Below are 288,358 nucleotides of genomic sequence, written 5' to 3' on the forward strand. Positions count from 1 at the left end.
TGCTGCTAGTGTTTTTGAGACCTGAAAGAAAGGAAAATTTTGGTTTCCTTCTGGAAAACTAAAAACGCTATTTTAGCTTCTTCTTCTTCTTCTTCTTCTTCTTCTTCTTATTATTATTATTATTATTATTATTATTATTATTATTATTATTATTATTATTATTATTATTATCCATAAATTATATTCAAGATAGTTTTTATTATACTTAATCAAGAACTACTACCCAGGACCAAACGCTATACTTTTGTGCATCACTAAAGGTAACCAAGAAAGTTCTGTCCCTTTTCGTGGAGGTCTGTGTTCAATTGGACCTCACACCGAGAGTTGAATGCGAATGGAGATAAGGCGAACGTCAGTTGTTGGTGTGGGTATATCCAACATACTACGTGGTTGTGGCAATTCAGACACCATGAACTTGCGTAAAGACAGAGGGAACATGGGACATCTACAGAGCGTCATAAGAGCATGTATGCTGAACGAGTTCAAATGGAGGTCAAACGCCGATGTAGCGGGACAGAAGATATGCCAAGCTTTTGGTGAGGGTGTCGTGACGACGCGGACATTGCAGCGATGGTTTAACAAGTTTAAGGACGATGACGAAACACCCGAAAACCTCACGTGCCAGAAGACCAACACATGTACAAAGAGGAACTGGGACTACAATTCAGTGTGTGGAGAAACCATTCGGCAGCACATCTATCAACTTGTGAAGCACGACAAGTTGGGTCGATGCAGGGCCGCCCACAGGGGGGATGTATGGCGCAAGCTGCGCCATTGAGAAAAATTTTGGGGGGGATTTTACTCTACTTTCGAACTAGCAATTTTACTGTCGGAATAGCATTAAAACACGATTTTGAGAAACTAATTTTCAAAAATTTTCCGGGGTGAACCCCCGTACCCTCTGTTTCGATACTCGATGAATGAAGTACCGCGCAAGTAGCCGTATGAAACGAAAGGTTGGTTCGTTTTATGAGAGAAGGGCCGCCCACAGGAGGGATGAATGGCGCAAGTTATGCCATCGAGAAAAAAATTGGGGGGGGGGAATAAAAAAATTGGGAAAGAATTTTACTTTAATGTCCCTGTCGTCAGAATAGCATTGGAACACACGATGCGATTTTTTTTAAATCTCGAGAATGAATCCCCCTACCCCCTGCTTAGAAACTCTATGAATGAAGTACCGCGCAAGTTGCTATATGAAAGGATGGCGCCAAGTTCTGGTGAACAACAGTCACAAACACTCAAGGAATCACTTTCAAATTTAGATTTGAAACTTGCCTATGTTGTCTGTTGAAAATTATAAAGTAGTTTGACATAATTGTGAGCTAGTGGTAACCATACAGACAACAGCTAAGTTTCAAATCTAAATTTGAAGTGAGCCAGTGACTTTGTAACTGTTGTCCACCAGAACTTGGCGCCTATTTTTGTGATTTCAATTCTTTTTAAGGCCACTCGTACTTGTCTCTTTTACAGGAATGTTTTTTGTTGGATATCACTTCTTTTTGTAGGCTAATTTCGAGGATAACATTTTCTTTTGGTATCAAACTCGATAACTTGTAACTTGCGTCTTACTTTTCATGTACAAGGGAATTATATCAATATTTTGTAAAGAAAAAATAATACTACTAATTGTAAAAAAAAAAAAAAAGAATACCTGTGCCATACACAGTGTGTAGAAGTTTTTATACCCTTCAATATCCTTATAGAACATATTTAGTATTGTACACTACCAAGACTACTAATAAAAGTAATGCCATTTTTATAATTACTACTGCCCCTACTACTGCTACAAGCATTCCATAATACTACTACAGGAAATAAAAACAACAACAAAAATAACAATTACTAGTACTATAAAGACTACTGCTACACTGGGCAATTGTTTTTAGAGGACTTGAGTTTTGAGGAGGGAAGAGATTATTAGTTATTGGGGGGAAGTGCGCCATCAGCTTTGGGGGGATGGGCACCCCTGGGTCGATGGGTCTCTCATTTTTTGACTCCGGGCCAGAAGGCAACGCGGCAGTCGCCTGTGTTTATTTACTGTTTTGGAGCCATTTCTGGAGAGGGCGTTGACATGTGATAAAAAGTGTGTCCTATACGAAGCTCCACGGTGCCGTCATCATTGGTTAGCATCCCATGAACCGATTTCAAAACAGACGAAACCGGCACTGTACCAGAAGAAGGTCCTTCAGTGTGTTTGGTGCATCGTGCATCGTGCATCGGGAACTGCTACCAGCTGGTCAGAGTATCAATGCAACTGTGTAGTGTCAGCAGTTGAGCTGTGCTCAACAAAAACTCAAAACTCTAGAGCCATCACTTCTGAATTGCAAATGGATCCTCGTTTACGGGACAACGCTAAGTCCCACGTGGCTAGGATGACTCAGGACACCAGTTTTCGCCTTAGATGGGAAACAATATTGCAACCACTATATTCCCCAGGTATTTCACCGTCCGATTATCACCTGTTCCATTCTTCTCTTCACCTTAGAGGACGCCAGTTCAAATCCCTAGTAAAAGTCCAAAATGCACCTGATACTTTCTTCGTTTCACGGCCCACCAAGTTCTACCGCGATGGATTCCATGGCCTTCCAGAACGTTTTCAGAAGGTCGTCGATGCTGATGGGGACTATTTTTGATCTTCCAGGTTAGATGACATATCGATGTTAGAAGGTGGTGGGTGAAAAAGCAACACAACTTTTCTTGGTTACCTTTATATTTAAATTTAAGACCTTGTATACAGAACCTATCTACACAAGATTGATTTTTTTTGAAATTTCACTTAATTTCTTTACGGCTTCCTGTAAAAATATTTATTTATTATTCGTGACTAAAAAACATAATTATTTTATTACACTGAGTAGAAATAAAAGAGAGAGCGAATGAAATCCAAATTGAATAAAAGCATTGTTTCTCACCAAATTTTTCATCCTCTATATCTTTTAAAACACTTATTAAGGCATTTAAAAATATACTGTACTTACAAATTAGTTTAGTACCTTTGTTTTATAGCTGTATTTCTAGTACCTTGTTACAACGTTTGTCTTCAAACGGTCAAATATAAATCGCAGTAAATTGTGTAATCTCCTGTCACAAAAATATCCTATTTCTCGATCAGTATAAGGAAGAGACACTATACTATTTTTCGATCGGTATGGAAAAGCAATATTTCTCCATACTATTTTACCATAAATTATTAATTGAGGGGCTTAGTGGAAAAGGGGCGTATCCCACAAAATTTGGAAAATCGAGATATCTACAAATTTGGATACAGGGAACTATCCTGTATATTGAGCAGAAATGTTAGGATTCAACTCCGTATAGTATGGATCCCATAAGCGTAGGACGAAAATTAAGAAAATTTTGTATCAAAAATGTTAGTGGAAAAATGACGTATCCCCTTTCAGCTGCAACTCTTGAGTGGAAAAATGACGTATCCCGCTTCCATCTATAATATTGTGAGTTTGTGGTGATGTGACAGTATCTGGCATTAACTATCAGTCTAGAAATCGGCCAAGCGTGACCGCTGATACACATTGCTGTTGAAAGTAATAATGACCGCTAAGCAGGACGTTGAAAGTAATTCCAATCTGGGAAATTCGCCTGTTAAACCAAGAAACGAAGACAAATGGAAGGACAATGAATGTAAGCTTAATAGCAACACAGGGAAGATTTACATTGGTCCCATAGGTAAGGAAGTACCGGATAAAATACGAAGTGATGTTAGGTATTGTAAAACTGAGCGGTGTACATAGGCTATTTGAAGGATATCGATTCTGAAACCAAAGATAATATTTTAATTTTGTTTTACAACATGCAAGATTTCAACACACAAAATCTATTTGGGCTAACGAGGAGGTCAGAATGTGAACGTGTGTACATTAAAGACAGGAAAAATGTTAATGTCTTCGGGTGCGCCAATACTTTTTAATTTGTTCTTCGTTTGTCATCTGGAATGGAAGTTAATGTATGCCAAACAAGCATTCTGCAATACCCATGGTATCACTGAACGTAGATTGCGTACCGCCCGTGGTGATTAGAGAACACATACGAAAGTTATACCTGCGAAACCGTTGCTTTCTCCCAAAGAGGACCGTACAGGTAAATATCAACACCGCCGCCATGCTATTTCGGAAGAAAAACTAGATATTGTCAGGAATCACTTTAGGTCGTTTCCAAGACAGCAGAGCTGCAAACCCTGAACGCTCATATATACATGCTGTAGTTTCGGTGCATTCTTTACAACAAATGTACGATTTATATGGAGAACAAAGGAAAGTCGGTCCAGTGAAATTACGTACATATCGATATGTGTTCAATAATGAATTTAACATCACATTTAAAATGTTAAGCACCGACACTTGTAGAACTTGTGATTCGACATAGAACCTAGACGACCTGAATATCATATACATATTCATAAAGCCGAAGCATCCTATCAATCTTTGAGAAATGCAAAGTAGGAATGCAAGTAGGATTCAGATCCATAGTTGCTGCTATGGATCTGAATCAAGCACTTCCAACACCGATGATAAGTACGCGAACTGTTTTCTATTTGCGGCAGCTGTGGACATATTGTTTCGGGTTCCATTTCTGTCATGATGATTCTGCTGTTATGTGTGTCTGGTTAGAACCTGTTGCTTCTCGTGATAGTGATGAAATTGCAAACTGTATTCTTCGAGTAATGATGCACCTACCAGAGATATTCGCAACAGACGTACTAGTGTACAGTGATTCGTGCGTTGGACAAAATAAATATTCGTTCATTATGGGACTCTGACTGTATTTGTTAAGTGTCACCGACCTCCAGACAATAGAACATAGCTTTGAATCTTGGTCATATATTCCTCCCCTGCGATGCCGATTTTGGTATCACTGAGAGAGTGAAGAGGAAAACAATTTGTGTACACCCTCGCACAAGTCACTCTGATAAAGACAGCGCTTAAAAAGAAGCCATTTCATGTCATCGAGATGACAACAGGAGTCATGAAGGTTGTATCAGCGTTGTGGTATGATCTGATATTTAGTAAGAAAACAGAAGATGGCAAAGTCTTCAATGTGAGAACAGCTACTGGCATGAAATTTATGAAAGGCAGCCAACTAGTCCAGGTGAAATATACATACTCCACATGTGAGCCTTTGAGTTCTCTACGTTTGCAGGGAGGAAGAGGACAACCGTGCTCTCTGCAAGATATGGTTTTCCTGAAGGAAGACCTTTTCAGAATCCTAAGTATGATAATCTAATGAGCATGTTAAACTACATTCCATCAATCCACCACGAATGTTACAGATCTCTAAAATGCAATAATGGCGACAGGAACTACGTACGGGTAGAGGATATTCACAGTAGCGATCTCGAGTGCTAGTGTGAAGTGTCTCTTCAGGGACGTGAGTACTGTGCCCTGGGTAATGGTTTATTGTGCAGTATAATGTGTATGATACTCGTCTGCAGTGTTGTGTTTATAGTGTGTACGGTTCTAGCATATTAGGATGCTGCCGTACAAAGGAAATATTTTTTTCTCTAAAACATTATATTTTTGTGGCTACACGAACATGTCTGAATTTCTCACTGAGTAGAGTACGTAAACGTTATTTTCAGAGACGAAATGGTCTACTCTGCTGTGCTATTCTGTACATTACATACATATTCGCATATTGGAACTTTCATTTTGATCCGTTAATGTAGAAAGCTCGTATTGGTTTGGCAGCCATGATCATGTGCATATCTTATATTTATTTCTTCTTAAAGATGCATGATGATTTTTTCTGAAACATATCAGACCTTCCTCTAATATATGTGGTTGTAATTATGTACCTTTCTTTCATAGTAAAACTTTTGTGAGTTGCAACGCAAAACCTTCTGTTTCTCGAAAACATTAAAATGTGGGATACGCCCCTTTTCCACTAAGCCCCTCAATTGTCAATAAACTTTGTTACTTTTAAATGAATGAAACGAGATAATTTTACTATGATGTTTTAAAAGCTGGTCATTTGGGGGGCCTGGCTCCGATGCCCCCCCTTGGCTACACCCCTGAATAAAATTAATATTATATTGAGGATTAACTATTGTGTTTTTCAGATGTAAAGCATCACGGGCAGTAGCCAATGCTGTGGGATATTCCGCGCAGTGTTGCCGGATTTCGGACTCCCCTTTCCCTTCTCGCTCTTCCTCTAGTTGAGATTATTACACATACATTGGCAACATTATTCAAAATGTAAATATACTATTCCAGCAAACTCAAAGATTTTGGCTGTGTATCCTAGAAGTATATATAGCAACTGAATAACCTACCTATTAACTTATTCCAGTGGAACTGCTAAACGTTCGTCTTCAACACTACTTTCACTATCGTCTATGTCAATTAATATTTCGCCATTGTCTGAATCTGACTCTTGTAAATTTTTTATTATGAGTTCCAAAAATTATAAACACAAAAAAATAATTCTTCGAGCTTCACTTCGTAGCACTTTTTTTTTTCTAAAGAAAATTCCGCACTTGTACTCGGTTTCCTTAAAGACATTGTCAACTATAATTTTGGAGAACAAATGAACTACCACGAAAGAAAGCAACCTAGACACTGATGAATTCTGTTTATGCTAGAAGAGAAGTTGCGTTCCTACACACACAATCAGCTCCTTTGCTTCCATGTCTGTTCCTGTAATAACATACTCTTATACTTGATGTAGGTCTCAACAACAATCCATCTGATTCGTAAGCAACGCGATATGGTCGAGTTTGTTTTGGGTTACAATAATTTATGACACCACTCAGACGCCTGGTGCTTTTGCATCCCTGCTAGAGGAGTAAAGAAGGATTACGTAATTGGCCACACATACGTAAGGTATTGAAACGAAGAAAAAAAATCATACTGCGTTTCTTCTGTCGAATAAGGAAGAATCTTGCATGAAGGCAATTTCAAAACAATATTACGAATGTCCCATACCTTCTGTTCTTCCACATGAGCTCCCGCCGGGAATTGAATATATATATTATATATATATAAATGAATCAAATTGCAGAGGCTTGTTATTTAATTCGATCGCTTACTATTCTCAAGGGTGTAGAAACGGGGGAAAAGAGGGCCTTGATTTTCCAAACTATTTCCAGCCCTGAAATGAGGTTCATCTAGTATATGTTTAGTAAACTTATTTAATAGTTAATGTAAATTAGGAACGTTTATAATAAAATACGATTTTTAAAAAAAGAAAAAAGAAAACATCATCAATACAGTTTCTGTACCTAATTACAAGGACGCTGATTTCTCTGTAAATGGGGGGGGGGGTGCATTCAGATGCAGAAAGCATATATGATGATTTTGTGACAAATTGCATTCAAATTATGCCTAATATTGCACATTTACAAATAAAATGAGGGCCCTGGCTCCCTCAGTCCCCCCAGGATCTCTCACTACTATATTATTGCATAATAATATCTGAGTTGATATTTTTTCGAGTTTTTTCCCTTTAGTATTTTAACCTACATAAACACAAAGTCGGATAAACAGACTGCTAGAAACAGCATTTGTTTTCTTATGAATAGCTTGTTGATTTATCTCTTACAATCCGCTTTTCAACTTCAGTACTGTCAAGATCCGTCTTTTGTTAAGGTAGCATCGAGAAAACATAATATGTGTATAGTATACATGGTGAGTTAAAATGCTTTCATATCCTGAAAGAGGTCATTTGTTCTGTTTTTAATGCGTGAAAAGCTTTCCTCCCCCTGAAAGTAATGTTCCCCTAGAACAACCTGTTGGTTACACCCCTGATTATCCTTTAATAAAAGTTGAGTTCCATTTCCAAATCGAAGAAAAATCCATTGGAAATTAGACGGGACTCAACGCTCGTTTTACTAATTGTTTTATATGGAAACCTTTCAAAGCGTGTATCATGACAACCAGTTGTCATAAAAAGATGTAGTTTTCACGTATGTGTTCGTAATTCTTTTCTCTACTTCGTAAAGTGACAGTTAATGTGCTAATACAATATTTCTAATAAGCGCCTCTGCTATTGTCAAGATTCGCAGTAGCGCGAGAAGTCAGCGTGCAGAACTGCTTGTCGGGAATTGTCAACACCGCTCAAAGCCAATTGGACGCCGCGTAAAGCCAACTCAAGGCCATGCCGCTTCCCATCTGAAATCTGCTGTAAATATATTTGATCAGTAGATACAAGAAATCATGATACCTTCAAATTTACAATCTCAATGTTAAAATTTTCTTGTCTCATAATCTGAACATGTATCACCTTTAAGAATTTCATACTGCTTCAATATAAAGTTATGTTTCTTTAAATTTTCATTTCTTTGTGTACTGGTATCTCCTTTCGCAATTGATCTTAATTTCAATTTTGTTTCTGTTTGCATCTTCAACAAAGATGAGTTCACCTGATAAATGTCTGGACCCCGTGAATAGAATTATTAATTGTAATGTTTATGAAATGCTTCCGCCCTATTTGTCGTTCGAGGAGCAACTGAGGGTTCTGAAGCCCATATTCTAGGTGGAAACCTAAATAAAACGAAGCAAACAATTATGATGGCATTCCCAATGTTGAAAATAATAATAGCAATATAGTATACATACTTCCCACTACTAGCCAAATTTTATGGAAAAATTGACAATTGAATATCAAGGTGAATAATTTTCTCAATTGTCGTAAAGCTTTGCTCTGGTAAATTTATTAAGATCTGTCGTTAACATCTGTTTTTCCCCGGTCATATATTAGGACACTTGTTACAATATGTGCGATACAATAAACTTAAATTACAATACTATTAATATAATACAACGATGTGAGTAAACTACTTCCTCATATTAATTACACTGCAATCCAATGGGACGTAAATCTTAAAGATTTCATTTCATTTTTATAATCCTTGCAAAATTACACGATTTACTTATAAATAATATAGAATCTGTCAATATATGTTAAATCACCTTCCTAAATCTAGTTAGAATATATAATTAGTTAGAAACAGTATTATGCTTTAGTTCATACACTACGACTATGTACAGTAAATGCTATCATTGTTAGTACCTAATGTTACTCACACAAGTTAGGACGATAATCTTAGCTTCTTCATTTATAAATAGAAACTTTTCTCTATCATGACTGAACTAATCTTCTCTTCAATCATTTGCCCAATAGACTCTGTAATATTTCTCGGACAAACTAGTGTTTATTTTCGAATACAGTATATATATCTTCTCTATCCTTATGTGTTAATTCCTCTGTATTTTCTAAATTAGCTCAGTCCTAGTAATTGTATTCGACCCTTGGTTCGGGTATTCCGCCGCTCTTTTCTTACAGATGTACATAACAGAAGAGCAAATATTTTCCATCTATACATAATGACAGCTTGTCAATGCCTTATCAGATAAAACTGATAAAACCGGAAAAGTGTGCGCAATTTCATTGCAACCAAATGATACACGCGAGGAAAGAAACACGTATTTTCTAATTCTGTAAACTGGTTCTCCAGGTTATCTTATCAATATTTGGAAGAGTATTTTCTTGGTTTGTGTCTTTCGTGTTAAGTGACATATTGTTTTACTTCCTACCCTACACATCATATGCTTATGTTATTGTACACTGTAATATTACCATTACTCATATTGGAAATATAGTTATTTTATTACTACCTCATTTCGTTTTTAGTCGAACCAGATAGCCGTGTGGTCTAGAAGGCTAGACAACCGACATATTAGGCATCGCGGTTCCAATCTCGCCTCAGGCATGTTTTTATTGTACTTTTCACCTTACATTTCATTGTTATCTTTCTCTTTCATAGTGATTTGGATCTCACTTTGCTTTCCTATGTGACTTCGAAGCTAACATAGAACGTAAAAATGGCATCACTCAATTTTGTCTTTCAAATACATCAATATTTTGTGACACTGCTGACATTTTGCTATGTTATACTATCTGTGTTATGCATTTGAACTTAATTCATAGTATGAGACCCAGATTCCTTTATTACCATTTGTTGCTACATAACAGACTTCTCCATTGTACATTTTCAGCACACTTAGCTCCAATAGTGTGCAACACTGTACCACTATACTTCACTGTTGTGTTTACTGATAATAGTACATTCTAAATCTGTGCACACTTGTATATGGTGCTATTTCTAACAAAATATTTTATGCTGTGTTGGCAACACTGCTTCAAATATGGCAACACTGTTTGTGGTTTTCGATAGGGCATTTTGTTCAGGGGACTCTCGGGATAGCTTTTCTGCTCTCATATTTCCCAGGATACTTTGCGGTCGGTGACGTCACGTGGAGGTATCGCGGTATTTTTCAAAATAAGTGAAATTCTGCATAAACAATAACACTACTGTTTCAAGATAGGGAAAAGTTATTTTACTTGTGCAGTAGCTTATTCTAATAACATATGATGAACTTCGAAGAAAATTGATTTCCCGCTGTAAGCGAAAGAACACTTTTAATGTGGATAACGCACGAATATGTTCTGCTCACTTTTCACCAGAGGATTATCAAAGAGTTTGAAAAAACGAGCTTCTAAGTTTCCTGCAAAAATAATGTTTAAGATCTGACGGTGTTTCTTCATTATTGATACCAAACTGGCATGGGGAAAAATAAACTAGACACTAGTCAAATTGAAAAACAGGTGTGTAACAACAATAATTTTACTTTTATGACATTTGTTTCTGTGGGCCTGAAGCTTATGTACGTAAAGTGAAGTGGAAGGGGGTATCAACGAGAATATAAATGTATACTCTCATATATTCTTTAGTTTAAATGATATTCGTAAGTTTTGTTAAGTATCTGAAACATTATTCTAGCAAAGAGTTCAAAGTGCATTTGAGCAGAACATTCATAGGAACCCATTACAAACCGAACCTTACCTAACTTTACCTAATCTAACCTAATCAAATCTTGTTCAACCGAAACGTACCTGTTACGTAAAAATCATATTGATTTTATTCCTTCTCGAATGCCACATCGTGTGACAAAATCATTTGTTCTGATCAAAGTGCACTCGTACCATATTCTTATAATTGAAGGGCTGGCCGGGAGAGGGGGCTAAGTCACAAAAACTAAATTCCGATAAATCGAAGGGCAAAGTGTAGGACAAATAACTGCAAATTTTTCCCTGTGAAGGTGGTTCTTTTATGTATGTATACCACTCTATAGACATCTGTGCAACTTATAACCTGTAATACATACTGTAAAATGTGTTATATTGAGTAGTAACCAAATATTAGTAATGTAAAGGAAATCTTTTGCTGTCACGATTTCTGACAATTTGATTAATACACACTAAATACAACGGGTTAGGTTAGGTTTCTAACCTGATCTAACTTAACATGACCTAATCAAATTAGGTTAGATTAGATTCGGTTATATTAGGTTAGGGTAGATTAGATTTCTGACATAACCTAACCTATCCTAACACAACCTAACCTAATTTGTTATTACATACCCGGAATCTCTGAAATTATGAATAATGTTTGCTTTATGTATTTTACTACCTGAAATGTTCTTGTTGAGAGGATTGGTTTATAGAAAGTATTTGAACTCCTTCCACCCTTAGAATTTACGTTTCAATGAAAGCAATGACAAAAATCCATAATGCCACTCTTCCCCACGCCCAAAGAAGATGAATTTGGTTTTAAACGGCATCGGGTTGGTCACTATTCATTTCAGTAACCCTGAAAATCATGGACTGGACACCAATTTCGGCTAAGTTAGTTAGTCCTGGCTGCATTAAGGTACCAAAAATCGTTAAAGTTGGTCGAGGAGAGTTGGCAATCAAAGATTGTTACAATGAATAGAAAATGCCCCCTCTTCCCTTAAAACGGAAATTTTCGAAAACAAAGGGACATGTTTTTCTTTAAGCTTAATGAGGTGTTTATATACCGAGTTTCATCTTTCTAACTTGATAGGTTCGTGAGATACTGTATTTTAGGTACAAATTTTGAACCCCTTCTTCCCCTTGGAATTTGCCCTTTAATCAAAGTAATAAGGGCCAGGTCAACTCATGTACGGTACTAAAAATTATAAAAATCGATCCAAAGCTCTAAAATGAATTAGCGAGTACACATTATATTCATTTTTATTTGTATAGATAATTAACCATTGTTGACGATATTTATATATTTATTACATTATATTGTCTCATCTTTAAGTAGAAATAACTCATTATTTGTATTTGGAAAGACAATGAAGTTTATAATTATGTTTTGAATCCAGTTTTACGAATAAAGCGCGAAGTGTAACAAGCAGGCAAGCGAAAACAATCTTCACAGATCCTCCACATGACGTCACGGACAGGGAGCCAATCAGAACGCTAATCGCGAACTGGGGCTACCAGTTATTTTATATACCTTGATTTTGTTCTCATTATATTGTGCAACTTTTGTTTTGATTGCTTCAACGGTTTTCAAGATATTTACTTTAAACGTACATAATTCCATGATATAATTCTTTGGATATTCAAATTTTGAAGTCCCGTAGCTCCTATCCTTCTGGTCCATAGCACCTTAAATTTTGCTCATTTTCATTTCTTATGATGCTCTATCAGATGTGCTATGTGGCAATTAGATTTTAGCGACAACTTGTGGTATCCTCCCGTGTTAGTATAAAAATATAAGTAGGTATATAATGAAAATTTTCAGACAAACAATAGTTTTAAATGTATGCCTGCTAAAAAAAAACGTAGTTTAAAAGGATCAGGTATATAACTTTTTCAGTTCTTCCGTTCTTCTAGCATACCAGTTGTGTGCAAAATTGGTAAAATTTCTCAAACAAACAGATTGTTTTTCAATTTCAGTGGACGAATCTAGAAACAAGTTTGCGGATAAACACTTGCTGTTATAAGTGACATATGTGGATGAAGAGAGTAACCCTTGTAGAAAATGCCGATGCAAAACCCTTGAAGAGCAAATTATTCAAGCGTTTTTCGAAGATGGCATAGATATTTTAAATCTTAAAGAATAGGTTGTTGGATTCGATTCGAACGGGGCTGCAGTGTCTATTGGGAGCAATGTAGGTGTTGCCGCTCGAATTAGAAGAAATGTCAACCCATGCCTAATTAACATACACTGCATAGCACATCGAATGGATTTTGTTTCTGAAAGAGTTTTTGGTGTTGCGAATGATGTTGACAACTTTGAATGTTTGTTAGACGAACTTTACAAAGTGTTTAGTAAGCCATCTGCAGCTGCAAAAAAGTATCGCGACAGTCACAGATGCCGCGGGACTGCTGAAAATCAAAAACTTGTTTCACATGGATTGGATTTCAAATGAGAGGGACGCATTTTTATTTTAGTTATTTAGTTATTTCTTATTTAAAATGGCGGAGTTAAGGCATAACCTTTTCTTCCACTCAACCATTTACATTTTTCTTTTACAGTCGGATCTCATAATAGAGTTTTTTTTAACGACGAGAATAAAAAGGATATTCACATAGGCACGTCAAAGAGTTACCGACATACAGCCCAATACAGAAAAAAAACATGAAAAGTGAAAATGAAACTTATTACATATACAATAAACACTAAAATAAACAAGCGACAACGCTGGAGACATATTAAACTATACAAGGAGAAACAAAGAAATCAATCTTGATTATATGTAGCATATAAAATACCTTCCTATGATTGACTATGTATAGATAAAATGATGCACATACTTAAGTGATTGTGTATAATGTATCAGAAGGGAATAGAAAAGAAAATAAGAAGAAACAGAAAGAGAGAAAGAGAAAAAAACGAACGACTGCATGGTAACACAAGGAATAGTTTCGTGTGTAACACCTTTTTGTTTGTTTGTTTGTTTACTGAAGACCTTCATTACAAAGTCAACATTGAACCAGTTTCTGATGCTTTCAGGGGTGTCATTCCAAGCTTTGGTGGCAAATAATGTGAAAGATTTGGAAAATAAATTAGATTTGTGCGTTTGAACAGCGAGTGTTGAATTTCCTTTAGAACGGGTATTTGGTGGGTGCGTATCGCCGAGAAATTTAAATTTAGAGGATAGATATGTAGGGTTTTATTTTTTTTACAGTTAATTATTTTATATAAAAGTGTAAGAGAATGAATGCGGTGGCGGGTGTTTAGATTGCACCATCCTAGTTGCTGATAACAATGGGAGATGTGGTCGAAGCGCTTTTTATTAAATATGAAGCGAACGCAGGCATTCTGAATGCGTTGTAAACGTTTTGCCTGATCTTCGGTTAAATCAACAAATATTCCATCAAAATAATCTAAATCAGAGATTACCAACGATTGAACCAGGGACGCTTTAATGCATTCCGGAAGAAGTTTTTTTTTTTTTTTTTTTTTACACGCAGAAGAGAATGAAGGGAGCCGTAAGCTTTCTTGCATGCTCTATTAATATGGTCAGTCCAATTTAAGAATTTATTGAAGTCTCTAAACATTTTTCTTGTACTGTACACTCCGCATCAAAAAAATTGCGACACCTAACGCTGTGCAGCTAGGCCACCCAATATACACCTTCTTATCCCCTAATCGTGTCAGGTAAAGAGACCCCCTCTCTCTCCTACATTCTTCTCTGCATAACTAAAATTAGCTAACAACATGAACGCAATTCGAATTTCAAACTACACATACATTAGTAACGATGAAATGAAATAACAAAACCAAGACGAAACAATATTCATAAGTTGATTTAGGGAGAAACTGAAACACACATAATGAAAAATTGAATCCAATGGATGTATATTACACAGAGGTTCCGAAATGAGCCAGAAAGAGAGAGAGAAAGAGAGAAGGCGAGAGAAGAAGAAAAAGAAAAGGATGAACAGATAAAAATGTGGAATTTTAAACTTAGTAAGAAAACAACCTAACATTATAAAGTTCCGTTACCAGAAATCCAACAGTAATATAGAAATAACGTTTGTTTTTATGTTTTTTTCAGGACTACTCGAATATATAGAGGATGCTTGAAACAATCATTAAGTCATTTCCAAAAAGGATAGCATACTCAATTTCCAGTAGAACTGTAGATCTCACAGACACGTCTAAGATAATGTCAACATTTTAACATATGCTTTGTTTCCGCGTGGTTCAGTTGTAAATTCGGTAGTGTTCATTGGACATACTGATGCAAACCACATTCTAATAAACCCAGTAGGTAGCGTAGGTCATATCTTCCATTACAGACTACCAATGCAAAGTGAATAAAAAAGAAAAAAAACGAAAAGAAAAAAGAAGAAAGAAAGAAAGATAAAATTGAATGAGTGCTATTTTACTGGTAATTTTTTTTTAATCAGAAATAGCCTATATTAAAAGTCCAAACCGTATCATTATGGAAAGTTAAGAATGTTCAAATAGAAAATTGGATGTTTCTTATAGATGTAGGAAAGCTTGCGTGTTTTAAATTTCAAAGTGAATAAATCACATTGAATTATAGGAGGAAACAAATTTGTATCGAACTAGTATAAATAAAATTTTGTTTTCTAATAACCAAACAGGTTGCCATTTTCTAGTCTTTTCCGAAGATTTATCTGTTCCGAACAACCAGCATCACTTTAATCTCTTGTGGATATAACGTTGTAGTTTACACAGATAGAATGAACACGCTAAAGCTCAAACTGATCATAGTGTCAGTCGAATGATGTTGGTTAGCTTATGGAGCACCACTTGGTCGAGGATTCAAAGCCGTAGTGACCCGGTAATTCGACTGAAACCCGGTAACCCAGATGATAAAAAAGATAGTTTGCTTATTCCCTTGCGTTTAAACAGTATTTCTTTCAGAGATGACCAGGACTGGAGATCTTATCCCCAGAGCACAAAAACTCGACGCTGAAGTTGGCAGTTAATTATATTTTCCAGACCAGGTCTATCGGTCTCTTGCTCCGTTTTAACTTTGGACAGGGACACGCACATGAAGTGCGTGTGTACGTGAGGGTGAGGGGAGAGAAGTGAAAGATGCAAAGACAGGATAGGGAAACGTCAAGAAAGAAAGAAAGAGAGAGAGAGAGAGACGAATATAAATATGAAACATATTTATCATTACAGTGTATGATGCAGAACACATTCACAGTTTATTCGACTTCTCGCCAGTGATGCTTTGTATGTTCTCCAACAGAAGATAAATGTCTGTTTGCAGCCATGATTTTATGCGAAAAAGTTATACTTCCTGACGGGGAATCGAACCTAGATTTTTCGCTTGGAAGTCTGGTTCTTTACCACTACATCACCGATTGCTTTACACAAACTTTGTCCAAGAAATGCTGTAATATTTCTTTTTGAGAACGATAACACGAAAAGTGTTTACTGCAGATCAATGGAGTGTTTCGAATATCCTGGTAAATCCCTTCCCCTTTCCCAACCAACATTCGTAAATCGTCTCTATCATGATCAAGGTAGTTGCTTCCACATTCTTAAGCATTGCAGTCTAATATGAGAAATGGATTCTTCACTATCACTTTGTAAAAAAAATGCAAGTTGGCGTGAACAGGATTTGAACCTATGCCTGACAGCTTTATTAATCGTAACTCCACTACGTTACCGCTATACTATGAGTTTTATTATTTCCGTACAGAAATTACAAGCTGAGCACACAACCACAGGAGCCAAACATGATTAAGTACAAAAGGAGGCTGTAGCCTGTTTACTATATTACATCATAACACATATACTATTCATCACAAAAGAAAAAAAATAAATAATAATAATAATAATAATAATAAAAGAAAAAAAGGGGAAAATTGTACTAAAGGAGACGGAAGCCTGTTTACCGTATTACATAATAATACTTGTACTAAACATTACAATAAAATATCTTATGATATTAAAAAAAAAACTATTCCGAAAGAGAGGGATGTGCGTTATTGCAAAACCACTTCCAAAAACCGGCTAAAAAGTTGCCGGTCCCTGTCTGGGGTGTACAACTTTCGACGTGTACGTTTCAAAAATTCAAAATACGTGCTTGCATCTAACAAGGTTGTGAAGCGCTGAAAATATAGGAGAGTGCTGGCAACAAGAAACAGCACCGCTCGATGTTTAGTGGGGGGATAAAAATGAAAATCTGGGAATAACATAAATTGCACCGTGAAATATGAAGGCGGGCGACGGGTAATGCGTCCCAACACCTCCTGCATGGTGTGCCAAATCAATGGCGAGCCAACACATTGTGTATATCGATGGGCTAATGTGTCCTCTTGCTGGCAGTGCTCTCACAAAGCATCTGGGGCTCGTTGAATCTCATAAAGACGCGCCCGTGTCGGGAAAAGTTGATGTACTACCTGAAACCACAAAACCTGCATGTACTCAGGTATGACAGGGTTTGAGATATTAGACCACACCTGCGGCCAATCTACGTGTGGATACTTTTGAGGTACGCGTAAAGTAGTGTGAGAGAAAGAGTGCGCGTTGAGTGTCCTATATAACGAGCGCGCATTGTGTTGTTGAGGGTGGAGAACCATCCCGGAATAATTCCAATATCGGATAAACGTTTTGATATAGCCCGGGCACTGATCAACGAATTGAATATAAGGAGGGTTTTGCGGTTGACTATAATCCTTCCAGAAACAACTTACCCAATGGTTAGTGATAGAACTGTGTGATGAGAGCGCTGCATAAGTGTCAGCCATAAACAACGTTTGACATTTGATACGAATATTGACTAAGCCCAGCCCACCAGCGGAACGAGGCAGATAAAGGGCTTGACGGGGAATGCGAAAATAAAAACCTCGCCAAATATGCCATAGGAATAAGGATTCAAATCGTTTGGCATAAATTTCTGGGAACGGAAACACACGCGCTCTGTACCACAGTTTAGACACAACAAAAATATCGATAAAATGAATACGTTTAAGTAAATTAAGCCTTACTATCATGCCACCTGAAACTGAAACCGAAATATTACTTACTTTAGGGTTGATCTTTGGAACGATCAAGCTTCTTCCTGTAAGGTTATTTGCACCTACGTGCACAACGAAATTCGTTTATTCGACGACCTAGAGAGAAATTAGTGCCCGCTAGTAAAGGGAACAACATACAATCCATGAAAAATTACAGAAATAAAACATAGGCCCTATTATGAATTAATTTCGCCCTCTGTGGCCCCGCGTAGCGTAGTCGCTAACGCTCTCGCCTTCGGTGCGAGCGGTCCCGGGTTCGATTCCCGGTGGGGTCACTCGGTCGAAAAAGTGTAACAGCTTTTTCAGGCCAGCCACCCTGAATGAGGTTTTCCTGGGTTTTCCTCATTCACACCAGGCAAATGCCGGGGTGGTACCTAACTTATAGGTCCCAGGCCGCTTCCTTCCTTTCCCAATCCTTTCTTCCTTCCCTTTCCCCGGATTGTGTGCTCGCCGAGGGACGTCATCCCTCAAATCGTGAAGGGCTACATGGCCTTAGATGCCGAAAGCCCAGAAATCCAAATCCTATCCTAAGTTCGCCCTGCAAGTTCAAAAGTTCACGATTATTATTATTATTATTATTATTATTATTATTATTATTATTATTATTATTATTAGCATCAATTGGCCGCTTTGCTAAGCTAAATTGAGAAAAAGTATATGCTCCATGCTCCGTTATTCAGTCACTTTTTCTATTACTAAAGTGCTCTTTGATATCGGTCATTTTCGATAAGTTTTATATTTAACACGTTGCGGAGCACGGCTGCGTTGTTCATCTCAGCCACGCGGAAAACTATGAATTCGACAATGTTTATCATTGATCATTTTTATATGTCTTCCCCTCCTCCATGTTGCGGGCGGAATTTGGAATTAAACGGCGTGAGATGCGTCACTGTTCATCTCAGCGACTCCAAAAATTATAGATTCGATACTAATATCGGTCATTTTTCGTTCTCTTTAAAATATTGCTCTCCTTTCTCCTTCCTTTAGTTACACCATCAAAATGATACGAGGAAAACCATCCTGGGATCGAACTTAATCTAGGTTGAAAATTTTATCGAAATTGGTACGTTGGTTCTCTCTAAGTTCTAGCGTCAAAGTGAAATAATAAAAAACATATCAGGCCCGAACCTCATCTATGCTAAAAATTTGATCGAGATAGGTCGCGTGGTTCAAGAGTTATTAAGTTTTATTTATTTTTATATATCTTTCCCCTCCTCTCCTCTTCCCTAAGTTTTACCGTCAAAGTGATATGATGAAATCTACTCTAGGCTCGAACTTCTATCATGTTGAAAACTTGATACAGATCTGTCCGGTGGTTCAAGACTTATTAATTAATTAGCATAGTCACATTTATTTTTATTTGCATTGATTTTTGTATATCTTCCCGTCCTCCCCTTCCCTACATTCCTCCATCAAGGTGAAATGGTTAGAAGCATTCCATGCACAAACGTAATCTACGTTGCCAATTTCACCTAGATTGGTCGTTTGATTCAAAACTTATTTTTTCTTTATTTTTTATATTTTTCCATTCTCCCCTCCTCTAAGTGACACCATCCAAACGAATAGATAAAAATACTCCCAGGTCCGAACATTATATGAATATTTGATCGAGATCGGTCGGGTGGTTCAAGAGACTATAAGTCACAGTCACTTTAATTTTATAATATAGATTATTATTATTATTATTATTATTATTATTATTATTATTATTATTATTATTATTATTATTATTATTATTATTATTATTATTATTATTCGCGTACATTTGAATTTGCACGGTGAAATTACTGCATAATATGTTTTTATTTCTGTATTTTTTCTGGATTGAATGTAATTTTCTTTATTAGTGGGCACTAATTTCTCTCTAGGTCGTCGAATAAATGAATTTCGTTGTGCACTTAGGTGCAAATAAAATTACAGGAAGAAGCTTGATCGTTCCAAAGATCAACGCTAAAGTAAGTAATATTTGGCTTCTAGTTTCAGATGGCATGATAGTGTAGCGGTAATGTAGTGGAGTTACGATTAGTACAGCTGTCCAGCATAGCTTCTTGTCCTGTTCACACATAGGTCGAGTTACAAAGTGGTAGTGAAGAATAAATTTCTCATATTAGACGTGCAATGCTTAAGAATGTGGAAGCAAACACCTTTATCATGATAGAGACGATTTACGAATGTTGGTTGGGAAAGGGGAAGGGATTTATCAGGATATTCGAACCATTTCATTGATCTGCAGTAAACACTTTTCGTGTTATCGTTCTCAAAAAGAAATATTATAGCATTTGTTGGACAAAGTTTGGGTAAAGCAAACGGTGGTTTAGTGGTAAAGTACCAGATTTCCAAGCGAAAAATCTAGGTTCGATTCCCGTCACGTAATATAAATTTTTCGAATAAAATCATGGCTGCAGAGATTTATCTTCTGTTGGAGAACTTACAAAGCATCACTGGCGAGAAGTCGAATAAACAGTGTGTGTGTTCTGCGTCATACACTGTAATGATAAGTATGTTTCATATTCATATTCGTCTCTCTCTCTCTTTCTTTCTTTCTTTCTTTCTTGACGTTTCCCTATCCTGTCTTTGCATCTTTCACTTCTCTCCCCTCACCCTCACGTACACACGCACTTCATGTGCGTGTGCATGTTCCAAAGTTAAAACGGAGCAAGAGACCGATAGACCTGGTCTGGAAAATGTAATTAACTGCCAACTTCAGCGTCGAGTTTTTGTGCTGTGGGGTTAAGATCTCCAGTCCTGGTCATCTCTGAAAGAAATACTGTTTAAACGCAAGGGAATAAGCAAACTATCTTTTTTATCATCTGGGTTACCGAGTCTCAGTCGAATTACCGGGTCACTACGGCTTTGAATCCTCGGCCAATTGGTGCTCCATAAGCTAACCAACATCATTCGACTGACACTATGATCAGTTTGAGCTTTAGCGTGTTCATTCTATCTGTGTAAACTACAACGTTATATCCACAAGAGATTAAAGTGATGCTGGTTGTTCGGAACAGATAAATCTTCGGAAAAGACTAGAAAATGGCAACCTGTTTGGTTATTAGAAAACAAAATTTTATTTATACTAGTTCGATACAAATTTGTTTCCTCCTATAATTCAATGTGATTTATTCACTTTGAAATTTAAAACACGCAAGCTTTCCTACATCTATAAGAAACATCCAATTTTCTATTTGAACATTTCTAACTTTCCATAATAATACGGTTTGGACTTTTAATATAGGATATTTCTAATAAAAAATTACCAGTAAAATAGCACTCATTCAATTTTATCTTTCTTTCTTTCTTCTTTTTTCTTTTCGTTTTTTCTTTTTTATTCACTTTGCATTGGTAGTCTGTAATGGAAGATATGACCTACGCTACCCACTGGGTTTATTAGAATGTGGTTTGCATCAGTATGTCCAATGAACACTACCGAATTTACAACTGAACCACGCGGAAACAAAGCATGTGTTAAAATGTTGACATTATCTTAGACGTGTCTGTGAGATCTACAATTCTACTGGAAATTGAGTATGCTATCCTTTTTGAAAGTGACTTAATGAATGTGTCAAGCATCCTCTATATATTCGAATAGTCCTGAAAGAAAATATAAAAACAAACGTTATTTCTATATTACTGTTGGATTTCTGGTAACGGAACTTTATAATGTTAGGTTGTTTTCTTACTAAGTTTAAAATTCCACATTTTTATCTGTTCATCCTTTTCTTTTTCTTCTTCTCTCGCCTTCTCTCTCTCTCTCTCTCTTTCTATCTCATTTCGGAACCTCTGTGTAATATACATCCATTGGTTTCAATTTTTCATTGTGTGTGTTTCAGTTTCTCCCTAAATCAACTTATGAATATTGTTTCGCCTCGGTTTTGTTATTTCATTTCATCGATACTAATGTATGTGTAGTTTGAAATTCGAATTGCGTTCATGTTGTTAGCTAATTTTAGTTATGCAGAGAAGAATGTAGGAGAGAGAGGGGGTCTCTTTACCTGACACGATTAGGGGATAAGAAGGTGTATATTGGGTGGCCTAGCTGCACAGCGTTAGGTGTCGCAATTTTTTGATGCGGAGTGTACAATTTCTACTTTTGGAGTGTGAAAATACTGAGCATTTCAACAAAGACTGCTCTAAATTGAGTGATATTTACAAAAAGCGGTCGGAGAAAAGAACATTCTATTGCTAGGTTTTCTTCTGGATATTGCGTCAATTCTGCCTAATATTAGTAAAATGATGTAAAAGGAAGCAGTTTCGTACAACGAAATAGAGAAAAAATCAATCTAAAATCCAAGCTCTGAAAGAAAGGCGTATGAAAGATAATGTTTACCTAAGTCAAGTTCCAAGTCGGTAAATGATTTTCCAGTTCTTAAAGCCTTAACGCGGAGAGTTCGCTCTGTGCCATTATAAACTGCCGCCTGTGAATATGGATTCAGTGTTAATTAAAGGTTAAGAAAGAAATCTATGTTGACGAATACCTTGCAATCTTTATTGAAAATACTCAATGGACCTCCTATAAAATTATGGGATGTTGTTACTGTTATTGATACGTGGGTTTCATCTGCCATCACATGTCCAACTCTCTTTACACACGGAAAGAAAGTGAAGAGGAGAAGTTTAATCTTAAAAGTTTTCTCTAAGGTAAGAAGCCTTATTGCAAAGTATATTTTAGGTCTATAAATACAGTAACACAATCATTCAATACTCATATTTTTGTGGCTCTCTCCACTAGTCTAGTGGCTAGCACGCTCGCACCATCTTTGTTGGGCGGAGTCCGGGTTCGATGCCGGTGGGAGCGTCTTACAAAAATTTGAATGATTACGGTGGTTCAGGTTCATCTTAAATTGTAAGTCCACATCTCATAGCCTCGCTGCTGAAAAGGGACGCTAAACTTAAATCACCAAATCAATGTATTATTGTGCTTGAGCGTTCTTTTTTTTTTTTAATTTAACGTCCTACGACGGTTAAGGAAGACGGTCGTGATGAGACAGATGATAATGGTGAATTATGATAATGGAAGGAAACGGGAGGACCCCGAGAAAACCCACACTCAAATGTTTGTGTATGACGAGAGCTAGGATCCATCCAGGGATCCTATGTACCTGAGATGAGCGCGGTAACACTGAGGCAACGCGTCTCTTCGCTGTGCTTTCAAGTATTTGTATTGAAATCATATCTGTTATTTATAATAATATATTCTTGCTAATAATACAGTATAGATACATAGTACTATTTTGACTTACATAAGTGACAGATGTATGAGCGACCAAAATGAAACTCTAAATACTTAGCGAAGAAACGGGAATTTCATAAATAATAATAAAAACTATACTCTGACTCTTCAGCTTATGGAGATCTATGGCTGGCCAGGTGGAGCGCTTCAACTTCGTAGTCTAATGGGGCGTTTACACTTGGTCGATTTAGTCGCACGACTAAATCGACTCGCTGCATTTGCCACTAAATCGAAGCAACTAGGCCGAATCAGATCGATGGATGTGTTCAATTATTTCAACCACAGAAAATAGAACGTCTTTCAATTCAGTTGCCAGTCGATTAGTCGCCTTCGATCAACAAGCGATTAAGTTGAATTCCTGTTTACACGGTCGATTAAGTTGAAAGTGACGTCAATTCAACTGAATCGAACGCAAATCGACTAAGTGTAAACGCCCCATAACGCTTGGTTAGCACATCGATTCTCAGGTACTACGGTATAATTTCTGACTTCTAGATCTCATATCGCATTTTTGTGAATGCAGTCCTCAATATGATGGTAAACACAAGGGGGCTGTGATCCGACGAGGGTCTAACCATGGACCATACGTACCGAATGTATATTAAATGTAGTAGATAAATGTACTAATTTAGGTTAAATGAATAAATAACATTGTTAAAGTATTTTAAATAACAATAACTAGTTTGATCATTTATATTATTATTATTATTATTATTATTATTATTATTATTATTATTATTATTATTATTATTATTATTATTATTATTATTATTATTATTAGTAGTAGTAGTAGTAGTAGTAGTAGTAGTATAAGTAGTAGTAGTAGTACAGGGTGTCCAATATACAATGCAACCCGGAGTTTAGGACAGTACAACTTTTGAACCTGAAACGATACACAAATACTGTTTATACCAAAATGAAGCCTTGTTCATGTATATATTTTTAAACTAGGAAGCAACGATTGAAGTTTACTAGGAACCACACAGTGTTGCCAGATGTAACCGAAGGTGATTTTTTTTTTTTTTTGCAAAACACGTAAATTGACTCACAACTCAAACGTATAGATGTTCTGTCGTTAATTTTCAGATTTCCTAGTTGGAGTAGCTTGGAAACTATGGATCAGAAAAAAGAATTTTTCATTTCCAACAATAAGTAATCGGATGGGGCCTTTATAAGGAGGAACTGGGGAAATCATAGTTTTCATAAATTAATACTCTGAGTTGGCAACACTGCTGATGTTTCAGTGCATCAAAAGATGTGTTAAGGATCTGTCTATATTATGCAATTCCTGAAAACAATGAGAAAGAAACTTTAAAATTACCATGATAAGACTTTTACTTACATACTCCCGGTAACACTGCTTTTCATTTCAATGGGGCTACTTAAAGCAAGAAGTAAACAAGAACAACCCTCGAACTATACAAGACCTGGAAACGTACATTCGTAGTGCCAAAGAGAATATTAACACTTCTACTCTTTGTAAAGTTGCTGCCAACATGGTGAATCGTGTGAACCAGTGTTTGAATCAAAACAAGGGCACTCCCAGCATCTGTTAGGCCTATAGCGCTGATAACTCATTTCGGTGATAATTGTAGCATTGCCGGGTGTACGTAAGTAAAAAAAATATCATGATAATTTCAAAGTTTGTTTTTCGTTCTTTTTTAGGAATTGCATAATGTAGACAGATCCTTAACACACCTTTTGATGCACTGAAATATCAGCAGTGTTGCCAATTCAGAGTATTAATTTATGAAAACTACGATTTCCCTAGTTCCTCCTTATAGAGGCCCCATCCGATTACTTATTGTTGGAAATGAAAAATTCTTTTTTCTGATCCATAGTTTCAAAACTACTCCAACTAAGCAATCTGAAAATTAACGTCAGAACATCCATACCTATGAGTTATGAGTCAATTTACGTGTTTTGCAAAAAAAAAAAAAAAAAAAAAAAAAAAAAGACTTACACCTTCGGTTACATCTGGCAATATTGGGTGTGGTCCCTAGTAAACTTCAATCGTTGCTTTCTAGTTTAAAAATATATACATGAACAAGGCTTTATTTGGGTATAACCATTATTTGCGTATCGTTTCAGCTTCAAAAGTTGTACTATCCGGGTTGCGTTGTATATTGGACACCCTGTAGTAGTAGTAATTCATGAATATTTCAACTTTCTGGAGCCCCCACTACATGTGTGAAGCACAGTGAGGCATTAGTGTGGATCGCTGAACTTCTCCCTCCCATCATTTTCATGCGATTTCGCACCCTGGGTAAAAACTGTAAAGTTTACAACACTGTTTAAAATTATGTAATTCGGTGAACTTATTGTAATTACACCTACCAAAAAGTATTGTTGTAATAAGCAAAATATGTTTTGTTTTTTAAAATTGTGACAGTTCCTACAAATACGCCATTTTTAGTAATATGTCAAATGTTACTATTTTTCTTAGCTCAAATAGTTTGAGATATGCAGTTGCTGTAAACGGTATTATCATCTATATGTCTATTGAAAACCATGCTAATTTGATATGCTACTTATCCAAACAGTGTTTTTTTTTTTTAATTAAAGCCTTGTGGAAAAGAAAAATAATAATTTGTAGAAACTTTGTTTCTGCTAGTTCGAAATACGTAATATAATGACCAAAATATTCGATATTGTATATTAGTTTGGATATCCATGATCAAGCCTGTCTCACTTGTGTTATTATTATTGTAGACCTCTCCAAAATTGGTTTGCTTTTTTCATTATTTGTGATACTGGAGGGTCCTTAGTTTGCAACACAGCATGACAAATGTGGTATTGTATGTTTTTCTTTTACAAGTAGATTTGAAATATGTCATCGTGTCCGTGACAAATAGCCATGCTGCTGACGTCCCCATTAAATTTCAATCAATCAACCAATTGAAATAAATAATAACATAACGAAATGCAGTTTGAAAAAGTACAACTTTATGTTGGGTTGGCATTGATATTATCCTTTGTGGTATCACGGAGTATGTGAATCAATGTTCCCTTGCCTTTGTTTGTATGGTATCCTCGTCGCCAAAAGTGCCTTTACATCGCCGTGACGAGTATGTGACCGCGCAGTACTCCAAGGAAGGGATGGTTGCATAAGAAATTGTGATTAATTTTGAACAGTTTTTATTTTGACTAGGGAAATAACGTAGATATAGGGAGCAAAGGAAAAGATTTGAAGCATCAGTACACTATCATCTCTGAAAAGATTCGTATTCTCATTTTTTCATTTTATTCTCTTGTATGTTAATAACTGCTGACAACTGCTACTAGCGCTTTTCACTCTTCAGGAATTTAACACGACATGTTCGCAGGACACTTTTCTAAGTCCTAAATGTATGCGTGAATTATTTCATTCGTCTCACTGTCCTTATGCTGAACGTATGTTTCGCTGTCGTCAAGCAAGGATTGTAATAAATGTTAATAAGGTTCTTATTATTAAATAAAACACAGAAGTATCTATTCCATGTATAGCACAATATAATACAGTAATTAACCAACACGATAATCACTAACGCCCGCAGGATTTTTTTCGAACGGGGGGGGGGGGCAAAAGACCGATATAGAGTTTTTTGATTTATTGCCCTACATATATTAAAAGTCATAGTTTATCATTGATAGCGTATATCCTCTTACTTTTTAAAATCGCCAGTTTAACCTATTAGTCTGAACATACATCTCCAGATATAATGTAGAGGGAAAAGAAGGAAAGAGATATGAAAAGTGGCGTAAGTAATTTTACTGCACCCTGGATAATCCATTACTCATACCCCCCCCTGTCCCACACATTTCAACTGCTGCGTTATATATATATGGTTACATGTCAAAAGGGCCCGAAAAAGGGCTAGGATAGAAAGGCCCGAGTCAAAACGGAGCTCGGTTTTAAAAGGCCCCGCGTCAAAAGAGCAAGTTCAAAAGTGGCCCCGCGACAAAAATGCCCGAGTCGAAAATGCACAGCGTGAAAATGTTCCCCTCGTCAAAGGGGCCCGGGTCAAAGATTATCGCGAGAAGAGAGTCCGAGACAAAAGGGCCCTATGTAAAAAAAACGGACAAAGTGGACACCGCCTCAAAAAGACACGGGTCAATAGATCCTTGCGAGTAAAGAGGCCGAGTCAGAAAGGACTTATGTCAAAAAAGCCGGGTCAAAAAGGACCCCATTTCAAAAGGGGACAGATCAAGACGGTCCCGCGTCAAAATGACCCGAGTCAAAATGACCCCGCGGCAAAAGGCCCCGCGTCAAAAGGAGCCAAGTCAAAAGAGCCTCGCGTCAAAGGGGTCGGCAAATACAATTCCACGGCTAAAAAACCTGAGATCAGGAGTGAAAACCAGGAGAAAGATACATATGACCAGTGGCGTAACTAATTTTATTGTGCCCTGATCGTTCATCCAACTCATACCTTCCCTCTGCCGCCCGCATTTCAGCTGGTATATATATATATATTTCTATGTCAGAAGGGCACGGACAAAAGACAAGAATAGAAATGCCCGAATAAAAAGGGTCGAAAGGGCCCTGCGACAAAAGGATCCGAATCAAAACAGCCCCGCTGTCAAAAGGACCGGAATCAAAAGGACGTCGCGACAAAAAGCCCCTATCAAAAATGTCCGAGTCAAAAGGGACCTCACCTCAAAAAGGACACGGGTCAATAGGGTTACAGGCAAAAGGGCACCGCGAAAGGAAGCCCGAGTCAAAAAGGCCTCCGTTAAAACGGGACGAGTCAAAAGACCCCTGCGTCAAAAAGGACCGACTCAAAAGGCTCCGCGTCAAAAGGGCCCGGCAACATAATTTCACGGCGAAAAAGCCTGAGATCAGGACTGGAAATCAGGAGAAAGAAAGAGATATGATCAGTGGTGTAACAAATTTTACTGCGCCCTGGTCATTGATCATGTATTTAATCATACCTGCCCCTGCCCTGCCCCACACAGAGTTGATGTATATATATATATATATATATATATATATATATATATATATATATATATATATATATATATATATATAGTTCTGTCAGAAGGACAGGGACAAAAAGGCGAAGACAGAAATGCCAAGTAAACTGGACCCCGGTCAAAAGGGACCGGCGACAAAAGGGTCCAAGTCAAAAGGGCCCCGCTGTCAAAAGTGCCCAAGTTAAAAGGTCGTCGCGACAAAAGGTCCTATCTAAAAATGTCCGGTGAAAAAGGACACCGCATCAAAAGGGCACGGGTGAAGACTGTGCCGTGTCAAAAGTTCCCGAGTCAAAAGGGACACGCTACAAAATGTCCCGAGTCAAAAGAGGCCCCGCGTTAAAAGAGGCCGTGTCAAAGAAGCCCCGCGTCAAAAAGACCCCGGGATAAAAGGCCCGGTATATACAATTCCACGGCTAAAGAGCCTGAGATCAAGAGTGGAAATCAGGAGAAAGAAAGATATATGACCACTTACGTAAGTATTTTTACTGTGCCCTGGATCGTTGAACATCTATTTACTCATAACTTCCCCCTGCCCAACGCATTTCAGCTGGTGAATATATATTCTATGCCAGAAGGGCGAGGACCGAAATGCCCGAGTCAAAAGAGCCCCAGGCGAAAGGGCCCCATGACAAAACTGCCCTAGTCAAAAACGGTCCCGCGTTTAAAGGGCTCGGCGACCAAAGGGGCCGAGTCAAAAGGGTCCAAGTCAAAACGTCCCCGAGTAGAAAGAGCCCGGGTAAGGAGTCAGCGACAAATGAGCCCGCGTCAAAAGGGCACTGTTTCAAAAGTGCCCTGGTCAAAAGGTCCGGAGTCAAAACGCACCAATACCGTTCGAGTCGAAAGTGCCACGCGTAAAATAGTCCCGACTGAAAAAGGCCCCGCGTCAAAAGGGCCCGGTTCCACGGCAAAAAAGCCTGAGATCAAAGCACGAGAGGAAATCGAGCATGCACAAGTGTATATTGTCCCTTTGGTAAGTTGATGGTTTTGTGCAAAAGAAGGAAAAATATCTGTAGTTATTAGTAGCAAATAGGAAATTTGAATGGTGATATGTTTTGTTTGGTTGTTGATTGTTCTGCAACAAATGCTATTACTTAAGTCATTCTCCATTAAAGAAAGGTTGCACTCCCGTCTTTCGGAGTCTGTATTCTCGTTACTTTATATATTATTCATTTTCCCCTTAGTTCTAAAATTCGATTTCTAGCCCTAGATCAAAGTATAGTATGAAAAATATTCTGTGAAAGCGATTAGTTTCATTTTGCAGTCAGAAGGCACATGTGGAGCTGTATACAGGGTTAGTGAAAAGTATTGGGACAGAACAATAATAACGACGTGCGTGGATGGAGGCAAAAAATGTTACAATTGGCATTATTGCATTGACTTGGAGTGGGGTCACCTTCGAACCGATCTTGAATTCCGCCATATTGCATATCATACAATATTATTAAATATAAAAGGTTATGTTTTTAGACTAACTTATACCTTAATATTCCTACAAATGAGAATGTGAACTCGTTTGTGACACATCATCTGTTTGGGACAGAGTATGCTCTGTTTTACAGGGTGCCCGATGTTTAAAAGTAAATTACAGACATTCAGTAAAGCGACATCAGCATCATCCCTATTTATCGTATGATCATACTTCAGGTCTCGTTTTATCACAATACAGCAGCCTTTTAAATGGTAAACTCCGCATAAAACATTGCGACAGCTAACGCCATGCAGTTAGGCCACCAAATATACATCTTCTTATCACATAGTCGTGTCGGGTAAAGAAACCCCTCTCTCACCTCCTTTCTTCTCTTCCATACTAAAATTAGCTAACAACATGAGCGCAATTCTTATTTCAAACTATACATGTATTAGTATAGATAAAAAGAAATAAAAAAGAGACGAAACAAGATTCATAGGTTGATGTAGAGAGAAACTGAAACACCCACAATGAAAAATTGAAACCAATGAATGTCTATTACACAGAGATTCAGAAATGAGCAGAGAGAGAGAGAGAGAGAAGAGGAAAGGAAAGGAGAAGAAGAAAAAGTAACGGGAGAACAGATAAAACTGTGGAATTCAAACGTAGTAAGAAAATAACCTAACATTATAAAGTTCCGTTTCCAGAAATCCAACAGTAATATAGAAATAATGTTTGTTTTTACATAGTTTTTCAGAACTATTCGAATATATAGACGATCCTTTAAATATTTATTATGTTACTTTCATAATGGATAGCATACTCAATTTCAAGTAGAACTGTAGATCTCCGAGACACATCTAGGATAATGTCAAAGGTTTAACACACATGCTTTGTTTCCGCGTGATTCGACTGGAAATTCGGTAGTGTTCGTTGGACGTAATGATCCAAAATACATTCTAATATACCCAGTAGACAGCGTTGGTCATATCTTCCATTTCAGACTACTAATGCGAACTGAACGAAAAAAACGAAACGAAAAGAAAAGAGAAAGAAAGGAAAAAGAGAAAATTGAAGAGTGCTATTTTATTGCTAAATATCTATCAGATATATAACCTATATTAAAAGTCCAAACTGTATCGTAATGGAAAGCTACAAATGTTGGAAAGGAAAAGTTCATGTTTCTCATAGATGTAGCATCTTCCAAATTTCAACGTTAATAAAACGCATTGAATTATAGGACGGGAACAAATATTGTGTCGAACTAGTAAAATAAAATTTTGTTTTCAAATAACCAGAGAGGTACCATTTTCTAGTCTTTTCCGAAGAGTTATCTGTTCCGAACATCCAGCATTGATTTCATCTCTTCCGAATATAACGTAATTTGCATAGAGAGAAAGAACACGCTAAGAGCTCATACGCATTATCGTGTCAGTCGTATGATGTTGGTTAGGTTATAGACCACCACTGGATCGAGGAATTTAAATTCGTAGTGAACCAGTAATTCGACTGAGATTCGGTAACCCAGAAGATAAAAAAGAGATTCTACTTATTTCCTTGCGTTTAAACAGTATTTCTGTCAGATATGACTAAAGCCGTTGATGTTATCCCCAGAGCACGAAAAACATGACGCCGAAGTTAACAGTTAATTAGATTCCCCGGACCAGGCTTCTGTTCCGTTTTAACTTTGGAATATGAACTGCATGTATGTGTGAGAGGGAGAGAGCTAGAGAAGTGAAAGATGCAAAGACAGATAGGGAAACGTCAAGAAAGAAAGAGAGAGGGACGGGACGAATATAAATATGAAGCATACTTACTATTGCAGTGTATGATATAGAACGCACACACTATTTACTCGAACTATCGCTAGTGATGCCTTGTAAGCTCTCCATCAGGAGATGAGTCTCTGTTTGCAGCCATTATTTTATGCGAAAAAATCATACTACCTGATGGAGTATCGAACCAAGATTTTTCATTTGGAAGTCTGACACGTTACCACTACATCGCTGATTGCTTTAGCCAAACTTTGTTTAACAAATGGTGTAATGTTTCTTTCTGAGAACGATAACACGAAAATTGCATACTGCAGATCAATGATGTCTTTGGAATGTCCTGGTAATTCCTGTCCTCTTTCCCATCCAACATTCGTAAATCGTCTCTATCATGATACAGGTGTTTGCTTTCACATTGTTATGTATTGCTTGTCCAGTATGATAAGTCGATTCTTCACAATCACTATGCTACGAGGGTCATCCGGAAATTGGTACCCGTTTGTGCAATAAAGACACAGCAGTACATATTAACAAATATACAGATTTTTATTGGAAAGAACATACTTTGCACTATTTCTCCACATAATCACCAAGCAAATTTAGGCATTTGTCATACCGTGTGACGAGTTTTTGTATTCCAGCGTCATAGTCCTCCGCCACCAGCGTATTGAGATACGTAGTCACGCCTCCTTTAAGTTCGTCATCACTGTCAAATCTTTTTCCCGCCAGAAAGTCGAGACACATTAGGAAAATGTTCACAGAGTTCATCAATTATGACGCGCCGATCGTTCCTCACTCATTCGTCTACTGACCTCAGCAGTTCGTCTGTAATGACAGATGGTCTCCCTGAACGCTCCTCGTCGTGTGTACTCCCCCTCCCCAGGTTGAAGTTGCGACACCAGCGCCGAACAGACGACTCGTCCATCGCATTGTCTCTATACACCTCCTTTAATTGGGGATGAATTTCACAAGGTCGAACGTTTCGTTCATTAAGAAATTTAATCACGGCCCTCACTTCACAACTGGCGGGGTTCTCAATTCGTTTAATCATTATAAATGAGCACAAACATAACACAGGCACTGCTAGCATCACGCAACCTCGCACAGAGCAGGCAGACAAGCCACTGACGCGTTATGACCTTGCCCAGCGGCTTTCCGAGTCGTCACGCTTCAAGCGCCGCAAACGGGTATCACTTTCTGGATGGCTCTCGTAGATAGCAATATTATTCATAAGGCCATTGCGTTACCCCTACACTATCATGCCATCTAAAATTTCAAGCCGAATATTACTTTCTTTAGCCCTGATCTTTGGAACGAATCGGCTTCTTCCTGTAATGTTATTTGCAACAAAGTGCACAACAAAATTGATTTGTTCGACGGCCTAGAGAGAAATAAGTGCCCACTGATAAAAAAAACTTACAATCGAGCAATCGAGGAAAGAATGTGAAATTAAAACATATTTTGCAGTAAGTTCTCCGTGCAAGTTCAAAAGTAAGCAAATAATAATAATAATAATAATAATAATAATAATAATAATAATAATAATAATAATAATAATAATAATAATAACCTATATTATAAAATTGAAAGTAACTATGTGTGTGGCTCCTAATCTCTTGAACCACCCAACTGATCTCTATAAAGATTTCAACATAGATAAGGTTCGGATCTGGGACTACTTTTGTCATTTCAGTTTGACGGTGCAACGTAGGGGCCGGTGAGAGGGAAGAACATGTAAAAAAAAACTGAAAATGAAGGTGGCTGTCTTTGTGACTTCATCACTCTTGAACCACCCGACCGATCTCAATTAAATTTTCAACACAGATCAGGTTCGGGCCTAAGATAGCATTTATCTATTTACTTTGACTATATAGCTTAGGGTTGAGGAGAGGGAGAAGTTAAAATGTGTAAATAAAAGTTGATAACTCGCGAAACAAATGATCCATCACGATCAAATTTTCAACCTAGATGAAGTTCGAACCTGAGATGGTTTCTGTCATATCACTTGGACGTTGGAACTAAAGAGATGAAGAGGAGGAGCGACATTTAACAAAGAACGAAAAATTACTGGTATAAGTGGTGTATCTGTAATTTTTGGATTCGCTGAGATTAATAGTGACACATCTGATGCTGTTTAAACCCAAATTCAGTCCCTCTAGTGGGAGGAGGGAGAGACATATAAAAATGATCGAAATAACCAATATCAGTGTCGAATTCACAGTTTTCCGGCTCGCTGAGATCAACAATGACACTGCAGATGCCGTGCCCCACAACATAGGGATGGGAGAGGATATAAAAAACACAACGAAAATGGCCGATATCAAAGAGGGCTTTAGTAACACGAAACAGTGACTGAGTAACGGAACATATTAATATTTTTTCTCAATTAAGCGGGTAATTGATTAACCCAATGAAGCGGGTAATTGATGCTAATAATAATAATAATAATAATAATAATAATAATAATAATAATAATAATAATAATAATAATAATAGACTACTATAGTGTGAATGTACACATTTATTATTATTATTATTATTATTATTATTATTATTATTATTATTATTATTATTATTATTATTATACCCGTACTTTTGAACTTGCACGACGAAATTACTGAAAATATGTTTTATTTCTGTAATTTTTCCTGGATTGTATGCATTTCCTTCATTTATTAGTGGGCACTAATTTTTCTCTAGGCCGTCGAATAAATCAATTTCGTTGTGCACTTTGATTCGTTCCAAAGATCACACCTAAAGTAAGTAATATTTGGCTTCTAATTTCAGGTGGCATGAAAGTGTTCGGGTAACGCAGTGGCTTTATGCATAATACAGCTATCTAACATAGGCTCAAATCTTATTCACGTCAAAGTTAATATTTTTACAATGTGATTGTGAAGAATCGACTTATCATACTGAACAAGCATTACGTAAGAATATGAAAGCAAACACCTGTATCATGATAGAGACGATTTACGAATGTTGGTTGGGAAAGGGCAAGGGAATTACCAGGACATTCCAAAGACATCATTGATCTGCAGTATGAACTTTTCGTGTTGTCGTTCTCAGAAAGAAACACTACACCATTTGTTAAACAAAGTTTGCACGGCGTTAGCTGTCGCAATGTTTTTGAATCGGAGTGTACCATTTACACTTCCCTATTTTGTCCCTGAAGTGAGAAATTTTGAGAGAAATCAGAATTTCTTCTGATTTTTAATTTTTTTTAGTCCCTTTGGAGCCCCGTGCAAACGTAGACATCTTAAAATCAACTGAAAAATACTATATGTGTGTACAAAATTTCAATTTTCTATCTTGAATAGTAAGGGCAGGAAAAGTATTTCATTTATCAGTAATCCCCACAGTGCCCCAGACTACCGCAAAAGACCCTGATGGCAGGTAAAAAATTTCCTGAGACATCCGTGTTTATTCTAGGATCATTGTTTGCCATCATTCTCTTGAGAATAGAACTACCTTTCAAACGGTATTATTCACATGTCTCTATCATGTATCTAACGCGGGAAAATCGCGAAGAAAGAAATTTTTCATCAAAATATCCTTTTAAAATTTTGCCCCTCTGGACCCCTCTGTTTTAACGCAGAGATCTGAAAGAAATCTGATAAATACTATTCGGTGGAGTGAATATTTGTCCAAATTTCAATCTTCTAAGTGCAAAACTAAGCCTGCCATATATATATATATATATATATATATATATATATATATATATATCCATAATACCCCAGATTCCCGTATAAAACAGGATCTTGTGTAGAAGTTTCCTTGAGACATCCCTATTTATCCCAGAATCGTGGGTCGTACATAATTCTCTTCAGAACTGGCTTTCAAACGATACCATTCACATGTCTCCATCGTGTATCTAAGGCGTAAAAATCGCGAAAAAAAAGAGATTTTTTGGTTAAAAATATTTTTTTACCTTTTTGCCCCTATGGACCCCCAGTGTTAACGCAGAGATCACCTGAAAAAATCTGATAAATTTTGTTCGGTGGACTGCATGTTTGTGCAAAATTTCAATCTTCTAGTTGCAAAAGTAAATCCGCAAAAAAAAAAAATAAATAAATAAATAAATATCGGCCTAGTAAAAAACTATTTTTTAAAGTTTTGACGTCATCACCTCCTATGTCTCGACGCAGAACGGCGTGAAACCATACTTAACGTGTTCTAGAATGCTTCTAGGCTTGGAATACAGAAAACCCAAAGTAAAAAGATTTATTTGTTCTTTTTAAATCGAATAATGAAGACACTCATTTAGTAGCTAAAACATATTAACAATCCACAAGAACTGTCACTTGTTGAAACCTTCATATCGAATTATGAATGGATTTCAGGTGCTGTACTCAACAAACGAAAGTCAAGCCTGATGTGTGCAAACACAGCTGACCAACTCTTGGCAGACACGTAGACTACAACTTTCGTGCCACAACATGCACTGTGGTAGTGGTTGTCCTTATTCATCAAAGTAAAGCCCGCCATGTAAGTCTTGCAGGCCGAGTATACCTTTTAAATGTTTTTATATTCAGTCGTCTTTGGTTCCATACAAAACTATTTTCCTGCCAAACAAATATCTCAGTATCATACGGAAACACACAATGCAACTGCTGTGGCATACTCACTCCCTAAGGGTGAATCACGCGACAGTGTACTTATCAAAATGTGTTGGTGGCCTTGGCCTTGAAAACATTCAACTTCAGAGCTGCTCGCACATAGCTTGTGCCAAAAGGACTAGATCAGGAGAGTAATGCTCTCGGAAGTACGAACGAGAAACACAGTTCTGATTGGTTGGTGTTATCAATTTCTTGCCACGTTGCATTTAAATAGCAGAAATCAAATAGTTGTTGTTGTCAGTCTTCGTGGCCGAGTGGACTAGCGCTATATGCTACTAATAAAAGTCCCTTTTGGCGTGAGTTCAAACCCGGCTCGAGGATTTTTTTTACATTTTTAAAATATTTTTATAACACTTTTTAAATTAAAATAATATGAAAATAATATTCAAAAAAGTGATTTACTTACTTTTATGCAGATAAGTAGTAGTAGTAGTGGGAACGGGTTAAAAACCCCGCAGGGCTCGTTTTGTTCCCCTTGTACTCCATGATATAAATTTTGTGACCAACTTAAAACAACTGGCTAGGATAGTGTTTAGAACAGCTGGCTAGATTAGCGCGCGAAAAAACGTACTTCTGGGAGCATTACTCTCCCGAGTGGGTCGTGTGCCAAACACTGCTCATGGAGTCCCTTTCCAGCACAGTAAAAGGGCGAAAAGAAGAAAAGAAAAGAAAAGAAAAAATAAAGAATACGGAAAACTGTTCCTTATGCAAAGAGCGTTTGAAAACATTTCAAAAGGTACGCTATGACTATTATCAGTTAATTGGCAACAACCGATATCACGGACAGATCCAGGAAGTTTTGAGGGGGGGGGGAAAGGTCTGAAAAATAAATATGAGACATTTCTTGATATGTGGTTGGCTAACCAAAAATGTGAACTGGAGTGCTTCATAATACGTATTTATCGCCCTTCTGGAGGCTGCATTGAGGAAAGCCATGTTGTTCAACACGAGAGAATCCAGGATTACAATAAAAAACTTTTTATTACCATCTTTTTATTATTGCATTATTTTATTTTATTATTATCATTATTTTTCTTAAATTAGATTATGTAGAGTAAACTATTTTTAATTTAATTTCCTATTAACATAATTCATATTAACTCTTTACTAATATCCTTATTTTTATACTGCATAAGTACTATCGTGAGGTCAGATTTAACACCATTATTTGTTTTGAAATTAAAATATGTTAATACGTGTTACCACCATTGGCAGTTGATTGTGGACCGTTTACTAGTGCTATACTTTAATGGACTTAACTAGTTTTGGGGACAAAAGATATTTTCAAAATATTTTTGACTAATGGTCTTTTGGTAATAGATTATTACGAAGCGAAAGAACATACTTAAATGAAATAAAGTTTTTTGTTATCGGAAAATAAAGTATGAAAATAAACTTATTTTTATGTAAAAAAAAAACATTCAATTATTAGTGCTGAGAAAATGTAACTTGTCATTCAAAAAGCTGACAATTGATGCTTTTGTGTTTGATTAGTTGCTTGGCTGCAGGCCCGTATCCACAGGGGAACTAGGGTGCCGGGCCCCCCTAAAGTTTTATTGTTCCCCCTAACAGGGACGTACCCAGAAATTTATTTCGGGAGGGGCGTAAAGCGTTTTGGAGGAGTTCAAATACAATTTGAGGCTAAATTATATGAAAATTTCTAAAATTGCCCCTAAAAGTAGATTACATTTTTTTAAAGTCGGAATTTCGGGGGGCGGACCCCCAGGACCCACTCTGCGTATGCCCCCTAAAATTTTCACGTTAGGCTTGCAAATGAACTGCTATACTATAATGATGAACTATAATATGGTTGGATCGGCCCCCTAACTTCTACCGCCCCCTCATATTTTTGGGCTGGCTACGGCTACCTACCAATACACACAATGATTAGTCTTAAGGGGCCGTGCACATATTACGTAACGCTACTTTTGACCAATTTTTATCCTCTCCCTCCCCCTTGTCACACTTCGTAATGCAAGGCTGAACCCCTCCCCCGTTCGTTACGTAACACTTTTGGATTTTTGTTTTCTCACCAATTTTCCTTATTTTGGGAGTTATTATAATAAAAACTATTTTTAATAGCAGAAATTTAATTACAAAATGCTCTTTTTCTGAATATATTTGTAGTATTTTTCACTAATAAATCAAAGTACCGGTACGTATTAGAAAATGATAGGATGGTAATAATATTTTAACCCCATAAGATTGCTTAATTAACAGTCCTAATTCTTCAAAACTGCATACTGTCGTTTCCCAAGGAGATTGCACCTATCCTTTTTGGTCAGATGATGACAACGAGGGTCACTACGAAAGTTTTGAGATACGCATTGTTGTGGCACAGTATTTGAATTCTAACAATTGCGTTCGGTAGTGGTATCCAGAGCAAAGAAGCGAAGCAGGTTTCAACGGCGTATCGCCTTCACTTGTTTGTTGATGTGAGCAGTATTCGGCTGTCTAGAATGGAGCTCGAAAGGGAACCTTTTCGGGCAATGATCCTTTACGATTTCAAAAGTGGTTTGAACGAGACACAAAGCCTTGACCGTTTGCAGGGGGCATTTGGGGTCCTTGCTAATTCCCGTGCTACAATTTTTCTGTGGTTTGGTGAATTCAGAAGAGCCCGGACATCGCTTAAAGATGGAGAGAGAGCTGGACGTCCTGCAAAAGCTGTGTCAGATGAAAACATTGCCGCTGTGGAACAAATGATTCGAGAAAATCCTTGAACAACTTTCAACGACATTAAATCTACAGTGAACATTGGATCGCCAGCAGTAACAAAAATTCTTCATGTTCATCTTCGGTTCATTAAGGTTTCATCTCGTTGGGTGCCGCACAATTTGACTGAACAGCAGAAGCGCATGCGTGTGTAATGGTGTGAAGAAATGCTTGCAAGATTTGATGGAGGCAATTCTCGACGCGTCTCTGACATTGTTACTGGTGATGAAACTTGGATCTATCAATTTGACTCTGAAAATAAACGCCAGTCTACAGTTTGGATCTTTCCAGACTAAAATCTACCCACGAAAGTGAAACGACCGCGAAGTGTGGGGAAGAATATGGTCGCAACTTTCTTCTCCAAATCTGGCCATGTTGCAACTGTTCCACTTGAAGAATAAAGAACTGTTACTGCTCAATGGTACACTACTGTTTGCCTAACAAAAGTGTTCCAGAAGCTTCGGGAACGGCGTCCAAGAACTGGATTGCGTGGGATCCTGCTTCATCATGACAACGCGTCCGCACACATGGTCAATATCACAATTCATATTTTAGAAGCTAGGGAGGTCAAACTTATGTCTCATTCGCCGTATAGCCCTGACCTGGCCCCGTGTGATTTTTTTCTGTTCCCCAGGATCAAAGATCGCTTGCGTGGGAAGAGATTTTGCAGCCCTGAAGAAGCTGTAGTGGCTTACGAGAACGAACTTTCAACACTTGAAGAAAAAGGCTGGCAACACTGCTTCCAAAAGTAGCTTTCGAGGATGCAAAAGTGTGTACAGTGTAATGGTGAATACTTTGAGAAAATGTAAGTGTTAAATTGATTTTAAGTAAGTTATTTCACATCTGAAAACTTTCGTAGTGATCCTCGTACTGACAAGGAAGATGAAGGTGGAACAGGATCTGAAGAACTAACATCGATCTCTTTTTCAGGGATCCGGGATGCTTCGTGCATTTGAAATTCGCCAGTTTCGACGATGCAAAGTTGCCTTCCTCGTCGACCACAGATTCAAAGTGGCTGCGCATGTGAAGAAGCAGGGACATCTCGTTTGTGAAGAAGCTATCGAGCATCTTTTTTGGACTTAGGACTTCAGTTTACCTCTTTTCATATTCTTCTTGTCCTAAATCAGTGCGAGAATGCGAATAAACTCAATTTCTTCAGAAATATCCAAATTCAAAAATCAAAAATTTAGTACGAGATAATATCCGACGAATTAGGTTTTATAATATCTTATTTTAATCTACAAATCCTGGATCGTTCCATCGCGGAAAATATAATTTCACGAAAAAGAATTTCTTCTGTTTCCTATACAAAACCCCTTAGAAGAATAGAGTGAGTAATGATTCAAATCAAAGGTTTCAGATAACATTCTCAGAAATAGCAATACTAGTGGGAACATGAGGGCATTTTCAGGCGGTGGTTACGATCACTAACAACTAACTCCGGAAAAGCGTGTTCCCTAAATCCAATGCTGCGATAGCCACAAAACGGAGTTTTATTGTATTGTAATACATGCAGGATTCGCCACCATTTACGCTGGTGTCTAGTGCGTCTTCGAATCTCTTCTGTATGATTCAATTTATATAGGCTATAGTTCGCAATTTTCGAAAACAATAGGAATATTTATTTATCTATATCGATATATATATATATATATATATATATATATATATATATATATATATATATATATATATATATATATATATATATATACACGAGGGTTGGAACTTAAATAGTGGCAACACTGCTGTGGAGACACTATGCAATGAAATGTACTAGTGGCGCTGATAGCGCACGTTGTTAACATACCTACTTAACCTCTGAGCAAGTAGACTCGCCCGTCCCACGTCACCGGCAGGCTCACAAGCGAGGGAAGCAAAATATATATAAATGAAAGTGACTATGTTTGTAACTTAATAACTCTTAACCACCCGACCGATCTCGTTCAAATTTTCAACATAGATGAAGTTCTGACCTGGGATGTTTTTTATCATTTTACTTTGAAGGTGCAACTTGGGGTAGGGGGAATATATAAAAAATGATTGGAAATGAACGATGTTAGTGTCAAATGCATAAATTTCGGCGTCGCTGAGATAAACAGTGACTCTTTCGATGCAGATAAATCCAAATTCACCCCGCAACTTGGGTAAAGTGGAGGATGACATATACAAAATGTTCGAAAATGACTTATATTAGAGTCGAGACCATGATGTTAGGGGTCGCTGAGATGAACAGTAACACTTTCGATGCCGTTTAAATTAAAATTTGGCCATGCCACTTGGGGAAGGGGAGATATATAAAAGTGATCGAATATGACCGATATTTGTGTCGAATCCATAGTTTTTGGAGTCCATAAGTTGATGGTGACAGTTTTGGTGCCCTATATATCCAAAATGAAACGTATTCTCCCCGTATGAAAAACGGGTATTCTAGCTAATTTATAAAAAAGAAAAAACAATAAAATTATTTGTTTAAAATATTGCATATAAATCTGAGAATAAAAATAAAAAATACAGCAGAAAAAACTGTTACGTAGCGAAGACCTAAAGCCCCTCCTCCCCCTTATCACTCTTCATAACGCAAGGCCGAACCCCCTTCCCTCCTTGCCGCGTTACGTAATATGTGGACGACCCCTAAATGTGTCTTAATCTCATATCCATTAGACACAGAACAAATATAGACACTTTAGTTCTTCTAATGACAGTCAGTACATATAGTGATTTTTCTTTATTGACCCTTATGCACATTTCGGTTGCACATAGAACAAATCCAAGAACGTTTTATGTCATCAATTCGAGGACAAATAGCACATCTTCTTTTAGCTGGAGAATCTGTTTGCGGACAGTCTTCATTGATGTTCCTATCAGTTAGTCGTAACAATGACTGCCGAAGCCTACGAGAAAGTGTCCCGCATTCGCCCCTTACTTTTAGGTGATCTTGAGCGAGAGTCATCGTAATACTCCTCATGAAGTCTCGTCTCTGAAGTCTTCCTGGTTCGTTGGAAAGATGGTAAAAAAAATCAAGGCTATTTAAGCATGCAACGTCCAGTATTCTATAGAAAATTGCAAGAAACCACCTTCTGCAAAATCTGCCAGTTCCGAGTTCTGCACACATCTCCGTAACACTCCCCAAGAAAACCACAGAAAAAATGTAATGCAGGAAACGTATAGCGCAAGTACTATCCTGGGGAAAATTTCGACCCCAGAGGTCCGAAACTATCGAAACAACAAAGTGCATGGACACGAACAACAAGTCGCTACGAAATATCAAGATCAACTGAAAAAATGCAACCGTTAAGTTTTACGAACCACGATTATGCCGGCTAGGCTAAAGGAGGATAATGAGAAATGATAATGAGAAATGAATGAAATGGTGGAATGAAGAAAGTGGGACGAAATTGGAGAACCCCGAGAAAACCCACGCACACAGTGTTTATCCAGCACAAGGTTCACTTTGCGCGGGCTGGGATCAAACCCAGGACCCCATGCACCAGAGGTGAATACTTTATCACTGAGCCACCGCGGCCCCCTAGCAAGGTCAACTGAGAATAGACGACTGAAGCCTCAGTGAAACAATATATATATATATATATATATATTGTCCACAGCTAGAAATGCGTTTGCGGAGGTCAAATTTGATCCCCCACGATAGTAGTTACTAGTTAAGTATGTAGTGATAACTTAGGAAAAAGATAAGTAAAAACTTATATTTCTTAATAAAAATAACTTTGTATACTGTTAGTATATATATATATATACAGGGTTTGTCCGGGAAGTAATAGAACTGATTTTATTCCGCCATGACTGTACTTCGGAGCGTGCGCGCACTGACTGAATCCAGTAGAGGGCGTTCCTAGCTAACGAACGATCGGCTGGTCAGTTGTCTCCGAGCACACGGAGAGTCAGGACAGGCTTTTTCGCGCTACGTGTTTCTGTGAGTGGTGCAAGCCGAAAATGCAGCGTTCCTTAGAGCAGAGGTACGCGAATAAATTCTGTGTTAAACTCGGTAAATCTGCGACAGAGACGTTTGATATGATCAAGCAGGCTTACCCAGATGATGCTTTAGCAAGAAGTGGTGTGTTTCGGTGGCACAAGGCCTTTTCGGAGGGCCGAGAAGAGGTCGCCGATGAAGACCGTGCTGGAAAACCTTCGACTTCGACAAACACCGACAATGTGACTCGTGTGCGCGAAGCTTTGAACTCAGACCGTCGACTAAGTATTCGTTTAATTGCCCAGATGTAAAATTTACCAAAAACTGTGGTTCATGAAATTGTGACGGAGCATTTGAACATGCGCAAGGTGTTCGCGAAGTTTGTCCCAAAAGTGCTCACTAACGACCAGAAATTGCGACGAGTGGAATTGTGCCAAGAAAATTTGAACATATGTGAAAGTGACCCCCAATTTTTGAAAAAACTAATCACAGGTGACGAATCATGGATCTTTGAGTATGATCCCGAGACAAAGAGGCAATCTTTTGAGTGGCACACGCCGGCGTCTCCTCGCCCAAAAAGAGAAGAATGAGCAAATCCAAAGTGAAAACGATGCTCATTGTCTTTTTTGACATCAAAGGCTTCGTCCCATATGAATTTGTTCCTCCTGGACAAACCGTCAACGCCAAGTTTTACGTGGAAGTGCTCAAGAGGCTCAAACAAAGGGTCAATCGGGTTCGACCAGACATCGGAGCTGACTGGAAGCTGCACCACGACAACGCTCCGGCTCACACCGCCTTTCTTGTGAACAGCTACCTGACCAAGGCCGGCAACCCAACGCTTCCACAGCCGGCCTACAGCCCAGATGTGGTCCCCCGGACTTCTTTTTGATTCCTCGCTTGAAACGCCCGATGAAAGGCAAGCATTTGAGACGACAGAGGAGATCCAAGCAGCTTGCACCGCGGCTCTCAAGACTATTCCGGAGAATGACTTCCGTGACGCCTTCAATGCTTGGAAATCGCGCTGGCAGCGCTGCATCGACACAGAAGGAGCCTATTTTGAAAGTTGTCAAAGAATTGTAACTATTGGCTCAATATTTTTTTTTTAAATCAACTCAGTCCTATTACTTTCCGGACAAACCTTGTATATATATATAACGCAGCAGCTGAAATGCGTGGGGCAGGAGGGTATGAGCAAATCGATCACCAATGGAATGAATCGATCCAGGGCACAGTAAAACTAGTTAGGCCACTGGGCATATCTCCTTCCTTCTCTTCTCTTTACATTATATCTGGAGATGTATGTTCTGAATAATAGGCTACTGTGGCAATTTTAAAAAGTAGGAGGATATACGCTATCAATGATAAACTATGACTTTTAATATATATAGGGCAATAAATCGAAAAACTCTATATTATTGTTCTGTCCCAATGCCCTGTATAGAGATCCACATATGTCTTCTCAGAGCAACATTAAACTAATCTTTTCCACAGAATATTTTTCATTCTATACTTTGATCCAGGGGTGGAAATGGAATTTTAGACCTACGGGGAAAGTCAATAATAGATAAGGTTTGATTCAGAAAGTCGGAAGAGCAAGCGAACTTTGATGGAGAAGCGATAGAGATTGTTGCAGAACAATTAACAAAATTAATATCACCATTCAAATTTACTATTTGTTAATAATAACTACAGATGTTTCTCCTTCTTTTGCACAATCACTTCAACTTACGAAGGGATATTATCCCCTCGTGCATACCTGATTTTCACTCTTACTTTGATCTCAGGCTTTTTGCACGTGAAACCGTATTTACCGGGTAACTTTGACGCGGGGCTATTTTGACTCGTGCATTTTTGTCGCGGAGCACTTACGCCCAGACCTTTTCCATGCTGGGCCGTAAGACTCGGGCCCTTTTGAGGTAGGGTTCTTTCGACCCAGTCTGCTTTGACGCAGGACTCTTTTAACTCGATTCCTTTTGACCCGGGCAATTTTGACGTGGGGGTTGTTTTGACTCTGGTCTTTTAGTAGCGGGGCTATTTTCACCCGTGTCCTTTAGAGGCGGGTCCTTTTGACCCGGGCTCTTTTAATGTAGGGCCCGTTTGTCGCGGGGCCCTTTCACCAAGCCCTTTGGCTCGTATCCATTTGTAGCGGGCTCTTTTGACTCGTATCCATTTGTAGCGGGGCCGTTGTGACTCTGGCCCTTTTGTTGCGTTGATCTTTTGACTCGGTTCTTTTTGTCGCGGGAACATTTTGACCCAGGTCTTTTTCACGCTTGATCGTTTTATCCCGGAAACTTTTAACTCAAGCCTTTTCGACCCGGGCCATTTTGACGCGTGGTCATTTTGACTTGGACTCTTTTTTCGCGGAGACTTTTGACCTGGACATTTCACACTGGGCTGTTTGGACCCGGGCCCTTTCCACGCGGGTTCGTTTTGACTCGGGTACTTTTGTCGCGGAGACCTTTTGACGCGGGCTGTTTTCTAGCGGGGCTGGTTTGAACCGTGCCCTTTTGAGTTGCATCCTTTTGACCCGGCCTCTTTCGAAGTAGGGACCATTTGTTGCGGGGTCTTTTGACTCGGCTCCTTTCCACGCGGGGCCGTTTCTACTCGGGGCCTTTTGTCGCTACGCCCTTTTGACCTGCAGACTTTTTGACTTGCGCTCTTTTAACGCGGGGCCGTTTCTTCTCGGGTCCGTTTGACGTAGTAACCTTTAGACTCGGGTTTCTTCTCGCGGGATCCTTTTGAGCCGGGCTCTTTTGACGCAGGGCCCTTTTAACTGAAACCCATTTACCCTGGGCCCTTTAGACGTAGGGACATTTTGACTCGGGTCCTTCTGTCGCGGAGACCCTTTCACACAGGTCCTTTGACTCGGGCCCTTTTGTTGCAGAGATATTTTGAACCCGGGCCTTTTGTCGGGGGTTCTTTTATCCGAGCCCTATTGACCTGGGCTCTTTTCACGCGGAGCCCTTTTTACTTGGGCCTGTTTGACGCAGGTCCATTTTGACTCGGGTCTTTTTGTCGCAGGACACTTTTGACACGAGCTCTTTTGACGCGGGGCCGTTTTGATCTGGGAACGTTTGTTGCAAAGAGCTTTAGACCCGGGCCTTTTCGACTCGGGCATTTTTGTAGCGGGGCCCCTTTTGGCACAGTCCGTTTGGCATAGAGCCCTTTTGACTAGAGCTCTCTTAACACAAGGTTCTTTTTTACTCCGGTCTCTTTGTCGCAGGACGATTTTGACCTGAACTTTTTCACGCTGTTCCGATTTGACCCGGGCCCTTTTGAATCGGGATACTTTTGAACGGGGCTCTTTTTACGCAGGCCCCTTTTAACTCGAGCCCTTTTGACGCGGGGTCGTTTTGAGTCGTTCCCTTTTGTCGCGGATACCCTTATATCCAGACCTTTTTCACACTGGGCCGTTTTGATTCGGGTCCCTTTGAGGAGGGTTCCTTTCGACCCAGGCTCTTTTGACACAGAGCCTTTTAACTTTATCCCTTTTGACCCGTACAATTTTGACGCTGGGCCATTTTGACTCAGGCCTTTTCGTTGCTTCCTTCTTTTGACCCTTGCCCTTTAGAAACCGGTCCTTTTGACTCGGGCCCTTTTGTTGCGGGGTCCTTTTCACTTGTGCCCTTTAGAGGGCGCTCCTATGACCCGGCCTTTTCTGACCCAGGGCCAATCTGTCCCGGGCCCTTTTGACCAGGGCCCGTATTGACTCGGGCCCTTTTTGCTCAGTTCCCTTTTGTCACTGAGATCTCATGACCCGGCGCCGTTTTAACTTGGGGCCTTTTGTCGCGGTGGTCATTTACCCTGGCCCTTTTGACACTGAGACATTATGACCTGGGATCTCTTGACGTGGGGCTGCCTTTTCTTGGACCCGTTTGACACAGACCTTTTTGACGATGGGTCGTTTTATTCCTGGCTCTCTTGACGCGGGATAATTTTGTCTCGGGCCTTTTTCACGCCGGACTGTTTTGACCTGGGCCCTTTTGAGGCGGGGTCGTTTTGACCCGTACTCTTTTGACACAGAGCCCTTTTTTCTCGAGCCCTTTGGACTAAGAACCTTTTGACGCGGGGTCGTTTTGACTCTGGCCTTTTTTTCGCGGAGAGTTTTGACCCAGGCATGTTTGATGCGGGATCTTTTCACTCGGGCTCTTTTGTAGCGGGGCTGTTTAGATCGGTCCCTTTTGAGGCGGGTCCTTTTGACCCGGCCTTTTTTGAACTAGGGCCCTTTTGTTGCGGGACCCTTTGACGCGGGGCCGTTTTCACTCGGGCCCGTTTGACGCAGGGCCGTTTTGTCACGGATATCTTTTGGCCCAGGCTGTTTTTACTAGGGGCTCTTTTACCCGAGCCCTGTTGACTCGCAGACATCTTAACCTATTCTCTTTTAATGCGAGGGCGTTTCTACTCTGGCACGTTAGACGCAGGAACCTTTTTACTCGAGTCTTTTTGTCACGAAATTCTTTTGACCCAGGACCTTTTGAGTCGGGGTCCTTTTGACCCGGGTTCTTTTGACGCAGGGCACTTTTGAACCGGACACTTCTGATGCGGGGTAGATTCGACTCCCGTCTTTTGTCGCGGAGACCTTTTGACCCAGTCCCTTTAGACTCGGGTCTGTTTTGACTCGGGCCCTTTTGTTACGCGTTGTTTCGACCCGTGCCCTTTTTACCCGGGTCCTTTGATGCGTGGCTGTATTGACTCGGGCCCTCTTGGCACAGGGCTACTTTGGCGCAGAGAGCTTATGACCCGGGGCCGGTTTTACTCGGGGCGTGTTGTCGCGGAGACAGTTACCAGGGCCCTTTTTAACCCGGGCTCTTTTAACTCGGAACCATTTTGACCCGGTCCCATTTGACGCTGGGCCGTTTTAACTCGGGCACTTTTGTTTCGGAGACCTTTTGAGCAGGTTTCTTTTGACTGGGGCCCTTTTGAAGCGGGGCCCGTTTTGACACCGGTCCATTTGACGTAAGGTCCTTTTAACAAGGCCCGTTTGATGCGGGTCCGTTTTGCCTTGAGCTCTTATGTCTCGGGTCCTTTTGATCGTTCCTGTTTTGACTCCGGCCTTTCTGTCCTCGCCCTTTCGTCTTGCCCTTCTGACATAGAACCATATATATAACGCAGCAGCTGAAATGCGTGGGGCAGCGGCGGGTATGAGTAAATCGATTATTAATCGATCCCTGGCGCAGGAAAATTAGTTACGCTACTGATCATATCTCTTTCTTTCTCTTCTCTCTACATCATGTCTGGAGATGAATGTTCTGACTAATAGGCTACAGTGGCGATTTTAAAAAGTAAGACGATATATGCTATCAATTAGAAATGTTATGAATTTTAACTTAATATATATAGCGCAATAAATCGAAAAACTCTATATGGTGCCTTCCATTTCAACTCAGGCAAAAAAATATAAAATTGTACCATCACCATCTCAGATATTGTTGAAACTTTTTTTATAGCAACTAGACATGTTTTTAAGAGACCCATATTTTTTTGTTTTGTCGAAAAAAATTTTCCCGCCAAGTAATGGGCCATCAAAGACGGGGAGTACAATTTATGAATTGTAGAAGACATGGAAAATGGTCAACTTCGGAGCCTCACCATTCGGCTATGGAGACAGGTAGAGTTATAATTCTTGTTGTGGTAGGTACATAGGGATATAAATAAACTATATTTTATTATAGTTTGGTTTGCGAATGCGTATCTTTTTGTACATAAATTAACAAATGAACGTCAATTTATCTGGAAAGTCGAAGTTTGCGAATTTTTTTCGAGCACTTCCGGTTCGAATTTTAAAATTCTGCTTTCACGGTTGGTAAGACCTAGTTACCCGCTTTCCGAAAAAAAAATTGTATCGCTTCTGTGGTCAACCGTTTTGTCGCAAAAAATTCGAGAAATTGTAAAATTTTCAAAAATCGCCATTTTTGGGCGCCATTTTCTCGAAAACACCATTTTTTAAAATTCTGAAATTTTGTCAGATGGTTCAACTTTACCTGACTAATGAACACACCAAATATCATTCTCGACCAATGCTTCATGGATTAACTACAGTCTTTTAAAGTTAGCGAAGTTTCGCTAATTTTGATGTCACAGTTAGCAACACTGGGAACAATAAAAGTGCAATGATTTGATGATGTTTGTGGTTCATATTCATTAAATGAAGAATAAATGGTTTTCTTGGATGTTTTTTTTATTATTATTTTGATTAAAAAGGCTCTCTGAAATAGTAAAATGAGCCTCCCTCTACTCCTCCGTTTTCTAAAACTGAAGTAATCTGAGGTGGAAATTACGATTACGAAACACACAAATTTCAAGTTCACTTACTTAAAATGGTCTTCGGAAACAACATTTCACTTTTTTTTTTACATGGACCAATCATTTGCTTGGTTGTTGTTTTCTTTGCTAATAGCATGTAACCGTGCAGATGCTCCAATAGATGTTGGTTCACTCGTAACTCATCTAGGAGTGGATCTAGGGGGACGATTGCCCCCCCCCCCAGAAGAAGAAACTTTCTTATTTATATATAAATAAAACCCATCCCAGAGTTTGGAGCTCTTAAAAGTAGCTCTAAGTAGCAGTATTACAATGGATCCGCCCCTGCGTAGCACATTGTCGATAGTCACAAAACACTTATTTTCACTTCTCTTATGCTCTTCTGGAAACCTGTACTGTGCTGAAGGTTCATGTGGAAGCATAAACAGCACTTCAACTTCACGTAATTCATGATTTATTCATAATATTTCTGCTACGCACCACTTGTTATCATACATATATGTATATAACAAAAGTTCCTTTTTGCAGATTTCTTAAATCTACACTTTGAATTGCAAACGTTCGATTTTGGGGGAAGTATGAAGTTAGTTCATGGTGACCCGTTACTGCCATAAAAATTCGCAATTTTCCGAAAGCCAAAGATAACTTCGTTAAATACTAGTTACCGGTCGCATACATACTTTCCCTTTTTTCTTCCGGAAGTCGTCGAATTCAGTTCCAGGTAACAAAACGAGAGTAATACCCGGAGTTTGTACTTGACCTATACTCACAAATTCTCCTGCGGTTTTAGTGGGGACGCGGTGGCTCAGTGGTAGAGCGTTCACTTCCGGTGCTTGGGGTCCCTGGTTCAATCCCAGCTCGTGCCGTGTGGGCTTTGTGGTGGACAAACACTGTGCTCGCGGGTTTTCTTGGGGTTGTCCCGTTTCCACTCACTTTCTGCATTCCACCATTTCATTCATTTCTCATAATCACCGTCTCCTTTAGCCTAACCGGCATAACCGTGGACCCTACTCCACTACCGTCGCAGAGACCCTTGCATGGCCGGTTTCACTGCAAAAGCACTGCTTTATCGGACCTGTCTGCATCTCGAACATCTGAAAGCGATTTTTAAAGTGGGATGCAGCACCATCAGAAATCACTGACACGGTTTGGGAAATTGTAGACACCTATTTTCACGTATTCAAACCTTTTTCTATAAAATATATTTTCGCTTTTCTTCGAGTATGTTTAGAATCTTGTTTATGACTATGAGTACATGAGCCGAATCGTGTGTTTTATCGTCGTTTATTACAACAAAACTGTCTATTGTTTCATATTTCGGTGATAACTCTGAATTCCACTTTGCAGAATAACAGTCCAGTTTTCAACGAAGTCCACATGAAGTAAAATAGAATTTGTATCTTGAAATTTTATACGGTGGTTTTCGGTAGCAATTGATTTTCTTTGGATTTTCTTGATGTAGTCATGAATTACAATTCTTACAGTTAAACCGGCAATGTACGATACGAAAACAGAAAGTGGCAGTTTTTTTTTTTAACGAGATCATTATTCTCCCATATGGCATACATAACCACTTTCATTTTCATCAGGATCAATAATTAAAGACACCACACTTATTTCTTCCACCCCAGGACATTCACCACATTCTTGAAGAAGACAGCTGTCATTTTCTACGGATCATACTACTAAAGGAAATAGGTCACTCATGACAGCTTCAATACAGGTTGCACCTTTGATTTGTAGCAACGCAGTAGCAGCTAACTTAAAATTTGCACAATACACACACACACACACACTTCCCTCTCAGGTTGCGGACTGACACACTTTAGTCGAATACTATAAAATTCCGAGTGACCCATTTTTATGCTGGGATTGTTCTGTTTAAAAAATCAGTAAATTTCTTTGGAACGCGTAAGAAAACGTTTAGATTTTTTTTAAAAAAACTTTTTGTCATTTTTCGATCACTGTAATGACATCGCACTTAATTGAGATTTTGTCTGGATCATTCCAAATCATACTGAGGTAATAGTTTAGGCCTTTTATAGATCATCAGAATTCATTGGATGGCCATTTCAAGTAAACTTAAAATTTGTGTGTTTCGTAATCGTAATTTCCACCTCTGATTACTTCAGTTTAAGAAAACGGAGGAGTAGGGGGAGGCTCATTTTACTATTTCAGAGAGCCTTTTTAATCAAAATAATAAAAAAATCCAAGAAAACCTTTTATTCTTCATATAATGAATATGAACCACAAATATCATCAAATCATTGCACTTTTATTGTTCCCAGTGTTGCTAACTGTGACATCAAAATTAGCGAAACTTCGCTAACTTTAAAAGGCTGCAGTTAATCCATGAAGCATTGGTCGAGAATCGTATTTGGTGTGTTTATTATACAGGTAAAGTTGAACCATCTGACAAAATTTCAGAATTTTAAAAAATGGTGTTTTCGAGAAAATGGCGCCCAAAAATGGCGATTTTTGAAAATTTTACAATTTCTCGAATTTTTTGCGACAAATGGTTGACCACAGAAGCGATACAAATTTTTTTTCGGAAAGCGGGTAACTAGGTCTTACCAACCGTGAAAGCAGAATTTTAAAATTCGAACCGGAAGTGCTCGAAAAAAATTCGCAAACTTCAACTTTTCAGATAAATTGACGTTCATTTGTTAATTTATGTACAAAAAGATACGCATGCGCAAACCAAACTATAATAAAATATAGTTTATTTATATCCCTATGTACCTACCACAACAAGAATTATAACTCTACCTGTCTCCATAGCCGAATGGTGAGGCTCCGAAATTGACCATTTTCCATGTCTTCTACAATTCATAAATTGTACTCCCCGTCTTTGATGACCCATTACTTGGCGGGAAAATTTTTTTCGACAAAACAAAAAAATATGGGTCTCTTAAAAACATGTCTAGTTGCTATAAAAAAAGTTTCAACAATATCTGAGATGGTGATGGTACATGCTCTGCCTGAATTGAAATGGAAGGCACCATATCGGCCTTTTGCTCCTTCCTCCTGTTGGAAAAATCTTGCTGGTGTTAAGGATTATCATGTTGCTTAGTTACTGTATTATATTGTGCTATACAAACAATAAATACATCTTTTTTTTTAATAAGAAGAATCTTATTTACATTTATTACGGACCTTGCTTTACGACAGCGAAACATATTCACGTTCAGCGTAATCAGTTTCCATTCTGAAATAAGGACAGTGAGACGAAAGAAATTATTGACACATACATTTAGGACTTAGAAAAGTGTCCTGCGAACATGTCGTAGTAAATTCCTGAAGAGTGAAAAGCGCTAGTAGCAATTGTTAGCAGTTATTAACTGAACATAGAAGATAATAAACTGAAAAACTGAAAATACGAATCTTTTCAGAGATGACAGTGTACTGATGCTTTAAATCTGTTACTTTACTCCTTATACATACGTTATTTCCCTAGTCAAAATAAAAAACTCTTCAAAATTATTCACAATTTCTTATGCAACCATCCCTTCCTTGGAGTACTGCGCGGTCACATACCCGTCACGGCGATGTAAAGGCACTTTTGGCGACGAGGATACAAGATTTTAGCGTGTTTTATACATTAGTTTAAAAGTTACAAGGACTGTGTACCGGGAAAATATCTAACATATCGATATTTCCAATTTAATTCCAGATCTGCGTTCCTTCCTACCCAAGAAATTTCTGAATCTGTTGCTGGGATAGCAGAGGACCGTGGTACATATGAAAGCTTCTCAGTTTGCAGCAAGGGTCCATCTCGGTCAGTAATGGAATGCTACGTACGGTGGTGACGATGATGTCGGTTTTCCGGATTGCATAAAGCTTTACAACATTCTTGAGTAAGTGAATTAGTGTTGAAAGAAAATCATATTGGAAAATTAACAATTTTCAAGATGCAAGATCCATTGTTTTCCACGTCATTCCGAGATTTTTAAAAATTACTCTCGTACTAAAGTAAATTTTCTAATATTTTTCCAATAAGCTTTATCGCACAAAGATTGCGAAAATATTGGTTTGCTGCATTACAAGTTAGAAACATATTTTGATCTTGAAAATAACAACCACAATTACAAAATTTGCTCCGTTTTTAATATTTCAACTCATAATTAGGCTATATCGAATATGTTACTTTCCTTACTCCTTCAGTTTATTTTTAAATTGACATTTCTAAATTTATAAATACATTTCTAAAATTATATGAGTATCACTTCAGAATTTTAAGTTAAGACTTGAGGAGAAGCATTACAATTTTCTACTTGCTGCTTTCATTTTCTGTATTATGTTTAAAAGCTACGAAAGAATCTCTGTAGAGGTCAGAAGCAACAAGCCAATCAACGCACCTTGCTAATGGAGAATAAATCGAAGAAGAAGTTCGAACAAAAAGAGTGTTTAAAACAGGGGGTGAGGGTGATGAACGATGTTAATGGAGGTCGAACGAGAACAGAGTTCTCTCTTTCCCTATCCCAACTAACATATCGATTTCAACTGCTGTATTGATTACGGTGTACTGCTAACAGATATCCTGGAATTCATGCATCTATTGCAGAATCTCTTACACTCTGCATCATTTTCGCTGACGTGTGAATAGGAGGTAGAGCTCTTTTTATCCTGCTACCCCTCCCCCGTGTCTCCTGATGCAATCCATTCATATGGGTCTTTATTACTGCAGATAAGGACGTTGCAATACAATATGAGGGTGCTTAAACTGAATGTGAAGTGTCGATCAGTGAACAACCAAACTGAAAATTTAAAAGATGGTAGCTGAAGTTATAAGTGCTTTCTCCGACTATAAGAGAAAACCAGTTAGACTAATCAAAAGGTTATGCAGCCCACTTAGATTATGGTCCTGGGCTCGGTTCCAATGAAGGCATTTTTTTTTAACGCAGAATCATGATGTACGAGGATTGAACTGAAAAGTTCGGAAAACTGAGAGAAAGACGATAGCCAAAATGCATTTTTATTGCTTTTCAAAATATTCGTACTTAATGGCAATACATTTGTAATTTTTTTTAAAAAAAGTGTTAAAGCAGTTATGTCACTCAGCATAAGATATCTCAGAAACATACGTTTTATATGTTTTCACTGCCTCTTCTAGGCTTAGAAATCGCTGTCTACTCATTTTATTTTTGATGGTTGGAAACAAGAAAAATCGTTGTGGTCTAAGTATGATGAATAAACAAGGTAAGACATGAGTTCAACATTTCCATTGTTCAGAAATCCCTGTGTTTGAGCTGCTGTGTAAGAGTTTGCATTGTCATGGTACAAAATTATGTGATGTTTGGGTTGATCTAAATGTATTGACTATTTCTGGTAAACAAATGGTAATATACCACTTTGTTTCATTAGAAGATCTTCGATTCTAGAGATGTTTCCAGATTTCTCGAAGAATGTATCAAGCATTTGCGTCGCAACACTGCATAAACGAACAATTTATTTGGTGTTTAAATCATTTTGGAACATCCATAGAGCAGATCGTCAGTTAGTTTCGGGATCATATGAATAGATCAAAAGCTGTGATTATGTTGCACACAAGATTTGAAGCTCCTGCTGTTAACAGTTTGATCACAGTTTCGGACAGTGTTTCTTCCAGACTTGTTTTTTGGGGGGTATTGCCCCTCCCCCGGAGCCTTAAGAGTGCCCCCTGGAGACCAAAACAATACGTATATAATATAATAATAAATAGAATAATATCAACAGTGCTTCCCGGAATACCAAGTGTGCCCCCCCCCCCCCCCAACATTGTTTCTGAAAGAAACACTGGTTCCGGACTACATTACACGGGTATCCGTTTGCTTTTGAGTTACTTAATTGAGGCTGAATTTCACGTATGGCACATGTCGATCCCAAATTGTTCACCGACTGTGTGGATGTTTTCTTGCACTATGGCTGTCGCTGGGTGACCTTTAAGAAGTTCGTCACTGCGGCTGTGGTGCCCAAACCTAAATTCTTGAAACGAACAATAAATGGTTCTGTTAAATGGGTCATCATCATTAAACGTAGCACTCATTTTACTGACACATTGTTATTGTATTCAACCCTGTCGATAAGTCATTGCGCGAAAATACTCGTTGATCAAATCAATTTTTCCCACCGATTTTCTCATTTCAAACTACTCCTGTAAAACAAAAACCAATCTTTATTAGTTGGCAAGCTGAACACATATAATTACTTCACAAATATAAGAACTTCCGACATATTGAAAGTTCCCCAATACTAATTTCCCAAAATTTTCAATGCAACTCTCGTAATTAAGGAGCTGCTGGAATTAAGAAGTAGCCAATTCCTGTATATAAATTAAGCAAGTATTTGAACTTATCTGTGCTCACTGTAGTCCTTCACTGGCTGGTATAATGAAGTTTAGTTGTCTAGGTCAAGTTGTAAGATATGGCAAAATATGACAGAAAAACGGCTCAGAACTTGTTTGCTAAATTCTTTATTTTTGTATTGGGACAGAAGTAGTAAATGAACGCACTATACGCACTTAGTTTGTGAAGTTTCGCGCCGGTGATACAACATTGGAAAACGAAGCCGCGGCCATCGAGTAACATCATTAGACCAATAGATAGGTGGGGGTCAAGGTTGCATTTGTTTGTCAGTTGGGTTTTATGACTGATTCTTATGGGAACAAAATACGATGAGTTTGAATTTGCATGTTAACATCCTGTAAAAGTGTCTATTTGCATCAAAAATATCATCAACATGGCGACCGCGCGACAACGTCCAGTTATACTTGAACAATTTTAGCTACCACAGAATAAGACCAGAAACTTCATCCTAGGGTCAAATTAAAGATAATGAATGCTTGAAGTAATTTGTGATAGTAGCTATACCTTATACAGTGTCGCCATCTTTAAATATGACGGCTGTTATCTACAAAACTAAGTTATTTTTCATTTCATTATACTTGTTTTAAGGTGAATAATTATAAAACTGCTAGAGATACGGATAATCGCCTTTAAGTAAACGTTATTGACTATAATCTCACATTTCTAACGATCTTTGTCTCTAAAACTGAGAGAACTAATTCATTTTATGTAGAACAAAATGTTGGAGTTTGTGAACTAGGATTAAGATTAGGTCTATTTTGCATGTTTTTAAAGAATGAGTTTTATGATTAATTCAAGTAAAATAAATTATGAACGTTAAATTCATATATTACGGTCTTCTGAAAACATCTCTTTGACAGCCGTGTTGAAAAACAACATGCCGACACATAAGTAGCAATTACACAATACCGAATATAATTTTGTATTTGCATAAGTTACAATTCTTATGTCTTTATTTTCATGAAATTACTCGACATGGACATGTAGCAGTAGCTGCTTCATTGGTGACTACTGGCAAGCAAGTACTATATATATATATATATATATATATATATATATATATATATATATATATATATATATATATATATATATATATATATATATATATATATATATATAGACCCTATATATATATATGTGTGTGTGTGTGTGTACAGGGTGTTAATGAACTATACCGACAAATTGTAAGAGGTGATACCTTACATCAAAATAAGAGAAAAAGTTCATATGGACCTGTGGATAAAAGTGCTAAGTTTCAGAGCTAGGGCTGTCCAAAATCGCGGAAAAACCAAATTTTAAGAGACCCTATTTCGAATAAAAGAAACTGTGGATAGCGGTCATTATCAGCACAAAGGAAGCCAAAAATGCATATTTCATTAATGTTCCATGGGTATAAAGAGTACTCCCTGCAGGGTGAAATTCCCAGACATACCATCAACCGAATTTTGAGATATTCTCAGACTTTATGATTGGTCCAAACTAGGCAAACAATAAGCCTTGATAGCAGTGGACACGGAATCCTTTGGCGCGATGTCCGAAATGTTTAGGATCGTCAGCAGCACGGTCTCTCGTTCTCGGGAAAACGCATGCTGCAATGTTTTCTTTCATGCTTATAAATGAACAAAACGTGAAATATACCGTGACGAAATACATCGCATCACATGTTATATTTAACACAAAAGAACATGGAGCTGCCGGTTCCTAACACTTCTGACTTTTCTCCGCAGCATTGGATGTTCATTGTTGTCAAGGCTTACCTCCTGCCTACTTTAGAGCCTCCTGTACACCTATTGAAAATTGACGAAATATGCATTTTTGATTGTGTATGCGCGGTTTTCTTTATGCTGATAAATACCACCATCTACAGTTTCTGGAATTCGAAATAGGGCCTCTTAAAATTTGGCTTTCTCGCGATTTTGGACAGCCCTAGCTTTGAAACTATGCACTTTTCCCCATAGGTCCATATGAACTTTTTCTCTTATTTTGATGTGAGGAATCATCTCCTACAGTTTGTTGGTATAGTTCAATAACACCCTCTAGCTATGTAATGATAGATAACATTTTACATTATGCAAACTTCACTGAAGATTTTCATTTATTAGCTTTTATGGGTATTCCTTGATCTGTTCTGTACCTGTTCTTAAGGGTTTCATTGTCAATTTTCTTGTTGGTTTTTACGCTGAATGCTGAAAACGGAACGATTAGACCGAGTTGGACCATGCAAGAAGAGGAAACGAAACATTTGTATAATAACACAAAGTACTGAGTTATCTGCAATAGCCATTTAGAGAAAGTACTTACTGAAATAAGTGATACAGAATTTGCAACCCCGAATGAGTATGCCCTATGATGTCTGCTGTGGAAGCTTTAGAAGTGAAGACTACTTCTAAACATGAAAATCTCACTATCAATGTAAATCAGGCATCTAATCCTCCAACGGTCTGATACCAACTTGTATGTTATCAGCATGTGACAATGAAATCATACATGGAGCTGTCAATTGGGAAAGGGAGATATGGCATCCCTGATGTTGCGGATGTGGCAAGCCCTCGATATTCATTATGCATAATTTCATAAGTTTAAACAAGGTCATCGTGTCCAAAATTTAAAAAAATCCAAGTGTATAATCTATTAACAAGACTTTAAGAATCTTATAATAAGCGGAAGATATAGGCCCCAAGAGCAAGAACATTACCGCAGATGAATTTGTAATGTACCATAGCTTAGATCCTATGATTATGACCCATTACAAATTATCTGTTTTATAGTTATTTGTTCACAATTCAAATGTTTATGCTCATTGCTGTTATAATGTTCCATTTTATTAATACTATTATATTATTTATTATTTGGTACAATTGTAGGAGCTTTACAAGTTGTAAATTAGTACTAGCTGGTTTACACGAAAGCTTTGTCATCTCCATGAACGCCATTTCCTGAACTCTAAATATTGAAGTCTAGAAAAATAAAATAAAATAAATTGTGAAATATAATGTAAATATAATGAAATATAATTTTATATTCATAAAATATAATGAAAGTAAATTGTGCCACCAGTAATCATAAAATTTACTTGTGTCGAATCTTACGTAATCTGCTTTAAATAATTAAACATAGGAAAGGTCTAGACCTAATTTTCATTATCTGTGTTATCAAGGAATTAAGTATTTACTGTCAATTATGGAGTAGTTACGAAAATAGAAATGTCCTTCTAGGTTGCTTTTGTCCCTAATCCCTATATGTTGCAAAGCTTTATGCCTAAAATCTAAGTAACCAAAGTCTACAACTTACAAAGCTATAGAAACGAATTTACCGTAGCTTAATCTCCATACTATTTAAATTGAATATCAGAAGCATTGAAGTTTCAAAACCGAAGACTTGTTTCCTAATTAGGCTTATTTATAAACTTTTCAGGTAAGTCTTTACTTTGACTCAAACTGTGACTTTAATCGGTTCTTATAGGTTCAGTCACTTCCTGGAATTGTTTCTGCGTGAGTCACTTGTTGGAACTGTTCTTGCCTTTGGAGTGACGTCTTAGTTCATATTTTTCCCACTAGGTGTCTCTCTACAGTCATATGGTAGTTTGTTAGTGTGATGTCACATGTTCTGTGTGCTTTTCTGTGTGTGCTATTGCTGATGGCATGCGGGGAGCGCGTAATTGAATTTTCGTTTCATGGCGACGATCGAGTTAGGAAATCCGATTGAGAAGCCGTTTCATGAATTTAATAGGAAGAATTTGAACTTGTTTTTAAATACGTTTGTATTAGATTCGGATATTAACTCATATCGCTTTGCAGCAGAGTGTGGTTTAATTGAGTTACAGAAAACCTATCTGGTTGTGGTCTAAGGCTGAAGATATTTCCGACGTATGGTAAAAGTGGGTAAAAGCAATTATGAGTTAATTATTCATGAGTGTTCTCCTATGGCGAAATGGTGTGTGTTTTCTTTTTTTAATTCATATTATTTTTATTCTTGATTTGTTTTGCATTTGAGTATTAGGCAAAGTATTTGGTTTGCTGCTGCTTGTCCTATTATCTTGTTGAGATGTATTTTTTTTTTTTTTGTCATGCACTGATTTATGATTAGAGACGAGTGTTTTTTTTTTAATTTTTTCCCTTCTTATCTTAGCTTTATAGTAGTGGTGTGATTATTTATTATTATTTCTGATGTTTTTATGGTACTTGAGCGGGGGGTTTGGGGGCGGTAGCCCCCCATTTAGATCTCAAAATTGATAGTCACCGCTTCACCTGAATTGATGTTTAGTAACATTGTGGCCCTTGTACTTATAGTATAATTCTTAACATCGTATAGTAACATTGTGGCCCTTGTACTTATAGTATAATTCTTAACATCGTATATTACTTTCACTGTGTTAGTAATTGTAATCGATTCATCTGATCCGGTTCCGGGAGCAGTTTAGGAATGATTCCTAAACTGCTCCGGGAACCGGATCAGATGAATCGGTTGAAGTCACTGTTTGGCTCAAAGTAAACATTTGCCACTTTTCATGTACATTATAGACTCTTATTGCCTCCCCCCCATGATAATCTGATCATTAAATGTACGTAAAGGTATTGGTAGCTAGCGACAGCTAGATTAGAATATGATCCAAAGAATCTAAAACGTCAATAATGGACGAGAGTTGATCATTGTAGAAGTAATTACGATATCTAGTGTGATCTTGCTAGAGTCGCGAGATGATTGTGGAAGAATATGAAAGTTGCCGGTTGTACAAAAATTACTGTTTCTCTGCTGAGGCCTACTGTGAAGATGAGTTAAGTTCCAATGTTGGACGTCCATTTCAAGCAAAATTTTGAAAATTTACAGGGAAGATATGGATAATTTGATCGTTCGTGTGCTTGATAATATATAAGGGTCTCGAAAAATCTGTTTGTTATATATAACCGGTTATAAACATGGGACTATACGGCGAGCGGAGGGAACTACTTGGCGCAAGGTAACCAAACAGTTGCATTGTGGGAAAGTAACGAGCATTTATTTTATCAACATGGCGAATGTACAAGGGCTGTTAACTAACAGTTTTAACATTTGTGAAGCAATACGTTGATAACGAGCAAAATCTTTGAAAAGTTTATGAAGAGCACGGATTAATGAATCTAATAACAAATTGCAGAAAATGTGGAAAGGAGATGACAGCGAAACAAACGTGGTGAAAGCGGACGTCCAACTTCGGAATAAATACCGTGAAGATTGAAGTCTTCCATGATAATGACTTTACGATAGGTGTCGGAGAGTTATTGAAAACATCGATATGATATATCGTGTCTTGGTCTGCCATACAAGGTTGGAAAAGCTATTGTATGATCTTTGAGATATAATAGTGCAACATCATAGTCAGGCAACTGAAAAGTGTGAGCTATCGTAATAGTCTGACATGGAATACGAGATTGCATGATTGCAGGCCAATGGCTGTTCCACCGTGAGGTCGTGCGCCGCTGGGTCTATTTAGTTTGTGGAGAATGTATTTAGGAACAAAGAGTATGTAAGGAGACAGAAACGTTTCATTGAGCGCAAATACAGTTATACGTTTCTCCAAAAGAAGTTGTTGAAACATTTGCTGCGTGAGAAGAGACCTTATGTTAGGAAATAACAAATTATACGCCATAATGGATCAAATAAGGAGAACGAAAATAGTAATGATACTACAGATCATGTTCAAAGAGTTGTTTAGTGGATTGTATTTGAAATTCGACGTTGAATTCACTGTATGTTGCGTGTAGCGTGAGATTGCAAAGAAGTTTAGCGGAGTGAATAATTTGATTCAGGACGTACAAGCATTGAAATGGAAGAGACTTCAGTAAGGTTAGAGTTAAGAATCACAAGCGATCTTCCACAATAACAGGATGTGTCAGTCATTTTGCAAGTGGAGTGATGTTCAAAGTATATAAAATAACAGGTAGCCCCAGATCACGTTTAGCGTCCTGATTTGCTTCCTGCCTGTGACGTCATGTGGAGGTATTGGTGAAGATTTTCTCGTTTGCTTGCCTGTTACATTTCGAGCTTTACTCGTAAAACTAGATTTCAAACAATGTACTTATGAACTTCCTTGTGTTTTCGAAGATTGATTTTTCTACTTACAGATAAGGCAATGTAGTTTCAAAAATAAATAAATAAATACCGTCAATAATAATCTACATAAATAAAAGTGAATGTAGCAATATTTGCTCGCTAACTCTTCCAAGGCCATTAATTTATTACGTGATCATCTGTAGTGCTAAGGAGCGCAGGCATGAGGGGTTCAACTAGGTCCAAGCTTCCCCAAGTTTCATAACTTGACGTATACTTGCAGAGTTGTTTTAAAAATTAAACTACACTTCCTTAGCAGAGAAATTATTCATGTAACATAAAGTTTTGGGTCTTAAACTTCATCATTTTTTTCTATCATCTAGTTCTATCACTTTTTTTCTGAGAATATAGGTGGCAGTACTTAACAATTACTTATCGTCTTTTCGAGTGCAAAATTGAAGTAGAGTCTTGTAGTATTGGATCTCCCGCCCCCCCCAAAATGAACACTTTCCAGCAAAAATTCCTGAGTGTGCGCCTGGTGTCAAGTCAGGTGGGGTTGAACGGAGACGTGTGTTGAAGTGGGCAAACTGATGATGGAAACTGGAAGACCCCTGAGTTTCAAAAAAGATAAATTATTGGTGCAAATGTTCCAAGGTGACTAGCATGTTAGCAGTATTGCAAAGAACGGTGTCCGAGGTGATGTTGGCCCACAGAATTAATGTCAAAATAACATCACCAGGGAGTAATATATAAAACAGATACGTCCGAAAGGGATTTTTTATACTCATACGTATATCGAAGTTAAGAATGTTCTTGATACAGTAAAATAAAGATGCACTTCATATCATCCTAGCTAACAGTCAACGATTTTCGGTTTTAAGATCGAGTATTATCAATTGAAATCAAGTGACCAAAGTCACTTTTCAAGTTTGTACACTCCACATCTAAAAAATTGCGACAGCTAACGCCGTGCAGCTAGGCCACCCAATATACACCTTATTATCCCATAATCGTGTCTGCTAAAGAGAGTCCCTCTCTCTCCTTCTTTCTTCCCTCCAATACTAAAATCAGCTAACAACGTGGACGCAATTCTAATTTCAAACTAAACATGTATTAATATCCATAAAACGAAAGAATAAAACCCAGACGAAACAAGATTCATAAACTTGATACAGGGAGAAACTTAAACATATACAATGAAAAAGTAAAGCCAATGTATGTCTATTACACAGCAGAGATGTTCACCCTCGCGAGGGTGGCCCTCTCGAGGGCATCCTCACCCTCAAATACCTTCACCCACAATGACGCGAGAGCGAGGATAAATTCCCAATACGAGGGCGATGTACAACTCCTTTCGCGAGGGCGAGGACAAGTCTTCAACACGAGAGCGAGAGAGGACAACTCCCTTCGCGATGGCGAGGGTGAACGAGGCCGAGGACCAACTGTCACTGCGAGGGCGAGAGTGTACGAAGGCGAGGATCAACTTCCACTGCGATGGCGAGGGTGCCCGAGGGCGAGGAACAATTTCCTTCGCGAGAACGAGGTCACGCGAGGGAGGACAAGCTTCCTTAATTTGGTGTTTGACCATTTTTGGAGGAATGTAATATTTAAAATAAGATTTGCCATGTCCTCTAGATGAAAAGTTGATGTCAGCAAGATTATAGATTGGTCATATTCTTCCTTTAATTTAACTGCAGTGGACAATTTCTCTTATGTACTTCCACATAATTATCAAAAATAATAAAGGAAATGGATATAATATTTGCATGTTTTTCATGAATGTTTCCGGATAGAAATAGCTCTACGTTTAGAAGCAAGTGTGCCTTACTGTTGCCATGCCTGTGGTAGAGACTTTTTGAATAAAAAGTGTCTACACTGTCATGTTTAAAGAGTCAGATTTGAAAAGACTTGACGGAATGACTTTTGCTCATAGATTGCCAGTTTGCACTCGGTTCGCCCTCATTTCTCTCAACTGGGCTTGCATTCACTCGGGCTCGGTCACATTTCTTTGAACTAGGCTCGTGCTCGGGCTCAGTTCTCTCAGTTTGGCTCGCACTCGGGCTAGCGCTTAATTATTAAATGAATAGTTTGCATTAAGTTTCTGGCACTAAGCAATATGTTCGGAAGTTAATTGAATACTAGTTTATTTCTTTACGTTTCCAACTTCTGTTGTAAAAATAGATATTAAGTGATATGATACATCCATGAACACGCGGATGGTATAGCCTCGGTACGATTTCTTTATGTTCTTTTATCTCCACCCAAAACCAAGTTTTATGCTCCAAGACACACACACACACACACACACACAGTGTGTGTGTGTTTGTGTGTCTGTGTCTTGGAGTAATATAGTATATGTAATATATATATGCAGGTTAGTTGGAAACCCGAAGTCCCGCAATAGTGTTCCCAATCGAGCCCTGCACCTTCTAAGTCCATTAGATTACCTTTTCCCCCCTTACTTTGAAGCAAGAAAGCTTTAAATTTTTAACTTTATGAGTTCCCTCAGGAGCAGCGTCTGCTTTTAATTAGGTGTTTGAACACATGTTTTCCTGCTAAAATACATTAAATATGATAATTTCTTAATTAGTCTTTTTCCAGTAGTAATTAAGTTCGGTCGGACATATGTTCTTATCTTTTTAATTATTATGAGACAATAAACAATTTTACTTACTCACAAACCAATACGCATTTTTTGGATTTTTTTTTTTCGAATCAAGTGAGCAACGCTAGTTCACTCAAGTCTTAGGTCTCAAACACTATTTATGAGCTTTTAAAGATACTCAAATCACAATAAATTCCAATAATATAAATATGGTTTAAATGTTGTTAGATACACCCTTCTTACAACTCTCGTGACGCAGAAGGATTCTGAGAACTTCTAGATAAAGGAATATATTTTGTACGTAAATTTACAGAGCGAGACGAGAAGTGAGTCGTCGAGAATGGAGACAATAAAGAAGTTTCAGAGAGTTAAGACGAGACGAGACATAAAATTTATGAAACGAGATGATAAACCTTATTTCTCGTCTCGTCTTGTCTCATGGGCAACACCAGTTTGCACCGAAAGATGTACAGGAAACTCTATTCAAATTTTATCTTAACATATTCGTGGTAATATTAAGCTTGGAGTAGTCAATGATTTGTTCCATTTTAGGTGATCCGTAGTAAGTTATACGATGGTATGTTTGATTTTCTTTGTTTAGGACGTATGTTAAGGAAATAATTCAGCAAATAGGCTGGAAAATTGAGGATCTGATCCTCACGAGGGAGGACCTCGAGAGAGCTTCCTCACAATCGAATAACCTCGCCTCAATGATATGAGAGCGAGGGCGAGCGAGGGCGATGGACAACTCCCTTCGCGAAGGCGAGGGTGCGCGAGGGTGAGGATAAGTTTCCAGCACAAGGGCGAGGGAGATGGACAATTCCCATCGCGAGGTCAAGGGTGAACGAGGGCGGGGGCCAACTTTCACTGCGAGGGCGAGGGTGCGCGAGGGCGATGGAGAACTTCCTTCGCGAGGGCGAGGGTGTGCGAGGGCGAGGACAAGTTTACAGCACAGGGGTGAGGGTAAACGAGGGCAAGGGTGAGTGAGGTCGGAGTAAAATGAACATCTAAGTTATACAGAGGTTTAGAAATGAGGCAAAGAGAGAGAGAGAGAGAGAGAGAGAGAAGGGGAGAGAAGAAAAAGGAAAGGGAGAACAGATAAAAATATGGAATTGAAACGTAGTAAGAAAATAACCTAATATTATGAAGTTCCGTTTTCAGAAATTCAACACTAATATAGAAGTAACATTTGTTTTTTTATATTTTTCAGGACTATTCGAATATATAGAGGACGCTTGGTACATTCATTAAGTCACTTTCAAAAAGAATAACATACTCAATTTCCAGTAGAACTGTAAATATCCGAAACACATCTAAGATAATGTCGAAAGTTTAACACACATGCTTTGTTTTAGCGTGGTTCGGTTGCAAACTCGGTAGTGTTCATTGGACGTATTGATCCAAAATATATTCTAATAAACCCAGTAGGTAGCGTAGATCATATCTTTCATTCCAGACTACTAATGCAAACTGAAGAAAAAAGAAAGAAAAGAAGAGAGAAAGAAAGAAAACAAGAGAAAAAGAAAGAAGAAATTGAATGAGTGCTATTTTACTGCTAAATTTCTATCAGAAAAACATATATTAAAAGCCCAAACTGTATCATAATGAAAAGTTACAAATATACAAAAGGAAAATTTCACGTTCCTTATAGATGTAGCAGACCTTGCATGTTTCAAATTCCAAACATGAATAAAACACATTGAATTATAGGATGGAAAAGAAATTTTGTGTCAAACTAGTATAAATAAAATCTTATTTTCAAATGACCAAAGGGAGGCAATTTTCTCCGAAGATTTATTTGTTCCAAACGTCCAGTATCGATTTCACCTATTGAGGATATAACGTTGTAATTCGCGTTGACAGAATCAACACGCTAGAGCTCAAACGGGTCATCGTGACAGTCGGATGATATTTGTTAGTTTATGGACCACTACTGGATCGATAATTCTAACTCGTAGTGACCCGGTGATTCGATTGAGACTCGATAACCCACAGAATAAGAAAGAGATTTTTCGTGTTATCTTACGTCTAAACAGTATTTCTTTCAGAGATGTCCAGGACTGGAGATGTTATTCCCAGAGGACGAAAAACACGTCGCCGAAGTCCCCAGTTAATTAGATTTTGGAGACCGGGTCGATCGGACTTTTGCTCCGCTTGAACTCTGGAACTTGCACACGCACATAAAGTGTGTGTGATGGAGAGAGAGGTGGGAGAAGAGAAAGATACAATGACAGGATAGGGAAACGTGAAGAAAGACTGAGGGAGAGAGGGACGACTATAAATATGTAACATACTTCTCATTGCAGTGTATGATGAAGAACGTACATACTGTTTACTCGAATTCTCGCCAGTGTTGCATTGTAAGTTTGCCAACAGAAGATAAATCTCTATTAGCAGCCATTATTTTATGCAAAAAAGTTATCCTACCTGACGGGGAATCGAACCGAGCATTACCATTTGAAAGTTCCATCACGTTAGCACTACTCCACCGATTACTCTACTCAAACTGTTTAACAAATGGTGTAGTGTTTCTTTCTGAGAACGATGACACGAAAAGTGTATACTGCAGATCAATGAGGTGTTCCGAATGTGCTGGTAATTCCCTTTTCCTTTCGCACATAGCATTCGTAAATCATCTCTATCATGATTAAGATGTATGCTTCCAAGTTTTCGGTATTTGTAGTCTAGAATGAGAAGTCGATTTTTCACAATCACTTGGTAAGGAAAAAACAACTTTGGAGTGAACAGAATTTGAACCTATGTTGGATAGCTGTACTATTCGTAAGTCCATTACGTTACTTCTACACTATCATGCCACCTCAAGGTACAAGCCAATTATTACTTACTTCAGCCCTGATCTTTGGATCGAACCGGCTTCTTTCTGTAAGGTTATTTACAGCAAAATGCACAACGAAATTCATTTACAGTAAACTAGAAAATTGCCCCCCTTTTGATTATTTGAAAACAAAATTTTATTTATACTAGCTTTACACAAAATTTCTTTTCCATCCTATAATTCAATGTGTTTATTCATGTTTGAAATTTGAAACATGCAAGGTCTGCTACATCTATAAGGAACGTGAAATTTTCCTTTTGTATATTTGTAACTTTTCATTATGATACAGTTTGGGCTTTTAATATGTTTTTCTGTTAGAAATTTAGCAGTAAAATAGCACTCATTCAATTTCTTCTTTCTTTTTCTCTTGTTTTCTTTCTTTCTCTCTTCTCTTCTTTCTTTTTTTCTTCAGTTTGCATTAGTAGTCTGGAATGGAAGACATGATCTACGCTACCTACTGGGTTTATTAGAATATATTTTGGATCAATACGTCCAATGAACACTACCGAGTTTGCAACCGAACCACGCTAAAACAAAGCATGTGTGTTAAACTTTCGACATTATCTTAGATGTGTTTCGGATATCTACAGTTCTACTGGAAATTGAGTATGTTATTCTTTTTGAAAGTGACTTAATGAATGTACCAAGCGTCCTCTGTATATTCGAATAGTCCTGAAAAATATAAAAAACAAATGTTACTTCTATATTAGTGTTGAATTTCTGAAAACAGAACTTCATAATATTAGGTTATTTTCTTACTACGTTTCAATTCCATATTTTTATCTGTTCTCCCTTTCCTTTTTCTTCTCTCTCTCTCTCTCTCTCTCTATCTCTCTGCCTCATTTCTGAACCTCTGTGTAATCGACATCCATTGGTTTTACTTTTTCATTTATGTGTTTAAGTTTCTCCCTGCATTAAGTTATGAATTTTGTTTCGCCTAGGTTTTATTCTTTCATTTTATTGATACTAATACACGTGTAGTTTGAAATTAGAATTGCGTCCATTTGTTAGCTGATTTTAGCGTGGGACAGAGGAAAGGAGGAGAGAGAGGGAGTCTCTTTAGCAGACACGATTATGGGATAAGAAGGTGTATATTGAGTGGTTTAGCTGCACGGCGTTAGCTCTCGCACTTTTTTTTTAAGATGTGGAGTGCACGTAGTATATTTTACACTCACGCGCGTAGTATATTTTCACCAAAGACTATCCATGGCTTTGAATTGATTATTGTAACAAAAGAAGCACTGACCAAAGCTGAAAACCCATTTTATTTTAAATTATAATTTGTAACGGTTTCGGATATCTAACATATCCTTCTTCAGACACTATCGAAAATAAATGAAAATACAGGCGTATATATAGTCATTGTTATGACAAAATTTAAATTCTTTAACAGACATATATATAGTCATTGTTATAATTTTTTTATTTTTTCTTCTGTTTGCTGAGGCCTTCAGCCAATGCCGTAAGTCTTCTTGTTCACTTTCCAACTAATCACGTTCCGCCATTTTTGGTTCTTATAAGGGCCTTTTTTATTTTCTTCTTGTCTATATTATCCAAACTTCCTTGCCATATTTCATTAATAGGTAAGCATCCTGTCCAGTTCATCAGTTTATCTCTTCCTACCTTCTTTATCCAATCTGGTTCTTTCCACTTTCTTATTATAATTCTTTTCTCCATCTCCAATACTTCCGTCTTATCCCAATTAATTCTGTGATTCGTCTCCTTAAAATGTTTGTATATGGCATTGATATCTTTCTTCCTCCTAACATCATTTTCATGTTGTTTTATCCTTTCTTTCATTCTCTTTCCTGTCTCTCCTATATATATCATAGTGGTCCGTTCCTCTCTTCCTCTTCCTGCGTTCTTCTTCCTTCTCTAACTCCCTCTTGCTGTAACAGTTCTTCTCTAACTGTCTGTAGAATTTCTCTATGCTCTCCTTCCGTCCTTCCTCTTTGTCCTCCAGCATTTCTATTCTTCTTTCATATTGGATATGAAATATCGCTTTGTACTCCTATCCCCGTCGCTCCTCTCATGGCAGTACACCCTCGCTGACCACTCTTTCTGGTACCACCTGGTAACCAGCCCTTCTCCTTGTTTTATTATGGTCATGTCTAAAAAGTTTATTCTTCCAACTCTCATGCCTTTTTTTAATCTTCCACACCATCTTTGAAGTTCTCTAATTTTCTCCTAGTCTCTTTCCACAAGCCTAGACAATCATCCATATACCTACAAAACATGATCAAGTTCTTACCCCCTTCTTTTTTCTCCTTTTTCTCCCATTTGTTTATAATTATTTCTGCCAGTAGTGGACTCAGCCTCGAACCTATATTGATTCCTTTTCTTATTTTTACCACTTTCTCCCTATTATACAATAACTGTTTTCCAATATTAACTTCAAAGCTTTAACTACCTTCTCTTTTGTCTATCCTTTTATACTTTTACTTCCCATTTCTTCCTCTATGACACTTATTATTGTTTCCTTACTAAGGCTCGGGAACATAGCCTTAACATCAAGACTAAACGTAAGTTTTTGCCTCTACTAAAATCCACTCTCCTTAATACTTCCTTGGTTTCTTCTGTGTTCTTCACTCTGCACGATTCTTGTCTTTCTCTTATGCTTTCACAAATTTCCTTCAACTCCTTCTATAGTGGCTCCCAGTAGTTCTCTCTAGAGTCTAGTACGGGTCTAAGCTTCACCTCTTTCTTGTGTAATTTTGGGAAACCTTTCATTCTTGGTATCCTCTAGCAGTTAGTTATTTTATCTATTCTTGTGTATAACAACACCGGTTCAATGCTAGATATACGTTGTTGAGTTATCTCACTGAATTACACCTCCTACTAACACCACTGGGCTTGATATTGGTTAGCTTTGAACTGGATCTATAATGTGTGTTCTGGAGTTTAGCGTCCCTTTTCATCACCGAGACATACTATACTAACAAGAGTACATATAAGCTTCTTAGGAAAACCGAGGCTAATTTGCTCCTGTATTATAGAAGCAATTTTGTATTTTTGTGTTAGATTTCATAAAGCAAGCAAATGCCGTGTATATTTTGGTGCCGATTTAGATATAATCTTACTTTCGTAATACCAATTATTAATAACCTCAGTGTACAATACAGAAATGAGATAGGGCTTTGAATTACAACGATGTGTTGAAAAGTGGGGCTATAGTAGAAAGCAACAAAGATTATGATTGAGAAACTATCGATCCCTAAAAACGTTTCTTCAGAGACAAAACCACTGAATAAATGGCAGTTATAGAGACAAATACATGTCGTTGTAGATGAAATTTTTACGTTTTATTCTCTCTAATTTTAGATCTCATTCGCATAAACGAAGCCAAATAAAGTACGTAGCCATTCATGTGGAACATATTCTTCATATTCTTCACATAGTGCAATAATTCAGGAAACAGTAATAAAAGCTCTTTTATTGCACGCAAGGATTACTCTTGCAGAGCAATGTTGTATTAAAGGTAATGGAAGAGCGCAGAGACATGAGCCAACTAACAAAACGCACACAAAAAAGTTTAAAGCATAGCATTGCTTTCCAGGAAAAAAGTTTTATGAAGATGGTTCTTCGTTTGTACGGCTTCAGTGTATTATTATTATTATTATTATTATTATTATTATTATTATTATTATTATTATTATTATTATTATTATTATTATATTTACTTAACAATAGCAAAGAAACAAGTAGTAGTGTCATAGTGTTGGCTTGTTACAGTGTACTGTACGTAATGTTAGAATTAAAATTTAAACTGCATTACCTCTCACTTTCCACTCCTTCACTCACAAAATCTTTAGTAATACGAATTAATATTTCAAAATAGAAAATATTACTCGAATAGAAGGTATTTTAGAGTTGTAATCCATCCTACTACCTAAGCCCGCTGATCTCAACGACACAGAGTATTCTATCAAGGAAGCATGCCATCCGAATTACTCTTGTAGAAATACAAGAGGAAGCCATTTTTGATTGTCCATATCTTGGGATCAATTGGCTAAATCAGTTTCATCAACAAACTCAATTCCTAACTCCCCCCCCTCTACATTCTGGCCGAAATTGATGATGATACATAAATACTTATTGAGATTTTTTCTCTCCCATTTTGCCTTTTTTTAAATACAAATTTTAAAATTCGTTGATGCAACGAACCATTCCATTGGATTTCCTTCCTCCCTTCCTCAGTCAAAACCAATACTAACGTCCACTTTCTCATGCTTGGTGTGACGTCGAGACGAAATTGTTGACAATCGATTCATCAAACGTTTTTGTGACGATCGCAGCCGTGTAAAGGTTGATTTCTATTCAATCTTGCGTTGCGTGGTCGAAAGTAAGTTGTTTTATTCTATTGGCACTTAAAAACAAGAATTCAAAATCTTTTTAGGAACCAAAATAGCAAATTTTTTAATGGTGGCTTCCCGTTCTGCCTCATTCCCATTCTGCCTAAAAGCCCTCCAGCACTTTGAAGAAAATATTTTAAATGATCTTGGGCGTTATTCAGAGTCGTTGTGATGCGTGATTAGTGCGATACTAAAGAGTTCGACTAACATGTTTTCTGCAGTAGTCTGTGTTTAGTATGACGCTAATCATATTCAAAACGACTCTGCATAAAGTCCCTTATGTCTAGGTAGAACTGGAATTTTCGTTGTGATTAATCTTTCAAGACGAGGAATTCTGTCCAGGGAGAAATTTCTTCAAGAGAATTTTTCGTTAGTAATTATAACAGATTCTGTAAGAAGAATAACTATATCTTTAAATTTTATCATAAATTTTAGATGTTATTCTACTTGTTCTTTTCGGAAAAATGACTAGATACAGTTCTGTTATTAATAGTGTTATTCACATCTATTTCAATAAAAATGAATGTGATTTAAAAGAAACCACCTGCAGAGAAATGGAAAATTGATTGACTCAGTTCAAGAAGGCCGTTTGACATTGTAGCTGAAACGAACATAAAACAAACTTACTTCGGTCTAGTATCAAGTCAATTCACAACAAAATTTTATTCAATTTTCCAGTAGTTCACCTTCAACATGCTAAGCCTCGCAGTACGTAAAAGGTGTCACAGTTCACATCCTCAAGACATGTTTGGCCATATATGAAGCAAACAATGCAAAAGGATGTGTAAGACGGGTCTTATCCCCGATTATCTGACCTTTTGATTTGATTGAAACTACAAAAACCATACAAGTATTTCAATATTGATATTGATATTTTGTATTACTGCTATTTACATTGACAATATAAATATGAAGATAGAAGTATATATGATACTATTGCATACAGTATAGAATTATGTATATAAGACAAATCAGCTGATAAGGTGATGCCGAAAAGGAAGTTGTGATGTAGAACACTAACATTCTTTCATAAGAGTCGCCTTGAGGATGTGAACTGTGGCACGTTTTACGTCCTGTGACTTTTAGCGTGTTAGAGATGAACTACTGAAAAAGTTAATAAAATCTTGATGTGAAATAATTTGATATACCGAATTAAGTTTTTTTTTTATGTTCGTTTCAGTTAAAATGTCAAATGATTTTCTTGCAACTGAGTCAATCAATTTTCCATTTCCCCGCAGGTATTTTTACAAAATTACATTCATCTTTACTAAAGTAGATGTGAATAACACTGCTGATAAAGAACTGTATCCTCGTCATTTTTCCGAGAAGAACAAGAATAGCATCTAAAATTGATGATGGAACTTGAAAAAATAGTTATTCTTCTTACAGTCTCTTAGAATTACCAAACAGATTATTACAAATGCAATACAAAATTCAAGAAGGCAAACCCCAAGGAAACTTCAGACAAAACGGACTAAATTCAAGCGACAGAATCATAGGCACAGATTAATAAAAGAATGATTTTTTTTTTCTTCAAATGTTATGCATCTAAAATGTTATCTGAAATTCTTCACTTTACGGAAATAACATTTTTTAAATGCTTAAAACCCAATAAAAGAAGTAAGACTATTATAGTAAATATGTATTTCACATTTTGTTCTTTGCTAAAAAAAATCTTGAACAGTATTTCAGAATTAAAATAAATATTTACACATTACTCAAAATAAAAGACTGCTATATGCTACCACCAGTGGCGTATTTACGATTTTGTTTCGGGGGGGCTTTGCTAATTTTCGGTGTGGGCTTTGCCTGAAAATGTGAAAATTCTGCAAGATATTTCATATACTTTACTATAGTTAGTAAGATTTCGGGGGGGGCTTAAGCCCGGAAGCCCCCTCCTAAATACGCCACTGGCTACCACACAAGAACGACTTGTTTAAAATCAAATAGCATCACAGTTACTATTCGTAATTAAAATGAATGGTCTCACTGTAATATGCTAAACGTATTTCAAATGTATTAATGGTATAATAAATAGGAATATCCAGAACTTTTCATGTGGGTAAGTGCGAAAGTAACTAAAGCTAATCTGACCTTTTACTATAACATTTTTACGTTTTATTGAGTTTTCAGCATTTTAACAGAAAGAAAAAGTTATTTCAGTTGAAAAAATACAGATAACATTTTAGACTATATGACAATTGAAGGGGAAAAATAATCATATAGGGTGTGCACTGGTACATCCAATATATACTCCTGTAATTTTCTCCCTTGGGTTTTGTCCTCGTCAGAATTTTCCGTGCAGTTTGACTGCTTGGATTTAGTCTCCGCCCTTATTACTACAGTCATTTTATATATGAGTTTACAACGGTATGTTGTATTCTTTATTGTATACTTGTATTTTCTTCGAGCAATAGTTGGTTTACAAATAACTACAAGCCAGTTTATTTTTATAGAGGAATAAAAAGAAGAAAATAATATAAGAATAACATATGTTTTTCGAATATATAATTGGAATGTTGATATGTAACCAGAACGACGAACTGAAGGTTGTCATAGTAACAAACAAACACGATATTATGTTATGTAATGATATAGTTTCGCTGTTACATTGTAAAGTGAGTTAATGTTTACGAAGCATCTAAAGATAATAAAAAGATTTAACAAGGTAATTTAAAAATCGGTCAATTTTATTATTTATCTATGAACCAGTGAGTGAATTTGTTACATTTTAAATGGTTCGAGCAATAGTTGGTTTACAAATAACTACAAGCCAGTTTTTTTTATAGAGGAAGAAAAAGAAGAAAATAATATAAGAATAATATATGTTTTTCTTCTTTTTCTTCCTCTATAAAAATAAACTGGCTTGTAATTTGTAAACCAACTATTGCTCGAAGAAAATACAAGTATACAATAAAGAAATACAAGTATACAATAAAGAATACAACATACCGTTGTAAGTTCCGATCTGCATATAAACACGCTAGGAATCAACCTTTCCGGTGCTGCGTTTCCCTAAAAATTTTCTCCTCGCATAGAATTCCCTGTTTCCAAAAGTTAGGCAGAACAGGAACTCCCGTTCTGCCTAAAGATAAGATCATTGAGAATATTTTCTACAAAGTCCTGGAGGGCCTTTAGGCAGAATTAGAAAGAATCTTTCTAATATTGCAACCCTCTAGTTGAGGGATGCAAGGAATTTATTTCCAGAGGGTGTCCGAAAGTTTTAGAGGGCTGCTGGGGGGCAGTTAGGGGTGTAGATAAATCACTGTATTGTAAGTTAAAATTATTTTCTTTTTACTGGAATGAACAACACTTTGGAAGAAATTATAAAATTAAATTACATAAATTATTTTTTTTTTAAAAAAAAGTAGTTGATAACACAATAAAATGTAAGAAATTTTGTAAATTTTCTTTTTAAATATTTCTTTCCAAATAAATTATTAGTATGGATCTAACAGAAATAGGAATACAAAGTAGAAACTGAATCCAGTTGGCTAAGGACAGAGGTCAGGGAGATCTTTTGTGAATGCGGCAACGAACCTCCGGGTCCCATAGACCTTAGCTACTTAGTTACTTAATAAATTACCGGTACCTAATTACTTATTTAATTCATGTTTACTTAATTACTTATTTAATTCATGTTCATTCAATGCTCAATCTGAATTTAGCGGTACATTATTTTAGTTTTTCTTTAAATATGATTAATTGAAATTCATATCAGTATCAAATTGTCTTTCTAAACCAATGAATGTTATCGAAAGTCGGTAAGTGAAAAACAATAGTGAACATACAGAGGCCGTCAAAAAATGTAAACACTATTTAATACAGTTTGTTTTCGACTAAGACCGCTTGTAAAATTTAGGCTATGTGATTATTATCATCGATCTATAATGAAAATAATAAATATATCATTAATACAGAAAAAGTACTATTACTAAAATTATAGAAATATAAACAATTTTGTACATATATGAAAACAGTGAATTATTATTCAGTGTAGAAAAAATCGAAGTCGTCGGTCGACAATTTATCAAAATAGTATTTTATATTGTATTGTAGACTAGGCTGACTTACGACCAAATCGACTTAAGCTGCCAGTCGTAAATAAAGTCAGTCATAAGTCGATGACTAATTATAGATGATTTCTGAGCTTTATTTCGTAGTTGAACTGAATTATCATTACAAAATATAGCCGGGTACTTTCTCAAGGTAAGGACATATATACGCATTATAATACTAGTGTTGAATTGGAGAATGTATAAACATAGTTTAAATTGCGTTAAAGATAAATAAGCATGCGAAAAAAAGTTAATAATCAATTACGAAGTTGAGTTATTCAGTGAATAGTTTGACAGAAACAAAAAGGAAAAGAATATAATAGCAGATTATCACAAACATGGATTATTGGAAATGTTGAATAGTGTTTTGAGGAAAAAATGATTTAATATGAAATGAAAAGGAGCTGTGATTCGAGCTTTATTATTTTCATTATTCCGTCACTATGGATGGCTAAGTATATTACAATCTTTAGTTGTGAAAATTATATACGTAGTAATTTGAACATTTGTGGCTGGATAGAAAATAATCAATTATTATCTTCTATATACATTAGACTCTCGCTAATCCAGCCATTCCTGGCACATACGGGTGCCGTATTAGCGGAAGTGCCGGATTTTTGAGTGTCTGACATTCCTTTGATTTATTTAATTATTTATCTTGTTTGTTTATTTATTTTGAAAACATAGGGGATATAGTGTACTGTGCTTTATTAAATAGAAGGATATAATTTTAAAACATAGAGGATATAATTTATTAAATCCAAATATGTATTAATTTTCAAAGAAAACTTAGTCCTTGAGTAGTATCACTCTTTTAATACAATAGACTCTCGCTAATCCCCTCTCCGGCCTCTCAGTAATCCGGCGCACATCCAACCAAAAACACATGCACAATGAATTATCGTGCGCATGCACAACAATGCTTTATATACTGTGCGTATTCGAAATTGTAGCATTCTTTACAGTTCTGTAGCATCACCTAATTTTTAACTGTCGCAATGATGATACGCGACGGTGGCATGCTTTATCACGCAACAGAACTGTAAAGAATGCTACAATTTCGAATACGTACAGTATATAAAGCATTGTTTAATTAAGCATTGTTGTGCATGCGCACGATAATTCATTGTGCATGTGTTTTTGGTTGGATGTGCGCCGGATTACTGAGAGGCCGGAGAGGGGATTAGCGAGAGTTTATTGTATTAAAAGACTGCCACATAATAGTTAAATTGTGCGGTTAAATTTAATTTATCACTAATAACGAGTAGCCTCATTCATTTGAATTTTTGTATAGCATTTTTATAATAAATTATAAAAAATTATAATTTTTCTACATAACACTGGTTAACAGTGAAAATGCTTTGGAGAAGAAAGTAACCAATTCTTACTAATTTTAGGGTGCTGATAACGAATTGAAATTAGTTTTTGAAGATTAGTCCAGGTTTCAAAGAAATACGTTATCATCGGATGTACTCCGGTGGACAAATTAAGGATTCATGGCAACAGGAGCTATAAGCTTATTTCAATAAATTTCCATTGTTTGACGGTTAGATTCATTGCTATCCCAGGGACTTACGCAGGGAGTGGGTCCTGCGGCTCATGACCCCCCGAAATTCTGACTTTTTATTTTGTCAATTTAGTCTAATTTCAGGTGCAATGTTACGAATTTTAATATAATTTTGTATCAAATTGTATTTGGATCCCCGTAAAGCTTAGGATCCCTCCCGAAATAAATTCCTGCGTAAGTCTCTGGTTGTTCTTCTTGCTCGCACTTCATCGGTGACAAAGAAACATCAACCACATCACAGTTTAGTTTGTATTGATGAGATTGCCAGAGAAAACGTGTTGTATAAAGTTCTTATAAAGTTACAATTTGCTATTCCAGACGTGGTCGGGTTGAGATAGTGGGGAGTGTGTGCTGCTATTTATTATTATTATTATTATTATTATTATTATTATTATTATTATTATTATTATTATTATTATTATTATTATTATTATTATTATGTATTAATTTTCATGACTGTACTAATGTTCGTTCTATGACTGTACTGAATCGTTCTATGACTGTACTAAGCAAAAACATGTCGCGTAAATGTGTTCAGTGCAGAGCAAATTGTTGTTTTTAACAAAGTGAAACGAAAAGTGGAATTTCACACCTATCATAAAGAAAGCCTATCATTTGTACTTTGGCTGTAAAGTGAGATATATGAACAAGAAGTGAGCATCACATATTTCTTGTAATACTTGTTCTAGAAACTTGCGGTACTGGAAACATGGGAAAAGACCACGCATGTCATTTACAGCTCCAATGATATGGAGAGAATCGACAGATCATATCAGCGCTTCAAACTGCTATTTTTGAATAGCTCTTTCAACCGTTTACCTGCCAATGTTCCCAATTGGAAACATGCTTTTAGAAATCCTGTTGAGAGGTTGTAAAATAACGATATGTACGAAAGTTGGCCTTTTATGATGAAGGAAGGTTGAATCATTTATTTTAGCTGAAATATTTTGTAGTTGAAATATTTTTAAGACTTTTTTTAAAAAATCCTTTTGTTAGATATTTACTTCCTTCCTAATTCGGCAGGTAAACGGTTAAAGGCCTATCCGAAGAAGAAGAAAGTGAACTACTACTTATTCAAATATTCCTTGAGGTGTTCGTCACTGTGCCACATTCTGAAGAACTAAAGGTTCCGCATCCTTCCGCACCTTACTTCAGTGTTTCATCCGATGAAGAGTAAAAGGCGGACAAAATCGACCCAGATTGCTAAATTCTGTTGCAGATTCATCGTCTTCCATCGATCCTGAGTTCTCAAAATCAACACATTACCTATTCGCCATATGATACTCAACCTGAATTAAATTATCTGGGGTTGTCAGAAAGTGGCGCAGAAGTACTGGCATCCAGACCCAATAAGTGGGGAGCTTATTCTGAAGATATAAAAGAGTCCGCGTTTTGAACACGTCAGAATTCCCTGGAATAGAATTTTCAGTGGAACGTGACGTAGTATGTTGTAACAATGTAACTGGTCTTATGAGTAAACTTAACATAGAAGACAACCCCGATGAATAGCGGCTATTCATAGACGCATAAAACTATTCTTCAAATGTATTCTGCGTAAACTTCTACAAATTGCAAAAACTAAAATCAGGTAGGGAATCCATATTGGCTCTCAAATTCGCTAGCTCCTCAATGATCCTGACTTTGATGCAGTGTTAGAAGATAAAGAGAGGATTGTGTCGGATTCTTTCCGGAAAGTGGTGACGAATGTTTTGGGAAATGAGCGGTCTCAGAACTATAGTGAAGTAATGGAGCACCTAATATCTTCTACCAAACAATACGGTGTAAAATGTTACTAAAAATGCATATGTTACACTCCCACATAGATTTCTTCCCAGAAAATTGCGAAGCAGTCATTGATGAACATGAGAAACATTTCTACCAAGTTATATCTATGATGGAGAAACGATACCACTGCCACTGGAGTAAGTCTCGCTTGTCGGTTGTTGTTGGACAATCGCTAGAGATATTCCAGAACCACAATACAAGAGATAGGCAAAGAGGCGCCATTTGCCATATCCATGTAACTTATGTTTTATCACTTTCATTTTATATAGTTTTAATTTCTTATTGACGCTTTTATATTCTTTGGAACAAACGCTGTGCCAAGCACACACATAATCAATTATTATACCTTATAACTTATATGTCAAGTGTTTTTTTTTTGTCTCATATGTAGAGGATCTAACGTTATAACAAAACATTTTCCTCTCTTTACGTACGAACATCACTTTATATATTTTTATTTTATATCTCATTTTTCCCTATATATAATAAAATTTGGTATTGTCAAGCATGATTGAAAAATACTTTTCCCTCATAATTATTGTAGATACTGCAATGAAATTTGGTACACGCATTGCATATGAACCACAGTAGCTTCAAGGTATATTATATTTTGATACCTGTAGCTGGAGCCGCACCAGGGCACACTACATTAAAAAAAAAAAAAAAAAAAAGGATTTTTGGATGGGAAATTCCAAATTTTACCCCAATTTTCCCTTTTCTCGTACATCACACACACACACATTTTCATGGTACCATTGGAAAGTCTGTTTTATTCTGAAAAGAATGACGTATAAGTCATGATACTCAAATAAATAGCACTGTTTGGATTCTTTTTATTTTATATCTCACTTTACCATATATGAAATTTAGTATTGTCAAGCAGAACTGAGAAATATTTTTTCCCTTCATAACTATTGTAGATATTACAATGAAACGTGGCACATGTATTACGTATAAAATACAGTAGTTTTAGAGGTATATTATATTTGAGTACCTTTAATCGAGGGCGTACCAGGGGTGCTACATTTGAAGAAAGGGATTTTTGGACTGAAAAATTCCCAATTTTACCTTAAATTTCCCTCCTCTTATACACCATGTACATATGCGCGTAGTACCATTTACAAGCTTGGTTTATTCTGAAGCGAATGACATATGAACCACGTTACTCGAATGAACAAAATTGAAGCAATAGCTACTAAAGTGAAAGGCCAAATAGAAAATGCAAGAATCTAAACGTGTCAACACTACATAAGACATATTTCTGTCGATTACACTTAAACTCGAACCAATTCAGCTTTTTTATTTTCATTTTCGCATTCAGCATCCTCATTTGCATAAGAAAATGTACTTTTCATTTCTGGAGCATGAAAAAAGGTAAAATTTGCTGTCCAGTGTAATTGACCAAATTTTATTTACGATAATATAGCACCAAGAAGCCTAAATCCGCAGTACGTTGGCATTCTCATTTTTAGTAAATAAGCAGGTATGCAATAACACTAAATATTATACAAAAAAAAGGTAAGAGAATAACTCACTCAGCTAATGGAAACGCACAGAAATAAACTGTTTGATTCCTAAAGAACATTCAAATTCATTAATAAATTATCTAAATGAGAATTCTTGGATTCTGTAAGAGCACAGCACACTTCTACAACAATACTTAGGAAAATCAAACTCTTAGCCATATGTATTAATAACGATATATATTTATATATTTCAGTTCACAGAAAATATAACACATTGTAAATATATTAAACATTCATAAACAAACTACTACAGTATGATATGTATTCAATTTTTAAACACTTTTACATAATTACGATTAATTTTTAGGTTACGACCACAGAACCAACACATGTATACGAATACAATTCACTGCATGAGAAAAGAAAATCTTAATTTCAAATAGATTTGTATTTACTTCGCTATTTAGAGGAGTTATTTAGGATTATGTTGTAATTACGTAAGTACAATACACTTTACAACGCACATAACAATATACCCAAAACTTTATACATTGAAATAAGGAACGTTGATCATTAAGAGGCTAGTTTTCTTTCTTCGGAACTTTACTTACTCAGAAAATAATTGAACTAAAATTAAGAACTAAATACTTAAATTATATCAGCTACCTTACTAAAAATGGTATCTAATATAGATCATAATGTAGGTCTATTAGATGAGTAGGTGACTTTACTAAATTTAAGTTGAATAGAACAGTGTTCTGTCAACAGTGAATATTAACAAGAAGTATACCATCATTCAACTTTGTCCATTAAAATTCTTATGATATGGAAAGGCTGTATGTATTTCCAAACCTGAAGATAAATGCGCAAGGTGGATCATGGTGGCACTTTGCAGAATGCTCACTCGTTTCGCTACTGAATTTTGTTTCCATTTCAGATCATGTGAACTTCTAGCAAACAACACTCTTTCTACTGGTTTTCTAGAGTTCTTCCATTTCGCACACTCTGTTTATTTCATAAAGTCCATCATAAAAATTAATTTGCATTCATCATTTGACTCCTCTAGCTTACAGGGTATGTTAGCTTAAATATAGACCTATTTCATTTCTATTTGAATATATATCAAATGTCATGGACATATAAAGATCACTACAAACCTTCTTGAGAACTTCCCTCCATTTATTATTTAAAAAATAAAAATTCTTGCTCGTAAGAAAAGGCAACGATCCATACATTTGTGGGTTATTATAATAAACCACAAAAATACATGTTACATCCATAAAGCATCTTACCAACAGAACAAAATATAAAATTTAAGTTTATACTAGCGTCCTTTCTGTAACGTTATCTTATGTAAAGAAAATCTAGCCCCTTATTTAATGTTATAACTTCGTTCGTTTCTACTTTTAAAATACCTGATTTTCTTTCGTGTTTCACATGAAAACAATTACAATACGTACAAACACATAAACACAAATAATGACATCATCGTTTTATTCCTAAAAAAGGAAAAGATTCGTAGAAAAGGAATAACTTTCGAAGTGCAGATGAAGAATGGTCCCAGAAGAGGAAACTAGCATATTGCATCGTCATTCGTTTAAAAATAATATTTTTCTTTCTCTATATAAGTTTATTCTATATTCTGCAATATGTAGATATATAAGTACATAGTGTATATACAAGTAGGTTTATCTCTGTAGAGTAGAATATACTAGTATATGAATTTACATTAGTATAGATTATATTTAAAATAAAGTTTCGTATATGTATATAGATATATCTTTTATTTGTTTAGGATCAGTTCAGCGATTCCTTGTCAACGTTATTAAATCAAAACTTACCTACTTAGCATATATCTATCAAATAAAATGCTGTCAATTCGTTTCGGCAAGATTTGATCGATGTCATCTAAAGGACATTAAGTTGACCTTCAACTTTTAGAAAAAATATCATAAAATTTGATTTTACAATATTGAAAGTCAAACAAATACTTTCAAAATCTCCTTCTTTCATTTTTCTCCATTAGCTATTGAAACGTTTCAGAATGCACTCATAATGTCGTTATTCATGTAAACAATGTTATACTAGTGAACTTGGTTGCAAGTAAATGCATAGTTTCAAAGAGAAACCTCTATCACAATTGCACTGGGGAACATCTGTTTCATACTCTTTATACCTCATGTGAAACTGTGGAGACACTCAATCGAAAAACTGTAAAATTGAGGCCATCCTGAGTGAGGTTTTTTTAGGGGTTTTCCTCATTCACACTAGGCTAATGCCGAGATGGTACCTAACACAATGATTCCAGGCATCTTCCTTCCTTCCTGCCTAATTCCTCGGGTAGAGTGATTGCCGAGGGACGTAATCGCTCATACATGATGGGCTAACATGACCTTAGATGCAGAAAGCCCAGAAATCTAATTCCTAATCCTAATCCTTACTATTCATGTGAAACTCAATGAGATAATGCTTCCGATTAATTTATGTGATAACATTCCCTTTCAAAATATTTTCAAGACGTTATCAATTTTGTATATACAGTGTTGGTATATATATGGCAAAATATACATACAGTGTATATATATGGTAAAATAATTAATAAAATCCTCTTCATTGGAGGAAATAAGGACCTTGAATTTTCGGCACTGAAGGCTAATCCAAGATACATATAAGACGTACTGCGTTGTATGCCAAAACACTGATTGGACAATCTATGTCAATGCCTGTTATTCTTTGAACACTAAAGATGATTCAAGTATTTAAATCTCTAAAATATATTTAGAGTATATGATAGAGACCTAATCCATATTCAGTGTAGCTGTCTATCACAAAAGAAATTTTACGCAACAGTTGATAAAACAGTTATTTTCTAGTCAACATATATTGGCTCACAAGACTTTCGAAATTAAAAATATAAACGTAGAATTACAGTTTTAAAATACTCGTACAGATAGATAGTTTATTTTGAATAATTTGAAATGGAGTAAAAGCTAGTCATTTGTTCTTAATTTATATTCTTAACAAACCATGGTTTAATCAATATATGACATTGATTTGTAAGCATGGTAATTATACACACCGATGTTCCAGAAAATACAAACACGAGAGAGATTATATGAAAAGCTATGAATATGGCCATATAAATATAATATGATATCCAATAGATCAACATTCTATTTTACCTACCTTGTCCATGAGAAATATATTCTAACAGATAATTGAACCCACAACAAATTGGTGAATACTTGTTACATGTAAATAATGTAGTAGAATCAGTAATTTGACTGAATTATTGAAGGTTTGTTTAAAACGAACTGGAAAGTTGGAATAAGGCTTACGTATTGAATCTGAAATATGACCAGATTGTTAGTAAACCGTAAGCAAGATGTGGAGTAACGTATAGGTGCATTTAGCCTTGGAAATAAATTGTAAATTGATCATAGGCTTGCATTAACAGTAGAGGTATCGTCCTAGTAGCAGAAACACATTATTAAGTAGGCAGTCCAGCAAGTGCTGTTTTGCAACAAAGTAAGAAGCTCAATTGATTATTGCAAATGTTTTGTGGAACAGTAAACAGTGGCTCTGTGTTTTAACAAGAAGCTTCTGTATCTATGAAATAAATTTAAGTGTGTTCTTTTAAAATTGCCAAAGCATACTTTAGCAACATTTTATAGGTACTGGTTATCAGCGCAACTGATTTGAACCTGGTACTGACATATCACAAAAAGGCATAATTAAAAACCGACATTATGATAGTAAATTATACTTTAAATAGTTATAATATTTGTCAGAAGATCTTCTAGAATGTGAGAGAGCATAACGATATTAAGTAACGAGTATAATAATTAGATCCTTCTTTAGCATGATACAGCTAGTAAATCATGATCTTTTTCTTGATAGAATGAACGGGTAAAATTATATTCTAGTTTAACTGTTTTCATTAATGACAGACTGAAATCAGCCCTGTTCTTAACCTTTAGATATCTATACTATGTTACTTAACCTACTTATATCAGTGAGTTTTTGAGTAAATTCAATCTAGTATTTCATGTAGATGAATTTATTGATTTAGGTTATTTCTTTATATTATCTGTAAATGCTATATTTCCCACTGTTCAATACTTCCTCCATTTTTTAAAATCTAAATTGTACCAAAAACGTTAGTTTGTCCAGAAGTCTTTAGTATAATAAAACTAAGAGTCATAATTGCAATTGTCACATGTCTTAACACATCGTAAGCGGCAATGTTCTAGTTTGCTCTGTCATGTTTCCCCTAATATGTGACTATATCGATCGAATACTATTTCAGAGACAAGAATGTATATTCATGAAACTTTTTTGAAGCAGAAAATATCAGCCAAAGGAAAAGAATATACATATTCCTCAAATTGTAATCCAGCTCTCTGAGAACGGGCTAACTGAGATCCTCCATACTTTATCCATATATTTATTTAATTTCTTACTTTGAGAGGAAGTGACCTGTGCTGACTTCTTTCAATCATCTTTCACTCTGTTACTTTGATAATAGGTATTTTTGTAAAATTGCACACTATGTCACGCAAATTAATCAGCATAAATTTAAAATTGAAAAAGAAAGTAACTCTCAATTTTCAAATCTAATCCGAACTCATCTCTGTCTTTAGTAAGAAAAGGAATTATATACGTTCCCTTAATTACATGTACAGTAATAACAATTTTTATCAGTTGTGCGATGGGAAACAAATGTAACTTCGACATTCAGGGCAACTATATTGTGTGACGAAGATCTGTTGATTTCAAATTATTGTTTTTTCTTCCACACGAGGCATTCATATTAATGATTATTCGAGTTAAACATTAAGATAAGATCTATGTCTTGTTAAATTTGTTGTATTTTCTATATTGTTTTTCACATGTATTGGGGATATAAGGGCTAATAGTGCCTAGTTAAATACTGACGCGTATTCTGTGCAGTAGGAAATCACAATCCTCGAATTAATCTATCTATAGTCATCTAACATTGCCACAAGACTAGCACCAGACAAAGAATTATGTTGAAACCATTGCAGTTTGTTGTGCATGAAAGAGCGATTTTTATGTTGATTTTAAAATTTAAATATGACTTCTGAGACAAGTAAGAATATCTGATGTAGGTATTTCTCTGTTTGCTGAGCTTACAATTAAACATATTACCACCTACTAAGTTGAATACATATTCATTTGTTTATATTTGTACGTAGGGTTACCACCGTTTCAAAACAATTGGGGCACATCTTGCTCAAATAAATAAGCAAAGAAGAGAAACGTCATCTCGGTGAGTTTGAGTGCATCAGGAATCCATTCGGACAAAACATCTACCAAAATTATTGCAGTTACGTGCATGACATCTCGAGTTATGTGGAACTCAGATAATATAGATGAACCATCCTAAAAAACAGTACTATGCCAGACATTGGAGTGCGCATAATGTCGTTTATGACCCAGGTTCGATCCTAGGCGGAAGTTCGTGTGGTTCGGATCCCACGTTAATCAGTAGGTCCCATCTCATATAGCCTCGCTGCTGAGACGTTAAACTCAAAATCAACTAAACTCAACTCAATGCCGTTTATAGCAAGTGTTGTGACAAAAGTGATACTAATACTAATTTTGACCAGTTTTCTTAACCACCTCGCAAATTTTGTGCCGTTTAGGTAATAACGATATAATCTACTGAAAATAATGCGTATGCTAGTCAAGAGGTTCTTAACCCATGTGCCTGGTTTGGTGTGTCACGCAGTCTCCTAAGGTGTGTCTCGAAATTTTAGAATTAAAAAAAAAATCATGAAGAATTTAATAACAACTAGCTGAACCTGCGCTCTCTACACAGCACATCATTTACATATGAACATGAATCTCCTTGTCATTCCTCACAATATCTATACATGTCCGTTTACAGACACAAGTGAAAGACGTCTTGATAAAATTTGGCAAGGGGTACTATAAAGGTTTCTTCGATTATTTTTTTCAATATATCGCATCGTTTGCAAGATTGAACCTACTTCCGGTTGGAGTTTCTAATTCATGTGTAATCAGTATTTCCTTTCTTGTTGCATGCAGTATGTAATAAGCAAATACAATCACTTTACTAGTCACTCGAGTGTGTATAACGTGATTGTTATGTAAAATTATGCTCTTATTTTGTGAAGTTTTGTGTACAGTACCATTTTCCGAGTTTTGTTCAGCTCCGTTAACAGAGAAACATCCCATTGAAAATAGTGTGTGAGCTAGTCACCGGAGTTCATATAAAACAGTGCTGCACGAAACTTCGGGGATGATAAAAAATTCCATAAAATGAGTAGTAATTTTTTTATTTAACTATTGCCGTTAGCAATATTATACACACTACAATGTCTGGTATTGTACTGTTGTTACGACGGTATATCTCTGTTATATAAAAATTATAAAACTTGGAAGTGGATGCACAAAACTGTATAAAACTAATAATTAGAAAGCAATATATGTTTACCTAAATTTTGCGTTGAGTGGATACATTCAGATCTGGCATACAATTGTGAAATATTAATTTGAAAATGTTAAATTTCTTGAGCTGCACAAAAATCGTGATATGGTGCATAAATGTGTTTAAACTTTGGTATATGTTTTGTTGGACTCTATTTCTGACCCACTTCAAGTTAACACGGCTCTGCGTCAGCTATAGACTGAATTTTAACAGGAAGCTATCAAACTATTGTTAATAATATATTACACATTTGCTATTTGAATGTTAAATACAGAAAACCCGGCAAACTACTTCAAAATGTTGATCTTCCTAATGCGTTTTCTTCTACAGGATGTTACAAAAAATGTGTCACAATTTTTTGGGAACAGATTTCTCACATCAAAATAAGAAAAGAAAAAAAACGTTCATATGGATCTGTGCTCCAAACAGAATATTTTCAAAGTTATAGGGTACCGAAAACGACGACCCGCTCGGGAGAGTAATACTCCCGGAAGTACGTTTTTCCGCGCACTACTCTAGCCAGCTGTTTTACGCGCTATCCTAGCCAGTTGTTTTAAGTTGGTCACAAAATTTATATCATGAAGTACAAGGGTAACAGAACGAGCCCTATATCATGGAGTACAAGGGCATAAGTACTACAACTACTTATCTGCACAAAAATAAATAAATCACTTTTTTAAGTATTATTTTCATATTATTTTAATTTAATAAGTGTAATAAAAATGTTTAAAAAATGTAAAAAAAAAAAAAAAAACTTTCCTCGGGCCGGGTTTGAACTCGCGCCAAAAGAGACTTTTATTACTAGCATATAGGGCTAGCCCACTTAGCCACGAAGGCCGACAGCAGCAAGCGTTTTATTTCTGCTATTTCTGGAACGTGGCTAGAAGTGGCTAACGCCAACCAATCACAACTGTTTTTCTCGTTTCTACTTCCGGGAGCATTACTCTCTCGAGCTAGTCCTCGAAAACGTGAAACAAGTGAACTTTAGAAGTTCATAGGGGTTCCACTACTATGGGACCTATCGTAGTCAGGTCAAGACATCACTAAGTAATTGGTGTGTGAACTCTCCAAATATCCATGTTTAAAAATGCTCCAGTACTTGCACCCCAATTTTAGGTGGAGAGTGATGAAGTACTCCCAAACAACCTATCTAAAAATGATCGTACAAGTACCAGACATCTTGAAAGATAGATATTTGGATAGTTGGCATACCAGTTTCTCAGTGATGTCTTGACCCGACTACCATCGGTCCTATAGTAATGGAACTATGGACCTTTAAAGTTCATTTTTTCACGTTTTCGGCACCCTATAACTCCAAAACTATCCACTTTAAGCACAGGTCCATTTGAACTTTTTTCTTATTTTGATGTGAGGAATGTGTTTCCAAAACAGTGACAAATTTTTGTAACACCCTGTATAAATAATGAGTGTAATTAGTAACACACAAAATTTGATATTTGCTTAAAATCGTGGAGGGATGCGGAATAATTTTTGGAGAGGAGGTACAATCCAAACAAAATCAAAATAAATAGCTACCCTACCTACAATGAGATGTTTCGTAGCAATATGTAAGGGAGTAATATCACTCATTTTCGACTTGAAATTTTTCACAATGATTAAAGTGATAGTTCGATGAAGAGAACAAGTAAACATATTTAATTTAATTCTCGTCTTGGTTAACACCTGATTGTTTTAAATTTAGATAGGCTTCTTGACATATTTTTTTTTTCTTTTTTTGGCAATTGAATACCTGTAAGCTTCAAATCATTCTGTCAGTTAATTTAATTGATTTCTCTTAACTCTCACTTTATCTTAAAAGAATATCCTAATCAAGAATTTTCCATTTTGGGGCTAAAATTCGTGCAATTTCAATAGCAATTTCGCCTTTTAAATTGTATACAATAGTTTCACCACCTGACAGCAGAGCTCCCCACACACCAAAAGTTCCATAATCTATTATAGTATGATTACATGATGCTAACAGAGCAAGATCAAAGTCGGGAGCATCTAGTCCTCTTCGACTCACAAAGAAAACATCCTCATTATTTGAGAGCAAGTTCGTTTGACACCATTTTATATCATCACTCACTACGACAAACACAGAGTTCCCTTGATACTTTTGACGGAAATAGTCCATTGCTGAATTGAAGTAAGCAGCATCTGCCAATGTTGCGTTGAGTTTTTGTTTCAAATAACCGTCATAATCCTTTCTTCTGACATGAACACCAATGTATACCACTCTATCTGTGGCACCGAAAGTTAACGACTTCAGAATGCGCTGACTGTCTCTCAAATGTCTATTCAAAAATCTAAATTCAGAGTTTTTCAGTTCGTCCAATCTAGGAAGAACTAGCTCTTGTAGCGTTATCCATTTTTGAAGCACTATGTTCCGACCGCTACCTGGAAGATCTTTAAATATCAACAAAATGGAATCTCTTGTCATAAACGTCTCTTGCTGAAGAGCCGTATCACATTTTCGAAGTGTATCCATGGTAAGTACTGGAATACTAAGGTTAGCAAAAACATTTTCGAGGGTTCTCTTAATGCAGCTAGGCACGTATGGTTTAAGTCCTGTTGCTTTTGCCAAACCCCACACAGAAGCGTACTCCCACATTTGATTTCCTAGCCGACCTCCTTGTTCTACGGTGACAATGCCAGCTCCAGGACACATTCGTAGGTCTCTAATGTCTACGTCGCTTTGTCTGTAAGGCGTTTCACACAGAAAATCTACCAACATCATCTTGGGTCGAGATTTTCCTTTGGGAGCCTGGCGAACAACGTTCAGGTACTGAATAATCACAATGATAAATGTCAGAATTGCTAAAAATAGAACACCTCTCCAGAAGGCCACCTTATCGGTGTCATCAAAGCGTTTGTTTCTCATATTTGCCATCGGTGAAAAATATTTTCACATATCTTCATATTTCAAATAAACATCTAATACACCTTTACCTGGATGGGATATGTTGAGATGTAGTAAAGCTTCTTATGTACGCTATCATTTTCATTTCTGAATGAATATTTTAGGACCTGTGAATATAGAAAACAAGAAATAATTAATGATTTTAAAATTTACATACTCAATCGTTTAGTATAACCAGGTTCCACAATCTTTCTAATTAAAATCCGTTGTTCTTAGTAAGTGGTAATGGGTACAGCATACAATGTCAAGATTGTGTTTCATATATAACACTTTTGAAACATTACTTTCTTTTGGTAAAACTTCGAACGTTTGAAGTTTTATATTTGTGATTTCGAAAAATTTCCTGGGAAGTTACATTTCAGTAGTGAATATTTCAGAAACATTAATGTAACTCTACCATATAGCAAAAAAGTGATTCACAGATTTGCTATCAATATACTTTAAAGTTGTTAGTGATATATTTCAGGAAAATTTTAAATGAGATGCAGAAATTCTAAAAATAAAATTTAGAATGTAATATAAAATACACTAGCATGTATGATTTTTGGGCAAAACATGTGATAAGTGATTTTAACTGAATAATGTCTTTTTCTGTGTTCTATAGTTTTCGTTTTAATCACTCTTTACTGTCTGAAACTGTGTCATTGCAGCTTGGTGCTACTTTGCAATAACAGCGAATATACTGTTCCATTGAACTTCTCTTAGGCCTATATCAATCTACTTTTAGAATTGTTTCCTCCTGAAATGCAGAGTTCCCCATTTATTTTTTTCCTCGCTAGATCGAGCGTTTTTGTAGTTCGTAGTAGGTAGTGCCAAAATTTATTTATCCTGCCTAGGTTAAAATATTTTTCCTGCCTTTAACAGGAGAAAAATATTAGTTAAAATAATCCGTTTTTAATTCCAAACTTATGTGTATTTCCTTTACATCCGTTAATATTCTTAAAACAGCCATTTGGAAAATATTTTCTCATTCTACACCAGCGTTTCCCAACCGGTGTGCCGCGGCACACTGGTGTGCCGCGAATGGGCCGCTGGTGTGCCGCGAGGAAATGAAAACAAAATTATTAATTATATAGGAACCTAATTGCAAGACAGGAAATATGTGTATTTAAATTTCACATTACTGTGAACCTCTACAATGAAAAAAATACTGTAATTGTAATATATTATTGTACATACATTACTACTACAAGATTATATTTCGAAAACTGAATTTTATTAATATTTAAAATTGTGACTTATATTAACCATGTTAATAAATTATAAGTTTCACACTGTGTTACTTATCTGTTCATTTCTAATGTTGAAAAAAGTATTAATTATCATTGTTATGACCATTATTGTTTCTTTATTGTTACAGATTATTTCGTAACTTGAAATTTTAAAATCTCATTCTATCCTTTCGACAAAGCACTCATACAAATTACCTCAATTCTGTTTTAAAAGTACAAGAGATTTGTTTGTTCGTTCGTAATTTAGTTATCTTCCTTGTGAAAGGTTGGATACATTCTTCGAAAAAGAAAGTGTATTTTTTAAAAGACTGAGTTCTATATTTCATTGGAATTGTTTTCTATTTTTTTTTTTTAATTTGAATGAAAAGTAAGTATAATGATTTACGATGGAGAAAAAACAGTGATCGAGCTTTCTTCTTTGTGAGAAGGAGATCAGTAATGAAACAAAACAAATACGACGGTATTTTCTATTTACAAATAATAATAATAATAATAATAATAATAATAATAATAATAATAATAATAATAATAATAATAATAATAATAATAATAATAATAATACCTATGAGTGTGCCGCGAGAATTCAAGTTAGACCCGTAGTGTGCCGCAAGTTGAAAAAGGTTGGGAAACGCTGTTCTACACGATTGGTTGAAGCGAGTGTAGTCAGCTTGTTTTATCTATCCCCACGCTAGTGTTGAATTCAGACTTTTGTACAAGGGGGGTAATAAAAATTTAAGGGAGGCTCTATTCTAGATTGTAATAGAGCAGCAGGAATCTGTCGCAACAAAACTCGCGATTTGTTATTGCTTGTAATAACCAACATATCGTCATTTTCCATAACTAACGTTGTAAAGCGTTTGTGTGCGTTTGTACCTAATTTCCAAGCTTTTATTAACTTCGACTTTATACAAGAACGCGATTTGTTAATTAAACAATTATGTTGGTCAAAAGAAGGAACTAATTATCTTTTAAAAAAACGTTGCTTTTAAGACTTTTATTTCCGAAAAAATTAAACAGAAAAAAAGCATATTTCAATGCATGTGTATAGATATTCTAGGGAAGGGGGCACGTATCTATTCTAGAGAGGCTCAGACCCCCCTTGAACACGCCTGAATTGAACACTGCCCCATGCTAAGCTGCATCTTCTTTGGCGCCAATCTTAATGCGGCTGCGGCCTAACCCAGTAGCACTCGGTTACGTCGTGCGTGTGGTGGAAATTTGAGCTATTGTTTACATTGTGCTGTGTTGCGAAAAGGACTAGTGTGTCAGGAATTAGATGCCTGAATAAGCCAGATTCATTCTGTTACGTGTAATAAAATTAGAATACTTGGACAAGACGTGGGCTCCCTACATAATTTGTAAAATGTGCCTTGAGAACCTACGTTAGTGGAGCCATGGAAACGTAAAGCTTTTCCATTTGGGATAGGGGTAAATTGGCACGAGCCCAGGACCGTAGCAGTGATTGTTTCTTTTCCCTGTGTAAAGTAGTTGGATTTAATAAGCAAAACAAAGACAGTATTGTGTACCCGAATTTAAAGTCGGCGATTAGACCCATTCCTCATGGACCAGAAATTCCAATACCTTCACCTCCTATCAGTTTAGCTAACACTGAAACTTTCTCAAATTCCGAAGAGGAGCAAGTCGATATGAATTTTTTACCAGCCACAACAGGAAGTCCACAATTGTTTAGCCAGACAGAGTTGAGTAATCTGATACGAGACATCTACTTACCAAGAAAAAAGTTAATTACTAAGATGACGACTGTAAGAAAAAAAACATCTTGTACCTTTTCTAGGTATAGACATAGAGATAAGGAGTTCAGGAAGTACTTCAAGAAGGAATATGATCAGAGCTCTGCTGTGACATTCCAAGACTGATGGCACAGCTGATAAGTAGTTACAAGCAGATGATTGGAGGCTATTTGTGGATTCCTCTAAGAAGAGCTTAAAAGCGGCATTACTTCGTGGGGATTCCTCTAAAAGGAGCTTAAAAGTACTATACTTCATAACGGAAATAGTGTGGCTTTGATACCGCTGGTACATTCCGTTTTACTACAAGAAAATAACATCACGATCCAAATTGTTTTTAAAAAGTCATGAGCACAAATGGGATGTGTATACTGACCTCAAGATGTGGTATTCTATTAGGAAAACAAGTAGGCAACACTAAATACCAAATCTCGTGACGGATACATATAGCCTCGATGCTGACGTTTCCATTAATCCCCCTATTCATTCATTCATTACTAAATACCAAATGATTTATATAAATAAGGAGAAGAGCTAAAAACGAACACTAGTCAAGACCTGCCTGGCCCAAGAGACAGTGTTGATATTGGGTGTAAAAATGTTACCAATGCTGTCTTAGTTGATCCACAAAAAGTTATTTTACCATCGCTACACATCAAACTGAGAATCCTGAAGAAGTTCGTTAAACTATTGGACAGACGTAGAACCTGTTTTCAGTAGTTTCAAGCAAGTTTTCATATTTATCAGATGCAAACATTAAAGAAATACATTTTTAATAGGCCACAAGTTAAAAAGCTTCTTAAAGACCGAAACTTTGAACATATAATGAGTGTCATGGAGCTTGCAGCATAAATTTGAATGAGGGACATCATGACAAAGTTTCTAAGAAGTATAAAGGATGAACAATATTCAATAGTGAAACCGATATTGAATCACATGAAAGAGTTGAAAAATAAAATAATTTTTAAATCGAACTTCCTTCACTCTCATCTTGATCACTTTTCGGAAAGTCTTGAGGATGTTAAAGAGATGGGCGAGAGATTTCATCAAGACATCAAGAAGGCAGAAAGATGATACTAGGGAAGGTGGGATATGCCAATGATTGCTGATTACTGTTGGTGTTTTAAAAGAGATAACAAATATGCAGCAGTCAAACACTGCGCAGCCAAGTGGCCATTCCATGAAGACATCTAAGACTGTTCACATTAAGGTGAGCACATTTCCCCCTGTAATTCTATTTTCTGGCGTTGTTTTACATATAAATTACCTTCTTTGTGAATTCTTTGCTTATACTTTGTTGCTAAGTTAGAGCACAGAAATAATGAATTTCACGAATGTATATCAGTATCTACATGAATCAAGATATTTTAGTTCGACTCCAGGTACTGGCACTTATAGTCGATAAAATTTCTGTTTATTTGCCCGGGTTCAGAAAAAAAAAATAGTGGAATACATATGTCGTGGAATGTTAGAATTGTCATTATGTTTCTCTGTAAATATTTCCAAACTTATCTTTAATTTTATCAGTACTTTTCATTATTATATGCAAAATATCTCTTATTTTGGTTTCGATTCCCGGTGGGGGCACTCGGTCGAAAAAGTGTAACAGCTTTTTCAGGCCAGCCACCCTGAATGAGGTTTTCCTGGGTTTTCCTCATTCACACCAGGCAAATGCCGGGGTGGTACCTAACTTATAGGTCCCAGGCCGCTTCCTTCCTTCCCCAATCCTTTATTCCTTCCCTTTCCCCGGATTGTGTGCTCGCCGAGGGACGTCATCCCTCAAATCGTGAAGGGCTAAATGGCCTTAGATGCCGAAAGCCCAGAAATCCAAATCCTAAATCCTCTTATTTTGGTGTACGTACTGCGAGTGTGAGGTGATACTTAGAAACAAGTATTGAACTAGTGTTCAGGTACCCAAAATTAGTTAAGAACACCAATCACAACTTTTGCTGCATTTTTTATCATAATGCTAGGTAGTGTTATACATAACCGTGATATTGTGCTGTACGTTAATAAACTATAAAAATAACTATTACTATTAGGAATACTCATAATAACTGTTGATAGCTGTTAGTCATATTATTCAATATCATTATAGTAATATTATACAGTAAAATCAAGTAAAAAAACAATAGAAAATATTATGTTAATTACATATAAAGTGAATGAATACAAAGATAAACTTCGACAATATAGTCAGCATTTCATTCACTGAGAAATACAGTCAAATATGGTTCTAAGATACAGGAATTGTAATTCGTTACAAGTTTCGAGATTAAAAGATGTATTCTATCATTCAGTTGGAACAAAATTTTACCACTCGTGTACTTCTGGTCACAAAAACCTACACTCCTTCCAGAGATTAAGGAACTACACTCCTTCCGAAAAAATGTCCCTAAATCCTTACTAATTCCCATTCACAGTCAAGGGTGCAAATTGAGCAATAATATTGTAATATACGTATGAAAATTTTGTTGTAGGCTAGATAAACAAAATAGGAAAAATGCTGGAAACTACAGGATTTTAACCCTACACAAATTTGATACATTGTCTATAGTTTTAATCTAGAGCAATTTAAAAATGATGGAAGTAGAGAAAATATCATAATTATAACTAGACTATTCTACAATTATTAACCATCTGTTTCACGCGATTTGCTAGTCGTTTCGAGTATTCTGAAAACACACTTTTGTCCTGTTGTTTCCCTTGGAGAGAGTAGGACTAATATATATATATATATATATATATATATATATATATATATATATATATATATATATATATATATATATATATATATATATATATATATACAGTGTTTCAAAACAACACCTAGTTGTAGGCTGCCGAAAACATGAAAAAATAAACTTTAAAGGTCCATATCTTCAATACTATGGGAACTACCGCAGTCGAGTCAAGACTTCACTGACAAGTAAAGAGTCCAAATGGATGAATTGAGTTGCGGGATGAGACATAGTGCGTCTGATAGAGAATGTGTAAATATGTATATGTGGAAAGTTATAGCGGTTGAGCGCAATAAGAAACTTAGGGGAAGGGAGTCAAAGTTGGTGAGAAAAGGGCTGTACTATGTTATAGAAATACATTAAATAAACTGTTGAATCGTAAAAATAATGGAAGGTAGACAATGCAAAGGGTGGTAGTTCCAAATGTTGACAAAAGAAGAATGGACAGAGTAGATCACGAACCTCCGGTGCCATCTTGAAATCCGCCATTTTGAAATTTGTGATTTTTTTAAAAATAGAAAGGTAGTCATGTGGTACATGTGTTAAGGCTGTACTTTGTTGTGGAATGCAATGATGGTGTCCGTTTTGTCATATCACTAACCACTGATGAATTACGTCTTGTTTTATCGCTTTGGATACCATTGCAACACATGCTTGAAACGACCACCCCGTGCGAAAAAAGAAAAAACAGAGACTACTTTCAGACCGGAATAGATCTCTTCGGAACTAATACATATATGAAGCAAATTGGAAGTAATGTCATAAATAATATTGTAATAATATATAACTTGGATATCATATTTCATTGTTAGTTTTCTTGGCTTGTAGATATGTTTAACTTAGGTCTACACGTGTTTTCGTGATAATCCAAAGTTTCAACATACGAGTATCAGTTTCGTAAATAACTATAAAGATGATCCTAAATTTTCCAAATAAGTACAGATAACGATCACTAAAGTCCATAAATGACTTTTTGAGAACATGCTGGCCCTAATTAATATATCACATGACTACCTTTCTATTTCAAAAAAAATAAACACACATTTCAAAATGGCGGATCTCAAGATGGCGGCGGAGATTCGTGATCTACTCTGTTATTCTTCTTTTGCCAATATGTGAAATTACCACCGTTTGTATTGTCTACCTACCACTATTTTTACGATTCAACAATTCATTTGATGTATTTCTATAACAGTATAGCCCTTTTCCCACCAACTTTGACCCCTTCCCCCTCTGTTTCTCATGGCGCTCAGCCGCTATAACTTTCCACATATAGATATTTTTAATCCTCCATCAGGCGCACTATGTCTCATCCCTCAACTCGATTCATCCATTTGGACCCTTTACTAGTGAGGAACTAATCTGTGTGCTATTCAAAAATACATGTTTCTGCACCCAGGTTGGTCTATACTTTTTATCTTATCTTGGTGTCAGGAATCATCTCCCAAACGTTGTCTGTGTTTTAAAACACCCTATATATGTAACAACGAAATAAGCAGGGTAAAAGCAAGAATATTCGAAAATATTTTGCTGATTTCTGACATGTGATTCATCCCCTGAAATTTCCAACTCCTTGCTTCTAAAGAGGTAGGAGATTTCAAGAAACAAAGAAAAATAACATTTTCTAACAATACCAGTATTACATCCTAACATAAATCTCTACATAAATTTTGCTGCTTATAAGGTGGGTTAATTTTCTTTCTTTCTTTCTTTCTTTCTTTTCTTTTCTTTTCTTTTTTTTTTCCAAGCTCTGCCACGAGTTTACAAGTTCCTTTGAAAAAGCAACGATGAAGGCTTGTCATGGTTCTGAATGCCTCCATTCCTTACAATGTATTGGAGATGAGTACTATTTGAACTGTGTTTTTGGTAGAATCAGGATTTCTTGTCTTATAGTTTTGCACATATGAAAATAAAATCAATTTATCTTGTTGAGACTGTACACGCAGTGAATGCTGGGAAGGTTCGTTCGAAATAATACTTTCATGTAGTTGGAAATCACGACCTAATTCTCGATAGTTTTAGCAACAGAAGCCAACTTACAACAAATCATTCCTATTAAATCTCTCGATTTTACTTTGGAGTTTTACTAAACAAGCAGTAGCATAGACCCTTTTCAATATGTATGAACTGTGAGTGTTTTTTGTTTTTGTATTTTACTCGTATAAGACTGTTACATGAGTTACTAAATGAGTTCGTTGAATCCGCAAGACCCTTGATCGACAATAATTTCTTTTTCATGGACTTTGACTGAAAACTTTGCTTCTATGTCAGTTCCCTTACTGATTGGAGAAGAGCCAGGTGTGAAGAGAAATTAGGAGAATACAGTGGACGAGGAAAGTTTTCATACTGCAACTCATAGAGACTGGATCGTCCTTTGTGCGACATGTGGGCACGAATTGACGTCCAAAATGAGGACGCCATGTCTCTTTAGTATTTCTAAATGCTCGCGAACGAAGTTGCGATGCACTTCATGGAATAGAGTATTGTTACGGTTTGCAGTGATTATTTCACCTCAACGAAGAGAGGATGGATTAGCCCTACCATAGATCAGCAAACCAACAATATATTCTATGGATTTTGGAAACCGTCCCGAACAGGGAAGTACGCAAGAATTTATTTCGAGGTATTCAAAATTAATATGCGAATAAATTATATTAAAATTTGTAAAAATACCTCTAAAATTAGACTAAATTTACAGAAAAGTCGGGATTTCAATGGACAGGCGTTATCAATATTGAAACCAAAAATGCTAAATTTCTGCCACTTCTGGTTACAATAAATAGAGTAGAATTTAGATTGACACTATTCTTGTATCACTAAATGTATATTTAAAAAAAAATAGTTCTCGCTATCCATTGCCGCTTTTGCTGTTTATAGATCAATATTCAAATAGGAAGTGATAGTGGATTTGAACCATATTTCTGCTTTCAATAGGCTGATTAAGATCAGATATGAATCTACTCTTGAGATGCTGAATCATAAAGTATCTGCAAATAGTTTCTATTTGTCTCTCAATGTTTTCGTTCTGATACCTACTGTCACATAGACAGACAGACATAACCGTTGTGTAGACTTCCCATACTTATGCATAATATAGTTTGTAAAAATAATTAGGGATGCGCACTAGTCGAGACATGTCTCGAATCTCAACTCGAATTCGAGTCGAGAAACACTTTGTAAAAAATTCGAGACGAGTCGAGACAAACGTATTTCTCAACTCGAATTTTCGAGTCGAGTCGAAACTGCTCGTAAAAATCTCGACTCGACTCGAATGTCTCGAAAATCTCTAGAATTTTTAATATTATTTTGAAAAAAAGTATTCACTCAGAAACAGGCTTGAAACCAATTCCAGCACTTATTACTTTAGAAAGGTACAGCACGCATAAACTTCTCTCGAGATCAAGATTTAACTTTCAGCTCATTTCAGTTAATTAAAACTAATAATTAAGGTCGTGATATTTGATTATACTTCAAATATAATAATAATAATAATAATAATAATAATAATAATAATAATAATAATAATAATAATAATAATAATAATAATTGATTATCTAGTTTGTATAAAACTATTGCGATAAAGTGAAATTCATAAATTCTCTGAATGAGCAATTGGGAGTCTATAATAATTTAGCATAGTTATAATTATTGAGTTTTCGTTCCCATGAACGCAATAGGGTTACATAACTTTTGGATTATTCGCTTCCCCAACTATTTTGAGGCTTTAATGTGTTGCAGCCTATCACGAGTTACGGATAACATGTGATGTAACATTTGTTGTACATCACATATTATGATACCAGAATATTTTACGTAGTATATTACAATACATGCACTGCCTGGATGCCAAGAACTAGTATGAAATGAACACATGATCATCGCCGTTGGGCCTTGGTGCAGTGGTGCAGTGTTGCATTGTCTGATGAATCCCGATACCTTCTTCACCATAGCGGCACCTGTACTGCGGGACGGAGACAAGCTGGCAGCGGCTTAATTATGCTCTGGGGAACATTCATGTGAGCATCCATGTGTCTAATGGAACTCGAACAAGGCATCATGACGGCCGAGGTGTATCGCACACTGCTTGCAAACTACGTACAACCCTTCATGACGACCATGTTTCCCAACAGTAGTGGCATTTTTCGACTAGATAATATACCATGTTACAAGGCCAGGAGTGTGATGAAGTGGTTCGAGGAATACAAGGGCAAGTTCCAAGTGATGTGCTGGCCCCCAACTCGCCGGATCTGAACACCAATCGAACACATCTGGGATGTGATTAAACGTTACGTTAGAGCGCATCGCCACCTCCGCGGAATTTACGGGAATTAGGTGACCTGTGTGTGCACGTGGTCCTAACTTTCTCCAACGATCTGCCAAGGATCATTGCGTCCATGCCAAGACGCGTCGCCGTTTGTTATCTGCAGTGCTTAAAGTGACATCAGATGAGGTGGCGGTATGGAACAAATATGACCATATATATATATATATATATATATATATATATATATATATATAGATAGATAGATAGATAGATAGATAGATAGAGAGAGAGAGAGAGAGAGAGAGAGAGAGAACTAATATGTAAATGTTTCACGCTCCACTATCATCAGGCTTATATACTGATTTGCTGGCTTGGGCTACCACCAGTGATGAAAATTTTCCGGAAAATTTTGAAACGGAAAATTTTCCGATTCATAAGAACATACTCCACTTATTCCTACATCATTGTTTAGCCGTGATGTGAGGTGAAAAATGTTCTTCTATATTTTTTCGGAAAATTTTCCGTTCTTAACAAACATCAGTGATCAAGTAACAATTCCTCAGTATTCATAAAAATAGTTTGAATTCATGTATAGAAATGTCAAAAAGTGAAAGATCGTTTAAAGAATCTGAAAATTTTCATGGCTCACACAATTTTCAGTACTATGTAGGAACAATGAAATAATTCTTCATGAATCGAAATATTTTGTGTCTTGTATGGAAAAATTGAAGAACTTTTTATGAGTGGGAAAATTTTCATCATTTTGAAGCAAAAAGTAAAACAACTTTTTGTGAATCGGAAAGTTTTATTTGCTCTGTGGAAACAAGTGAAAGGAGTTTTCATGAATCGGAAAATTTTCATCACGATGTAGAAACATTTGAAAAAAAAAAAAAAAAACTTTTCATAATCCGGACAATTTTGGATATTATGTATAGTGATGTTTGGTGGAAAATTTTCCACTATATTCAACTTCACATTCAGCTATAAAATTAAATTCGTGTAGAGGAAAGGTAGACAGCAAAAAAATATCATTTTCCAATTAGCTTTCGGAAACCAGAAAATTTTCTAATATTTCAAGTTGGGAAGTAAAAATATACAGTGTTTCTCTCTCTCTCTCTCTCTCTCTCTCTCTCTCTCTCTCTGTGTGTAAGTTGCAGGCAGGGCCGGCGCGAGGGGGGGTCGAGCCGTGCCACCGCCCAGGGCGGCACGTCTAGTGGGCGGCAAAATTTGAAAAAGAAAAGAATACTATTAAAATATAATGCTTCGTAATCGGCCCACATGGAAAAATAAAATTGTGTTCCCTGAGAATGTAATTAAACTTACTTCACTCACATTCAGGAAAATATTCACTCAGGAAACTCAGAGCATTCCCCTTCATTTCCAATTTATCAAACTACTAGCCACAGGTATATCTTCAAGATTTCCCTTGCAGCAGCGTAGATAAGATTTTCAGCTAGAGCGGATAAGATTGTCAAATGTCTTATATTTTTTCTATTCAGCAATATTCTAATGCTCCACTCCAAGTACGCAAAAGGTACACTCCCGCTTGAGACAAGCCGTTCTAGCCTACAGCACCTAGAGACTTTTAGGTTCTAGCAGCGAGTTTTTAACCAATTTACAAATTATTCATTATCATATCTTATCAACAATGTATATATTTATTGAGCTGAGCGAAGCGAAGCTCTTATACTCGGGTTAGCCGTTTGGTTGTCCGCGAACTCCTCCTAGACCGTTTGGCCGATCTCAACCAAACTTAGCACGCTGATAGAGTATGTCGTGCTGAGTGACAACATAGGTCGAAATAAAAAATCCGATGTACCATCGAGGAATAATCACCGAAAAACGCTTCCTCCTAGACCGTTTGGCCGATCTCAACCAAACTTAGCACGCTGATAGAGTATGTCGTGCTGAGTGACAACATAGGTCGAAATAAAAAATCCGATGTACCATCGAGGAATAATCACCGAAAAACGCTTCCTCCTAGACCGTTTGGCCGATCTCAACCAAACTTAGCACACTGATAGAGTATGTCGTGCTTAGTGACAACATAGGTCGAAATAAAAAAATCCGATGTACCATCGAGGAATAATCACCGAAAAACGCTTCCTGATTACGTAGTTTAAGCTCGCTCAGCTCATTTCATTGCAATCGGGTATATCCATTGCATTCCTAGTATATAATTGTTTTATATTTAAACAACACAAGTTTGACTGCGTTATGGCCATGAGAAAGAACCATGGGAGGACAAAATAATTACCACTACTAAGGAAAAGACGTCCAAATTTTTTAAATTCAAATTCTTAGTGAGTAAATTGAAAGTAAAATACTGTTTTTGTTGAGAGCTGCAACATCTTACACTATAATGCTAGACTGTACACCAGATATTTCTGGTACAGAGCAAAGGATCGTTCGTTTTGTACAAATTACATACAGTAATGTAGAATGACTTGTAAAAATTTGCGAACACTTTCTTGGTTTCGTACTAGTAAAAGACATCACTGGTCTAGAACTGACAGAAGTAATAATTAAACAGCTAAAAGAAATGAACTTCTATCGAAGACATGAAGGGCCAAAGATATGACAATAGTTCCAATATGAAAAGCAAAACCAAATTCCCAAGCCTTCTATGTTCCTTTACTAAACTTTGTCGTTAACGATACAGCCAAAACATCTCAGTCCACAGTTTCAATTTTTTTGTATAGTTAAAAAAAAATTATGACTTTTTTTCTGCGTCAGTTCAACGTTGGGTCATACTAAAGGAATATATTAGCAGCCTCACTTTAAAACCATTCAGCACCACAAGACGGGAGAGCCGAGTTGATGCTCTGACTCCACTTAGATATCAAATAGAGGTTTATGATACCTTACTTCAAATAAATAACGATAATAGAATACATAGAATGGTCGCCTACGATGCTCTGTGTATAGCAAACCAGCTGCGTGACGTTACTTTCCTTTGCTCTTTCGTTATCTGGTATGACTTTTTAGTCCACCTAAACATAGTAAGCAAAAATCTCCAAAACATTGATTCTCATGTGTTGAATATAGTCGGGGTTTCTTTGAAAAATATATCTGAGTACTTTGAGCGGAGCTGAAATGATGGAAAATTTCAATCTATCTTAGTTAATATGATTTGGCATCAGCATTAGATATGGATGACCGACGGATATGGAAAAAGAGAGATTCAGCACGAGGCAGAGGATTAAGCTATTGAAGATCCACATAACAAAATACAAGATCGATTTTTATTACTACTTCTAGACATATATAAGTAATCTGAACGATATGCCACCTGAACATTTGTCTGAAAAGTGCCTGCATTTTAATATGCAAAGAATCAAAAGATAGTGATTTGAAAGACGAACTGAATCTATTAACCGCTATAATTAAGCCTAAAAGTTCACCAAAAGAGACTAAAATTAATTAAGGAATATGACTTTGCTCCCTATGTCAGTGTTGCAGTTATGATTTTGTTTACCTTACCAGTAACCGTGGCAAGTAGAGAAAGAAATTTTTCGAAACTTACTCTAAGCTTATTAAAACCTTTCTACGTTCTTCCATATCTCAAACACGTTTAAGTAGTCTAGTGATGATATCAATGGAACATTAATTGGCTGAAACATTGGACTACGCGAATGTGATAAAGGAATTTGCTCATATCAAAGCAAGAAAAGTTTTTTCCGTTAAAGTATGTTAAATTTTGTATTTCTCTTGTGTTTTAGTACATTATAAGTCTTAAGCTAATTACTTACTTTTGCCGTAATATTTGATTCACTATATTATCTTTTTGCTCCATACTCTATTGGAAACACCTTTTGATATAAAATAAGCTTAAAAATTAAAATTCTTAGTTGGACTGAAGTATATTTTTAAAAAATCCTGTATGCCCTGCTGTATATCACGTACAGCGAAATCGATCATACTGAATATTGTGTCATGTATGGAGTCGTTTAAATATTAAAGCATTCGAGAGAGGTAGTTCAATTTTTTGTTTCATTTTCCTTTTCATATATGTTTTTAAATATGGTATCTTACTTTTTCTTAATACCTGAACGTCTTCTGTCAAAATAAGGTTTGCGGATTAAAGGAGCGGCATTTGAAAGTACCGCCCAGGGCGGCAAAACTGCTAGCGCCGGCCCTGGTTGCAGGGAACATACATCGAGTTCGTAAAAATATATGTTTTTTATTTTGTAAATTAAAATGAAATTACTTGTTGATTTTAAAACGCAGAGCTAATAGTGCAGCTTTTTGTTTCTTTTATTATTTTATTGGAAGAACAACTACACAAATCAGCTTCCTTATTAGTTTTATTTCACTGTCTTCTGAATGAACATATGAATAAATAAATGTTTATTTCCAGAAAATGATTAGTATTTTCTTTCATAAGTTACTTAAACTCGAGTTTTGGGTAGTCAAAATTTACAGTAGGCACTTTATATTATATGTACTTATTTATAAATGTTGCAGTATGTAAATCTATAGAAGTAGTAAAACTATGAGAAAGCCATCTTATGCGTATTAAACTGACGAAATATAATTTTGTGATATCAAACGTGGATTCTCAGGAAAGAACGCATTGAAGTTTTTGAAACATTCTTGAAATGAAGAATCGTTAGATTTTTACTTCATGAAACTTTTTAAGACAATATTTATTACCAATAAATTTTACGACTAAACAACGATGTAGGAATAAGTAGAGTATGTTTTGATGAATCAAAAAATATTCATGACTTTTAATAAATTGAAATTTTAAATAATAGAATCCGGTTCCCGAAAGCTAATTGGAAAATTATAATTTGTTTTTGACTAACTTTCCTCTACAGAAATTCAATTTTGTTGTTCTATGTGCAGTTAAATATAGTGGAAAATTTCCCACCAAACATCACTATACATAATGTTCAAAATTGTCCAGATTGTGAAAAGTTTTTCCACTTGTTTCTACATCGTGATGAAAATTTTCCGAACTATGAAAATTCCTTTCACTTGTTTCTACAGAGGAATAAAACTTTCCGATTCACAAAAAGTTGTTTTACTTTTTGCTTCAAAATGATGAAAATTTTCCCACTCATAAAAAGTTCTTCAATTTTTCCATATTGTTTAACTTGTTCCTATACAGTAATGAAAATTGTGTGCCATGAAAATTTTCAGATTCTTTAAACGATCTTTCACTTTTTGACATTTCTATACATGAATTCAACCAATTTTATGATTGCTGAGGAATTGTTACTTGATTACTGATTTTTTTTAGAACGGAAAATTTTCCGGAAAAATATAGCGGAAAATTTTTCACTTCACATCATTAGCTTCCACTAACCCTTTATAACACCTGTACTTTCATAATAATAATAATAATAATAATAATAATAATAATAATAATAATAATAATAATAATAATAATAATAATAATAATAATAATAATAATAATAATAATAATAAAAATAAAAATAGCTCTTCCTCTTTGGAATAATGAGTACTTGCTAGGGAGTCTAGTTTCCTTCCAGTTACACCTATGCTTTGGATAAGTTGTAACACTACTCACCAGAGTAAATGGGAGTTGTGCTAGCAATGAAGAACGTTGAAAGAGGCGATTAGCCAATGAAGGAGGCTCAGTCTATAAGAGCCTTCGAATCGTAACGCAAATAATGAAACAAGTAATTATAAAGCTCTGTCAATTCTCGTAAAATACTATCAAACACAAAATTTGAATTTCGTTTAAGCAAACCATTACGAACGAGGCTACAGGGACCCCAAAATGCGCTGTCATTACTCGTATAACTTTCTTTTACTCTTCGCTCATCCCCAAGAAACCGATTTCTCTAGAGGCAACTGGTCCTACCTGGCAGTCCGTTCGTACTCCGCGGATGTAGATGGAGCGAAGAGGAATGCGCTCATTAGCTACACGATTCTTGCTGCAGAGAGGAACATTTGTGAAACTTACTTTGACCTCACCCCCGCCATTCCTCTTATGGAGGAAAACTTCCCTTTGTTTTGGGGAAAGAAGTGAATTTCTTCGGCTGTGTCGCCAATTTGTCATTCAGTCGTGTGGTCTTGGCGAGTGAAGATCGTAGACTACCTAGATTGGTTAACCAGTCGGTGCATAGCGAAACCCGTGAAATAAATTAAATGTAGCAATTCTGTCCGCATCCAACAAATGAAGAGTCTCGGCTACATCAGCTTATCTCTCCTCTTTCGAGGGAGGTACTGGAAAGCACATACTATTGACAGCAACACCATAAGGTTCACACTCGAAATTAAAAGGCCCTAGTTCCGGCAAGGAACTGAATTTCCCTTCTCTAAACTGAATGCACTTAAAAACTTTTGAATATCCAAATATAAAAGTGTAAAAGGCTTGCCTAAGCGGCTTGCAAGCCTGAGGCTTTCTATTGTTGAACTAGCCTTTAGACTTCTGTCACCAAACTGATTGTTGAGCAATAGTGATTACGAAGTGAGGAAAGAAGCAGAGGCGGTATGCTTTCGTAAAAATTTTGCTTGACCATATCGGTGATCTAAATCTGGAAGAACACGGATGGTACGTTTATTTAAACATCGTATTTACAATAACAGTGATCCAACGCCAATAACATAGCGATCTTTAAGTGGAAGGCTTTGTAGGCAATCTTGTCTCGTCTCTAGTATCTAATACTTAATGATTCTTCCCAATTTCATTTCCATTTTCAAAAACTTCTTCTGTTCTGGTCTGGTCTCGTCTCGTGCTCAACACTAATTTTCTTATATAGTTGTAAACACAGAAGTCCAGACAAAATGAAAAGTTTAAGTTTTGAATTTAAAAAAGAGTCCTGTCAATACCAGAGACGGATCCAGGTTAAACATTTTAGGCGGGCAGTACGGTAGTTAGAATTGTTTGAGAATCGCCCTCACAAATGTTGAAAAAAATCAAGAGCACAAATTCTGCCATTGAATAGAGTCATAGGGAACTATTATTAACTTTTCAAAGCAGCACCAACGAAATCTTTGATAGTACAAACATATTTGTTGACTCAATGCTAACATCGTACTATGTATAAAATCTTTTTCGTTTCTACATGCAAATTACAATTTAAATATGTTATTTTTACCGATATGCCATACCGGCCGATTTTCTAATTTTCGGATGCATAACCGGCTCATACCGGCTCACTTTAAGCACTGGTTATCTGTGCCAAAGGTGGACATACTGACAATTAGGTAAGTAGTCATAATGCTCTGGCTGTGTGCGTATATTTTAACTCGTATATTTTGTCTCGGCTCGAATTTCGAGACGTCTCGTCTCGAATTCGAGTCGAGTCGAGACAGAAACATATTTTCGAGTCGTGACACGAGTCAAGACAACATTTTCTCGAGACGAGTCGAGATCCTCTTAAATGGTGTGGTCTGGTGTGGTAAGGTAATGGTGTGGTGTGTAATATGGGTCGAAAACTTATTGGACCTGTTTTCATTGATGGAGCCTGGGATGCTGCACAATATGGAAATATCCTTGAAAACCCTGTTATGTCACTTTTGTTGGAAGAGCAAGAGTTATTTCGTCAATATTGGCAACAAGATGGGGCACCGCCGCACTATGGTGGCAATGTAACTTCCCGGTTGTTGGATAGGTCGGCATGGACCAGATGAGTTGCCAGCAAGGTCCCCCGTCCTACCTCCTTTGGATTTCTATCTTTAGTGACACTTTAAAGCTAGTGTCTAAAAGTGTAAAATTATTGACATTGGCTACCTGAAAAGGAGAATCATTACGGCCTGTGAACAAATATCACCAACTTTGCTTCGCAGAGTACACAAGCACTGGTACTCACGGTTACGGATATGCATAGAATAGAACGGTGGGCATGCTGAACATGTCATATGATTGTAATTGTCTCATATGTGTTAGCTCTCTCTTTTTCTGATTATTAAAGAATACGTAATGTGAGATGTTACAAAGCTTGTTTTTTACTTTATCTTTCAATTCGAAACTTCGCACAGCACATTTCACAGCACTTCACATATAACACATCCTAAATCTATTCACAACTTCAGAAGTGATGCAGGTTTTGGAAAAATAACCTTACCATTGGGTCTCTCTTCGAATGAGGATGTTGTTTAATATGTCACACGACCATGTTGCCATTTAAAATAAACAAATTGATTCTAAGATGACGGTCAGCAAGATGGCGGAGGACAACCTTAAACACGTCATAATGTTCCCCCTAGCACCACCATTGATCCCAATTGACTTCGGATCGACTGCATTTACAGTTTCTCAAACATTTAGCCCGGTCCAGATTTTGTATTTCACTTAACAAAATATTATCTTTCAATTACCTCCGAAATAGCGAACGAAGAAGTTGTGGGATTTTAGTATGTCATTTAAATAATCTTTATCAACATCTACGTCAAATTTTAACTTATTAATATTTACTTCCTAAGTTCAATAAAATAGTAAATCAGTTTGACGGTAGTTTTCGGAATTTTAGAATTTAGTGCTAAATATTTCTAAAAGTGTACGTTTTATGAAAAATTGTTTCTCTTTAAAAACTATTGTGTTATCTATGTTTTATAAAACAACACTAAGTTTATCTCTTTATGTTCAACCACAGCGAAGATATTGCTATTTTTATCTGGGTATTGTTTATTTGAGACTTCCAGTCGCCATTTTGCAATATGGCGGCGAAGGTCACCTGGGATTTCAGGAGAGTTTTAGTATGTTGTTTAGAACATCATTCCCAACATCTGTACCAATTTTCAGCTTGTTACTAATTTGTTCCTTTTTTCGTTAAAATTTGAGCTTCATTCACTGCACTATTTGACATATCGATATATATATATATATATATATATATATATATATATATATATATATATATATATATATATATATATATAACATCTACCTGTAAATTACTTTTTAGTGCAAAATCTGTAAAATCAGTAAAAGGGATAAGATTTGTTGCAATTGATCTACCTTTATAGAAACCATGTTGCGTATCACTTAACATATTCTTTAAATTGAAATATAAATGGTTGTGCACAATTATTTCAAAAGTCTTAGAGAAAACTTACTAAACTTATAGGCCTATAATTTTTAACGTCATTTTGATCACCATGTTTGTGAATTGGCACTACTATGATTGCTCCAATTTTGAAGGAAATATTCCAGTTTTTAATGATGCGTTATATATGTTCGTTAAATTTGACGCTACTTCATTATTACAGCCTTTATTGACATAATATGGAATGTTGTCAGGTCCAGGTGTAGTACTCCCCTTAATTTTACTAATGGTCTCTATTATTATTATTATTATTATTATTATTATTATTATTATTATTATTATTATTATTATTATTATTATTATTATTATTATTTGCGTAATGGATGGAATACAAATCGACATATAATTACCATTATATTCTGTTAGTTTCGAAACCTTACTGTTTTTTATTTTGGTTGGAGTCAAAATTAAAAAAATATATAAAATACAACTTATAAACATTCTGCTATGTCGGTAATTTCTAACAATGATGTATTATTATACTTCATCTGTTTTGGTATTTGTTTGTTATCTGATTTTTTGAATGATCTCCAGAAGTAGACTGTCTTTACAATGCCATAATAATAATAATAATAATAATAATAATAATAATAATAATAATAATAACAATAATAATAATAATAATAATAATAATAATAATAATAATAATAATAATAATAATAATAATAATAATAATAATAATACACTCTGTTAAAGACAGTAAAGAGGATCACGAGAAGTTTCAATTTTAATTGCAGGATATCATCGTCTCGTGCATGGGCAGCGATTAGGGAGGCAAAGGGGAGCAGTTACCCCCACTTTTTTGAAGTAACCCATAATGTACACTCATGTCCAAAATTATTTTCGCATGTCTATAAATAAGTTGTTGTAGGAAGATAATTTGATAACGAATTTGCCCGGTATTTCTTATGATGTTAGTATGTGTATAATCGACAAAGACATATGTGGCAAATTTCATGTCAAAAGTGCAGCAAATAAGAACGATAAAACGAAAATAAAATTTTCTTGTCCATTTCGCAACATTTTGTTTTACTCATTCTAATTGTCGTATTTGTAATTCTTTTCCTATGAAATTTACCACAAATATACATTTCCCGATTATACACATAGTATCAGTATTAAAAGTACCCTGCAAAATCATTACCAAATTATATTTTTACAATAAGACATTTATAGATATGCGACAATTATTTTGGACATGAGTGTACATATTTTCATTTGGAAATGTAAAGTTTTTGTATGTATTACTGGTTCATAGAAAAAAAATTGTGCCATATAATATTTACCGTTGTGTGAGTCAGGGGCGGATCCAGGAAGGGGCGATCGGGGCGATCGCCTCCCCCCCAGAAGGGTGAACTTTCTTATTTTATATATATAAATAAAACCCATCCCAGAGTTCGGAACACTTAAAAGTGCCTCTAAGTAGCAGCAATATAACCAACCGCCCCCCCAGAAGTCCGTCCTAGATCCGCCCCTGGTGTGAGTACGTATTGGTTGTCTTCCTGTGGAGTTAAGAAAGCTACAGGAATTGCGTTTTAATTGCCACGGAAAATAACCCCAAAATTAACCTATTGGAGGGCAACAATTCCAGCGTACTTTTATTTCTTCTACAAGGACTCGATATGTTAGTCAGCCACTTTGAAGCTAATTGAGAGACCATTTCGAAAAACAAGAAAACTCTTTCACAAGTTATTCTTTAATTGCACAAAATTGACAGTTCCTAAAATGTCTTTTCTTCTTTCTAATAGTAAGGAATATTGATTTTTAAAAAATATAATAAGAAACAACTTCTACCTTTTCCATTGTTTTGCAGTGGTGTTTTTAGGGGTGTACGTGTGTATATACAATTAAATTTAGTGAATTCAACATAATTCTAGGTTTTAGGATTGTTTTGAATAACTGGAGCGTGGAATGTTTCTAGTTGTGTTTTGATGTGTTCCAAGAAAATGAAAACTGAACTTAATGGCAAAGAACGTGTTTCAGGAAGCTGCAAAAGCAAATATTCCTTTAAATGTCGTAGCATATACCTGTTACTGTCTTTCAGTTCCCAAGAGTAATAACATACATTTAATAGCATGTATGGAATTAAAAATATAAGTTGTTCATTAATCCCCAGTTTCAATATAACTTCTACAAAACAAACCATATAACTTCTACAAAACAAACCTCATGATTCATTACTATGATTAATATTATTCTTTCTATTTGTTTGCTTTGCAATTTTGTTATTACATAATCTGATCACACAATTTTCCAGACAAAATTTTAACATGCTCATGAGCAAGGAATCAAATATTTTCTTACATTCTCGTTGTTTAAAAGTACAAATGGGTAGTACCTACTTCCGTTGCTCTTGTCAATTTACTTAATAAAATATGAAATACGATACACGGTATTTTAACCGAAAACAATAGTATCCTATTAGTTATACAACCTTTCGTCAAATAAAGTATTAGAAACAACCAGGGAAACTAAGATTGATATACAAATATTCAGATTATGTCTTGGCCCCTACTTTTAACGTTCAATCGCTGCCACTACTGGTCTGGAGGATGTTCACTGCTATTTAACGTTGATGTGTAAGTTATAGCATTCTACATTATTTGCACCTCTGTTTTAATAGTAGCAAATGGGGTATGCATAACCATCGTTCAATCCACTGTTGCCCGGGAATATGTTAAAAGGTTGACTCTATTAACAAACTTAGCCGAAACAAATGATGTATAAAAAAATCAAAAATTCGGTTTCGTTCAAGAATGATCGTGTGGAGTAACATACGTATACGTACGGTACTAATATTACAATCTTATAAGTCTCACTTACGTGAAATAATAATAATAATAATAATAATAATAATAATAATAGAATATAGATATAACAGTAAATAATATAAAGTTTATACGCATACAAGCAGAAAACTATTTTTCTTTTCTTCCTTGTTAATGAAGTAAGGAAAAAAGTAATATTTTCTCTACCATTTGAAACGTTTCTGTATCCTTATGAGTCTTAAAATAATACCACACATAAAATCTAGAAAGTAAAAATAAACTGATTGATTTATTGAAGTGTTTGTCAAAAGACGCTGATTTAGTTTTGAAACCTTGTGATTCGTTGGTAAAAATTTAATTCACGCAGGACTGCTAGTAATTTCTCTTCAAATTGTATGCCATAAATTATTATTATTAAAAAAGAGAAAAATATTGTCATTAACTAACACCCAAGATAGATCGATGAAATAATCATAAAATGTTAGAATCTATTACTACAAACGTGACGCAGGGGGAGAATGACTCTTTATATTGAACTCAAATGGATTTTTTTTAAAATTTATTTCTCCTCAAACAAGGAACAAGTACAGTAATTGAAAAAATAAATTATATCCTGACGTCTGAACATAAACAAAATTTTTGGTATTTGAGCGTTCTGAGGTAAATACATCTGAACTGTAGTCATAATTCATTCTGCAACTGCAGCTTTCGTTGATAATTATATGTAAATAGAAAATTTAGATTTCAGATGAAGAGCTTCTTTCTCAAAACGGCTAGACTAGTATTACTCGCCTGTAATCTTCCAATATACCTATGACTGTTACTTCATAACATTTATTTTTGTCCAATGTATCATTAAAGAGTAAGATACTAGTTACAAGTCAACGAAGCAAATATTGTTGTTATGTACACCAAGGATTTTCCTTCACGGAAAAATTCAGAGCAGGCCTATAAACTTGTAATTTACATAGTACCTCTTGATAGTCAATTGGATAAAGTGAGTTCTTTCTGTGAGCCTTGTCCTGGGCTCAATTTCTGTTGGAGGTGCTTGTCTCAGATACGAAGTCGAGTAATCATTCAGACTTCCCTTTGACGATATATTTATCACATGTGTCATTGATGCTTCCAAGGAACATTGAGAGATCGAAATTGATTCACTATAGACAATCAATTAATTGTAAATTACACATTCAAATACTATCAACTGACTTTACATTTGCAATGTTTCAGACTCAAGTCAACTTTAGTTGTCTTTTGGGTAAGAATTATGTTTAGTTATTTCGTAAACTGTACCAGAAGATATTGTGGTACCTACCGACTTTTGAATCTCTGTAACCAGTAAAGAAATACAAGTACTTATAAAACGATAAGTTGTAATATCCCTATAATAAGTGAGTGAGTTTCGTTATAGTGAAAGTATGGTAGTCTTACAAACTATGAGAATTCGATACTCAAACTTGAAGTACTACATCTGTAACTACCGGTTACAATAGATTAATAAGGTCAAAGATAGAAACTCTTCCTCGGAAATTGAATCTATATCAGAAATCCACTTTTCTCTATATCTTACTGTTTTTGTTCTATGGCGATAAAGATTGAAACCGCAAATCGTTAATATGAACCACTTCCATTTTGAATAGGTTGTTAAGAAAGGAGATAGAAGTAGTCTTGGGAATCTAAATTGATTGCAAAAAAATCGCACCTTGATATCTCTTGCTGTTTTTGATATACTGAAATCAATATTGAAACTGGAATAAGTAGCAAAAATCAACCATTTCCGGTTTTGGTAGTGTTCGGCATTTCATGGTATGTACCTTTAAAAACTTCGAATAGTTTGCAAAAAAAAAAAAAAAAAAAAAATCACTTTTCTCTATCTTTTGGCGTTTTTCGTTTTTTGGCGATGAATGTTGTAACCAAAAATGACTAATTCGAACTACTTCTGGTTTGAATAGAAGGTTAATGGAAAAGATGGAATTTATTCTTGGGACGTTGAATCGATTGCAATATACTGTATATCTTACCGTTTTTGCTCTGATATCTGTGATGGACAAAGCCGAAGAGGGGGGGGGGGGTTATTTGAAAATAAAATCACGGAGAATACTTAAAAGTAAATATTGGTTTAATAGTTACGAAAATACAGATTCATTATGGTTACCTTCAGAAAAAGAATTGAGATTCACATTCTTTATCTGCTTTGAAAACATAGTTTACATGATATTTTCTGATGTTTCGTTTCCTGCGGAGGCGATCTACTGAAAACTCGCGGGATTGAAATCGTAACTCTAATTTCCAAAGTAAAACAAGTTCCCGTGTCACGGGTACACTAGGGGAAGGAGTTTAGTTTGTATGCTGTGATATTTTCTCTATTATTATTTAAATAAAAAATGGTAATAGGTTTATACCACTTTCAGTTTTAGTAGAGAGATTAGAGGTGAAATAGAATATATTCTTGAAACGCTTTAATTGATTACAGAAAACCCCTTCTAACTAACTATTATGGTGATCAAGGTTATCTATTACTTATCTATTATTTATTCTAAGGTGATATCTATTATCAATTCTATCTATTTTTTATTTTAAGGTGATCAACGTTAAAACCAGAAGTAGTTCATTTCTACCACTTTCAGTTTGAACAAATGGTTAAGAGAAAAGATGATATTTATTCTGAGAACGCTAAATCGATTCCAAAAATTCGCTTCTCGCCATGTGCTATCGGTTTTGCTGTATGTAAATCAATATTGAAATGGAAGTTGAAATAGACTAAGTCTGGTTTTAGGAGAAAGTTAAGGACGGAGATGTAATGCATTCTGGGAACGCATAACCGGATGCAGGACACCACATGCCTCTATCTATCACCGTTTTTGCCCTATAGGTATCAAAGTTAAGACTGGAAATTGTTAATATCTAACACTTCCAATTTGAGTATCGGCTCCAAAAGGGAACGCGGTTCCTAACCTTTTGACTTTCTACATTTTCACCAATTTTGGCGTCGATTATTCAAGTAATTCGTGAGATTTTTTTTGTCCCACGAACAAACGGGCGGACGGACAACGGACAGAGATATGGACGACCGGACAAGCTAAATATATAAAGGAGGTTTGGTGCACCAAATTCTTTAAATGTTAATTAAATCCTACAATATTATTAGCATTTAACAAGAAAAAATGAGTAAGAGTACACTTTGCGTAGAACATTCATAGAGACCGATACAATAAATAGCAATACGAGCAATTACACTCTATTAATTTTAACAAAATGGATCCAAACTTTCCTAACTCTAAGCTAACCCGAACTTACGCTATTATTCCTACCTTGCATCATGTCAACAATGTGACAAAACCACCTGCTCTGCACAAAGTGCACTTTTGTCAAAAAAAAAAAAAAAAAAAAATGTTTGAAGATAAAACATATCAATCGGTAAATATCATTGAGTAGAACAAAATGGCATACCTCAGTGTAAAAGCTGATGCGTAATTTTCCAGAAAATTGAGAAAAACATTATTTTGTAAACCTAAAAATTTATGCTTAACAAGAACCACACCACCTATTAAGGTGAAACGGATACTGAAGCTCTCCATTATCACACAAGCAAGATGACAGTATGTAGCACGGTTAATGAGATATAGGTCAAAATTATAACTCTTAAACCAGTCATCGCCAAACCGTCGATCGCGAGCTACTAGTAGCTTGCGGGGACATTTTTGGGAGATCGCGTTAACGCTCCGGTTGGCTAACTTTGGTTCCTCCACTGAGCTGACGCTAAAGATAGAAGTTGCTCACGGCAACAACTGCTTGTTTCTTCCGCGTAACTGCCATTGTCAACCTCTTATATAGGCCTAAACGTGGAGCTATGCCAGGGACGGCACCAAGGGTGGGCGGGGGTATTTACAAACATAATTCCAGATACAGCTGAACGCCAATTTATACTGGAATAAGCAGTCTTCACCCTAAAAGTGAACATTTCCTCTCATTTGAGAAAATTGAACCACTTGCACGTCATTATGGATGTGATGTCGATAGTGTAGAGGTGGAAATGAAACTTCTCCCGAAAGTTATGAAACGTTATGAGGAGGAAAAGCAATGCAAAATTACCTCCGTTTCTCAGTTTACTAAAGTGATGGATCGTTTCAAAATTGCTTTTCGTGAAATTCACAAATTAGCCGTAATTGCTGTCACCATTCCTGTATCTAGTTCCCTGTCTGAACGTTCTTTTCGTGTCTTAGACGGGTTAAAACATATCTAAGAAATCGAATGGCAAACTGTAGCCTAAGCGATCTTTGTTTCCTTTCAGTAGAAAGAAAACTTGTAATGACTATTGCTGTAGAGAATGTGGTAAAATTATTCGATGTTGGACATAACAATCAACGCAATGTACTCCATTAAAGTGCAGATATAAAAGTTTATTGTAAGCTTGTTCGTACCATGTGATCAGCCCTTCATAGTTTAAAATGCATTGTTGTTTCTGTGGAGCATGATGAAGTTTTGTTAATTGCTAATTACTTCTTTATCCAATTTATAATTGTTTTATTTTCTTTCAACTTGAGTTTCAATTTCAAAGATTTCTGTGTAAGGTATGATCAAACAATTATGCTGTCGAATTTCCCTATTCTTTTAGTAACATAAATCTTTGCTGTTGCATATAGAGATTACGTCAAAAAATCTAATGTGCACAAATTAAGGATATACGAGAGAAAATATAAATGATTTATATTTTTTGTCTTGTTTTTTTTGTAAAAAATGCTTCAAAGATAAAAATGTTTGCAATAGCCTATTTTATTCTTGTTTTACTTTACTTACCTTTGTGCATTTAATGATATTAACGAAAGGTAGAGTATTATATGTTAGTCTGTGTTGTTTGAACCTTCCTTTATTTCTATGCATTCATGTGCATTCTTGGAGAGAGAGAAGGTAAAGCTGTCTTGAACTTCATCGACTACACAGTACACACCGTTATTATTGTTAAAAAAAACTGTAAGTAGAGGTAGTGTCTGCTACACGAAATTCGGTAGATCGAGCATATAGCCATGAACTCCCGCAGCCCATCCTAAGTCCTGCATTTCTTCAGTCCCACCAGGCGAATGCCAGAATTGTACACTCCGCATCAAAAAATTGCGACAGCTAACGCCGTGTAGCCAGGCCACGTAATATACACCTTCTTATCCCATAATCGTGTCTGGTAAAGAGACCCACTCTCTCTCCTCCTTTCTTCTCTCCCATACTAAAATTAGCTAGCAACATGAACGCAATTCTAACTTCAAACTACACGTGTATTAGTATCGATAAAATGAAATAACAAAACCGAGACGAAACAAGATTCATAAGTTGATTTAGGGAGAAACTGAAACACACACAATGAAAAATTGAAACCAATGGATGTATATTACACAGAGGTTCAAAAATGAGGCAGAGAGAGAGAGAGAGAGAGAAGGCGAGAGAAGAAGAAAAAGAAAAGGGAGAACAGATAAAAATGTGGAATTTTAAACTTAGTAAGAAAAGAACCTAACATTATAAAGTTCCGTTATCAGAAATCCAACAGTAATATAGAAATAACGTTTGTTTTTATATATTTTTTTCAGGATTATTCGAATATATAGAGGATGCTTGAAAAATTCATTAAGTCACTTTCAAAAAGGATAGCATACTCAATTTCCAGTAGAACTGTAGATCTCACAGACACATCTAAGATAATGTCAAAAGTGTTTTGTTTCCGCGTGGTTCGGTTGTAAATTCGGTAGTGTTCATTGGACGTACTGACGCAAACCACATTCTAATAAACCCAGTAGGTAGCGTAGGTCATATCTTTCATTCCAGATTACTAATGCAAAGTGAACAAAAAAGAAAAAACGAAAAGAGAAAGAAAGATAAAATTGAATGAGTGCTATTTTACCGCTAAATTTTTATCAGAAATATCCTATTTAAAAGTCCAAACCGTATCATAATGAAAAGTTACAAATGTTCAAATGGAAAATTGGATGTTCCTTATAGATGTAGCAGACCTTGCATATTTCAAATTTTAACGTGAATAAATCACATTGAATTATAGGATGGAAACAAATTTGTGTCGAACTAGTATAAATAAAATTTTGTTTTCAAATAACCAAAGACGTTACCAATTTTTTAGTCTGTTCCGAACATCCAGCATCACTTTCATCTCTTGCGAATATAACGTTGTAATTTGCACAGATAGAATGAACACGCTAGAGCTCAAACGGATCATAGTATCAGTCGGATGATGTTGGTTAGCTTATGGATCACCACTGGGTCGAGGATTCAAACCTTAGTGACTCGGTAATTCGACTGAGACCCGGTACCCCAGATGATAGAAAAGATATTTTGCTTATTCCGTTGCATTTAAACAGTATTTCTTTCAGAGATGACCAGGACTGGAGATGTTATCCCCAGAGCACAAAAACTCGACGTTGAAGTTGCCAGTTAATTACATTTTCCAGACCAGGTCTATCTTTCTCGTGCTCCGTTTTAACTTCGGAACACGTAAACGCACATGAAGTGCGTGTGTACGTGAGGGAGAGGGGAGAGAAGTGAAAGATGCAACGACAGGATATGGAAACGTCAAGAGAGAGAGAGAGAGAGACGAATATAACCATGAAACATACTTATCATTACTGTGTATGATGAAGAATGCACACACTGTTTATACAAATTCTCGCCAGTGATGCTTTGTAAGTTCTCCAACAGAAGATAAATCTCTGTTTGCAGCCATTATTTTATGCGAAAAAATTATATATGGCGGGGAATCGAACCCAGATTTTCCGCTTGGAAGTCTGGTACTTTACCACTACAGCACCGATTGCTTTACCCAAACTTTGTGGAATAAGTGCTGTAATATTTCCTTCTGAGAACGATAACACGAAAAGTGGTTATTTTAGATCAATGAAGTGTTTCAAATATCCTTGTAAATCCCTTGTCCTTTCCTAACCAACATTCCTAAATCGTCTCTATCATTATACAGGTGTTTGCTTCCACATTTTTAAGCATTGCGTGTCGAATATGAGAAATCGATTCTTCACTATCACTTTGTAAAAAATGCAACTTTGACGTGAACAGGATTTGAAGCTATGCTGGCCAGCTTTATTAATCGTAACTCCGTTACCTTACCGCTACACTATCATGCCACCTGAAACTAGAAGCCAAATATTACTTACTTTAGCCTTGATCATTGGAACGATCAAGCTTCTTCCTGTAAGGTTATTTGCACCTAAGTGCACAACGAAATTAATTTATTCGACGACCTATGGAGAAATTAGTGCCCACTAATAAAGGAAACCACATTCAATCTAGGGAAAAATACAAAAATAAAAATATATTATGCAGTAGTTTCGTCGTGCAAATTCGAAAGTACGCGAATAATAATAATAATAATAATAATAATAATAATAATAATAATAATAATAATAATAATAATAATAATAATAATAATAATAATAATAATAACTGTATTATAAAATTGAAAGTGACTGTGACTTATAGTCTCTTGAACTACCCGACCGATCTCGATCAAATATTCAACATTGCTAATGTTCGGATCTGGGAGTATTTTTATATATTCGTTTTGATGGTGTTACTTATGGGAGGGGGAGGATGGAAAAATATCAAAAATAAAGAAAACTTAATACGTCTTGAATTAAACGTCCAATCTGGATGAAATTTTCAACATAGATTACGTTTGTGCATGGAATGCTTTTAATCATTTCACCTTGATGGTGGAATATAGAGAAGGGGAAGGGCGGGGCAATATACAAAAATCAATGTAAATAAAAATAGAAGTGACTATGTTAATGAGTTAATAAGTCTTGAACTACCGGACAGATCTGCATCAAATTTTCAACATGGATGAAGTTCGAGCCTGGAGTGGTTTTCATCATATCACTTTGACGGTAAAACTTAGGGGAGGGGAGGGGAAAGATATATAAAAATCAATAAAGCTTAATAACTCTTGAACCACGCGACCTATCTCGATCAAATTTTTAACATAGATTAGGTTCGAGCCTGATATGGTTTTCACTATTTGATTTTGGCGCTAGAACTTAGAGAAGGGGAATGGGAAAGGGATATATATATATATATATATATATATATATATATATATATATATATATATATATATATATATATATATATATATATATATATATATATATATATATATATATATATATAAAATAAACATAAATAAAATTTAATAAGTCTTGAACCACCAATCTCGATAAAATTTAATAAGTCTTGAACCGTACCAATCTCCATAAAATTTTCAACCGAGATGAAGTTCGAACCCGAGATAGTTTTCCTCATATCATTTTGATGGTGTAACTAAAGGAAGGAGGAAAGATAGCAACATTTAAAAGAGAACGAAAAATGACCGATATTAGTATCGAATCTATAATTTTTGGAGTCGCTGAGGTGAACAGTGACACATCTGATGCCGTTTAAATCCAAATTCAGTCCGCAACATGGAGGAGGGGAGACAAACAAAAATGATCAAAATAACCAATAGCATTGTCGAATTCATAGTTTTCCGGGTGGCTGAGATGAACAATGAAACTAAAGATGCCGTGCTCCGCAACATGGGAAGGGGAGGGGATATATAAAACTCATCGAAAATATCGATATCAGAGGGCGCTTTAGTAATAGTAAAAAGTGACTGAATAACGGAACTTATTACTATTTTTTCTCAATTTAACACAGCGAAGCGGATAATTGATGCTAATAATAATAATAATAATAATAATAATAATAATAATAATAATAATAATAATAATTATTATTATTATTATTATTATTATTATTATTATTATTATTATTATTATTATTATTATTCGCGTACTTTTGAACATGCAGTGCAAAATTAATTCATAATATGTTTTTATTTCTGTATTTTTTCTGGATTGTATGTGGTTTGCTTCGTCTAATAAAAGAATTTCGTTGTGCACTTAGGTGCAAATAACCTTACAGGAAGAAGCTTGATCGTTCCAATGATCAAGGCTAAAGTAAGTAATATTTGGCTTCTAGTTTCAGGTGGCATGCACAGTTTCGCTCGAGCCTTCGAGCAGTGCAGATCGCAGCAGAACCGGAAGTGACTATTTGCTTTATCCACACCTGTTGTGAACTGTTCATCGACGATAATTGAGGCCTTTTTCGGCTGATTGGTGTTATTTTCCTACAGTGAAGTTCGTTTAAGTTGTGTTCATATTCTAGTGCGATGCCTTATAAGAAGGAATTGCAATACAAGCTTATTTTTGATAAGCGATACCGAAGTTCTCGACCCCATTCGAGCCTTGTCTACCAATGGTTGTCTGATAATTTTCCAGGTATTTTTGAGAAAATTTGTGCATTACAGCTCCACGAAGAGTCTTATAGTATTTATATCAAATTTAAATCTATTGCGGCTTATGATCAATTTTCATTGACAGTACCGGACACAGTGCCATTTAAGCATTCTGACGGCAACACAAGCCTAGTGCGCATCGTCCCAGCAGAAGACCCAGTGAAAATGGTTCGTGTTTATGATTTTCCACTAGAAGTGCCCCTCACAGTGTTAGAGGACCATTTTCGGGCCTATGGTACCGTGCGTCGAGTGGAAACGCAATATTGGACTGCCCCATTTCCCACTGGAATTGACAGTGGTGTTAGAATCATACACATGGAACTGACGAAACACATCCCTTCCCGTGTCATCGTACAGGGCTACAAAGTGAGTGTCTCGTATGAGGGACAACCCATTACTTGTTTTTTTTGCCAGAGTTTTTCCCACACCGTATCCTGCTGCCCAGTCAAGAAAAAACCAGTTGCACAAGGTGTGAAACCTAACGCTGTATCAGTTCAAATGACGGAAATAGGGAAAGTGCTGCGTCCTGCTTCTTCCTCAGATTTTGTGGACCGCGTGTCGGGGGCCCCCTCAGACCTCCCGCCCGGCCCCGCGCAGGATAAACCTATCCTTGATGTTGAAGACTTCCCTGAGCTACCTCGCCGATCAGATGATTCTACGTCATACAAATCATTGCAGCCCGAGATGGAGGAGCCCACACTCCCTGCGCCCCCGCAGGAACCTACCGATCCGCCACTGGAAGTTTCGAAGATGTCAGTGCAATTTACAAATCAGAATATTACAACAATTTCAGCAGAGTCTATGACAAGTGGTAATGAAGCTTTTATTCTTCCTACTTTTTCCCAGAGTGCTAATTCCGAGGAGTCTGATTCTCTCTCTCAACAAAAACGCCGCCGAGTTTCAAGGTCAGCAAATAAAAAGAATGAACAACCTGTTTCCCAGTGTGTTCCACCACGAGCCAAACAGCCAAGTTCCCGAGAACCTCCCCCACAATTTCGTTCCACGTCCGATTCTGAATTATAGTGAGTGTTGTTTGTTTGCCTTCTTGTCACGATACGATAACAGCTGTGTTTTTGTGTCGATACATATTCGCATGTTATGCGTGTTTTTTTGTTTTCTCTATTTTTCCTCGTTTGTTGTTATCAAGTGTGTCAGAATAATAGTTTTGCTGTGGTCTTATCTACCAATATTTCTACGGATTTTTCAAGTAAGTACTGTAATGTGTGTGTTTTCATAGTGCCTCAGAGCATGCCCATGTTAAATGCTTTCACTCTTTTAACTCTTAATATAAATAGGGTTAGCTCTGCACCGAATCTAACGTCGTTAAAGCAGTTTATCGAGCGTCGCCGTCCTGATGTATGTTGTCTCACTGAATTGACTTTTCATTCTTTCGATTTTCTCCCTGATTATAACGCTATAATTAACTGTCATAACACCACAGGAGTCGCGATACTTGTAAGAAAAGGTTTGGTTTATAATCGTGTCATGCTATCACCTGATGGTAGAGCAATTAGATGTTATATCTCAGGAATATGCATTATCCTATTGTATGCTTATTCTGGATTTCTTAAAATTAAAGAGAGGGATGAGTTTTTTGCAACGACTATACCATCTATGGTTCCTCCTGGTATCGATCAATGTATAATGTTGGGCGACTTTAATGCGGTGATAGATCCCAGGGACTCCCTCACCCCCTCACCTCCCTGCCCAGCACTAGTTGAGCTTGTGCGTGCCATGAAGCTACATGATGCTCTTTTTGTTTCTAACTCACCGCATGTGATGACATTTCGCTGTTTGTCAACTCAGAGCCGCCTAGATAGGGTATATGTCACAGATCCTTTATGCAAGGCAGTGCTTCACGTTTTAACCCTCTTGCCCCCTTTGTCAAATCATGCTGCGGTTGAAGTAGCTTTTAAGCTTCCTTTTTCTCTTCCCGCTGGACGCGGTCCATCGTATTGGAAGATTAACAATACCCTTTTGTCTCGTGAGGACGTGATAGATGAATTTACGACGCGCTTTGAGTATTGGTGTAAGATGCAACGACATTTCCCCAATGTTGATACATGGTGGCAAGTATACGGTAAACCTAAAATTCGCAGTTTTTTCCAATGGCGCGGTAAATTGGCACAACAACAGGACCGTACGCTTTCAGAATTTTTCCATCGTGCTCTCAGCGAGTTGTGGACATCCCCCCCAACCTTGGCCAACAGGATCCAAATTCAGGAACTTAAGAGTAGGTTGCGTCAACTAGATTCACATGCATCAATACAAGCCTATTTCTCCGAGGATTTTTATCATTGCTTCCCAGAAGAAACTGCTTCCATCTACCAAATTGATCTTCTGTTTCGGAAGCGGAAAGCTACGTACATTGACTCCCTCACAACGGCAGGTGGAATAGTAGTTTCTGACTCGCTACAAATACTTCAAGAATTCACAAGGCATTATACAGCTTTTACAAGTGTGCAGACTCCGGACCTCTCTACTGCCCCAGAATTCTTGTCTGCTCTGCCTCACAAGTTCACAGAGACTGATTCTCATGCCTTAACACGTCCTATCACTGCGGATGAAATTTTTTCTGTTCTACGGGGAACCAAAGGCCGTAGCTCCCCTGGGATTGACGGTCTGAGCTTTGCTTTTTATAAGCGTTACTGGTCCTTTCTTAACCGTACACTGGTTTCCCTGTTTAACGCATGGTTATCTGGGGAGCCCTTTTTTCACAACGTAGCTATTGTGGTTCTCCTACCAAAGTCCTCCAACGCGCGAGTCGTGACCGATTATAGGCCGCTGTCCTTATTACCAGTGGATCTTAAATTATTTACAAAAGTTCTCGCTGCCAGACTTCGTCCCATTATTCGGAAATACATTAGCCCGTTTCAAGCTGCGCTGCATGACTCGCAAAACATCCAATACACGCTCCGCTCCCTGCGGGACCTATTTGCGTATTATCACCTTCGTCATGTTCCTGCTGGCGCACTCGCAGTGGATTTAGCCAAAGCTTATGATTCAGTAGACCATCAGTTTCTCCATCAGACGCTTGAATCTTGGGGTTTTCCCACTGTTTTTCGCCGGGTGATTCATAATCTATATGCTAAAGCTCAGTTCCGCTTACAAATAAATGGACATCTATCCCCAACCATCCCTTTACGACGCGGACTACGCCAAGGGTGCTGTCTTAGCACCGTTCTTTTTGCTATGGTTTTAGACCCACTTCTTCATCGTTTGGCCATGTTGTCTTCGAATGGACCCTCCCTGTTCCGCAGTCAAAACATTTTTGGGTATGCTGACGATTTGACCATAACAGGAGTTGATCCTGTCTCACTACAGGGCGTGTTTCCTGTCCTGACCCGTTTTTCCCGATGCTCGGGTTTGCAGTATAACGATAACAAAACCCAGGTGTTGTCCTTTAACGGTTTTCAGCTCCCAGAGGACCCTTCAGTTTCTCCTGCCTTACCGCATGTCACCTCACTCACTATTTTAGGCATCCCCTTCACGTCTAACCCAACTCCCAACTATGATGAAGTATGGGCTCCCCTTTTAACGCAAATTCGTCAGTTGTTCTATTCACAGCGCTTCCGTAGGCTTAATTTACTTCACCGTATCCATTTTATCAATATTTTTGTTGTGTCTAAACTGTGGTACAGAGCGCGTGTGTTTCCGTTCCCAGAAATTTATGCCAAACGATTTGAATCCTTATTCCTATGGCATATTTGGCGAGGTTTTTATTTTCGCATTCCCCGTCAAGCCCTTTATCTGCCTCGTTCCGCTGGTGGGCTGGGCTTAGTCAATATTCGTATCAAATGTCAAACGTTGTTTATGGCTGACACTTATGCAGCGCTCTCATCACACAGTTCTATCACTAACCATTGGGTAAGTTGTTTCTGGAAGGATTATAGTCAACCGCAAAACCCTCCTTATATTCAATTCGTTGATCAGTGCCCGGGCTATATCAAAACGTTTATCCGATATTGGAATTATTCCGGGATGGTTCTCCACCCTCAACAACACAATGCGCGCTCGTTATATAGGACACTCAACGCGCACTCTTTCTCTCACACTACTTTACGCGTACCTCAAAAGTATCCACACGTAGATTCGCCGCAGGTGTGGTCTAATATCTCAAACCCTGTCATACCTGAGTACATGCAGGTTTTGTGGTTTCAGGTAGTACATCAACTTTTCCCAACACGGGCGCGTCTTTATGAGATTCAACGAGCCCCAGATGCTTTGTGTGAGCACTGCCAGCAAGAGGACACATTAGCCCATCGATATACACAATGTGTTGGCTCGCCATTGATTTGGCACACCATGCAGGAGGTGTTGGGACGCATTACCCGTCGCCCGCCTTCATATTTCACGGTGCAATTTATGTTGTTCCCAGATTTTCATTTTTATCCCCCCACTAAACATCGAGCGGTGTTGTTTCTTGTTGCCAGCACTCTCCTATATTTTCAGCGCTTCACAACCTTGTTAGATGCACGCACGTATTTTGAATTTTTGAAACGTACACGTCGAAAGTTGTACACCCCAGACAGGGACCGGCAACTTTTTAGCCGTTTTTTGGAAGTGGTTTTGCAATAACGCACATCCCTTTCTTTCGGAATAGTTTTTTTTTTAATAATATAAGATATTTTATTGTAATGTTTAGTACAAGTATTATTATGTAATACAGTAAACAGGCTTCCGTCTCCTTTAGTACAATTTCCCCCTTTTTTCTTTTATTATTATTATTATTATTATTATTATTATTATTATTTATTTTTTTTTCTTTTGTGATGAATAGTATATGTGTTATGATGTAATATAGTAAACAGGCTACAGCCTCCTTTTGTACTTAATCATGTTTGGCTCCTGTGGTTGTGTGCTCAGCTTGTAATTTCTGTACGGAAATAATAAAACTCATAGTGTAGCGGTAAGGTAACGGAGTTACGATTAATAAAGCTGGCCAGCATAGCTTCAAATCCTGTTCACGTCAAAGTTGCATTTTTTACAAAGTGATAATGAAGAATCGATTTCTCATATTCGACACGCAATGCTTAAAAATGTGGAAGCAAACACCTGTATAATGATAGAGACGATTTAGGAATGTTGGTTAGGAAAGGGCAAGGGATTTACAAGGATATTCGAAACACTTCATTGATCTAAAGTAACCACTTTTCGTGTTATCGTTCTCAGAAGGAAATATTACAGCACTTATTCCACAAAGTTTGGGTAAAGCAATCGTGTTGTAGTGGTAAAGTACCAGACTTCCAAGCGGAAAATCTGGGTTCGATTCCCCGCCATATATAATTTTTTCGCATAAAATAATGGCTGCAAACAGAGATTTATCTTCTGTTGGAGAACTTACAAAGCATCACTGGCGAGAATTTGTATAAACAGTGTGTGCATTCTTCATCATACACAGTAATGATAAGTATGTTTCATAGTTATATTCGTCTCTCTCTCTCTCTTCCTTGACGTTTCCATATCCTGTTGTTGCATCTTTCACTTCTCTCCCCTCTCCCTCACGTACACACGCACTTCATGTGCGTTTACGTGTTCCGAAGTTAAAACGTAGCAAGAGACAGATAGACCTGGTCTGGAAAATGTAATTAACTGGCAACTTCAACGTCGAGTTTTTCGTGCTCTGGGGATAACATCTCCAGTCCTGGTCATCTCTGAAAGAAATACTGTTTAAATGCAACGGAATAAGCAAAATATCTTTTCTATCATCTGGGGTACCGGGTCTCAGTCGAATTACCGAGTCACTAAGGTTTGAATCCTCGACCCAGTGGTGATCCATAAGCTAACCAACATCATCCGACTGATACTATGATCCGTTTGAGCTCTAGCGTGTTCATTCTATCTGTGCAAATTACAACGTTATATTCGCAAGAGATGAAAGTGATGCTGGATGTTCGGAACAGACTAAAAAATTGGTAACGTCTTTGGTTATTTGAAAACAAAATTTTATTTATACTAGTTCGACACAAATTTGTTTCCATCCTATAATTCAATGTGATTTATTCACGTTAAAATTTGAAATATGCAAGGTCTGCTACATCTATAAGGAACATCCAATTTTCCATTTGAACATTTGTAACTTTTCATTATGATACGGTTTGTACTTTTAAATAGGATATTTCTGATAAAAATTTAGCGGTAAAATAGCACTCATTCAATTTTATCTTTCTTTCTCTTTTCGTTTTTTTCTTTTTTGTTCACTTTGCATTAGTAATCTGGAATGAAAGATATGACCTATGCTACCTACTGGGTTTATTAGAATGTGGTTTGCATCAGTACGTCCAATGAACACTACCGAATTTACAACCGAACCACGCGGAAACAAAACACTTTTGACATTATCTTAGATGTGTCTGTGAGATCTACAGTTCTACTGGAAATTGAGTATGCTATCCTTTTTGAAAGTGACTTAATGAATTTTTCAAGCATCCTCTATATATTCGAATAGTCCTGAAAAAAATATATAAAAACAAACGTTATTTCTATATTACTGTTGGATTTCTGATAACGGAACTTTATAATGTTAGGTTCTTTTCTTACTAAGTTTAAAATTCCACATTTTTATCTGTTCTCCCTTTTCTTTTTCTTCTTCTCTCGCCTTCTCTCTCTCTCTCTCTCTCTGCCTCATTTTTGAACCTCTGTGTAATATACATCCATTGGTTTCAATTTTTCATTGTGTGTGTTTCAGTTTCTCCCTAAATCAACTTATGAATCTTGTTTCGTCTCGGTTTTGTTATTTCATTTTATCGATACTAATACACGTGTAGTTTGAAGTTAGAATTGCGTTCATGTTTAAAACTGAAAAAAGGGGGGCCGTTGCCATAGAAACCACCGTTTCCATAACAACGAATCCCGTCACGGCTCGTCAATCTAAAACTGATTGAGGGAAAAAAGAATCTGCAACAAATGTGATGCACGGAATAAGTCGTGAGTGGGAACCCTTCACCCCTGGTGGGGATATTCATGAAGCTATCAGCTTATGTCTAATTATATTGGACTATAATATCCATTTCTTAATTTCGAACATACTAGGTTCGATCGAAACGAGAAAACTTTTTATCGGACTTCTAAAGAAAATAAAATAAAATAAGTAAATACATGACCGTGTTTATTACATATAGAATTCCCAGTCACGACCCCCTTTTCAGTTTTATTAAAAAATAGAAGAAGAAGATGAAGAAAGGAAAAGGAAGATAGAAGAGGAAAGAGGTAAAGTAAGAAGGTGATAAAGAGGAAACTGTTACTGGATATTTTGAGAAATATGGTAAAGGAAAGTGAATAATTATCGAATTGGGATCATTTCCAATAGCTATTGGGTGAATGTTTGGTATTAAGGTGATCAAAGGTAGACACATGTTAACCCATACATCCCCGATCTAGATCCATTTGACCCCAACTACCGAATTATCCCAATCTAGCTCTGAGATAGATGAGAAAGTTCAATTTTACCGTTTATTCAATATTTCCAGAAGTTCTAGACTAATATCCAATATTTGAAAAATGAACGACGAAGTTGATGGCATGTTAGAATCGACCACAGAGGGAAAGAAAAAAAAAATCAGAGTATCACATATTTGTCGAAGATTTTGACTTTCACAGTTCTCCCATGATGATCATTTGTTCAGGCTACTTCGGTCCTTTTTACTTCCTTCATAGAGCCAACTTAAATTAAGTTAGTATTAACATTCAATGACTTTAATTGCCAACTACCATTAATTATAATAAGTCACACATATATGTCAAAATAATTGGTGCACTTAATACTAAACCTACATTTCACTCACACACACATTCATACAGGACAATGTATACTTCGGGTTGTATTTACTTGAATTAAACTAACCTAACTACATTTCTATAGACATTTATTACATTTCAATAAAAGAAAACTTAGTTTGACATAACAGGAAAAATTTTATACATGAAAAGAATGTTTCATAAGCATGCACAGAAATCCACTACTTTCAACAAGATCAAATAACACATTTCTCTTTCTAGATATATTAAAAGTTGGATTACATAAAAAAAAAAATTCGACAAAAGACGAAAGACAAAAATAAAGGAAAAAAAAAGAAAATTCAAAGGTCAATATATTTAAGATTCAGTGCAATGAATACATATCATTGCGGGCAAAAGAAAGAAAAAAAATATAATTGGTTAATCATTCTTTAAAAAAAACACTTTAGTAACATTTTATTGAGTCTCTGTCCCAAGAAGAGACATTTCGACAATTTTATGAGTCTTTGTTCTCACGTCGATAATAACTCCTTTTTCAACTCTCTTTACGCACTGTGATTTGTGTCCATGAGATTATTTAATCGTTTTTGTTTTAACTATAGACAAATAGTTGCTTCATATCACATATATATTTAAATTTCTCATTTCGTCACTTGACGCACTTGATATAAAATTTCAAAGTTTATCAAGATTTAAAATATCGAGTCCAGTCCCAAACATTGGGAACATATTTCCATATTCCTGTATTCACATTAAATTATTAACCAAATTTCAGTTCATTGAATTTAAGATCACTAATTTTTTCCTAGTATAGATCGTGTAGTCAAAAGATTCTAGTCTCTGTATAGTTAGGTTTCCGATCGTAGAGGAAGGATTTGTTTCATGGTTTACTGATAGAAGAATTCGTTGGTGGGGCACACTGTTTCGTAGCTTACTGATTTCACTATGATCTCGCAAATTAAATTTGGATAAGGATTAGGGTTATTCTTACTTTTCTTACGACCTGCTACTTGTTTTATTTACATGCAGTATTTAACATGATATTCAACTTTAATAGTTACAAACATCAATAACAACCCAACAAAATGTCCTTTATTACAATTTACGCGGTAATACTATATATCACAAGAGTTGGTTAATGTCGGGTGTCAAAAATCTATGGCAACCTAACAAAACCAGGGTAAATACCGAGCCCTTCACATACATACTCGCATATATATATATATATATTCATATTACTCAATATAATAAATTTCATTTTAATATCCATCGTAGTATTTCGTCGACATTTAATATCTACATAACCTTTTATATTCGACAAGTATTCATATTTTATTGGCTCAAAAACAAAACAAAAACCCTGACTATCAAAATTCACTTTTTTTTTCTCATAAGGTTGCAACATTGTACTTTATATGTAAACCCGATAATCAATAATCATTCTCAATTTACTAAAGATCCGCGTATATAAAAAAATAGTTGGTGTTATTTAGTAAGTTGACATAAGAGGTGGAAATACAACAAATAGAGCAGGCACGTAACTTTTAAAACTATGTAAGTACATATATAGATGTATATACAAAAAAAATCAATGTTATTCGAAACTAGTGGGCCCAAACTATTAATACATACACACTATATGACCAATCAATAGAAAGAAAAACCAGAAATCAGTCGTCAATGGGTATAATTTGTTCGATCAATGAATAACAAATAAGTTTCTAGGAATCTGAAAGCATAGTGTACCTTCTCGTCAGTTTCTCTCGTGGTGGATTAAATATCGCGAAAATGGTCCTGAGATGTGCTGCAATACCTCCACGAATTGCATCCCTCGATGTCTCAGTTAGTACATACGATCGAAATAAGTGATATGAATATTGTATGTTTTCATGAGTTTCAGAAACCGGGGGGGGGGAGGTTGAAAAATTTGAAAAAAAAAATCTCGAAGTAATGAAGACAGAGAGAGATAGAGAAGAAGGAAGACGAAGAATAGGGGCGCCAAAGACTTAAGTGGGAAATAACTAACGCTACAAAGATAAAAGTCGAACTTCGCTCTCAACAAAATCCATAGCCAAAATATTCTTAACATGCCAAAAGGGTGGTCTACTCAAATACGTAGACTCAAGGAGCGCCCTGCTGCCAAGGATGCAAGTTCTGTGTCCATCAGATCCCAATCCCACAAGAGTTTGGTTGTAAGATTGAAATCCGATCCCCGTATCCGGCCCAAACCAGCAGGGTCCCGAAAATCCTCCGGAAGGTTAGAGACGGCGTTAATTTAGAATTTCAAAAGAAAAAAAAATCATCCGACCTCTTGGAAACTAGAAGATTCCAGAATAGTAATGAAATTAGAGTAATAGCTAAGATATCCCTAATGAGAATTTGCCAAAATAAATAAAAAAAAATTAAATAAACTGAATTTTGGATCGGTGATTTCTATTGCCAAACTTCACCGATGGCTACCCCGCGCAGACATGCCACAGTCTGGGACGTCGTTAATTTCCCTCATCTAATTAAACTAAGAAAAGACATGAAAATACTTAAGGGGACTAGGGGTCGACGTCCGGGTACGCTAATGACATAAATATTAATTTAGTAGCAGTTGATTTAATCGGATAGTCCGAACTGAGTTATATGAACACTGCACAATAAATAAATAAGGTAAGCAACGAAAAAAAAATCTCGGAGAGGCAATGAATGTTAAAGGTACAAATGACCGAAACCTGTACTTTTCGATGATCACAGGATATAGCAGTTGGTTTTCTTAATTATCATTTCTGTCACCCTTTAGAAGTAATTCCCACATGATGCTACCCTATCTATTGAAAGGCTTAAGATCCGGGGCTGTTATTATGAGGTACTTAAATGCGAAGTAACACACAATTCCCAACTACAATTTACTATCCAAGTAGCAAACTCGGTTGGATGAATGTACTGGTGTAGAAGTCAAAACGCGAGAGATTTTTTTTTTCGTAAACGTATTCATATTTTCACTATATAACATACACTAGGCCTATCCATTTAAATGTAGGTGTCATATCATCTCATTCATATTATTTTATATCATATTATTAATATATCATTACATTCATTCATTATCTACTAATTTTTGCGCGAAGTAATATTTTACAGACACCCTATTTCATACATTTTACACGCAGGCCATACACATATTTACATTACACAGTAATAAATATATATAATTATCACAATCTATCACGCTCAAACTACTACACGATAACATTCATCGAACCACGTACTCTTTGTTTCGAAGCACCCAAATTGTATTTACTTCGCAGTTTTTTTAAAAAAAATCATACGTGTATTTACTGAAAGTTAAATTGTCAACGATGATTTTATTTCTGATATGCTGATAAAACTAAAGCAACAATGGAATTTTCTACAGCCACGGGAAAAGAGAATTTAATACTACATTTTGAAACAAACAGTAACAGCATATGGGCTTTACTTCTATTAAGAAAATAGGTATTCTTTATTTCAGTAGATATTTCAGTTACTACTGGACCTAGCAAGCTGAAATTTTCAGTACAGTAAGATCTCATGCTATCTTATATGAAGGTATACTCATCTGAACCGAAAACCATGTCCACGGGATGTAATTTAGAAATAAATGGCCAAAATCAAACAACTTAAATCACTAAGTCATGCGATGTCGTAATGTCAACAAACAATTGATTAGCGAAACCGGACGCAATGGCGCTGTAGTGGAGGCATAATTTACCGTGTACTGAAATATATACTTGTACTCATTAATCAGAAATTTAATATTTACTCCGGTTTAGTATACTTCGAGTTAGACAAATGGTACTAACTTAACGCATATTTATACACTGTCCTAACCGAAAATTCACACACTCACACAAAACTACTAACTACATACACCACTGTTAGTACTATACATAAAAACAACTAACCAAACCAAACATGCACCATTTAGTTACATGCATGTTGACGAAAAATACTCCCTTGTTGGTATATACAGTCGGCTCTATTTAATTTAGGGGGGCAAAATGAGGAAGGTAACCCTAGGTCCAATTGACCTGACCAATTGTTTACATAATGATTGCCAAAGATTGATGCCCTGGGGGCACCTTAACGAGGTTTATTGAGGGACCCTTCCCCTGAGAGGGGAAAAGGCCCTAAAACAAATAGTAACTAACCCATCCCCCCGCTAGAATTGGTTCAATTTGGAAAAGGGGATAGGAGCCCTTTTACGCTAACTTAAGCTGCCATTATGATTATTTACATTACAACTATCAAACCTACTACGTACATGCAATTACTAAATAAATAATAAAAAATCACATCTACCTAATACACGAACAACATGCACTAAACAGGTCGTAATTTCCCTAATCCCTAATTGAATTTGAAATAAAAAAAGTAAAGTCACTCTTTCACTCTGTCTATTCTAGATAGGCAGCAAACATGGCTTCCTAGTAAACAGAACTGGATGTTTCACTAACTTATTGTTTCTTTACGAAAAATGTAGATTTTTTCCCTGTTTTTGGGGCTCCTACACAGCCTTCAATGTTCACCTATGAAATTAAATCAGATTTTTACCTGAATTCTATTAAAATCCTAGTCCTTTTACCGCAGATATGTAGGCGAAATTATAAGCTGCGCCTCGTAAGGTGTCTTCGATTATTCTGATAACATTGCGCCGAAAAAGCCAGAGGTAGGAGAATTCCTCCAATCAGAACGAAAACTTTAGCCGCGGAAATTACAAAACAAATAGAAATTTGGCAAATCCAGATATAACCGGATCTGAAAGTGACTATGGACTAGTGAGAGGGGGTGAGGGAAAGATTAGGTACCTGACTAAATTCTACATTGGTCTGAAATTAAGAAAATTTATATCCAATGACGGAACTATGTTTCGGTATGACGTCAGAATGGTAAACCTTGTAACTATTCGACTTGTATATCCGAAAATGGGATTTACACTTAATCAAAATATAAATAAAATATATTATTCAGTGGGAATATGGTTACTAATGAAACCTTTGGATTCATTATATTTAATTCGAAGTAAAGAGAGTAAATAAATTGTGTAACTAAACCGAAATTGAATTTTAAAAAAAATTACTAGGTACAGGGTGCGTAAAAAAAATTGCCATTACTTTCAACTGTAATGGTACATTACAGTTTTCCCCGGCCCATTAACAAAATTTTGTTAGAATAACAAAATTTTGCTAATTGGGAATACTAACTACTGATGCTTGTTAAGTTAACACACTCATTCATCCCATTCAAACGTTACCAGTCTCACTAGGACAGTATATTATATCTACTTGGGGTATTGCGCGAGTAATTCACTACGTTTATCTTCTGTACAATTGAAAATCTTTAAATTTCGAAAATTGTGAGTTCCGATACTTTTTTGTTTTCAGCAGTGTTCATATAGCAATAGAACGGACAGAAGTTCTAACTGAGAAATCAACAGAGACAACTCGTGAGGCTTCAGCCGTCGACTAGCATATCTGATGACATTAGGCCGCAGTTTCCCGTCTATCACTGCCATTTAATATTGTTCTAGGCTCACCGTTACCACGCACTTGCCAAGGGACTGAATTCTGGGGTCGATTTACATTATTGTTACTATTATTGTTATTATTCTGACTATTACCGTTCTCCCTTCTTCCGTACGTCCTGTTAAAATTCCTCCTGGTGTTATCGCCCCTGTCCGGGTTCGATGCCATGTTGGTACGGTCATAGGGACGATAACTCCGGCGATTGTTGAACATGGGCCGATTCCTGAATAGTCGCCGGCCATTAGTGTTGTTTTCTGAGCCATACCCACTAGGATAACGAGATCCAGCTTGGGTATAACTCAGGAAATCTGTCTGGCAACTTGCCGTTACCTTCGTCTTCGTCGGTTTTAGAATCTTTGCCTGTCGGGCGAAGTATCGTTTTGGTGGACCACCAACTTCCTTGCCGCACAAGGCAGCTAAACGTGAGGTGACTTCTCGCACCGTTTGGCACAAGTGGGACGCTATGGCCCGGGACTCATCGGGTGGAAGAGCGTTAACTATAATATCTACCAGTTCGGCCTGAGAGGGATGTTCAGCTATCTGATAATATAGTTCAATGATTTTCCAAGCATAGTCCAAGAGGGACCCATACTTGGAGCGATCATACCGGAGTGATTGTAAGTTTCTCTTTTGGAGCCGTTCGATGTGCTCATTACAATACTCTTCTTTGAAAAGAATCAAAAAATCACTGAACGTCCGGATTTGGTATTTAACAGAGGCAAACCATGCGCCCGAAGCGGCGATCAAACATTTTTCAACTATCTGTAGGCGTTCCCCATCAGTAAGTTTGTACATGTCTAGATATTGCTGCAGTCTCCGCAGGAAAACTCGAGGTAACCCGTTAGCAATGTTCCCATCGAAAGTGGGAAAACGTTCAATATCCCGGAGGGAAACTTTAGAGCTCATACTATACGGGGCAGGAAAAGAATCTATTGGAATCAACGCGTTATCCTGAGCGGTTGGGGTTGTCACCGGATTTGCCACCGACGGAGTGGTCACTGAACTGAACGCTCCCATATGACCAAGAGAGGTTTTATAATTAGTGTTGACCATGTAAGGTTCGAACTTAGGACCCACCACGGCAGTAACCGACGGTCCGGCACATCTCCTTTCCCCTCCTGGCAGCACGCTGTAAGATTGTACCATTCCAAAGGTAGAGTGAGCATTTACGCTAGTGACTGTTGTAGTCACAACACTCGACTGCATCGGTACATCGAAATTACTCAACCATGATTTCGAGGTTGGCTGATGCGGGGGGCAATACATTGCTGTGTCCCGTGCATCAGGCAACACTTGACTCTTTCCCGGTTGGACGTTACTTGTTTCTGGGAAAATTTTTCCTGGAGAATCGCCATCAGGAAAAGGATAGGAGATATCAGACTTGACGATTTCCAATTTAGTAATATTCCCCTTAAGACTGTCTACTTCGGTTTGAATTTGACCAATCCTTTGATCAACCGACTCTAGTTTGGTTTCCATTGATAGGTTAGATATTACAACATTTAATTTACTTATTTCAGCCTGCTGCTGTTCAACCTTTTGTTCGATGTCACCAAATCTTTTGTTGGTACTCTCAAACCTTACATCTATTTCATTTAATTTTTTATTTGTTTCGTCTCTGAGCTGCTCGGTAGACTGTTGGGCCCGGTATCTAACCTGCTCTAGTTCAGTAAACGATTGCTCTTTCAATTTGCTAATCGAAGAAGCAAAGTCTAAACAGATCTGGTCAAATTTATTGTTTAGTACCTCGAATCGAGCGTCGGTCTCTCGTTTCGAGGTATCAAACTTTTCATTTATCTCACGCCTTAAGTTTTCACTATTCTGGTCTAACTTTTCATTTATCTCACGCCTTAAGTTTTCACTATTCTGGTCTAACTTTTCATTTATCTCACGCCTCATTTCTGCATTCTCACGTCTCAGATCTGCACCATTCTGTTCTATTTTAACTTCCATGTTAGTGAATTTTTCGTTCATATTAGAAAATTTTTCATGCATCATTTCCATCATCTGGCGAATTAATGCAGACGTGTCAGACCCTCCAGATGACATTCCTTCCTTCGGGTTTGCCGTCTGATCCCGAGAATCACTGTGATTTCCATTCTTTTCCTCATCGTCGAGGTCAGATATCTCCGCTGGAGATATTTGGCCTCGGTCCTTTTCACAATCCTCACAGTATTTTATTATTTCGCCGGTTTGAACCTTTTCTGCATTTTCAGCAGTATCATCCAAATTGGAGCAAGCAAAATGGATCCATTTTAGTCCACAACCGGTGCATCTTATTAATCTCCGCGGGGCGCGAGATCTTTTCTCTTTTTCATCTAATGTGCATTGAGTGCACGTGACTTCACATTCGCCCTGTGACACAACAACCTTTTTTGTTGCCATAGCTTTGAGACACTTTACAAAAGACAAGATATATATCAAAAATACACATATACTATAAAATACTTATTCGCTATCCAGACAAGTATTATTCATGAATTAAAGGACTCCCATTCTCTTTCCTTCCTTGAAACCCTTCTAGCGTTTAGTTCTAATTTAGAAAAAATTTTGACACTCCTTCTCTTTTTCCCCCTTAGAAAAGGAAACAAAAATGACAAAGTAGCCAACGACTCTACTTGTTTCACTTGACTATAAAATTTCTCTTATTAATTTCAATGTTGTAATCAATTCAACATGCCTTCAACCTCACTCTTTGACATTCTTAAAAAAATTTCAGATCTATCGGTCGCCATTTAAACTGAGATCCGTTGCCATGGGAACAAACGTTGCCATGACAACCATTCTTGCCGCGGTTCACCAATTCAAACTGATTGGCATGATAACTGGTATTATTCAATAAGCATTTTCAGATCCGTTACCACAGCAAACATGCGTTACCATGGCAACAGTCTTGTCACGTGTCGCCACTCTAAAACTGAAAAAAGGGGGGCCGTTGCCATAGAAACCACCGTTTCCATAACAACGAATCCCGTCACGGCTCGTCAATCTAAAACTGATTGAGGGAAAAAAGAGTCTGCAACAAATGTGATGCACGGAATAAGTCGTGAGTGGGAACCCTTCACCCCTGGTGGGGATATTCATGAAGCTATCAGCTTATGTCTAATTATATTGGACTATAATATCCATTTCTTAATTTCGAACATACTAGGTTCGATCGAAACGAGAAAACTTTTTATCGGACTTCTAAAGAAAATAAAATAAAATAAGTAAATACATGACCGTGTTTATTACATATAGAATTCCCAGTCACGACCCCCTTTTCAGTTTTATTAAAAAATAGAAGAAGAAGATGAAGAAAGGAAAAGGAAGATAGAAGAGGAAAGAGGTAAAGTAAGAAGGTGATAAAGAGGAAACTGTTACTGGATATTTTGAGAAATATGGTAAAGGAAAGTGAATAATTATCGAATTGGGATCATTTCCAATAGCTATTGGGTGAATGTTTGGTATTAAGGTGATCAAAGGTAGACACATGTTAACCCATACATCCCCGATCTAGATCCATTTGACCCCAACTACCGAATTATCCCAATCTAGCTCTGAGATAGATGAGAAAGTTCAATTTTACCGTTTATTCAATATTTCCAGAAGTTCTAGACTAATATCCAATATTTGAAAAATGAACGACGAAGTTGATGGCATGTTAGAATCGACCACAGAGGGAAAGAAAAAAAAAATCAGAGTATCACATATTTGTCGAAGATTTTGACTTTCACAGTTCTCCCATGATGATCATTTGTTCAGGCTACTTCGGTCCTTTTTACTTCCTTCATAGAGCCAACTTAAATTAAGTTAGTATTAACATTCAATGACTTTAATTGCCAACTACCATTAATTATAATAAGTCACACATATATGTCAAAATAATTGGTGCACTTAATACTAAACCTACATTTCACTCACACACACATTCATACAGGACAATGTATACTTCGGGTTGTATTTACTTGAATTAAACTAACCTAACTACATTTCTATAGACATTTATTACATTTCAATAAAAGAAAACTTAGTTTGACATAACAGGAAAAATTTTATACATGAAAAGAATGTTTCATAAGCATGCACAGAAATCCACTACTTTCAACAAGATCAAATAACACATTTCTCTTTCTAGATATATTAAAAGTTGGATTACATAAAAAAAAATTCGACAAAAGACGAAAGACAAAAATAAAGGAAAAAAAAGAAAATTCAAAGGTCAATATATTTAAGATTCAGTGCAATGAATACATATCATTGCGGGCAAAAGAAAGAAAAAAAAATATAATTGGTTAATCATCTTTAAAAAAAACACTTTAGTAACATTTTATTGAGTCTCTGTCCCAAGAAGAGACATTTCGACAATTTTATGAGTCTTTGTTCTCACGTCGATAATAACTCCTTTTTCAACTCTCTTTACGCACTGTGATTTGTGTCCATGAGAGTATTTAATCGTTTTTGTTTTAACTATAGACAAATAGTTGCTTCATATCACATATATATTTAAATTTCTCATTTCGTCACTTGACGCACTTGATATAAAATTTCAAAGTTTATCAAGATTTAAAATATCGAGTCCAGTCCCAAACATTGGGAACATATTTCCATATTCCTGTATTCACATTAAATTATTAACCAAATTTCAGTTCATTGAATTTAAGATCACTAATTTTTTCCTAGTATAGATCGTGTAGTCAAAAGATTCTAGTCTCTGTATAGTTAGGTTTCCGATCGTAGAGGAAGGATTTGTTTCATGGTTTACTGATAGAAGAATTCGTTGGTGGGGCACACTGTTTCGTAGCTTACTGATTTCACTATGATCTCGCAAATTAAATTTGGATAAGGATTAGGGTTATTCTTACTTTTCTTACGACCTGCTACTTGTTTTATTTACATGCAGTATTTAACATGATATTCAACTTTAATAGTTACAAACATCAATAACAACCCAACAAAATGTCCTTTATTACAATTTACGCGGTAATACTATATATCACAAGAGTTGGTTAATGTCGGGTGTCAAAAATCTATGGCAACCTAACAAAACCAGGGTAAATACCGAGCCCTTCACATACATACTCGCATATATATATATATATATTCATATTACTCAATATAATAAATTTCATTTTAATATCCATCGTAGTATTTCGTCGACATTTAATATCTACATAACCTTTTATATTCGACAAGTATTCATATTTTATTGGCTCAAAAACAAAACAAAAACCCTGACTATCAAAATTCACTTTTTTTTTCTCATAAGGTTGCAACATTGTACTTTATATGTAAACCCGATAATCAATAATCATTCTCAATTTACTAAAGATCCGCGTATATAAAAAAATAGTTGGTGTTATTTAGTAAGTTGACATAAGAGGTGGAAATACAACAAATAGAGCAGGCACGTAACTTTTAAAACTATGTAAGTACATATATAGATGTATATACAAAAAAAATCAATGTTATTCGAAACTAGTGGGCCCAAACTATTAATACATACACACTATATGACCAATCAATAGAAAGAAAAACCAGAAATCAGTCGTCAATGGGTATAATTTGTTCGATCAATGAATAACAAATAAGTTTCTAGGAATCTGAAAGCATAGTGTACCTTCTCGTCAGTTTCTCTCGTGGTGGATTAAATATCGCGAAAATGGTCCTGAGATGTGCTGCAATACCTCCACGAATTGCATCCCTCGATGTCTCAGTTAGTACATACGATCGAAATAAGTGATATGAATATTGTATGTTTTCATGAGTTTCAGAAACCGGGGGGGGGGAGGTTGAAAAATTTGAAAAAAAAATCTCGAAGTAATGAAGACAGAGAGAGATAGAGAAGAAGGAAGACGAAGAATAGGGGCGCCAAAGACTTAAGTGGGAAATAACTAACGCTACAAAGATAAAAGTCGAACTTCGCTCTCAACAAAATCCATAGCCAAAATATTCTTAACATGCCAAAAGGGTGGTCTACTCAAATACGTAGACTCAAGGAGCGCCCTGCTGCCAAGGATGCAAGTTCTGTGTCCATCAGATCCCAATCCCACAAGAGTTTGGTTGTAAGATTGAAATCCGATCCCCGTATCCGGCCCAAACCAGCAGGGTCCCGAAAATCCTCCGGAAGGTTAGAGACGGCGTTAATTTAGAATTTCAAAAGAAAAAAAAATCATCCGACCTCTTGGAAACTAGAAGATTCCAGAATAGTAATGAAATTAGAGTAATAGCTAAGATATCCCTAATGAGAATTTGCCAAAATAAATAAAAAAAAATTAAATAAACTGAATTTTGGATCGGTGATTTCTATTGCCAAACTTCACCGATGGCTACCCCGCGCAGACATGCCACAGTCTGGGACGTCGTTAATTTCCCTCATCTAATTAAACTAAGAAAAGACATGAAAATACTTAAGGGGACTAGGGGTCGACGTCCGGGTACGCTAATGACATAAATATTAATTTAGTAGCAGTTGATTTAATCGGATAGTCCGAACTGAGTTATATGAACACTGCACAATAAATAAATAAGGTAAGCAACGAAAAAAAAAAATCTCGGAGAGGCAATGAATGTTAAAGGTACAAATGACCGAAACCTGTACTTTTCGATGATCACAGGATATAGCAGTTGGTTTTCTTAATTATCATTTCTGTCACCCTTTAGAAGTAATTCCCACATGATGCTACCCTATCTATTGAAAGGCTTAAGATCCGGGGCTGTTATTATGAGGTACTTAAATGCGAAGTAACACACAATTCCCAACTACAATTTACTATCCAAGTAGCAAACTCGGTTGGATGAATGTACTGGTGTAGAAGTCAAAACGCGAGAGATTTTTTTTTTTCGTAAACGTATTCATATTTTCACTATATAACATACACTAGGCCTATCCATTTAAATGTAGGTGTCATATCATCTCATTCATATTATTTTATATCATATTATTAATATATCATTACATTCATTCATTATCTACTAATTTTTGCGCGAAGTAATATTTTACAGACACCCTATTTCATACATTTTACACGCAGGCCATACACATATTTACATTACACAGTAATAAATATATATAATTATCACAATCTATCACGCTCAAACTACTACACGATAACATTCATCGAACCACGTACTCTTTGTTTCGAAGCACCCAAATTGTATTTACTTCGCAGTTTTTTTAAAAAAAATCATACGTGTATTTACTGAAAGTTAAATTGTCAACGATGATTTTATTTCTGATATGCTGATAAAACTAAAGCAACAATGGAATTTTCTACAGCCACGGGAAAAGAGAATTTAATACTACATTTTGAAACAAACAGTAACAGCATATGGGCTTTACTTCTATTAAGAAAATAGGTATTCTTTATTTCAGTAGATATTTTAGTTACTACTGGACCTAGCAAGCTGAAATTTTCAGTACAGTAAGATCTCATGCTATCTTATATGAAGGTATACTCATCTGAACCGAAAACCATGTCCACGGGATGTAATTTAGAAATAAATGGCCAAAATCAAACAACTTAAATCACTAAGTCATGCGATGTCGTAATGTCAACAAACAATTGATTAGCGAAACCGGACGCAATGGCGCTGTAGTGGAGGCATAATTTACCGTGTACTGAAATATATACTTGTACTCATTAATCAGAAATTTAATATTTACTCCGGTTTAGTATACTTCGAGTTAGACAAATGGTACTAACTTAACGCATATTTATACACTGTCCTAACCGAAAATTCACACACTCACACAAAACTACTAACTACATACACCACTGTTAGTACTATACATAAAAACAACTAACCAAACCAAACATGCACCATTTAGTTACATGCATGTTGACGAAAAATACTCCCTTGTTGGTATATACAGTCGGCTCTATTTAATTTAGGGGGGCAAAATGAGGAAGGTAACCCTAGGTCCAATTGACCTGACCAATTGTTTACATAATGATTGCCAAAGATTGATGCCCTGGGGGCACCTTAACGAGGTTTATTGAGGGACCCTTCCCCTGAGAGGGGAAAAGGCCCTAAAACAAATAGTAACTAACCCATCCCCCCGCTAGAATTGGTTCAATTTGGAAAAGGGGATAGGAGCCCTTTTACGCTAACTTAAGCTGCCATTATGATTATTTACATTACAACTATCAAACCTACTACGTACATGCAATTACTAAATAAATAATAAAAAATCACATCTACCTAATACACGAACAACATGCACTAAACAGGTCGTAATTTCCCTAATCCCTAATTGAATTTGAAATAAAAAAAAAGTAAAGTCACTCTTTCACTCTGTCTATTCTAGATAGGCAGCAAACATGGCTTCCTAGTAAACAGAACTGGATGTTTCACTAACTTATTGTTTCTTTACGAAAAATGTAGATTTTTTCCCTGTTTTTGGGGCTCCTACACAGCCTTCAATGTTCACCTATGAAATTAAATCAGATTTTTACCTGAATTCTATTAAAATCCTAGTCCTTTTACCGCAGATATGTAGGCGAAATTATAAGCTGCGCCTCGTAAGGTGTCTTCGATTATTCTGATAACATTGCGCCGAAAAAGCCAGAGGTAGGAGAATTCCTCCAATCAGAACGAAAACTTTAGCCGCGGAAATTACAAAACAAATAGAAATTTGGCAAATCCAGATATAACCGGATCTGAAAGTGACTATGGACTAGTGAGAGGGGGTGAGGGAAAGATTAGGTACCTGACTAAATTCTACATTGGTCTGAAATTAAGAAAATTTATATCCAATGACGGAACTATGTTTCGGTATGACGTCAGAATGGTAAACCTTGTAACTATTCGACTTGTATATCCGAAAATGGGATTTACACTTAATCAAAATATAAATAAAATATATTATTCAGTGGGAATATGGTTACTAATGAAACCTTTGGATTCATTATATTTAATTCGAAGTAAAGAGAGTAAATAAATTGTGTAACTAAACCGAAATTGAATTTTAAAAAAAATTACTAGGTACAGGGTGCGTAAAAAAAAATTGCCATTACTTTCAACTGTAATGGTACATTACATGTTGTTAGCTAATTTTAGTATGGGAGAGAAGAAGGGAGGAGAGAGAGGGAGGTCTCTTTACCAGACACGATTATGGGATAAGAAGGTGTATATTGGGTGGCCTAGCTGTACGGCGTTAGCTGTCGCAATTTTTTTGATGCGGAGTGTATCTTCTATAAGGCCGAGACAGCTGTTTTCCACATCCTTGTCCCTCCCCTATTTCGGTCTGAGCCTTAGCTAACTCAAGAGTTTAAAGATTGAAACTTAATTATTGTCCAAAAAATTGTCTACATTGTCCAGTTCTTATTTTCATTGTCCGCCTACCCAGCAACTAGGTCCGCCTTTTTCGCTCACCCCATCAAACTTTTCTGTCGCCGTCCCTGGGCTGTGCACGTTGTTTTTCCATGTGTATATTATAGACATTTGCTAACTTGAAAGATTTGACTTCATATTTACTAGGAATGTAAGTTTATAGGCAATAAACAAACGAAAGTTTTTTTTTTTTTTTTTTAAAGTTGGTAGTTCTTTTGGTTGGTAGTTAGCTCACAGTAGGATTTCAAAACGGCACGTAGTTCAGAAGTTTCATACGTTCGGCGACCACCATCTTAAACTTTATTTTGTATTTTAACTAAAATATTGTTCAAATATAAGACATATTATGTCAGTTAATAGATTAAATTAGACTTGGCATGTTTAATATATATAATGGCATATATAATAACATATAATAGCATGTTTAAGGTTGATGCATAGTAAAATGAAATCTTTGACTTTTACGTCTCACGGTTATGCCGGTTAGGCTAAAGGAGACGGTGATGAAGAGAAATGAATGAAATAGTGGAATGAAGAAAGTGTCAGGAAACGGGAAAACCCCGAGAAAACCCATGCACGCGGTGTTTGTCCGCCACAAAGTTCACTTGACACGAGCTGGAATCGTACCAGGGACCCCATGCACCAGAGGTGAACGCTCTACCACTGAGCCACTGCGGCTCCCTTGATGCATAGTTTCAGAGAAAATCAACAAAACAATTTTTGTGGCGGCAAAGTATTCCGTTCGTTGCTGTTAATAACAGATAGTTTATAGCTATATTTACGTACTGTATATGTGAGGAAAATACCCTGTTATTGGTTTTAAGAGATTCTGTTTTAAGACATTTTATATTAAAGTACTCTTAAAATTTTAGTATATTTATTCTCTAATGCAATCAGCTCTCCCTCAATATCTCCACCTTGCCGTAGTGAAGTGAAGGGGGGGGGGGGGCTTGAGTGATCTAGTGATTCTAAGAGCTATGCCAGAGATAGCTTCGCTATCAAAGGGCTTCCCATGCCGGACAGGTCTTTAGGGGTAGGAGCCAGACGAAGAGAGATATTATGGTAGTGGGCAGCAGCTCTACCATCACCACACTGAGGCTGAAGATGATTGACATTGGCAAGGCTCATATGTGGACAAAAACAGGCAGGGACAGGATGTCCTCTATGGCTGTTTCGCTGCGAGGTGGAAGAACTTGGGACACTACCACCTTACTCAGCCCCTAGAAAACAACATAGAAAGAAAAATAAGAAAGAGTTATGTTAGGGAATACGACACTACAGTATCACAGAGGGTCGTCTCCGGCAGTGGAGGGAAACAAAGCAGGGAATCCTCGGTCGTTATCAAACGAAACCCCTGCAGGATAGGAACCTGGAATGTGTGATCGCTGTTACAGTGTGGAAAACTGGAAAACCTGAAGAAAAAATGGAACGAATGAAGATAGATATCTTGGGAATCAGCGAAGTTAGGTGGCCTGATGGAGGAGACATGTTGAGCGGGGACTTCAGAATAATCTATTCAGGAGATGTAAACGGTACAGCAGGAATCGGTTTTGTCTTGAATAAGAATAGGACAGAAAGTTATAGGCAGCTGGAGGTACAATGAAAGAATAATAAGGTTGAAGATAGCATCAGAACCGAGGAATATGACGATAATCCAAGTATATATGAATACATCAAGCTACACAAATGAGGAAGTAGAAGAAATCTATGAGCAAATAGAAGAAGTATTGATGAAAATTGAAGACTAAGACAATTTAATCACCATGGGTGACTGGAACGCAGTAGTCGGCGCAGGCAAAGAAGAGAATGTCACTGGGAATTTTGGCCTAGGAGAAAGGAATGCGAGAGTTACACGATTAGTTGAATTCTGCAAAAGTCATAATTTGATTGTAACAAATACGCTCTTCGAACAACCACTAAGAAGAAGATATACACGGACAAGACCAGTAGACAAAGAAATATACCAAATAGACTATATACTTGTCCGACAAGCATTTAGAAATCAAGTGAAGAACAGTAAGATTTACACAGGAGCAGACGTATGGAGACTCAGACCATAATTTAGATTTGATGAAGAGCGAACTCCGACTAAAGAGGAAACGAGTGGTAGCACCAAACAAAAGATGGAACTCAATCAAACTAAGAAGAGATGAAAACATGAAAAGGGAATTTGCAAATGCGACAAAGAGACGTCTATGGTAGCTTTAGCAGTTGATGACATCGACCCGAAATGAGAAGCCATGAAAGCGGGGATTACAAATACAGCCAACGAGCACATAGGAAGAGAATCGAGACCCCATATAAACCTTGGATAACAGCAGAAATATTGGAAATGATGGAGAAAAGAAGACTTCAAGATAACAAACAAAGAAGAGGAATACAGAAGGTGCAGAAATCACATCAACAGAGAAGTAAAGAAGGCAAGAGGAAACTGGACAAACAACTTGTGCAAGGAAATTGAGGGAAATATAATCAAAGGCAATACAGAAACGGCATATAGAAAGGTTAGAAACCAGTTCGGTGAGAAAAAGAAACGCACAGATATTATCATAGAACAAGGACGGAACAACGCTAATAGAAGAGGAGCAGATAACAAGAAGATGGAAGGAACATTGAAGAACTCTACAAAGGAGACAGAGTGAACGAAGAGATAGAGAAGGAAGAAAACGTCGATGAAAATGAATTAGGACCATCAATTTTACAGTGCGAATTTGACAATGCTTTGGAGAAAATGCAACATGGTAAAGCCCCAGGAATAGACAAAATACCAACGGAAGTGATTAAAAATCTCGGAATAGCAACAAAGAAGAAACTATTTAATCTTATAAATGAAATGTACATCTCGGGAAAAATACCAAGAGATTTCGAGAAAAACATATTGATCCCTATCCCGAAAAGAAAAGGCGCACGGAAATGCGAAGAACACAGAATGATAAGTTTGCTTTCCCATGCATCAAAAATACTGTGCAAAATTACCGCACAACAAATAGAAGGGAAAATCGAAGAACGGCTATCGGAGGACAAGTTTGGATTCAGGAGAAAAAGTTAAACAAGGAAAACAATACTAAGTCTACGGTTGCTCATGGAACAACACATCCGAATAAACAAATCAATTGTGATAGATATAGAAAACGATTTTGAAAACGTAGATTGGAATATCATGTTCAGAGCGCTGCAGAATCTGAAGGTGGATTACAGAGACAGAAGAATAATATACGAACTTTGCAGGAACCAGACAGCTGTTATATGAAGAGATCATAAGGAAGCAAGAATAAGTAAAGGAGCAAGGCAAGGATGTTGACTTTCACCTCTCCTGTTCAACGTCTATATAGAAGAGGCTATGAAAGAATTCTTTGATAAAAATGAGAAAGGTGTAAAAGTAAATGGCCAGGTTTTCAGCGCAATAAGTTTATCTGATGACATAGTACTGATAGCGGAGAACGAAAAAGACTTGCAGGAAGCACTTTCAAACTTGAACGCCCAACTGGATAAAACATGCAAAATGAAGATAAATAAGAAGAAAACCAAAGTGATGAAGTGCACAAGAACAGGACAGAAAGGGGCAAACGTAGATTTGAAGGAGAGAAAATCGAAGACGTTAAGACGTTCCCCTATTTAGGAATTATAATATCCTCGGATGGAAGAAGTGAAAAAGACGTAATTTTCAGAATAGCGCAGGCTAAACAAGCATTCAATAGGAAAAGAGGACTGCTAACATCGAAAAATGTGTCGTTGGACGTTCGAAAGCGATTTATTAAGACCCTGGTATGGAGAGTGGCGCTTTACATATCGGAGACGTGGACATTGAGAAAAGCTGAAATATCCAAGCTGGAAGCATTTGATATGTGGTGTTGGCGCAGAATGCTGCGCATATCATGGACTGAAAGGAAAAGGAATGAAAACGTATTAAAAGAAGCTAATGAAGGACGACAGATCATGAAGATAATAGGAAAAAGAAGAAATAGCATGCTTGGCCATCTTACTTGGCACTCCGACTGGATCACCGTGTTGATAGAGGAAAACGCAGAAGGAAAACCAGGAAGAGGAAGACCATGGATAGAATATCTAGATGCAGTTACAAAGAAAAGCCCTTATCAAAGAATAAAACAGCTCTCCCAAAGGAGAGAAAAGTTTTAACATTTCTATGTTGCCCACCAATCTATGGTTGAGGTGAAAAAGAAGAATGCAATCAGGGCCGTAACTTAGATTTTTCTGGAGGGGGGGATATTAATACGCGTATTTGGGTCCCCTAGAAAAAGTTTTTTTAATTCTTGGGGCCTATCTTTCCGACTTTCTCCTACTCTTTATGGGCCCCACAGAGCGTGTGGGCCCTCTCGCATGACAAGGTCTGAGAGGCCGTCAGCTACTCCACTAGGCCCGTTACATACATGACAAATTAATTAAAGGAGCAATATTGACAAGTCTCAAAGCAATACGAATAAATATTGTTTCTAGGGCTCCCTAATAGTAGACATTTTCTTTTGGCCCATGACTCATTTTTGTTTTATTTAACTTTTGTATGCTGTTTTTTTTTATATAATGTGGTGAACCTGTTTGATGCTTCATTTATAATTTCATGTTCCTATCGTATATGAAGTAAGAAAATTTTGTCTTGAAGTGGCCCCTCTCGAACGGCGGGGAGCTTCTCTGGGAAGGGGGAGCAATTACCCCTCCTGCCCCACCACAAATTACGGCTCTCAGTGCAATAACAGATCACTTGTAAAAACAAGCGTAACGTGTTCTGAATGTTTCAAATTCTGGAAGAGCATTATTGTGTGTAATTAAAAAAAACTTCAAAAACTATGCTAAAAATCTATATTTGCTAAAACTCTATATTTGAAATTCATAAATTGTATAAATGACTTAGTATTTCAAAACTGATATGTGACAAATCACACATACAGGGTCTTTATTTTAAAAAATACATGTTTTGAATAGTTCAAATTGACAATCTTTTTTGGTCTAATTCCTAGCTTCAAACCTGCAAACACGCCTCAACAGAACGAAGCAAGGCTTTCGTAATCATTCGTATTTATTGCTTTATTTCAAAGAAATCACCGCACAATGCAACACGTTATCGTTATCAAATGTTTCGTACATAATAAACGACTGAAGTCTAATATCGCAGTGAAGTATAAACGAAAATAGACGTTGTGAACTAAAGTCGAAATTCGCACCCAAAGGCTAAAATTATCAGTTCGACTAAAGTCGAATTCCGCAGCGAAAGAGTTAATATCTTGACACTTTTGATTATATTAATTAAATTTCATTAATATTTCTTTTCCACTCTATCCCTTCGGGTGTTTATCGCTATATAGTCTAGCTATAAAGCTAGGTCGATTTTGCTACTAAAATTGCTTCAGTATGAGAATTGATTTAAAAGTTATATTACTAGCTGTAACCAAAATTCAACGAGGACGAATAACCGACTCTGAATAAAATTGCGAACACTAAAAATTGTAAGAAATAACAGGGGATATAGGCGCCAGATATACAAAAATATTGTAAGCATTTTAAAAATTGTATCAAACTGTTAAAAAAAAGTCTAAAAAGTAAAATTGTTTAAAAACGAAAATTGAAAAAAAAAAACAAACAAACAAAAAAAACAACAGAGAATTAACACTCATCTACTTATCTGTCGGGCCACCATTTCTATTCCTTCACCAATGTTCGTGTATCTTTTCGAAAAACTAGAAACCATGGATAAAAATTTACTGACAAGGTTAGTAATCAGAATTTCGTGATGGACATAGAATTCCACGATATCCACAATTTTGATTAGCTCAAAAATAGGTTGTTTATAATGAAATATACAGATGGTGATAAGAAAAATGGAAACACCTGTAGTTGGCAACACGTCAGATGTATGGGTTGGCAGTGGTGTCGTGGCGCCCGCAGCGCCGGACCACTGGTGGTGGTGTGTTAGGTCGGTCTCCATACTACGTCAGGCGCAGTGGAACAGCAGTGTCCAGTGGCTGCAGCAGACGGAGGTAGTGTAAAATGGGAGACCTCTTAGATTTTCAAAGAGGGTAAATTGTTGGTGCGCGCTTATGTGGAGTGAGTGTGACATCAGTGGCTACTGTGTTAGGTGTGTCGCGTGTGACAGTATCGAGGGTGATGACGGCCTACCCAACACACGGGAAAACCACATCGGAGAAGTGGAACAGTGGGCGGAAGAAAATCATGAGTGACAGGTCACGCCGGGTATTAAAGCACATTGTCACGCAGAACCGTCGTGCCACTGCGGAGCAAGTGATGGAGGAACTCAATTAGCACCTCCCCCACCCTGTTTCGACAATCACAATCCGCCGCGAATTACATGACATGAACTTGCGGGGTCGAGTTGCACGGGCCAAACCGCTCATCAGGGACCATAACGCTTTCGCACGCCGCAAATGCTGCCGCGACCATGCAACTTGGACCCTTGAGGACTGGAAACGTGTGATATGGTCGGATGAGTCATCCTTCACCCTATTCCCAACCACGGGCCGTGTTTATGTGTGGAGAACGCCCAAAGAAGCTTATGATCTGCAGTGTCTCCGCATAACTGTGAAACATGGCGGCGGCTCGGTGATGCTGTGGGCCGCCATATCATGGTTTTCATTGGGTCCTGTGGTCACCCTTAGCGGACGAATCACTGCCAACGATTATGTCGCAATTTTAGGAGACCACTTGCATCCTATGGTCCAGATGTTGTTCCCGTACAATGACGCCATCTTCCAGGATGATAATGCACCCATTCACACAGCTGGCGTTGTTGCAGCGTGGTTTGAGGAACATTGGGATGAAGTTCAACACCTCCCCTGGCCCGCTGAATCCCCAGATCTTAACCTAATTGAACATCTTTAGTCCGTCTTGGAAACACGACTCCGGCGACGATTTCCACCTCCATCCTCTCTCACAGAACTGGCCGATGCCCTGCACGAGGAATGGTGTAAAATTCCACTTGCTACCATTCACGACCTCTATGCGTCCATCCCACGTCGCATCAAGGCTGTTCTGAAGGCGAAAGGTGGCCCGACACCATATTAATCTGGTAAGTTGCAATTTCGTTCAGGTGTTTCCATTTTCTGATCATCATCTGTACATACTGTATATTAAAGATACGACAACATAAATACATAAACATAAATTTAGAATCTTCTGCTGAACAACACAATTGAACAGAATAACATGGAATAAATAAACTTTAAATTATATTAGCAAGAAGAAATAACATATTACCTGGTAGGTTATGCCTGGAATCGAACCAAGGATCCCATGCACCAAAGGTGAACGCTATACCATTGAGCCAATCTGGCCATTGTCAGAGAAATACAGTTTTGACGATTAACTACTATAAAATATGATTATGTTGTTAATTTATTTCTACCTCTACTTATTTTGTTCACGTTTGCAGTTCACACATTCCCTTCGTTTTACAGACACATTTGGACAAGAAAGCTATTTTCTCTGGCAGTGTCAATTTTTAAAAGTATCAACGAAAAAATGTCTGGTCGATAATTAAGAGACGAATTATAATAACTTGCTCTACCAGCTGGTTAAATGAAAACACACATCCTTTCAGTCAGTGCACGGGGTTCCGAATTCGATTTGCAGAGGGAAAGTTTTGAAATTTAAACTCATTATGATGGTTTGGTTTCCCCTTAAACTATAGGTCCACGTTTTATATAGCCTGGGTGATAAGAAGGGAATCTAAACTCCAACCACTCAAGGAGACTGCGGTGTCTCAGTGGTAGAGCGTTTATCTCTGGTGGATGGGATCCTTGGTTCAATCTCAGCTTGCCCCAAATGAGCTTTGTGGTGGACAAACACCATGTGGTTGGGTTTTCTCGGTACTCTCCCGTTTTCTCGGTACTCTCCCGTTTCCTCCCACTTTCATTCATTTCTCATCATAATCGTCTCCTTTAGCCTAGCCGGCATAACTGTGGGACGTAAAACTTAAAGATTTCATTTCATTTTCCAATCATTCAACTATCTCTCAGATTCTAAATATTTCGATTGAGATTGAATTCTTACCTCTGCTATTTTCTTCTAGCAGCTTATGATTTTATTTTCTCTTATTAGAACTTCCAATGATTAGAAACTACACATCTTCACTGTTACAACCTGCTATCTATCTATCCATTGCAGCGGATACTTAGCAATTTGATTGTCAGGATATTTAACTTGTTAACAGTTTCAGGAAGAATTACCTTTTTTTCTTTTTTCTTTTTTATAAAGGAAATAGTAATACCTTACAAGGATACAAACAAAATTTTCAGTCGAAGCAGTTAAATGTTAGGTAATTTTCCGTAGATACTCGATTTAAGGAAACTTCATGCAGCAAAACTCATTTTGTTAACGTACTGAGTATATGACTAAAATAAAATTATGTTACTGTATGATTTCCTTTAGAGTGGTTAGTTCTTAGAACTGTTTCTAAGTTTCAATAAGCTTTCTTCGGTATTTCTTTACGAACTTTAATTTATAATACATCATGTAGATGACAAGTTATCCTGAATATTACACAGTATATATAAAGAGAGTTTTTATACTTAATATCCCATAAAATATGCGTACGGTATTTGATTTACAGTTAGTATAGGCTAAAAGAAACCCTCGATGCTAAAAGAAACCAATATCGATGCATAAAATTCTCAGAAAACTTTATAAGGTAGCGGAATTTTCTTTTGATTCCGAAATACCGAGACTGAAAGTACTCATAACTAATAGTGACGTGCAGTATAGAACTGAGAGGAATATTTTCTAACATCTTATGCGTACGTCCATGACCAATTTAATCTGAAGCTAAAAGTTTAATTTTAGTCCTCCAAAATTAGTAATGCTATTTTATGATTCTTTCTTTAACGAAAACAACAAGTAAACACGTTCGTAAGGTTACAGATGGATTGAACTCAGTGATCATTTCAGGGGGGGAGGGTTCGCACGGGGTGGAAACTTCCCGTGGGATTTTTTTTTCTAAATCATCACAGAATGAACTTCTTGCTTTTTATTGATGTTAAGTTCAAGCAATAAACAAAATTGAAAAGCTTCAAACAAAACACACATTAACTTGCCATTAATGACAAACATGGTCAACCCTTTCACCATGGTATTTCTAAAATGAAAAAGCGCTATTAGGGCAAATGGAGAGCAGAATACTGCCTGGACATTGCGACGAGACGTCCCTGAGCCAAAGTTTCGCAGGAAATTGGAAAGATAACATTTTGGGTATATTTCTTAACTCTTATTTACTTCTACGTCCTCAAAGAGAGTAAGCGCTTTCTTTTTCATTCCTTTGTGTACTAACACTGTTTTCACTATTTTTTTTAAAGCAAATTACCTTAGGAACTATTGTTGCGAGACCATGTCCTAATAAAAACTACATACAAACTCAAAAAGTTTTGTTTGTTACAGGTGTACTTCAGATTTCTCCCACGAGAGCGCAGCAGTAAGCAGTGAGGCAAGATGGCGACAGGCACCGAGAAAGCATTTCATGTCATGGCCTCCACGCTCTCCTAACCTAACTCCATGCGTAGACCTTTGTTTTTTGTGTGAGGTTATGTGAAAGATTCAGTGTTCACATCTCCTCTACCAGGAAACCTACCAGAACTGCGAGTTCGCATCAACAATACATTTGAACTCATTGACAGGGACCTGCTGTGCCGAGTGTGGGAAGAACTTGATTTTCGGCTTGATGTCTGTCGAATCACTAAGGGGCCACATATCGAACACATGTACTAGTTAACAAAAACTTTTTGAGTTTTTCTGTGCGTGAAAAGATTATCACAATATGTACAACAATACAGTTATTATAGAGCTGTGAATCGCACCAATCATTTATAATAACCCTGTATAATTAATTATATGTATTTACGTAATCTGTAATACACATGTACAAAATACATTTTCACCTGAAAACTGAGCAGTGTTCGTAGGTTTCTTTAAGAAAATTTCCCTCGACGGACAAAAAAATTTCGCTTTTCCTATCTAATTTTCCCTAGTTTGTTGAGTGTCAAATTCCTATGACAGAAGTTATAAGATTAATTTAGCTTAGGAATGGTATCGAGACGAGACAAGACGAGACTTTGTACAGTCTCGGTCTCGGTCTCGTCTCAAGTCAAAAATCGCCGTCTTGGTCTCGTCTCGAAAGTCTAGAAATAAATAGTAAGAAATTAAAATTGAGAAAGTATTAGTATCATATAGTCTGTCGTTTCCGCTTATATTTTGCCTTTATTCTTAACTTAGAATTATGTATAGTGTTCCACTAACTAACTAACTAACTCTATGGCCTATGGGACCCGGAGGTTCAATGCCGCGTTCACAAAAGCTCTCCACTGACTTCTATCCTTAGCCATTTGGATCCAGTTTCTACTTTGTATTCCAATCTCTGCGAGATCCATCTTAATATTGTCCTCCCATCTGCGCCTAGGTCTTCCTAATGGTCGTTTTCCGATTGGTCTTCCAGTCAAGACTTTGTAAGAGTTTATACTTTCTTCCATTCTAGCTACATGACCCGCCCACCTAAGCCTCCTAGACTTGACGACCCTAACAATGTTTGGTAAACCATATAAATTATGTAGTTCCTCATTATGAAGTTTCCGCCATTCCCCATTCCCGTTCCTCTTGGGTCCGAATATTCGTCTCAGGATCTTGTTCTCAAATACTTTCAGTCTATGTTCTTCCCTCAGAGTAAGTGACCATGTTTCGCAGCCATACAGAACAACAGCCATGATTACAGGGTTTGTATGATAAGTAATGAGACCAGGTCTGGAAACATTGTTTTATTGATCTGATCTGTACAGGGACTTAAAAGCTTTCGAAGTACTCTCCTCTTGCGTCGATGCACTTCTGCAATCGATGTTTCCACGCTGCAAACGCCCCCTGGAAGTCAGCAGCCGGCATGTCCTTTAGAAATGTGGTCACGGCTGCTTGGATGGCTGTGACGTCTGCAAAACGGGTTCCTTTCAAGCGTGGCTTCAGCTTCGGGAAGAGGAAGAAGTCGGCCGGGCTCACATCTGGGCTGTAGGGTGGTTGTGGAAGGACTTCCACCCCAATCCGGGTCAAAAAGGAGGTCACTAAGAAGGCGGTGTGGGCAGGGGCATTGTCGTGATGCAACTTCCACCGGCTAGCGATCGCCGGTCTTTTCCGCTTGACGCTCCTGTGCAGTCTCTCAAGGACTTGTTTGTAGAAGGCGGCGTTGACGGCTTGTCCTTGGGGTACAAACTCCTTGTGGACCACCCCCACATTGTCAAAAAAAACAATCAACATTGTTTTCACCTTTGACTTCGACATTCTGGCCTTCTTGGGGCGCGGGGACGCAGGAGTGTGCCACTCCGCGCTTTGACGTTTCGTTTCAGGGTCGTACTGGAACACCCACGACTCGTCACCTGTTATGACGTCATCTTCAAAGTTAGGGTCACTGTTCATGAGGTTCAACAGTTCCTGACAACAATCAACACGTCGTTGCTTTTGTTCGTCAGTCAACACTCGCGGCACCAGTTTCGCACAGATTTTTCTCATTCCCAATTGTTCCGTCACAATCTTGTGCACTGTTGTGTGGTTCATATCGAGTTCATCAGCAATCAATCTCAACGATAATCGACGGTCTGAGTTCAGGAGATCCCTCACTTTTGCCACAGTTTCGTCCGTAGTCACTGTTGTCGGGCGTCCAGCCATCTCCAGATCCTCAACGCTTTCCCGGCCGTTCCGGAACGCACTGTGCCAACGAAACACCTGGGCTTTGGATAGGGCTTCCTCTTTGTAGGCCTCCGTGATGAGAGAAAGCGTCTGAGTAGCCGTTTTCCCCAGGCGAACGCAAAATTTGATCGCATAACGCTGTTCGATGGAACCCTCCATGTTTGTTGATTTTCCGCCGTGACAAGAATGTTCACAAGGGCTTTGTCCAAGGCTTGTCCGCGCTCCACTAAGGCTCGGAGCCAACTGACGCGCGGTGCGTTGCTTTGCTCGGACCCCCCCCTACATCCTCCATCACCGACAAACCCGCTCCAGCGACACGCGCGCCGCGGCGCGGCGAGTCTCATTACTTATCATACAGACCTTGTATCATTTTGTATATTTTAAGCTTCAAATTCCTCGACAGAATTCGCGACGACAAGAGATTTTGAACCGAATAGTAACACGAATTCCCTGCTTTTAGTCGACATTTAATTTCTTCGTGGATATGATTTTCCTCTGTTAATATTGATCCTAGATATTTGAAACTATCCACCTTATCAAAAGTATTATTTAATATTTTAACGCATCTATATTTTGCTCTATTATGGTCCCGACGCACTTCCATGTATTTAGTTTTCTCTGCATTTACTTCTAAACCCATGTCCCTGTAAGCGTTTAATAAGTGCAAGCGTTATAGTGTACCACTTCATAGCTAATTTGCTAGCGCTAATGCTTTCTATGCGCGTGTTCCAGGTTCAATCATCAGTGAGTATCATACCTGGGATAAAACCCTTATAGTAATCCATATTTCACTTTCAACAATAGACCTTGTCTCATATAGCCTCGGTACTTCCTATACATTTAAACTCTATTAAATTCACTCCAGTACTATTCAGTAGTTTATTTCCTTTCTTTGAATCAGAATTGTTCAATACCTCCTAACGGATAACGTAATACATAGCAGCACGAATGCATTTAATCGTACCGAAATTGAAATTCTACAATTTCACATTTATTATCCAATACATTCTGCTTTGACTGTCATTTTAAAACAGAATACCGGTATGACGTTTATTATCTTAACAAATAGGGTAAATTATTACTGCAATATATTTTGTTTCAAATTGATCAAATGCTTTATACCGTTTCACATCTCCCTGTTTAATTGACACTTTATAACACGAACTTCCTGAACCTTGTAGTAGGAGCTATAACACGCATCTTTGCTATGTGTGGTCTCGGGTTCGATCACCAAACAAGTTAGATTCAAAGTCCGATGTTTCGCATAGTTCGCGTCTCAAGTACCGGTATATTCTGTTTCTTATGCAAGTTCATAAGGTCGTAATGCATTGCATAAGCATATATCCAGTGCCGTAACATAGGGTATATATAAGCTTATTCCTGAGCTCTCAGCGGTGCATGCGATCTTTTTTCGAGGAAACTAATCGTGCGTTCATTACGTTGAAATTTTATCTTGATTGAAAATTACTTGCGAAACATGGACATACATATTGTGTAAGTATATACGTAATTCGAGCTATCTGTATCTATTTTCTCTCTTGACAAAACAAGTAATTCTTAACTTTCTAGTTTTCTTTTGTATTAATTTTCGTAGTTTTGCTGCATCATGAAGGATTGAGTAATCAAAAATATTTTTTTCGTGTACGAGTTTCGTTAAATTTTGGGTCCACTTTTACCTTACCTTACCTAATAAAAGTTATATGTATGTATATAACTTTATGTATATATATATGTATATATATGTATATATATGTATATCTGAACTTTAGAGGTAGACTATGTTAAGTCACTTTTTGGTCGAAATTGAGTTAAGAATATTTTTTTCTAATAGAGTATGTTCTTTCTAGTGGTGTAATAATGTCAGTCTAAAAGCATCCTACTACTTTGTAACTATTTAGGCCTAGTATAGTGTGAAAAACAGTACTGTAGGTCTTACTTAAGGGACCGCTTTTTCGCTTCTCCTGTAAAATTACGAAACTATGACTTGGTTTAGTTTATCTCTGAGGTCCAGATATAATAAAATCATCATCATCACCATCATAATCAACCATTATCAATCCATTGCTGGATGAAGGTATTTCCAATTCTTCTTCACAACTATCTACCTTGGGCAATTCTCATTCTGGTTACTCTCTAGTAGTTCTTGATTTCGTAATACCTTCTTGTATGCGGACGTTTCCTAGGCTGTTTTTGTCTCGTGGTATCCAGTCTGGAATTGTTTTCGTCCATCGATCATAATTACTTCTTGCAATATGTCCAGCACATTTTCCAGCCCATGTTAAAATTATTTCATTAGTACCAGTCATTAGTGCCAAATAATTTATTTCTATATATTTAGGTTACAAATAGTTCAAATTCGCTACTTTTGGAGCACAGACACGCTACTTTTTGATCTTCGGATTTGGCAACACTGACTCATAGATTTAAATCAACAAAATGTGAGGACCCCATTTGGTCTAGCTGCTTTGGTTTAGCTATCCTAGCATAATCGTTGGACGTTAAACTAAAACCAGTGGGAAGATAAATGGATTTAACTCTCTTAGGAAACAAACCATACAAGGTAGATAAAAGCAATTTTTTACTGGATACCACGAGTGATAAGACATAACCTACACAGCATTCTAATACAAGGTGGTGTGACGAAATTAGGTACTACTGCAAACATCTAGGAAACAAATTACCCAACATAGATGGTTGTCAAAAAATATTGGAAAGATCAAGTGTTGATAATATGTATGCGTTTCAAATATACGTAAATCATCCTCATTACTGCACTCATGTAATCCCAGTTTTCATTCTTGATATCTGGACATTTGAGATTAAGAAATAAACCGCTTATACTTTGATCTACGGAATCATTTGTTTAACCCTTTAGCTGTGAGAATTTTTAAAAACAAAGATAGTCAAACTAAAATTTACTGTTCCTGAGTATAACAGAGTTAAATTTCTATTATTTCTGGTTATAACAAACGGTTCTGCAAACTCGAAATATTTAACAACCGGTTCTAGCGAACCGGTCGGAATCGGCTGAATAGTACCACTGCTTGCAACTGCCAGCTGCTTGCTTTTTCATTTATTTTATCCCGGTTAAGACTGCACTGTGTTGGGTACAGAATATTTCAGTATATTGTAGATTGGTAATTCTCAACTTATTTCATATCACGACTCCTTTTTATTACACCCTCTTGCCAGTAACTCTCATAAGTACTTAGTTGGTTGTAATAAGCTTTCTAGGTAGATTTTAAAACCTATTATGGAGATTTCACACAGTCTATCAATATACATAGTGAAATAAAAGTCCTCAGCACCCTTGTGTGTTGAGAACGGGTTGAGGGAGGAGGATGAAACTTGAAAGTGGTCTGATACATCAGATGGTGCGATGGCAAGTATCATTGCGGCCATCTTCGATTGGAATTCGAAATTTCAAATGCAAAGGGAGTCACTTTACATGTTTTAATATCATGGGACGAACATTCTGGAACACGAAAAGCAAGAAAAAAGCTTTATAGTGTATTTTAAAGTAATTTGTTATAGTATAACTCCAACTATCTGAACTACAATGATCCTGATCGATATTAAGAAATAAAATCAATAAATAACTACAGACGAAAGGAAACAGACAGAAATTGCAGTTAAGAAATATCAATTGAAGATATGCAGAACATCATCGTGAAAATTCCTTTCTGTTCCGAGTGCAACGAAGGTAACAGGATTGTTACAATGCGATTCAACGGGCATTCAAATTTTGAGTAATGATGAAAGTATTTACATTCTAGTGTTTGAATCTTAGTAACGATGTGTTTTCAGTTTAACCGAAAAATGTACCTCCTGCGAGTGAGGGTTGCGTTAATTTTAATTTTGTAGAGATGAAACGGCAGCCTGAATGCGACCACGTACAGGTTCTTTCCTTTAAGTGTTTGCAGCAAGCACGTAAACAAGTGTCTATGGAGAAAGATTTAACTTCGTTGGACATGTCCTACTCACATCTTCAAAAGTATGTAAGTACGTAGATACTTCTGAACTGCAGCCTATTTTTCTAATTGTTGGTAGTAAAAGTGGTCTTACTTTAACATACATTAAGTGTGCCTATTTATTAATTAGAAGCGATTTTTAAAAAAATGTTTATCTCATAACATAACCTTTTGTTGGTGGTTGTTTCAATTACCCAGATTTTTCCATATCACTAGTCAACAAGGTTTTTGCCACATGAAAGAAGAATGCTGATCTTTAAGGAACTTTGGCCGCTGAATTCGAATCTGCAATGCGTTTTCCCTCTTATAAAAATGGCGGACATGGTGTATACATCATTGTAAAGAATGTTTCATTACAAATCCAATGAAGTATAAACCTTGCTTATATTGTAATTCCCGTGGAAGTTACATGTGATTTTTCTGCACCTATTGTATATGGTAAAATGGACAGTACACATAGCATATATTTATAGAAATATATTTATTTCTCAATGAAGAATGATGCGACTCAGATGAAACTTACAGGGTTTACTAAGTATAAATCAAGCTAACCTAGAATATAATTTGTATGTTTATATGCCTAAGGGTGCCCGAGCTAGAGGTACAAAAATGAGGAAAAAGGGAAATTTTGGAAGAAATTTCCCGAAAATCCCTCTGTCACGGGAAAACTGTGCATGATAGAAAAAAACGGATTGCAGATTCGAGTTCAGCGGCCGAAGTTCCTTTAAGATCAGGTGTTTTCTCTCATGTGGCAGAAAAAAAAGTTAAAATTTGTTGACTAGTGTATTTGGGTTGTGTCAAGAAGTCATTAGTCCGGATATTGGAGTTTGACTGTATTGATTAAAAAAGAGTAGTTCATACTTTCAATTTAAGTTGAGAATCAGGACGTTTGTGGGGACACGGTAACCCAGTGCTAGAGCGCTTATCTTTGGTACGTGGGGTCCCTGGTTCGTTCCCCAGCCAAGTAAGTTTGTGGAGGACAACATCGTGTCCATAGGTTTTCTCAGAGTACTCCCGTTTCCTTCCACATGATCATTTCACTAATTCTTCAATCATCATTCACTTGCCTTATTCATCCTTCTTCCTTAGCCTAAGTGAATCGTGGAATGTTAAGCTGAAGGATTTATTTCATTTTCAAAAGATTCGTTTGTTATTGTTAGCCGTATAAAGATTAGTAAAGATAAACTAATAATGAACCTTGTAGTGGAAGAATGGAATATTTACGTAATAATCGATTGCTAAACACGCTCTAAACTTCCATTCGTATTCAGTTCTCAAAATTTAAATTTTGATTGACAAAAAATAGAAAATAGAGTGTGGGTTGAAATATAGTATTGTCTACGCAGAGAAGCAGCAAACATTTGTGCAAAATTTAAACATACGTGTAGCAGCAGAAGTAGACGAACACTGATTGCAAAATTTGACCTAGGGAGACAAACAAGAATGACTAGTTGAACAAGATTGTCTAAAATCTTATTAAATTGGATGCGTCTAAATCTTAATTACTGAGGTGTTAATTTAGCTAAATATCTTAAAGCCGTGAGTTGTACTCTGCAGTTTTCACATTTTGTATAGATATTTAGATAGATTTCTTGTAAAAGTCATAATAAGTAATAAAGACAGGTTTAATTATGCATGGACTCTAAATGCATATATTTACGTGTTTTCATATTTAATGCACTTAAAATTAACACTCGATGCTTCATTTTAATATAAAAAGAAGTTTATGAATGTTTATTTTAATCCTTGAATACTTGATAATTATAAATAAAGTAAAAATAACTAAAAAAAAAAAAAAAAAAAAACGAAGGAAATCTTGAAACTCACCTTGAATGTTTCACGTCACCATTTTCCTTTAGTATTTTCAAAAAATCACATGCACCTATATACATCCATTTAGAACATCAATTTCTGTTGTTCTCACAGAATTGCCGTCACACTTTCTACATCACTCCCACTAAAAATGCGATAAAACAACTTATTTCTAGCGAAAAGAATTTCAGAATTCATGCTTAAAGGTTTCATTTGTTTCTCCTTTCGATTTCCTTTATTTTACAAATTAGGTAAGTAAATTTATTCACTACAAAGCAGGTAACTTAACATCATCATCATCTGTCGATTGAGCGGGAGAATATGGTGACGAATTCGTTGCCATGACGACGCCGGGACTTGACGAGCTGTTTTCTAGATATCGTGAAATTAATGACTTTGACGGTGGCAACGCACTAGCACTTTCTCCTCGCTTAATGCCCGAAACTATTATTGAAACCTGTTTCTTTCGAACTGGTTAACGTTATAAACTGAGGAATGATTTGATCACTGAAAATCACAGATCAAGGAAAAATAGCTATTTATATCTTGGTAATAAACTACTTTCGGTATACCGGGGTGGTTTTCTTTCTTGTATGATTTTTTTCCCCTTTGGTTCTCCGTGTTGAGACCCACGGCGCATGCGTCAATTACAAGTATCGAGCGCTGTAGAATGGTCCAGATATGGAATGGGATGCTGGTCGGTTGCTAGGGCAAAGTGGAAAATCTCCGGCGTTTCATTGTTGTCAATAATTAAGTAATATAATGATTTTTCTTGGCAGCCTTTACCACTTTATGGATCTGCAGATAGTAAACTCAAGCAGCTGATCATAGAGTATTATTTTAACACGATATATATACACCAAAGTTAAATAACAAAGATTAATATTTACTTTCAAGCAGGGGTGTCCAGAGGGGTATCATGACGCACAGTGCATCATGAATAATTCGATTTTCTGTCTAAAATTATTTCACAATTACATCTGAAAAAAAAGAATAATCCATTGAAAATATCTCGTATTTTCACTAATGAGCGTGATTATAGTTATTCACGGGGTATAGCATTTCGTTTGGGATGGGTTGTAAATTTATGAGTTACAATATTTTCTCTAATTTTGGCTTCAAGAGTACTGTCTAGTCCTAGTAAATTCTATTAAAAATAATAAACAATTCGCTGTGAAACGTCTGTAAATTAGATGGATAGTCTACATGGAAGGACAGAAAATTTAATAAAAATAGTATGATTACACTGGTCAACAGTGAAAATGCTTCGGAGATAAAACTAACAAATTCTTACTAATTTTAGGGTGCTGATAACGAATATGAAATTAGTTTTTGAAGATTTGTTCGGGTTTCAAAGAAATACGTTATCACCCGATGTGCTCTGCTGGGCAAATTAAGGGTTCGTGGCAACAGGAGCTGTCTATAGGGATGCGCACGAGTCGAGACATGTCTCGAATCTCGACTCGACTCGACTCGAATTCGAGTCGAGACACACTTTGTAAAATTCGAGACAAGTCGAGAGAAACGTATTTCTCGACTCGAATTTTCGGAAATTTTGAACCTGTTGGTAAAAAAACGTTTTTTCGATTTCTTTCCGAAAACATTGGAAACATTGAAAAAAATAAAAATATTTGTGTTCGGCTCTGGATAAATAGAGTAACAAATAAAACACAGTTCTGACCAGAGCAGAATGAAATATATTAAAAACTATACTTACAATGTGTTACAGTTTCAAGGACCTAACGTCCTCTTCATCAGACACAAACACTAATTGTAGTGTCTGATGTTTGTGTCTGATGAAGAGGACGTTAGGTCCTTGAAACTGTAACACATTGTAAGTATAGTTTTTAATATATTTCATTCTGCTCTGGTCAGAACTGTGAAAAATATAAGTTCAAAAATTTCAATATTGCGAATATTAAAAAATAGCACTCGAAAATAAAACTATTCCATTTATTATCTGTATTAAAATACTAGATTTACGCGTATATGTTTGTCCCCACAGAAAAGTTTATATGTTTGTCTCTAGTCCTTTCGACAATGAGATATTGAACCCACAAGTGCTAAAAACGTGCCGTTTTCATTGGTCTATTCCAAATTTTGTGTAAATTGTCCAGTTCTAATGAATATTTAGAAAAACATGGCCATTAGTTCTTTATTAAATTTGTAGGGGTACACTGGAAGTAATGAAATTTTTGAAAAACTACAGCTTCATACTCTACGTGTTATATATTCCAACATCATATAGTTGTATATAGGGGTTATATATCTCTAAGGTGTTTCTTTCATGGCCAAATGTTTTTTTAATGAACTCCGTATATAACTGACATAATTAATTGTGTGTAATTTATTTGCTTATTACATAATGCATACAAAAAGAAAGAAAACACTGGTCATATATGAATTAGAAATTCCAACCACAAGTGGGCTCAAATCTTGCAAACGGTGCGAGATATTGAAAAAAAAATGGTCGAAAAAATTTCCCCTTTATGATACCCCTTGCCGATTTTTACGAAGGCGTTCTTCACATATATCTGTAAAGGGGCATGTACAGATATGAGGAATGACAAGAAGGTTCATGCTCATATGTGAATGATGCGCTGTGTAGAGAGCGCAGGTTCAGCTAGTTGAAAATTAATAGTCTGCACTTATTTCTGTTATGGTCTTTATTCGTGGATATGCATTATTTACAGAAGTTAGAGTTACAGTTACATACAGTTTCATGCATTAATTACAGTTACATACAAGCCTACCAATGAAATGTTCTGTTGCAACAAATCGGTCTCTTGAATAAAACTGAGTTCTCAATATGCTCTTTGGTCTGGTGAAGTTTTGTTAATTTTAACCAAATTACTTCTTAAGAGAAAGAGCAATAGGCAAATTTCACTAATACCCATGCACTAAAACATAAAATTACTATTATTTAATATTTTAATATAGACACTTATATAAACTTTATGTACAAAATCCTGTATGTAAACAAATACATGTTTTCTAGTGCGACAGATTATCCATTACAATCAAAATGAAAGTGACTATGTTTCCAACTTAATAACTCTTGAATCATCAGACCGACCTCGATAAAGTTTTCAATATAGATGAGGTTCGGGATGGGTTTTATCATTTCACTTTGAAGGTGCAACTTGAGGGAAGGGGAAAGGGGAAAATGACATATTAGTGTCGAATCCACAATTGTCGAATCCACAATTTGTGGTCCCAATTAGTTCGGATTTTCGAGTTCCTACTGTATATGCTGCAGACATGTTACAGCAAGTAAGATGACTATCATCAGGTCAAGAAATAGTTTTTAAACTATATTTTCCTGTTTTTGCTAATATTTCCGGACAAATAATTTTTTTCTAATGGATTCAAAATTTCTGGAAATTTTACATAGAAAAAGGAAGACATCTCTATAAAATGCATGTTTGATTTAACATATTAACTAAAATGATTCTGGCCCCGTTATTTTAACACTTCCCTGCCATCAAGGCGGAACTTCATAAGATTGCTAAAGGTAATTTTAATGCGTCTATACTAATTAAGCTAACTAGGATTATATTTTAGTTTCTTTTGTAGCCATAACTCCGTTCTATCATGGTGCTAACTTTGAAGTGTTTGGATGAGTTGTGCACAAAATTTCCCTATTCTAATACAGAAACATAAGTACTCAATTATCTTAACTCTAAACTAGTAAATACAAAATAGTTTTAATTTTGAAAGCATAATACAATAAAATATTCGAAAATTTCAATTTTTCCAAGTTCGGGAAAACCGTAAAAACTGTTTTTTAACCCAAAATTTCCGTTTTTTTTTCAGACCTTCACAACACTAGTCTGAACACACGGTGCACCGAACACTCCTAGCAATTGGCCTCCGCAGCCGACGACCCATTCGTGTGCGAATGTTAACACCACGATATCGGCAACTACGACTGAAATGAACACGTGACCATCGCCACTGGACCTTGGTATAATGGTAGAGCGTTGCATTACCTAATGAATCCCGATAACTTCTTCATCATGACGACGAGAGGGTACGAATTCCAAGGGAACAGCTCCTTGACACCTCTTCTGCCGGACGGAGACAAGCTGGCTGCGGCTTAATTATTATCTGGGGAACATTCACGTGAGCATCCATGTGTCTAGTGGAGCTCGAGCAAGGCACTATGACGGCCGAGGCGTATCGCACACTGCTTGCAGACTACGCACACCCCTTCATGACGACCATGTTTCCCAACGGTAATAACATTTTTCGACAAGATAATACACCATGTCACAAGGCAGGAGTGTGATGGAGTGGTTCGAGGAGCGCAGGAGCGAGTTCCAAGTGATGTGCTTGTCCCCCCAACTCGCCGGATCTGAACCCAATCGAACACATCTGGGATGTAATTGAACGTGACGTCAGGGCACATCGCCCCCCTCCCCGGAATTTATGGGAATTAGGTGACCTGTGTGTGCATATGTGGTGTCAACTCTCTCCAGCGACCTACCAAGGATCATTGCGTGCATGCCAAGACGCGTCGCCGTTGTTAACCGTGCCAAAGGTCAACATACTGACAATTAGGTAGGTAGTCATAATGGTCTGACTGATGTGTGCGTATATTTTAACTCGTATATTTTTTCTCGACTCGAATTTCGAGATGAGTCGAGACAGAGACTGTCGAGTCGAACCAGAAACATATTTTCGAGTCGAGAAAACATTTTTTCGAGACGAGTCGAGACAGGCTTAAATCTCGACTCGACTCGACTCGTGCGCATCCCTAGCTGTCTACTTATTTCAACATACTTCCACTGTTTCACGGTTAGTTTCATTGCTATCCGCTGGGACATACGCAGGGGTGGGTCCTGCGGGTCTTGACACCCCGACTTGTTTGTAAATTTAGTCTAATTTAAGGTGCAATTTTACAGATTTTAATATAATTTAGCTTCAAATTGTATTTGGACCCCCGAAAAGCTTAGGATCCCTCCCGAAATAAATTCCTGCGTAGTCTTTGGCTATCAATATTGCTCGCACTTCATCGCTAACGAAGAAATATTAACCACTTCACGGTTCAGTTTGGATTGAAGAGTTTGCCAGAGAAAACATGTTGTGTAACGTTCTTTTGTTGTTACAATTTGCCAACTCGGACGTAGTCGTGGTGAGATATTGGGTGGGTGAGTAGATGTTATTATTATTATTATTGTTATTATTATTATTATTATTATTATTATTATTATTATTATTATTATTATTATTATTATTATTATTATTATTATTATTATTATTATTCGTTCTATGACTATACTAAGCAGAAACATGTCGCGTAAATGTGTTTGGATGACAGAGTAAATTGTTGTTTTTAACGAAGTGAAGCGAAAAGTGGAATTTCGCTCCTATCATAAAGAAAGCCTATCACTTGTACTTTGGCTGTAAAGTGGGAGATGTGGACAAGAAGTGAGCACCACATAAATGTTGTAATAGTAGTTCTACAAATTTGCGGGACTGGCTACATGGAAAAAGGTCATGCGTGCCATTTGCAGTTCCAATGATATGGAGAGAACCGACAGATCATTCTTCAAACTGCTATTTTTGCATACTTCTTCTAACTAAAGGTCTATCCAAAAAAGAAAAAAAGTGGACTGCTACTTATTCAAATATTCCTTGAAATGTTCATCACTGTGCCACACTCTGAAGAACTAAACGTTCCACAACTTCCTGTACCTTACTCCAGTGTTTCACCCGATGAAGAGCAAAAGGCGAACCACATTGTCAAATTCTGCTGCAGATTCATCGTCTTCCACCGATCCTAACTTCACAAAACAAAAATATCATTATCTATTCACTATATGATACTCAGCCTGAATTAAATTACCTGGGGTTGTCAAAAGTGACGCAGAACTCCTGACATCCAAACTCAAGAAGTGGGGAGCTTATTCTGAAGATCTAAAAGTGTTCGTGTTTTAAACACGTCAGAATCCCTAAACAGTATTTTCAGTGGAAAGTGACATATTACGTTGTAACAATGTAGGCCTAACTGGTCTTATGAGTGAACTTAACATAGACGATAATCTCAGGTCCATTTAGTTGTAGTGCGACACCTTCAAATTCGAATTTTAACTAGCTCAGAATTTTGTCCAATTTTTGTCCATTTTTGTCCACCCAAGAAAGAATTTTGTACCATTAAAATAAACGAGTGAGAGCCATTTCAAAATTTGGGGCACTTAGATCACCTGTAGTGCGACATCTTCAAATTCGATTTTTAAGTAGCTCAGAATTTTGTCCAATTTTTGTCCCTTGTTGTCCACCCAAAAAAAATTTGTGCCATTAAAATAAACGAGGGTGGGCCATTCCAAAATTTAGGGCACTTCGATCACCTGTAGTTCGACATCTTCAAATTCGAATTTTAAGTAGCTCAGAATTTTGTCCAATTTTTGTCCATTTTTGTCCACCCAAGAAAAAATTTTGTACCATTAAAATAAACGAGGGAGGGCCATTTCAAAATTTGGGGCACTTGCATCACCTGTAGTGCGACATCTTCAAATTCGAATTTTAACTAGCTCAGAGTTTGGCCATTTTTGGTCCATTTTTGTCCAGCCAAGAAAAACTTTTGTACCATTAAAATAAACGAGGGAGGGCCATTTCAAAATTTGGGGCACTTCCATCACCTGTAGTGCGACATCTTCAAATTCGAATTTTAAGTAGCTCAGAATTTTGTCCAATTTTTGTCCATTTTTGTCCACCCAAGAAAAAATTTTGTACCATTAAAATAAACGAGTGAGAGCCATTTCAAAATTTGGGGCACTTAGATCACCTGTAGTGCGACATCTTCAAATTCGATTTTTAAGTAGCTCAGAATTTTGTCCAATTTTTGTCCCTTGTTGTCCACCCAAAAAAAAATTGTACCATTAAAATAAACGAGGGTGGGCCATTCCAAAATTTAGGGCACTTCGATCACCTGTAGTTCGACATCTTCAAATTCGAATTTTAAGTAGCTCAGAATTTTGTCCAATTTTTGTCCATTTTTGTCCACCCAAGAAAAAAATTTGTACCATTAAAATAAACGAGGGAGGGCCATTTCAAAATTTGGGGCACTTGCATCACCTGTAGTGCGACATCTTCAAATTCGAATTTTAACTAGCTCAGAGTTTGGCCATTTTTGGTCCATTTTTGCCCAGCCAAGGAAAACTTTTGTACCATTAAAATAAACGAGGGAGGGCCATTTCAAAAATTGGGGCACTTCGACCACCTGTAGCTCGACATCTTCAAATGCGAATTTTAACTAGCTCTGAATTTTGTCCAATTTTTGTCCATTTTTTTCCACCCAAGAAAAAATTTTGTACCATTAAAATAAACGAGGGAGGGCCATTTCAAAAATTGGGGCACTTCCATCACCTGTAGTTCGACATCTTCAAATTCGAATTTTAATTAGCTTAGAATTTTGTCCAATTTTTGTCCATTTTTGTCCAGCCAAGAAAAACTTTTGTACCATTAAAATAAACGAGGGAGGGCCATTTCAAAAATTGGGGCACTTCCATCACCTGTAGTTCGACATCTTCAAATTCGAATTTTAACTAGCTCAGAATTTTGTCCAATTTTTGTCCCTTGTTGTCCACCCAAGAAAAACTTTTGTACCATTAAAATAAACGAAGGAGGGCCATTTCAAAATTTGGGGCACTTCGATCACATGTAGTTCGACATCTTCAAATTCGAATTTTAACTAGCTCAGAATTTTGTCCAATTTTTGTCCATTTTTGTCCACTCAAGAAAAATTTTGTACCATTAAAATAAACGAGGAAGGGCCATTTCAAAACTTGGGGCATTTCGATCACCTGTAGTGCGAAATCTTCGAATTCGAATTTTAACTAACAGAATTTTGTCCAATTTTTGTCTTTAGTGCCGTTTCAAAATTTTTCCACTTGCATCACTTGTAGTGATAAAGTTCAAATTCTAGTTTTAATTATTCTAAATTTAGTCTAGCTTTTGTTCATTTTTTTAACACCAGGAAAAATTTTTGTAGCATTCAATTTAACAATGGAGGGCAATTACAAATTGTGGCCAGTTCGATCACCTGTAGTGCGATATCTTTTTATTCGAATTTTGACAAACTGAGAACTAAGTACATTTCTTTTACCAAGAAGAACTTTGTACCATTCAAATAAACGACGGAGGGTCACTTCAAGTTTTGGGCAATTCGATGTCCTGTAGTGAGACAATATTTAAATCCTAATTTTAATTAACTCATAATTTTGTCCGATGCGTGTACGTTGTTGTAGAACCAAAAATAATTTTGTAATATTTAAAAGAACGAATTTGGGACATTTTTAAATTTTAGCCACATGGATTATTTGTAGTGCAACATCTTTAAATTAAATCTTTTAACAAGCTTACAATTTTGTCTAAATTTTGTACTTTCTTCTATCACTTGTAAAAGATTTTCTACAATTTAGATAAACATCAAGGGGTCATTTCAAAGTTTGGCCTATTCGAACACCTGTAGTGTGACATCTTCATAGTGATGTCAACCTGTTCGGCTCGGCTGGAGCCATCTCGGTTGCGATAAGCCATCGGCTCAACTCAGGCGACCCATCGGCTCGACTCAGGTTAGCCATGGCTTGGGTCGGTTCGGCTCACGTGAGCCATGGGCTCGGTTTGATTCGGCGGAATTGAGTCATCAGCTCGAACCGGCTCAGTTGCGACGAGCCACCGGCTCAGTTCGGCTCGGCTCAGGTGAGCCATCAGCTCTCTTTTTCTCGGCTCGGCTCAGCTCATGTGAGACATCGGCTCGGACCGGCTCGGTTTTGAGATCTGTTGGCTCGGCTCAATTCTCGGTTCGGCTCGGTAGTGACTTAGCCGTGAGCCGAGCCGTTGACAACACTATCATATTCTAATTTTATGTAGCTCAGAACTTAGTGAATTTTTACTATCAACAAAACTTTTGTAAAATTCAAATAAACGTGGAAGAGTCATTTCAAATTTGGCCAATTAGATCACCTGTAGTGTGACCATCATCAAATTCCGAATTCAAAATGCCGAATTACCATTAACTTGGAATGCCACCAATTCGTATTAAAGAATTAAGAACAGCGTCCTCTACGAGTTTTGCACCTTCAGAAAATGTAGATATTTTATTTTGTACCCTCGCCGTTAATGAGAAATTCCTAATTCAAAATGCGGAATTACCATTAACTTGGAACACCACCAGCGTCTTCTACGAGTTTTGCACCCTCCGAAAATGTCGATATTTCATTTTGTACCCTCGTCGCTAATGGAAATTCCGAATTACCATTAACTTTTTTTTTAAAGTTAGCTAGCTATGGTGTAGCTAGCACCCATTGCGAGGGCTACACCCTCTATTTGGGAAAGAGATTTAACATTATTATGGCGAAAAAAAAAATTCTGTTGGGCAAAATTAGCTTGGAACGCCACCAATTTGTATTGAAGAACCAAGAATACCAGCGTTTTCTACAAGTTTGCACGCACAGAAAATGTTTAATGTTTATACTGCACAGTTAGGTATAATCAAATTTTATGGATATCCATTTCAAATAGGAAATAAGGGAAAAATACCTCCTCAAATCTGTAAGTTTCTTCAACATTTAAAAACAGACATGGTACACTTTATGTATTCTTAAATTTAACTGTAATTAGAGCTGTTCATTTTAGGCCTTATTTTTTCTACTGATAAGCCAAAATTACATTATTTTGCAAATAAAATATTAAATAAACATCCATCGCGGTCTTTTTTGCATTCATTTGCATTTTTAATGTATGTACCTTATTCCACATTTCCACAGTTCTATCATCTTTGAAATTTTCAAAACTTTATAAAACTTCTATTCGCATCTAATTCTTCCAATAGTTAAATAAAAAAGATTCCAAATATATGCGGCACCACAATACTTCTGCTTCAGTAAAGATGTCGCACTACAGGTGATCGGAAGTGCCCCAAATTTTGAAATGGCCCTCCCTCGTATATTTGAATGGTACAAAAGTTTTTCTTGGGTTTACAAAAATGGACAAAAAATGGACAAAATTCTGCGCTAGTTAAAATTCGAATTTGAAGATGTCGCACTACAGGTGATGGAAGTCCCCCAAATTTTCCAATGGCCCTCCCTCGTTTATTTGAATGGTACAAAAGTTTTTCTTGGGTGGAGAAAAATGGACAAAAATTGGACAAAATTCTAAGCTTCTTAAAATTCGAATTTGAAGATGTCGAACTACAGGTGATGGAAGTGCCCCAAATTTTGAAATGGCCCTCCCTCGTTTATTTGAATGGTACAAAAGTTTTTCTTGTGTGGACAAAAATGGACAGAAATTGGACAAAATTCTGAGCTACTTAAAATTCGATTTTGAAGATAAACTACAGGTGATCGAAGTGCCCAAAATTTTGAAATGGCCCTCCCTCGTTTATTTTAATGGTACAAAATTCTTTCTTGGGTTTACAAGAATGGACAAAAATTGGACAAAATTCTGAGCTAGTTAAAATTTGAATTCAAAGATGTCGCACTACAGGTGATGGAAGTGCCCCAAATTTTGAAATGTCCCTCCCTCGTTTATTTTAATGGTACTAAATTTTTTCTTGGGTGGACAAAAATGGACAAAAATTGGACAAAATTCTGAGCTAGTTAAAATTCGAATTTGAAGATGTCAAACTACAGGTGATGGAAGTGCCCTAAATTTTGAAATGGCCCTCCCTCGTTTATTTGAATGGTACAAAATTTTTTCTTGGTTGGACAAAATTCTGAGCTAGTTAGAATTCGAATTTGAAGATGTCGCACTACAACTAAATGGTTCGGCCAAATTTTGAAATGCCCCCTCCTCGTTTATTTGAATGGTACAAAATTTTTTCTTGGGTGGACAAAAATTGACAAAAATTAGACAAAATTCTGAGCTAGTTAAAATTCGAAATTGAAGATGTCGCACTACAGCTAAATGGTTAGGCCAAATTTTGAAATGGCCCTCCCTCGTTTATTTTAATGGTACAAAATTTTTTCTTGGGTGGACAAACATGGACAAAAATTGGACAAAATTCTGAGCTAGTTAAAATTCGAATTTGAAGATGTCGCACTACAACTAAATGGACCCGATAATCTCGATGAATGGCGGCTATTCATAGACGCATCAAAACTATTCTTCAAATATATTTTGCGTAAACTTCCACAAATTGCTGAAACTAAAATCAGGTAAGAACCCTTATTGGCGCTCAAATTCACTAACTCCTCAATGATCCTGAATGTGATGCAGTGTTAGAAAATGAGGAGAGGATTGCATGAGATTCTTTCTAAAAAGTGCTGATGAATGTTCTGGGAAACGAGCGGTCTGAGAACTATAAGGAAGTAGAGGTGCACCTAATACCTTCTACCAAGCTATAGGGTGTAAAGTACAGTATCACTAAAAATGCATATGTTACACTCCCACATAGATTCCTTCCCAGAAAATTGCGAAGCAGTCATTGATGAACATGAGAAACATTTCTGCCAAGTTATATATATGATGGAGAAACGATATCAGGGCTACTCGAGCAACTCTGCTCTTGCCGATTGTTGTTGGACGGAAAATTCCCAATTTTACCCCAATTTCCCCTTTTCTCGTACAAAACACACACATACACATATTATCATGATATCATTTGAAAGCCTGTTTTATTCTGAAGAGAATGACGTATAAGTCATGATATTCAAATAAATAATACTGTTCGGATTCATTTGATTTTATAGTTATCTCACTTTTACCTACATGAAATTTGGTATTGTCCAGCAGAACTCAGAAATATTTTTTTCCGTCACAACTATTGTAGGTATTACAATGAAACTTGGCACATGTATTACTTATAAACTACAATAGTTTTAAAGGTATATTATATTTGGGTGACTTTAGTCGGGGCTGTACCAGGGGGTGTTACATTTGAAAGAAAGAAAAAAAAATTCCAATCTTACCTTAAATTTCCCTCAATTTTATACATCATGTACACATGCGCATAGTACCGTTTGGAAGCTTGGTTTATTCTGAAGTGAATGACATATGAACCAAGATAATAGGATGAACAGAATTGAAGCAGTAGCTACTTAAGTGAAAGACCAAATAGAAAATTCAAGAATCTAAGTGTCAACACTACATAACACACATTTCAATCGATTACACTTAAACTCGAACCAATTTATCATTTTTATTTTTATTTTCGTATTCAGTATCTTCATTTGCATAAGAAAATGTACTTTTCTTTTCCAAAGCATGAAAAAAGTTAACATTTGTTGTCCAGTGTTATTGGAGGAGAGAAGCAGGAGATGTATTAAGAGAGAATCCCTCTCTTAAATGGTAGAACTTATTCACAGCTAGTATGTGAATTACCGACGGTTAAGGAGAACCCCTATTATACTGGATGACATCATAAGTGTTCAAATTTTTATGCTCAGTGTAATATGATTTTTTAAAGGGGAAGGGGTAAAAAATATTCAATCTTTCTTTTAAAAAATCTAAAACTGATTTCTTTTTCCATCTAACACTAAGAGTAATTCACAGAGTATAGTTCATAATGTCTCCTCTTAGGAATGATTAAAGTATTCTGAATAAAGACAGTGATTGATTTGTACGCGGCATGCTTCGCAATTTTCATCCCTTAATTTTCGCCCTAGTGTTTCTTTCCGAAGTATCACAAGCATCTGTGGATTCTGCTAAAATTTCAAAGCATTCTTCCATACTTTATTCGAGAGGGAGGAGAGGTGTATGACACAAATATTTAGTGCATAATTGTCTAAATATAATAATGTTTTACTTATTATGAGTTGCGGGGAAACGGAGGTATTAACCATAAGAAGAAATCTTTCAGTTTTAACTTCCCATGATTATGCCCTTTAGGCTAAGAGAGACAAAAAATTAAGGCAAATAAATGATGATTGAAGAATTGGTGGGATGATAATGTGGGAGGAAACGGGAGTACCTGAGTACCTGAAAACCTGGTACCTGAGAAACACAATGTTGTCCACTACAAACTTACTTGGTCGGGTCCTATGCACCAGAGGTAAGCACACTATCACTGAACCACCGTGCTCCCCCCAACACTAAAGAATAAAAAAAAGCATTGATGAACGTAAAGGTAGCCACTACTTTGATTTAGGGGAATACATGTAAGAAAAATGGGAGCGCGCCATGGGCCATGGGGGTAGGGATAAGGGCATCTTGTTTTCATGTTCCTGAAATATATCCCATCCAAATATTGTATTTACCATTATTTTGTCCAGTAAAATGTAATATTCATAATAAATGCACGTTTTATCCGTTTAGTTGAGGACAACTAGTAGCCTGATTCTATGCATTTATTCGTATAATATTATGATTCTTTAAAACACTAAGGAAATGAACAAGCTTCAATCAGCTCATACTAGCTCAGTGGTAAAGAACTGTTCTCTTCTCCCGAAATATAGCTAAACAAATAATAATAATAATAAGAAATATTTTAAATAGAAACAAACAATCGCTTGTATTACTGTATTTCGGATTTTTTAAAAGGAAATTTATCATTTTTATTAGCGATTATATTCTGATTGATAAGAGACAGATTGAAGTGTACTACCTCTTTATAACAAAAGTGGTTTAGATTAGTTTCTTAAAATTTAGAGCACTGATAAGAACATAATAATATTAATTCCTCACTGAGAGCTCCAGTGTTGATATGGGTAGTTAAGAGCACAAGGGAACTAATCGAAAGTTAACACATATTTTTACATTATAAGAGTTATTTACAATATCTGGACGTGAATCTTTTAATATTTAAAGGAATCGTTAGGTAGAGATATTAAAGATGAAATTTGAGTATATACAAAATACTGTACAAAATGACCAAAAAGTGCATGTTATATTCTTAATCTACTAGACATGCAGATCATTTTGATATATATAGGACATATAGGCCAAGTTGTCTTATATATTTTCAACCCTGAAAGATTGGGGTCACTTCTGTGCAAGGAATTAAAACTTATTTTGGGACTTACTCGACAAACCCTTTCAGAAAATGCATAGGTTGTCCCCGGATTCAAGGTTCAACTTTGGAGTCATCTTTACCCTAGTTAGTCTATGTGAAACTCTACGAAATTTATCGTAGAAAGGTTCCAGATTTTATGCAAGCTTTAAAGTATTGTTCTGACGAAGTGCATCTTTTTCTCAGCAGTATAATGGCAATCAAGTGTCCAGCTTTGTATTTCACACTGTTTCATAAACATACTCTGTAAAGGGAATTTATTCTCCAAGGGATATTAGTAGTGCTCTCAAACGGGTCGGGTCAGCTCGGGTCGGGACAACTCGGGTCCGGTTGTCGGGTCAAGCTACTCGGGTCAGGTTATTCAGGTCGGGTTGTCGGATCGGGTCGGGTCAATCGGGTCATCTCGGGTCGGATTCTCGGTCAGGTCAATCGGGTAAGCTCGGGTCGGGTTGTCGGGTCGGGTCACTAAGGTCAGTTCACTTTGGTCAACTGAGTTTAGGTTGAGCTTAAACTCGGCTGGAGTCGAAAGCTGCTGTTTTTTACTAGCTGCCTAATTAAAAATAGCAATTTTCAATTGATTTTATAGAAACCATAAATCTATTTTGAACACTTGCAGCTAGTGTTTTTATGGTAAATGTTTTTTTTTTTTTTTTTTTTTTTGTACTTGTGTGTACTTTAGTTTTTAAATGTGGAAGATTGATTTTACCAATCGACTGTAATATTAATATCTACGCCAATATGGAGTCTGGATTTAGAACAAAACTAGAAGTTGTTTAAGCAAGTCCAAAATAAAGATTGGATATGGACGACCAAGCCCAAGCGGGGCCGCGGTGGCTCAGTGGTAGAGAATTCATCTCTGGTGCGTGGTGTCCATGGTTCGATCCCAGCTTGTGTTAAGTGGGCTTTGTGGTGGAGAAACGTCGTGTAGTGGTTTTTCTCGGGGTTCTCCTGTTTCCTCTCACTTTCTTCATTGCGCCATTTCATTCATTTCTCATGGTCACCATCTTCCTTAGCCTCGGTGCAGAATCGAGGGACTTTAAACTGAATATTTCATTTCATTTCACCAAGCCCAAGAACATCGATACAAGAACAAGATAAAGATTGGATATGCAAGACGAAGTGCATAGTAATCTTGCTCTTGGCCTTGTTTTGGTGTTCACCAAGTAGCGATGAGCATATTTTCTTGCTTCCGTATAGTATGAAAGACCATAATCAAAATCACACTTGGTCTTCATTTGTACCGTTGAGGCTAGCATTCTTGGCTCCTGTATAGCATGAAAGACCACCAAAACTACGAAATGCAGGACCAAGACTTGACTGTGCAAGACAAAGAATAAGACGCAGTATTTATGACCAGGGTGGGAATTGTTTGAATTTCATTTGTTGGGCTGAAAGTGATGAAATAAAATTAGTACTTTATAATTAATTATCATACTGTGTTTTTAAATTTTCAATTATAAAATTCATATTGTGTATCTTCTTACTTGCTACTATATATACTGTAAAATACTTTTTAATTACCGAGAAAGAAAAATCAAAGTGGCACGGGTCCCGGAATCATAAGAACCTATTTTGGAATGAAAGTTGAAGGATTGGAAAAAAATCACAGGTGTTCTCCCGTTTCCTCAACCCTCATCATTGTAGTTAAACGATTTCCTTTTGTCTCCGCCAAGAGACTCTTGCTACTGCCTTCGGAGAAGACCCCCTGCCTTCCGAGCGATCCCTTCCTGTTTTGCCTATTCCTGTTTCGCCTACTAGCCTCCCAGCAATATTTATCAACATTTTAAGTTATCAAGATTGTAGGCGAAACATGAATTCCTGTTTTGCCTATTCCTGTTCCGCCTACTGTAAAGACAAAGGAAAATTTTTGAGTTGGGGATATTAGCTTTATATGAATCCGGGATATTGATTTAATGCTAGTCATCAAAAGGAAGGAAAAACGTTTTAGCACGAAATAAAAGCAAGTGATGAAGTTGAAAAGAAAATAAAAATAGAGAATAGCTATGTTATTGTACATATTCATTTATTTGTACTTCTTTTTTCCTGTCGTACACTCATACTCAGTTTTCCAAACATATGCAATAGGATACAGTATCAATGTAATCCATTAAATTTATACCTTTAGATTTTAATCTCTCCTTCAAAGTATTAATTCGCTGATCTAAGCATTTGTGCTTCAATTTCTGCACTTTTGACCGGTTCTCTACCTCCAGCAACAACAACATTAGATTTTCATTCTCCTCCTGTTCTTGCTTCAATAACTCCAACAATGTATATAAATGTATTGGGATGCTCATAAGACAATTTTCTCTTCAGTTTTGACTGCCATTCCTCAACACTGTTAGTTCTTCTTGTCCGTTTGTCACATTTTTTAATATTCCATACAATCCAATAAAAATAAATGAGGACTAGGGTGACTATTAAATTTTCTTCTCTCTTCCACTTGGCTATCCTATTGTTCATTGGTGAAATCTGACAAACCAACTCTGTGCTCATTATACTACGAAAATCTGTGACTTGCACTATGATAGCAATAGCCCCCCCCCCGCCCCCGAAATAATAATAATAATAATAACTAAATGCCACTGTGCTGAGCCTTAGAACAAAGAAATGAACGTACCTGTAAATCTTTGGAAGTGGTTGAATTGGATCCTTGATTACCCTGTTCGTCATTTTATCCACAAAACTTCTGACTTTTCTTGCGGCTCGTGCGAATCTATAGGTGTAGCTGACGATTTTAGGGCTCATATCCAAGAAGAACAACAGTGGCTTTGCATCCAAGCGTACATATTATGTAAGTTTTCTCACTATTACGCTTGTTAATCCGATATAAATAATCTTTATATTCAAAGAGTTTGTTCCCACACTTAGTGTTAAGAAAGTTCGACATATCTGTGAGGTTAAAGAACTTGTTATAAAAATATTGTCACAAAACACTCAGAAAACAGTTTTATCTATAATTTTAAAAGCTGTGCGGTACGGGCCCAGGAAAAAGCTCAGGAAATTTCTGAGCTTTTACGCATTCCTTGGTTACATATCTAAATGTATGCTGTCCGAAAAAGGTTAAGAGAACTACCATAAGGAAGTAAATATACTGAAACAGTTTTTAATAGGTATATGGCACATCTTAAATCACAACGGGATAGAGTAATCATGTTTCATAATATTACAAACACTACAGGATTACCTACTGATCCGTAAACGAATTTAATGAATATTTTGGGTAAACGAATGAGTATAACACAATTAAATAATAAATCAAAAGATGAAAACTGTTTCTCCGAAAATCAAAATTTTGACTTTAGAAGTTTATTAGCACAGCAAAATGTAAGTAACATTGAGTCAATTTTCATGGACTGTAATTAATACCAGAACAGTTTTATCAGTCGTTAGTAAACTGAAACCTTCAAACTGAGGATTCCTATGGATTTTCTAACAACTTGTTAAAAAATGTAATTGATGTTATAATTGAATCTTTAGTTTACTTTTAACTGAGTGCTTCTCGAGAGAATCTTCCCTGACTGCCTTAAATTGACACTCACTGTAGCCAAACATAAGAAAAAAGATAAAAGTAAACCTAATGAAAATCATCCTATATCCTTAGTGCCAATTACACCCAAAGTTTTTGAGTAATGTATTAAAAATCAATTATTAAACTATCTAGAAACAAATAAACTGATCCACGCTTGGCAGAACAACTAATTATTGAAACCGTGCTTCTTACAGCATAATATGCTTTCTTTCATTATCATTTACACTACGGTATATTATTGTAGGGTAATTCATAGGGTGCTCAAATTGCCTTCAAACGGCAGAAGAAGACAGAATAAAAGGTTTGCCAGATACTGCATCATGTAGACTATTGTTTAAGGAAATGCAGATCATGACAATTTCTTCGTTGTATATTTATGCACGATAGAGAAAATCTGGACAGTATTGATTATCGCAATAATGCTCCTCATATAATACAAAACGTAAATATGATTTAAATATCTCACAAGTTAGACTAAATACAACCCAAGAAGCTATAAATATACAAGCATGAAACTGTACAGTGTATTACCACTATACTGTATATTCGAAGGATGTGTAATGTCGATTTCGAAAACCTATGTCAAGCATTTCTTGTAAATAATGTTATTTGTAGTATTAATGAATTTGAAGAAAAATGTAAATTATAGTAATCTGAATTTTGTATATTATTGACGCTGTATATTGCAATATCCATTGTTTAGTGAAAATAAAAAAAATCTATACTATTCTACTCTATTATATGTCATACACAAAGTTCAACACAATACTAGCAAACAGTTATATTCCCGGTGCCTCATTAAAAGTTTCGATTCAAAGCTAGACGTATTCTGAGATTCTGATTTGTTCTCTCCCCAACGAAACGCCAAGCAGAGCGCAATATTTTTTCGACTAGCTAAGATAAGTTTTGGTAAAAGTGAAAGTACATCTACATCCTCCATTTGTTGTTCATATTATAGTTGTTTTCAAATCGCGACTATTGATAAAGTTTCGTTAATATTAAATTATGTTACGGAACAACTGAATTCACTTACATTAGACATAAAATTCCCAAGAAAAATCCCAGACTCAAAAGTATACCTTCATCTTAACATTAGGCGAAACAGGAATAGGCAAAACAGGAATTCCGGTTTCGCCCACATTCTTGATAACGAAGAAATCTTGATAAATATTGCTTTGAGGCTAGTAGGCAGAACAGGAATAGGCGAAACAGGAAGACACCTTCCGAGCAGGTAAGAACAGTGACCTTGAAGAAAAATTTCGTCACATAGAACTAAAGCAAGAAAAAAAAATTCTGCCACGTCGGACATTGGTATCAGTTATAAAAAGAAATAACCAAACCTCAAAAGTGCCAAACATTCCCTAAGATGCATATACAAATCCCCCGCTTGATCTAGCTAGTGGTTAATGTGTCAGACTTCGGTACACGTCGTCCGGGTTTAATTCCGAATGGGAATGCATTTTAGCGTTCACCCAGTGTTGTGATCGTAGTGCTCACAAACGGTTCGGGTTGTCGAGTCGGGTCAGTCGGGTCAGCTCGGGTCAGCCTCAGATAGTCCTGATACTGAAAAGAAAATATTTCAGTTTAACGTCCCACGTTTACGCCCATTATGCTAAGGGAGACGGATGATTAAGGCAAATGAATGATTGAATTCGTAAAATGAGAATGTGAGAGTAGCCCGTAAAAACCCACGGACACGATGTTGTCCACCATAAGCTTACTTGTTCGGAGATGGAACTAGGGACCCCATGCACCAGATGTAGACGCTCTGCCACAGTGCAGGACAACTAGGAATAAAAAAACTTCTTTTAGATTTCCCCGCTGGTCTAATAGCTAGCACGGGCCTATGGTGAGCGTGGTCCTGGGTTCGATTTCCGAAGGGAGAGCATTAAAATTTAAACGCACTTCACTTGTTTGTATTCCAGTTTAAACTGTTGATTCATGCCTTTAATAGTCCCGGTACTAATAAGAAAATATTTTAGTTTAACGTCCCATGATTATACCCATTATGCTAAGGGCGACGGATGATTAAGGCAAATGAATGATTGAATAATGGTCCACTCTTGCACCAGAACAAGAGGCACAGTGATTCATGAACGTGTTTACATTTTTCCTAACGCCGTCATACCTCTCTGTGAACGAATGAATGTATCACAATTGAGATTATGATAAGGAGAGTTCTCAGAAACGAGATATATTTATTACTCGTTCGCAGCCAGAAATGTTATGACATTGCACTCATCTTTCACACACACACACACACACACACACACACACACAAACACTCTCTCTCTCTCTCTCTCTCTTCTCTCTCTCTCTTCATGCATCGTGATACAACAAGGAATTAACATACAAACCTCTAACTAATCTTGCATTGTATGCGTGTCTTTTTTCAAACTACGATGCAATGTGAAGTATTAGCTTTCTTAAAACTTGTGTCCCTTCACATCTCTCCGAATATGTTATCGCATAAATATACATAGAACTTCAAGGTAAACGAAATCGAAGAACAATACATAATATAAAATCGAAGATAATGAGAAGGTCCGATTATTTATTATTTTAAGATGACCGATAGTAACAAGTAAGATAAAACTATAGGATCTAACAAGGAGTGCCTTGCGGATTCACAATTTAATGACGGTTACAGTTAGTCTCGGGAATCTATACCAAAGCTAGGAATAAGACCTGTAACATTTAGATCTTTTGTGGTAAGAAAATATACGAGTCCCCTCAGCAACTAATCAAAAAGATGGAGTCTTTACGATTCTCATTCTATGACTTCAAAACATTATGAATTGCTATGGGAAGCTTCGATGACCAATTTTCACGAGAAGATCACTATTTTTTTATTTTCAATATCATTATAGTATTCAATCATTAGCATGCCCCAAGTGGCCTTTGTTATGAGCAAACAACATATGACAGGTACTGAATGGGACACTAAATTCCAATCTAACGAACATGAACTTCCGGGAGGTATTGACCCTAAGATCATAAAAATCGGTTCCGCTGAGGTGGAAGTCAGTCGAAAATGTCTCTCTCTCTCTCTCTCTCTCTCTCTCTCTCTCTCTCTCTCTCTCTATATATATATATATATATATATATATATATATATATATATATATATATCAAATTTACTTGAAGATGAACGTCCCACGATTATATCCCACCACAGAGAAACCTTATTCAACTCTAGATCGTGAAGTACCAAATTCGATCCCAGCTCCAACCAAAATTGATTTTGTACACAGAATCTTAAATCTTAGGGGATCGAACTATTGACCCCATGCACCAAGTGTAAGCGCTCTGCCATTGTACCACCTGGCCCTGCACCTTCCGCTAATAAATAGGAACACTCGTGAAAACCCGCGGACACGATGTTGTTCACCATAAGATAACTTATTCGGGGATCGAACTAGGGACCCCATGCACCAGATGTAAACGCTCTGTCGCTGTGCCACATGGCCCCCTTCCGCTACTAGATAGGAACACTAAAAACCAATAAACAAACAACATGCTATTGAGAGGTTCTATCACTGCTACGCGATCTGTCAAAACACTTCAACAATCCTAACTTCGATTCCCGACTACTTTTTTTCGTTTTAATACCACTTTGTTCAGCATTACGAAGTTCGATTATATATACACTCATTAACACATCTTTACTTACATGGAGGTCCGGGTTCAATTCTCGATGAGAGAGAGAGAGAGAGCATTGAACACTTGAAAGCATTATAGTGATTCGAAATGAGAAGCTTCGAACGATGAATATCATATACTAGAGTACATGGGAGCCAAGCCCAATCAATATATGAAATTTAATTGCAACTTAGTGACAGAAATTAGCTTAATTTACAAATTTTCATCCTACGTTGTCAAGACATTATGAAATGCTATGAGAAGCTTCCATTATTAGATCATGCTCAATGGAATCCAACACGTTTTTAAAAAATCATGAACTATGGTACTCATCTTAGCAACCCAGCGGGAAGGACGAGGGCGGGGAATCCAAAATAGCTACTCAATGCTATGAGAAGCTTCCGCTTTTAGCTTCGCAGGAGTTGCTGGGGCCTGGGGGGTTCAAGATAGCTATCCAATACAAGACAAGAAGACGAAGAAGACAAGGAAAAGGCATGTTTCATCTTGTTTCTACAACCGGTAGGCGTCCAAGAGTATGAACATAGCAAGTTACTAGTTTAGGCTGGTTTAGGCCCACCAGGAAACGTTCCCAGGGCCAAAATATTCCCACGGGGCTAAAAGGTTTGCTTACTCAGCCATCCATAGTGCCTCGTATTTACTCCGTGCCCCACGCAACCCTTTTTTCTAGGAACATACGAAACCCGTATTTCCTCATTTTCTGTCTACAATATCTGTGAACAATTTCATTCACTTCGGTTCATTTCTTTTTGCCTTTTTGGCGTCAACTTTCAAAATTTTGGGTGGGGGCTTTTGCCCCTAAAAGCGTTTTTCCGCAGAAAATAAAAGAACCGTATTCGTTTATTTTTTGCGTATTGTCAATACTTAAAGTTTCATTGGAATTCATGTCCTTTACACACATCTGACATACTGTTACTAGCACTTTTGATATTTCGTGATCAAATGTTTGGAGAGGTCCCTGCCCGACTCAACCGTTTTTTCCAGGAAAATACGAAACCCGTCTTCCCTCGTTTTAGGTCTGCAGTATCTGTGCACAATTTCGTTCACTTCGGTTCAGTTGTTCTTGCCTTTCGGATGTCAACTTTTAAAACTTTGGGTGGGGCTTTTATATTAAAACTTTAGATTATGTATTTTTTCTTTTTTATAAAATTCTTTTTTATGGGGGGGGGGGAGGAGAGAAACGCTTTCCTCTGATAACTGTTTCTTGCCATTCATCTTGTTTGAACTGTTTAAGTAAGATCATTTTGTAACATTTGATGTCATCTAACTCCGTCACGATAATAAAATTGTCATTCTTAACAATTTATTTTATTCTCTTATTTGCAGTTTGCCACACTGATATATTGGTTACAAAATTGAGGTTTGGACAATCGCCTTTTGAATTCGGAACCAACCCAACTGCCGAAGTTTTTGGGTTGCCTGGAAAAGGAGAATTGCAGGTGGTATTGCACTTCTGGAGTCGTGTACACAATAAAGGATCAGGTCTCAAAATTCTAAAGTTTCTGAAATGTATTATTATTATTATTATTATTATTATTATTATTATTATTATTATTATTATTATTATTATTATTATTAACAATAATAATAATAATAATAATAATAATAATAATAATAATAATAATAATAATAATAATAATAATAATAATAATAATAATAATTAATTCCAACAGTTACAGCAATGTTAATAATACTAAGACTATTGCTAATAATAATCGTAACGTGTAAAAAGTAGTTAATTACGAATATAACAGCCATTTGCTACGGAAAGAGTTGAATATTATAAATATCTGTGTAAATATAATTTACTTCAAATCAGCACAAAGAAAGCAAAATTTATGAGGTATATAACTAAAACAGAACATTATGTTACTAATACGAGGTCAGTGGTGTGGGAATAGAAAAAAACAGACATTATGAAAGATCTGGAAATCACATTTGATAGGTTGTCAATGTTTTGTCACCACACAAATGCTACGCAAACAGCAAGAAAGAACAATAGGCTTTATTTACTTATTTATTATTTCAGAATGATAGAATATGCATTTATACAAATTACTTGTAAGAACTAAGCTAGAATCTGGTTCTGTAACATGAAATAGTATATCAAAAACTTTGACTAACAGATTGACAGTATTCTTGGCACGGACGCGATGGTAGCACCACAAGGGATTTTTAGGTCCATTGTCGTTTATGACTCCGTGTAACGTGGGTTCCTGTCACCACGGCATGGCGCGTCCTCAGGTTGCGGATCGAGGAGAAGGTCTCTAGAGGTTAGCTGCGAATATACTGAATAAGCAGTCGCGGACAGCCGACTAGGAGTGGTCCTCCAGCTTGGGGGTTTGGGTAGGGCTAACAACCTCATCCTGTAAAAAAAAAAAAAAAAAAAAAGCACTTGTTCAGAAATATTCACAAAAGCCTCGGACAAAGACTGATAACTTGGCACGACCTCAGCAAAAGAAAATGGACATGAGATTTGGAACATGGAATATTAGGAGTCTTTATAGGGCAGGCGCGTTAAAATCCGTAACGAGTGAGTTAGAGAAATACAGGGTGGACGTAGTAGGAGTTCAGGAAGTTAGGTGGGAAGGAAATGGATCTGAGAATTTCGGAAATTTTACGTTCTTTTACGGGGAAGGAAATAAAAATCACCAGTTGGGAACAGGGTTTTTCGTTCATAAACGTATATTACCAGCAATTAAACGGGTTGAATTTGTTACTGATAGACTTTCTTTTATTACTCTTAAGGGACGGTGGTGTGATATTATTGTTTAAAATGTACATGCCCCAACTGAAGATAAGGATGACGATATAAAAGACAGTTTTTACGAAGAAGTGGAACGGATATTTGACCAACTCCCGCGATACCATATAAAAATTCTATTAGGGGATTTCAATGCGAAGGTAGGACGAGAGGATATCTTCAAACCGATTATAGGGAACGAAAGTCTGCATAAAGAAAGTAATGACAACGGTGTTAGACTCGTGAACTTTGCAACATCCAAAGACCTAATCGTGAAGAGTACACAATTCCCACATCGCGACGTTCATAAATACACTTGGACATCACCAGACGGAAAAACACACAACCAAATTGATCACGTTTTAGTAGATAGAAGAAGGCAATCTAGCATAATTGATGTCCGGTCGTTTAGAGGGGCTGTTTGTGACACTGACCACTACCTGGTAGCAGCGATAATACGAGAGAGGTTATCGTTGAATAAAGGTAATATTCATTGTCCGAAAACGGAGAGATTCAATTTAAAGAAATTAGAAGAGAGAAATACCAGATTGAAGTTTCGAATAGATTCTCGGCTTTAGAAGATTCGGAGTGCACTAGCGTTGAGGATACCTGGATTGAAATTAGAGATAGCATTAAAATTTCAGCAAAAGAAAAATTGGGATACGCGGAAATACGTAGGAACAAACCATGGTTCGACCAGGAATGCATTAAACTAGCAGAGAAGAGAAAACAGGCAAAATTACGCTGGCTACAAAATCCTAATGAAATAACTACACAAAATTTCGCAGATATCAGGCAAGAAACTTCCAAAACTTTTAGAACAAAGAAACGCGATTTTCTAAAAGCTAAAATTAAGGAACTTGAAGTTAATAGTAAAAATAAAAACATCCGGGACACGTATAAGGGAATCAACGAATTTAAGAAAGGCTATCAACCTCGTGCCTATATATTAAAGAAATCTGACGGTATACAGTTCTCACTGACACGGATAGCATCTTAAATAGATGGAAAGATTTTTTTGACGATTTGCTTAACACGCAACCAAAAACTAGTGTGTGTGGAGAAAAGGTGATACACACCGCAGAACCGTATATTCCAGAACCCAACCGAATAGAAGTAGAAACCGCTATAAAGAAATTAAAGAAACACAAATCTCCGGGTGTAGATGAAATTCCGGCTGAGTTAATTTTAGCTGGAGGCGAGAAATTGTGGAACAAGATACACAAACTCATTCTCCTTATCTGGAACAAGGAAGAATTGCCACAAGAGTGGAAAGAATCAATCATTGTTCCAATTCACAAGAAAGGCGACAAAACTGACTGTAATAACTATCGAGGCATTTCTCTTCTGTCAACATCCTATAAAATCCTTTCAAATATTCTGTTAGCAAGACTGACCCCATACGCAGATGAAATTATTGGAGATTATCAGTGCGGATTTAGACGAAATCGATCAACTATCGATCAAATATTTACCATTCGCCAAATACTCGAAAAAAGTGGGAATACAATACCACAGTACATCAACTATTTATTGATTTTAGAAAGGCGTACGACTCGGTTAGGAGAGAAACATTATACAACGTTCTTACAGAACTTGGAGTACCGAGAAAGCTAATTAGATTAATTAAGATATGTTTAAATGAATCCCAAAGTAAAGTCCGGGTAGGAAAATTTTTGTCCACGAGCTTTCACGTCGAAAATGGCCTGAAACAGGGAGATGCCTTGTCGCCATTATTATTTAACTTCGTTCTGGAATACGCTATAAGGAAAATCAAATATAGCAACCAGAGCCTAGAGTTGAACGGTATTCACCAGGTTATGGCATATGCTGATGATGTAAATTTAATAGGGGATGATAGGAGAACAATAGAAAGAAATGCAGAGATTTTATTAAACGCTTGCAGGGACATGGGTTTAGAAGTAAACATAGAGAAAACTAAATACATGGAAGTGCGTCGGGACCGGAATACAGCAAATTATGGATGCGTTAAAATATAAATAATACTTTTGATAAAGTGCATAGTTTCAAATATCTAGGATCAATATTAAAAGAGGAGAATCATATTCACGAAGAAATTAAATGTCGACTAAAAGCAGGGAATTTGTGTTACTATTCGGTTCAAAATCTCTTGTCGTCGCGAATTCTGTCGAGGAATTTGAAGCTTAAAATATACAAAACGATAATTATGCCTGTTGTTCTGTATGGCTGCGAAACATGGTCACTTACTCTGAGGGAAGAACATAGACTGAAAGTATTTGAGAACAAGATCCTGAGACGAATATTCGGACCCAAGAGGAACAGGAATGGGGAATGGCGGAAACTTCATAATGAGGAACTACATAAGTTATATGGTTTACCCAACATTGTTACTGTCGTCAAGTCTAGAAAGCTTAGGTGGGCGGGTCATGTAGCTAGAATGGAAGAAAGTAGAAACTCTTACAAAGTCTTGACTGGAAGACCAATCGGAAAACGACCATTAGGAAGACCTAGGCGCAGATGGGAGGACAATATTAAGATGGATCTCGCAGAGATTGGAATACAAAGTAGAAACTGGATCCAATTGGCTAAGGATAGAAGTCAGTGGAGAGCTTTTGTGAACGCGGCATTGAACCTCCGGGTTCCATAGGCCATAGAGTTAGTTAGTTAGTTAGTTAGTCGTTTATGACTAGTGCCCTTTAGAACTAATACCATTTACTACTTGTGCCGTTTAGGAATACTGCCGCGTCCCCTATTAATGTATTTACCAGAATAATTTTGTCTTGAAGCACCCGTGACGTTACTCGCGACTTAAGGACCGCGCCATCTTGTCTATTTCAACAATTATCAAGCACACACATTAAGGCTTTTAACAATCATTTCCGCTAAAAAAAAAGAATATATCGATTTGAAAATTGGCAAATGGCATACCAGCATCAGGGTATTTGCCGGAAATTTTCTTCAAGCTTTATCTATCAGTTTATTTAGCTTTTTTTCTTCTTCTTCAGAACCGGGGCGAATCTCAGGAATAGAGGGGCCTTCTATACATATTTTCATTAAATTTGTTTACATGTTCACAACTAAGTCGGCATCGATCTGAACATAACACTTGTTCATTGTAGAAAATGAACGCTCTACCTCTGCTGTGCCCACAGGAAGTAATAGAAGAACACTTGCTACTTCGGACAGAATTGGGAACATAATTCTTCTTTCTTCTTCACAGGCAAGATCCAAGAGTTTTTGATGTATGCTGATGTTAGGACCTGCAGGAACTCTTTTGTAAATGTTAAACTCTAGTTCGAGTTTAGATTTATTAACTTTAGAAATACTGTCCACTTCAGTTAAATCAGGTGAGTCGGGGGTATTTTTAAGCACATCATAGAAGTGAGAAAGCTTTTTGAGAGGACCGCCAAGTATTTCCTTAATGTTGCCAATAATTTTTGATTTGTAACTGGAGAGAAGGGTCTTGAGTTCTTGGGGTTTCAAGTTTTCTTCCATTCTGACACCCTGAGATTTTGCTTTTCTACAACACTTTCAGCACGTTCTGAAATCTCTTCAAAAGTGATACCTTCCAAATGTACAATGACACATTCTACCAACTTCAGCACTGTAACCATATCATTTCCACTTGCCATTTACAGACTTTTGCTTAGTTTTGCAAGTGGCTACAAAATGTATTTAAGAGTACTAGTTTAAAAGTTGTCGATGACTGTCTTAGTTCCAGCAATAGTCCACCAGCATCTAATTACATGTCTCCTGCATCAACATAGATATGCTCTAATGCAATGCATATTGCAGCATAATGTTTGATCACCACAGAAATATTACCTTCATATGAAAGGCCCCTAGTGGAAGCAGATTGCACCAATTTATGAGAAGTAGTGTCTATTGAAGATTCTACTTCCTGCAAAACTTTCAGCCGCTTGTGACTCCCATGAAAAGCTGTGTACAGTTTACTCACTACATTTATAACCCATTTAATATCTTTTGGAGTTCCACATGCTCTTATCAAAATCAGTTGCAAGGTGAATCTTCTTCGAGACGTGCCTGAACTCAAGATTTTTTACCGCTGACATTTGAAGCACCATCAAAAGCCACAGCAGTCAGTTTTGCAGTACTAAGCCCTACTTTATGTATTTCTTGAATTCGATGCATTCTTCCTAAAATAGATTGAACTGGAACAGTACAAACGAAGGTCATCACTTTGCAAGCCTCTATGTAACGTATACAAATACTCAGAATTTCTCCTCCCTTTATATCTGTGTACTCGTCTGACATGAGTGAGAATTTACTAATTCAAAAGAATGTGGCTTTTGTAGATTCAGTGGTGGCAATACGAAAAGATTCTAGAGTATAAGTAACAGAATAATGCGACAAGTGATGTGCATTCTCTGCTGGGTTTCTTATATGCTGCTTTATTGCTCCTTAATGGTCTAGCGATGCCACTGTACAACTAGGGGTCTCCATTTGGATGTATGTGGTATTTCTTAGGAAATAGGAAATATGTGATTTTGAATAAATCTTTAGTTACTACCAAGATACCTTCCCGCTGAATGTTAAACTGCTGATGGACTTGAGTAGCAACACTGTCACTTTGCAATGAGGCCTGTCCCGAACACATAATGGGCTTTACTTTTGTCAAGTTTTCTTGCGTTTTCTGAAAGTTCTCTAGATGAATATAAAAACATAAGGACTAACAAAGGCAGTGTGTTTTTTACAAATTATTCTGCCCAATATTTGACAGACTGATGCTCTCACACCACCATTTCTTCTTTCAAGCTCTGTTATCGAGCGAATGAAACAAGAGCAGTTTTCAATGCTGAACTTAACCGAGCAGATTCCGTGCGCCACCATCAGGGCGCCTGCTTATCATGGATAGGTTTTCAGTTTTCTACTGCTAATCACTTTTATTTTACTGATTATAGTGAGCCAGTTTTGATATTGTTCTGGTATCAGATTTCAGTTCTAACATGGATTGTTTATATGATTCTCAAGCAGTTCTTTGAGCGCAATACTTCAACAAATTTCACGAGTAGGGAATTAAAAATATAAAATCAAAGGTAATATTTAGATTGAACCTATTGAAGGTAATACTTAATGTGTTATGTAGCAGCTACCAGAAAATATCACCAAGAGATTATTTATTGGACTATATTTTACACTTATGGCACCGATAATAGTAGTAACATAAAATTCTACCCCCCTGGAGAGTTCAAGCTGTTATTCCAATGGGAGATATCGCCCATCACAGGGAGGGTGTAAGGGGGTGTAAAAAATTCTCTGCCCAACATCTATTCGTTAGGTTTAATTAATTTTACGACGGGGTGGAGATAATGTTTTTGTTAAGAAAATCTTAAAAATATTTTTAAAATGGTGAGGATAGTGACCCCAGTTCAGAGTTCGAAACTAAAGATTACTAGATGAGTTTATTGTATATTATTGTTATTATTAGTGATATACTCATTTCTATAATTATCATGTGCCCGTCCCCGTTAACCTAAAGGACATAATCTTAGGACATTTAAGTTGAAAGATTTCAATTATCACTTTGGCAAATATAGGATAATTTTTTGCAATATACGATAATTTTAAATATGAAAATAGATAATTTTGTTTGCTAGACTTGGCAGCTCTGATTCTTGGGTGGTTATGTATTTGTGTGGCGGGAAAAATCACTTGCATTTCTGTTTGGCTTGGTTGCTTCACGGAATACTACTTTTCGAAGTTGTATACGTTTAAAAAAACTCATAATCGTATGAGTTTAGTTTGGTATATCATTCTTAGAAAAGAGTGCCTAATAAAACTGAGTGAAATGGAGTAACATTACAGTAGTTCATGCGATGAAGAATTTTTTCTCAACTGAATTGATTGTGTTGGCGTGTGTCATAAATTAATATTCAATTGACGAAGTATACGATGGGTTTGAAACGAGACTTAAAATTTGTTAATTATTACGATCTCTGTCGATTTTGTTTGCAGGATACTCATTTAAAGGTCGATTTATTGGATGTAAAGCAGCGAGGACTACTTGCAAAAATTCGAAGTTTGCTTTCTTTATGTGTAAGTAGGCTATTTCTTTCATTGATCAGACATAAACAACTACGTCCGGCTAAATATATGAGTCCTTATTAGAGTAGACGGTCTCGCCAAATTTTTGGGGTTTACTCGTGCAGATGGTTTTTACCAAGTAAAATATTTATAGGTAAAACACGATGTTAAACAATTTTCGTGAAGGAATACAGCACATTGAAACGAATTTTGAGTGATAGGGAAAGTAGTATGTGTGAGTGTGCTGTTCTACTGTCCTCGCGTATGCGTGCCTCATTGTTAAAGCGCCTGTTTCCTAAGGACGGACCCCCCTGCTGCACGACTGTTTTGACCTGTTAGCATTCATTCTTTTTAGTGTCCACCTAGCACAAGTTCGTTACTGTTTTATGCCATACCTCCACACTGTATACTGAGCCCTCCTGAAGTCAGTCTGCAAGTAGTAATGGAGCTCCTCATTTAGTGCATGCTGTGGTGAAAGAAATTCAAACATCTAACCTAACCTGAAGATGTGAGCAATGTGTTAAAATTTGGTAGATCCGTCTTCTCGAGTAATGCCAAATTTTGATATCTTACATTTTCAGCTTACGGTGGATTCGTTACGACATTAATCGAGCAGAGGGAACTTTCTGTTGGTAGTATCGCCTATGTGAGTGAACCCATATGCGATGTTAATTTTATAAAAATTTAGTAATTTGAGTGCTGGTTTATTTTTCACGTACCACTAGAAAGAGTTATTGAAAGATTTTATTCTTTCACTAATTTCCTTATCGTTCCCTAGAACGTTTCCGCTGGGCGACGTAAAAATATCTCACTTGGTATAGACAAAATTCAAGGAGGCCTCCAGGAATAATTGTTGAAAATTTACAGTCTTTACGATGTGGGTATAAATATAGGTTCTGGATGTACTTTGGCCATTTCATTCATTTGAATCGTTGAATGAACCGGTTCGTCGGAACTTCATTAATATCGCTATAAACCAGTTCCTCACGAATGGAATCGGTCAGAAATCATAGTGGTTATGAATGTAATAGTACATTCTATTACAATAATTTTTCTATTTACAACATTCCAATTTCTAAGTATTGATATGTATAAGACTTAGGGAACTTCCTATCGAATCAGTTCTAAATGTAGCAAAACTTGAAATACGTAACGTATTAAATAATAGATGAAACTACAGCAAGAACCACCACACACATAAAGAAATAAGGGGAGCAAGCTCCCCTAACCCCCTCTTATCAGGAAAAAAAAAATATATACGTAAGGGGAGCAAGCACTCTTAACCCCTTATACAGCAAACGAAACCAAAGAAATGGTTTACAACTATGAAAAGATAATAAGAAATAAATACCTGATATTTCAGTGCGGTATATACAATTTCAACGTATGCTGTACGAATAAATACTTTTACAAAAGGCAAGTCTTTACTTTGACTCAAACAGTGACTGCAACCGATTCATCTGACTCGGTTCCCGGAGCAGTTTAGGAATCATTCCTAAACTGCTCCGGGAACCGGATCAGATGAGTCAGTTGCAGTCACTGTCCGAGTCAAAGTAATGTATACTGTAAGTACAAGGGCCAAAATGTTACTAAACACCGTTCCTCCTATAAGTAATTCACTATTTTTAAAACAAGCTGATGTGCCCCTTGCACTTAAGATTATAGTATAATTCTTAAAATTATACATAATGTTCTATACAAAGTAAATCTAGCAAAATACTCAAATGAAAAAAAAAAAATCAAGAATAAAAATAATATCAATTAAACAATGAAACCACTCACTGCTAATGATAGACAGATCCAGCATGGCGTAAAAATAGAAAATATCGCTCTCCAAGTGACAAACTATCAGCAAATTTATGCCGCCGTACATGCCAGTTAGGGTGTCCCTTATTTTCGAAAATTGGAAAAATTAGCGGGCCACCCGTTATTTTTTTTCTTTTTCGTTAGAATAGGTTACACATAAAAAAATTCTTTAATATTCAAATATTTACTGGTCGCTCAAGCCTTTTGAAATCAGGTATACAGAATGTTGCTATTCGTATATACATCAAGAGATGACTAACAGATAGCAGCACTATTGTAACAAAAGAAAAGAGCCATTGACAATAATTTCTTGTGCAATGTGCACAAAATTACCTTGCTGTTTAACGTCTTGTTAATCTGTGTGCAGGATTTTGTTCCAATTTATATTTAAATATCAATTTTAAGGTCTTTCTCTTATTAAATAACCAAACTACCGTTGTCGTTTAGGGGCAAACTGGGAATTTAAACTTGATTAAGGCAGCTTTGGCTCTTTCTACTGTATCTCGTGCGTTAGTAAATCGTGGTGTTTGGTGTACCATCAATCAGTAAGATGTTGGAGAGGATCTCGGTGCATTAACTTTGAGTGAGAAATGGAACAGAAAAAGAAAACCTCCTACTCGACTAGGAATAATAGTAAAATTTACTTGCTGGGCAGCACAGACCATGTGATACTAGGTAGCAAACTCCCTTCCAATAAACAAGTCCTGAAATTGTTTCTCCATCATCACCTATTGTTGAAAAAGATTGTACGAGAAAGTTCACACTGTGTAATGCAAGAAGTTGAGGAATTTTGGGAAGGAGCACGCATTCCAATTCGTGCGAGGAGGCACACGGTCACCAAAGTTAAACAGTTATTTGAGAAGTGGTGCAAGAAAAATGCCAGTAGGAAAACTAATACACAAGTGAATAATGAAAAACAGTTTGTGGGTGAATTAGAAAAAATGTTTTATATCGCTTGTGCTAATGCTTTGGATGTGATGAAGAATAAAGAAGGCAAAGACTTCCTCATAGCGCAGCGACAACCTAGCCGTCCAGGAACAATGGGTGGTATGGATAAAACACTTGCCGTGAGAGAGTCGAGATCTAGAGATAGACAGGAAAAATTTAACAAAATGAAACAGAAAGAACTGGAACGTCAAAGCAAGGAAACAGTGGTGACTTTGGATGCAAGTATTTGATCTGATGAAATCGAAGGTGACGACTCAAATGCAATTTCTAATGACACTTTTACTCACAACTTTCAACCAACTCTACAGAAGGTAACACCAAAGAAACGAGCAAGACAGAGTGTGTTTAGCAACATTAGATAGAACTAAAGTGAGCGTTAGGAAAGCAACGTATTTAATAACTGCTACTGCACAGAGCTTAGGACATGATACAACTAAACTAGCTATAAACCGCTCAACAGTTTCACTTAGTCGGCAACATCATCGTAAAGCATCAGCGGAAATGTTGAAAGCCAAATTTCAACCTGAGGGGCCACTTCAGGTTCAGTGGGACAGCAAGCTAATGGATGACGAGTACAACAATAAGAAAACAGAACGTTTACCTGTGGTTGTTAGGGATTTGTCTGGTAAAGCTGAAGACAAAGTGCTAGGAGACGCAAAATTAGAAAGAACCACTGGTCTTGCACAAGCTACAGCAGTTGTTGAATTGTTAAAGGACTGGAAAATTGCCGACAGAGTAACTGCACTGTGTTTTGACACAACTGCGAGTAATATAGGGAACGTATCGGGTACTTGCACGCACTTACAGCGTCTTTTAAAGAAAAAACTTCTTAACTTACCATGTCGTCATCACATTTTGGAATTAATGCTTGCTAATGTATTTAAAATTTGCGTTTGTGGTAGTTTAACGACTGGGCACAAAGTTGCATGTTCGAGACATTACAACAATTTTGGGACAAACTTCCCCAGACACAGACGAAATTTCCCCAACTGCAAGAAACAAACTCTTAGTAAAGAAAATCACTAGGGATGTATGAGTGTGTATAATTATGTATTGTATATAATGTGTGTATGTGTAAAAAGTGGTATTTACACCAAATGTGTTACGAATAAAATGTTTTCTTCCATTCAGTTACGTAGACCTGCGCAGGTAAGGCTCTCTTGTAATTGTATGAATGCTTTATAATGGAAAAAAGCTAATAAACTTTGTTGAGCTTGAGCGACCTCTAATTATTATCGCATCAAACTGAAATTTTGCTCAAATTCATTTTATATGGAAAGGAAAAAATTTAAGAAGTGGCCCAGTGATTGTCTCGAATTTCGTTTTTTTGGATATGCATAAGGGACACCCTAATGGCAGTAAAATACAAAATTGATTCCACACACGAAAAAATAAGATAGCAAGCGCAGTTACGCAATACTCAACTTCACACTACTGAAAAATATTCCTTTCCGCACATACGTCGATTTATTAAAGCAAGCACATTTGCTATTATTGCAAACAAGAAAAAACAATAAACGCCCACTTTTACCATACATCAGAAATACCTTTAGCCTCCGACCACATGCTTCCTCAAACTTCCTACAAGGAGACAGAACATGTGACATCGCACTACCAAACTATCATATGACTGTACGGAGACACCTAGCAGGGAAAGTATGAACGACCGCCAATCTAAACTAAGAACGTCACACGGAAGGAACGAACAGTTCTAACAAGTGACTCAGGCAGTAACAGTTCCAGGAAGTGACTGAACCTTTAAGAACCGATTAAAGTCACTGTTTGAGTCAAAGTAAAGACGTGCCTTACAAAATGCTGTAAGCGGAACGAAATTTCCTGTTCATAAATAATATCCAAACTGCAACATCATCTGTTGTGACCCATGTGTGCAGCTCGAACTCATCTTCAAATGGCATCAATGAACATCCATGATAATTATTTTCATAAGAATCACACGTATTTCCAATCCACATCTAGTAATAAAGCTGCCAATTCGCACAGACAAATGCTTCCAGTAACACGAATGTTGACGCTTGTAAAACTACACCTTTAACCGATTAAGTCAAATTGTATTTAACAGCTTCTGTAACTCCATTTAATTTCCAGTACTTTCACTATCCATATCAGTTCCCCATACTAATGCTCTTAAACCAATAAGTATAATATTTCGTATCAATCCGTATATATATAAAGTATCCATATCAATCCGTATATATATATAAATCCGTATCAATCCGTATATATATAAAGTGTATTGCATTTATCACAATCAGAGCTTAGAAGCGAACCATCTGCATCTACAACTAACCACGTGAAAGATTGAAGACGATGATTCAAGGTTACGTCACACCATCCATAATTCCTTGTTCAAACAAAAAACCAACAGCACATCAGGAACCACATGACCCTATTTCAGCACTGAATCGCAAAAATGATTGTAATGGCCAATGTAAAGACTTGCCTAGGGCATAAGATCTACAGTGCAAAAGACACGAAAAAGCCTGTGTTAGATGGCCACTAAAAGCACGAATACTATTTAACCGAGTCAGAGCAGGGCGAAGCTGATGGCTCCGCACGGGGAGGCGTTTTAAGGAGCAGGTGCGTCAGCGACGGTAGTGAAAAGTAGTTTTCGGCAGTGATCCAGTTTCAACAGCACTTATAATGGTTGCATACCAGTAACGGTCGACTTGTGAACGTAAAATAAAAGTTCTGTACGCTGTGCAGAAATATATCATCGGTGAAAAGTATCGTATGGGGCTAATAGTCATCTTTCATATGCACTCGCTTATTTTATACTTCGTAAGGCACTTGTAATGATTTCACACAAAAAATCCTACGACCTTACTTAGATGCATACCCACGATCGCTGACGCATCCCCGCTTGACGTATGAGATTACTAGCTTTCCCCTTCCCTGACTTGGGTGGCATTCGTGGTTTTTTGTGACCATTAGCAGAGTTTGTGATTTTTGGACTATAGCTTTCATGTCACATCTGGACGTCATATTTATACGCAAATCGGTATGCTTCAGCTGTGCATCCGTAAGTAGGACTGTTTTAAAATTTTATACGAAGTTAGGATCTGATGCTTAGGGTAGGGTAGGTGTAAGGAGGGTCGGATTAGCTTTTTGGATCCATTAGGTTATATTGAGTGTACAGCATAAGGACACCAACTGAAGCGGGCATTTTAAAATTCACACCTATAATGAATTACTGCGTAAAATTATTCCGTGTTAGTTTATCCAGGTCATTTAATCCACCATCTCACGAAATTCCTTCTTGTTAGTAATACAAGAGTCAACCTATGTGAAGTTTCTTCTTCTTAGACAAAGTTGGTTTGGATTTAAGAGGCGATCAAAGTTTGGGAAAATAGCACATGTAAACAGCTTCCGAGATTCTACCTTAAGATTGTATGTACTCTTAATGGAATATATTATAGCTCAAGATCCAACAAACTTAACTGCATGAAAATTTTCTTAGAGAAGCGCTAAGGTTTGTAGATTTCAGTAAAAATCATCAAAATAAACAACTCCTGTCTTTGTTAGAAAAAGAAAAAAGAAAAAATATTATAACACTGCATCACTAAATAGGAATTATTACACAAAAGTGCAGATGTTTTGGAGGTAATTTTTGTCTTCAGCCAAAAGAAGCGTTCTGCTCTAAAGAGTTATGAAAACAGAAAAAAATTGAGATTTTGAGTACGTGTTGGTATTATTAATAAATGTTATGAATTTATGTGGTGTTAAATTACGAATTAGAATATATATATATATATATATATATATATGTTTAAGCTGTGGTGTGGGGGTTGAAGTATCCCAAAGATTGCCCTCAAACCAGTACAGGATGGGCCCAAGTACACAAATGCAACATAACTGGACACTTACTTTCTATTAATAAATAAATAAATGAAAGGACTCTCTGAACTCAACCACTTGTTATTTTAAATAACAAATTTTACATATTCAAAGCAAATTAACGCTGTTAAAATAGACAGACTTGTTCATGTACTTTTTTTTTCGTTAGCGTACGCGCCTTTTTGACATGGGAGACCTGAGTTCGATTCCCGGCGGAGCTCATGTGGTTTGGATTCCATGTTAATCAGTAGGTCTAGTCTCATAGCCTCGCTGCTGAAAAGGACGTTAAAATCAACTCAGTTATTTTTTCTTCGTGATTAGTCACCGTTCAGATATGACTTTTATTACCTTTTCGTTTGTTTAATGCATGGATTTCGTACAATTCTACCTTTTTCTCCGTAAGTTTTATTTTTTTTTTTAATATTTTTTTTAGGGAGGATGGGCTCGTGCGGAACTTAACCCCACCTTTCACCTTCGGTGCGAGCGGTCCCGGGTTCGATTCCCAATGGAGCAGGGTTTGGAAAAACCCAACCCACCTGGGCCCATGTGGGTTTTTTCGGGTTTTATTGTTTTTTTTTTGGTTTAATTGGGTTTTTTCGAAATATTTCAATCTCTTTGGAGTAAAAATGTTAAAATATGATTTATATTTGATGAGTGTCATTGTCACAACTTGCAACAACTTTTTATTCACTGCTGTTTTGAAAAAAATGCCGCCATTTTGAAATTTTATATTGGATCGCCGAAAAAATCTATACAGCAAATTTAGAATGTCTTGTGCTTCTACCCTCAAAATATCAACTTAAAAAGTCCGAAAATTGCACCTTGTTGCATGGATACCCGCTATTTTGAAAAATGGACGCCATTTTGAAATTTTATGCCGCCAAAATATATACAGCTAATTTAGTCTCTCGTGCTTCTACTTTGAAAATTTCAACTTGAAAGACCTAAAATCGCGCTTTGTAGCGTGGATATCAGCAGCGGCGTAAATTTCTCTTCAACATTGGGGGAACGGGTAACGGAATACATATGCGATGTAGAAAATATTTATGAAGGCGAAAAATAATGCTGAGGAGGATTACCCATGTCGGTCTCGGCGTCCTCCACAGGGGACATAAAATATGACGACATTATTATTGCTTTATAACTTTAAAATCCGCCCGGCAACATTGAAAACTGTTTACAAGGGATGATCCAAATATGATCATTTCCTGTAAACAGTTTTCAATGTTGCCAGTCTCATTTTAAAGTTTTAAAGCAATAATAATATCGTCATATTTTATGTCCCCTGTGTGGGACTCCGAGACAACATGGGTAGGGGAGCAGAGTTGTCTTCAACATCGGAAGGCGGTCAGATTTGAGGCTTATTCTGGGAGGTATCAATTTCATCTCACTTTCCTTTGTGACAGTTGGACACAAATCATCACATTTCTTCCTAAAGACATTTCCAATCGGATTATTGAGGGGGACAGTTCCAAGATTGTAGGGGATATGTCCCCATCATCCCCCCGGGATTTTCGCCAGTGGATATCAGCTATTTTTTTTTAAAGCGCGCCATTTTGTAATTTTACGTTGGTATGCTGCCAAAATCTAAACAGAAACTTTAGTGTGTGTCTGGTTTGTATCCTGAAAATTTAAAAGACCGAAAGTTGAACACTGTGTGGTAAAGTCAGACAAACTAACAAATGTAGATCGAGTCATCCTAGGAGCCTCAGTGACGTTTGCCAAATATGAATACCAAATAGCTATATTAATTTAAAACAAAGACATATAGTGGTTTTCAAAGCTAAACCAAGTTTTCTTATCAGCAGTAAAACTGTCACCTGGCTGTTAGAGGCCACGTGCGGTTTGTCAACCAGTTGGATGTTGCTGGTATTACAAAAGCTGAGCCGTTCTCCCTGTCGCCAGGGTAAACAATGAAGTCTCGAACTATTCTTTCTGAGTGTTGCAAACCAATAAGCAGATACATAAAACCAGAATAACCATTTAAAATAGGGATAAAATAAATACAAGTCATTCAACAAGTAATTTTCTCTCCTATTAATATAATAATAATCATAATAATATGATAGTTTTTACGTCCGAGCCATTTCGGGCTACTGTGCATTTGCGGTAATGCTCGGAAAATAGAATAGAAACTGGACCGCACGTTGGACCGATATTGTATTTTTACCCGTATGAATCGGGTTTGCCCGATTGAACCGTATGAATAAGGATGACCTGATAATCCCGTTTTTATGAAAACAAGCTGAGTCTGTCATTATTGTAAATGATGTGTTGTTTCACTTTATTATCATAACACAAATTGTTCTAATTATCATGTACGAACTCATAACGAGTCTATCGGTTCAAACGGTCCAAACAGGCCTAACACGGGTCAAACGGGTTTATCAGGTCTAAGGATCGAGTAAACCGAACGCAATGGGTATCGGGCGGGTACAGTTTACCCGAAAAGTTCAAGTACTAATTATAGGTTAAAGTCAATATTTAAGAGCTCTAATTGTTTGCATTCACTTTTTTCTTTCTTTTTTTAGGTAGCCGACCAACGAAATTGCGGATACATAAATATAAATGCTCAAATCTAAATTATTGCATTATATTATTGCAATGAGCATCAACGTGATTTACTATTGGGAGTTAGCGTGGTGCACTAATGTTAGTCTTTTATAAATATTATTATTATTATTATCATTATTATTATTATTATTATTATTATTATTATTATTATTATTATTATTATTATTATTATTATTATTATTATTTGTTTATGCCCTTCATGCAACTTAGAATCAATCTCACATAAAGCACTATATCAGACCTGATTGAACATTATTTTGAAAATTCTCACATGAATAGATAAAATAAACATTTGCAACTTAACACTTCAAGAGTTCAAAACATGTCCTCATTTTCGTTTTCCTCAGTTTCTGAAGACGATTGATCTATCTCGATGACAACATGATCTTTGTCTCCATCAAAATATTTTGCAAGACATGATAACTTTGTTGAATGTCCTGGGAAAATATTATTATTATTATTATTATTCGACAGGCCATCTGTCTATAATGACAATTTTAAAACTTTCTTTAATAAAAGGAAATGATTAAAAAGCATTCTATTAAGTACCTAAATCCTCATATGTATTAATGTATGCAGGTTAATATCTGAGTAATAAAGCTATCATTATTAATTTCCTGTGTATAGTATCATAATTTGTAGTTTGTCCAGTTTTTATACACGTGACGAATCACATTAGAAAGTGATCAATTATATATTAACCTGTATAACTTTATCTTAAAGTTAGAAATAATAGGTATATATTTACAAGCAGAGCAGATAAACAGGTACAATCTTTATTGAGCCTATTACTAATATTACATATTATTATTAGCAATAATAATAATGATAACTAAATTCCTGGCGCAACAGCCTTTAGAAGGCCTGGACTTATGACACTCATTTCTGTGGGGTAATGTGTTTAGAGGTCTGCACGGGCTCCGGCTACTATGATAACCGTAATGGGGTTAGCCATACTGACAGCTTTATACAGTTCTACCTGAGTTGGAGCGGCAACGCCTAAATCTAGTTACCATGAAGGATTTATGGTAGGGACAAGTAAACCCTTAGATCTTGACCTTCGAGGAAAAAATTGGGTTATGTTTTGTCGCGAGCTGTAATTCATCAAAATGTCTTAAATATTTTTCAACGTAAAATAAATGGTCTTATTGTTGAAGTTCACTTTCGATGCTTTGTGCATTCAATTACGGGAATTACCCGAGCACTTGTTGCAAGACCGTTCTTTTCCGAAAATTAATTTAAAACAATTAACAAAGATAGGCCTATAATCCATATTTTATAAAGTAAATGTTTCAAAATGTCTAAAATGAAATGAAAATAAATAGATTTATTGTTGAAGTATTCACTTTCGATGCTTTGTGGGTTCAATTGCGGGAATTTCCCAAACACTTCTTTCACGACGGGTTTTTCCTGAAAATGCAGCTTGCAGGAAACACACTATTCACGGAAAGTATTTTCTAAAATATACAGTCGCTTACTTTACTTCAAATAGGCTATAAACATAATCCGCACATTAATTTGTTCTACAATTATCTCAAGCTAAGGTGAGGTTTTTTAAATTTATTTATTCATTCATTCAGTGCATTTAGAGCTTTATAAAGGTCTTCTGTTGAATATTGTTGTCTATCTTAACATCTTAACATGAAAGCATATAATTCGCCCAAAGAAAATTTAAAATCTGATAAAAATAACTTTCAATGTCATCACCTTAGTTGTACCAATAATACACTAACAAAAAAGTCAAAAACTCAGGTGGGTTTTAAGATGGGTTTTTTCAGGTGGGTCCAACCCGAAAAAACCCGGTGGGTTTTTTCGGGCTGGGCCCACTTGAGCAAACCCTGCAATGGGGGCACACGGTCGGAAAAGTGTAAAAGATTTTTCAAGCCAGCCATCCTGAATCAGGCGGCAAATGCCGGGGTGCCAGGCCGTCTCCTTTCTTCCCCAATTCTTTCTTCCTTTCCCCGGATAGTGTGCGTGCCAAAATACATCATCCCTCAAACGTGACGGGCTAAATGGCCTTAGATGCCGAAGGCCCAGAAATGTAAGATCGTAAATCCTTAACCCCACCTTTCCTTTCCTACGTGTACCTTACGTAAGTGCAACTTTTTTTTTTTTTTTTTTTTTTTTTACTTCAGCTTAGGTTAGTTTACGTTTCTTGTGTATAAGTTAATTATTTTATGTATTATTATATATTAATTATTATTATATTTACCTGAATTTGATTTAAAATGTAAATAACGGGAGTCATTCAGGTAAATATTTTATTTTTCATATTATTATACATTAATATACAAGTATATACAGAAAATGGCTATGGAAATATTTTATTCGATTTATTTATGTTCAGCTTTGCTTCCCTTCCAGTATATCAGTCATTCCTCGGACGTCCAAGTGATGTCCAGCAAATGGAACAGTTTATCCATAAATGTACATGCATGGGACGTCCATATTTTAAGTCATCTACCTTACTTAAGTTCAGCTTAGGTACGCGCAGTTTTCGTAACTAGGATAGGTTAATTTAATGATACACAAGGAGTGAAAAAGTGCAATGTAGCCCGAGATTCGAACGCGGAATTTTCGGAATATTGGAACTGATGTTCCCAGGTAGTGAGTTTGCCGGGAAAATACAGTTTCAACGTGACATAATAGCTTACACTTTTGTTTATGGGTTAACGCCGTACGTTATAAGTGAACAAATTTAGTTTGGTGAAGGAGACAGTTGTGCGATTTTGGAGTACGGGAAAGGGCAAATGTGTAATCGTTATATTTCATCGGAGTTTGTAAAGAATTCTACAGCCCTTGATCTTTTAATTGCGTTCATCGTAGCGCATTCATCACGGAACTTAAAAAAGATAGTTCAAATTTGAATGGATATCCCCAATATATCTGCATACCTTCAATTCAAATCTTAAGACGTCGAAAAATGACCCTGTAATTCTTGATATAGCAATCTTTAATTTCTTACGTTGCGTAGAGCATTTAAGGCTGCAATTCTGGAAATGCTGTGGAGAATCGTTGGACTTGTAAGGCCCTATATAACTTAATTAAAGATTTTCCAGCACACCGTGCCGAGTACACCTGTAGAGGCTGAGAAAATTTTCCAGAGAAGTTTTGTTCCGTGTTTACTTGAAAATAGTAGTGTTGCTCAGTGAACCATTGATATTTATTATATATTCAGGATGTTAGGAATCATAAGAAAGCTCTCAGGTTGTGTCAGGTGTGTTGCAAGAAAATAAAATACTTATTCATGAACTTAAATTTTCTTAAAGCACTTGCTTCAGAGAACCTTTTCTTGCTGAATTTCAGACTGATGCTCTTTTTAGTCTATTTCTATCTGATGTGATAAGAAAAAAAGTGGGAAATTCCATGTGAAATCAACTAATGAAATGACTAAATCTGACCAGACCATCTTAGATTTTTGTAAACATTGTTGCACAGCTTTATTACAGTGGGAAATGAAAACATACCAAGTATTATTTCTCTCCTCCTGAATGTGTTCCCATACAAGGTGTTCAAAATTTTCAAAAAAGGGCATTTTTTTTCGTTACTGTGATTATAAAAAGCTGTCATAAAATGGTTGTGTGCACTAGAGACATGGAACACACACCATTGAAAAGCTTAAAGATTGGTTTACAAGATGTACTGTACCGTCAAATGGGGTGAATAGAAACATGGGGGTGAATAGAAACAAAACTCCCAGATTAGTTTTGGATTTATCTGGACGATAAATTAATCAAGAAAACTGAAATTTCTTAACATAGTCTTATACGGCTAAAGTGTCCAGGGCAGAGACAAAATGTTTTCTGAGTTGGGAACACTGAGGTAGACGGCAGTAGCATTAATGTGTTACTGAAATCTTACACGGTATTTTAGCGCTCCTTAAACTTTCTTGGTAAGTATGACATTTTCATATTTGTTGCATTTGAACATATGCCTATTTTGTAGTTTGTTGTTTCATTTATTGACGTTCATAGTAAAAGTTTTCCTTTTGTAAATTATTTTTAATCAAAATTTAACTTTGCTGGGTTATTGTTATGATTTTTAATTAGTGGGGTGAATAGAAACACTCCTTGGGAAATTCTTGAAATTCCTCAAGGAGTGGAAAATTCTTGAGGAGCAGAAAAAAGGACCTGATAGGAATGTATCAACCATCTCTAAGAACAAATTTCCAAGTCTTCTGAAAAAAAAAAAGTGTGAAACTGAAGGAGGAAAATATCAGGGCTGGATTTGAAAAGTGTGGAATTTTTCCCCTTTGTCGAGACCAAATACTGAGGATGTTGCCAAAAAAAGACAATGAACGAGAAGAAACAGAACAGCAAAAGTCATCTCAGACTGTAAACCGTACCCTTATGGATCTTCTCAGGAGCATGAGAGAAGATGAAAAAATTAAATAAGGGAAGAAGAGAGTACGAATAGATGTTTCTGGTAAGAGTTTTGGTTTGTTTTCTGAAAATGATACATTTTCATCAAATCACAACGAAACTCAGCCTACATTTGTATTGTCGGAAGAGAAGAAAGACAACACTCCAGAAGACAACATTCCAGACGATCACGAACTAGATGATGGTTTTCTAAAGCTGGTGATTTTGCTGTGGTAAAATGAGAAGCTAAAACTCGATGAGACTATTCAGCACCCAAGTGCGAAAATGGGAACATGATGCATATGTGGGAGTGTTTTATAAGAGAGCACATAAACAATGAAATTTTCAGAACGAAACTGTTGGGTTTTATTAGGAGTTCGTCAGCACGCTTTAAGTATATGATAACTTTCGGGCCCCTTCGTGGCTAATCGGTTAGCGTACGCGTCTTTGGCGTGGGAGACCCGGGTTCGATTCCCGACGGGAGCTCATGTAGTTCTGATTCTACGTTAATCAGTAAGTCCACGTCTCATATAGCCTCGCTGCTGAACGGGACGTAAACCTCAAAATCAACTCAACTCATAAGTTTCCCTGATGATTTCAGTGGTTTAAATCTTATTCAAATATCATGAAAACTATATGGTCGTTTATACCTATATTGTGCATTGTATTGTTTTATAAGTTTGTAACTTATGTAATACTGGTCCTATTGAACTAATATCTTGCAGGTATCAAATAAATAGTTCGTTTCAACAAATACGCTGTTTCTTTTTTACCTTTCCAATAGTATAAAAGAAACAACAATGAAAATAAAGTAATTGTTTCTATTCACCCCATGGGTAGGGGTGAATAGAAACATTAAGAAAAATCAAGGTGAAGAAAAGTGGAGTTGATAAATTAATATTACGTTTCCTGAAATTCATTAGAATATTAAGACCTTTCTTTTGGAATAATCTGATACGCGAAATCTTTAACATTACCAGACTTATATTCTCATATAGCCAAAAATGTGTTTCTATTCACCCCATTTGACGGTATTGAAAAAACCTCTACAGTAAAAAATAATACTTCAAAAATTTAAAGTAAAATTTGAATTTCGCACAGAAATGTCCCTGTGAATTTGTTCAAAATTATCCAGATTGTAGTCTTACATGTGCACTAAAACACCACAAAGTTGCATTTTGGCCACTCAGTGGGATCCGATTCAAAATTCAACATAAACTAACAGGGCTGGGAAAAATGCTTTAAATCGTGTGAACTTCATGGTGACGTCTCCACATATGAAACCAGCTGCATTACGGTGATGTACTTTTCACTTTTTAATCAAGGGGTCCCGTGTTCAATTCTCGGTCGAACCATAATCTTTCAAGTGTAAACCGAGTAGCGATTCGAGGTGTCCGTTTAAGCGAAAGTCTTCTCCATGATAGCCTTGGTATTTCATAATTATGTTAAGCCTAAACATACGAAACGAAACCAAATTATATATTTCTACTTGCCTGAATGCCTGTTTTATGAAGAAGCCAAGGTTGCTTAAATATATTGATAGAAATTGGCAAAATTTATCAACTGCCTACGCAGCTTCCAACATCAGCTTTGATTTGACTTTGTTTTAATTTTGTTGAATGATATCTACATACCAAATTTGTAATTTAATACCTCAGTTTTAGCGTAGTGATTATGATACGTTGACCTTAAAATTTTATATACAAATACATTTAAAGTAGATATGCAAGGGCTCGAAAAAAAGGCTTTTTTGAAAAAAAAAAAAAAAAAACTGTTTTTTCTGCTTCGGAAATTTTGGGCATTTTTCAAAATTGTGCTTTAAATTGATAGAGCAGACTTTGTTTCGCTTCTCTACAGCACAAAAACTCATTTAGTTAGTGGTTGATGTAGGTAATAATTAGAGTAACCCACATTATGCTTTATTTTTTGTGTAATTATACTTTATTTTTCTTCCAAATTATACTTTTTTATGCTTTATTGTTAATTTCATTCATTGTTTTATATTAATCGTGTATAATTTAAATATTTACTATGCATTAAATATTCTAAATATCTTGATCTATTTATTAATATTTTATGCAAGCAGTTTATTTCATACTTAATGAAATTTCTACGTAATGCATTGTAAAGAGAGATGCTTTACTCGAGTCAGTTTTTATTTCACTTGTGTGCGCCTTAGAGGTGCATCGTATATACAGAAATGGAAAGTAAATGATATCACCAAAAAAATACAGAAAGTGCTCAAGTTCAAGAGGTACACATAACAATATACAGTGGAGTTCTTGTGTACTATTCGTTGTTGGCGGAAAGTTTTATTCATTTCCTTTTTTTTTTTTTTCTCCACATCAGAGGATTACACCGAAAAGTTTACAGAAATAAAAATTAGCTTTTCATTGTTGCATTGTTACGTTCTCAATGATTTTGCTTTGTAAATATTGGTTTTAAAAATAATATAGTAGGCCTGTGTTAAACTTGCAGTTAAACAGTATTTTCCAAGAATTGTGCTATATATTTTAAATTATGCTTTATGATTTATTTTCTAAAATTATGCTATATCATGCTTTTAAAATTAGTTTCTTATGGACCCTTAAATAACCACAAGCATGTTAAAGTACCGACCATATGTCTAAATTGCTATTGTTTTTATGCTTTTGGATTGCTCTAGTAATAATATAAAACCTAAAATAAACCATGAATTTCGAAAAGATTTTTTTAAAATTCTTAACAAATTTACATTATGAATTCCTAAGGCTTAACCAATAGATGTAATAATTTTTTAACCTCTTATACACAAAGTAAGTACTTTTATCTTTAAAAAAATGATACACAGATAATTAGCAAAATTGTGTGTAATATTTTTACTTCAAAATATCACACACCCTCTTTTTGAAACAAAATAAAATTAAACATGAGAGAAATACATTTATATGATAATCTTAAAATCTGCACATGAAGAGCTTGGTTTCGGATGGTTCTGCACATTCTTGAAACTTTAAAGTTTTAACTTTCATATACATTGTATGGATATTTCGAACAAATTTTTCATCATTGATTACATACGTAATAATCTGTTACCACCTATTAGGTGCTTTGGATCTGCAAAATCGGTAAACTTTCGAATTCTATAATGCACTGACTGTTCCTTAAGCTTGTTTAGAATTGGGCAAGTACCGAATTTTCTGTTCATGGATCATATGCGTAATAGACTGTTCATCTGATCGTGTGGTTTCCTAGGCTTATAACCACCATCACAGTTTACCCAGTCCTGAAGGTTTCTGAATTTTTAAGGACAGGAATTCAACTTTTTTGTTAAAAAAACTGTGGAATACATTTAAGAAGAGTGGAAAAAATCAATCACTGTTTCAATTCACAAGAAAGGCGACAAAACTTACTGTAATAATTAGCGAGGCATTTCCCTTAATATTATATTAACAAGATTGATTCCATACGCAGGTGAAATTATTGGAGATTATCAGTGTGGATTTAGGAAAATCGATCAACTATCGACCAGATATTTACTATTCGATAAATACTTGAAAAGAAATGGGAATATATTACCCAGTACATCAGCTGTTTATTGATTTTAAAAAGTATTGTACGGTTCTTACAGAATTCGAAATACCGAAAAAGCTAGTTAAATTAATTAAAATGTGTTTAAATGAATCCCAGAGTAAAGTCCGAGTAGAAAAATTCTTGTCCATAAGCTTCAACGTCGACGAGAATGGTTTGAAACAGGGAGATGCGCTATCGCCATTATCATTCAGCATTGTTCCGGAGCACGCTATAAGGAAAATTAAAGATAGCAACCAGGCCCTAGAGCTGAATGGTATTCACCAGGCTATGAAGTATGCTGATTATGTAAATTTAATAGGGGATGATGTGAGAACAATAGAAAGAAATGCATAGGCCTTACTAAACGCTTGCAGCGACATTGGTTTAGAAGTAAATGCAGAGAAAACTAAATACATGGAAGTTCTCCGGGATCGTAATACGGCAAATTGTGGATGCGCTAAAATATCAAACAATACTTTCGACAAAGTGGATATTTTCAAATATCTAGGATCAACATTAACAGACCAAAATCATACCCACAAAGAAATTAAATGTTGACTGAAATCAGAAAGTTCGTGTTATTATTCAGTTCAACGTATTTTGTTGTCGCGAATTCTGTCGAGGAATTTAAAGCTTAAATATATAAAACTATAATCATGCCTGTTGTTCTGTATGGTTGTGAAACATGGTCGTTTGCGATGAGGGAAGAACGCAGACTGAAAGTATTTGAAAATAAAATCCTGAGACGAATATTCGGACACAAGAGGAACGGGAATGGGGGAAAGTTCATAACGAAGAACTGCATAATTTTTACGGTTTACCAAACATCGTTACGGTCATCGAGTCTAGGAGGCTCAGGTGGGTAGGTCATGTAGCCAGAATGAAAGAAGGTAGGAACGCTTTCAAAGTTTTAACTGGAAATCCAATCGGAAAACGTGCATTAGAAAGACCTAGGCGCAGATGAGAGGGCAGTAAGATGGACCTCGCAGAAATAGGAATAGAAAGTAAAAACTTGATCCAGTTGGCTAAAAATAGGTGTCAGTGGAGAGCTTTTGTGAACGCGGCATTGAACCTTCGGATTCCATAAGCCATATATAGAGGAATATATTTAAGTTAAGCACAAATGCACAATAACCAGGAGTGAGTGGTTAGTTTTTGCACTTCTTTCGGGAAGTCCAGGATTCAACCCCGAATTCGAGCATTTTGACAAAACTTTTTTTAAAATTCCATCTGTGAATGTAGAGATAGTGCGTGTACTGTGAATCCTGGCCGACTTCCTTTATCGTTTTTAAATCGTTGTTATTACTAATTACCAGCAGTGACGGATTTGCGAAGGGGGTTAGAGCGGGAATGTCTTACAGATTGAAGCCTGTATCCCGAAATTACCTAATTTCTAAAAGAATCGAAAAGCTCTCCTCAAATAAAAATTAGGTATTTTTAGAAAAACTAAACATTAATATGGAAAAACCCTCCCAAAATACTTTTCTAAATCCGCCTCTAATTATCAGTATAATATGGCCTTCAAGGTTGTAATGAAAGATTATTGCTGGATACAAACAAAACGAAATATTAGTTATGCCTATACTCATAAACTTCAAGCTCCTCCCAAATAAAAATGAGGAAATTTTAGAAAAAAAAAAAAAAAAAACATTAAGCAGAGAAACACCTCCCAAAATACTTTTCTGAATCCGCTACTGATCATTTCTATAAAACTGTATTCATGGTTGTATCCGGAAGATTATTGCTAAATCATTGCACAGCTACAGTATAACAAAAATGTGGAAGTACGCTCTGACAGATATACTGACAAACGTACGGTCTGACGGATATATTGAAAAACATAAGTTTAACTTATGTGCTAGGAGCTAGAGTAAGCCTGCTAATCTTTAAGAAATGAAACACGGATGACTGAAAAAGAAATGACGTAGAGAAGAAAAAATGTCAATAACTCAGAAGTTAAAATAAAGTTAAATATCCTCTGCAATTACCCTCAAATACTACGTACTGTATGTTTACTTTAATTCATAAAACATGTGCTCCATCCATCATGATGGTGAATTCCAGAGCGAAATATGGTATATAGGTCATGAAATCTTATTTAACTTTAGAGTATACTATAAGAAAGCTATTCAAATAGAAAAATCATGAAAATGAAAAAAAGCCAAAATTTCCAAAATTCTCGTTTTTTTTCAAAAAGCCGGCTTTTTATGTGCAAAAAAAACATCGATTCAAAAAAAGCCGGCTTTTTTGCATCTCTAATTTAAAGTAATAACAGGATTTTCCCAATGGCTAAGGCGGGAGTTTCCCGATTTATATATACAAGGATAAATCAAAAAGTAAAGTGAAATTGCCTGTCAAACCCATAGTATTGTGTGTAGCTAATTAATTCTTTTCCATGTTACAGGTAATCTGGTAATAGAAGTGTGACGGCTTGTACAACATTCTATGTCCACCCGTCTGGTGCTGAGAGCAACTCAAAGATGGCGCAACGACTGGAACATTACACCAAGGAGGAAGTGCGCGGTGTCATTCGTTTTTTCTGGGCCAAGGGAACAAAACCATGTGATATTCATCGAGAATTGGTGCAGGTCTACGGAGATAGTGTTATGTCGCTGAAACAAGTGTACGTGTGGTGTAACGCATTTGCAAGTGGTAGGAGTACTGTCACAGATGATGGCAGAAGTGGCAGACCATCAACGTCCATCACCGACTCGAATGTGGCTGTCGTCGATGCCATGATTCGTGAAGACAGAAGAGTGCGGTTGCAGGACATTGCCAATGAATTGAATATCTCTTATGGTTCCGTAAGCGGTATCGTCCATGACCAACTGGGCTTCACAAAAGTGTGCGCGCGCTGGGTACCCAAGCTTCTGAGTAACGAACACAAAAACCAGCGAATGGGCATTTCCCTGAGCCGCCACACACGTTATGCCGACGAAGGAAATTCATCCTAACGGGCGATGAAACTCCGATACCTCTATGGAATCCAAACGTCAGAGCATGACATGGAAACATCCATCGTCACCACAGGCCAAGAAATGCAAGACAATAGCATCTGCCCAAAAAACAATGGCTACTGTCTTTTGGGACCGTCTCGGAGTTATTCATGTTGAATTTCTGGAAAAGGGCATGACCATTAATGCAGACACGTACTGCCAAACCCTGGACAGGCTGAAAGCAGCCATACGGCAGAAACGGCGGGGGGCACTCCGAGAGGACGTGTTGTTACTGCATGACAACGCACGTCCATATACAGCCGAACGGACCCGTACACACCTCCGCGGGTTCAAGCGGGAAATTCTCGATCACCCTCCGTATAGCCCTGATTTAGCCCCGTCGGATTACCATTTGTTCGGCCCCCTGAAGCAACATCTCCGTGGGCAGCGTTTCCAGACACTGACAGAGGCACAACAGGCTACACGTACCAGGTTAGGAAATCTGGAACCACGTTTCTTTGAACAGGGCATGGATGATTTGGTGCCACGTTGGAATAAATGTTTAGACAACTACGGTTCCTCTTCTTCGAATAATAATGTGATGCCATGCTTCAAACATAGTAAAGCTTCATCGACGTGTCTCTGTACGCTTTTCTGTAAATCAACAATTCACCCTTGTAATTGTATAATGTTTTTACTTGTGTAGCAATTTATCTTTTTGTCCTTCTGAAATTACTTTTGACAATTACATTAACAACTAGGCCTATGTAAAGATCAGTACAAGGTATTTTTATCAGAAGTCCTTTGTGAGTGAGTCAGCAATCGCATTTGTGACCAGTTAGTCCCCGTTTCGTGTCGAAATGGACAATTTTTCTTGGATGAAGCTGAGAAGCGGTTTAAATTCCGCTTTAAGCTTGTGACCCCTACCAGCATAACCTTGTTGTTGCATAATAACACCAAGACGAAACAAACTAATTTCTGTTCATATCTAATATAAATACACAGAGTAAATTATTTAAATAAAAAAACCTGGTTTAAACCAAAAAAATCTGGTTTTTTGCTTTTTTCAATAAAAAACATGGTTTTTGCCAACCCTGTAAACAAAACATTGCAAGATATTGGCTATGTGGATATCTGGGTTCAGATCGATAACCATTTGCCTGTTTGCTATTTACCTGCAGCATCAAAGAAACTTATATTCAACTTCATTTGTTTCTTGATGTATTCATTTGGATTTATACAATTATCCAACTTGCGAGTTATTTAGAAAGTTATTACGTCTCCGAACAGTACTCAATACATGTCATTACTTTCTGTTAGTATGGATGTTTCCAAATTTATATTGGCAACATTGACACATGCTATTTTCATTCCTTTTTTTTTTTTTTCAGGTTTGCTGTTATAGACATGTAAAAGTGCGTCATTGAAATAGGAAAGAGAATTTTTGATTAATTGTGCTGAAAATGTGTGAAGTGATTGTGAACAGTTTCACGTGTTTCATAATACATTTGATACAAATATTGAGAAAGGGGAAGAAAGATATCCCTCCCTTTCATGATAAATTGTTTTTTCTATTTCAATGATGGACTTCTACATATCTGTAACAGTAATCCTGAAACAAAGGAATGAAAATAACACGTATCAATGTTGCCAATGTAAATTTAGAAACATCCATACTGATTAAGAAGAATAATGACCTGTTCGGAAACAATTCCTGTCTAAATAACTCGAAAGGTGAATAATTGTGTAAATTCAAATGAATATATCAAGAAACAAATGAAGTTGGATATACATTCCTTTGATGCTTCAGGTAAATAGCAAAGAGGCAAATGGTTATCGATCTGAACCCAGATATTGACATGGTCAATATCTTGCAATGTTTGCGGTATGTTGAATTTTGAATCGGATCCCACTAAGTGCCCAAAATGCAACTTTATGGTGTTGTAGTACACATATGAGACTTCAATCTGGACAGTTTTGAACAAATTCACACTGACATTTCTGTGCGAAATTCAAATTTTACTTTGAGTTTTTGAAGTATTATTTTTTATTGTACAGGTTTTTTTCAATATAATACTGTACAACTTGTAGAGCAATCTTTAAGCTTTTCAATGTTGCTTGTTCCATATGACTAGTGAATATATTAACTATTTTATGACAATTTTTGACAATTACTGTAACGAAAAAAAAAATCCGTTTTTCGAAAGTTTTGAACACCCTGTACGGGGACACTTTCAGGAAGAGAGGAGTAATATTTGGTAATTTTTCATCTACTGTAATAAAGCTGTGTATCAGTTTTTAGAATTGTCTGGGACGGTCAAGTCTGATGACTTGTTGATTTGACATGGAATGTCCTAAAAATATGATTCAAAAGCTTGAAAATGCAGGAACTTTTTGTTCTTCGAGTTTTATTTATACGAATTGATGCGGAGAAAACATCTCGTGGAAAACTAACACTGTCAACGAGTAACTGAGTTGAACATTTTGAATTTTCGTCGCAATTGCAGTAAATGTTAGTAGGAATTTGTTCTTAAACTTTTGGAGAAATTACCTTTAAATTATAAATTAACCAGAGCTTTCTCGTATTTAGATCCGTAACGTTTCTGCAGGATCTGATGTTGAAATAAATCGCATGAATCTCTTTTAGCTGAACTAGTTAAAAATTAGTTAGATAGCAATAGGACAGATGGAATTGTGAGGCAATTCAAAGAGTTTTGTTTGAATCCAAATTATAAAACAGTTAAGTTTTTGTTCTAGAACTTAGCGGTTAGGTGACTATTGGCTAAATAATTTGGATACATCAGAGTGCAATGATTTAAGAGATGATGTTTTAATTATCTTTATTTGTCTAATGAAAATTCAAATTCTAAAGTAGGATTTTCAGTCATTACTCAATGTGTATCAGAATATTTAAAAGAGTAAACTTTAGTAGCAGGCAAACTCGTGTACAATACTGTAGCTTCTTCTGGTGGCCTTGAGAAACTATCGCTAAGGAAATAAATTATTCATTATGCACGGTATGATCGTACTCGTTTTGCAGAAGTAACAAATCAATGACGACAGGTAGATGAAAAGAAAGAAATAGAAGCTGAAGACAGGACAATAAAGATTATTTTGAACTGTCTTGTAGCTAAGGAGAGTACTATCCAGTAGGAGTGTGTGTAATTGGTTGTCAGAAGTCCAACGTGATCACACATCTCTGTGATGAATTTTGTCGTCCACCTACATGTATTGGTTCCAGTAATGTTGATGCTATGCGGGAAATGGTTATGAGGGATGACTTATAGGATGAGTTTATGAGTTACAGGATTTCCATTAATTCTACAATTTTCATGGTTCCTTGTGTCTTGTTAATTCCAAGGTTTGTGTCATCTTGAGGTGTGCGTAAAGAGCGCATACCGTGATTAGGTGCTCAAGAGTAGCGTATACTGGTTCGATGGCTTGGGCTACCACTAATCTTTATAACACATTAATAATAAATAGCTCTCCCTCTTTGCAGCAATGAGTAATTGCTAGTTGGGCCTAGTTCCTGTTTAGTAACATCTATGCCCTTCCTCCTGGTCTAATCGCTAGAGCGCGCTCCTTTAATGGACGTGGTCCCGGGACAATTTTCGGTAGGAGAGTGTTGAGCGCATTGATGGTTTGGATTCTACCGTACACTGTCGGTCCATGTCTCATGTAGCCTCGGTTCTGCAATGGAGCACTTCTATCGAACAAGAAAACAAAATAACAATAGAGAAGGAAAAAAGTGAAATCTTTCAGTTTTACGTCCCAGTTTTGCCGGTTAGGCTAAAGGAGACTGTGATGATGAGAAATAAATAGAATGGTGGAAGAAAGTGGGAGGAAACGAGAGAACCCGGGCTTGTCCACAACGAAGTTCACTTGGCGTGAGCGGGGATCGAACCAGGGACCCCATGTACCAGAGGTGGACGCTCTATCATTGAGCCACCGCGGCGTCTTATAAGAGAAAGAGTACAGATGAAGTGTAAGATCAAATTTTAATGCTACACCAATCATTTCCCGTTAAGCAAGTATAGTTTTATTGAGAAAGTGTACACATACATGTTGACTTAGGATGTTTTGAGAGGGATCCAAACCCAGTGGACCCCCTGTGGGTGAGAGTTATAAAGAAGGCTGAAATAGGTAATTAGCAACAAAGGAGCCTTCACAACGTGACGCAAATAATGAAACAAGTAATTATAACTATTCCGGCTGTCGCAAAATACTGTAAAACAAAATGTGCATTGCGTTGACGCAAACCGCTACGGAACGAGGCTCAAAGTGTCGAGATAATTCCGAGAGACTCCCAAAATACGCTGTCATTCTCGTGTAACTTCCCTTTACGTTCGCTCACGCCTAAGAAATCAAATCGATTACTGGTGTTACCTTCTAGCCCGATCGTACGCTGCAGGTGGAGATAAAGGGAAGGGGAATGCGCTGATAACTACACGATTCTTCTTGCAGTTGAGTAACTAGAGGAGGTTTCCTGCTGCGTTGCCAGATTGAAAATCTCTTGAGAAAATGAGACAGAGTGCGTGAAATAAGTTAGTGAATGTTTCAAAATACATACATTACGCAGAAACTTTTTAACATTGAAAGAAGATACTAAAGTATAAAATTATCAATATAAATTAATTTATATTAACTTTAATTTGCAATATTCTAGGGCTACATCCGGTAGCCCACAAAATACCCCACTGGTGCACAAACTTGCACACTGTGGACCCAGAGCCCGGAATATCCTGTAGACGAGCTACGCCATTCGTCCTCTAGCTATGTAAATAATCGAGCGGAGGTGGGGATGTATTTCTGTGTATCATTCTTCCTGTGAAAGTGGTTACCAATGAATTAGTTTAAAATTACGACGATTTTACCGAAGATTTGGTAGATGATGTCGAAGAAATGATCTGCGCTTGATCCCATTCAGATTGATTAGAATTAATAATTATTTTAGGAGATGTTCATGTTCGTCACTTTCGTTTCATATGTTGTCAGTTTTTTGAAATTCTTTTTATCGATGGAGAACTAGTCATTACAACTTAGCATCAAGAAGTCCGTGTGCCTCGTTATTTACATGAATACGATTTAATTTTACTTTTTTTTTTTTTTAATATTTATGTATTTTGGAGAAAATTTATTTCTTTTTTCTTAACATACTGTATCACTTAATATTTATTTTTCAGAAAAATGTGTTTGCTAGGCAGACAGTTTTTCAATTTTAAAATGCATTGAAGTCGTTGCAACAATATCGAAAATGTTAAATTTTGAAATAAAAGTCAATTTTCTTTATTTTCACACGGTTGTTTTAGTTTTAACCTTTTAATATGATCGAATTAGCTTGGCCGACTAAACCATTGACCCTATGACTAAGATTAGCGAGTATGCCAATGTTTAATTTCCTAGTTCAATTGTTTCGTTTTAATCCCACTGTGTATCGCATCATTTTACACCACAACACCAGTTCCAACTCAGCGCACCAAACTATTGATTTGCAGTAAAAACGTTGAATTAAAGACTGATTGTTCGTACTCACCCGATTTAACATCTAATGATGACTTTTTGTTCCCACGCGTGATAAATAAGATTCATGGGGAACGATTTGTATCCGCTGAAGTAGCTGTTGACGCATTTCGAACAACGGTCCCTGAGGTACTTTTTCAATCTGCTGTGAAAAATATAGGAATAGGCTTAAACAATCAACGACAATTGAAACCTAGAAAGGACTATTCTTCCGAATTTTATAATAGCGGAACACTAGCGCTACTGATAGTAATGCGTCCCTTGGACGAATTAGATCCTTTCATGTTAAAAGTATACAACATTCAATGTTAGACCTCAAACAGCTACCTTAGCTTGAGATAATTTCAAAACAAATTAATGTATGGATTGTGTTTATTATTTATTTGAAATAAAATATGCAATTTTATATTTTAAAAAATACTTTCCGTGAATAGTGTGCTCGGCGACGTCGTGGGACGTTATCCCCTCATACATTTGACGAGTTTAAGGCCATAGGTGTCTGTACCTCCAGTAAATATGTAAATACATTAGTAAAGCTATTAGTATTATTTCATACATTAGATGGTAACACAAGTAATTCTTCAGTAAAATTTTGCTTTCCAACAACAACAGTTTAGTCGCTACTCTTCAATTAAGCATTCTCTTGAATCAGCACCAGCAATAGCGTAAAAATTCTTGCCTTTAAGAAGCTTAATGCTCGGAGTTCCGAAGGCTATGTAACCCTACTATTTCAAGTGCTGAATTTAAACTTCCGTACTAGTGGAAGTGTCGATGCACGGTAAAGAAAGTTGCATTTTCGGGGAAAACCCGTTATGAAAAAGAGCTCGGGAAATTCCCGCAATTGAACGTACAAAGCATTGGAAGTGAATACTTGAACAATAATACTATTTATTTTAAGCTGGAAGATATTTATTTTAATTAAAGACATTTACTTTATAAAATTGGAATTATCTCTTTGTTAATTGTTTTAAATCACAGGCGTGCGCAGACCCTTCGATTAGGGGGGGAATCAATAGCGGTACTCCTGAAGATATGCAACCACCTTGTAATCATTACTTGATAATTATATAAGAGCAAAACCCCTCTGCTTTTAGATTGGAGAGACGGAACAGAAAAGCCTCCCCCCCTTTTAAAGTCAGCACCTACAGATAGTGTGTTAGGTGTGTTTGTTTGTGTGTGATAATATACTGCTGGGAGGAAACAAATGGAAGAAAGACTGAAATATAATTAAATCGGGAAATTTTGGTAGAGTATTGCAAAGTTCAAAGTGTTACTTTGTATAGCGATGATTACAGACGTCTTTCAGGGTCCGTTTTTATGAAATATAATCCTTATTAACTGAGAAAATTATTTTATAAAATCGAAAAAAAAGCCATGCCAAAACATTAGGTGGGGCGAGCGCCCCCACTTACCCCCACCCTATGTTTTAAATTCATGTTCGAGAAAGAACCGTCTTGCTAGTGCTAGGGAAATTCCCGTAATTGAACGCGCAAAGTATCGGAAGTGAACTTCAACAGTAAAACCATTTATTTTACGCTGGAAAATGTTTGCCATATAAGATATTTTGAAACATTTATTTTATAATACGTGAATTATATATTTGTTTTAAATTAATATATTTAGTATTCATACTGTATTTGGCGAACGTTACTGAGGATCCTGGAATAATTCGATCTACATTTGTTCGTTTGTCTGCCTGTACGACACACATTTATTACAGGGTACAACTTTCGGTCTTTTAAGTTTAAATTTTCAGGGTACAAGCACGAGTCACACTAAATTTCCTGCATAAATTTTTGGCGGCATACCAACGTAATATTTCAAAATGGCGGCATTTTTGTTCTTCAAAATTGCGGGTATCCACGTTGCAAAGAGCAATTTTCGGTCTTTTAAAAACAAATTTTCAGAGCAAAAGAAGAGACACACTAAATTAGCTGCGTATGTATTTTGGCGGCGATCCAACGTAAAATTTCAAAATAGTGGCCATTTTTCAAATAGCGTGTATCCACGCTACAGGGTGCAATTTTCGGACTTCAAAGTTGAAATTTTGAGGATAGAAGCAAGAGACGTTTTAAATTTGCTGTATAGATTTTCTCGTCGATTCAATATAAAATTTCAAAATGGCCGCCATTTTGTCAAAACAGTAGTGAACAGAAAATTGTTGCAAGTTGCGACAATGACAATCTTGAAATATAAATCACATTTTAACACGTTTACCCCAGAGACATTGAGATATTTCGAAAAAAAACAATTAAACCCGAAAAACCAAAAAAAACCGAAAATACCCGAAAAAACCCATATGGGCCGAGGTGGGTTGGATTTTTTAAAAAATACCCGGGTTTTTTCAAACCCTGCCCAAAAGTAGGTATACAGTCCCGTACTGATAAACTCATTGCTTTTAATATAAGTTCCTATTGTTATCCATCAGGTAGACTTAGTTTTTTTTTATTTGTTCTTAAAGTCTTTTTACTTGTATCTTAAGCTCGGAACAGCCGAAGCAAATAAACCTATAAGCTAGAATGTTACACTTGATCAATCCAGGGGTGTATACCTACTTTCGGGCCACCCTGTATTTTATTGTGCTCCATGCCATTAAATGTTATCTTAATGCCATTATTGATTGCAGATAAGAATGCTGATGCTGTATCAGATTCTGCTTCGCAGATATCAATAATTAGAGATGATTTAATTTCACGTAATCTAAGATATTGAATATCGATACATGACTAAAAGGAATTACTCAGAATTCTCCTTTGATAAACAAGATAGCAATTGTAAGTGTCAAAATTAATGGGAGAACATTTCATCATGCTTTTCGCGTGTTAAGTAATTTTCCCCCAGACATGTTGTTGGGGAATGACTTTAGTATTTCAGAGAACCCAAATTGATTTGAATAGGAACATTTTATTGTTAAGGAAATTTGGAAAACCTCTTAGATTTGCTCTAAGTAATGACAGAGAGATTTCAAAGGAATTGTCACTATAAGCTAATAATTTGGTTTGTAATATAGGCCAAAATAGCTCCCTCCCTCAAAGTGAGTATTGTGAAGACGCTGGTGGAAGACTTAACTCTAGCGATACCGCGAGCGCAGCGAGTGGGAAAAAATTAGCATGGGTCTGAAACCTATAATATAAGTTGATTGCTGTATTTTACTATTAAAGAGAGGGATTTTTGGAGGGCCCCGGAGCCTGGGTTCCATTGGCTCCACCGTTAATCCACTCCTGAGTAGAGTAGCAAATGTTAAAAATTTCTTTAAACTTCATAATATTTTTGTGTATAATCCAAGGTTAGCAAAACCATACTTTTTAAAAGTAAATCAAAAAAAGTTCTTTTTTCTGGGTTTAAACCAGTTCTTTTTAAATAGATTTACTTTATTTAGGTTACGTATGGATGGAAATAAGTTTGTGTGCCCTTAACTTATGCAGCACCGAGGTTATGAAGGACAGAACATGCAGTTTAAAGTGGGATCCGACCCACTACCAGTTTTTTAACCAGAGAGAAATTGTACTATTCCTGGACTGGTATCAGGGACCACTTGTATAGAAAGGCGACGAATCTCCCAACTCATCCACCGAGGATGCCTGATAGAAATACGTTGTACTGATGTGAATATTTTAAGAGTCACTTCAGAACAAGACACAACTGCACAAATAAAATCATTGTCCAGAATTACACATATTAGAATAAATAGACCATTTCAAAAGACTGTTACAGTGTACAGAAAATCTAATTTACTCCAAGTTAGTTGGCTAAGTGAGAAATACAGCGACTTCATTTACTTTGCATATCCATGCAACAAATGAATAAAGACGCAATCGTTTGAGTTCATTCTGTCTCTCAACCATTCATATATGTACCCTCATGATTAAAAAAAAAAAAAAAAAAAAAAAAAAGCGTATACTGTAACCCACGGTTTTTCGCGATTATTCCATGTTCCTTACGTTTATGGGTAAAATTCAGTGATTAGTAAATGCAGATGATAAAAAAAACAATCCATCTAAGAAGACATTTCCAAAAAAATATAATAAAATAAAAATATAAGCAAGAAACAAAATTATGCTCAGTTTTGTGTATACTGGCAATAATGCTTTCGAGGAATTTTTGCAGAAGCAGAGCACGATTGCAGAATGAATTTTACGGTTGGTAGTATCGTAGTATCCAGAAGTTGAATCAAGGAACTAGAAAGTGCAGTAAAATATTGTATTTATTGATTTAAACCTAGGGTGTAAATTGTTTGCCAAATATAAATTACCTTCTGTAACCAATAGGTTGTACGGAAATATAGAAACAAAGAGAAAAACTGTTGTCTTAAGTTTGGAAGTGAGATGCTTTATAGCCATGAGAATTTATTTAAGAAAGAAAAAGTGAGGCAACAAGAGGTAGTCTGTGGTCAAATGGGTAGAGTGGCGGACTGGTAGTTCTTATACTGTTTTGACACCAGATCGAATCCCATCTTTTTTACAAAACATAGAAGGTGCATGAATTTCATGTTAATAAGAACCGAAACTGTATAATAAGGAAATAGCTTATTAATAGTGTTCTTTAATCGACGTATTTATTCAGAATTAGAGTGCTATTATTAACAGCGATTGTTTTCAGTTTATGCTATGGTATGCTTATTCCTCCCTTCTCTGTTATTGCACTCAATTCACTTCGAGTGTCTGTGAGTCAGGAACAAAAAACATGTGCGACCTGCAGCCTTACAGTTAGAGCGAATGAAGTAGAATAGCTCGTTGTCATTTAAAAAAAAAAAAAAAAAAAAAAAAAAACTGATGTTAAATTATTGTTCTAGTGTTTGTGGGTGTGTTTCTTTTTAGAGTATTAACTCTTTCTGTCCTTTTTTTCATATCCACAATTGCAAGAAATGCAATCATAAGTGTGTGTAAGGAATAAAGAATGCTGTCTTTAAACAAAACTAAATTATACAGCTCTGTTTGTGAGGAACACGAATGCTTCCAAAATATGCCATGAATATTAACTATAATCATACCATTCTTCCCAATTATGCAGTAGCGTGAAGAACATAATAAAGTGATTTAACAGGCAGAAGCTTTTTTATTTCTAGCGTGAAAACACATTAAACATAACAAATTAATTTTTAGGGATTACAAATTATCATTTTAGGCCTATTCGTTTTCACATTCGAACGACGAAAGAAGAAAGTGAGGTAATAGTTACAAAAATCGAATATGAGATTATAATAAATTTAAGTTACATGGCCCCTACATACCGAGAAAATGATTTTTAGATGTGTGTCCATCTATTCGTCTGTCGGTTCGTCATGCTTTTACATGCATTCAAATAGAGGCCATACTCTTCAACGTATTTGGACCGAATTCTTAACATAACGTTTTAATAACATACTATCGTTTCGAATTTTATATCCTTCGACACCTTAAAGTAAGGGTAGTTTACTGAAGGATGAAAATTTAAATAATTCAATTTTCTCAAAAAAAAAAAAAAAAAAAAAAAGCTATGACGGTTTATTTATTATGAATATATATTTTAACAACTCTCCACCGTAGTATGAAACATTTGGTGTAATTTACTGTATGGTATGCGTTCTTTTTGCACAATTTTCTCAACCACATTTCATAAATAAACGTATCATTAATAACCTAACAATATGACAACTCGTTTGTCATGTAAATATTCAGTAGAGTAGTTTACTGTTATAAACATAAGTTAACATTTATTAAAATTATAAACATAAGTTAACATTTATTAAAATATAACTGCAATGAAATTAAGTTGTTTCTCTCTCCCTGAACGCAACAGCCCTTAATCTGCCAAGGCGTAGAAGAGAACTTGTAGCACTCACGACTTTGGGGCGGTGTGTGGTCAGAACATCGGATTCCTTTATTGTTAGTCCTAGCTTTCTAGACCAGATGCAGTTATTCCCGGTAGAATATACAAGAAAATATACCTTTCTATTACTATTAAAGTAAATAATTATACATATTTCCTCAATGTGATATTTGTGGTTGGTTAACCGTATACAGACAGCTGATCCATGGAAGAATCGTTGATAATAATAATAGTAATAATAATAATAGAAACACGACAAATATTTTTGCAAATGATAGGAAAAAGTTTGCGTCACACTATTCACTTTGCTGGACACACCAGTGGCCGATTGTGGCACACTGGTATATAGGGTGTCTAATTATTCCCAACTATTTCAACTGCTTCAATTGAAATTGATCTATAATAATAAGGTAGTGAATTTCGTCTTCTTACTCTTCGATTTCGAAATAAGGTTCACGACAATAGCAGAGTTTTATATAGTAGTTTTTTTTATTCGAAATTACATACTTCCTGCAACTTGGCGCGAGCTGGGATCGAACCAAGGTCCCCATGCACCAGAGGTGAACGCTCTACCATTGCAACAGCGCGGTCTCTGAAATTAGGTAAAGAAGAAAGGGACTACTTCATTAAATATTGCTTATAGATAGGGGCGGATTAAGGCTTTTGGGGCCCTGGAGCCGACTATTTTAAGGTGGCCGTATGTTACGACTAGGTCCAGTGCATAAATTTTCTTTCCTGCCTTCCACTGCCTCATAGGCGTATCGAACCACAGAGAACTATGCTGTAATATTTTAATGTGCTCTAAGTTTACAATAATTAGTTACATTCATTATTAACAGTTAAATGCTGCCGATGGCAAGATTTAAATATAGCGATACCGTGAGCGTAACGAGCGGGAAAAAATTTAGCATAGGTCTGAAACCTATAATATAATAAGTTGATTGCTATATTTTAGTATTAAACAGATGGATTTTAAGGGGCCCCTGAATTTGGGGGTCCCGGAGCCTGAGCTCCATTGGTTCCGCCCTTAATCCGCTCCTGCTTATAGATTATAAATTCAAGGAGCCGGGCCGGGCTAAAATTTGCGTATACCTCTAGTCCCTGCGTATATGCTATCTTTGGAAATACAGTAGTTTCGCTTATCCGACATAAAACAGGCAGGCAGAATGGCGGATAATATGGATGTGTTAAGAAAAGACCTGTTAAAAGTCAAACTATGATAGAATGTTGCATATTACGCATCTAATAATCATGTTTTGTTAGAAATAAATATAATGCATTGAATCAGGAACGTATCCAGCGTGAGGTCCTGGAAGCTGCCCCCTTCCAAAACTCAAGCACTTTTTAATAAACCTGCTTTTTTCCTTTTGAGGTTCTTTTATATCAGATTTGAGTGAGTGTCCAAACTATGGGCAATGCGTTGTTATAATTCTAAGAACATACCGTAATGTTATTGATACCATATGGAATTAAAGAACACTTTTAAATGGGATTACAATTTCGTTTCCGTTTTGTTTATAACGTTAATGTATTAGAACGATACACTCGTTGCCATTTGCTATTTTTGTTATGTGATATACGTAGCGGACAGTTTTCCTTACATGTCTCGAAAATATTTTTTGATTTCGTTTGTGCTACAATGCAGTTAGTTTAAAGTAAACCGGTTCATAAATTAAAAGTAAGAAAAGTTTAAGAGAAATGCAGGACTGTTGCATTATTATTATTATTATTATTTTTAAAACATTAGAATTACGTGCTTATGAGGATTCGTGTTGGGCCCCCTCCGAAAAGAAAACCTGGATACCTGCCTGCACTGAATGATAGACGTATGAGTTATGGTATAGGCGGGCGTGCTAGGCGATAGAGACCAGAGCATCAAAAACAGACTAAGACAATTTGCAGTTCTTGCCGATTGATGCTACTTTTTACCTGCAGTATGTCGGATAATACGGTATGTGGAATAAACGAAGGTCAGATAAGTGAGACCATGACGTATTGGTGTTTCATGCACCTAAACCTGTAAAATATTTGTGCAGAAAACATCTTTCACTCACCATCTGAATTTGTGGGTATGATCGTACATCTTGCCTTATTAAGTATACTCTTCCTATATTTAGCACACTGATAACCTAAAGAAAGACCAATAATTTTTATAGCTTTCTTTTTTAATAACGGGAAGCTTGTTCATTTCGTCACGATAAATCACGTTTGGTACTAAGATGTCTGTTTATATATATATATATATATATATATATATATATATATATATATATATATATATATACAGAGGGTTGATTAATCGTGTGTCAATTTCATTTGCTCACTGTACAAAAGTGGAATGAGGTAAAGCCGTGCAATTTAGAATAACTTTAGACGAAGGACATAAGTTTTGTTTCGCTATAGAAGCATGTCACTTGTACTAAAGATTGAAGAGATATAGGGTCAAAGGTCAAATTTCGATTTTTTCCTTATGGGATTACAATGGTAAATTCTGAAATAGCCTGAAAAAACGTAAATCAAAATGATAACAAAGAAAAAGCTGTATGTTATGATTCTATGTCGCAAGCCGACCAAATATGCGTCAATCAAGTGCTATGCTCAGAGGTCACTGTCAGATCAAGGTCACAGGTCACCTTGAGATCCCATTTGACATGATGAGGTACGGACATTGTGTTGTTTTCAGTGTATTCAAATGGGTTCTCAAGATGACCTGTGATCTTGATCTAACCGTGACCTCTGACCTTGATACTTGATTGACGCATATTTGGTCCCCTTGCGACATAGAATCATACCATACAGCTTTTTCTTTGTTATTACTTCGATTTACGTTCTTGAGGGCTATTTCAGAATTTACCATTGCAAGCCTATAAGGAAAAAATCGAAATTTGACCTTTGACCCTATATCTCTTCAATCTTTAGTACAAGTGGCATGCTTCTATGGCGAAACAAAACTTATGTCCTTCTTCTCAAGTTACACCAAATTGCGCGGCTTTACGTCATACCACTTTTGCACAGTGAACAAATAAAATTGACACACGAATTAATCAACCCTGTATGTATATATATATATATATACCTTATTGGAGAAAAAGTTGTTCTTTTTCCAAGAAAAGAGGATAAGAAGAGGAGCTATACAACAGCATAAACTGAAAACAATCTCTATTTCTAAGAGTATACTAAAACTGAATAAATACGCCATTAGAGCAAACAAAAAGTTATTTCCTTATTATATTTTTTCGGTTCTTATTACCATAAAAAATATACACTTTCTATAAGGTTTTGTAAAAAAAAAAAAAAAATGGGTGGAATGGGATTCGATCTGGTGTCAAAACAGTATAAGAACTATCAGTCCACTACTCGACCCCTTGACCACAGAGACTACCTCTTGTTTTCTGTCTTTTTGTTAATGAATAATTGCTCATGACTATAAAACATGTCACTTCCAAACTTAAGACAACAGTTTTTGTCTTTGTTTCTGTATTTCCGTAAAACATCTTGGTTACAGAAGTTAATTTATATTTTGCAGACAATTTACACCCTAGATTTAAGCCAATAAATACAATATTTTACTCCACTTTCGAGTTCCTTGATTAAACTCTCCCTCTACCAATCGTGTTATTCCCTCTGCAATCGTGCTCTGCTTCTGCAAAAATCCCTCGAAAACATTATTGCCAGAATACACAAAACCGAACATCTGTACTCGAGAAGCCGCATACCAAAGGAAACATTTGATGAGTTGAAAGAGACTTATGGAGAAGAAATCCCATTATGTTAAGTTCTGAAGCACTGACATCGTCAGTTCGTATGTAGTCGGTTTTCCATAGAAAGTATCCTCATTCCTTGGCATTTTCAGTCCTTCATTATAAAGATACCATTGGGTAAATGGAAGCTTCCATTTAAAGAATCGTCGGATAGCCATTCGCCAACTACCTGAATATGTCAAGATAAGTGTAGCGTCTATGGGAAGAGTAATCCATGAGGTTTTGCACATGCATAAGGCGTTTGTGTAATAGGGTGCCCTGACTAGAAATACCTTTCTAAAAGCAGGAACTAGTCACTTACTCCCAGAAACTTTTGACACTATATCACGAAAAGTAGGAGGATTTTTTTTTTTTTTTTTTGACAGATTGCTAACTTAAAATTGGTCCATCACTGAAGCATACTTACTCTCCAACTCAAAAAAGGCACATGATCAACCCTCACCGTTCAAGGTCATGCTGAAGTTTTTTGAGACCAGCTGGAGTAGTGATGATGGATTTCCTGTCGAATGATACGACAAATACAAGCTCATACTCTGCTTTACTGATACAGAAAAGTACAGGATTCCATCAAATCAAGAGACATGGAATGCTGACCAAAGGTGTTCGTATCTTTCAAGACAATGCTCCAACCCACAACTCACATGTTGCCCAGACAGGAGCACGATCTTGCGGGCATGAAATCCTTTCCCATTTCTATACTCTCCTGATCTTCCATCATTTGATTTCACATCTTTCCAACCGCAAAGTCATTTTTGAAAGGAAATCATTTCCAAGATGATGAAACGCTGATTTCTTGGGTCAAGTCATGGCTGCTGCAACATTCTGCGGACTTCTATAAACAAGATCTCTACAAGTGTATAAAGCGATGGAAAAATGTATGGCCATTTGAGGTTCTCACATAGAGAAGAACTAATAAATGTGCGTCAAATTTCGTTTGTCTCTGTCAACGGTAAGTGGATCAGGGGAAATGTTCAATGAACACTCCCTGTACATATGCAGAAAGTACTTTTAATTCCACTGAACCGAGGGGGCCGCGGTGGCTCAGTGGTAAAGCGTTCACTTCTGGTGCTTGGAGTCCCTGGTTCGATCCCAGTTCGCGCCAAGTGGATTTTGTGGTGAACAAACCTTGTGCGTTAGTTTTCTCGGTGTTCTCCCGTTTTCTCTCACTTCATTCCACCATTTCATTCATTATTTCATAATGGCAGTCTCCTTTAGCCTCGTCGGCATAAACGTGAGACGTCAAACTTAAAGATTTCACTTTTCCAATAAACCGATTACATTTATGTTTTGTGGGTTTGTAATGTATGAGGAAAGATGTTCTAGACGGTTTGAGATACGTGGAAACGTTACCACCTTAGCTTATACCATCCGACCCTGGTATAATTCTCTTACATATTTTAAACATGAAATACTTTCACCAAATCCAAATCACAAATAACGTTTCAATTCAGTTGGTTGTATTGGATTTAGAAACGAAACTTAAAAGGTTAACATATTGTTGTTATGCTCTTTAGATTAAAGTAACATGTTAAAATAAAAAGAACCATTGGAAAAGTGGTGGAGATAAAATTATTCTAATGAATCTTGAGTAAATATTTTTTTGAAATGAGAAAATAGGACAAAAATTGGATTTGGCTGCATCATAAAACATACTTTAAAAAAGGAGAATAAAATAATTCTAAATTTGTATTCTATAACACTAAGAAGAATGTACGTTACAGAAGAATCCAAGATAACATGCACATAGAGAAGTTCGAACAGCGAACGTAGTGAGCACATTAGCAGGTTTAGCTTCTGTATCTTGGTCACTGGTTTAAACGGTCACTGTTATTACTTTTCTTTGTAGGTAAGCGAAGATGATGGTTTACCGACGAATGCATGTCTTCAGTGCATCAGGACGCTCGAAGTTTTTGACAAATATAAAGCTAAATGTGTTAAAGCTGAAGAAGTACTTAAAAAGTGTATACCTAGAAGATCTCAGTTGAGAGTAAGTGCTTATTAGTTTCTTAGCGTGTTCTAATACAAGATGCTTGCTTCAGCGTTCCAAAATGCACACCAACACATTTTCACAATTGTTTCTTCTTACTCATGTTTTATAGAGTATGCCATTTAAAACATAAGATGTGAACTAAAAAGAAATAATGTATTCTGTAGAACTTTTCTGTCTTTTACTTTAAAAAGTACAATACTTATTGAAGTTACAGAAGAAATCTCATTAAATAAAATGAGATTAATATTAATTTGTTTATTTTCCTGTTAATATTTATCTCAAGAATATTACATGTTTCAATGAATACTGAATTTTGCTTGTACTTCACACTTCTTCAAACTTAATTCACAAAATGTTATCGTAAGTTTTCCTGCTTAATTTCAGAATAGTGATATTTGTTTCTGTTAATGTATACACTGGATTCTATCCACAATACTATTTACGTAAACGACTATGAACATATAGGGGGTTGACAAAAAATCTAAAAACACTTCATACACGACACATAAGTTTGGCCTTTCACTGTACAACACGTGTTGCGATTGCCGATCGTTTTTTGCTTTCAATGAGTCATGTGGACCTTCCTCTTCTATCAGCAGTAACCAATTCACCTGTGAGTGTCGTGGTGTGAAAGTGGTGCGGTAAAATGAGCGACCTGACAGACTTCCAAAGAGGCATGATCGTTGGTGCCCGTCAGGTTGGAGCTTCAGTGGCAACAGTGGGGAACATTGTAGGGGTATCGAAAGGCACTGTGTCCAATGTCACGAGGGCATACACAATTCATGGGCAAGCGACGTCTGCAAAGCACAACAGTGGTCGAAAGACAATCCTGTCAGATAGGGGCCGGAGGGCATTAAAACGGATTGTAGCAACTAAAAAGAAGACCACTGGAATGAAAATTACGTTTGAACTCAATTCCGGCCTACAGAACCCGGTTTCGTCGAAAACAGTGCAACGAGAACTTCATAAAATGAAAATTCATGGCATAGCCGCTGTCGCCAAACCCCTGGTCACAGCAGTAAATGCGAAGAATCGTATCCAGTGGTGCAAGGACCACGAGGCGTGGACTCAAGACCAATGGAAACAAGTAATGTGGTCCGATGGATCGACCTTCACCTTGTTTCCAACAACCGGTCGTGTTGACGTATGGAGAACACCGTCGCAGGCCTATGATACGGACTGTCTACTCCCAACTGTAAAGCATGGGGTGGTTCTGTTACAGTATGGGCAGTGATATCGTGGTTTTCTGCAGGTCTCATCATAGCCCTGCATGTAATGATGAATGCTAAGACGTATGAGGCCATTTTGGGGGACCAGGTTCTACCCATGGCCCAAATATTGTTCCCTGATTGTGATGCCATCTATCAAGATGATTTGGCACCCTGTCACGCTGCAAAATCGGTGAAATCATGGTTTGAGGAGCATGACCAGGAGCTATCACACCTCCCCTGGGTCCAACAATCACCAGATCTAAACATCATTGAGCCATTGTGGTCTGAGTTAGAAAGGCGTGTTCGGTCTCATTATCTTCCACCAGTATCCCTTAAGGAACTGGAGCATGTTTTGAAGGAACAATAGTACACAATTCCACACACCACGATGCAGGAGCTGTATGCGTCCATTCCACATCGGATCTAAGCTGTTTTGGGCTCAAAAGGAGACCCCACACCATATTAGGTATCATTTTCACACTTTTACAGACGTTTAAATTTTTTTTTGTCTAATCCCTGTATGTGGCTTACTTCGCACATTATTCTATAATTAACGTAAAAACATATATTTCGTACAAATAATATTAACCAATGGACATATTCGTGTTTTCCTTTTTTCAACAATACAATCAATTCAGTTAAAAAACATATTTAATGTTTTTCTTAATAAATGTGAGTGTATGTGCCAAAACTATATAGACTCTATTTACACGGGACTGTTCCTGTTTCATATAGTAGTTGCTCTTAGTTTTAGGTAACTACAACTTCTTAAATGCTAGTTTTTAATAATAATAATAATAATAATAATAGTAATTAATAATAATAACATTAATAATAATAATAGTAATTAATAATAATAATATTATTGTATTCAAATGTACAGTCCGCAGCAAAAAACCTGCAACATGAGCATGTAAGTTTATTGTCAAACGACGAAGTCTTTTGCTCCAAAATAGGCGCCGAGGTTTCTCCTGGCGTGATTCGTGCCACTCAGACGTTATGTTGATTCCCTTGGCTGCTAGGCGTAGTTTCACAAACTTACATGCTCATGTTGCAGGTTTTTTGCTGGAAACTGTACAAGATTACATCCTCGTTCATACTACTGACTAATAAATTGCATGTAAGTATTTTTGATGTGGCAAGTTTTCTGTGTTGTGCCTAAATTTGTTTTCTTTCACCATTAGACCATATGAATAGGCAAGAATAACAAATTCAATAGTTCGATTGCTAGATAAGTCATAACTTTAGCATAAATAATCTGCATTGAGACTAAAATAAGGTTAATCGATATTTGAATAAACACACCTGAATGGTAAATACATTTTTCCTTGGGTATTCTTTGCGGTAAAATTATATATATGCGGTAAAATTAAGTGTTGATGTCTGAATATAGATTGCTTAAGAACTAAGCAATTTTTGTGCTACAAATATTTGCAAGATGTACGTACCATATCAAAAGGAAAAGGTCTTAGTCTAGGTGATAAATCTACTCATCCTTGAGGCAAGGGAAGCTCTTATTAGCTACTATAGCAGCGCGTATTAGGTGAATTGTGTAATACACTGGAACATTTTTCGCAAACTACTACTGTATCTCATATGTATAATCTTAATCAAATATCTGCTATACAATTTCAGTAAAAAGTATTTCTGTAAAGAACTGAATAAGGGAAAAAGATATTATATCATGTTAATATATCCTCATAAGTTAAAGAGAACTGTATATTTCATTTTTTTTCAGTAATTATTACGTTTTCAAGATGCAAATTGCTCTCATGGGTAATTCATTCTAAAGATTTAGAATGATAATAAGTATCAAGTTTATTTATATTGTTTTTTTGAGTATGAAACTCACCTGTGATGCCACGAGGCCCTGACTCGATCATATCTAGTATTAATTTATATTTACCAGTCGACGAGCTTTTTTCCTGCGATCTGTAGTTTTTCTGTTTCATTATATCAATATCTCGCTGTTTTCCATCATAATTCTTTGTATATCTATCTATCTATCTATCTATCTATCTATCTATCTATCTATCTATCTATCTATCTATATATATATATATATATATATATATATAGATAGATATAAATATATATCACATTTCAGCTTATAGGATATATTTATGAGGTGTTAAACTGTAAATTTCGTATTTTTTGTAAATCGTGGTAAATAGCTATTTGAGAGTCTACAAAGGGTCAATATATTGATTAAAATGGAAAATTTTCCTAAAGAATATTATACTAAACCAAGAGTAATTCTCGACGTTGAGGATCTTTAATATAATTATAAACACTATAACAGAAAAAGAGCACAAAATGTTAAACTATACTGTATCTTCTTTCTTATTCTTTGTGGTTTATTTTTGAAGCATGGTAGATTGCATAAGTCGTAATGTCAGTCAATGTCTTTTTTTCTCAGTAGCCTCTGAGATACATATGTTTAATAGGCCATGTTTTCGTTGTTACAGAAAGAAAGGAAGCCAAGTTTATGGTACCACCCAGTTCCACGATGTACACTTAAGATCGGTTCCTATGACGAACATACTGATGTGGATGGAAATATTAGATCAGAAAGAAATACACTCCTTAAGAATAATGTTATGAACCAAGAAGAAACGCAAAAATCTGTTCGGAAGTGTACAAAAAATATTGGTACGAGCATAGACCTTCATTCGTCTGATGACATGGACAGTGATTTATTTGATAGACTAAGATCATGCAGGAAAAACAGTAAGAAGGAAAACAAGCATGATGGGAGTGTTTTGAAGGAAACACTGAAACATACCACAGGTCGTTACGGACAAAGTGACCACGTTACACAGAATTCTGGTAGAACTGAAAAACTTGAAAAAGTGAATACTAGATTGATCACTACTCCAAGAGTGGTATTAGAGAGACTAGATATTCTTGAAAGCGTGTGGTTAAAAGATAACAACTATCTAAACGCATTGGATGGAGTAGAATCTCCGGGATATGCAGAAAATTTTGAAGTAGAAAATGAACAGAATTCCCATGATAAAGTAGATTTGAAACAACTGTCTACAGAAACTTCATCTAGCATTTCTGACAAGAATTCAATAGACGTCGTAGTTTACCAACCTGTAATTAATTCTTCCGAAGAAACTGTATCAGTCAGAGAAAATAAGTCCAATGTTTCCAGAATAAATAAGAAAAATGACTTGCCAAACTTGAATTCGTAAGTATTTTAACACATTTATTTAGCATTTATTTATTGTTTGTAGTTACGTAAACTGTTTTGATTTTGCGGATAATGTTTCCAATACAGTGAAAAGTGCACTCTCTCCCAGTAATTATAATTGAAAAAAAAAATCTATAATGCAATAGAATGTAAGGAAATGTGATAGCAATACGATTAAAAGCAAATGTCAAAATCGAGAAGTAAAAGGACAGGTAAAAATCGGAATGGGATTCATTTAATAGAGTTACTATCCGGGAAGACGACAAAACTACAGGAAAACGGAAAGTAATTTGAAATGTAACGGTATGAATATAGAGCGGGTAAGTATATATAGGGTATATGTTAAAAGGTCTGTGTAGGAAAGTGTTGGGTGTAATACACCTCAACCTCAGTCTCATCATTGCACTAATACCGGATATTCACCCTGACGCACACAAATTCAGTGCAGACTCTTCATTTATAGGATTTTATATACATTTTCTTTATTCCATATTTGTCCATTTTCTAATTTTTTGGATGTTTTCTGATGCTAAGTAGATCTCGAACAGTAGCTTGTATCAACTTCGTGTACACTTCTGATAAGAATTTAACTGTGTACTTTGTAACTAATATTTGAAAACTCGCTGTACTAGTCAGTAAAAGAAAGTAGTAAACCCAGAATAAAGAAGAGATGACGTTTTCTAAATCTGAATTCATATAATCTTTTCTAAAGTCTTTGCAATGCTGACATCTACAAACCGTACGTAAGTGAAAATTGGCATATGCTTGGTTACTTTCTAAAAACACCGATTACACAGAACAATTGACTCACCTTCCTTGCCAGTAAGAGAGGAAATCCTTAATAATTGTTAGTGGAAGTTACTAGTAGTTTGTGGTTAGAGCCTGGAAAAATATTTAGTCGCAGTTTTACTTTAGTGTCTTTTAATTTGACGTTAGGATTCGTTGTTTCATATTCCGATGCATAAAGCATACCATGGAGATACAAAACGAATTCACTAACTCTGAACATAGAGTGATAATCTCTCATCACGTATTTCCTAACGTATAGTTCAGATTTATAAAAGTAAGCGATTCTCATATGTTTCCTATTTGGAAATGTATTCGCTGATATGTTTCCTAATTGGAAATTTATTCGCGGAAGAGTCGAAAACTACTTTCCGTCGGATTGAGCCTATTATTTAACTCAGTCTTGGGCCTTTCTTTGTTATCAAATAAAGAAATACTACTGGCTTAGAGCTAAAATTGCCCTGAATGCTACCTATTTCCTGTTCTGTCGGCTTGACTTAGTTTATTAGCATCTTATATATTAGATATAGATAGATGGATATTTTCTACAATATAGCCTGTGATATATAGGATAATGTCGAGACATTTGCCTGAATTCATGGATCGTGACACATATTATTACTCCTGAAAATGATTTACGAACCATTAATCTAAGTTAATATCATAAGAACAGAAGGTTCGTAAGGTTATTCATTTATTTATTGATCATTTAAAATGGAGGCAATGGATGGAGTTAGTCTGATAATTTCATGCCTTATAACCACATTTCAATAAAACCGCAAATACGTATACATCTAAGGTCATGTATTTTTGGGTTTGAGAACTTGACCCTGCAAATTTTCCCGAATTTATGGATATCGACATATGCGTTATTCGAAAGATTGTATTGTGCAATTGGGACATTAAAAAGGAACTGTATTTATTTATTTATTTATTGTATATTGAACTCAACAGGTCTACACATACTGATAGTTTTCTGTAGTATACATAATGATTATAGTTCATGGATCTTTGTGCTATGTGCTAAATTATATCCCCAAAGTGTTGTTTTACATGTACTGTACATCATATATGTCTATTTTAAAACCTTTTCGTTTTGACACTAATATACATGGTGTATATTTTAGGCGATATACCTAATACATTCATACGCCGTAATGGTATGTTTCGTGAAATATTAGTAGGTTGAGCGCACTTTCCTGTTCGGAACATGAAAGGAATTTTCAGATAATGATATCGGCGAATCTATTTCACTGTATATAAGTCTATTGAAAAAATAAATCAGCTCTTCTTTCTTCAAGAGAATCCAGTGAGTAATTTGATAAAAGTGCGGCGTATTTTTCTTATCGAGGATAGATTCTTGTCTTCAGGAACGCACAATATATTAAATATCACACAATTTTTTGTTATAATGACTCTAATTAGTGTACGTATTTTTGTCCCCTGTGGTTTCATATTATAACCGCGTATTTTATATTGGGACGTACGTTTGCAACATATAGAATTTTGGGCACACCAGCGTTCTTGAATTGACTTCCAAATGTAATTACATATCCGAAATTATCTAAGCTTCATTTTCAGTCCGGTTCAGATGAATACGGGCAAGAAATGTGATGTTATTGACACAGCAAGGTCAGTACTATCGTCAGCTCTTCGCGCTTGTATGCCATATGATATTCAAATTCTAATTTGATTTCCTTATATAAGACATTACACCGCACTTCTTAATATTTAATAGTAACTTACTAATTCTGTGCCATTTATAAAGAGCATTGGTGTCATTTTGCAAACTAATGGAGTCTATGTCCAAACGTATGGCACAGTATATTTTTAAATAGTCTGCATATAACAGCTTTTATGACTATTACATCAGATAAGTCGTTAATATATAACAGGAACAGCAAAGCTCCTAAATTCGAACCATGTGGAACATCTGCTTAAACTACATTATAAAAGTCGGGACATTTTTGTTGTGTGTACGTAGTCTGTATTCACGGAGATATGACGATAAAATTTACGTAGGGTATGTGAAAAATTAAATATTCCTAGTTTGTTGAGAAGAATATTACGGTTAATGACATCTAACGCCTTACTGAAGTCTGTATAAATTGTTTCAGCTGATTGTTACTGTCAGTTTCTGTTGCTAATAGACAAATAAACTGAGCAAGATAATAACTGTTGATTCTCTGGGTTGAAAAGAATTGTGGCTTCATGAAATATTTTATAAACATGAGATATTTTTGTCTGAATAATAATTTTAAATATTTAAGTGAGGGCAGATTTGCAGATATTGGTCTAAAACTTCCTTATATCGGTATTACTCCTCCTTGCTTTGGGAATTAGAGTTTCCATTGCAGGAGATTGCGTTGCACCTGGACCATGAGTATTGCATCCCAGTCCTCTTTACAGGCTTTCTTCTGGGAGAGACGCTGCGGACTCTACGATGGGACAGGCGCCACTTAAGGAGTCCGAAAGCACAATAGGCTGGCATCTTGATTCTTGACAGGGATGTCAGAGAAAGGAATTGCCGAAATTCCAGTTTCCTGTTCCATATGGCGATAGAATTGCAGTGATGTTTTTGCCTTGTGGCTGGGTTCCTTGTCTTGGTACAGTTCAAGCTGTTCACGTCTTGTCCGTAAAATGTTGGTATTTCATGCTGATATATTTCAGTCAAGACATGAATTTAGTAGTAAGCAGTATTAATTTTGACGTTTAACTCTATCTTATGTATTATGGAGACACATTTTGCTTCTATACGAGAAACCGGCCACAATCATGAAACCTTTTGGAAAACTCGGCGCACTGGCTGAATAGTGCTTCAGCCTTTGGCGTTGACAGATTTGTAATAGCATGAACCCTGTCAGTCTGTGAGGTAAGTCTACGCCTCATCAAGGGTAACAAGCTTCCATAGAGCACCTGCAAGATTGCTTTTATACATCCTCCTGCAGTTTATTTTTATTTATTTATTTATTTATTTATTTATTTATTTATTTTTTTTTTTTGGTCGTTAGCCACATGATAAGGTTTCAGGGCGTGCACAGAGCTCTTGAGATCGATCGTGAAGCGTAAATCCGCGTGAGGTTGATTGTCACCTGCGATGTGCGGCATTGGCTGTGCATGGGGGAATTTCGGATGTCGCCATATGCCGAACCAACGTAATAACGGCAGTCCTCTTCACAGAAGGCCGGTTTCTAGTTGCTTGCGTCGATGTGGTGGGCCCAGGACTCTGTGCCACATATTTTTTGTATAATACGATTAATAGTGCGTGATATACTCGAAAATTACACACAGTACACTGTTCTACGATACGCTACGTCGTGAACTTAGCCATAATTAATCTCTCTCATAATTTGTTCAGTTTCGGTGGCATCAGACTACACTAGATCACACTTCTCTACTGCGTGACTAATGAGATACTGTTGCTTACCTCGCAGTAATCTCACGGCGATGGGTTGAGCATACGCGATACTTGCACTTTGACTTCGGCTAAATATAAATAAATCAATATCTGTAGACGTGTGCCGACAACTGCTGCGAAGTCCGTGTGATGTACTGTACGTTTCCTGAAACGGAATGTCACATGCGACTATGTGGGTTGTAGGTATTTCTCGGAATTTCGAATTTGCAAAAACAATGGTTGAGCAAGGGCCAGCTTGCGGAACCGGACGTCAAACAGGGTCGTTTGAGTATAAAGTTACGCTTCATATGTGGTGAAACTACAAGGAGATTAGGAGTTCCCAGTTCGAGTTTGTTCCTAACGGTCGTACCTTTATTCCGAACAGCTGGGGTGGATATATGCTTGCGTCACTATACTCTCTCTCGTGTTAAGAGATCTGGATTACATGACCACGCCTGTATATAACAATAGTACAAGTTATGCTGCGATTCCAGGCAAGTAATAAACTTGTTGGATTATACATACACATGGATTCTATATGAACCTATCAGACACATCTTGTCATTAATCCGCAACTCTCCGCGAAAGGAATTATTGAACACAAGGGAATTTCTTGAACACAGTATCGTCAATAGTGCAATGTACTATCACACACTCAGTGATTTCAAGTAGTGATTAAGCGTAAAGGACAAGGAACGTTCAGCATAATTTGGAGGCCAGGAACGTTCAGCATATTACAAAGTAAGGCCAGGAACGAGCGATCTCTTTCTCGGGTGTCGCTAGAGTTCCTGGAATATTTCTCCTGTTTTCCACACACCTGTGATGCAATAATTTCAATTAGTTCGGACCTCTAAAGGGTGAACTTCTACCTTGGACATAAAGATGCGGACCGGTATGAGAGATTGATACTGTTCACTGTTTTAGCGCTTATTCTAGTAGAGCATACATTGGCTAGCAACAAGGCGATTACTGCATGTAGGCGCACTTCATTTTATATGTGACCACCATTGACTTTTTGTACCTTTTAGTTAATTCTTGTAATTAAATAATGTTTAATTGTAAGTAAATGATGGTTTATAAACGGTCCAATTTGCTGCACGTACTTAATAATTTATCGGATTATTTTTTTTTCCTAAACTAATTTTTAACCAGTCATCAACCTTGAATAGAGAGACCATAAAAATGCAGTGGAAATGTAATATATCAATAATCATGAAAATCAGTGGTGCATTCTATACTAATTAGCATCTTGTTAATTGAAATTACATTGTTAAATAATACAAGGTAACAGAAAAAGATCTTTCCGTTTTTGACGTCCCATTAATCATGCGCTTACAGAGAGGAAACGAAATGACGCACGTGCCTGTGAAGGGATTGAGAGTTAGTCTGACCATCGACTTTCAGCAATACAGGCACGTTGTGCACAAACAGCAGTCATAGCTCATTCAGCGTCGAAGAGAAATGGAGGTATCGAAGCAGCTTGTTAACGTGTGTTTGTTGTATGACGGCGTTTTGTAAATGGGTATGTCAGCTTGCGCATCAAGTCGCCGCATGTACCAGGCATTCAGTGAGAATGCTGTGAACGAACGCACCGTTAGCCATTGGTTCCAGAAATTCCGTTCGGGAGTTAGGAGCCTTTCGGATGAACCTCGCAGTGGACGACTGCATGTGTTGGATGACGAGGCCCTGAAAACAGCCATCTAGGAAGACCATGGTCTAACGTGTGATTAAGTTGCAGCAATGTTCCATGTTTCCACTGAAACTGTCAGATTGCACCTGCGAATCAGAAAGAGAAATAAAAGTTAAGGAATTGGATACCGCACATATTGGCGAGAGCCGACAAGGAATGAGTGACAGCCTGTTTGTCCTTGCTCACTTTGCACCTGAACCCATCCAATTTTAATCGTTCCTCACTGGTAACGAAAAGTATGTCCTTTATGACACTACCAAGCGTACCAGACATTGGTTGTTGCCACGTGATTGTTCCTGACACCTGAAGGCCACCTTTGCATCCACAAAAGATTTATCCTCTCTGTATGGTGGAATTGTCGGCAAGTGGTGCATTACGAGCTCCTTCCAACTGATCAAACCATTACTGGTGACCTCTATTTCCAACAGTAGCAAAGGATGCACCGCACATTGCTGCAGAAGGAACCGACATTAGTGAATCGAAGGATGTGCTGTTCCTGCATGAAAGTGCCACCCTGGTAGACCCTTCAGCAACTTGGCTCTGAGACGCTATGCCATGCACCATATTTACCCGACTTTGCGTCAGCATATTACTACCTGTTTCATTCCCTCGACAACCACCTCCGTGGAAGATCCTTCGTAAATGAAAGATACCTGCGGAACGCATCCACGAACTTCTTTGCATCCATGACCGCCGAGTTTTATGAACAGGGTATTGTGCAGCTCCAGGAACGTTGGCAAAAGGTGTTGGATGCTGATGAAGATTCTCTCTGCTCTTGCTCTAGAACGGTAAGAACTTTTTTGGTTACATTGTAATATGTAATGAAGGAACCACCTACTTGCACTTTAGAGGTTGTGTGTACTTTCATAGTAAAGAGTAAAGTGGTTATAATAAAAGTAATTTTTAGCAGCTAATTGGATTAATTTCTTTCAGGTCAGACGTGGGTAACGTATTTGAATGCCACATATGTAACTCCAGATTCCGTCATCTGAGTCGTCTTCAGCGTCACTCCATACTTCACAGAAGAGATAGGTTTAAATGTGATATGTGTGGAGATGGTTTCAAAAAGAAATTAGATGTGCTGGAACATATTCATAACCATATTAAATTGAAACCGTTTTGTTATTTGTGTCACAAGGTATTTACCCGTTTCAGGAATCTTGAGTTTCATATTGCAACAGTACACAATGCCGTCAAAGACTATGTTTGTGATCATTGTGCTAACAGATTCTCCAGCAGGTGTGCTCTTGTGTCTCACATTCAAATTCATACTGGCGAGAAACCTTTTGCATGCTCTATTTGTCCTTATAGGTGCAGGCAACAAAGTGCCCTTAAGCAGCACTCACTCAAGCATTCAATGGAAAAAACATTTAAATGCACATGGAGAGAATGTAAGAAGAGTTTTAAATCTCGCAAGTCTTACAAACACCATACTTTATATCATATGGAGTTGAAACCATATATTTGTGACACATGTGGCAAGGCATTTCGTCAAAGGTTGTATCTGATCAATCACGTTAGGATACATACTGGAGAGAGGCCTTATAAATGTGAATGTGGTGCAAGTTTTAAACAAATTCCTCATTTAACTAAACATTGGATGACTTGTGTGGTTCATAAATATCACAAGAAAATTCAACGTGATAAATCTGTCAAGGTAAAAAGAGATCATCGAGGAAAACGACAGAACTCTTGTTAATTTCAGTTGTAATTAAAAGAATGATTTATTGCATTGCTACATAAACGCAAGCAGTATGTGGTTTTAATTATATTTTCAAATTATCGTCACCTGAGATAATTAATCATCAAATCAGTGAACGTAGCGTGCTTCTTTAGCTGTTGTAATAATTAAAATTGATAGATATATGTTAGAAATCTACTCGTATATTTGTACAATATTCGTGTAGCTGTATTGTTTTTAGTTCTCGGAAAAAAGTTGAGGTAGTTAATGGATAGTTTTATAGTGAAATGACTTTCTAGAAAAATAATTTACTTTATCTGCTAGTAACTGGTAATACTTAATAATTTACAAAATTCCTTTACTTATATCCACGGAAACTCTCCAATTTGATTTTCTGTAAACTGCATGAGGTTTAACCCTAGAAAGACCATGCTCGCGACAGCTACGTGAAGTACTAACGGGGGGTCAAATTTGCCCGCGCTCGATTCAAGTAATTGGCAGACCTTATTTATTGACTCATGGTTAAACTGTTGAACAAATTTCAAAACCGAGAATATATCCAGCACTGGTACTGTATATACAGTGATGAAAATTTTCCGATTCGTAAAAACATACTCCACTTATTCCTACATCGTTGTGTAGCCGTGATGTAAGTGGAAAATTTTCTTCTATACTTTTCCGGAAAATTTTCCGTTCTCAACAAATATCAGTGATCAAGTAACAATTCCTCAGTATTCATAAATTGATTAAAATCATGTATAGAAATGTTAAACATTGAAAGTTTGTTTAAAGAATATGAAAATTTTCATGGCTCAGATAATTTTCAGTACTATGTAGGAACAAGTGAAACAATTTTTCATGAATCGAAGAATAGTCTGTCCTGTACAGTGATAAAAATTTTCCGGAAAATTTTGAAACGGAAAATTTTCCGATTCATAAAAACATACTTCACTTATTTCTACATCGTTGTTTAGCAGTGATGTGAGGTGAAAAATTTTCTTCCATATTTTTCCAGAAAATTTTCCGTCCTTAACAAATATTAGTGATCAAGTAACAGTTCCTTAGTATTCATAAAATTGATTGAAATCATGTATAGAAATGTTAAAAAGTGAAAGATCGTTTAAAGAATCTGAAAATTTTCATGTCTCAGACAATTTTCAGTACTATGTAGGAAGAAGTGAAACAATGTTTCATAAATCGAAATATTTTGTGTCTTGTATGGAAAAATTGAACTTTTTATGAGTCGGAAAATTTTCATCATTTTAAAGCAAAAAGTAAAACAACTTTTTGTGAATCGGAAAGTTTTATTGCTCTGGAGAAACAAATGTAAGAAACTTTCATGAATCGGAAAATTTTCATCACGCTGTAGAAACAAGTGAAAACACTTTTCATAATCGGGAAAGTTTTCGATATTATGTATAGTGATGTTAGGTGGAAAATTTTCCACTATATTTAACTGCACATTGACATACACAATTCCTGTAGAGGAAAATTAGACAGCAACAAATTATAATATCCAATTAGATTTCGGGAACCAGAAAATTTTCTAATATTTCAAGTTGGGAAGTAAAAATTTACATAGTGTTTTTCTCTCTCTCTCTCTCTCTCTCTCTCTCTCTCTCTCTCTCTCTATATATATATATATATATATATATATATATATATATATATATAATATCTACTTATTTATAAATGTTGCAGAATGTAAATCTATAAAACTAGTAAAGCTATGAGAAAACCGTCTTATGCGTATTAAACTAACGAAATCTAATATTGTAAGATCAAAGGTGGATTCTGAGGGAAGAACGCATTAAAGTTTTTGAAACATTCTTGGAATGAAGAATCGTTAGATTTTCACTTCATGAAACTTTTTAAGACAATATTTATTACCAATAAATTTTACGGCTAAACAACGATGTGGGAATAAGTGGAGTATGTTCTATGAATCGGAAAACATGACTTTTAATAAATTGAAATTTTAAATAATAGAATGGGATACTTGTACTCTACGAACTCATGTTCTCTGCACTTTGCATACACACACACACAGAGAGAGAGAGAGAGAGGAGTTGAATTGAGTTGATTTTGAGTTTAACGTCCCTTTCAGCAGCGAGACTATATAAGACGGGACCAACTGATTAACGTAAAATTCGAACTACATGAGCTCCCGCTGGGAATCGAAGTCAGGTCTTCCATGCCAAAGGCGCGTATGCTAACCGCTTAGCAACGAAGGAGCTCGCAGATGAAGAGGGAGAGAGAAACACTGTAAAAGTTTACTTCCCAACTTAAAATATAAGAAAATTTTCCGGTTCCCGAAAGCTAATTAGAAAGTTATAATTTGTTGCTGACTAACTTTCCTCTACAGAAATTCAATTTTGTAGCTGAATGTGCAGTTAAATATAGTGGAAAATTTTCCACCTAACATCACTATACATAATATCCAAAATTGTCCGGCTTATGAAAAGTTTTTTCCACTTGTTTCCACATCGTGATGAAAATTTTCCGATCTATGAACATTCCTTTCATTTGTTTCTACAGAGCAATAAAACTTTCCGATTCACAAAAAGTTGTTTTACTTTTTGCTTCAAAATGATGAAAATTTTCCAACTCATAAAAAGTTCTTCAATTTTTCCATATAAGACAAAAAATATTTCGATTCATGAAAAAAGTTCTTTAATTTTTCCATATAAGACAGAAAATATTTCGATTCATGAAAAATTGTTTAACTTGTTCCTACATTCTTCTGAAAATTGTCTGAGCCATGAAAATTTTCAGATTCTTTAAACGATCTTTCACTTTTTTACATTTCTGTACATTAATTTAACCAATTTTATGATTGCTGAGAAATTGTTATTTGATTACTGATATTTTTTTTAGAACGGAAAATTTTCCGGAAAAATATAGCGGAAAATTTTCCGAAATGGAAAATTTCCCGCGGAAAATTTTCCACTTCACATCACTATGTATATATACCAAAAATGCGTGAAATCACTGATATATTATACGAAAATGCTTGTTTTATTTATTAAAATATAAAGTTCAGGTTATATAAGGTTAGGCAAAAATTTAAAATTATTGAGATGTAAGTTACTCTCGTTTATATGCTGTCCCATTCATACTTTTGGCGTACTTCTGAACATTTATCTATTAGTCTTTCTCACTACATAACAAAGGATCAATATATATACTTTATATTGTGTATTCTAGACGTAAACACAGTGGTCTTTTCTAGATTTTGCCCTTAGGCCTTTTACATATTCACTGTTGTGTGTGTGTTACAAATAAGAAAAGTTATTTCTATGTGTCATGACCAGCATCACATTTTAAACACAAGATCTTATGGGTACAATGGGATTCACAAATAAAATGTTCACACCGTTCACATCTCGTTTTTACTTTCTTGAGATTGTCCTTCTCTTTCTTGGTCTGAGTTTCCCGAACACACAGATCACAACGTTTCCTTGAAGGAAGCTCAGTTGGGGCAATTCTTTTCCTAAATTCTTTAGGACGGACATTCCTTCCCAGAACGCTTTCCATTGCTGATACTACTGGCTTTTTGAGGCCGTCTTTGTTCAAGACCTGTTCTTCAATGTACGGTTTTAAAAGAGATTCCCCAGGTTGTAGCAGAAACAGACGTCTTCTTTCCATTTTGTTGCTATTCCATTCGGGGAAATTTAGTAGAAATAGTGTGTAGCTATTTAGAGCAGCAACATCCACGAGTGTGTAAAAAAGCGAGAGAGGCCATCTTCTTGTTCCCCGCTTCGATGAATACTGTCGAACCATTTGGTCAATGATGTCCACCCCACCCTTTGTTTCATTATAGTAAATAATTATATCAGGTTTGTTGGATTCACTTGGGTTCACTTGATCGTCGTTATGCTGGGTGGAAAGCATAAGTATGTTTCGTAGTGGTTTTTTCGAAGCAATATATGACACTAGCGTAACAGGTGGCTTACCGGTAGAAGGGTCAGTGAACGCAAACTTTGACGAATGTTCTGCACGATCTCTAGTGTCCTTCAGTTCATTTGGTATGCCTTTCCTATTCAGTTGAAGAGTTCCAACGACTGTCAGATTGTTGTTAGTGTATAATTCGTCAGCTAACTCAATGGAAGTATAGTATCGGTCCATTGTGATAATGTAAGTAATGTATCACTTTATATAAAAGCGATACTTACTTTCATGACCATTTGGTTATCTTATCCAATCAGAAAGATATCATGGTATTTTAGGGCCGGCTCTATGTAAGGCTAAGTTTTTTATATAAAGGAAAATTCAATATAGTTTAAAAGAATTAAATTTTGAACATAAAAAAATCAAAATTAAGAAATGATCGAAAAATAAAAGAATGGGTAGCACCTATGACCAAGGGGGGGGGGTCAAATCAGCCCGCCAACATGTATATTTTTTTATAATATAAAACCACACTGCTTTAAACATAGGTGGAAAAATTCCAAAATGATCTTCTAATCAAAAGTAACAATAACAAAAAAAAAAAAAAAAAAAAGAGAATCCGTAAAGCATTTTAAGGTATTCAAATTGAACAAAAAAAGACGCGCGGGCAAAATTGACCCCCTTGGTATTTCTAGGGCTAATGTTTACGTCATACGGTCCGTTTGTTATACAAGTAATGTATACTATTACGAAATACATGTTTGGGAGGTGAGTATGGAGTAACCATTAAGGTTACGATAAGATAATAGGTGCGCTGTAAAGAAGAGGTTCAGGTTTGATCCTAAAATACAGACCTCAAAGCAGATGTTTATACAGCATATACAAATGAAAAACAGCAACAACTCGCAAGTAGATTCTTCAAAATTGAGGTCATTTCACTGCGCGCTTTGAGCATAAACAAAACTAATTATGTGGAGTACCATATCAGAATACATTAATGGAGCTATATATATTATCACATAGAGCAAGGTGTTATAAAATTGACTAGAGTTAAACACTTTTTTTTAAAAAAAAATCACGAAGTCGGTAGCAGCTGGGATAATTCAGGTAAGAGAGAATTAAAGTTAAGCCCAAAATGGTCAATCTCGTAAACATACTCGCGATACGAACTAAACGAAAGATCACGCCCGAAATTAGTATCAAGTTGGCCCCACCATTTTTGGACGGAGAAAATTAAATAATGCCATTCGTTTATTCTACGTTAGTGCTGGTTAGTGTCCAAATTTCGCCGTTTGTGCTATCAAAATAATAAAGTTACGAACAATTTAAATTTCGGGGCCAAATTGACGTCAAATTGGCCCAGCTTTATACCCTAATTGAGATAGAATTGATCTTCTAATGCCAAACGTTAGTGCCCAAATTTGAGCGTTAGTGCTATTCAAATAACGCCGTTGTAACGAAATTAATTAGCGTCAAGTTGGCCCCGCATTTTTCTCTGAGATAGAATTGATTTTCTAATGCGAAACGTTTGTGCAACGTTAGTGACCAAATTTGAGCGCTAGTGCTGTTCAAATAACGCCTTTATAACGAAATTAATTAGGATCAGGTTGGCCTCGATCTAATGCCAAACGTTTGTGCTACGTTACTGCTGGTTTGTGCCCTAATTTGAGCGTTAGTGCTGTTCAAATAATGCCGTTATAACGAAATTAGCGTCAAGTTGGTCCCGCTTTTTCCCTAATTGAGATAGAATTTATTTTCTAATGCCAAACATTTGTGGTACGTTAGTGCTGGTTAGTGCCCAAATATGAGCGTTAGTGCTGTTCAAATGCCGTTCTAACGAAATTAATTAACATCAAGTTGGCCCCTCTTTTTTCCTTAATTGAGATAGAATTTTATATTTAATGCTCAGTTTGTAATATATTGGTGCTTGGTCGTGCCGCAATTTGTCCGTTAGTGGTGTTGAAATAAAATGTCGACTAAAAGCAGGGAATTCGTGTTACTATTCGGTTCAAAATCTCTTGTCGCGAATTCTGTCGAGGAATTTGAAGCTTAAAATATACAAAACGATAATCCTGCCTGTTGTTCTGTATGATTGCGAAACATGATCACTTACTCAGGAGGAAGAACATAGACTGAAAGTATTTGAGAACAAGATCCTGAGACGAATATTCGGACCCAAGAGGAACGGGAATGGGGAGTGGCGAAAACTTTATAACGAGGAACTGCATAATTTATATGGTTTACCCAACATTGTTAGTATCGTCAAATCTAGGAGGCTTAGGTGGGCGGGTCATGTAGCTAGAACGAAATAAAGTAGAAACGCTTTCAAAGTCTTGACTGGAATACCAATCGGAAAACAACAATTAGGAAGACCTAGACGCAGATGGGAGGACAATATTAAGATGGATCCCGCAGAGATTGGAATACAAAGTAGAAATTGGATCCAGTTAGCTAAGGATAAGTCAGTGGAGAGCTCTTGTGAACGCGTCATGGAACCTCCGGATTCCATAGGCCATAGAGTTAGTGGTGTCGAAATTACACATCCATGAACTTTGCGTCTGCACTTAAAGTATTAATGAGAAAATCAGTGTCAATCATTATTGCATCGTTAGTGGTTGTTAGTGCAGCAACCCCTAACGTTAGTGCTTCATTAGTGTACATGCTACAAGTAAAAATACCTTCATGGCTTCAAATCGACGCTGGGCCCCACCAAAGGACTAACGAAATAATTAGTGCCATTCGTTAGTGCATCCTTAGTGTTTACTGCACTAACCGCTAACGTTAGTGTTTCATTAGTGTAGGTTCTAGAGCCAAAGCAATGGTCCACACTGATCTCTCCATACTGTGCACTAATGAAAAAAATCGCGCCATTCGTTTGTGCATCGTTAGTGCTTTTAGAAAATACTAATAGTTTCGTTAATGCTTTACTATTAGTGTAGATATATCCAATTATATGTCACGAAAGTCCTTTAAGAAATGCATGGGGAATTTTTCATTGCGTCAAATTCCCGACAAATTCAAAAGCAAATTCAAAATGATCTCTTCTATTGTAATCGTTAGTGCTTCTTAGTGAACCAATAAATAACGTTGATGGTTTCTCAGCGTAGATGCTACAAGAAAAAAACCTTTGGGGAGCTAAGTTCATGCTGCCTCGACTTCAAGCTGTAACAAAAAATCAGTGCCTTCATTAGTGCATTGTTATTTCTTCTTGGTGCGCCAACCAATCACGTTGGTGCTTCATTAGTGTATTGTCTAGCCAATGATAGGGAGTTATTACCCTATGAGCCCCACTTTAAACGAAGCAATTAGTCTAATTTCTTAGTGCATCGTTAGTGCTTCTAAAAACGCTAACAGTTTCGTTATTGTTGTACATATAGCCATTTATCTGTCAAGAAACTCAAAAGAAAAACATGTTAATTTCAAACAATAAAAACTATTTTTCACCAAATTTTCCTCCTGATAAAGTGTATTTTTTTTAAACACTAGTTACAGCATATAAAAAGTATAATGTACTTACTAATTAGTTTAGTACCATTGTTTAATGGTAGTATTTATAGTACGTTGTTAAAACGTTTGTCTTCAGATTGTCAAATATAAATCGCAGTAAATTGTGTAATCTGCTGTCACAAAAAAGTATACCATATTTTCTGATCGGTATAAGGAAGATACACCATACTATTTTTCGATCGGTATGGTAAAATAGTATTTCTCCATACATTTTACCGTAAATTATTTTATGAGCTGGTCATTTGTAGGTCAGGAAATCATTTGGGGGGCCCAGGCCCCGATGGGCCCCCCATGGCTACACCCCTGCGCTAGCCCATCCTTACAAAAGCATTCACGACAAGAACCACTAGTGTTCGGAATTGGTGCACTAGCAAACTATCGATTACACTAGAAGAGAGATTTAATATAGGGAGCTAGCTTTAATGCGAGGCTGAGAAATTCAGAGTTGATTGACAGGTGCCCCACCCACGTCACCCCGAAACGGTCACTCGACGGTCCTGGGCAGGGTTGCCAGTTCGTTGTAAAAAAAATCACCTAATACTCACTTAATTCAAAGAGTATGCAAATCATGCAATCGCTATCGAAAGATTTTTTTTAACTCGTCATTTACAAATTTGCATAAGCAGTACATTTTGCATATTATTCACTAATATATTTTATAGCCACCCGCGTGGCGGAGTGGTCTAGCATTTTAGTCTCCGATTTCAACATAAAGGGGTCAATTCCGCTGGGGACAGCTGAATGAAATGGTTCAAATCCCACTTTATGCAAGAAAAAGTGTAGGTTCTACATTTAGAAGCTTCTAAGCTCGTTTAGAGCGTTAATTCTAATAAGTAATTAATAATAATAATATCTAAGAATATTCCGCTCTTTCGAAGATATTTTGTTGGCTCCAAAAATAGCATTGTCTCTGTATAATATATCTATTTACAACCTAATCACAGAGCTTATATATAACGTTTGAAATAAATAAATTATATACATTCCTATTAACACGTAACAGTTTACAAGTGCAATGAAGAATATACCGATATGTTTTATGTTTACGTTCAATTAATCATTATCACTAGATACCAGATGTTTAGGCATTAAAAACCTGGAAAATAGGTAGGCAAATAGGCACTAAAATGTAACTCAAAATAATGAAGATACATACTCAATACAATTAAAAAAATCAATTCGTCATAGATAATGTTCAAAGAATATAGAAACATAGGCTACCTGTTTGTGAATATCTTTTTTCCTGTATATATGAAAACGAAGCTTGCCATATATTCCGAGTATATTTGGTAAATACATTCTCTAGTGCACTTTTTCACTATACATAACAGTCCAAATCTATATTATAAAAGAGAACGTACAAATCCTTTGTTCCCTCATCACGCTAATACGGCTGAACCAATTTCTTTTATTTTTGGGGGGTTATTAGGATTTGGACCCTAGATGGTTTTTATCATATCACTTTAATTTTTAATTACCAGTGTCTTGAGATAATTGACCATTCAAGTGTCCATAACGTACAAATCCTTTGTTAGTTCATCATAGGTAAAAATAAACGTATTTATATGCAACCCGCATGACCGTGTCACTCGGCGGGTTAACATAAATGACAGGCGATATAATGTTAACATTTACTGGAATCTACTATGGTTTTTATCATATCACTTGAAAGCGAAAAAGTAAAAATTATCTAAGTAACAAAGTTTATTGCGTTCCGGGGTGACCGCAGCGAAGCGGGGCGGGTTAACATAAATGACAGGCGATATAATGTTAACATTTACTGCAATCTTCTATGGTTTTTATCATATCACTTGAAAGCGAAAAAGTAAAAATTATCTAAGTAACAACGTTTATTGCGTTCCGGGGTGACCGCAGCGAAGCGGGGTGAACGCTGCTAGTTATATATATTTATCAGTACACACAGCAGTCCAATTACAACACTTTATCAGTACGCATAGCAGTCCAAAGTTTTACGGCATCTTATCAATATAAACAACACATATTTCTCGGAAGAGGCAGAATCCTTTCTTGAAATTCTCCCAATCAAGTATAATTTGGAAGAAAATTCATAGAATAGGCAATATTAGGCACTAAAGCAATTATTTAGGCAGGAACGGGCGAAATAGGCAAAATAAAATTGTCTTAAATTGAAACTATAACCTCCGATTTAAACTTAAAAACGTTATTTTTTATTATATTTTTAATATTAAAGAATAAGCATTTTGTCTAACATCCGGTCTCAGTAGTAATTGCATGACTTGGCCGCGTTTTGGACTTTGACCCCGACCTTTATGACGTCATAGGTCAAAGGTCAATGACCGAGGGGTACCTAGGACCACCCCCTCTAAATTTTGGCAGGGGTACATAGGACCACCCCCCTTAAATTTTGGAAATTGCCAAATCTAAAAATTTGGTATGGTAGCCTAGGACCATAGTATTTATCTCTATCAGTATTGGGGGTCTATGTCGTTCCCTTTCATGGGTAAAAAATTGCCAAAAATTCAAATTTCGGGGGTTTTTGACCTAATTTATCCTCTTTGATGAGGTGTTATTACCCTATATGGTTATATGGACGTATACAGGGGTCCATTACCTTTCATAAGACATGGGTATATTAATGCACCCCTTGAAAAATTTTGGAGGGGTACCTTGGCCCACCACTTAAATTTTGGAAATTGACCAATTTAAACATTGGGTATTATAGTACAGGACCCTAATATGTATTATGATAAATTTGGGTGGTCCACCTCATTTCCTTCTAGGGGTACAAAATTGCCAAAAATATAAACGTAAGCAATACGTTATACCACGTGTTTGGTTTTTGGTCGATTTTATCCCCTTTGATGAGGTGTTATTATCCTATATAGTTATATGGTCATGTATAGGGGTCCATTCCCTTTCATAAGATTTGGTATATTTGTGCACCCCTTTAAAAATTTGGGAGGGGTACCTTGGCCCACCCCCTTAAATTTTGGAAATTGTCCAATTTCAACATTTGGTATTATAGTACTGGACCCTAACATGTATTATGATAAATTTGGGTGGTCCACCTCGTTCCGTTTTAGGGGTACAAAATTGCCAAAATTTTAGTACAACCACGTGTTTGGTATTTGGTACATTTTATCCCCCTTTGATGAGGTCCTATTACCTTATATGGTCATGTATAGGGGTCCATTATCTATCATAAGACATGGGTACATTGGTGCACCCCGGGAGGGGTACCTTGGCCCACCCCTTAAATTTTGGAAAATGCTCAATTTAAACATTTGGTATTATAGTACAGGACCTCAATATGTATCATGATAAATTTGGATGGTCTACATCGTTCCCTTTTAGGGGTACAAAATTGCCAAAGTATAAACGTAAGAAATATGTTGTACCACGTGTTTGGTTTTTGGTCCATTTTATCCCCTTTGATGAGATTCTATTACCTTATATGATTACAGGGGTCCATTTCCTATCATAAGACATGGGTATATTGTTGCACCCTTCTTAAATTTTGGCAATGGGGATCCACTGAAATTGTCCAATTTAAGCATAGTACAGGACCTCAATATGTTTCGGTGGTCCTATTGTCAAAATTTTAAGTACAACCACGTGTTCGGTTACTGACTCAATTTATCCTATTTGATAAGGTTATAAGGTATGGACGGGTATCCCCTTTCAATTTGGTAGGACCCTTCGGGTGTTGTACACTCACGTGATCGATGATTTGGTTTTGATGCGCGACGAGGTCCCTGGTCAATGTTCTCTAGGAATTAGGTGGAAACTTTGCCCAGGGTTCTCGTCTTATATCGCACAGTTCTTTAGGAGAATCTGATAACGTATGTATCATACTGATGGAATGGACAATAAAAACACATAAATAAGCATAAATTGCATTTTATTCATTTTTTCTGGTTTCTTCTTTTCCTTTCTTATTGGCAATGTTTGTATATTGAGCTGGGTTTCTTCATTAGATCGCCTCCTCTTCTTGATTGTAATGATTTGTTTCCATGTTTTGCAGCATAGCACCCGTTTGCAAAGCTTCGTATTGTGAATTCTGTAAAAAGAACGAGGAAAAAGATGATTAGTATAGAAATAGATGATGATAAAACAAATACACTTACAATGATAAATATAAAATTACCTGGAAGGTATATTGCAGCAGTCTACGATCATTAACCGTGGGTACTGTTGTGAACAAATATTGAATTTCACGCAGAGATTTTCCTTGGGCTTTACAGCACAAATAAAAATAAGCATAATAGCCACATACAGTTGAACCAAGACTTTGCATTTGGCTATTATTATATTTGTAGTACATACAATGGAGTTTTAAGAATGCAACATATTGTGGTACATAAGGAGGAAGGCCATAGCTGTCAAAATATTCTCCAACACCGCGATTATCAATATAAATTGCAATCCAATGGCTTCCTAGTTTTGTAGATGGATCTGTATTTACAATGATTGCCAGAGGAAGAGAAATCCGTGAGGGCAACTCATCGCTTGCAAATACCCCGGTAAAATGATTTCTGAACAATGAACTACCGTTTAAAGCACTAGCTAATTGTAATGTATTCAACATCGTGAATGGAAATGATACATAATGTATACGCACCTTGTAATTTAAAAGTCCTGGATAATGTTGCGCTGGTGGTCAATCTCTAGGAGTGAGGAAAACTCCCCTTACACAATACAGTTTGCAGGTGCTGCTAATTTCCCTTGGAAATGAACTTCCAATCGGATGGCTCCATGTCGTTGTAAATTCCAATAGTGACAATCTCCAGCAGAAGAATCGGGAGTTAGGTCAAATACAAACAATGTATATCCATTCTTGTAGTCGGCTCTTGAAATTGTATTTCCAGTATTGGTAAAATGTATGCCAGAGCCTGAGAACAATGTGTGGTACGATGAAATGTAGAGATTTTCTTCAAAGTTGGGTTGCAATGGTTTTGAAGGTACGGCTTTTCCATCCACGTACAATGTAAAGAAATTAATGTTTAGATGTTGAAATTCAAATGGATTGGTGGTAATAGTTCCACTGGATGCTTCATTCGATGTAAATCCTACAATAATACGATTTGGCAATGTTCCCATAAACAGGTTATCAATAGTTTTGGATTGTATATCCTTCGGGATGGTAAATGATTTCATTTGAACCCTTGTCAGAGGATACTTTGCCGGTGTAGATTGTAAAATTTTATTGTGTGCCAATTTGACACTAGGGCTGATGCTGACTTTTTTCACCTGCAACGATGCATCTACAACATTGATTTTTGCATTGACACCATTTTCACCGGCCATGAGACAAAAGTTTGGCTTTGCAGGAATAAGTTTCACACGTAATTCCACTCCATGAATTAAAAATTTATCTTGATTAAAAATGTTACAATGAAGATGTCCAATCATATCGAATTTCATACCTTGTTTTGTCAGTTCATAGCGTTGTTGAAGTCCTTTGTTCTCACTTGTGGTTGCGTTCATATGACCAGCCGTATCTTGAAACCACATTGCTGTTTGTAAATGTGTATTTTTAGCTCCATCACTATAATTGAGCAGTTTTTCCAGGTACGAACGATATGGATGGTTATGTGACGGAAATGAAATCAGTTTATTGTTCAAGTAGATTTGTACTTCACTAAACATAGCATTTAGAAAATCATTGACAGGTGCAATTGCTTTATCCGTATTGATGAAGGGGGAACCATCTGGTTTCACAATTTGTGCTTGGATGTATAATAAGGTTTATGGCAAATCAATATATTCATCACTGCTACCACTCACTACAAATTCTATTGGTGAATTTTCAGCTATTGAACTAATTGGTTTGTAGCCAATAATACGATTGTCCAGAACACTGGTTTGCGTGGGTAATGTTGAAAAAATGTCCAATTCACTTTTTACACATTCACAGGATTGATGATGTAAGAAAGCCATCGTTGAATTAATCAAAAATATCTGGTGACGATGCCAATGATCTCTTCTTCTTCTTATGTGATAATTTACGTCTCTTTGTAGGATTGATGATGTTGATCGTTGGAAGGTCAACCTCAAACTGAGAGCAGTCATCCCATTTTCGTTTATGATATCCACTTCCCAGCATAGTTTTCAACTTATTTTTAGCTTTTTCTTGTAAATTTGTTTTTGCCTCTTGCATACGTTGATGAAACGATTCTTCCAGCGGTTGATTCGAGATCACAACATCATTAATCATATTGGCACCTGATTTTAATAATTCTTTTCCCACAGTGTTAGCTCCTTGCTTCACAAGTGGTAACACTGAACGAAATAAGCCACCAAGGAAACCTCCAATGCCATGTCCTGCTTGATAGGGACTTCCCACATAGACGTTGCCGATACCGGATAACGTTTGTTTTTGGTAGTATTGCAAATACGGATCAGTCATGACGACGACGACGGAAATGTAGTTTTGTACACACCGTTCCAAAGATGAATGGCATACGATGACCCGTGCTATCCCTTATATCGATTTGTATTTGCTCAAAATTCATTTTTTCCACCGGAACATAATGTGCAGGATTAAAGATTTGTACTGCATGACTTCCAAAAGTATGATTCACAGGATCCATGTTGACAATTCGTAGCAAGGGTACCATTGTATCTCCAACAATGACAGATTCAATAATGTCACAATAGACATACATTTGTGATGGTAAGCCTAATCGTACATCCGGTGTATATTGTCCCTTTTCCATATCTTTTAAATCACTTTTCGGTTCAAATCCAAGCATTAAACTAACACTTGGTGAGATTTGTACAGAAGTATGGATTTCCTTTTTGGGATGTCTTATGAGGCATATATTATTAGTTGCGTCATGAGATATAAATAAATTGGTTTCTTTATGATGTATATTAATTGCATGAATAAGATCCCGTATATTGTTATAATAGCGTACAGGGATCGTTACAACCTTCCACGGTTCTTGATCATTACTACTTGATGATTTGTAATATATTTTATTGTTTTTACTGTTAATGTTCAGCAAATAATGTGGATAATGAATCTCTACAATTGCCACATCCCATTTCTGGCGAAACTCTACACGTCGTTGTAATTTCGTAATATATATGAAGTCAATGTATTTTCTGGAAAATAATCCATGGAACTATTACTGGGAAGTGTAACGTAAAAATCTTGATCAGGTTCCATTCTTCTTCTTCAATGAAGTTGCAGGGATCCACGAATTGAATGAGGAAGGATATCCTTTCCACTGGACGAGATACTCCTTTCTGCGACCTTTTGTTTTTGTACGTAATATTTTATCGATGAGGAACGTCGAAGGGAGCGGTACTGGTTGTAATTCTTCTCTGTAGAAAACACCATCGATGACTTGATGATTTAAATCCTCGAGTCGATACACTGGTGGGTTTCTTGGTACAATGGCTTTTACTCTGAATATTTCCCAAGTCCAGTTCTCGAGGTAATCATTGTCAAAGATACGTTTTGTTTTACTTATACGAGCAGTATCACCAACAGATAAATCCGTACCTTGTTTTGAACGTTGTAGCTTTTTGTCTTATAAGTTATGCCACACCTCCAGTAAATTGTCCTGAGAAACGTTTGCAGGTGCCATTTTAATACTGAAATGCCGACTTTCATTGTATGCTTTTACAAGTAAAGGCAATACTTTGATGTAATTGTATGTTTGATATTTGGTAAAGTATTTCCACATACGATGTTTCAATGTCTGATTAAATCTTTCTGCGATGCTGGCTTTAATATCTGGATCCTTTGTTGTAACATGTTGCACGTTGTGTTTCCTGAGAAACTTTTGTACTGTTTTGTTGGTAAATTCAGTTCCTTGATCACTGCGTAGCACAATTGGTTTCCTCTCCTGGAAAATCATTTCAAATGCATTCACTATATCCTCGGCACTTTTTGATTTTAGTGGTACAGCCCATCCGTACCGACTAAACACATCAATCACTAAGAATATAGCGGTAATTGTCATTATAGTTTTGAAGTGATTGTAAATCATTTAAATCACATTCCCATTGATCATCAATATTGTTGACAAGATAAAAATCTCTACGAAAACGACGACGTACAGGACGATGTAACGTGTAGGTAGGTTGTTTGTTTAACCAAAGTTTTATTTTGGCTAGAGGTATAGATTTTCCTGTGGCTTGCCATAATTTCTTTGCAGTAGAAAACGATGCAGGATGTGCTAGATTGTAATAAATGGATTTCAACTTTTTGTTCATGGTTTGTACGTTGACCATTGTGGAATGATACGTTTTCTTTTTGGTCGGACTTCTAAAACATCATCATCATCTTCTTCTTCTCCGGAAGAAAATAATTCAGGTGCCGGTTTTGGTGGTGCAGATCCTTCAGATGCTGTTGTACTATTATGCTTGACAATATAGTTTAATCTCCGTGGATTACCAATCAATTCTTGAGGTGTGTTTGACGATGCAAGGTAGTTGCAAAACAATTCCCAGCCTTGAGGATTAAAATGTTTCCTCGGTCGAGTCACATCGCACATTAAATCTACAATATTGGATCCATGTAGTTTATTATTGTTGATGTACACTGTTCCTTTATGATCCCACGTAATTGCGTCATCTTGTTTTAAACGACGGAATAGTAGTTCGGCTTTCTTACGATACATTTGTGGTATTGCGGCTAAAATTTCTTGTTTCGTGCTATCGTCAACATTCGGGACGTCACCATTAGGTTTCATTGATGTAATTGTAAGTGGTATTGGTTCTTCTTGTTTACGTATCACATAAAGATATTTCTGTAATATTCTATTGTACTGATTCCATTTTTCTTCATCACTTGGATACGATGTATTCAATATAGATTGCATTTCACGATCGAGATTAGATTCTCGATTTTCACTCACACGGGATGATGATGCATGCATTCGTTGAAGCATTTCTGGTGGCACTAAAACCATCTTCTTGCTATGTTCCATGATGTTTATTGTTTAAACAAAATACTGGATAACACACTTCCTACAATAGGTGCAAGTAATGCAGGTAAGAATCCTCCTTGTTGTACGGCTAAATGTTTCTTCTTTTTATCCAATGATTTTGTATTGTCTACGAGATAGCGGAGCGTGTTCTTGTAACGCTTTAATCTTGACTTCTGCGCACTTGTCAGTGGAACATTGCCTTTTAAGACATTATAACAACATTCACAAATACTATGAATTAATGAAGCGTCTGCATTGGCAATAATAGCTTTACGCAATCTTGGTTTAGCTTTGTGCAGAGCACGTAGCAGATCAGCGTGTTTCACTGTAGGAGACATCGTGACAGACTAAGTCATTCTTTTCACATGCACAATAATTTAAACATGTTTTGTTGGTACGTAAACATAATGATGCAAATCGTCGGGAAAAATATTTGTACGAAATCGCATTTCATCGGGTGTATCTTGTTTAAGATCCATCAGTAAATAACCATGTGGATTTCTTGTTGCGTCTGCATAACTTTCTTGTAGAAACAGTGGATGCTCAGGCATGATTTGATAACTCACATGCTTGATTTGTGACTTGTCACGTGGATTTTTAAACAACACCAAATACGAACAATTTAAACTCATATTTCTATTTGCTTTACTTTGATGAAATACATTTTGTTTTATAAAAATCACACTAATATTTCGATGCTGTGATCCTTTCGTGAACATATCAACAATATCACTATTCACTTCTCGCATATGGTCATCAATAATAATCAAATGTGGTCCATCTTGAGGCTGAAAATCTTTCATTCGTGGAAGTCCTTCGTGAAATTCTACTGGAACCGGCATTGTTGCATACACATCTTGCCATTCTGCATAATACCAATATATCTTACGAAATTTTGCATTGATCATGGTTGGGAGATGTGACAGTAATCGCTTCACAAAATACGTTTTTCCACACCCAGTAGGCCTTGCGAGAATACAGGTAAATGGATGTTTCCACTGTGTATCCATGATGAACACTAACACCTTGTTTCAAAAATGATGCATATTTAAAGCGAGTACAAATTTTTTTGTTTTAGTTTGTAAATTCTTGCACTCACTGGTGTGAAAAGGAAAAAACAGTTCATCTGTTTATCGAGTAGTTGAAAACCGTTTATTTGTTAATCGAATAGTTGAAAACCGTTTATTTGTTAATCGAATAGTTAAAAACCGGATAAAGTTTAATGGTTAACCGTGAAAGCTGATCACTGTTTGATTTAAATTCTATTTGAAAAATTTTTCGTTTCAAATTTGTTTTGAAATTTTTGTTTCAAAAATTTTGTTTGAAAATTTTTTGTTTCAAATTTTTGTTTGTAAATTTATTGTTTGAAAATTTTTTGTTTGAAAATTGTTCGTTTCAAATATTTTTTGTTGAAAATTTTTCGTTTCAAAATTTTTGTTTCAAGTTTTTTCGTTTCAAAATTTTTCGTTTCAAATTTTTGTTTTAAAAAATTTTTTAGTTTCAAGATTTTTGTTTAAAAGTTTTCGTTTCAATTTTTGTTTTGATTTTCTTTTAGTTTGAAAAGTTGAAAAAAAAAGTTTTAAATGCCAAGAATCTTGTTCAAAGTTTCCACCTAATTCCTAGAGAACATTGACCAGGGACCTCGTCGCGCATCAAAACCAAATCATCGATCACGTGAGTGTACAACACCCGAAGGGTCCTACCAAATTGAAAGGGGATACCCGTCCATACCTTATAACCTTATCAAATAGGATAAATTGAGTCAGTAACCGAACACGTGGTTGTACTTAAAATTTTGACAATAGGACCACCGAAACATATTGAGGTCCTGTACTATGCTTAAATTGGACAATTTCAGTGGATCCCCATTGCCAAAATTTAAGAAGGGTGCAACAATATACCCATGTCTTATGATAGGAAATGGACCCCTGTAATCATATAAGGTAATAGAATCTCATCAAAGGGGATAAAATGGACCAAAAACCAAACACGTGGTACAACATATTTCTTACGTTTATACTTTGGCAATTTTGTACCCCTAAAAGGGAACGATGTAGACCATCCAAATTTATCATGATACATATTGAGGTCCTGTACTATAATACCAAATGTTTAAATTGAGCATTTTCCAAAATTTAAGGGGTGGGCCAAGGTACCCCTCCCGGGGTGCACCAATGTACCCATGTCTTATGATAGATAATGGACCCCTATACATGACCATATAAGGTAATAGGACCTCATCAAAGGGGGATAAAATGTACCAAATACCAAACACGTGGTTGTACTAAAATTTTGGCAATTTTGTACCCCTAAAACGGAACGAGGTGGACCACCCAAATTTATCATAATACATGTTAGGGTCCAGTACTATAATACCAAATGTTGAAATTGGACAATTTCCAAAATTTAAGGGGGTGGGCCAAGGTACCCCTCCCAAATTTTTAAAGGGGTGCACAAATATACCCATATCTTATGAAAGGGAATGGACCCCTATACATGACCATATAACTATATAGGATAATAACACCTCATCAAAGGGGATAAAATCGACCAAAAACCAAACACGTGGTATAACGTATTGCTTACGTTTATATTTTTGGCAATTTTGTACCCCTAGAAAGAAATGAGGTGGACCACCCAAATTTATCATAATACATATTAGGGTCCTGTACTATAATACCCAATGTTTAAATTGGTCAATTTCCAAAATTTAAGTGGTGGGCCAAGGTACCCCTCCAAAATTTTTCAAGGGGTGCATTAATATACCCATGTCTTATGAAAGGTAATGGACCCCTGTATACGTCCATATAACCATATAGGGTAATAACACCTTATCAAAGAGGATAAATTAGGTCAAAAACCCCCGAAATTTGAATTTTTGGCAATTTTTTACCCATGAAAGGGAACGACATAGACCCCCAATACTGATAGAGATAAATACTATGGTCCTAGGCTACCATACCAAATTTTTAGATTTGGCAATTTCCAAAATTTAAGGGGGGTGGTCCTATGTACCCCTGCCAAAATTTAGGGGGTGGGCCAAGGTACCCCTGCCAAAATTTAGAGGGGGTGGTCCTAGGTACCCCTCGATCATTGACCCCGGGCCAAGGTCATTGATCTTTGACCTATGACGTCATAAAGGTCGGGGTCAAAGTCCAAAACGCGGCCAAGTCATGCAATTACTACTGTCTGTAATCATCACTATCGGACATGCGCTGAGCAAGTTCAGAATCCGAAGACGAATTCTCGTCCTCTTCGCTTATATCATCATCATCATCACTGTCAATACCACCAGGTTCAATTACAAAATTATCTGTGGTATTCTCTATTAATCCATCTTTCTCCCAGAATTGCTGCTCCATTCTAATCACGTGTTTGTTATACCTCTCCCAATCCTCTGGTGTCACAGACTTCAGAGCATCTCTGGTCACTTCCTCCAATCTAGTCAAAGGCAAATCCCCTGTTGGATTATTTTCCCTAACAATTCTTTTGATTTTTGCCCAAGCTAGTTCAATGGCATTAAGTTCACACATGTAATTCGGAGTACGTTATGACCATTGATCTTCAATAATTCATCAATGCGATATACTTTCTCCTGTGGTTTATGTTGTTCAATCAGCTGATGTAGTTCAAAATTCTTCATATTTTGAGAAAAGAGAACTTGGTTGTCTTGAAGCCAGTTCATCATCTCCTGTTTTACAGCATACTTTGATGGTGGTTTGGTTATTTGTATGCCGTGGTAGGGAGCATTATCAAGAACAATGATACTTTCTTTAGGAAGATTCGGGACAAGTTTTTCCGTAACTCATTTCTTAAAATTAAGTGAGTTCATTTGTCCGTAGTAGTCCCCAGAAGCCTTTCCTGCTCTAAAAGTTAAACTTGCACCATCAGTAAACCTACTACTTGCTCCAGCATTCACTAAGATCAACCTGTTCGAAGAACTTGGATTTGAAGACACACCGTGTAAAGTTTCACTCTGCCAGCATTTCCCAAAAGTCAGATTGTTGTCTAGCCAACTTTCGTCTATGTAAACGATATTTCTATTTTGTGACCTGTAATTTCTAATGGCCCTCAAATACCTTCCCCTCCAATTCACAATATTTGGACGCTCAATGAGGATCTTCCTATTACTCCTGCATCTTTTCCATTGAAACCCCACACTGTGAAGCAACCGCCGTAAAGTGTGAACCTTTCACGGGAAATCAACTTTTTGTTTGATGACTGACAATAACTTTGGTGCACTTGGAACAATTTTCATCCGCAAATAGAAGTCTTGTATAATATCACGTATAACGCACCTGTCAAATTCATCACAATCATACCTATACTTTTCCGCTTTAGGTCGTTTTTACCTGGAGTGGAGAGTGATGATTCACGAGCGTCCAGTCCCTCTTTCCGTATGTTTGTCACACTTTGCACAGAGATCCCTGTATACGTGGTCACACGCAAATTAGGATTTGATAATAAATGCTTCAGTTTTTTCTCCCTCGCTTCTTCGTCGCACTGCACTATGACCTTCCTTATTGCTTCCCTAGCTTCGCTGTGTATAGTTTGCCCTCTCTTGCGCTGTGAAGCCATTGTCAAATGACTAATAAGCAAAAAACCGCAACCACAACAGCACTCAATAAATAACCAACTCACACGAACTCTTCAGAATGACATTCACGTGATAATTTTCTACCCCTGGCAACGCTGACATATAGGAGGAGGGTAAGGGAGTGTCGCAAGAGTCAGGCAGAAAGCATGTTGGAATTTTTCCCCCTCTACCTCAGCCCCCGCTGGTAAACAAGCTAGCTCCCTATAGTACTACTTTTGAATTTGGTGGTAATGTGGCTCGATGAAAAATTCCCGATGTATTTCTTGTGGGAGTTTCATGATATAATTCGCCATATCTACACTACTAGTGAAGCACTAACGAAACTATTAGTGTTTTCTAGAAGCACGACCGATGCACTGGGTTTCATCGTTAGTGCTTTCTCGGGAAACTAACATGCATTTAGGCCTCTCAAATTTTTTTCCTTCCGGCATTCAAACTATTGAACCACTGATGTTCGGAGTTAATGCTCCAAGAAGCACTAACGATTTTACTACAAGAGATAATTAGTGCTTTTGAATTTGGTGGAAGTTTGAGTCAATGAAAAATTGCCCAAATATTTCTTATGGGAGCTTCGTGATATAAAATTAGCCATATCTACAGTAATAGCGAAGCTCTAATGAAACTATTAGGTTTTTTTTTTTTTTTTAGAAATACTAACGATGCATTATCGATTTCACTAGGTTTAATCATTAGTGCTTTCTTAAGGGCTAGGGCTTGTTTTGCTTCTAGCGTCAAACCTATTGAAGCACTAATGTTGGGAGTTGGTACTATAAGAAGCACTAACGAAGCAATAACAAATGCACTAAAAGAGATCATCAGTGCTTTTGAATTTGACCAAATTTGAGCCAATGAAAAATTCCCAATGTATTTCTTACGGGTGTTTCGTGACATGTAATTGTCATATCTATACTAATAGTGAAGTACTAGCAAAACTATTAGTGTTTCCTGGAAGCAATAACGAATGGCGCTAATATTTTCGTTAGTGTTTGAAGTAGCGATAAGAGTGCAATTACATACTATCATGTTTTGGCTTTAGAGCCTCCACTAATGAAGCACTAACGCTAGGAGTTTGTGCACTAAAAGCAGTAACAATCACTAACGAATAGCACTACTTTTGGTTAGTGCTAGAAGTGTGGGCAGAATGTTTTGGCCCCACTAATCCCTACTATTGTTTTGGCTCTAAAGCCTACACTAATAAGCACTTACGTTAGTGGTTGGTGCATTAATAAGCACTAACGATGCACTAAAAACGGCAGTATTATTTCGTTAGTGCTTGAAGTGGGGGCAGTGTGAACTTGAGTAGTAATCGCCCCACTTGAGGCAAATTTTTCCGCCCCCTGGAGCGTGGCGCCCGCCGCCGCCGCCAAAATTTTGCGCCCCGGGCGCCCGGCGCCCCATTTTGGGGTTACGTGGCCCGGGGTCAATGACATAGGAGCGCCCGCCGCCGCCAAATTTTGCGCCCCGGGCGCCCGGCGCCCATTTTTTGGGTTATGTGGCTCGGGGTCAATGACCTAGGGGTACCATGGCCCACCCCCTCTAAATTTTGGCAGGGGTACCTTGGCCCATCCCCAAAATTTTGGCAGGGGTACATAGGACCACCCCCCTTAAATTTTGGAAATTGACAAATCTAAAAATTTGGTATGGTAGCCTAGGACCACAGTATGTACCTCTATCCGTATTGGGTGTCTATGTCGTTCCCTTTCATGGGTAAAAAATTGCCAAAAATTCAAATTTCGGGGGTTTTTGACCTAATTTATCCTCTTTGATGAGGTGTTATTACCCTATATGGTTATATGGACGTATACAGGGGTCCATTCCCTTTCATAAGACATGGGTATATTAATGCACCCCTTGAAAAATTTGGGAGGGGTACCTTGGCCCACCCCTTAAATTTTGGAAATTGATCATTTTATATATTTTGGTATTATAGTACTGGACCCTAACATGTATTATGATAAATTTGGGTGGTCCACCTCGTTCCCTTTTAGGGGTACAAAATTGTCAAAATATAAACGTAAGCAATACGTTGTACCACGTGTTTGGTTTTTGGCCCAATTTATCCCCTTTGATGAGGTGTTATTACCTTATATGATTATATGGTCATGTATAGGGGTCCATTACCTTTCATAAGATATGGGTATATTTGTGCACTCCTTTAAAAATTTGGGAGGGGTACTTTGGTCCACCCCTTAAATTTTGGAAATTGCCCAATTTAAACATTTGGTATTATAGTACAAGACCCTAATATGTATTATGATAAATTTGGGTGGTCCACCTCGTTCCCTTTTAGGGGTACAAAATTGACAAAATATAAACGTAAGCATTACGTTGTACCACGTGTTTGGTTTTTGACCTAATTTATTCCTTTGGATGAGGTCCTATTACCTTATATGGTAATGTATAGGTGTTCATTCCCTATCATAAGACATAGGTACATTGATGCACCCCGGGAGGTGATTCGGTATCATAGTACATGACTCAACATGTATCATGATAAATTTGGGTGGTCCACATCGTTCTCTTTTAGGGGTACAAAATTGCTAAAATATAAACATAAGCAATATGTTGTACCATGTGTTTGGTTTTTGGCCCAATTTCTCCCCATTTGATGAGGTTTTATTACCTTATATGGTTATATGGTCATGTATATAGGTTCATTTCCTATCATAAGATATGGGTACATTGATGCATCCTTTAAAAATTTGGGAGGAGTATTTTGGCTCATCCACTCGGTTTTAGAAATTGTTTAATATAAGCATTTGGTATCATAGTACAGGTCTCCAATATGTACCACTATAAATTTGGATGGTCCACATCGTTCCCTTTTCATAGGTAAAGAACTACCAAAAATCAAATTTCGGAGGTTATTGACCCCTATTTAGCATGTTATATGGGTATGTACAGAGGTTTATTACCTTTATATGTTTATGTTCCCTTTTAAATTTGGGAATTATCAAATAACAAAATTCGGTAAACGTTTTCTAGGACCCATTGGTGTTCCTCTTATGGCCAAATATTCAAAATTTAAATGTTATTGACCGACTTTATTATTGAATAAGTACAGGATTTATTACTTTTTTCATAAGACACAGGTGTATTTGTGTACCAATCTTAAATTTTGGAAGAGGTACATTTCTTATTGTCGTATCAATAATTGGATAGTATCTCATTCATTGGGTAAATCATTATGATCACGTGATCGGTTATTGACCTATGATGGGATTAGGAGTCCAGGACATTGGTACATTGAAACTTTGTAGGATAATTTGATAATGCGTCATTGGTTTTGATTATTCCCGCCAAATATAAACGTAAGCAAGACGTTGTACCACGTGATTGTCCTTGATGAGGTAGTGTACAGGGATTCATTTCCTTTGTTGTGGTACTTCTTAAGTTTGAGTACACACACACTTCTAGAAAACAGTTGGTTCTACTCAGGTAAACAATTGACGGACATTATTGACCTTATTGAACATATAATGATATGATTAACTCTAAGACTTAGGTATATCAAGAGAAGTATTCTTTAAATTTGGGAATGGTGATAAACAGAATTTTAACATAAGGTGCGAAATTTGAAACAATACATTGAACTTTAGTCACAGCTCATAGTCTAAGATCATTGGTGGTGATTGATTTGAAATCTGATAGCTAACCTTATTGAATCTTATGACTCATAGACGAAAGGCAATACATGCTACAACAGTTTGAAATTTAATCATAAGGTGATGTAATCTGACACTAACAAAGTTATTGTTAATGCAATTTGATTGGATGATCACTATCTTTCCTGCAATCTGATTGGTTGATCACTATCTTTCGTGCAATCTGATTGGTTGATGATTTTCAAATCTTTGCTGTATTCAGTTTTAAGTTTTGTTTAACATTTAAAAATCTTGGTTTCGTTCAACATTTTGCACTCACTGATAAATATGATCAAAACCGTTTATTTGTTAATCGAATAGTTAAAAACCGGATAAAGTTTGACGGTTAACCGTGAAACGTAAAATTTTTTTAGTTTGAAATTTTTTTGTTTGAAACTTTTTGTTTGAAAATTCTTGCTTTCAAATTTTTGTTTGAATTTTTTGTTTCAAAATTTTGTTTGACATTTTTTTGACAACTTTTGTTTCAAAATTTTTTGTTTAAAAATTTTTCGTTTGAAATTTTTTAAAATTTTTTCGTTTCAAAATTAATTGTTTAAAATTTTTGTTTGAAATTTTTCGTTTCCAAATTTTTTTGTTTGAAATTTTTTGTTTCAAAATTTTGTTTGAAATTTTTTTTCGCTTCAAAATTTTGTTTGAATTTTTTTCGTTTGAAATTGTTTGTTTGAATTTTTTTCGTTTCAAAATTTTGTTTCAAAGATTTTTTGTTCTAAATTTTTGTTTCAAAGTTTGGTTTGACATTTTTAAAAGTTTGTGCACCCATTAGTAAAGAACCTGAACTGTTTAGAGCAAAAACCTCTGGCAACATTGTGGTGCAATAGTACACGTCAGAACATGGGGTTGTACTTGAAATGAAAAAAAAAACACAATTCATTGAAATGGATCATTTTATTACACTCCACATACATCCATACCAGATAGTGGTTCTGGATATTGTCGATACAATGTATTTTGAACTTCTTGCACTAGTTTGTCTTTAGCGTATAATTTTAATTCCAGTTGAAGTTTTTTAAAGTCTAATGCAATATCAATTGGTGGAAACTCAATGTCCATTTGATCACAAATAAACTGTTTATCAATGCAGGTATGCACCCACGAACGATGTTGACAACCATCACAATATCTAGATACATGTTGTACAATATGCATAACACATTTTTCAAAATAGTACTTTTTCAGGAATATACTTGTTTTGTTGCACACTTCCACTGCATGTTTAACACACTGAAATACGCTGATGAATTTGTTCCATTCCGTTTGTGTTAGATACACCATGTTGCGAGGGACATGAAATGTACTCTTTTTACGTAACAGCACCATCTTCTCTTCGAGGACTGTACGCAGCACCACTTCATGATTTGAGCCTAATGATTTGACTATGGTCACATTTAGCTCATCATGAAAATAATCGTTCATTTGGTCGATTCGTGAACATAATATTTGCCATTCTTCACAGGTCAGTTGTACACCAAATTGTTCTGCTTTGCCCAATCGAATCACAGGTTCAAATGTTCTAGCACTGATACCAATCATCACATGTTTTGTTTGAAATATATTTATTGGATAATAGCTTGCGAAGATGAACTCTTTATCGTTAGAAGTACACATCTTTCCTCCTGAAAAGCACTTGCTCAAATGATTTCGTGGGATGACACTGTATTTGCTGGTTTATAGTTATTGCTGACGTCATTGGAAAGGAATGTGCTGACGTTTGAATTCATGGTTTCATCACAGTTGCTGACGTCATGCTGACCAACCAAATTCATACAACTACGGCTGACGTCATTGGAAAGAAATGTGCTGATTCATGATTTCATCACAATTGCTGACGAATCTGGCTGTGTACTAAATTCAAGTTGATGACTTCGACCCAAGAATCCTTTGTAACATAAAGATACAGATCCAGTATTTAAGAAACGTAGCAGTTCTTCTTGTTTTGATGCTTCCATGGGTAAATATCTTGCTGGTAAAATTATATTCTTATCATTTTCAAGCTTCACTACGATTCTTAATCCAAACTTTGTAGGGATCATTTGGCTAGCTAAGATTCTATAAGGTACATTCTGTTGTAAATCAGTAATCTTGGTAAATGATTTCATCACATCACGCGTGTTTAGAAACTGCAGACAAGTAGCCATGATGATGTTATCATGAATACTAACTCGAACGATACTTATATATGATGAAAAACTGATGACGTTGCATTATCATGTTCTGACGTGTACTATTGCACCACAATGTTGCCAGAGGTTTTTGCTCTAAACAGTTCAGGTTCTTTACTAATGGGTGCACAAACTTTTAAAAATGTCAAACCAAACTTTGAAACAAAAATTTAGAACAAAAAATCTTTGAAACAAAATTTTGAAACGAAAAAAATTCAAACAAACAATTTCAAACGAAAAAAATTCAAACAAAATTTTGAAGCGAAAAAAAATTTCAAACAAAATTTTGAAACAAAAAATTTCAAACAAAAAAATTTGGAAACGAAAAATTTCAAACAAAAATTTTAAACAATTAATTTTGAAACGAAAAAATTTTAAAAAATTTCAAACGAAAAATTTTTAAACAAAAAATTTTGAAACAAAAGTTGTCAAAAAAATGTCAAACAAAATTTTGAAACAAAAAATTCAAACAAAAATTTGAAAGCAAGAATTTTCAAACAAAAAGTTTCAAACAAAAAAATTTCAAACTAAAAAAATTTTACGTTTCACGGTTAACCGTCAAACTTTATCCGGTTTTTAACTATTCGATTAACAAATAAACGGTTTTGATCATATTTATCAGTGAGTGCAAAATGTTGAACGAAACCAAGATTTTAAATGTTAAACAAAACTTAAAACTGAATACAGCAAAGATTTGAAAATCATCAACCAATCAGATTGCACGAAAGATAGTGATCAACCAATCAGATTGCAGGAAAGATAGTGATCATCCAATCAAATTGCATTAACAATAACTTTGTTAGTGTCAGATTACATCACCTTATGATTAAATTTCAAACTGTTGTAGCATGTATTGCCTTTCGTCTATGAGTCATAAGATTCAATAAGGTTAGCTATCAGATTTCAAATCAATCACCACCAATGATCTTAGACTATGAGCTGTGACTAAAGTTCAATGTATTGTTTCAAATTTCGCACCTTATGTTAAAATTCTGTTTATCACCATTCCCAAATTTAAAGAATACTTCTCTTGATATACCTAAGTCTTAGAGTTAATCATATCATTATATGTTCAATAAGGTCAATAATGTCCGTCAATTGTTTACCTGAGTAGAACCAACTGTTTTCTAGAAGTGTGTGTGTACTCAAACTTAAGAAGTACCACAACAAAGGAAATGAATCCCTGTACACTACCTCATCAAGGACAATCACGTGGTACAACGTCTTGCTTACGTTTATATTTGGCGGGAATAATCAAAACCAATGACGCATTATCAAATTATCCTACAAAGTTTCAATGTACCAATGTCCTGGACTCCTAATCCCATCATAGGTCAATAACCGATCACGTGATCATAATGATTTACCCAATGAATGAGATACTATCCAATTATTGATACGACAATAAGAAATGTACCTCTTCCAAAATTTAAGATTGGTACACAAATACACCTGTGTCTTATGAAAAAAGTAATAAATCCTGTACTTATTCAATAATAAAGTCGGTCAATAACATTTAAATTTTGAATATTTGGCCATAAGAGGAACACCAATGGGTCCTAGAAAACGTTTACCGAATTTTGTTATTTGATAATTCCCAAATTTAAAAGGGAACATAAACATATAAAGGTAATAAACCTCTGTACATACCCATATAACATGCTAAATAGGGGTCAATAACCTCCGAAATTTGATTTTTGGTAGTTCTTTACCTATGAAAAGGGAACGATGTGGACCATCCAAATTTATAGTGGTACATATTGGAGACCTGTACTATGATACCAAATGCTTATATTAAACAATTTCTAAAACCGAGTGGATGAGCCAAAATACCCCTCCCAAATTTTTAAAGGATGCATCAATGTACCCATATCTTATGATAGGAAATGAACCTATATACATGACCATATAACCATATAAGGTAATAAAACCTCATCAAATGGGGAGAAATTGGGCCAAAAACCAAACACATGGTACAACATATTGCTTATGTTTATATTTTAGCAATTTTGTACCCCTAAAAGAGAACGATGTGGACCACCCAAATTTATCATGATACATGTTGAGTCATGTACTATGATACCGAATCACCTCCCGGGGTGCATCAATGTACCTATGTCTTATGATAGGGAATGAACACCTATACATTACCATATAAGGTAATAGGACCTCATCCAAAGGAATAAATTAGGTCAAAAACCAAACACGTGGTACAACGTAATGCTTACGTTTATATTTTGTCAATTTTGTACCCCTAAAAGGGAACGAGGTGGACCACCCAAATTTATCATAATACATATTAGGGTCTTGTACTATAATACCAAATGTTTAAATTGGGCAATTTCCAAAATTTAAGGGGTGGACCAAAGTACCCCTCCCAAATTTTTAAAGGAGTGCACAAATATACCCATATCTTATGAAAGGTAATGGACCCCTATACATGACCATATAATCATATAAGGTAATAACACCTCATCAAAGGGGATAAATTGGGCCAAAAACCAAACACGTGGTACAACGTATTGCTTACGTTTATATTTTGACAATTTTGTACCCCTAAAAGGGAACGAGGTGGACCACCCAAATTTATCATAATACATGTTAGGGTCCAGTACTATAATACCAAATATATAAAATGATCAATTTCCAAAATTTAAGGGGTGGGCCAAGGTACCCCTCCCAAATTTTTTCAAGGGGTGCACAAATGTACCTATGTCTTATGAAAGGGATGGACCCCTATACATGACCATATAACCATATAAGGTAATAACACCTCATCAAAGGGGATAAATTGGGCGAAAAACCAAACACGTGGTACAACGTATTGCTTACGTTTATATTTTGACAATTTTGTACCCCTAAAAGGGAACGAGGTGGACCACCCAAATTTATCATAATACATGTTAGGGTCCAGTACTGTAATACCCAATGTTTAAATTGGTCAATTTCCAAAATTTAAGGGGTGGGCCAAGGTACCCCTCCCAAATTTTTCAAGGGGTGCACAAATGTACCTATGTCTTATGAAAGGGAATGGACCCCTATACATGACCATATAACCATATAAGGTAATAACACCTCATCAAAGGGGATAAATTGAGCCAAAAACCAAACACGTGGTATAACGTATTGCTTACGTTTATATTTTTGGCAATTTTGTACCCCTAGAAGGAAATGAGGTGGACCACCCAAATTTATCATAATAGATATTAGGATCCTGTACTATAATACCCAATGTTTAAATTGGTCAATTTCCAAAATTTAAGTGGTAGGGCCAAGGTACCCCTCCCAAATTTTTCAAGGGGTGCATTAATATACCCATGTCTTATGAAAGGGAATGGACCCCTGTATACGTCCATATAACCATATAGGGTAATAACACCTCATCAAAGAGGATAAATTAGGTCAAAAACCCCCGAAATTTGAATTTTTGGCAATTTTTTACCCATGAAAGGGAACGACATAGACACCCAATACGGATAGAGGTACATACTGTGGTCCTAGGCTACCATACCAAATTTTTAGATTTGTCAATTTCCAAAATTTAAGGGGGGTGGTCCTATGTACCCCTGCCAAAATTTTGGGGATGGGCCAAGGTACCCCTGCCAAAATTTAGAGGGGGTGGGCCATGGTACCCCTAGGTCATTGACCCCGAGCCACATAACCCAAAAAATGGGCGCCGGGCGCCCGGGGCGCAAAATTTGGCGGCGGCGGGCGCTCCTATGTCATTGACCCCGGGCCACGTAACCCCAAAATGGGGCGCCGGGCGCCCGGGGCGCAAAATTTTGGCGGTGGCGGCGGGCGCCACGCTCCAGGGGGCGGAAAATTTGCCTCAAGTGGGGCGATTACTACTACTTGATCCCTAAAGGGTTTTTACTTGTAGCACCTACATTAATGAGCACTAACGTTAGAGGTTGCTGTACAAAGAAGCACTAACGATTGCACAAGAAGAGATCATTAGCGCTCTTGAATTCCGCGGGAATTTGTCGCAATCAGAAATTACCCATAATTACAACAATAATGCAATACTAACGAAACTATCAGATTTCAGGAAACACTAACGAATGACAATTTATTCGTTAGTGCTTAAATGGGGGGCTTTCACGGTGGCCCTCCAAACATGTTTTACATGTAGCACTTACACTAATGAACCACTGACGCTAGGTGTTGATGCACCAAAACGCATCAATGATGTAATAATAATCGCACTAGAACAGCATTAGTGCTCTCTTATTTAGCAAGAATTTGACGCATTCAGAAATTACTCATGTATTTATGGAACTTTCGTGACATGTAATTAGCCATAACCTCGCTAATAGTGAGCACTAACGAAACTATGTTTTCTAGAAGCACTAACGAATTGTCACTAATTTCTTCGTTAGTGCCTAAAGTGGGGGCCAAGTTGACGCTAGCCCTCCAAAAATGCTTTACTTGTACAACCTACAATAAGGAACTAATATTAGGGGTTGGTGCACTAAGAAGCACTAACGATTGTACTAGAATAGATTATAAGTGCTTCTGAATTTACCGGGAATTTGACGCAATGAAAAATTACTCATGTATTTCTTTAGGGAAGTTTCCTGAAAGGTGATTTCCCATAACTACACTAATATTGAAACACTAATGAAACGATTAGTATTTTCTACAAGCACTGACGATGCACAAACGAATGACTAATTATTCCCTAGTGCTTGAAGTGGGGGCCAGCGTAAAGTTGGAGCACTGAAGGTTTTTTTACTTGTAGCATGTACACTAATGAAGAACTAACGTTAGGGGTTGGTGCACTAAGATAAACCAACGATTGACACTTATGTTATTGTTAATGCCTCAAGTCGGGGCCAAGTTCACTGACGAAATTTCAACACCACTATAGGACAAATGGAGGCACGACCAAGCACTAACGTAGCACAAACGCTTGGCATTATAAAAATTCTACCTCAAATACGGAAAAAAGCGGGACCACTTGACGCTAATTAATTTCGTTATAACGGCGTTATTTGAACAGCACTAACGCTCAAATTTGGGTACTAACCAGGAATAACAGCACAAACGTTTGGCATTAGAAAAAGCAATTCTGTCTCGATTAGGAAAAAAAGCAGGGGCAACTTGACGCTAATTAATTTCGTTATGAAGGCGTTATTTGAACAGCACTGAACACGCTCAAATTTTGGCACTAACGTAGCACAAACGTTTGACTTTAGAAAATCAATTCTATCTCAATTAGGGAAGAGATCGGGACGAACTTGACGCTAATTAATTTCGTTATAACGGCATTATTTGAACAGCACAAAAATTTAGCATTAGAAAATCAATTCTATCGCAATTAGGAAAAAAAGCGGGGCCAACTTGACGCTAATTAATTTCGTTATAACGGAGTTATTTGAACAGCACTAACGCTCAAATTTGGGTACTAACCAGGAATTAAAGCACAAACGTTTGGCATTAGAAAAAGCAATTCTGTCTCAATTAGGAAAAAAAACAGGGCCAACTTGACGCTAATTAATTTCGTTATAACAGCGTTTTTTGAACATTTTTTTATTTTATTTTATTATTTTTTTTTCATTCGCTCAGCTGCGTTACTGTCAGGCGGTGCCTTGAGCATTCAAAACCGGCGAAGTATCATCATTGCGAATGACTTCTCTTTTGGGTTTATTTATTTCATAATTTTGAAGAAGGAAATGGAAGGGGAAAAGCACGTGAAACCAAAACAAGGGATTGGACAATATATATATATATATATATATAAAACGAACAAAAATAGCAGCTTGAGTTTGTTGCGTGTGTGTTTTGTATGTCATATGTTTTGTGTTTTGGTGTTTCTCTTTTGGTCATCTTCCTTTCTTCAGGTTTTGACCCTGTATGTTTGGTTTCTCTGGTTACTGCCTGCATTTCTCTCCTGTGTGTTCTATTTCACTTTTGCACTGGTTACACTGCCTTTTCACCTGTATATTTTACCTCTTTTTACTATCCTGCATCAACACTACACTACACTCACTACAGATATTGACACTGACTGCTTCTGATGAAACCATTAATCTTCACCAACTAGTACTTACACTACAAAACACACACTACACTTACTTTTATCTAAATTTTCACATTTTCAAACTTTTAATTTTCTTATGGTTCTATATAAGCGTTTCCTGTTACTTTTGCTTTGATGCTTTAGTGTTCCCAGTTGCGTATCAATACCAGTTTCCACCCATTTGTGCTGGCTTGAGGTCCAGGGCCCACTCAGAGCACTTAGTGCAGGCCCTGGTCCGTTTTATTCTTCGGCCGGCACTCCGGGATGGGCCATCCTATTGGCAAGAGTTGCTCTATGTTTTATCTCTGAGACACTATCCTCGCTTCACCTCTACTCATGCACTCGCGCAACATTCACTCTTGCACCAGAGTTCTTTTCCAAACCGAGAGGCTGGAGGTGCAGCACGCATTCTGGTCCTCGGCGAAAGCATGGTAATCCAGTGCTTGGGTTCCAAGAGTCTTTTCTCCGGTCCGAGGACTTGTTCACACATTCTTCCACTTTCACCCATCCTTCTGTTCTTCTGTAAGTTTTTCGTCTTAGTTTGGAGTATTCATTTGTCAAATTTTCCAATTTTTTGCAGTCTTTCTCTACTTCTATTATTTCTTTCAGTGGTTTTTCTCTTATTTGAGTTCTTAGTTCTAAAATTTCTTATAATAATGGACACCACATGACATGGTGCTCAAGAGTTCCTTTTTCTCCGCATTCACACATTGGGCTGAGTCTTAACTTGATTCTGTGGAGGTGTTGTTCGTATGGTCCATGGCCTGATAGGTAATGAACCAATCCATATGTTGGATTAACTGGTTTATTTTTAGTCTGTCGACGATCCTAGGAAAGATTCTATGTAATCGTTGCGCTACACTGTATCCCTGCCATTCTTTATCCCATAGTTGTATTATGTTGTCATTCATTTCTCTCATCTTTTAAATCCCTATTAAAAATTTCTCTAGTTTTCTTTTCTTAACCAGTAATTAGTTTCCCTTTGCAATAACACATAGTTCATTGCTTGGATACCAATGATTATACAGAGTGCGCTATGTGAAGTAGTGTTAAAAGCTCCAGACATTCTGATTAATAGGTTTCTTTGTGGTCTATTGATTTGGTTTTTGTAGGCCTTATTTTTTAATAGTCTATCAATCCAAACGCTGGATGCGTACGCCATGGTAGCTGACAAAATAGTTTCTTGATATAGTCTTAGTATTTTTAATGGTAGCCTGTATCTGTTTCTTGCAATAGTGGTCAATTTATTCGCTACCTGTTTCCCCTTTTTACTATATATTTCAAATGTTCATCAAATTTTAGTCTATCGTCTAGCATTATGCCAAGGCATTTTGTTCTTTACACTCGTTCTACTCCTACTCCATTTAATTTTATAGTCGGATTTCTTTGTAGTTTTGTGCCAAAAATAGATATTTGGTTTTCTTTGATATCCTTCATTTACTCTCCATACTCCATTCTTCAAGTGTTTGTTATCTTTTTAACTTTTCTTTCTAATTCCCTTCGCCTGTTTCCTGATGTTATTACGATGCCATCGGCGAATGCCACTATTTTATCGACTCCTTGCTTTTTGTTTCTTTTTCCAAGCATTGTTGTAATTCTATGTCCCATAGTAGGGGTCCTAATATTGATCCTTGCGGGCATCCTTTCCCTGTTTTAATTATTATGTCGCCGTCTTCATTGGGAATTATTATTTTTCTGTTTTCTAGATAGTTCATCAAATACAGTAAGTATTCTAGCATTTCCAGTTTTTTTACATTTTCAATCAAGGATGGAAACCATAAATTATAAAATGCTCCTTCGATGTCAAAGAGCGCTAATACATATTTCTTTTCGTATATCTTTTTTTTTGATATCATCTAGAAGAGTATTTATGGCGTCTTCTGTTGACTTTTCTACTCTGAATCCAAACTGTAGTTTGTCTTCAGTTACGTTTCTGTATTTTTGAATTCTGTTTAATATTACTCTCTCAAAAATTTTTGATATATTTTAATAAGCATATAGGTCTATATGAGTTTACTTCGGATGGATCCCTTTCTGGTCCTTTTGAGAGAATAATTAATTTTGATGCTTTCCACGGCTCTGGAATTTCTTGTTTCCTTATTAGTAGGTTGAAAAGCTTCGTTAGGTAGGGGACCCATAAATCTTTAGTCTTCTTATATATTTCGTTTTTAATGCCATCTACAACCGGAGATTTCTTGTTTTTAAGTTTTCTCAAGATCTTTTCTATTTCTTCGTTAGTGACATTGTCCGATTCTGGTACAGTTCCTGTATGTTGTTCACCCATTTTGTTTCTGAGAACTATGTTTCTTTCTGTGTCGTTATTGTTTTCATCTCTGGGAAAAAGATTGTTCGCTAAAACTCAGTTTCTTCTTTGAGGTGTATGATCCATCTAATTTCTTGACTGTATTTAATACTAATGGATTTATTTTTTGTATTATGAGTTTGTATGGTACACCCCATGGATCTATTTCAATATTTTTCGTGAGGTAAAGATCCCAACTTCTTTCCTTAGCCTCTAATATTGCTTCCTTATATTTATTCTTTGCGTTTCTATATTTTTTTCTATCATCTTTCCTTTAGTATTGGATTATAAGTTGCTTGATAACTTTTCCGGGCTGACGTTGCAAGTCTTTTTAATCTTTGTAGTTTAAATATCCAAAACTCTTCATATACTCTTCTTTCTTGACTTTCCGGAGTAGCCTCTTTTAAAGCCTTTTTTGTTGCTTGTTCAATTTCGTTGATTATTTCGGTCAAGTTTACATCATTTATTTGGGGTAGATTTAATTTGTTCTTGAAAGTAATCCAATTTGTCTTAGCTATATTATTTTTTTTTGTTCTTTTCCATTTTTTTTAAATTTTCATATCATAGTATTATTTCGTGGTCGCTGAGAGTGAGTTTATCTCCAATCTGCCAATTTTCAATCCTACTTGTTATTTCAAATGTTCCGCGTGTCACATCAATATGAAACTTGCCTCTATTCCCTACAAAAGTTGGTCTGTTTCCGATGTTTGAGATTACAAGTCCGTTTTGCATTACAAAATCTTCAACTATTTCTCCTCTATCATCTGTTTCCGGGGCACCCCATAATATTGATTTTGCATCTGTATCGGCAAGAATTAATATTTCCGTATTATTCCTCTGCCATATTCTCTCTTGAATTTTGTCTATGAAGTCACGTGTTTCTAAGTTGTATTGGAAATGCTCATTTATTAGCCAGCATTTCATGTTTCCACACTTAACTTCAGCTGTTGTTATCCAATTGTTACTATATTGGGTTAGTTTAAGTACTTCAATTTCTCTATTCATGAAACTATAACTGTTTTAGATTCCTGTCCTCCGTACATTATTTTTGAGCTTGCTGGAAAGGTTAATTTCCCTTTTAGTAAATATGCTTCTTGTATTGCTACGATATCAATCGTTTGGATTTCTATTAGTCTTCTAAGTTTCATTGTGGTTATTTTACTTCCTTGTGCGTTATTCTGCATAATTTTGAAATACTTCTGATTTTTATCCATATCTCGTATATATGTAGGCATTCGTTCCTGATTTCAGTTAAATTCTATTGGCTTCCTCCAAGGTTGGAAATGTTATTCCATTTGTATGAATATCTCTTACTATCTGTCTTAGTGCAGTCATTAAGATTTATCTTCCAATTTTGCTAGCCTATACATATGGTTTATGTTTTCGTATAATTGTATATTATTTACTAAAATTTCTTCATTTAATGATTTTACTGGAGTATTTTCTGTACTTGAAACTTCCGGATCTTGGATTTGTTGTATATGTTCTTCTTGAATTGGGAAAAGATATTTTTCTTCACCGTGGATAAATGATTCATTAATGTTCGGGATCTGTTGCATACATTTATAATTCTCTTCGTTAAATTTCTTTTTCCTATTTTCTAGAAGTGTTTCTAGTTCTCCTTTTTCCTTGTTGTTTTTGTAAACTTCCCCGTTTCGTTTTCTTCAGTTTTTTTTCGATTTTTCATTTTCTTTTGTATCATATGTTTGTGTTTTTTTTATCTCTTTTCTTTAAGTAGTTGTCTTATTCTTTCTAGAAAATTTTCCAATCTTTGTCCCTACGTTTCTTTCTTGGGCTTTTTCTCTTTGTATTTACTAATTCTTTCTTTTTACTCTTCATAGTTTATTTTAGAAATTATCCTTTATCTGGCTACTTTGTATGAGACACATTCTTCCGTTTGTAGGTTTTGACATACTTTGTGTCGTAGTTTACATGGTATACATATATTTTTTTCCTTTGTCTTCACAATCGTCGCTTTTATGTTGCAATGAGCCACAATATCTGCATCTCACTTTTTCCTTATTGTCGCAATATTTCGTAACGTGACCGAATTCTTGGCAGATAAAACATTGTGGAACGACCAGGAAATCTTTTATTCTATGTGCCTCATAATCGATGTAGACTTTTTCTTTTTCCACAAACAGTTTCCTTATCTTCGGTTCAACTTCTATCACCAAATGGCATCGTTTTTTGTTTCTTTCCTGCTCGAAACCTTGCTTTACTCTTTTTAGCTTCTTCCATCTCGTTTTCATCGAAATTCTGTTCGATAAAAGCTTGGAGTAGTACTTCATCCTTTAATTCAGACGGTTCCCCATATATGATCATCAGCGGGTTTTTCTTAGTTTCTTCGCACTTGAAGTTTTTCCTTATTTTTCTTTAGCCATTATTTTCCTAATGTCTTCTTTCGTTGCGGTTTCAAGTACTACCATATCTTCTGTGGTAGTTCTTAAACCAGTTATCTTTAATTTCTCTTTTCGTGGATCAATAACTCCTGTTAATCTTTCCGCTGTTTGCTTTGGTGTCTTTCCTTGATTTGGTTTTATTATCAAGGCCGGTTTTGGTTTTGCTTGCATTTCCTGTATCTTCAGTACTTTTTCAGTAGGTTTTCTTTTTTTAATTACGTCTGTCCATAGTTGTTGTTTGTCGTCGGTTTCCGTTTTTTCTGTTCTTTCATGCCTTTCTTCAATCTTTTTGGTTAGCGTTTGTATTTCATGTATAACTATGTCTGTGTCGATCTTCTGTTTGTCTGTTAATTAGGAGCCGCGATGGCTCAGTGGTAAAGCGTTTACCTCTGGTGCTTGGGGTCCCGGGTTCGATCCCAGCCCCCGCCAAGTGAAGTTTGTGGTGGACAAACACCGTGTGCGTGAGTTTTCTCGGGGTTCTTCCGTTTCCTCCCACTTTCTTCATTCCACCATTTCATTCATCACTCATCATCACCGTCTCCTTTAGCCTAACCGGCATATCCGTGGGACGTAAAACTCAAAGATTTCATTTCATTTCATTTTTGTCTGTTAATTCTTCGATTTTATCCCTATATATGTTTCTTTGTTGTTTCCATGATACCTCTGCTCGTCCGAAAGCTTGTTTTGTATTTATTAGTTCTCTTTTTTCTTTTTTTGTTAGGTATTTATGTTCATCTTCTAATTTATTTAACTTCCTTGTTTTTTCTTGTAGTTGCTTTTTAGTTCATTTCTGTTTTCTGAGAGTTCTTGAATTTCTGTTTCCAGTCTTTTATACTGCCTGTCTGTGTCATTCTTAATTCTGCTTTTTCTGTTTTAGCACCTCTATTTCCTTTTCTAATTTCACGTTTATTTGCCGTAACTTCATTTGTTTTTTCTCTTCAATGCGGCTGCCTTTCTGGCCTGACATCATTTCCATCTCTGTTATTAGTTTTTCTTTCTGGAGGTTGTCATATTTCTCCTGAAGTTTACTGTTAATTTTCTCCATTTGATCTAGTTGTCCTAAGAGCTGTGCCCTGTCCTTAACCCATACTATGGCCTTCTTTTTTAGTTTCTTAATGTGGGATCTTCCTATCTTTTTTCAATCTAAGAGATTTTCTATGTAATTCATTTCTTGGTCCAATTGCCCCATTGTGTCGAATCCTGTATCTTCTAAGGTGTTTTTCTTACTTGATCGGGTGTTGTGGATTCTTTCCTCGCTATTTTTCTTTGTTCCGTTTCTTCCGTCCTAGTTTGACGTACTGTAGGATTTATTGGTGACTGGTCTCTAGCTGGCGTCCCTGGAGGGGAACGATACATCGCCATTTTGTTTCCGTAATACGCGTTTATGTCTGAGTTATTTGAACAGCACTAACGATCAAATTTGGGCACTAACCAGCACTAACGTTTGGCATTAAAAAATCAATTGTGTCTTAATTAGGGAAAAAGCGGGGCCAGCTTGGCGCTAATTAATTTCATTATAACGGCGTTATTTGAACAGCACTAACGCTTAAATTTGGGCACTAACGTTTGGCATTAGAAAATCAATTCTATCTTAATTAGGGGAAAAAGCGAGGCCAGCTTGACTCTAATTAATTTCGTTGTAACGGCGTTATTTGAACAACACTAACTCTCAAATTTGGGCACTAACCAGCACTAACGTAGCACAAACGTTTAGGATTAGAAAATCAATTCTATCTCAATTAGGGAAAAAAGCGGGGCCCAGTTGACGTCAAGTTGGCCCCGAAATCTAAATTCTTCATAACTTTGTTATTTTGATAGCATAAACGCTGAAATTTGAGCACTAACCACCACTAATGTAGCACAAACGAATAACATTATTTATTTTTCTCCATCCAAAAATGGTGGGGCCAACTTGATACTAATCGTAACTTTCTAGGACTGAGGAGGAGGATGTTGGCATTGTTTGCTTATTTCTTTTGTTTCTAGGTCATACAGATAAACCCTACCTTCATTCATTGTCAGTAGTCTGCCGAAAAAGACCTCTTTATCCGCCTTACAGTGATGCAACATTCTCTTGCTGCGTCCTCGCGATTTCTCTTTGCAAAAGTGTGAACATTTGTAACACGTACTGTTTTGACAGTTCCTGAAGATGCAGCTGGTTGTGAAAGATATTCCAGGGAAACCCATAACTCATACCCATTGCACACAACACTTTTAATTGCTATCCTACTGTTTTCCAGTACGATCTCAACTTTCTCCTTCAAGGCGGCATCATCAGTGAAGATGATTTTCCAGATCTAGAGGCGTCCGTGTGCCGCGATGGCTATGTGTTCTTTGCTGATTTCCCCTAAAATGGTGGAACGTCATGACGCTCCGTGCCTCTAGCTTGTGAATTATCGCACCTTCAGTGATTACCTGCAAAAAGAAAGTGTGTTATTCTAACGAGTTCAGAATTTGCATGGTTAACATATAAGGAGCTAATTATAAAATACATGTCCGATGGGGTTCGTAAGTCATCTATATGATTGCACGAACTTTCTGATACGCCCTTGTAGATTTTTTCATATTAAGCAGAAACTAGCCACATACATAAATAGATAAAATTTCAGTTTCAACTCTCCAAAGATCGTTCTCGGACACATCGTTAGAAAATAGAAGAGTTGGCACTGAACTGGTGTAAATTGCAAAGTCACTCAGGACAATCATGTCAACGAAGAATAATTTGTCGTAGCTCAGGAAAATAACACACAATTGAAGGGAACAGTAAAACCAACGTGTGAATTGAACTTGAGAAAAAGCAGAATTTACATAATGTGCGCAAGGAGGAAATAAGTTGTAATTGAAGTATATAATATTACTGATGGCTAGAAGAAACCAGCTAACTTACAGTTTATTATTTTAAATTACAAATAATGAAATTTTCCTTCCAGTTTTTAAATAACGATTGAAACAAAAGGATGCGAAGCAACTGGATTTAAATCATATAACTATGTCACGTCAATGATGAAAAGTAAAGATACTCTCTTGACATTGTACTAATGAGATTCACGTGGAACAACTCTGTTCTTGAAGGCAACTATGCTTTTGTACACAGCTACGCAGCAAAATGAAAATCTCAAAAATTGATGAATAAAGATTCTCTCGATACAGAGCCTACAAAAGTGTTACCAGAACTATATTGAGATTTTTGTAAGGGAAATAAGCTTCAACATAGGAGAAGATGCAGAATCGAATGATTTCTCTGCTGGTACACACCTGTTCACAAAAAGCTGGAAACTCGTTCAGGAACAGTCCGAAAAGGTGAGCCTAGATCCGCCACAATTCCCGCGGATCTATACACAGGGAATTACATGTTCCCGCCGTTCTTTATATAGACAATGGATGCAAACCGTACTGTCATCCGAGCGATGTGGAAATGTAAAAACAAAATCAAACTACTTATTTCTGAGATTAATATTGATTGCACATCTCATGCACAGTTCCAATATGCAAAATCAACCATTATCTAAGTAGAAATTGCTGAAAACGACAGAAAATGGATATTTAAACCTCCAAGTAGGAACCTGTGCTTGGAGCGATTCTATTATCAATATTATAACAAAATCTCTTGTAAGTTGCGTCTGTGGTCAAGCGGGTTTAGTACTGCTACTAACATTTCTAAAACGAAGGGCGACGGTTCGAGTCTCCGTGCGGAAAGTTAGTTTTTCTTCCTTTTTATTAAATACTAGCAGCGTTCACCCCGCTTCGCTGCGGTCACCCCGGAACGCAATAAACTTTGTTACTTAGATAATTTTTACTTTTTCGCTTTCAAATTGCAGTAAATGTTAACATTATAGCGCCTGTCATTTATGTTAACCCGCCGAGTGACACGGTCATGCGGGTTGCATATAAATACGTTTATTTTTACCTATGATGAACTAATAACAAAGGATTTGTACGTATGGACACTTGAATGGTCAATTATCTCAAGACACTGGTAATTAAAAATTAAAGTGATATGATAAAAACCATCTAGGGTCCAAATACTAATAACCCTCCAAAAATAAAAGAAATTGGTTCAGCCGTATTAGCGTGATGAGGGAACAAAGGTTTTGTACGTTCTCTTTTATAATATAGATATGAGAACTTTTTTTTTATAAATGTAAATTTCTACTGTGAAGTGATTGGAAACACATTATCCGACGAACTCTCACTTTTCAAATCCGTCACATTTACTAGCCCGCCATGTCCATAATTCATATACGAAAACTAAAAAGAAATGTAAACACAGTTAACCACACGTCCAAAATGAAAATTATTCATATATATATATATATATATATATATATATATATATATATATATATATATATATATTTCGGTGGGCTTTGCTAACTTCATTCTTGGAAATGTAAACGTTCTACAAGATATTTAATTCACTTTACAATATTTTATTTGAATAAACAAAATTTCGGGTGCATCAAGCCCGGAAATCCCCTAAAATACACCTATATATATATGCTTGTATTTTTTTTTTTTTTTTTTTGCATTACAAAAACTTAGGATAATCTGGATTCTTATAAAGCAATTTGAACAATTATTTGGAAAATAATGTACTACTTAAAATCGAATTAAATCGTAATGCCCGTAATCGGTAGTATCTTACATTTTATGTATTTACATTGAATGTGTACTTGTTTTATACTGTACAGCGTGAATATTAGCTGCTACATAAGAAACAATTATCTATAATTGAATTTAAGTAGGAAATCAATATAGTTATTATGAGAAGAAGGTTGTGAAAATGAAGTGTATAATAATGGTTGTATCTGAAATAGATGTTGCGTAATGGTGTAATTGGTTACTCCGCCAGCTTTGGAATACTGGGCTCTTCAAACTGTCCATCCTTAGGGATGCGCAGAGTCGAGTCGAGACAGAATTGTCCTGACAATTCGAGTTGAGACACAGCTCTTCCAATAGAAAAATATACATTTTTCGAGTCGAGACATCACTTTTATAGCATATTGTCGAGACGAGACAGCCTGAAATCTTGTCTCGTGCGCATCCCTATCCATCCTATCTAGATAAAATCAATTTTGGATGCGAATATTTAATTTCTTTTAACGATAATAGTAATCTACGATACAAATTGAAGTAAGATATTGACTTGAACTGCTTTATTACCCACTTAACCTTCGTATACTGCAATTATATCTAAGTTTGGCATAAATATTTATTATTAGAATGTAAATACTGAAGAATATATATGAACACACAATGAGGAAGAACTCAATGCTCGCAGTAATTAACAAATTGGTTGCAAGTTTATTTAAAATTAAGTCTCTTGAAATCTAAATCAGCATTATTAGAAAGAAAGCAAGAGAACGGACTTGTTAATTTGGATATATTATAAGAGATTGAGCAATGTGTATTTAATCGAACAGAATATATGAAACTAAATGGAATGGCATGTGGAACCGAACTTGAAAGAGGATAGGATGTGTAAATGAAAAATGAAAGAAAGCAATGGTTAACAGCAGTAGTCACTACTTACAGTAGATGAGTGAAATCTATCCCCCCCCACACACACACACAAAAAGTTCAACAATTTTGAAACATAAGGGCGTCACTTTTTCTTCGTTTCCTGACAAAATTGAAAAATGGGTTTTGCATATTTTTCGTCTATACCCCTTCAATATAGTTAGCTAACAAACCAAGTACGGTCGACTGACTAGACGTAAAGTGAGTGAAATTTATATAAGAAGTTTCGACACAGCGTTCACCGAAGTGACGCAGACGTGGTGTTGAAGCTTCTGGTAGGTACTATTTCGTAATGGATTTTAGGTCAGTGAGATTTCTTTATACGTATCAGAAAGCTCTTTAACTCCATACTAAAGGCGTGCCGTATGATTTATTCAAATCGTCAGGTATTCGGACAACCATGAGTCCAATTCGTTTTGCTTCACTGCTCACAAGTTTAACTTGAAATAAATTCTTTTCCACGGAAACACAAACTGTTTGAATGCTCATTTTATTATGAGTAAAATGTATAATTCTGCAAGTAATAAAAATTTTCATGTCCATCTCCGAGATTCGATCCCTCGTCCTTTTGCTCAGCAGTTCTACACGTAGACAACTAGACTAATTGTCGTTGTCCTGTATAACAGCTTGCAGGAAAATCGGTTTGAACTGCACGAAGGAAATTGAGGGCATTGATTATGGCTGGATTGAGGTAACTACCATGTGCTCCCATGTATACATAATTTCGAGATACTTTATCCTTAAGTATTATAATGATAAATTGTTTCTACAGTACAGTTAATAATGGATCAACATGGAAAATACAGATTTACAGAATGTTTTAGATTGTGGGTTCGAACCTACCATCTTTGGTTTACTGTTTCCCGAAGATACTCGAAGTTGAACTTAGCAAATGTTTGCCTCAAAAGACCAATATTACACAGTCCAAGTTCAAAAACTAGTTCTTATAGGAACTATAGTTATTTCCTAATTAAATTTAATTTAGAGTAACCTCGTGCCGTAAGCGTCGGTGGACCATCGATGGGTAACTAGCGACCTCTCGCCAAAAATTGATGGCCCCACTTCCGTTTTGAAAATTATACCACCAGTGGGCCACCGGTGGTAGAGACGCGACGAAATGTCAATGAATTACAAAATTACTCCACGAAAATATGTTAAATAGCCTACATGCATGATTTATTTACATTGAGTGTAAAAAGCACTTACAAAATATATATAAAGTTCTCCCGGAATGGCGCGAAACAGCATCCTTGTGATGTAGAAGCATGGGTTACTCTTGACCCCGGAGCTCAGTTTAGGAACATTCGTCAGGAAAAACAAATATATAATAATAAATGCATGCACATGACTGGCGATAAGTCATTTCGGTCCCTTCGCCGATTCTCTGCGACGAATCGAAAGACGGACCGAAAAGAAGTCATCGCCGCTACGTGGTGGTAACTGCAACACCCCTACTCTAGATGTCTGTTTCGCTCGACGAAACCCTGCCGCCAGTGACACACTAGCTTCAATCTTTCGATGCGTCGCTATATCGACGATCAACATTTACCGGCAAGTGGGCCACTCGATATTGGCGACGTTAACGGCATGGGGTCAAGTTTCATATCACAAATGTGAGATATTATATTTTTGGCATAAATTTTTACTCCTCTGTTAAGACACGCATTTTCATAAAAATGGCGTGGCAACAAGCCAGTCCGCGCATGGCACCCTAAAATGTTCAAGGAGGGGCTATCTTCATGGTTGCTATATATTATGTTTGGTATTTCTGTTTGTATACATTTCGTGAGTCAGAGGGCGGCCCACCCTGCCCCCTTCGGGTGCCCATGAGTCAGAGACAGGTGAAAGTGTTAACTAATAAAAAAAATCATTTCAAACGGTTGTCATTTTTTGTTCGGATAGACGTCTTTTTCATTTATATCCTATGTAGATAGATACCGATTAATAGCATTATTACTGCCTTATTATTTATTTCATTTTTACCATATACTTTTCTCAACGTTTAAGTCCTTTAGGCTAAAGAAGATGGGTGATTCATGCAAATAAATTCTAGTTCAAGTAAAATTTTAATGGACTCTTAACGGGAATTGAACCCGTAACTATAAGACCCAAGAACGAACGCGCTAGGCATTAGATATTAAAACAAAACTGACTTACCGAACGTTCCTCAGTAACTGATTTATAGTTTTAGCAGTACCTCTAACAACAGGGGCACACAGATAGGTAGAAAAGCAAGCCTCTCCCAGCGGGAATAGAAAACGGTAGCCCGTACACCAAAGGCACACGCACTAACCACTGGACTATCTGTGTAGGGAAACAAAGGAGCAGAAATAAATATTATTGCACATTCCGACGAAACGCAAACGTCCTAATGAAAGCAATATTAAAGTAAAAATGGAAAAACTTAGTGAGCTCTTGAAAGAGCTCGAAGGTCATCTGGGTATGAAAACAAATCTTTATTCAGGTATTAATATCTCGTATAATCGCCGTTAGCTTCGATGACGCATCTTAATCTTCTTGGTAATGAGTTAACCAAGCTAGCGACATATTGATGTCCCTGTGCTATTTCTTCCCACGCGTCGGAAACTAGCTCCCAAAGTGCGTCAGCTGTCCTTGGTGGGGGATCAGGCCAATTTTCGTGTAGAGTTCTTGTAACTTCCGCCCATAGATTTTTCATTGGGTTCAAGTCGGATCCTCTTGGAACCCAGTCGACTAGCTCAACATTGGGATCCTCTTGAAACCAGGCTTGAACTAGACGGGAATCATATATTGAGCTATGATCTTGTTGAACTTCCACAATACCGTTTTGAAATAAATTTCTCACAGGGGGAACAAGCCATACTGCACAATATCCACATACTTCTGACTGTTCAATACGACTGACTGTTCTATACGGTGTAATTCACCAACTGTATCCTTACACAGCCATCCCCAGCAGTGAATAGTAACATGCCCCATTCGATGCGTTCTGTGCATATACTGTGGATCGTAACGTTTTCCTGTGGGTCTATACACAAGTCGAGGACCATGATTTGCTGAGGAGAATATCTTTTCGTCTGTGAAGATTACATGATCCCAGTTACGACCAATATTTACCTCAGAAAATGTTAGTCGATCAACTTTATGACTATCCGTCACCTTACACGCGGCTCGATATGCGTGAAGCCGTGCATCTTTAAGGCGTCGCCAAGCGATGAGGAAGGAGCCAAGGAAACGAGACGCTATCACTAACTGCCGGGATGACATGAAAGGATTGCGACGGCTTACATCAACTAGGGTCCGATCTTGTGGTGTTGAAACCCTTTGAAGGCTAGTGCCAGGTTTTTTCTAGAAACGTTACCGGTTTCTGAGTATTTCTTCACCAAGTATATGCTGTAGAGCAGGGAACACCAAGACGTTCGCTAGCTTGTCACACTCATAGCACCGTATTTAACAAGAGCAGTAAGCTGCTGGCGAACATTTTGACCACGATGAGTCATGACTAATGAATCAATTGCAGCTGTTTCGCTGTAGGTGATTTCGTTACTCGTAGGCTTAAGTGGAGAAACTCGTCTGCTGTGACAAGGCATACGTCATGTTTTCGTAGTTCAGCATTTTACGAGAAAAAAAAAGCGTTACAGAGTTACATGACACACAACACACACATTATATATATATATATATATCAGGAACATGAATAATTTACATTTTGACGTCTGTGTTAACGTTTTCATACATAAATTATGGAAATGGCAGGCTAGTTAATGTAACAGATTTGAAAAGTGTCAGTTCGTCTGATTGTTTTTCCAAGCACCTCAAAGTAGAAATTTATATTTATAACAATGTTCCCATATATTTAAAAAAGGAAGAAGTAAAAACGAACATTCCGCACGGAGGCTCAAACCGTCGCCCTTCGCTTCAGAAATTTCAATCCGCATTACTAAACCCGCTTGGCTACTGAAGCACTTGGAAGGAAATGCTATATGATATTGATAATTTTATCGCTCCAAGCGCAGGTTGACACTTGGAAGTTTTAAATAGTCATTTTTGGTCTTTTTCAGTAATTTCTATTTAAGATATTGATTGTTTTTGCATATTGGAACTGTGCATGAAGTGTGCAATCAATATTAATCTCAGAAATAAGTAGTTTGATTTTGTTTTTACATTTTCACATCGCTTGGATGACAGTACGGTTTGCAGTTAGTGTCTATATAAAGAACGGAGGGAAAATGCAATTCCCTGTGTATAGATCTGCGGGAATTGTGACGGGTCTAGGCTCACTTTTTCAGACTTAGTTTCTGAACGAGTTTCCAGCTTTTTGTGAATACGTGTGTACAAGTGAATAATATTTATTACTTATCTTTGCTGTTCGTTTAATACATCCGTTGAAGATGTAATTTACAGATTATTCTGTTCAGTTGACAAATTCTGTCCGTGATCTACTCTCCAACTTGTATGGCATTGCGCTAACTGTATCCAATATGATTTGATGATAGTACCAGATAACATAATAAACTATACATTCAGTTGTACCCGGTGGGAGCTCATATGGTTCAGCTGTCACTTTAAGCTCTAGCTCTACGGATTATACGTTTTGCTGAAAGGGTGGTTTAAGGTAGAATCCAAACCACCGTAATCTGTTCAAATTTCAAGGCTTTCCCACTGGAAATCGAACCTTGGATCACATGCACACAAGTGAAGCGCTCTAGCCACTACGCTTGCGGGCAGGGCTAAGAATCAGTCTTCAATTTTGAACAGATAAATTTATTAGGATGAGAAGGAGCTATCGGCTCATCCCATAAGTAATGTATTTTCGATTACTACTGCAATGCACGTCACTTGACATGCGAATAGTGAAGGAGACGACACTTATCTGTGTCATATAGGGTCGTTCATTGTACTGCAGCGAAAAGAACTGCCCATGTTTTGGAACTGTGACTTGTGCTTGATCATGGGAGTGTGAGAGGATGACCTACGGCATGTCGTGCTGTATGAATTGCGACAAGGACATTCAGCGAGTGCGGCGGCATGAAACACCAATACGTATGTGGTCAGCATGCTGCGGAAGCGTCAAAGGTTTCGGTCCGGAGACACCAGCCTCACCGGTAAACCTTGAGAAGAGAGACATGCAGCTGGACAGCGATGCACTTCGAGCAGTGGTGGAGAAAAATTAATGCTAACTGTTGAAGAACTGGCCAGCGAACTCCATGTCATCCATTCGACCGTTCGTCGTCATCTGCAGCTCTGGTACGTGTCGAAACTCGATAAATAGGTACCCCATGCGTTAATGATCAGACAGAAACAGCAGCAATTAGACATATGCAGTACACATCTCACAGATGTGATGCATTTCTGGACAGAATGGTGATGGGATGAGTGGGTTCTCTACAATAACGTTATACGCAAACGTCAGTGGGTACCTAAAGGGGGCCTAATGGACTATGCCAAAACAGGACTCTAACCCTGCAAAGTGATTTTGAGTGTTTGATGGGATATCCGGGGGATAATACAGATAACCAGTCAATACAAATTTCTACTGTCAGCAGTTTGAACGCCTACAGACTGCATTGTTGGTTCTATTTTGGTTCGTCACAAGGTTATGCTCATTCACTGTGTTAATGCATGCCCATACACAGCAAAAAGAATTTGTAGCACAGTCGTCTTTGGCGGGGGAAGGAGCAGGGGAGACATCCCCAATACTTTTTGGAGGATATGAAATGGATTAATGCCAAAAGAACTTAGTTCTATATGGAAGAAGTAAAGACAGGCAGAAAAAATATAGTTGTTTTAGGAATTAGATTGGTGTAATTGATATGTCCATCTGACGTGTGCTACTTTCAAAGAAAGAATTAGAAAAAAAAACTTACTCTTCTTGGTCAAAGTAGTCTCGGTTGAAGCCATAAACTTCTTTTCGCTTGCTTAACCAGCAACGTTTAGATTCCGTTACAATGGAAGGCTGGAAAGGGAAAAGAACGTACCTAGGTAAAGAAAGTTGATCTGCGAATTCATAAGGTAGATCTACAAA

General features: G+C 36.4%; 2 protein-coding genes and 1 non-coding gene across 4 annotated transcripts; 2 read left to right on the plus strand and 1 right to left on the minus strand.

Annotated features, from left to right (window-relative positions):
* Positions 1–18,044: 18,044 nt before the first annotated feature.
* Positions 18,045–18,119, plus strand: TRNAR-UCG (transfer RNA arginine (anticodon UCG)). Its single transcript has one exon. It is a non-coding gene; the product is annotated as a tRNA-Arg (tRNA).
* Positions 18,120–79,998: 61,879 nt separating this feature from the next.
* On the minus strand, positions 79,999–191,705 carry LOC145688933 (galactoside 2-alpha-L-fucosyltransferase SEC1-like). Of its 2 annotated transcripts, none has more exons than XM_081763108.1 (2): positions 191,639–191,705; positions 79,999–89,284 (listed from the first exon to the last, which is right to left on the minus strand). In XM_081763108.1, exon 2 carries the CDS (start codon positions 89,145–89,147, stop codon positions 88,080–88,082), a length of 1,068 nt encoding a protein of 355 aa, XP_081619234.1. In that variant the 5' UTR covers positions 89,148–89,284; positions 191,639–191,705; the 3' UTR covers positions 79,999–88,079. The 2 variants fall into 2 exon arrangements, with proteins under 2 accessions (XP_081619234.1, XP_081619229.1); XM_081763103.1 differs by lacking the exon at positions 191,639–191,705 and adding an exon at positions 160,387–160,984.
* LOC145688924 (uncharacterized) lies at positions 189,890–239,689 on the plus strand. Its single transcript, XM_081763093.1, has 4 exons — positions 189,890–190,299; positions 227,255–227,395; positions 231,078–231,805; positions 238,615–239,689. The coding sequence occupies exons 1-4, from the start codon at positions 190,156–190,158 to the stop codon at positions 239,378–239,380; spliced, it is 1,779 nt and encodes a 592-aa protein (XP_081619219.1). The 5' UTR covers positions 189,890–190,155; the 3' UTR covers positions 239,381–239,689.
* Positions 239,690–288,358: the final 48,669 nt, after the last annotated feature.

The sequence above is a fragment of the Thermobia domestica genome, chromosome 1, assembly GCF_964235325.1.
Source record: "Thermobia domestica chromosome 1, izTheDome1.hap1.1, whole genome shotgun sequence".
Taxonomy (NCBI): domain Eukaryota; kingdom Metazoa; phylum Arthropoda; class Insecta; order Zygentoma; family Lepismatidae; genus Thermobia; species Thermobia domestica.

Bases quoted from the DNA above. Each gene is read 5' to 3' on its own strand.
- LOC145688933 (XM_081763108.1), bottom strand. From the start codon at position 89,147: ATGGCAAATATGAGAAACAAACGCTTTGATGACACCGATAAGGTGGCC.
- LOC145688924 (XM_081763093.1), top strand. From the start codon at position 190,156: ATGGGTTTGAAACGAGACTTAAAATTTGTTAATTATTACGATCTCTGT. The intron at 190,300-227,254 runs GTAAGTAGGCTA...TTTTCTTTGTAG, and splicing joins GAAGTTTGCTTTCTTTATGT to GTAAGCGAAGATGATGGTTT. The intron at 231,806-238,614 runs GTAAGTATTTTA...AATTTCTTTCAG, and splicing joins GACTTGCCAAACTTGAATTC to GTCAGACGTGGGTAACGTAT.